The sequence below is a fragment of the Rousettus aegyptiacus genome, unplaced genomic scaffold (assembly GCF_014176215.1).
Source record: "Rousettus aegyptiacus isolate mRouAeg1 unplaced genomic scaffold, mRouAeg1.p scaffold_m13_p_4, whole genome shotgun sequence".
Classification (NCBI taxonomy): domain Eukaryota; kingdom Metazoa; phylum Chordata; class Mammalia; order Chiroptera; family Pteropodidae; genus Rousettus; species Rousettus aegyptiacus.
Genome location: NW_023416307.1, coordinates 111,578,148 through 111,866,505, shown reverse-complemented (window position 1 = coordinate 111,866,505; position 288,358 = coordinate 111,578,148). Strand labels below are relative to the sequence as shown.

Below are 288,358 nucleotides of genomic sequence, written 5' to 3'. Positions count from 1 at the left end.
TTACTTGGTTTAGTTTTTTGAATTAATGCAGAGATAATTTAACTATGCTCCTAACATTTATCTTTATAAATTTATTGCTGAACCCCATAAACCTACTCATACTATATAGGATCTTAGTTTTATCCAATAAGAAATGATATCTTTTTTATATGGAAGAATGAGTTCATTTGATGGGCTAGGAAAGTCGCACTTAATTCACGTGACACATATTAAACACAAAATTTTGCCCCAGTAACCTGTTTGATGAGCATCAATTACTTAATTCCAATCTCCTTTCATCTGATCCAATAGCTTTGTTTTTGCAATTCAAAACTACATTTTATAAGCATGTATTTGGTTTTGAAAATAAAATTTGTCCTTAAATTTATCTGAATCTATACAAGCTATTATTAATAAAAAGAGAGCAAGGTTTATAAAATATAAAATATAGACAAAAAATAAGTGACCCATGAGATTACCAGGCTGAGCTTTTAATAATTTAGATGTAATAAGGTACATACCTTTATTGCCTTATTAACAAAAAAAATCAGTCACATCCAGCTTTATTGTAAAAGTTCTTAAATTTATGAAGCCAAAAAGTGCTGGTGAACTTTGTTCTACATAGAAGAGCATCACTAACAGTCTGCATTCTGCCATGCAAACAGCACTTGAATTTTTCTAACTAACCTTTGCTGTGAAACAAATACATGCTTTTTGAGCAATTCATTTTACTACAGCTTTCATTCTTGATCTGAGTCTAAAAACATACGATGTCAAAATGGTATTTTATCAAAGAAAACTAAATTTTTGAAGTTGCTCCCCACTGTTATATACACACAATAGCAACCCATATTTTATTTCCAATTTAAACAATTAGTAAATTCACTGGGATCCGTGTTATTGTTAACGGTATTTAAAATATACAAATCAACTTTGCTAAATAAGAAAATCCATTTCGAACATCTTAAGACTAAAAAAGAACACACACAATTAAATATTTTATCATTTTATTAGGAATAATTTCAAATGGGTTATGAAGAAAACTTATTCATCTGAGTTTGATGAGTTTTCCAAAAACTCTTAATGAAGATATGTTCACCAATAAACAATAAAACATCAGCAGAACTATCATACACTGGGTAAAGAGTCAGGCTGATACCAAAAGCAACATGCAACATAAAAAAGATACAATATAAAGAAAGACAATCTGCTGGGTATTAAAAACTCTTCTCAATATGAACTCTTTGCAATCGGCAAAGAACTATTCAGCTAAATCCAAACTACACCAAGGTAAGCTTGGCTGATGGAAGCCAGGAGTCAATACAGGGAAAAAAATAAGTTCCTCAGTGCAACAGATCTGAATAGTGTTTTGGAGCATTTCCTGGCTGGTACAAGCAATATTATAAAATCTTTTTGGCAAGAGAGAAAAATAAATACAAATGGAATGCTACATTTTTAAATCAGCAGACTGTCCCAGGAATGATAAAGGTATCAGTAAAGTAGCAAGGGGAAAACTTTGAAACATTATTGTTGTGGGCTCAAAAAACATTCAAAACGGATTTATTTAAAGGTGTCACAATAGCAATGTCCAGGCATTTAGGCTTAAGGGAAGTAAAATTAAAAGAGGACACTTTTTCCCAAGTTAAGGAGAATTTCTTTAAAACCAAGCATATTGCTAAATGGCAACATTATACTTGGTAAACAATAATTGGCAACAAAATAAGTTTAAACGCTGTAATCTTCTGCCCAAACCAGTCCCAGATACTGTTTAATAACCAAGATGCAAACTAATTTTGTTGTAACAAGCCTAGACCAATTCTATCAAATGTGTCCTTGGTTAAATATCCAGTTTCATTTAACGTTTTGAAAGTTCATTCGACAGCCAGTCAAGTCCTTCATAAAGACCAGTTCCTTGTGTAGCACAAGTGGCTTGAACATACCACTATAAAAAAAGGACAAGAAAATACTTGATTAATATAGGATTATTATAACAGTGTTCAAAATTTCTTAATCAGAAAAAGTAAATATTTTCTCCCAATTCCCCAAGGGTATTAGTCAGCAGTTACCATAAATGTATAGAAAAAAAAGGAAATAAAAACCATATAAAACTATAGGAGTAAATGAATAAATACATTAAAGCATTACATTCCACAAAGGATTAATTTTATATTTGATGATCTCAGTAACTGTACATATTGGGAGTTTTCTCATAACTGTTGCTTCTCACGAAACTCCTCTCACATTTAAAGCTACTCCTACATTCATTAAATTTACTCAACTATTCACTAATCTGAAAAGGTTAATAACAAATAAAATATCTACCTGCTCCTTATAACTTTCATTTCCCACATATTAAAAAAAAAGGTTCAGAGTACAGGGGGTAAAATTTTGAAAGAGTATGTATGGGCATGTTGATATTTTAGAGAAAAGCTTTTTAGATAATTTCACTATCTTTAGTCTTACTCATTCCAAAAAGTTCTACTTTTTAAAATGGTAATGATTCTCATTCTCCATTAACTGTATGTACTGCCATAAGAAGTTACAAATACCAAGATAAAGCCCTAAAAAACAATTTAATTACCTGTAAGGGATAGTTTATTTTTATTCATTTCTTTATTGGACAGTTCCATTTTGCCTTAAAGACACTTTAATATTACATGGACACTGCAAGAATACCAGGCTACCAAGTATTATTCAAATACTGAACACCCCAAATAACCTAGAAGGCTGAGAAAAAGCATAAATTCATATCTTCATTTGTATCTTCACAGCAAGGAAAACTGGTATCATTTATAGTTTATTTTATTTAAATCAGCCTGGACCATGTCAAATAGTCTATACAGCTATTGCCATAGCACACTATTTGCCTGTTGACAAACTAATGAAAAACTATTATAAAGCACAAGCCACACTAAAAGTCTGTGATATCTTTATTAAAACAGTATGTTACAGTTTGTCAATATTTAAATCATGGACATAAAATAAGCTCTTACTATATAATTTTAAATTCAAAACTTATTTAATATCATAATTAAAGGTCATATAAGCTTTTGATATCATGTAAACAGTACAAAACAATTTTATCTGAAATATGGCTGCTAAAAACCAAATTACTAAATATTTGCTGCATGGCTATTTAAAAGATGTAAAATTAAAAACAGCAATACTCTTTAGATATTAAAATTCTCATACAATACAGTTTTCCACATCTTTATCAAAACTATACATTTGAGGACAAAGTTAAGAAAAATCAAATAAAATAAAGGTATTTAAATCTATGGATCCTTAAAGGAGCTCTATGAAAAGCTAAAAAATGGAGATTATCAGCATACTTTAAAGTAAAACTGAATACAACATTTATAAAATGTATGAAATAAAGCCTGAAAGGGCTCATGTTTGTATCAGCAAGAGTGTATTATGGTAAACTAATGTGCTCTTTATCTTTTTAGAGGGGACAATTAATTAATAAATATTTAAACTAAACACTAGCTAAAACAATTATCTTAATAATTCTAATACAATTATCCTAATAACAATTAATATCCTAATAATACTTACTGTTCTGTTACGAAGAGACTGAAGACCTAATTTATCTGTCATTTCACTGATGGCCATAGCATTTGGTAAATCCTGTTTGTTTGCAAAAAGCAGCAACACTGCGTCTTGCAATTCATCTTCCTGAAGCTGGAAATAAAAGCTAAGAAATGAACAACTACAAAACTGGTGTTCAATTATTTTAACAACCTAGGTAAGCCACTGTCTTCCTATACTATTTATTAAACATTAAATACATTATTCAACATCAACTCAATCTGCCTACATAAAGTTCAGGTACTCCTACAACTTAAATCTCTTATCCTTCCGTTTATAAATCCCAAGGAAATAATCATATGCCTTCAAGTAAAAAAAAACTTTCAAGCCAATCATCCTATACTCTATTAAGGTAAGCCATTCATTCAGCGTTCAAGATCATCCCATGAGGGTCAATACTGGCAAGGACAAGAAACACGTATGGCAATGAATATTTATGGCATGATCTTATGGTACTTAATAGTAAAGGTATTTACATAATGATTCTTTTTGTACTTTTATCCTTTCCAGTCAACTGGACAGACAACATTGGGACGATAAAATGATTAGGGCATTTGGAGTTATTATGAAAAATACAAGAATTCCAAGAGTTGAAACCATAGGAATGAAGTACTGATACAACATGGATGAACCTTAAAAAATTTAGGCTAAGTGAAAAGTAATTAGTGGTTGTCAGGGCTGGTGATGTTGGGTGGACTTGGAGAAGAATGAGGAATGAATACTAATAGTTCTATGATTGATTTGTTTATGGGGTGATAAAAAATGTTCTAAAATTATATTGTGGTATTGGTTGTAAAATTCTGAATACTAAAAACCAATGACTTGTACGTTGTAAATGAAGTTATGGTATATGACGTATCTCAATAAAGCTGTTTACCAAAAAAAAGTAGAAGGTATACTTAACTCATTAAACCAAAAAAAAAAAAAACCCCACTTAATTACACATACACTGACACAGTGGTTTTACAAACCACTCCAGTCTTAGGAGCAATGAATTAGAATTTAGAATTTAAGATTTCATTTCAGTAAATATTTTATGGCTAAAAGTTTGAAACCATGACAAGTTTCCTCAATAATCCCCCACCTCGGGCTTTTCAGCAATATGAACATATGAAAACATTACTTCAATACACGGTAAGGCCAAAATGCCACTGTCAACCAAAATCCTATCACCTTTGAGAGGAATTCATGGTGACTATTACAAAACATTTAAATATATATATTACTACACGATATAGAGGAAGCTGAACCCAATGACCCTGATAACAAGAAATCTGAATCAGGATTTCTACATCGCAAAAGTATCAAAGTTTTCTATTTATAAAGAACTGGACTAATACTCAACCAGAAATATGCATCAAAATCACCCATGAAAAGCTAAGCAGGGTCGGGCCTGGTTAGTACTTGGATGCGAGACCTAAGACGACCAGGCACTTTTTTTTTTCCCCCCCCCAAAGGTCAAATAATTACTGTTTTATATTGGTGTAAAAAAACAAACAAACAAACAAACAAAAAATAAATAAATCACTCATGGAGCATTCTAAAAATAAGCTGGGCATTCCTCCTAACTTACTGAAATAGCTATTTTTCTATGTGTTTTTGAAAAAGCTCTATACAAGATTTTTACATGCATTAAGAACCTGTGATAATAGTTACTCAAAGTTCTTTCTAGCTCTAAAAAATTTCATTTGTGTAATCTAATCCGTTAAAATGCATCAACCACTAATACCACTCACTGTTGCCTAGAAAAATGCATCATTGGAAACAATAAATTTTAAAAACATTACCATTTTCTGCAGCTCGTCAGCTCCTTCCTGAATTCTTTCACGATCATTGCTATCTACCACAAAAATAAGACCCTGGAAAAAAAAATTGTTTAAATCAACTATAACGGTTAAACTTAAAGGATACATTATATATGAAACATTAAGGACAGGCAGCAAAACCATATCAAGAAGCAAAACGTTAGGAAGAAAATGTACCTTTATAAAAAGAATAAGTACAGGGCTCTAAGTACTGAAAAAAGCTGAGCACTATTTCTGATTTCGATATTCGAAATCAAAAGAAATCTCACTCTTCAACTATGCCAAGAATAAATTTTATCCCATTCTCCTTCCTTCCCCCTGTGCCCCCCTCACATGTTTAACTGCAGGGAAATAGAAGTAAAAAAAAAAAAAAAAAAAAAAAAAGGCCATAAAGTAGGGACCAAAGGAAAAGAATAAGCCAAATATCCTAAAGATTCAGAATTTACTAACTAAACTAGCTTTTTCAAAGGCATGCACACAGCGTTAAAGGGGGGGGGGGGCAGCAGTTTTTATACGCCTTATCAGGAAAAGTTAGCCTTGTTCCAGAATGTTTCCTGCCAACTCTAGAATCAGGGTAAGGAAATCTTAAGCAAAATATATCAAGAAAAATTCAAGGCTGATTTGATCAAATAAGAAATTCTTAACAAAAAGGAAGTTAGTAACCATTCTTAAAGATACTCAAAAATATTAGAATTCTCTACGACAAAAGAAATGGAACTGGGAAGCAATCAGTTGAATTAAGACTTTTCTAAAATTTTTCAAATGAGAAAATATAATAAATTTTTCAACTGGAGAGAGGGCACATTAATTTTATAGCTTTACTAAAATCTATTCCTGTTAATACTAAAGTGATTACTTTGAATATTCTCCCCCAAACCCTGATTGCTAAAGTATTTTTGAATATTCGTCAGTTTTACCACAAATTGTCTTATGCTATTACTTAAATAAGTAACTAGATTAAAACCACTAAGGGCAAAGGGCTATATCATTTTGTATTTATCTCTCACTAATACCACAGCACTCAGTTTGCCAGAGTACCTAATACTTATTTTAGGCTATGGCCATTAAATGATATAATTTCCTTTTAATCTAGTGAATGTCAAACCCACTTGGAAGTCATCATTTTAAACATCCTAACCTTTGAAAAAACTTTTGGTGCTACGAGAGCCAATACAGCATAGTGAAGTAATACCCAAATTCAAATTTCAACACTACTTATTAGTAAATTACCTAATCCTCTTCTGTAAAATACCACCAAATTTGTAAGCCTATTTAAAATTAAATGTAATCAAAAAGGTATGCAAGAATCTAAAATTATGCTTGGCTTACCTTATCACAGACATTTAATGTTATCTTCTCCTTTTCCTCCTGTTCCCAGAGCTATCCCTTTTTAGAATCTACTTCTCTAGAAATGGTGATGATGCTTCTAAAAGGGATCCAATTTTTTTCTGTACTAATAATCCATTTTTATTGTTTTAAAATAGAAGTAGTACTATCAGTCCCAAAGTAGTATTATTGAGAGGGAGAATTATTTTAAGAAATATATTCTGAATTATTCACTTCCTTGGAAAGTGTAGAATCAAGAGTGTATTAAAGCTAGGACTCTAAAAATAAGCCTGGCTACTATAAGAAAAGATTACTTAAATGACCAAATAATTATTTAATTATTTAGAACAAAATAATTGGAACAATTATAATAAACAATGTGTTCTGGATTGTTAACATACGTTGGAAACATGGTTAAATGGCGTACTTTCTTGTAAATTTTATAGCTGAAAGAACTGGTCAAAATGCTGGAAAAGTCTACGGCCATGCCACCCTGAACGAGCCCGATCCCGTCTGATCTTGGAAGGTATGCAGGGTTGGGCCTGGTTAGTACTTGAATGGGAGACCACCTAGAAAGACCAGGTGTTGTAAGCGCAAAAAATAAAAAAGTAAGGGATTGTAAACTGACAAGATCCTTGTAATCTGTGAGGTCAAACAAAGGTTGCCTCGCAAAGAATGAATGAATAAAGGAATGAATGAATATGCTAGAAAAGCTAGCTTTAAGAGCTTAGCTGTGATTATATCAGGTAACACATAAAGCTTTCTCCAGCAAGAATGAACTCCCTAGAAAGAAGTACTTGAACTTTTGATTCTAAGGTGATCCAAAGAGGCCAGGAGTGGATCTAATCTCAAATTAATTAAGTAAATTACAAAGCATTCTAAACAAATCTAGAGATAAGAGAAGGGTTAGCCTTGGTTAAGAATTGTAAGGTTTAGAATTAGCAAAGTTTTACATCATACCTAATTTTATTTCAACACCACGTTTCCTAAATGAAATGCCTATGACTTACTTTTAAAATAATCTAAAACTGTTAAGTACATTTGAGAGTAGTATTAATTAAACAATATTGGCCATATCCTAATAATTGAAGTTGGGTAACAGATATTTGGTAGTTTACGTTATTCTCTCTCCTGTTGTATATTTGCAAATTTCCGTAACAACTTTTTTAATGCATGTGACTCCTATCAAAATATCTTTTCTAACCACAGCTATGTTAATGAACAAAAACATTCTAATTTTTAAAGAAACAAGCATTCCACTTAACATGACATCCTACTTAACTGGTTGCTCCAGCCACTCACCTAGGGTACTCATTGTCACCTGGTGGCAATATACCTCACTTGTATACAATGTTAAAAGAACTGGGAGACCAAGAATGAATTACTGACATCTGCAAATCTTAAATATATAAAGTACTTGTAACCTCATACATTACTTTGGAAAACACAACAGAGTTGGAACCAGGTTAAACAGAAATGTAGAACAAGAACTAGCTCTCCAGTATTAGGTAAGTCATTCCAACCTTCAGTTTCCTCATATGTGAAAGTAAGAAAAGAGCAATGGTTCTTAAGAGGGAGGAATTTTGTCCTCAGGAATTATTCTGCAGGATGTGGAGACATTTTGGGCTGTTGCATCTGGTTTAGGGGGAAGGAGGGTACTGCTATTGGCGCATAGTGGGCAGAAGCCAGGAATGCTGCCAAACATCCTACAATGCTAAGGAAAGCACTCCTTTACCCAACGACAAAGAATTATTCAGCCCGAAAAGTCAACAGTGCTACTGCTGAAAACCCCTGTACTTGAGACTTGCTCCTAAAAATAAGGTCCTAAACCAGCAGCATCAGTACCACCACCAGAGAACTTGCTAAAAATCTCAGGCCTTACTCAGCCAGGCTATACTGAATTGATCTGTATTTTAATAAATACCTAGGTAATTTATATGTAAATTAAAGTTTAAGAAGCACTACTGATGCCTAGTTTATACTTCCTGAGATTCTGATTCACGTGGTCTGTGGTTATGATCAAAGGTTTGGGATTTTTAAAGCTCCCGAAGCGATTCTAACATGCAGCCAAACTAACTTCTGCTCTACAAGATCACTGTCTCTTCCATGCCAGTATTATATATACTATGATAATATAAAAATATCTTAGAAATCAACAGCGCAGATCTATCTTAATGTCTTAATTATATATTTTAATACAGAAAACTAGACAAAACGAAGGACTGTTGTCTTACATTCATTATAACTGTAATGGAAGTTATACAGACTTACTTCCTAAACTAAGAACGAAACCAATAGAACTACTGATGAGATATCTTAATTCAATCTTGAGAAACACCCCCACCCTCACCCAATCTTCCTTAAATATGTAACTCTTCTACCCTCGGTAATTTAGCCTTCAAAGGCATAAGTGAGACATTTCACTGAAGAATATGGAAATGGTGGAAAGAAGAATGACAATTCATACAGTACACACAAACATCCAGTTAAACAATAAAAATTAACAGAAACTTTAGAGCATGAAACCTAAAAAGAAAAGTTATAAAAATGTATCACATTTCTTACCTGGGTATTTTGGAAGTAATGCCTCCAGAGAGGCCTTATTTTGTCTTGACCACCAACATCCCATACTGTAAAACAAATGTTCTTATATTCTACTGTTTCCACATTAAAACCTACAAAGAAAAAAAGATTGTTGTGTACAATGTCATTAAGAAAATAAACCTCTTCATTGTGGAATTCTCAGGATTTTTTAAAGTCCTACTAGATAATCAACAAACTTAAAAACCTAGGAGTTAATAATGATGGATACATGACACTGTACATTTGTCCAATCCCATACAATGTACATTAAAAGTGAACCCTAAGGTAAATTATGGACTTTGGGTGATTATGATGTGAATATCTAGGTTCATCAATTTTAACAAAATGTACCACTCTCGTGAGTGAATGGGGGAAAGGTATGCATGTGTCGTTGAGGCAAGTGATATATGGGAAACCTCAATTTTTCGTGAACCTAAAACTGCTCTAAAAAATAAAGACTGTAAAAAAGAGCAGTTTCAAAATTGAACTGTATTCTATTTCACTTTTTAATATATTGTCATAATATAAGTTAAAGTTATCTGTAGACTTTCTTACCAATGGTAGGAATGGTGGTGACTATCTCCCCTAACTTCAGCTTATACAGAATGGTCGTCTTGCCAGCAGCATCCAATCCAACTAGAAAAAGACATCACAGATTTTAAAGTTAGACTAAAAGCACACATTAAGAAGTAATTTTAAAATAAATTTATAGTTTGAAAGCTAAAGTTGAATGGGCAAGGCACAAATTAGTTAGAAATGAAATTACCTCATTTCTGATTTGCAAAGGCAACACTTCTACAGAAAGCCTTTTCATTTTTCCTTCTAAACCTAGAAATATAGCATGTAGCAATGAAAAGAAGAGTACCTGGCTGACTCGGGCTCTACTCCCTAGATTTGCTTTGCCATAAACTAGTCAGGTGCCTTTAAAGAAATCACTTTAGGAAATTGAGGTCAGAGAATTAGCTTTATAAAATAAGGGGATTGGATCAGATATTCCACAATCTCTTCCAATTCAAGTCATTAATTCTATGAACTACTATCATTTTTAAAAACACAAATTAGAACCACCTAGGAAGACCAGGTGCTGTAGGCGTAAAAAAATAAAAAATAAATAAGGGATTGTAAACTGACAAGATCCTTGCAATCTGTAAGGTCGACTAAGGGTTGCCTCACCTAAAAAACAAACAAACAAACAAACAAATAAACACAAATTAGAAACTGAGTCAGAGAACACATAGCAACAAGTAAATAATTAACTGTAAGGTTCATAAACTCAATATCCTTTTATGTAAAGAGCAATTTAGAGTAAAAGGTTTCAATGCACGGGTAAAAAACAATGTCCTGGTCTCCTTAAATTATAAGAGAAGGCCAATTTTATTCTTACCTAAATCCATTTCAACATCAAATGTGCAGAAATGAGAACAAAGACTTAATTTAGGTTGTAAAACTGGCCCTATCATATTCATCTCCAATATTCATGTCTAAATTCTTAAAATGATTAGAGGCAAATACAAATACAGAGGAATGTGCTTGTTTCTGAGGGAAAAAAACAACTAACATACTAAAACAAGAGGCTTTACCATTTTATTAGTGATAGTGAAGAACAGATTGAATCTCTCAAAACCTGCATATTCCATATTGTTTGCTAAAACCTTCACAAATGGAAGGTCTGTATCTAACAACCTCATTGGATGTTTAACTGCTCTTAAAACATCACATTTGTCCACCTAGAATTCTGCTGTGAGATTTTGAAATTCAACTGAATATTGATTTAAGCAAGAATATTTCAATATTTAAATCAAAGCAGTATTTGGCACATGAAACCAATGCTTTTAAGTTAAAAAAAAAAAAAAACAACTCACTTCACTTATCTAATTTACATTCCCCAGAAAGTAAGTTTAGCTTTTATCAGTTCAAAACAGAACTAAAGGCTACAGGCAATTCAAACTCCTACCCATTCGACAACCCTTTATACTCTGCATCCATAAAGGGTAGCTTTAAGATCTCCCTGGAAACTTAGGCATCTTATGCCGCCTTCTTATTCCAGTGTCCTCTAATCAAACTTTGTTCCCCACTTCTTCATACCAGGATTCATATTTATTCTTTCCAAGTACTATAACATACTCACTAGTCAGAGTGAGCAGCCCAAGGTAAGCCCTCATTTATGAGCATAAGAAAAACCACTGTTACCAGGAAGTGTTTAATTTTTTGAGTATGGGACAGTAAAAAGATCGGAAAACATACACAAATGATTAAACAAATACTATTAAGCCTAAGTCAGAATCGAAACTGAGATGCTGATTAGAAAAAAACATGTTAGGTTTTGAAAAATACGGTACATGCCAGTCCACAGTGGAGGTCTAACTAGATTTCATATTGCCATTTAAAAACAATGTAAATCCAAAAATATTGACAGAGAATGGAAAATATCCAGGATTAATTATGATTATATAACAACTAAGTTACAGTAATCTAATTTTTCTTTTAATAAAAGTTGTATACCTCAAGTAGATTTCCTTTATTAAAATGCTGGGCTGGTTACAGTTCCTGATGCAAAAGCCAGGAAGATGACTGCTTAAGAGCTTTGAATATGTTTTATATACTTATATTTATTTTTAAAGGGGTTTACAAAATAATGCAATCATATGGTTTTTAAGCATCCATGAGTATTTTTAAAATAAAAACCATAAGACAATTAAATGACTTGCAGCCACATAGAAGATTCTAAAATCACAAAGGTACCTTATACCCAAAATGTTACTGTTGTATAAATGCAAACCAGTTTTTTTCAAAAAAAGGTATTTCTAGTCTAAGATTTCAGATGCACAAACTAATGTATGCCATCACTTAAAACTCGTTACATTGTTCTTTACTCAAAAACATGTTGGTCTAACAATTTTGAACCACTTTAGTCATTTCTTAAAGTTTGTATTTCCTTAATCTGGCAATGAGTCTTCTCCATAAAAATGAAACTATAACCAATTCTCAACCAGCCAAGATAAAGACTCTATCTGTACAGTCCAGTTATGTCCTCCCCTCCCTCTCACCCTATAAACAGCTCAGTGTATTAAAAGATAGACTGGAATTATTTGTTCTTCTTAACTGGACCTACACTTTAACCAAAGTGTTAGCAGCAAAACCACCCCAAAATCTTTGGCAATCATTAAAAAGTATGTTTACCAATTCCAATTATCTCAACCTGGAGGAAAAAAAAAACAGATGCAGTAAGGAAAAAGACTGGGAAAAACTATTTTCGGGTATATAAAATTCTAGACATGGTATTTTTCTACATGTTCTCCTTTTCTTTCAAATTTTCTAAAAGGAAGCTTGAAATACAACTTCATAATTTAAAATTGAATGCTTATTACTGTGTTCCAACCACAATACTAGGTGATTCCATACATCTTTGTAATTTAATCCTTACAATAACCCTCCATCTTTCAGACACGGCAGCTAAAGTTCAGAAATGTACCTAGAATCACAGGAGTAATAGAACAAGTATTCAAATCCTAGGTCTTTTGGAGAAATTAAATCCCTCATACAGAGGTGGTAGAAATGTAAATGTAAAATGGTGTAGCTGCTTTGGGAAATAGTTTGTCGGTTCCTCAAAATATTAAACATAGTTAACATATGACCCAACAATTCCACTCCTACGTATTTATCGGAGAATTAAAAACATATGCCCACACAAAAACTTGTTCATGAATGTTCATAGCAGTATTAATCATAATAGCCAAAAAGTAGAAAGAACCATTTCCATCAACTGATGAATGGATAAGCAAAATGTGGTATACCTCTACAAAGGAATTATTACTATTTAGCCATAAAAAGGAAGTACTAACAAATGCCATAACACGGATAAACCTTGAAAACATTATGCTAAGTAAAAGAAGCTAAAGGTCACATATTGTATGATTATATTACATGAAATATCCTGAATAGACAAACCATTAGAAACAGAAAGCAGATGAGTAGCTTCAAGGGGAATTGGAGGGTGGGGGACAATGAGTTGCAGGGCATGGGGTTTCATTTTGAGCTAATGAAACTGTTCTAGATAGAATTATGACTGTGGTGACGTTACGCACTTTGTGAATATACTAAAAACCACTGACCTGTACACTTTAAAGGAATGAATTTCATGTTATGTGAATTACATCTCAATTAAAAACAAAACAAAACAAAACAAAAAACCTAGGTTTGATGCCAGAACTCTCAAATAGTGTTTATATATCTTGCCTTCGAATTTTTCTGGTGGAGACACTGTCTTAATATTTTCTCTAATTCCTTGGGGGTGTGACCATCAAAACTGAAACTAAGGCTGCATTATAATGAGCTTTAAGTTTTGCTTCTATCCAATAGATAAGAATATCTGTACTCTGATCAATGTGTTAATTGGCAGCAAGTTATCAATGGCTCTGATAGCCATATTTTATAATAAAAAACATAAGAGTGTACATCTAAGGATGGTTGTACCAACTTCCAGTGACATGAAACTAAAGATTTTGCCTTTTCTATTGTTTCCCTGTTATCACCTAATTAATCAAAGGGGCCTTTCCTTTTAATGGCTGGCAATTATGTTTTCACCTAATGGCCTGAGAAAATGCTCATAATAAGCTAAAAACAAACAAACAAACAAACGAAAAACATAACTATATATCACAACTTTAAGTTTTGGGGAATCAAAAACTTCTTAAAAGGCTAGAGTAAATATAACAAATATTATCAATAGTGAAATGGTGGAATTATTGGATAGTCTTCATTTTTTCATATTTTCTAATTTAACAAAAAGGATATTTTTAGAATAAGGATGAAAATTTAAAATTACAAAATAAATGTATTTACAAAATATGCTAGGGGAAAAGTATAAAGTACCACTCTTGAGCTTAAAGTCTAACTTACTATATCGGCAATATTTTCAAATTAGCAAATACAGGAACCTCCCTCCTGAACCTCTCTGGTCCCAAAAAAACCAGTCACATATAAGTGTAAGGCAGAACTTTACTGGTATGAACAATCTTAGAAAGCAACACTTTTCCAGCTTTTCAACAGGAACTCACAAGTTCAAAGAGTAGAATTAGTAATTCCTCTACAGAAAACATTAGTGTTTTTAGATATACACAATATCTGGGGAGTCATTTACCAAAATTACCTCTAATCACAGATCAGGATATATGGAGATCAGACTAAGAATAGGATAATGCAGGGCTAAATGAGAAATATAAGGTAGAAACTCTGAATTTAAGCTCAATGTTATCAATCACGAGTGATTTCTCCTTAAAAAAAAAAAAAAACTCTACACAACTTCCGTCAATCTACACTTTGACTTTAAATGACATTGTGTTTTTTTAAATTTTTTAATTAGTTAAGTACAAGCTATAACTTCAAACACGTTTCTAAATTAACTTTTGAGAAAGTGGGCATAGAAATAAAATTATAACTTCTCCACAGTAATTTGACAAACCAGACTCTAACTGCTATCTTTTAATAATGAGTCAAGATAGTAAAATCTGAAAAAGTTACCAACTCACAAAGGCAAGAATTTATCTACCCCTTTTAAAGAAAAAAGAAAGCACATCTGCCAGAGAATATTAATATGGAAAAAACAACCATTAACCATTCTAATACTTCGATAAGAGCAGACACCTTAAGAGTGATGTTATTTATGCAATCACTCATAAAGCAGGACAAAAAAAATCTAATTATCAGACTTCTAAAATCACCTCTTTCCCTGTCCATGCACACATCCTTCACATGGTTATACTTCATTTGATGAGTTATCATAGAAGTTGACCCTGTGACTGAAGTGTTTTTAATCAAGGAAACTTGATTAGCCCAAAACGAAAATACAAAACAAGAATAGCGAACCTGAGTAATAAAACACTTAGCATAAAATGAATAATTCCAAATCATGACTTCTATCCCTTGAGCAGATGCACAAAGTTAAACACTTTTCCATTTTTTTCTCCATCATTTTTTGGAGGTAGGAGGTGGAATGCTACTCTAATATAGTTAAAATAGAGAAGTGCTTATAGCATAATTCTACTTTTCCTCTCCCTCTGAAACTTTTAGCCATCATAAAAGACTAAGAAAATGAAAAACAGCAATTCATTTTCAATAAATCTTCAGTAAAAGGACAAACCATTCTGCATTTCCAGAACATACTAGTTAATCTCTTTAAGGAACAAGCTGAAAATTCATATATCACAGTCCAAAGTCCTATTGACTTCAGATTCTTTTTTAAACTGCTACTTTTCAGCGACTTTTAAAGCTTAAACAATGCTTGCCCCCCTAAAATTCTTCTTCATAAATAAAATCTGAGAAACTTTCAAAAAGAAAATATTTTCATTTACCTTTGTGAATGAACCATTAACAACTGTTTCATGAATTGTGAAGAAGCTGGAATAACAGTAAAGCAAAAAAAGAATCAAATGTGTATACCTTAAATCTTCACACACCTTGAAATATTACTGTACCTCGCTTGGGAAAATTATCAACGGTAGAACTCGAAAATGAAACTTTTTATCCCCTCCACTCCCTAGAAAACAAACTAATGAGCCAACAAGTTTCAATGTTTAAAGTTAGAGGGGCTCCTTTTAGCATTATTCAGGTCCATGGGGCTTAGCTATGATGCAGACAACTCACACAGTTCTATGGGGGAGGGGTTGCTTACATCACAAGTGACAAGCCCCTTCTCCCTCAGCTGAGCAAAAAGAACCCGAAAAGCAATTTTTTAAAACCCTGTTTTCAAAAGAATTAAAGAAGAACCTTTGTAAAGCTACCCTAAAATTAAGTTATGATATTCAGTTAGTGAAAATTTGTTATCGGCTCTAAAACTAGTTTCTATAAGTTTTTTTCATTAAACCTTAGCCAGTGGGCTAATAAAATTACTAACAAAAATTTTTTTCTAAAATCCAAAGAAAAGAACCGAATATATTTAGTGTTTGAGAGTAGCCAAGAGAAACATATTCATGAAAAAGTTAGTTTTCAGGAATACTAACAAGGAAAATAAAAAAAAAAATATATGAAGCGGAATTCAGCCCGACGCACAGTTTAGCGAAGTGAGCGCTGAGGAGTCCGGACTCTACCGAAACCTTGGGTGCTCCTTTGCCACCGCGCTGGGCCTGGTCACTTCCTCCCACGGCCAGTTCCGAGCGACCGTTCGTTCACATACCACTGGCGTGTGCAGAGTGTGTACCCAGGGCGGAAAGGGGGAGGAGGAAAGCTGGAGTCGCTCTGCCTCCCTCCCAACCGCTGCCTACACCCGTGGAAAAGAGGAGCCAGATCGCACTCTCAGAATGGGCCTTGCCAGCGTCTTCCGGGCTCTGCGAGATCCGAGAATTCGCTTCTCCCACATCTCCACCCAATCTTGTTGGGCTTTTAATAAGATCAAGGAGCGAAAGCCAAACGCAGGAGGACACCTTGCAACACGCCGCTGCCCGGTCTCTAAAACAGGTCTGCGATGCCCAACCACCCTTCGCCCCATTGTTCCCCCTTAAGAGTGCCTCCCGACCCCCAGCCGGTTGCCCCTCCCCCACCACAGCCGGCAGAGGACAAAACAGGCCCGCAGGCCGCCCCAAGCGTAAAGAACCGGCCTTCCGCGACCCCCACTAGGGCCGGGACTCGGTTGTCGGTCGCTCACTCACCCATCAAAATGCGCATCTGTTTCTTGCCAAAGAGACGGGAGAAGAGGGAGGAGATGGTGAGGCCCATGGCGGTAGTGGCACTTGCGATGGGCAGGAGCAGAAGGGATTTGGAGCGTCCCCGGGCCTTCTCCTTTCAAGCTCCCGGCAAACTGAGCGAGAAAGAGAAGCTAAGGAAGAAAGACGGCGGCAGGAACTGCTCGCTAGCTGGCGTGTCGGACTAAGCTCCAGGTCAGGTACTAGCGGGGCGCGGACCTGCTCTACGACTGGCGCGGCAGCTCCGGCTCTAGAATTAAGGCTTTCGCTGTGCCACGTCACGCGGCAGCCGCGGCGACTCCGACAGTGGCCCGGCCCCTCCAACGCGGACAGAATCGCGTCACCGCCGCCCCATCCCCCTGCGCTTCCGGTGCTGTCCAAACCATTGCGCCTGCGCATGGAACGGATTGGCCGGCTTCGCTGACGTGCATCTTTGGTCGCCGCCATCTCCGGGACGTGGCTCCTGAAGCAACGCGAGGCCAGTGGCACATGCGTGCTGGGAGACAAAGTCCCACAATGCTTCATTTTTATCATTTCCAATCAGAATCAAAGCGAGACGCTTCCCCCCCGGATAAGTGCAACCAGGAGGTTGTAAACCTTGCTTCCGGAAAGGTGGGCTGTGCATTGTGGGTTTGGTAGTTAACTTCTTTCGGCCTTTTGGGCGTCGTCCTGTAACGCGGTGCGTGTTGGGAATTCCCCTTTCCCACGAAGGTACACGTTGCACGTGCGGGATCAGACACTTGCTCTAGAGGAGGAGTGAAGAAGGGCCTTGCTTTTCTCTGAAATAAGTGATTAAAAACTGACCTGCAGGCGGAGAGCCTATGTCAACCGATGAAGAAGCCAAGCTTAGACTTTTCGACCCCCACGTCATATTGATGATAGACATAGATTAGAGAATCCTCTGTCAAGACGAGAACTCAGACATTTTCAACGACTGTAGCAGCTTTTTAAGAGATCCCAACGGGGAAGGCTTGCTTTTTATCTTCTCACAGAATCATGTAGTATTGTTTCCTTATGTTGAAGTGGGAAGCGTCCCCATTTAAAAAGTATTTATAACCTTAATGTTCTTCTGATTACAAAATAAGACATCTTGTCACCCCCCAAAAATGTATTAAATAAAGCAAGTTCCCCATAATCTTCGCCTCCTCCCATTTAGTTTTTCCACACTGTTGGTGCAGTTTATGATGAGTGTCCCTTACCTCCACTCGTATCCTTAGTTAAGTCATGCTCACCCATTCTTCAGGTGTTTAAAGTTTAACTCCTTTGGAAATACTTTCTTGACCTCCTCCTGACTAAATAACTCAGTCTCAAAGAATCATAACTACTCTTCATAATCATTTCACTTTAAATATTACAGTTGACAACTTTCTCTCACTTGTCTGGAAATGCTAAGAAGGCGGGACTCCAGTCCGTTTTTATATTCTATTGTATTTCCCTGGATTTGACACATCACGACGCTTAAATATGGTTAAATAATAGCGGGATGCTGAATAAACTGGTATATCCATACCATGAAATACTGTCATGAATTAGAGTGATGTAAAACTACAAATTCTAATGAAAAGATCTAGATACTGTTAGTGAATAAAGCTAAATGATGACTAAGTACTGTAAAGTAAAATATAAGTAGATTTCCCCTGGTGTGTGTGTGTGTGTGTGTGTGTGTGTGTGTAAATGCAGAACAAGAACTTTGAAGTAGAATCTGCAATGGTTAGTGGTTATCAGTTTAACATGTGTGGAGAGAGGAGGGAACCTTCCCAGGAAGTAAGGGAACCTGGTTTTACAGTGATAGTCAAAAAGGAGCTTTATCTGTACTTTTAAAAAATCTGCTTTACTCAGATATAATTTACATACAATAAAATCCACCAATATTAAGTGTACAATTTGATGAATTTTAACAAATGTATATATAGTAGTGTAGCCAACACGATAATCATATCAATCATTTTTATTACCTCGAAAAGTTCCCTCATACTCCATAGTCATCCTCTTCTCTCACCTCCAGCCCCTGGCCCATCATTGATCTGCTGTCCCGATACCTGTGCCCTTTCATAAATTCCATATAAATGAAATCATACGGTATGTAGGCTTTTGTATGTGGCTTTCTCTGAGCATAAAGATTATGAGATTCATGCATGTTATAGCATGTATCAATGGTTCGTTCTTTTTTATTACTTAGTATGCTGTTGTGTGGATATACCCCTATTTATACATGATGAACTTTGGGTTGTTTAAAGTTTTGAGCTTTTATGAATAAAACTGTTTGAACATTTTGGTACAGGTGTTTGTGCATCTGTATTAATTTATTTTTACAAGGTGTATTTATCCATGTACTACTTACATAATTTAAAAAATAATCGAATGGCGTTAACCACTGTTTTACATATATTCTTCCAGATTTTCCTCTGAAATACTAATATTCTAAATAAATGTTAATGGGATTTTATAGTGCAAAGCAACTTCTTTTTCAATTAAAATAATATATTATGGACATATAAAAATATCACTACTTATGGATTTAACTCATTCTTTTGTTTTTGTAGAGCATTTTTATAAGTTTACTTTAAGCCAAAATTGATGACAGTTGCTGGGAAGCAAGACCTCAGATGCTCCCTAACTCATTCTTTTTAAGAGCTACATTCCATTGTATGCATGTAAGATAGCTTATTTAACTGATCTTTCAATTTGTAAAACATATATACTCTTTGATCCAAAAATTCCACTTCCAGGAATTTATGATAATGAAAATTTCCCTCAAGTTTGCTATGTGGTACTTTTAAGAAGTTGTGTTCATTTCAGCATTGCTTGTAATGGAGAAAACGGGAAACACCAATTTTTCTAAAAAGAATATTTAAATCCCCCTTTCTTTCCTTCACTGATCACTAGCCTAGATATTCAAGTTTTGTTTTTGCTTCGCTACATTTTACAAATTCACAATGACAAATTAAGACAGGAATTAGACCATTGCCAGAATAAAGATTTCATCTTTTTTCCTAATAGTGCTGACTAGGCACTCTATAGTTGCTTCTTCCAACTGGCACATTCTGCAGGATGGGTTTGAAAAATCTGCAGTTTCAAAAAGAGTAGGCTGTTTTCTATTGTTGATGGCCTGTTACATATAGCTCCACTTGGTAGAACTACCCTTCAGAAACTGTCATTTCTCAGTAGTAATCCTGGGAAATCAAAAGTAAAAACTTCTTTACTCAGGTGGATAAGGTAAAACCATTTCATATTCTACAATGAATTTATCCTGCCTTCTTTTTAATTTCAAAATATTCCAGTGATAACATTTCTAAGCAAGTCGAAATTAAAAGTAATTAAATATACATTTAAAGAAAACCAGGGAAAAGCAAAGGGAAACCCATTGGTTTTCTGCACTCGGACTTTTAAACTCTTTAGCAGTTTAATAGAAATCTTTATTAATTTCTGGTGTGAAGCAAAATACTACTTAATTTTGAAATAACCTGGTCTTGCAATTACCTCAGAGATCCACATATTCCTAGAATTTAACTTAAATGGAATTAAAGTCTGTCTCCCTTGTAAAGAATCTTCCTTTGCACTAGAGATACATGTAAAGAGTTGCTTAGCAGTTGAATAACTTAAAACTGCATTTTAGAAGTTTGCTAAATTAAAAAAAAAATTCTTGTATCATTTAAGTAGCCTTTATGTCTGTTTGGAGTTTTATATGGAATTCTTTAAAACAATTTTCACCTGATTCTAAGGGTATTCTCAAATTGACTTAATTTCTCAAAACAAATGAAAATGGATACCCTTCCTCATCACTTCTTCCAAATATTAATCCATATTTTCTCTTTAGTTAAGCAAAATAGATGGAAAGAATTCTGATCTCCACCTCTCACCTCCAAATCCTAACCCTGGCCCAAATAAAAAAAAAAAAATGAAGATAGAATAATTTTTCAGATTTCCATTTAAGAGGTGCTACATCAAATAGCTCATGGAAGTTATAAAACAAGATGTTGATGGCTAACTGAAATGTCTCTAATGTAAAGATAAGGATAATCAGAGCCAGAAAGGTTAAGTAACCTGTGCAAGGTCTCAAAGCTAATAAGCAGAACTGGGATAAAAACCTATTTCTTCTGATGTTGACACCCTTAACCATGATAGTTACTGTGTTCCTATTTTTAAAAATGAGAAAATTGAGCCTGAAGGGGGAGGGGGAGGAAATGCTATTGTTTATTAATCACTTACCATGTACCAAGTCCTATACTTCAGTTAATCCTAACTACTTTGAGCAAGGTGTTATAAGGTTGTGCCAACTCTAAAGCATGTGCTCATAGACAAAATACTACACTAGGTGTTATGTTTTCTTTATCTCTATTTTGTTAAATGAGATCTTTTCAATTACACATGTATATTTATGTTCTAGTCATTTAAATTTAATAATGTAACATTTTTGCTGGTCGTTTGTCCCATTAGAATGCAAGCTGCTTAAGGAAACCATATCATTTTCTTTTGAAAATTTTAAAGCACTTGAGAGTATGTATTCTATAAATAGTGCTAATATTTAATAGCAACAACAACTATTGGGTACTTACTGTCTGCTAAGTATTGTACTTATATACCATTTAATCCTCTCAGCAATTTAATCTTTGTCATTCACCTTGTTTACTGCAAGAATTACTCAGCTGTTTCTAGTCTACTTGTTAGTTGTACAATAGTGTAATTTTGCCCTCATTCTCTGCCCCCACAACCTCTGTAAACTATTATTTCATTCTCTGACTGTAACTTATCACTATTTAAAGTTCATATTTTCTGGACATTTTTATCTGCAATAGTGGAAATGTATCTATACTTCTACAAAGAATCTTGTACACACATTTTCTATCCCCGAAGGGGAGTAGTACGTGAATTCCCTGAGTCTTTGGATAGTTGTAACCCAACCTGTTATCTCTCAGCAACTCAAAGCCTCTGCCATGAAGTTAAGGCCTTTCCTTCGTTTCAATGCCTTTTATTGTCTTTTTTTTTTTTAAGTTTTATTTATTCCATGTGATCTTGTGGGAGGGTCTGTATATCTGGATCTATGTCCTCATCTTTCCTAGGAGAGTTTTATTTGTTTTTTTTTTTAAATAATTTTGATAAACACTGCTGACTTGGAAGAATATAAAGTCTTCCTGACTTTACTAAGTCGACATTCACCTACTTCCCTAATTTAAAACATTTCCAACTTTATTTGATTCATAGATTTTATACATAAGTTTTAAACTACTTTAAAGTTTCCTGCAAGAAACTTTAAAAAAAAATAAGAAATACAACTACTTGACTAGTTTCCTTCAAAGAATTTATAGCAGTCACATTCCTGACTTCTGGAAGAACAGGTTCTCTGTTTTTCTGGATCCTTTAAAGCATATGGGAACATATCTTGAGGCCACAAATTCTACCAAAATTTGTATTTACCACCTAACATTGATAAAAAGTTTCACAGTTAGAGAAATTAGATAGCTTAAAGCTAAATGTCTAAGACTACTTTGTACCATAGCAATATTAATAAAATAAGGTTATTTCACAAAACCTTCCCATTGCCCAAATCTCCAACCTGACTGTATAAATACTTGAAATGTCTCACAATTACTGATATATCTTCCATGCTACAAAACAAAGACATGAGAGAAGTTACTTACAAAATGTTTTTTTTTCCTCTAAAAATTAGATTTACTGACTCACGTAATCCTGTCTTCATGGTAAATGGTTGATAGTGTTAGTAAAATAATCACCAGACATTAAATTTATAACCTATATGGCCCTTAAATTTCAACATGCATCAGAATTCCTTGGAGGGCTTATTAAAACCAAATTACTGGGGTCCTTGCTTCTAGTCAAGGTCAAGTAACAGGGACCAGATTTACAACCTCACATAAAATAATAAAAACCAAACAAACCAGGTAAAATATACAACGGTGATCAAGACAATGAATACCAGGCAGTGAAGGACAATGATTCCTGAAAGAAAACAAATGCACCAAGCCCTGAGCCTGAGGTTGTCCCAGTTTATTGCCTTGAGATTGTTTCCAGGCCATAGCATGGAAAGGGGGAACAGAGGAATTTCCTGGTGAACTCTCAAAACTGAAAGTCTGGGGAAACCAAACTTTAGGAGAGAACTCCAGAAAGGAGAGAGCAGCACAGAAAGAAAAAACCCTTGTACAGAAAGAAATATGCAGAGGGTTCTCCTAAAATATTCAGCAAAATACTGTTCAGCACATGCATGTGAAGAAACTACCCAAAGCAAAGAAAGGAACCATCGAAATCAAAGGGAACAGTGCCCAGGGTAAGTTGGGAACAATGACTATTTCCATCAGCCAGATTGAAAAAAACTAATAATTTATGAGATAGTGGGTAGAGAACTCAAGAAAGTCTTGCCTCAGTAATGAAGAATAATTAGTTCTAGACTGAGAACTGCTTTAGATCTACCTAACAAATCGTAAAAGACCCGAAAGGACAAAATGGTTTCCAAGTGAATTAACTGCATTCTAGAATGCTCAAAAAGATTTGTAAGAATACAAAAATATCCAACACCCAACAAGAAACAAGGCATCTAACCTAAGATAAGGCATGCAAAGAAGCAGAAACAAATGACCCATAATAACAACATAGTCAAAACCAACTCAGAACTGACACAGATATATCAAATGAGCAGACACACGGAAAACCTAAAGATATAAATCGAGCTTCTAGAAATAAAAACTACAATGTCTAAGATGAAAAATGATGGAATTAGTAGATTAGACAGTACGGAAGGAAAGATAAATGCATAGCAAAAGGATAAAAGGCATAGCAACAGAAACTGTACAAAATGAGAGAGTGAAAACAAAATAAAAACATGGAGAGCATTGGTAAGCTGTAGGTAAGCAGCTTAATACAAAAATAATTGAACCCTGAAAGAAGGAAAGGGAAGAGAGAAAAAATACTTGAAGAAATAATGGCCAAAACATGTCTAAATCTGTAACAACTATAAAACCATATGTCCAGATTAACTAACCCAGTTAGTTAAAAGCCCAAGAAACATGAATTAAACCACGCCAAGGCACATTATTATCAAATAATTCAAAACTAGTGATAAAAGAGAAAATCTTAAAAGCAGTGAGAGAAAAGGAGGCTTATTAACTACATAAGAACAAAGATAAAGATGACATCACATTTCTCACTAGAAATATGCAAGTAAGAAGACAGTGAAGCAACATTTTAAATGAGAGGCAGGGGGAGAACAACCTATAAAACTATATTCAGCATAAATGTATTTTAAAAAGAAGACAAACATTTTCAGACACACAAAAGTTGACAGAATTCGTCAACAGCAAATCTGCACTACAAAAACTGTAAAGAAAGTTCTTCATGCAAAAGGAAAATGATACCATATAGATGCATGCAAAAGAATAACAAATACTAGAAAAGGTTAAGTATAAAAAATATATATAAGAATTTTTTCTTATTATTTAAAACTTTAGAAAGATAATTGACTAAAAATTAACAATAATGTATTATGGAATTATGACGTAAAAATAAAATTCATGAACAATTATATAAAGGCTGGAAGGAGAGAAACAAAAGTACATTATTGAAACCTTCTTCTTCTACACACGAAGTGGCATAACATCACTAGATGGTAAACGATAAGTTAAAAGTATATACTATAAGCCATAAGTACACTAAAATAATAAAATGTAATACCTAATAATCCCACAAAGGAGATAAAAAGAATAATCCCACAAGGAAGATAAAATGAGATCATAAAAATATATTCCATTAATTCAAAAGAAGTCAGATAAAAAGGAAAAGGAACAGTAGATAAGACAAATAGAAAACTAAGAACATTAACCATATCAATCATATTAATTCTAAATGGTGTAAGCACTCTAATTAAAAGGCAATTATATCAGATTGGATTAAAAAAGGAAGAACAAATTATATGCTATCTACAAGAAAATTATTTAAATATAAAGACACAAATAGGTTAATAGGTTAAAAGTATGAGAAAGTTATACTATGCTAACACTAGTCAAAAGGAAGCTGAAGTTCTATTAATATCATACAAAGTAGATTTCAGAGCAACATATACACAAGTCTACAATTATAGTCAAGAGATATTAATAACCCTCTTAATAATTGATAGAACAAGTATGCAGAAAATCAGCAAGGACATGAACAACACTGTCAACAAATAACCTGACATTTAGAAAACATTCCACCCAACAACAGCAAAATACACATTGCTCTCAAGTGTACCTAGAACATTTACGAAGATAAACCATATTCTGGGCCATAAAACAAATCTTAATAAATTTAAAGGTTTCAAATCATACCAAGGATGTTCTCAGACCACATTGAGATAAAATTAGAAATTGATAATAAAATTTTTGGAAAACCTACAAATACTTAAGTAAATAATACTTCTAAATAACCCATGATCAAAGAGATGCAAAAGGAAATTATAAGGTATTTTGAACTCAATGAAAATAAATATAAAACATCAGAATATGGGATGCTGCTAAAACAGAATTTAGTGGGAAATTCTAAACACCTGTATTTGAGAAGAAGCAAGGTCTCAAATCAATGAAATCAGTTTCTACCTTGAGAAGCCGGAAAAAAAAAAAAAAAGCAAATTAAAACCAAAGTAAGCAGAAAAAAGAAAAGACAAAAGTAAAAACCACTGAAATGGAAAACAAAAAAATAGAGAAAGCCAGTATAACCAAAATCTCATTCTTTGAGAAGATCAATAAAATTCATAAGCCTCCAGTATCAGTATCAGGTTATATCACTACAGGTTATACAGGTATTTAAAAAAATAAGGGAATATTATGAACAATTCTACGCCCATAAATGCAAGAACTTGGATGAAACAAAGTTCTTCAAAGACACAAAATAGTATAGCTCACTATAACCTTAATAGCCCTGTATCTATTTTTGAAAACTGAAAGCGTAAACACCTTCTCACGAAGAATACTCCAGGCCCTGATAGCTTTACTGATGAATTCTACCAAATATTTAAGGAAGAAATAATACCATCTTCACACACTCTTCCAACTCACTCTATGAAACCTGATAAGAAACCCAGACAGAAACATTATACGCACACACACACACACAGATGCAAAAATTCTAAATAAAATTTTAGCAAATCAAATCCAAAACTATATTTAAAGGACACCACATCAAGACCAAGTGGGTTAATCTCAAGAATACAGTTACTTTAACATTCAAGTCAATCAAACATATTCACAAACTAAAAAATTGCCAACCCTCACTCTAAACACTCCCTGTCAGAGTATCAAATGAAGACTTCATGGGGTTTTATAGTGGCTTTCTGATTTTGGTAGTCCATTGAAGAAGGGAGTTTGAAAGTTGTTGTATACTGTTAATGATTATCTGTCCATGTTATGCCTAAAATACCATGATTGTTTATGAAAAGTATCTTTAATAAAGCTGGATACAGTTTGAAAAAGCATTTTAAAAAATCCAAAGCCCACTTCTGATGAAAACTCTCAGCAAAGTAGGAATAGAAGAAAACTTCATCGACTTGATAAAGAACATCTACCAAAAAAAAAAACTACAGCTAGTATTGCGCTTAATAATAAAATACTTAAGATCAGGAACAAGACAGAGCTGTCTATTCTCACTAATGCTATTTCACATTGTATTGGAAGTTCTAGCTAGTGCAATCGGCCAAGAAAAATAAATAAAAGTCACCCATATTGGAAAGGAGAAGTAAAGTAGTCTTTATTCACAGATGGCATGATCTTTTATGTTAAAAAAAGATGAAATCTACAAAAAAAATTACTAGAACTAATAAATGAGTTTAGAAAGGTTCTGGGATACAAGGTCAATATATTGTTAAAAATCAATGATATACTAGTATTTTGAACTGAACTTTTAAAAATTGAAAATTCAATTTTAAAATGGCATCATTTACAACATAAAAAACATGGTAGTTTTAGGGATATTTGTCAGAAGATGTGAAAAACTTGTATCTTGAAACTGCAAAATATTGCTGAAATTAAAGAAGACAAAAATAAATGCAGAGAGATACTTTATTCATAGATCAGAGAACAATGTTATTAAGATGTCACTTCCCCCAAATTTATCTATAGATTTAATACAATCCCAATTAAAACCTAAACAGGAATTTGTGCAGAAATTCATAAATTTCTGCTCTTTCAAAAAGACACATGAAAATGAAAAAAGTCCAAATGGGAAAAAAAATATTTGCAAACTCTGTATCTGAAAAGGAACTTGATAGAGAACTCTCAAATTTCAACCATTAGAAATTAAACAACTCAATTTTAAAAATGAGTAAAAGGTATTAACAAACACTTTAACATAGAACATATACAGGTGACTGATAGCACCTGAAAAGATGTTCAACATCACAGGTCATTATGAAAATACAAATTAAAATCCCAACAAGAAAGCAATAAAAGCCTATTACAATGGCTAAATTTAAAAGGCTGACCATACCAACTGTTGGCTAGGATATTCAGTACATAAATTGGTAGAAACAAATTAGTACCACCACTTTGGAAAACAGTCTGGCAGTTTCTTTAAAAGTTAAACATTCATAACCCCTTAGGGAAAAAAATGGGGTAGATGATGCTCTGTTCATCCTTCTGGTGACCAAATCAAAGTTGTAATGAAAACAAGGAGCAGCAGCAAGGAAAAATCACCTAGGATCTAGATGAACAAGTCATACAACTAGGGAGAAGTCCAAGAAAGCACCCTGCAATGGCAGAAGGCCAGGATGCAGGGCAAACCGGTCCCCAGTGGCTGGGTAAAATGGAGGCTGCAGCAGTGGCAGCGGCAGAAGCCTCTTAAAGGGTCTGCGTCCACGAAGCGAATTTTTGTGGTGAGGCACCTGCTCACTCTGAGCAACCGTGCCGATTCAGCTGCATGCAGGAGGTACTAGGGATTTACAGAGACACTGTCTGAGTGAGGGCCCTGGCAAGATTTGCTCTGTGTTGGCGGTTATGCATCCATTGTCCCCTATTGAGCCATCCCCACTCCCAGTGCACCAGACACAGCGTTGTCGTAGCCCTGATGTCATTAAACTGGATAACATAGGTCGTTCTGCCCACAGGATTCCCTGAAACCCTGCCTCCCGCAACTCGTGGTCCCACGCAAGCCACATCCAGGTGTGTCCGGGCTTAGTCAGGTGCCCCCTGCTGAGAAGTACCTAGACTCACACTGGAGGCAGCTGGCCTTGGTTTCTGGTGTGGCCTTTTTAAGCACAGCATCTGTGGATTGCTTGCTGAATCTCTACAGGTGGCCCCAGAGAGGAAGAAGCTTGGGCTAAGTTTGGCCTGCAGCTGAACCTCTCTCAGGACTGTGTCACTGGACACCTACTTCATGAATCCACACTAATAAGACCGGGAGACTTAGGAGCTTTGTTTGGTACACAGAAACAGTATTGGAAAGGCAGCCAAAATGGGAAGACAAAGAAGTAGAAACCATATGAGAGAACAGAACAGAGATCCAGATATAATGGAGTCAAGTATCTAACAGATGCAGAGCTCAAAACACTGGATATAAAGATGCTCAATGAACTTTTAGAAAGTGTAGATAAATTCAGTGAGAACTTCAATAAAGAGATTTAAAAAAACATAAAAATGGAAATGGAAATTATAAAAGGGAACCAGTCTGAAATAAAAAACATTATCTGAGAGAAGTATATTAAATGGAATAAACAAAGGAATAAACAAAGTGATTAAAGAAGAGGCTCACATGCCCTATTAATATAGGATGAAAAAACTAAGGACATGCAATCAGAATGGCAAGAGATAAGATGCCTTGCTATAAAAATAATTTAAGGAGCATATGGTACCCTATTAAGAGTTAAAATATCTGTCTGATCGGCGTAACTGAAGAAAATCAAGATGTTGAACAGCTGTTTGAAGAAATAATGATGGAAAACTTCCTGAACCTGGTGAAAGAAATGAACATACAACCCAAGGAAGCTCAGAGAATTCCAAAAATCAGGGATCTAAAGAGGCTCAGACTAAACCACATCATAATTAAAATGCCAAAGTTTAAATACAAAAAAAGAATATTAAAAGCAGCAAGAGAAAAACAGATAGTTACCTACAAGGGAACATATATATGACTGACAGCTCATTTCTCAAAAGAAACTATGCGGGACAGAAGGGCTAGGCACAAAATATTTGACAGGATGAAAACCCAAGATCTACAACCAAGGATACTTTATCCAGCAAAGCTAACATTTAGAGTTGAAGGACAGATAAAGAGCTTCCCAAACAAAAATAAGCTAAAGGAATTTATCACCACCAAGCCAGTATTACAGAAAATGTTGGAGGGACTTCTTTAAGAGAAAATAGAAAAGATTCACTTCAGATTAAAAGACATATACAGACTAAAAGGAAGGGGATGGAAAAAGACATTGCTTTGAGTCAGAGAGAGAAAGATAAACAGTATATTTCACTTATACGCGGAATCTAAGGAATAAAAATAACGAACATCAAAAACAGACTCACAAATATAGTGGACAATGTGGTGACGGACAGAGAGGAAAGGGGTTTGGGGGGCTGGAAGAATGGGGTGAAGGGCTAAAGTACAAATTAGTAGTTGATGGATGGTCATGGGGATGGGGAGCATGGCATAAGAAATGCAGTTAGCATTAATACACTGGCTAGGATGAGGTCAGGGGAAGGAGGGAGCTATTGGGGAGATCATTTTACGAACTATATAGATGTCGAACCAATGTACTGTATACTTGAAACTAATTAAAATAAATAAATTTTTTTAAAAGTTAAACATTCACCTACCATATGATGTAGCCATCCCACTCATATCACTCCTAAGAATTTACCCAAGAGAAAAGGATATATATGCCCATACAAAGACTTTTACAAGTGTTCATAGTAGCTTTATTTTAATAGCCAAAAACTAGAAATAACCAAAATGCCCACCAGCAGGTAAGATAAGAAATTTGTGTTATAGCCATATGAGACTACTACTTAGCAATAAGAAGAATGAACTATCAATACATGCAACATGAATGAACTTCATAATTATTCTGCTGAGTGAAAAAAGACTGCTCTCCACACTGAGAGCAGCATTCCCGCACAGCCCCTCATTCCCTGAAAACGTACGCCTTACCAAATGCGTCTCTATCCCCTCCGTGGTCAGGAGCACTTCTCAGATGCTGATCCAACCGCTCTCAGCAGCAGTGTTGAAACATCCAGAGACAGATGAATGCCTCAGGTGCGTGGCAGCCTCACTTCCCTGACCTTACTTATCCCTAGCCATAAATTCCAAACCAGAGCCATTTCAAGGGACATTGACACAGCAGCCAGGTTCACTGGGGCTGCAACTGCTACAGTTGGGATGGGGTTGGGATTGGAACTGTTTGGGATCCTCATCATTGGTGATGCCAGGAACTCTTCTTCGAGGCAACAGCTCTTCTATGCCATTCTTGGCCTAGCCCTCTCAGAAGCCATAGGTCTTTTGCCTAATGATAGCCTTTTCCATCCTCTTCACCATGTTAAGAAGCCCTTTCCACATCCCATAGTTTTCTCCCAAGTCTCATCTGCCCTGAATGTTCCTTTTCTCATACATTCCCAGACAGCCTGAGGAAAGCAGTTGGCTGAGGGTTTGACAGAGGAAAGACAAATAAATACTATATTAATAAAAGGCGGCGGGGGAGGGGGAGTGGGGGAGTCAGATCAAAAAAAAGGAGTACTGTATGACTCCATTTATCTAAAACTCTAGAAAATACAAACTATGATGACAAAATACAGATTAGTGGTTGTTGCGGGGGCAGGAAGGAGTACAAAGGAGCATGAGGAAATTGAGGGAGAGGTTATGGATATGTTCCTATCCTGACTGTAGTGATGGTTTAATGGGTGTATTCAAATATCAAAACTTATCAAATTATGCACTTTTTGTATTCAGTTAATTGTATGTCAATTGTACTTTAATAAAGCTAGTTTTTAAAAACACAAGTTGCTGGGCTCTACCACCAGAGCCTCCGGCTCTAAAAAATTTACCCATTTCACTAGATCAAAATCAATCGTTTTCAATAGTTTCCTACTGAAGTCTAAAAATCTATTCACTTAATAGCAAGTATGACAACTCTGACATATAAAGTTACTGTTTTTCAAAAGTATCTCAATCTAGAAGCAATTTATACTACAATGTATTCATACTGATTAATATGAAAAAATGAGGGACAGGAAAAAAGATGAAGAATCCATGAAGTTTAGTTTTCCAATGGGTAAGCAAAAATGATATTATAATGACAAAGAGAATGGGAAAGCAAAAATGAACAAAGGAGCCCAAGCCTAGTGATGACACTAAGTAAAATGGAATGAGACCTATGATTATTAGACAACAATAATCTTAATTTGGAGAAAGGCATTCAAGTAATGGGTAGCAGAGAAAGGCTAGTGTTCGAAAGTGAAGAAGTAATACGTGAAAATAGGATGCCACAGAATTCTACCATCTTTTTTTCCACTCAACATTTGTGCATGAGCTAGGCAATGCTATAACTGCAAAATAAATGTCATAAACCAATTTCATCAACCAACCATCAATTTAAAGCTTGCTTTTCTAAAAACTGGTTAAATTTTAAGAATCAGGATTCTGTATCTTGCTTTATTTCAAACAAACAGGGAAGTGTAATTTAAAAAAATTCTAGGAGCTGTGTTTTATTAACAAATACTAATTTCTACTTATATAATAAATACCATAGTTCAACAAAGTTGTAGATGGCATATAAGTATTATAGCTTAGCTATATGAAAGGATATCAAATTATTAATTTAGTCCTTACTGAGTTAATATATTTTGTTATTTAAATAACATTTATCCTTAATTAGAGAAGCTTTCTGTCTTCAACTATCCTTTTTCAGAGGACTAATATTTGAAAATTAGTAATTAAATTTTTCCTCGAGTTAAGCTAAAAGAAGAAAGTTAGCAAAATTCAGATGTATAAAAACAAATGAATTAAGTGATGAGCAAGTAAAATAAGGATAATTTTTAATGGTATCTCTTTTAAATGTACTAGAATATTTTATAGTTTACTTTGAAGGATATTACCCAGTACTTCAAAAAGAAGTAACATCCAGTCATTTATTATTAATAAATTAAAATCCAAAAAATAGTATCATATACTTGCTTCTTTTAAAAAGGTAGAGGAAGAAATAAAAGTAATTTGAGATTTAAGGTTAAAAAAGAAAAGGCAGCAAACAAAGGAGAATCTAACAATACCTAGATCATTAAGCTAAAAAATTTTCAACAGGACATTTCATAAAATCAATACACTGCTAGGAAGACTATGATGTCATTTAGATGATCTGTCTGTTATTAAACTGGACAATTCACCTGTTCATAGTGAAGTAAACATAAGAAAGTTTTCAATAGAATTTTTAAAAATAACAGGAAGTAAAATCCCATAATACACAAGTTTCATTTACTATTTTTTCAAGCATTCCCTTACTCATAAATAACAGAAGATATTCAAGTACTTTAAAATCAAAGGCCTTTAATTTGTTTTTCAGTAATGACCATAAATGCCTTCACAAAACCTCTTTTTCACTGAAAACAGAAGGCACTAGGCATTACTTAACACCCTGAAAGCAGTGATTCCTTCTGATGCTGGTGGAGATAAACATTAAATGGCAGGTTTAAGAGATCTTAACAATGTCTCCTTAAAAAAAAAAAAAAAAAAAAAGACAACTCTCAAAATCACACAAAAAATGAAGTTACCAGTCTGTCTTTCTCAGTCCTTCCCAATACAATATTAAGTTATTTTTACAAGTACATAATTTGAAATTAATAGATAAACCAGGTAAGTATGATAGGGTTTTCAACATGTGTTAGGCTTTAGTTAAATATAGTAAATACAAAGATACCATTATTGTGCTAATTGGCATCATCCTCTGCTACTCTTCAGCTGTGCAAAATAAACTTGAAATGATATACACTGTAGTGGTATAATTTAAAAGATCCTTGATATGACACTAACAACTTTCGAATTCTGGTCACAAACTGCATATAAATTGTAAGATTATTAAAATACACCCTTTTTGAAAAATAATAAGATGACCATTTATACCTAAATAAGGTTTCCCAGAAAGATATGAAATACTTTAGCATATAAAAGTAGTTGCTCCTTCTCCATAAGGACAACTGTTGTTTCACAAAATAACTCATGTGATCCAAGGCAAATAATTTCTTTCAAATGCCATATTCTCTCTATGACTTTGAGGTATGCTTCAAGAGACTAACCATGAGAAAAGGGCACATTTGGGTAAAAGACCACAGTTAAAAAACACAAGGAACCTTTCTTGGGCCAGGAGTTCCCTTAAGAGTTGTATTAACAGAAAAGAAGAGCTTTTGAAGCCATTGCTTTTACAAACATAATTAAATTTGGTTACTGAGAGGGTAATTCAAGACACAGCTATTTACATATGTGCTATGTCATGTGTGCCTATTTTAAATAGTGGCTTCTGTAGGACACTCCTATTCAAACATAAACAAAACAACTTTGGCAAAGTAAACCAAACCACAATCTTCTATTTTTGGCAAGGTACTATACACAAAACAAACAGAAACAAACAAAAACAACAAAAAATAGCTATAACAGTGATTCAGGCAAAAGTTCCCATGTCAAACTACAGTATAGAAAGTGTTCTGAGAAGTATTAATTTGGAGGGAAAAAACCCTACCAAACAAATAATGCTGAAAATTGATCTTATAAACACTCAAATAACTATTACATAAAAGGTTTATGAATGCCTTTAAAATAAGAATACTTTAGTTTACAAAACAGCCGATTATGAGGTTTATAATCAGAAAGTATTTGAAAAACATCCAAGCTAACATAAAAAGGCCCAATTAGTAAAGGGTAAGAGGAAATTAACTCTTCTATAATTAATGCTAGATGCCTTCTTGCCTTGGAAAAACTGGTAAGATTAAATTTGAAAATGGTATAGAAAATAATGAAAGGAACCTGCACGACAACTGGAAAAAAAAATACCATGCCACTACCAATAAACATGATACAAGACAAGAAACATCTTTTTAAAGCAATGATTATGCAAAAGAATGCCTTATATAATTACATATCATAATCAAGTTAAGAAAAAGCTTCAAGACTAGCAGCTGGGTATTGTGAAACATGTAGGACAACGGAAGGCACTACAAAAGCATTAATTACTTTTAACCACAGTTGGACAGTTCAGCCTTTTCCTTCTTCTTAAGAAGATAGCCAGTGTGAATGTTATTTTTATATCCCCCTGAGTTTTAACATGATTGGGCAAAACAGCACCAATTTAAAAAAATATCTGCAATGCCAGCACTGCAGTTTGGAATCACTTATTCTGATAGCCCCACAGGTCTCTCATAAGAGCACTTTGGAGCATGATTAAAAATATAGAAATGCCTTTCGGTGTTTCAGTATTAAAATGGAACCACTACGGATATCCATTTTTAAAAATAATGCACTAAAAAAAGTCTGTTTATAAAGTACAGTCTTTCCACCCTGTAGCTAGCATTTACTGCTATTTTCCACTTCAGATCTCCTTTGTGCATCGAGTTGAAATGTCAGTAAGTTTCATGGTGCACAGTCCTTTTTGGCTGGAAAATCCTGGCAAATATCATGTCATGCCTGTTTTGAGCAGTATGCCTTGTAGGTCCTCTGGCAATGCGAAGATAATTGCATCTATGTGTGTCCGTAACTTTTCCATAGTTTCAGGTTTCACAGGTAAATGCTCTCGATCAGCCTGCAACTATATAAGGAACATTTAGAAGCATTTAAATGATCCTCAGAGTCTGTATTAATGTGCTGTATTTTCTAAATAAACATTTTTAATAGTCTAATGATTAGAAACCTCAGACTTCAACTAGAATTTATAGTAACTATAAAAAAGCAAAAAACATGCCATTTAAATAGTATATTGTTTGAGCTCAATAAAGGACTTCTATGTAAATTAATACTTAACACATACCATGTGGTATAAAATATAAGTGACAATGTTTTTTGTAGAGGTCATTAGACTCCATGTAAATACTTTTAAAATAATTATGCCATCATTATGATCTGCTTAAGTGACCAAGTATTTTCAGTCCAATCTACCATCAACTGATCAATCTCAAGTCAAGGCTTCTCATTTAATTATGTTACTTCCATGATACATCACGGACTATCACCTCAAATGTGAATAAAACATTTTCACAAATCTTTGGCTTTTTTGGTTACATACCAGCTTATTTTTCAGCTTCAATACAAGGTCTACTGTTTCTACTTCTGTGTGTTTCTGGGTCCAGAGAAGTAAATCCTAGAAGAATAAACAAATCCCAAATCAGTAAATACTTAAAATAATTTTCGAACTGTTCTATTTCAATAGATGTAACTACTGAGAAGGACAAGAAGAAAAAGGAAAATAGAGTATTTAACCCAAATAGAGCATTACAGTATAAGGATAATTCTGTACATGATATTCTAACAATGTTAATGAGATATCTTTCAACATTTAAGCAAAATGATTGTCGAATATTTGGCAGTAAAACAAAATTAAATTCCTTTCTAAGTTAGCCCTTTCAGATCAACTAAGAAAAACAAAACTGCAACTCAAAGTACAATACTAACCCCCAATGCTTCTACTATAGGGAGTATTTTACTTTAGCTAACAAATCAAGATAACTGTGAACATGAATATTTTACTGGATGTAAACTTCTCATCTTCGAATAAGCTTCCTGGGCTTATTTGTAGCTGCCTTCATCGTATTTCTTCTCTTAAAACCACAATCATTGGGATTTTGTGATTAGAAAGTTAATACTGAGGCTAGCCTAAATACAAATGTAGCTAAATACAAATGAAAATGACATTATCCTTTATATTTTTACCTAATTTAACATAGTTTGGTGACAAATTATAGAATATAAAAAGTCAGTCCAAATACAGGAAAAAATTGTTAATAATAACGGGAAGTGGTTAATAAGGCATGCTAAAAAAAAATCTGGAGTTAGACTATTTGGATTTGAATCCTAACTCCATCCAGTGGTATGCTGGAAAATATTTAACAACCAGTTCTCCAGGAAGTCTCTGGTTTGTAGCATGTACCAGTTCCTATGGTGTAATAATCCCACTATAGATGATTTCAAGCTACTAACCGGAGAGCATGGAATGCAGAGCTGGAAAGAGAGGTATAGTCAGCTCTTGTGAGCCAATGCAAGTGGGCTCTAGTCTAGCTCACTGATGGCTCCCCCACGTAGCAGTGATGTGATCTAAACTTACAATCCTCAGGTGTCCCATTAGGCAGCTCATAACATACCTACTTCAGTGAATTGTTGTGAAAAATTAAAAGACGTTACCCATACAGAGCACCTACACAGTCCTTGGTATACAGTACATGGTCTAGAAGAGTTAGCTATTACTATTTATAAAGTAGTGGATATAGATATCCTTTCATCCTCTAAGGGTATTATTATCTTTATTTTCAATAGTTGTTAATATCATACAAACATGCTGTTCTCTAACCTCTTCACAAAGAGCTTCTAAATGGAGAGCCTCCAACTTCTGGGTCATTTCCTTCCGCCGGGTCTTGAACCAACCATCAAAATTTGGGGATTTTAGAAAATGCCTATAAAAATAATTTTCAAAACAGCAACATTTCATTATGACTTATTTCCTCCCCTCGATACCTTTCCTACTTATAGCTAGAAGAACCAAGTGAAACGATGAAATTTTGAATAAAAAAATATAAGTTTAAGTCCATTGTGTGTGTGTGTGTGTTAAATAAAGCTCTACAAATGAAGGAAAAAGAAAAAAGGCTAACCGGTAAAGTCCAATCCAATCGCCTTTTATTCTAGATGTCAACTGAGGTCCTGTTTTCTCAAGCGTTTTCATAAATTCTTCTGGAAGGAACTGTCTTAATTGGGGTGGACTCTAGAAAAAAGGGCATACTATATTTAAATATTAGAAATGGATATGTTCACTGAATTTACAGTTAGAGAAGTCAAATAGAAATTTAACTGAATATATTTATACCTTCCATGGAGAAATACTTTTCTGCAAAGGCATTAAACTTGCCACATATCTTTCCTAAAACCAAGAAAAAAAGTTAATCAAGTTAGATGTGCTTACACAGAATCTTCAAAAATATTTAAACAGACCTACTTAAAAGAAATGGGTTTCCAAGTTTTTCATCATATGATCTTTCAATGGACATCAACAACACCATTGCTCCCTATAACAGATATAGCTAAATTCAGATTGAATTGAGAAGTCATATATTTTAATAAAATTTTACTAAATCTTAGACAATCCAAGGGATTACATGTTTTTAGTGATAATAACCTTATTAAATAACTATATTCCAGAAAATATACTCAACATTTTACATTCATAATTTCTTTTAATCTTTGCAACCATCCCATGTGGCAGGTATTACTGGGAAACTAAGACTTCACAAGGCTAAGTAACCTACCCAAGGTCACACAGTAAACTTGGATTCAGGTCTACTTAATTTTAGCCCATGCTCTTAAGCACTAAAGTTCATTTACTTAAACGAATTTAAATGGAACAAAAAAAAATTGACATCCATTGAACAAGAAAGAATATTTCTTCACAAAATATAATAGCAAAGATCTCCAGGTTGTCTTCATATAATATTCACAGATAGATTAATTTACATTAACAACTATATGGAATCTCTTTCCAATGCAGTCTCCAGGCTAGGACCACATCATGATAATGCCTGATATGGTGATGCTTCTTTTAGTATTTTAATGATATTCCACTGAATTTCATGGAATAACCATATCATCATTATTTATTCCATAAATATTTATTAAGTACTACCATATACCAGACTGAGAAAAAGATAATGAACAGATAAGGCCCCTGTCATCATGATGCTCCAGTTTCATGGATATCCTATCAAACTGTGCTCAAGAAAGTAAAATCAGAGAAAAGCTACTGGATAACCTATTAAGGTACATTATATAACATTTTCCTACAATCATATCATTTAAGAGAGTCACAACAACCCTGAAAAGTATTTAAGAAAAGTAGAAGTAGCCATATTTTATGGATAAGGAAATTGAGACGCAGGGAAAGAAAGTAACTTCTTAACTAGAATAAAGAATCCAAGTCTCTCATAAAGGGCTCTATTTTAAATCACTAAACACAAGAGCAGGCAAAACACACACCTTAACATAAAGTTTTGGTGAATGGGAAAAACATTCATATGCTCTTCAACTAATAATCAAATTAATGTATGTTAACTTACTAATGGAATGATGAAGCTTTGTGTCAGTTCCAAGAAATAGCGTCTCAGAATAACGCTTTGAGCCTCAGAAGGACGTTTCTGTTGTACACCCTTAAAAGAAAAAACAATAAACCTATAGAGTTAGGGAATGTAAAACAATGGATAATTACAGAAGTTCAACTGATATGTAAAAACACATATATTTTACTTGATATAAAACAAACTATTTTAATCTGGTTTATTATGCAATATGCTATGAAAAAAATCCTAAGAGCAAAACGTAAGACATTCTATCAGTACACAACAAAGACTACCTTTATTTCATACTTGCTGTATTAATATTATTTACATTTTCAAAAAAAATGCTAACTATCCTCTAGTGTCAGATGCTAAGTTACCTCATAGTAGAGTCCATGACTTTTTCACTATAACTTCCAAGTTTCTAGGAAGATTGGCACTAGTTTGTAGCTGCAGCTCCTTATTTCAAGCCCGTAACTGCTGCTACTTTAGTCTCCTGATTTTTATGAAGCTTTCATTCAAAAGAGAAACCTCATTACTCTCCATAAAGCACATATTGACTAACTGGATATTGCATACCTGAACAAGAAAATTTAAATTAATAATACGAGTGAATAATTACCTTCTGTAATTGTTTTATAATCTCTTCATCTCTATTTAGGTATGGCTTATAAGAAGTATAAACTCCTAAGAAGCAAAGAAAACAAAGTAAACAGTAAATTTTAACCAAGTATCCACATAGGTATATATTCAAAAATTAATAAAAGTCAATACCAGGTTTAGAATCCAGAGTCTTTAGGTTCTTCAATTTTTTCACTTTAACCTGCTTAGGAATTTCACCTGAAGGAAACATCACAAAAATTCTTACAATTATTCAAATTTCACATATCACGAAACTGGAATTTCATAAGAATAATAATTTACTATTTATTAGAGTGTTATAACTAATGTATTCTTAACATTATTAATATTCAGTTAATGTTAGTATTCCTGGTACCTTAAAACTGGATAAATGGAACATTGAATTATTACTGTGTAAATTATATAAAATGGGCACTTGTCCTTTCATTATTATCTATCATTACTTAAAATTTCCCTTTTATCACTCAACTTGTAATTTAAAATATTTGTGCCAAACACTTAAAATCGAAAATTTATGTGCCAAATATGAATAAAGTATCCTTTAAGAGTAAATGGAATTGAAAGCAACTCAATTAGTATGCAGATATAGTACTCAAAGGTTCTATTTTGGCACTTCCCAAAATTCTGCTTTTGTACTGTAGAAACTTACACTGCCACCAGGTGGTGATAGTTTATGTCACAACCACAGGTCTGAGTCACAGATGGACAGGACTCTTGAGCAGGGCTTCTGTGAACAACTCGTCTAGGATATGACGTGGTTCTAGTCTTGAGGTTAAGAGAAGCTACAACCTAAACCACCCCTCTAATTAGAAGAAAAACACCTCATGAGAAACACTTAAAAGTGTTATAAACACACTCAACTTCAAAGGCTTTCTCTTTTCCTTTCTCTATCATTCCCCATTCCTCCCCTTGGTCCTTGGTAACTTCACCTGCCTAAAGAGAGTTCTCAGAGCAACAAGAAAACTAGGTGGCAAGATATCCAAGAAAAGAAACTGCAGATCACTATCCTTCATGGATACAGCTATTTAAAAATCCTCAACAAAAATATCAGCAAATCGAATCCAGAAACATCAAAAAGGACTACACACCATGACCAAATGGTATTTATCCAAGGAATTTAAGGCTGATTTAATGTTTTAACATCCAAACATCAATTACTATAATACACCATGTTAACAAAGGACAAAAATCACAAAATGATTTGTATAAATACGGAAAAAGCATTTAACAAATTTCAACACCAATTCATAATAATCACTCTCAACAAACCAGGAAGAAAAAGGCATTTCCTCAACCTGATAAAGGACATCTTTAAAAAGCCTACATCTAACATTATAATTAGACCTATCTATTGAAAACTACAAGGCATTGCTGAGAAAAATTAAAGAAGATCTAAACAATGGAGAGACATGCCAAATTCCTGGATTGGAAGACTCAGTATTTTTCAGATGGAAATTCTCCCCCAAATTCAACAAAATCACTATCAAAATCTAAGCTGGCTTTTTGCAGAAACTGACAAAGTGATCCTAAAACTTATATGGAATACAAAAGACCAAGAACAGCCAAAACAATTTTGAAAAAGAAAAACAAAGTTGGAAGACTTACACTTCTGGATTTCAAAACTTACTATAAAAGTATACTAATTAAGACATTGTATTGCTGTAAAGATGAGCTATATAAATCAGTGCAACAGTACTACAAGTTTAGAAATAAACCCTGTTTATGCCCAATTGATTTTCCACAAAGGTACCAATGTGAGTGAATGGAACAAGGATAGTCTTTTCAAAAAATGGTGCTAGGACAACTGGATATTACTATGCAAAAAAAGATCTTAGACCCTTAACATAAATCATACTAAAAAAATAACTCACAAGTGGTTCACAGGCCTAAATATAAGTGCTAATACAACAACTTTTAGAAGAAAACATAGGTGAAAATCTTTGTGACCTTGGGTTAGGCAATGTGTTCTTACATACAACAGCACAAAGCCAACCCATGAAAGAAAAAAAATGATTAGCTAGACTTATCAAAATTAAACATTTTTGTGTTTACCAGAAGCAAGGGGTGGGGGAAATAGAAAAAAAGTGGTCAAAAAGTACAAACTTTCAGCTGTAGGACAAGTAAGTCCTGGGGATGTAACGTGCAGCACGATGCCTACAGTTACACTGCTGCGTGGTGTATTTGAAAATTCTTAAGAGAGTAACTTCTAAAAGTTCTCATCACAAAAAAATATTATTTTTCTTTATTTTTAAAATATGTATGAGATGATGGATATCAACTAGTTTTACTATATATGTAAGTCAGGTCATTATGCTGTAAACCTTAAACTTATACAGTGCTGTATGTCACTTGTATCTCACTAGAACTGGGGGAAAAAGTGAACACCTTTGTGCTTCAAAATACAGCAAAGAAAACAAAAAGGAAAGCATATATTGTGAGAAAATATCTGCAAATCATCTACTAAAAACAGACGTGTTCAGAATACATAAAGATCCCTTGTAACTAAATAATAAGACAAATAAATGATCTAATTAAAAATGGGCAAAAGATTTAAGTCAACATTTCATCAAAGAAAAATTAGATGAAAAGATGCTCAATATCATTAGTTACTAGAAAAACACAAATTAAAACCACCATTTCAAACCCACTAAATTGCCACAATGAAAAAGACAGAAATATCAAATGTTGGCAGGAATATAAATAGAAACCCCCATACACTGCTGGTAAGAATAGAAAATGGTGGGCCACTTTGGAAAATAGTTTGGATTTCTTAAAAAGTTAAACAGACTTATCAATTCATGTTACTTTACCAATGACTTTATGCAAGAGTTCCTCTATTTACATCCCCAACATTGAGGCTTTTTCCATTGGAAAAAGACAGTAACAGTAGTTTACTATATTACAATTAATCAAATAGCCTCTATTAATAGGATAAAACCAAGAAAGTCAATGTCAAGATTAAATTAAGATTAAAAAAAAAAACTTTTCATATCATCTCTTAGCTAAGACCTGGTGATTGCTGTGCTCTGAATTATCATTAATAATCAGATAGGACACTAATGAAATGGCAAAAGACCATGACATTTACAGAGTGCCAATATTCAGTCACTGTGTTTAATCTTCTCAGCAGACAAATATGAAGCTTAAGGAGGCTACTCTGCCTAAGCCCACACAGATCTGACTGCAAGGGTGAAACTCTCTGCTCTTTCCTTTATTTCATAAGGCATCTAAGGATTTCAGTATAAGACTGAGTCTAATATTTGTAAATAATATAATTTAAAATGTTATTCCCTGACTCTAATCATGTTTATCTAGATTTATGCATATACTAGAAGGGATAACTTATAAAATAATGTTATTAAATAATGTTTTAAATATACCTGTATATACTAAAAAGAAAAATCTTTAAAAGTATCACATCATAAAGTTTTTAAAAACTATTTTTATATAACGTCTTAACTATTTGAAGGGATAATTCAAGAGCATACAGTGAGGAATGTCAGAGGTACCATTGTCATCTGAGTTAACAAAATTCCTAACCTCAGAAGTGTCATCTAACCTCAGAAGTGTCATCTAAGTTAACAAATTCAGGAGCATACAGTGAGGAATGTCAGAGGTACCATTGTCATCTAAGTTAACAAAATTCCTAACCTCAGAAGTGTCATCTAACCTCAGAAGTGTCATCTAAGTTAACAAAATTCCTAACCTCAGAATTCATTTACTCATTTAAAAACACTTTTTAAAAAGCCACCATGAGCAAGGCATATATATCTTATTTCCTCAAGAAAAGCATAATCTTTTGACCACTCCCTTAATCAATACCAGTACCACAGAAATGTATATATTTTTTGAGACCGAGCTGAGAATTTTGTGCCAACTTGAATTAATTTGAGGTTAGATAAGGTTTTATTCAAGCATTGTTGGAAATCCCTTTTTAATTGGGCTATAAATATACAAAAAGCAGCTCAAATTTTTGAGGTTTCATTTTGTTATAATTCATTCAATATTTATAATGCTGTAAGTACATGTTTTGGTAGGAGGAATGAGTTACGCATATAAAAACCTGTATATTTTAATGAGGAGTTATGCTCTTTTCCAAAGGCCTTCATTGAGGTTGCCTCAAAGAAGGTTGCTATCAGCATAATTAAAAAGTAACGAAAATATGAAAACAAAGGGGAAAAAAGAAACCTGCTCAGCCATATTACACACTAGAAACAGTTTATACTTTACCTGCTGGTTTAAGGTCTCCTATTCGAATAATGTGTGGCCAGTGCTGAAGTGTTTTTGCGAAAAAAGGGTTGGTTACACCTAATATGACCGATGGCCTACATAAAAACAAACACAGCAAAAACATAGTGAGAAAAAGAAGAATGTTCCATCAGCGAAGAATAGTTTCTAATTTCTTTTGAGTGAACAATAAACAGATTATATTTTCCTTCATTCGATGTACTACATATAAATTACATGCCATACACCATGTTTAGCTGTAGGCATGTAAAGATGAGAAGACATGGTCTTTCTAAAAGCACATAGGAAGGATATACAAACTCGATTATGATGCCAGAAATTAAAAGACAGTGAAGGTGGAATAAAATGTACAATAATTATAAAAAAGACACTATGTCTCCAGGAGATTAAAAGATAGCCTCACCAAAGAAATGACATTTGCACGGATATGAAAGATGAGTAATTCTTTGCCAAGTGCTTAGGGTGGTAAAGGTGATGCAGGAAAATGAACAGCATGTGCAAAGCAATGAAGTGAGATCATGGTCTGTTTGTAGAACTACAAATAGTTTTGCATTACTAGAGCACAAGGTGGAAAGGATGAATAGTCAGAAATGAAATTGATGGGGAGATGCTGGTCAGATCTTTAAGTACCAAGTTAATATGCTAAGAAATTTAGATGTTATCTTGTTTGGCAAAAGGAAGCTACTAGAGAACTGAGTGGAGAAACGCCACATGAATGAAAATGTACTTATTAGAGTGGTCACTCTGAGAGAAATTTAGAATATGCTCTATGAGGAAGGGAAGAGGTTTGGGAAAAAGCATCAGTAAATATGAAACAGACTGGAGACAGTAAGATTGGGAAGATAGTTTTGGAAAGAAAATAACAAATGTTAAGAGACATATTTTAGGATGTGAATGGACAGAATTTGGTAAAACTTAATGTGTACCATATTAAAGAGAAACTGATCACAATTTAGATCTTTCATAACTAAGTGAAAAGTAGCACCATTCATGAAAATAATAAGAGGCATGGAATTAGGAAAGAAAAGGAGACAAAAAGAATTCAGTTTGAAAATTTTTAGTTTCTGGTGCCATTAACATGTCCAGGTAGCAATGTGGTTTAGGAAAAAAAAAAAAAACCTGGATATATAGTTCTGGACCTTGTAAAGATCTTGACTAGGAAGATAAATTTCGGTTATTAATATACACGTGTTAACAGAAGCTGTGGGTACAGATAAGATTGTACAGAAAAAATTTTCAGTCTGAAATCAGAACACAGAACACAACACTGGAGAACACCAACATTTAAGGGTTTGGCAGAAGAAGAGAAGTCTACACAGAAGAGTGAGATGCACCACCACACAATCAGGTAAGAGTGGTATCCTGGGTTAAAATATTTTTTTTGCCCCATTCCCTTAAAATATTTTTAAGGTCAATAGCTTAAATGTTAAAAGAAAAGGAAAGCAGGAAAAATGTGGCAATAATGTGTCCACTGGACCAGGCAGTGAGAATAGTCTTGTTGACTTTGGCAAGAACAACATTAGTGGAGACCGAAAAACAATCTGCAATGGGCTGAGAAGCAACCAGAAAACAAAGAAACGAAGACAGTAAATGGAAATTTTTGTTGTTATACTAGAAACTTAGCTATGAAAAGGAAGAGAGCAATAGAGAAGGAAAAGGGAAAAGGTAAGATAACGTTTCCCCTTTTACAAACTGGGAAGAATTTTCATGTCTCTATGCCGATTCAATGAAGAGGACGAAGGAAAAGGAAGTTACAGAGCAAGAAGAGATAACTGATGCTTTAACAGGTCCTGAGGTAAGGAAAGAAGACAGAACTGAAAGTACAGTTGGGTGGCTATTAACGACAATACAGATTCCACTAATAAATAAAATAATTCAAAGAAAATACTGACTCTTGAAATGTGACCCAGAAGCTTCTCAAACCTTCCTTTATAAAATCAATCTGCCATTAAGTTAAAATTTAAACTCTGAAATTATTACCACGGAGAGAAATGGGGAAGGCAAATAAGGTAAAATGGGTCACATATAAGGTGATAGAAGGAAACTTAACTTTGGGTGGTGCACACACAATGGAATATACATAGGATGTATTATTGAACTGTACACTTGCAACCTACATAATTTTATTAACCAATTCTCCCTAACAAATTTAATTAAAAACAAATGATGTAAAATAAAACAAAAAGTCATTACCAAAAATAATTCTAAATAATTTGGTTATAAAGGTAATACTTGGTTAATAAAAGTTATTCTGTTTACTCACGGGGCTTGAGTACGGGTAGTATATTCTTTGAATTCACTATCATGAATAGTGAAATAAGGTCTGAAATCACTGACGTATTTCAATGGAGAAATACAGCTGTGGAGTAAGAAGAATATGTAGAACAAAGGACACAGAAATTAAAGGCCATTCTCAATAACTATAAACTATCTATATATACAGTATACCCCCAATGGAATAATTTATCTATTTCAATAAGTGGTGAACTCATTTAGGAAACTAGAAAGCAAACGAAAATACCAAATGTGGAATGGCATATTGAAAGAAAATTGGACTTGGGGCAGAAGACGGGGAGAAATTCTGGTTCTGTCTTCACTAGTTATATGCCTTTTATTAGATACTAATCATTTACACAACTAATATTTATCAGGTGCCAACTTCATGTATGTGAATGAATGTACTTGTTGCTCGGAAAAACAAGCACATGGTTCCAGCCCTCATGGAGCCTGAATTAATTTACTCATCTATAGAATGATGCTATCATGAGCATTACCTTCTTACAGGGTTGTTGTGTGGATCGATGCAATGCAACGAGTGTACAAACATATCACAGATGGGAAAATGCTGTAACTATCACCATTAGGAAGCAAATATACTCACTTAATAAGTGCCAACACAGTCTCTGAAGACTCCGATGGTGATGGTGCCATGACTACAAGGGGCTCGCCCAAGAGTACCAGCTCCCAAAGCATCTGACTATGAAGAAAAACTGGGCAGAAACACCTGAAACATATTTATACCATAGAAATATTGTTGTTTATCCACTCTGTTTTTTAAATTCCTATATAATCATTCTGAAAACTTCACAGTGATATAAATTCTTCCAGCTATTTGTACCTTGATTTGATAGACAAATTCATTTAGAGTATGGTGATACATACGATAAGTCCCTTTTATCCACATAAAAATATATATCAATTTGACTCGTTCCAATTTTTACAAAATTAAATGCAGTATATTGACACCTAGAATGGCTGATAAACAATATATGCAAATAAAATAATTATTAAATTGTTGTACCATATGGTAGATTTATTTTATCAATATTGCTTTGTTACATTTGAAGTTCTATTCTAAATATTTTTAAGGAAACAAGAAAAATTAATTTTCCTAAGGATGTTTATTGGATATACTTAATTTAAAAGCAAAAGCTTTCCATATTAAAGAATGATGAAAACAAATCGCAAGGGGAAGTTCTACTGCCACCAACAGAATGATTTGCTAGGCAGATTCTCCCCCTACAAAATACTGCATATTTTTATAGCAGCCCTGGAATTAGGTGGAAGCCTATCAGGACACAACTCTGGTACGTTACTTAGTCTCAGACATCTGGTAACTTTTACTTACTTATTTAGTAATTCCTCCCAGTAGGGTAACAATTTTTTGTAGTATATTAGAGGAAAAAGTACTTATATATTTATAAAAATCATAATCAACCTTCTTAGTTGAAAACACATATACACAACACACACACACACAAAGAAAAAAACATAATATTTAAGTATAAAAATATACATCAAATTTGTGAGATGGAAATTTTAGGAAAACTTAATTTTAACTATTCAGAGGCAAAAAGACAAATGTGAAGTACAAAAAAATAGTTCAGGGATAAGGCAGAGGGGCACCTCTTCCTTTTTCCTACCTAAATAATTCAGTCCTAAAGCAGAATATGATACATTGTAGGCACCTGTTCTAAGAGGGCCATATCAGCCCAGAAACAGGTGTCAGGGCTTGTGTGAGATAAGGCAGACATCCACGTAAAAGGGTGGGTGGCTTACTATGGGCTGCTGGAACCCAAATGTGGTAAGAAAGGAATACATATGTGGAAATGATCTGGTTTGGGATGACAGAGCCAGTATGGTGTGTATGTCATAGCCAGAGTAGGTTAAGAAGGTTGTCCATAATGGGATGTTAGGGCAGGGGAATGAGAGTGTCCACATAGAGTGGTGGCCTGGAGTGAGATGTAGGTGCACAAGTAAGGTAAGGAGGGCATCAGGAGTCAGAGCACAAGCAGGGCGAGGATGGTATCCAAATGGAGGGGAGGCCTACTGTGTGTGGGATATGGAATCTTGAATGGGGTAGGAGGGTAATGTTGTATGCTAGATTGACCTCCATGTCAATCTAGCATACAACAGAGCCTGAGGAGGGTAAGGAGGGTGTCCATGAAGAAGGGCAGCTGGATCTAGAGTGTCAGACAGAGACCAAGAGGTGTGAGAAAGGCATCTGCACAGAAGAGAGAGTTATAGCAGAAATGGAAGATTAGTTACTAACAGGGGACTGAGCAAATAATTTAAGAAATTAAGAATAATGGGAGGGAGTCTGAGAAAAATCAAATATGAAAAGAGAGAAAACTAGAATCATGTTCTATTGGAATTGGGGGTATCAGTGTGACTTTATGGTTTTCAATATATAGGGATGTAGAAATAAATATATATTTATATATATAATGAGTATATATGTATGCTTGTGTAGATATACTCCTTAGCTCTGTTCACTGAAGCGGCCTAACATCAATGATGTCCTAATAGCAATGAGCACAACTAGTGCCCAGATCTTGGCTTCTAAATCCTATTCTCCACTAAAAGAAGCCAAGGCTTTTTAGGAAAAGGCTGATTCCAGGCATGGGGAAGAGAAAATATAAGATAATCCTGGAACCCAAGAGAACTCAAAACAGATGTCCACACACAGACTTATAAATATTCATAGTAGTATTACACATAATAGCCAAGAACTGGAAACCATCCAAATGTCCTTCAATGGATTAATGGATAAACAAGATGTGGTCCATCCATACAATGGAACATTAATTCAACCATAAAAACAATGAAGTAATGATTCATGCTAATGCATGAATAAACCATAAAAACAATATGTTAAGTGAAAGAAGGTAGACACAAAAGGCTACATATTGCATAATTCTATTTATATGTTATGTCCAAAATAGATAAATCCATAGAGATAGAAAAGTGGATCAGTGGTAATCAGGGGCTAAAGGAAGAGGGAATAGGGGAATGACTGCTAATGGGTACAGAGTCACTTTTTGAAGTGATAAAAATGTCCTGGAACTAGATAGTAGTGATGATTTGCAACTCTGAATATATTAAAAACCAATGAACTGTATACTTTAAAAGAGTGAATATTATGGTATGTGAATTATATATTGATTTTTTTAATTTAAAAAATAAAAGAGATAAGCCTGGATCATCTTACACCAGAAAGCAAGGAAGTATTTAAAGAATGACAAGGATATGTCAAAAAACAGAGGCCAGCCTGAAGTGGATTCTCACTGGCCAAATTGGAAATAACCTGAAGAGTAAAATAGATGACAATAATGGCTTTTAATAACCTGTTCAATAAAATGTGAAACCGACGATCCATATGGATACACATAAATAATGTTGATGTTTTAAAATATTTCTACAAATTCACTGACACTCCTTTTAAAATATGGAGTCTAATTATCCCCCTCTTAGGTATGGGCTGGATTAGCAGCTCACATGAAGAGAATAAGGTAAAGTGACAATGTACAAATCTGAAGGTTGGGTCTAAAAGTCATTGTGGCTTCAGCCTTTTTTCAGATCACCAGCTGATGATGAGAACATTCAAGCAGCCCTATGCAGAGGTCCACATGGCTAGGAATGAGGCCTCCTGCCAACAGCCAAAAGTAACTGTGACTTCCAGCCAACAGCCAAGTAAGTAAGCCTTCTAGGGAAGCAGACCTCCAGCTCTAACCAAGATCTACCAGCCCCACTTGTCCAACTGACTAAATCCTCACCTGACATTTTGACTGAACCACATAAGAGATCCAGAGTTAGAACGATCTAGCTAAGCAGTTCCCAGATTCCTAAGCCTCAGAAACTGTGTGAAATAATGTTTGTTCTTTCCAGCCTCTATGTTCTATGTATTGGGGTAACTTATTACATGACAATAAATAATACACATACCTCCCTACAAAACACTAAATTACAAAAGGAAAAAGAGCCACTTATCAATGGAGAAGCTTGGAGAACACTTTAATCAAGTGATCAAAGTGAATATTCTCAGTAACAAGGCAAGCCAAACTTGTGTGCTACCTCTTTAATAAGATGCAGAGCCTGAATCTAGTCATGAGTAAATCCCAAACCTAAACTGACGTATTTCCTGCAAAATAACTGTCCTATAATCCACAAGAATGTCAGGGTCATGAAAGTGAAGGGAAGACTGAGGAGCTATTCCGGACTAAAAGAGAGAGACTAGGGTGACATGACAACTAAATGCAACAGACAATTCTGAACTGAATTTTACTGTGACAACTGGTGACATTTGAATATGATCTTCGTATTAGATGGAATTAACTTATTCATCTTATTTTCCAATTTTGATGGTTATATTTTATCCTAATTTGTAGGAAATAAACACTAAAGTATTCAAGGATAATTGGCACCAGGTTTCTGACTTACTACTAAATGGTTCAGAGAAAGAGTTTTCTGTACTGTACTATTTTATATTTTAAGTATACACATACACAGCTGTCCCTCCGAATCCACAGGGGAATTGGTTCCAGGACCCCTGCAAATACCAAAATCCAGATGCTCAAGTTCCTTATATAAAATGGCATAATATTTGCATGTAGCAAATATATAAAGTATATGCTCTTGTATACTTTAAATCATCTCTAGATTACTCAAAATACCTAATATAGTGTAAATGATATGTAAATAGTCGTTATATTAAGGAATGACGACAAGGAAAAAAAGTCTGTTAGTGTTCAGTACAGATGCAACCATTTATAGGTCTAACTACATAATACATGTCAGCAACAACATAACTTTTTTTTCCCAAATATTTTTGATCCCCAGTTACTTGAATCTATAGATGTGGAAGCCATGGACATGGAGGGCCAACTATAATTTAAAAATAAAAAAATAGCAAAGGAAAATGGAAAAGGTCTATGTGGAAACATCTGATCAACTGTCTTTAATAGTGGAATATCCTCAAACTAAAGCATTGAACTTGCAAATCACAATACTATATTATTGGTATGGGCACAAATAGATAGGAGTACAGTTACAAGATCAAACATTCTCTGAAATCTCCATATTATGCTAAGTAATACTGGTTATACAAAGTAGTTTCTATTGGGGAGAGGTAAGTATTACATATTCAAGAAAGAAAACTTATCTCCAGCTCTAATGTTAACAAATATTGATGATATACATCAAATTAACTACACTGTAGAATTACTAAATGAGGGATCTGTAGGGAAATCATAAGGTCTTTTTTTAGCATCACTTTTATATCCCCATTCTGAATATCATGCTTTATGCCAAGTACTCATCCACCTCCCTCTCACCCACCCAAATGTCATCCCCCAGAAAAAAATTATAAAGGAAAGAAAGCAAAGAAAGAAGAGAGAAGGAAAGAGAGAAGAAAGAGAGAAAGAAAGAAAGAAAGAAAGAAAGAAAGAAAGAAAGAAAGAAAGAAAGAAAGAAAGAAAGAAAGAAAGAAAGAAAGAGGGAGGGAGGGAGGGTAAGGGGGGCGTTCTGTCTTTCTTTCTTTCTTCTTTCTTTTCCTTTCTTTCTTTCTTCTTCCTTCCTTCTTCCTTCCTTCCTTCCTTCCTTCCTTCCTTCCTCTCTAGCGTCCGCTCTTCCTTTTTCGCCCTATCTCTTCTTTGTCTTCTTCCTCCTCCTCTCCCCCTCTCTCTTCCTTTCCCTCTCTCGCTCTCTCTTTCTTTCGTTCTTCTTGTTTTCCGTTTTTCTTCAGGCACTTGGAGGGAGGAAGAAGGTAGTTATAGATGTAGATAGGTACGTAGGTAGGTAGGGTTCAATTTTTTCAGAGAGATATTAGTCTTTGAAACCCGTAATGTTGTCTACTCTGCCAATGGGGTAGAAAGCCAAAATTGCTTTACTCTGTAGATCAGCAGTACCCAACCTTTTGGCACCAGGGATCAGTGCTCCTATGAGAATCTAACACCTGATGGTCTGAGGTGGAGCTGAGGTAGTGATGCTAACACTGGAGAGCAGCTGCAAATACAGATGAAGCTTCGCTCGCTTGCCAGCTGCTTGCCTCCTGTTGTGTGGCCCAGTTCCTAACAGGCCACAGATGGGTACTGGTCTGCGGCCCAGGGTTTAGGGATCCCTGTGGTAGATGGTAGGGGTGGGGGTGTTAGGAAAGGGGAACACAAAACATCATTTATATGCCTCTTGCTGTGCCAAGAACCATCAGCAAGTATCATGAGGTAAAATGTCCTTGACTCTAAGCAAAAGGATGTCAGTTTCTTTTGACAGAAAACTTTCCTTCAGTTCCAAGCTCAACTTGAAAACTACATGAGAAGACTATTTCTGTGACCAAGAGAGCACGAGAAACAAAGGCACGGTCCGTGGAGTAGTAGTAGCTTAACAAACTTTGACCTGGTGAAAGGAAAATAGGTCCCTCTACTCAACTGTATGTCTGCCACTCAACTTCAAACATCTTTCCAGGTCTCCACCCTTTGCTTGCAAGCCGAGTCTTGATATAAAAAATCACCTTCAATACAAACATTTAAGCTCTCATTCACACTAATAAACATAAAATGTAAGCTCTACATATACAAAATAAAGTGTTGTCATGGATACAGCATTAATCCTATCATCGGATATTAAATGCTTGGCATAGTACTATCTCTGTGAGGTTATTATTCTTCAAGGTTTGGTTTTCTCATCTCTCGAGCATCAAAAATTAAAAAACAACAAACTAACTTGTCTCACTTTAAAAATAACATGTAATTTATATTCAGGAGAAAAGACACATAACTAATCAAAGATGTTAGTGGTGGAACTAATTGCCAGTAATTAATTTTGACAAAATTCACCCTTATCAAAGATATAGAGAAGTTCATCATCCAATTTGTAGTCCATTTGCCTCCCTCACTCCCAGGCAAACCACTAATCTGATTTCTGTCCCCATAGTTTTGCCTTCTTCAGTATATTATACAAACGGAATCATTCGGTAAGAAGCTCTTTAAAATCTGGCTCCTTTCACTAAAACATAGTGCTTCTAAGAGTCATCAAGTTGTTGAGTATATCGATAGTTCATTTTTTTTTTTAATTGCTGAGTAGTATTCCATGCATATGTCTATATCTCATTTTGTTTATCCACTTACCAATAATGGACATTTGCACTGTTTCCAGTTAGGCTGGTATATAAAGCTGCTAGAAACATTTGCATACAGGTCTTTGTATAGATACATGTTTTCATTTTTACGGGGAAAATACCTAGAAGTGGGATTACTGGGCTGTACTAGAGCCAAGTTTATAAAACAAATCTAGCATATAAAACTAATCAATCTTTGAAACAGTATTCCATGCAGTTTAAAGGTCTCACACACACATCTACTCACCCTATACATACACAAAAAATCAAACCGAAAAACCTATTCTAGGTCTTTCGCATGACTCCTGAATACATGTATTAGTATTTATTAAGTGCTCATTTATAGCAGTGGTTTCTCAAGCTGGCCTACACATCAGAACTATCGAGGAGTTGGAACTTAGGCATCAATCCAAAGATTCTTATTTAGCTCCTCTGTATAAGGCACAAACATTGATACTTTTTCCTTCTTTCTTTTTTGTGCTAGGTTCTTTTTTTTTATTCTGCATTTTGAAAAGCTTCAAACATACAGAAAAATAGAGACAATACTGTTAAGAACCCCCTTAAACATATCATCTAGCATTAACAATATTTTGCCATTATTACCTCATTTATTTTTTCTTACTCAAGTACTTTAAAACATAAACCTCATGACATTTCACCTCAAAATACTTTAAAACGTGTCTCTGAAAAAATAAGCACATTTTCTTAGATCATTACAATACCATTCTCACATCAAACCAAACAAAAATAATTTGTTTCTACCATGTACTAATACGCAATCCATATCCAAATTTCCCTGTCAAAGCTTATAACATGTACTTAAGGATGAACCATTGACTATAATATATGAAATATAGTAACTATTTTCTCCCAGTTTTTTCCACATTTCATATAAGAAAATTCATTTTCTAAAGAAATTAACATCACAAAAAAAAGAGAAAAAGCAACTGAAATTTTTTACTTTTTACCTGAAAAGATCCACCTCGTGAACAGTAGGTAAAATAACAGATATATGTGTGTTTGCCTAAGAGACAGAAAAAATAGAAGCTGTAATTAAAATTTACAGAAATTAAATTTTTAAATATGCCTATTTATCTCATGATCTTTCAGCCTTATTGCCCAATATTTTAAAATTCTCTTCCTCCAGGAGAAGCCACAAAAAGAATGGGTTTTACCAATCTCCCCTAACATAGCCAAAGTTCAAGGATAACACAGATTCCATGAATAAAACGTTAATTCAATAGTCAAACATTAAATTAATTCACAACTGTAACTGTACTAAATACTACCATAATACTTGTTGATATATAACAGGCAAAATTAGTTTTTCTGCTGCTCTCCATTTTTCTTCAATTCAAAGAAAAATGTGAGTGCTAATAATACCAACTAAAACAATTCAAATGAAAAATTCAGCCCCACCCATAAATAGATGTAGCTTTGGGAAAAATTAAAGGCAATCATTAACTATGGAATCTTTTTGACTAAGTTTCCTAAAAATGGAAGTCTACTGACCCCTCTAAGGTAAGAGTTTTGCTAAAATTAAACCTTGTTAAAAAAAACATTTACTTTCCCATCCTCACAATTACAGTTTAAGTTCTGAGTTCTCAATAGTATCTACCAAAGAACAAGAAAAAAAATCTGAGAAACATCAGGAAGTTTATCAAAAAATTATTTAATAGGATATTTCAGTAACATTCAAAATTGTAAACTCAAGAAACTGCATTTGCTACTTATAAATTCTGTTAAAGAGACTGTATGTGTTGGATTATTCTACCACAGTACCATACTACCTGCTGAGTTAACTGTACTATTTGAGTTGTCCCAGGCTTGTCATGACATGTGGGAATCCGTACCTTAAAAAGAAAGACAACAAATTAACTTTGGCTACAAAGAATGTCCTTGCTACAATTTGCCAGTCCTAACATAATGAGGAATCAGAAGTTCTCTATCCTGCTGCTAAAAAAGGTACCATGAACAATGCCTAAAAATCCATAAATATTTGTCAGATTAAAAAACTAAAGTCATATTTATTTTCAGTCACAGCAAAAAGTAAGTGAACTAAGTCTCCACACTCCCATACACATCAAAATAACTAACCCAATGAGAAGTAAATGTGCTGAAAAACAAAAAAGACATCAACTTCATACCACTTCCTGTTTGTTGTTCCAATCTTTGCTTTGTTAATATACACACACCCAAACACACCCTCTCAGGCTTGCCAAACTATGGGATAAAACTCACAGGAAACTATGAGAACTCTGAACCCAGAGCTATGAGTACTACTTTTGATGATTTCCCAAGGAAAAAACAGAACAGTTCCCACAGAAATAGCACATCTAAAGAGAAAGCACTGCCAAAAATAAGTCCAACTTGAAAATTAATTGCAAAAGCACTTAGAGTACATTCATACAAAGCCTGAGAGCAAAATGCTAATTCATTTTTTTAATGAAAGAAAGAAAACTTAATAGAGAACAATACTGTATGGACATGTGTAGTCTGACATGTTAAGATCATTTATTAAGACTAAGAACCAATGGCTTTCCTAATTTCTTTTAATTTTTAGTAATTCATACTCCATTCTACAAGTATTCTGCAATACTTGGGAATACATCACTGGAGGGTCATGGAGTAGCAGAATTCTAGGTGGCGTTTACATTCACATGTATTATATAAGAATGGCCCCCTCATGCAAACTCCATAGGATGAAAGGGACTGGTGGCCCCTGGAGTTGTGCGACTAATGGTTCTGTGCAGTTGTATGAATTGTAGTATTTCCATAACTCCTCATATCAAAGAAAAACAAGTGAAAGCAATAATAAGACTGAATGTTATCAGGAGGTTAAAAAGTAAAATTCATGTGTGAACTTAGAGATCTTTAAAAAAGGAGACAAATTAAATATAAGCTATTACCTTCATTACCACCCCCATAATAGGAAGATGTAATGTTTTTCCTGGCACTGGAGCAGGCCACTGATCAACATCATTACAAGCTGAAAAACACAATAAAGTATTTCCTTGGTATAAGTGGAACTATTAAAACATGAAAAATAGACATTAGAAATTAAAATTCTATTTGCTACTTTCTATTTTCTACAGAGCAAGAAAAATATACTGAGAAGGATGGAAGATCTAAGGTAAAAGAAAAGTAAGTAGTGAAAGTATCTCACATTTCACCGGAAATACACTTAGGTTTTATGACATAAATCGGTTAATAAATTTTTTTAAAGCAACAAAATAATTGGTATAGAGTTTTCATATTCACTTATTACTACTAAAATTAGCTATGAAAGCACACCACCTGGCGAGGCCTTTTCTATATTGAGTGACATAAGATTTCTGTTTAATAGTAAGTACTCTGAGTATTAGAACTGTCAACTCAATATTTGGGTATTATTATCCTAATAAATAGGCATCATCTATGTTGCAAAAGGAGATAAAAAGATACAGTCTTTGGTGTTTCTAGATAAAGATGCCAGAAGAATAGTTTTACATTTCTCTCCCACCATATAGCCCTTAAAATTCTTAACTAATTTTTTAGGTCAACTTCGTTTTTATCAGATCATTTCCAGTAAAATTTTTAAAGCTCTTTCATAGAGGTACCTAACTTACACAATATTTAACTTACCTGCTTCCAAATAAGGTTCGCTCTTTTCAAAATACTCTGGTGCTATCTGTTTGAGCACAGTGTGAAAAAAATGAATATAAGGTAGTTTGCTGATCAAAACCAAAGACTGGATGGAAAAAAGAAACAATTTTTAAAATTTTCCTAATGATTACAATTTGTCATTTCTTACATAATCAATTACTAACAAGCTAAATTCAGCAAATGTGTGGATTCTGAAATAAAAAGGCTTTTACAGTGGATGGTAAAAAGGAAACAATACTACAGTTGCAGAAGGCAGAAAGTTTAACCTTATTACTACATTTTAATATCATAAAGGCATAGTCACAGATTTTTCTGCTCTCCAGGAAAAAGAATTTCCAATAAACAGACTAGTGTCATAGATAATTCCCAAACCCTAGCTACAACTGTTGTTAGCAAAGCAATATCAGGATTTAGCTAAATGAACTCTTCTAATAAGGAAAGAGCAAACTGTGATGCTTTTTCAAACTAAGACCTATGACTAATATTTTAGAGTTCAATGGTCATTGCTACATGCTTAGAAATTGAATTTACAATTTGATCACTTTAGATATAGATTTTGCTAATTTTTAAAAATCTATTTTTCTTGAAAACTACTTTTTACCTTTGTATCCAGAATTAATTACTGGTCAAGGCACATTCTGGTTATGAAAGGTGAAGGTGGGTCCCTACTAGCTAGGATTAAATCTGAAACAACTAATTTTTTTTTTTTTAAAGAAGGTAAAAGGTTGTATATTTGGAGTAAAAACAGTAACAACTAAGATGTTGCTAACATGTATTTACTGATTCTTCAAAAAGTTAATACAGACTTGAATTAGTTGTAACTATATTAAAATTTATTTTTTCCCTTATTCTAAAATGTAAAAATTAAGCAGATTCTTCTGGCTTTTAACAGTTTCAAAAACAACTATAACTTATTGTCAGGAATCTACTACAGGGATAGCAGAAAGGCAAAATAAAATAGCAGTTGAAAATCTAGGAACGGATGTCTATAATACAAAAAAAAACATCTAGGAACAGGTGTTTATAATCTAAAAAGAACGAAGATAACTGATAAATTCTAGTATGTTTAAAGATAAAATATCAAAGACTTTAAAGACTGTTCATTCAAACAGTTTCTATTTTTCTAACCATAATTTAAAAATATTTTTTTTCTATTAGTATATAAAATTACCTTCTGAAAGTAGCCTCTTTTTAGAGTTTTATCTCGAACTTGTCGGAAATACACATATCCATAAAAATAAGCAGGATCCTTCTATGAAAGAAGTGACAAATTAAATATATATATTTATTATTAAACATCACGTTCCTCTATAAACCCGAACTGAGTTATGAGGTATACACGAAGAGCAAGTTATGCTTTTCCAACAACATTAACAATAATAATGACAGTAACAGACAATAACCTGATAACTTGTCCAAAGATAAAATAATGGTAACTAAAATACTAAAGTTATATTTTCCTCCTATAGCTTACTCTGCTTATGTTCTTTATTCATATCTGTACTAGTTAAGGGGTGTCAGGAAAAAATCAAATTTTGTTTTCCCCAACGTTATTTAGTTTTTAAAAAAATTTTGCCTATGATTTTGTATTAGGGGTCAGTCTTAACAAAATGAGGTATCCTAATGTAAAATTTCAAGAGACAAAATAAAAGGGGTTAAATACCAATCTGAATCCTACATATTACTCCAAAATAATGAAACACCGGAATGTTTATCAACATACAATTTGAAAGGTAATTACATTCCGAAAAATTTTTTGTTTTAACATCCTAATGGAATAAACTTTGGCCTAGTTCCTTATCTATTATTCTTTTAACAAATACTTATCAAACACATACTTTGAGCAAGGTATTGTGTTAGGGAAGATGAAAAGATTCATAAGGCAGTTCCTTATGGAGATAAGAAACTAAGAAGGATAAGAAAAGTACAAAAATGACCATTATGGAATAGGAGGGAAGGTATTATAAAGAAAGTACAGTTACAAAGAGGCCAAGGGGGAAAAGATTACCTCTGTCTATTGGGATCAGTAAAGATTTCCTGGAGGTGGTTGGTTTTGAAGTGGACATTGGAAGATAGATATGATTTAAACAAAGATAAAGATATTCTGGGTTTAGAGGACTAAGAGTTTGAGAAAAAACACAGAGACAGAAAAAACAAGCTATCCCAGGAAAAAGCAAGGTCGTTTGGGTTAAAATATGGCACTTGTACAGAAAAGAGATGAAGATGGAAACTGGAAAGCTAAACGCCAAAAATTGAGGACAAAGAAATAGTACTATCATTAGCTCTTTATTCATAAAACAACAGGTTTTAAATTTTATTTATTTTTATATGATATATGTATAGTTTGGCTGGCAACACTGTAAAATAACTGCATTGTAAAAAAAAAAAAAAAAAAGGATAGCTTTGAGCAATTTTCTAATCCTCACTAGCCCTCAATTCCTTTATCTGTAAAAGGAATGCTCTCAGAACACTATAGGGAGGACTAATGAGGTAATACAGGATTATTGATACAGTGCCCGAAATGTAAAAAGCTCTAATAAATAGTAATTATTATCATCAGTTAAAGAATATGTTAATAGTGATAGCAAAGGTCATGGAAAGAAGTAGATGGCTATAAGAGACATTTCTAAAGTAATATCATTGCTAACTGGGAGAGGGTTCCTGTCATTACCAAATAGGTCAGAACCAGGGATGTGAACTGTAAATGTTGATTTTAGGCAAACTGTCAAGTTCATATTGGATGTGCTGATGGAAATGCTCTTCAGGCAGTTAGGGATATAAGTGTGCAGTACCAAACAAAAACCTACACTCTGAAGTCATCTGATTTATTAAAATTATTTTTAATAAACAAAGCTCATTAAAAAATCAAAAAGAGACAACTATAATTCTATCATAAAGTAGGTAGAGATTACCACAGGGATTCTTCAACTCTGGGTGATATTTACTGGCATAGTACCACCCTACCTCCACATCTAAACAGTTATTAACAAATGAAAGAAAATCACCTCAGCACTCTAATCAATTTCTATAATTCACAATAGTATTATAATGTGTTACAAGAACAGTAACTTTATAAAGTCTCTTTCACTCACATACTAAACCTTTATGAATCAGACTCAGGAAATCCAGTAGAATAATATAAAAACAAAACAACAGCAACAGTTCTGAATGCTATAAGAGGTAACTGAGTAATTAACTGAATTCTAAAGTTTCTTCTCCATGGATATTCTTCTATTACTACTTTTCCAACCTTTAAGTAAACTGGTAAATCTTTGTCAAATTGATCCAGGAGACAGTGCAGTGACACCCTCCTCCCAGAAGACTGTCGAAATCTAAAACAAAACTGGGTATCTCCAAGACAACCTAATAAAAACAAAAATGAAAGAAATTAAAGATAGCACAGTGTAACACTTATTTATCCAGTTTCATCAAATGTTAGAGCTGTAGGGGTCCTATCCATCATTTAAACTCATTCTATCATGGTTTAGAGAAGAAAAAGGAGATCTTGAGAGTTCAAGTGACTGGCTCAAAGCTGGTTAGAGGTAAAGCCATTAGCAAAACATTCACCTTAACTCCTAAATCCTTCTATTATTTTTCCTATTCCATTTTCCCCATGTAGTTAAAATTTTTAAAAACTGTCTGCATGTAATGTTGACTCATAAGCATAATAATGAGCACAAAAAGCCAAATCCATTTTTACAATTTTTTTTAAAAAGCAGGCAAAACTAAACTATAGTGTTTAGGGATATATAGTTAGGGATAAAACTATAAAGAAAAGCAATTAACTTATTACTATAAGAATCAGGGTGTGGTTACATTTGGAGGGGAAGGGAAACTGTTAGGGAGGGGACATGAGGGGCTTCTGAGGTACTGGCAAAGTTCTATTTCTTGACCTTGTATGTGTTTTACATTTCACAATGAGACTTAAAAAATAAATAAATAACAGACTCAGAGTCCAAGTAACTGACTATTTTAACCATTTTAACCCATTTTCAGTTTAGAAAAAAAAAGGTGCAGCTTGCTGCCAGTGTTAATTTAATTCTACATAAACATGCTCTTTGAGGCTGAAGCAAATTTGACTGGTTTTCAACGTGAAAATAAAATACAAAAACTGTCCTTGGAGTAATTTCTAAACAGAACTTGTTTCTAATCCTAATGTAACAGAAATGTATACATAAATCTAATTCATCAAATGAATCTTTGGCTAACAATTGTTCGAAAACAATGTTAACTTCATGTGTAGAAATGTTTTCTAGGATTTGACATTTTTAGCGATCAAGAATCACTATATTTTGTAAATGTGAATACCACTACCAAAAACAGAATGCTATACACAGAATGATGTCATTTGTTTCCAAAGACTATTGATATATTTAGAGTGATGAGAAAAGAGTAAAAGCAAGATATTTTGTGGCAGACTTTAGGGGTAAGGTTAGGACCGTAATCTGTGAGTTATTTGGGGGTAAATGCTGCAGCTGCCAAGTGCTGCCAGTGAGTATTCTTGGGGCAAATGGGAAATGGGTTAATTAAAAATAGTTTTAAAACTTTAATCCCTTCAGCAAACTTCTTCAAGCACGTAAATTTTACCTAAACTGTCAAGCAATAATTACAAAAATGTAAATATTCTAAAAAGTAAAAGACAAATGAAGTAGCTTGTCACTCAAATTCTTCCTGGTTACTATATTTAGAATATTTAGAATAAGCTATGAAATGTGCTCAAGATTTTATTATTTCATATTATTATCCACAGAAGTATTATACTAATTTAACACATGAAGTCCTCAAAGGAAGTAAAAACTTGATAATACATTTAAGGTTTTTAAAAAGCAATTCAGTATGTATGCCTAAATGCAGTTATAGAAACTAATGTTTCTTTGGTGGTGGAAGGAAGAAATAAAGGGAACTGGAAGGCCGGTCAATTCAGTTTATTCTTTAAAGCAGATAGTTTAAAAATAAGGAAAAAATGTGAAACCCGAGAAAACGGAAACTATTTCTATCATTGTTTTAGTTCAACAAATTTACAGACTTTGGTTCGTTGTTGTTTTTTTTTTTTTAAGACATTTAAATCTTTCAAAAAAGAAAGAAAAAAATCCACCAAGAAGTACACACTAATTCTGACACAGTAAGAAAAAGCAGGAAAATGCAATGGATTTTAAAAAGAGATATTATAGCATCTGGAAAATCTAAGGAATGCTGAGCTTTGTGGAAGTGAAGTAACAAAGCTTCCATAGCCTTAAATCCCTACCCACCTGGCTCCATTCCCAAATCATGGACATGCTGTGAAAACTTCCCAGTAACCAGCTCCATGCATAAGCTGTACAGAATTGGTCAGGAAACTAGTTCATCAGGTCAAAAGGCTTAAACCATATTGTCCTTGTGAACTGAGGTAAATGGTTCCTATATTACATTTCAGAGGTCTGTTTCAGAGGTCTGTCCCTTTGCACAGGAAAAGTTAATGAAAGAAATATTAACTCCTTATCTGGCTTTGTAGAGCGCCTTGTTCTCCATCCTGACTTCACCATTGTAATAGGAATAGAGGCATTAGAGATTGGCAACCAGATTTTTCACACTTGCCTTGCAGAAAATGATACCTAAGAAGTAAAGACAATTCTGGTACTCTACGACCTCATTAAAAATAAATCTATGTTGTTAGTATGACCCATTCATTTGTCTATATAAGACTGCAGTACAACATAAGCAACACAATGATTACATGTGAAAGATGGTTAAATGAGTGTGATCATGAGGAAAAAGTTATGATCTGAAGAAAAAGAAGCCCCAGTCAATGGGATCTAGTCTTAGGTCTGTCAATAATTAGCCTTCTAGAAGTCACTTAATCTAAGGTTCTCAATTTCCTTGCTAACAAAAGTGAGGGATATCATAAGATAATCACTAAAGTCACTTCCAGAAGTTATATTGAATGATTCTAAAATAAAACTCCACAATTGGCCTACAATTGTACTGATTTCTAAGCATTAAGCACTTTACCCAATATATTCACCAAGAAAACTAAAGACCTACGAAACTCCAAAAGACCTATAAATTATGCTATGTGTATCAGTTTCTGATTACTAAGATAAAAATGGGAAAATGTTTTAATGGAAATGATTTTTTACTTTATACTAACCAAAGTATAAAGATTAATTTATACAAATTTCAAGATTAAATGACAGTTTTCTAAGAAAAACACACCTTAACATGAGTTCTTGATCAAGAACAATATAAACTCTTTTCCACGATAAGTAGCCAGTGTTAAGGAAATAGCAAATCTGCTCAGTAAGACCCCATGGCTTTACAAAAAGTTCCATTTTAATTAGTCTAACAGTCTTAACTAGCTTAGAAAATAGAACTAATAATCCAACACTCTTTAAATAAAAAAAAAAAAAATTCTATAACCTTCCCCTACCATCTTTTCCAAATAACTAAGTTTTTATAACAGAAATCAAATAAAATCCTGGGTCAAAATGATCATCATTATTTTGTCACTACTTTAGAAAATGTTTTTCCCTTCAAATACATGAATTGAGCACTAATGTTCATTGAGTGCTTACTCTGTGCCAGGCATTATTCTAAATGCTTTCGAAATATTAACTCATTTAGTCTTCATGCTTCTCATGTAGGTCCCACAATTATTCCTGTTCATGAGGTGTAAACCAAGGCACGGAAAGATTATGTAATCATCCAAAGAAATACATCTGCTAAATGGCAGAGCAGGAAGTCTAACCCTGGAGCTGGTGCTCTTGACCATTACTACATACTGATTCTTTCAAGTCAAACCACTTCCACTTATATGAAATATTCCAAACAGGGTAAATCCATAGAGATAGAAAGTAGACAGGTGGTTGCCTAGGGTGGGGGTGAGAATTTAGTGAGGAAATGAAGTATGGAGTTTCTTTTTGGGTGATGGATATTTTCTAAAGTTGATTGTGATGATAGATGCCTACTTCCATGAATATACTAAAAATCATTGAATTGTATACTTGACCTGGATGAACTGTATCACAATAAAACTTTTTTAAAAATGTAACTTTATTGCCAATTAGAGGGCTCAAAAGCTTCTTTTCTTCACTCAAAAAACAAAAGTCCTGAAAAACACCCCTCAGATCACAGAGTAAACTCACTGGTTTCTGCAATACAGTTTACTCAAGTAAGGAGCCAGTCCTTTCACTCACGGCTCCTCCTATGTGGATGTCACGTGGTGCATGCCAGGAAGAATTCTCTTCCCATTTTAAAATTATCAAGGACACAGAGTTTTTTGCAAGCTTCTTTTACATCTGTCAATTATACCAGGATTGCAAATTTTAAAGTAAACAAAGGCTACCTTCCTGTACTAAAAATATCATTTAAGAGATTTGAGAAAAAAAAAAACTTAAATATTTTTCCTCAAGGGTACAACTTTGAAAACGATTTGTACAATAGCACAGGATCCTCAAAATGTAGCCCATAAACTGATGCCAGTCCACAATCTTGTTATTGATCCATGATGAAATAAATATCTAAATTGAGGAACTCTGGAAGTAATCTGAATTTGCCATGACAACTATGGACTTCTACTTTGCGTTTCTTGGTTTTTTCTCTCTTCATTTTTCTAATAATTCATTTAAACTGTATTTTATAAAAGCTTTGGTTCACAAGATTGGAAAAATTTTAAAAAGCCAAATGGCCTTTCCACACAGATAGTACTGATTTCAGCAATGGGAAGGATAACATACATGATGGTGTCCATGCTACTTACAAATATTGTCTGCACATCTAATCTATTCAGAGCAAGGATTAATCCTTCCCTTGGATTCATCATTACTTGAAACTCTACTAATGTTTTTTCTCTGGACATGTTTAAAATATAGTGATTATAGTCCTTGGGCACCCTTAAGCCTCAGGAACACCTACATCCAGATGACATTAGTGGTAAACAACAAGGAGAAAAAAATCTGACAAATATTTATCAATGAGAAGGTACACTTTAAACTTGGGCTACTAGAGATAAAAGCCTTTCAAACGAAACAAGAAAATGAAACCTAAAAACAAATTGAACAAAATGTTTTTCTAAAGTCACAGGATCTAAGGTGTATTGCAGAAGTGGCAGGTGGAAGAGGTGGAGGATTGACATATCATTCCATTGGGAATCTCAAAAGCATTTTTCTGAATCTGTACAGCACACCACAGAGTTGAAATGTTGCTTTACTTTTTATAAGTGTGTTCCATGGAAAAAAAAAACCTGGATTAATATTCTTTCCTAAAGACTGTACTACTGTGCTTAAATTTCCTTCTACAACAATAAAAGCTATTTCTGGAAAAATTAAAATTTCAAAGTTGGCACAGTAATCCCAGCTTCCACTGAATAAAACACATAACTGTTTGGATAATCACAACTGAGAATAGTGATCTCAAATACATATAAAACTCATAGTCTCTTTAATACTCATCTGTTAAGAAGGCTAAGTGTCTGTTTTTAAGATCTTTTGTCAATTTTACTTCTAAGTAACGGCCATACTTCAAATAAAATTAATCACTCATTTGATATGCAGCTTATAAAAAAGTTATTACAAAAAACCTGTAGGTCACTCAAATGCCTAAAATACTGAACAAATTCTTATTACACAGATTTACACTTGAGTTTAACTTCAAACAAGAAAATGATGCATAGAGACTAATTACAAAACTTGAAATGAAAAAGGCTAGCCAAATACCATAAAATTAACTTCTTAGCCTTGATGGTCATGTAGAGATGTAAAACAGAAAGAGAGCAATAAAAACCATTTATGATCTGAAAGAGATGAATGTGCAGTAGAATCTACTGGGACTCCAATCACTTAAAATCTTTCCATCCTGCAATCCGTACAACTCAACTTACCCGGAGTCCTGAAAATACAATCCAAAACGCACTACATTCAGAACTGCATGTGTGAACTGTGTAAGGAAAATGTTAACTGGAATGAGGAGAGATGCTATAAGATCTATCATTATTTCATTAATAGGCCAAACATTAAAAGATTCCAACAATTCTAGGTTAGAACAAATGCCATACTGGGAACTCTCAAAGGCATCTTTCTTTCTTTCTTTCTTTCTTTTTTTTTTTAATTATGATATCACTTTTTTACCTACATCATGAAAACTGAGTTCCAAATATATAGGGAAAAACTCTGGAAGCATTTATAAGGAAAGGAAAAAAAATGCTTTAAAAAATTAAAAAGTCAAATCTCCCAAATCAGCTTAACTAAACTAAATTAACAGAATATTAGAAGTAACCACAAAAGAAAAAGAAACTGGAATGTCTTCGCTCCATAGGGTTCCAACTGTGTGTGGTCTAAGAAGCTGAATGTTCTGGTTACTATAAGCCTGAAAAGCTGTTTTAAAAATGAAATAGAAGAGGTAATCTGAAAGATTTCAACAATTAGGACCACACAAAGGGTAAGCTTGAAACAGATCAGTAGAACCAAGTTTAAAATAATAGCAAACACTTATAAGGTGTTTTCTGTACACCAAGCACTATTCCAAGTGCTTTATATATACAAATTCATATAAATTATTGAAAATAATTGATGGCCATGCTTCATAACCAGATTTGCTTTTATTTAACTCACTGCTTTTACAGAGTTCTTTGCAAGCTCTCAAATCCTAAACTAAACATAAATGACTTGCTATAAATCTCCCAAAATACCCATGTCATTGATTTTCAATCTCTTCACTATCTCAACAGTTTTTTGCTCCTTGATGTTTTACCTCATTACAACTAACAGCTAAAAGTCAAACCAACTAAAATCAACAAGACATGACAAGACATCAAAAACTAGGAATCTAAATCACTGACCTGTTAGGCTGAAACTGAGTTTATTCTAATATGCTATTCAATCAATTTTCATGTCTTAAGAGTATATTCAGTATTCTCAGTATAAAATTAAACAGAAACACCACATGAAAAATAGTTACCTGAATTTGAATCTGGAAAAGACAAATAGCAAATATTGGTTTTCTGAAAAAGAAAACAAAAGCTATATATGCTGACACACACACACACCAATAAAAACAAACAGAAATATAACAGTAGACTATACAGAGAAATATTTTTACTTACTTCTTTATCAGTAAGTTTGGAATGTTGAGGATAAATTACCTGGAAGAAAAAGAGTTAAATTTTGTTAGACAAATACATTGAGTGTATCTTATAGACATTAGTAGGTACTTCTAAAATACTAGTTGGCTGTGGTCAAACAGCTTTAAGAAATGTTCATAATCTTTAATAAAACACGTGAAAAGCTGGGACAATTGAGTGGGATTTACATTAGGAAGAAAAAAAATCTTTCTAATTCAAAGTTATCTCTAAGGGATTAGTGAAATCTTGAGTGATCAAGAATAATTTATCAACTAAATTATCAATAATTCAAAGCTTATTGAGTCTTTTATTTGTAAGCCTAAAACTTAAAGAGAACTTGATCTATTAGGTGATCTACTACTTTGAGCAATAATAATTTTCACTTGATTTTAAGAGGTAGTACAAATCACTAACTTCTTATAAAAGAGAAATGGAAAGGAAAAAATAACTATCTGCAGTTTAAGAAATCTCAAATGCCATCTCCCACCATAAAGCCTACCCCAATTCCCTCCAATCCCTTTAAATAGTCATTGCATTTTCCTAGATTGGTGGGTTGTGTCTGCAATGATCATAGCCACCTTCTGAGGGCAACTCCTGCCCCACCACCCCAGAAAAGAAAGAAAAACTCGGCCAGAACAACTATCATGGGAAGAGCACTAGTAAACACCAGATCCAAGGGCACCCGCTTTACAGGCCAATAAACTAACTGCCTAGACATGGCTAAGTGTGAAAATACTACCCAAAAGAGTAGCAGTGCTCAAGTGGGCCTATCCAGATCCTTTTGGGCATGTGAAGAAGAGATGGGATTAGGATCAGCAGGTTAGCACTGACAACAAAAAGGAGAGAAAACAGGAAGAGTAGCTAAATTATGTTAATGTTGGGTTGCTCATGTTGGGATCCATGACTTCCCACTTCTGGAAGAATCGGAGAGGTCTTCCAGTCCCTAGAGCTGCCCAAGAACCTGAAAATCTTCCCTTTCCAGAAATTATAGTAATATTACATTATAAACCATATTAAAGTGAATGTACATATTTATTTCACTATTTAGTTCTCATTAGAGACAAGGCTAGCAGTGGTATCCACATTTTACATGTAAGAAAACTACGGTAAGAAAAAAGATATGGAGAATACCTAATGAGCATCTTCTGAAGTTCTTAATTTTCACAACTGTCAACTCGTTCCATCTTTACAGAAGACGGGATAAATTCACAGTAGTCAAATAATTCTTCCAAAACTTATTCGTCTAGTAAGTGCCAGAGCTAGTACTTGAATTTAGATCTGATTCCAAAGTATATAAGCCATCATTTCTCACTCCACCTGTAGTAGTGATTATTAACATATAATTGTAGCCCTTCTTTCCTCCCAGCTAGTATGTGACATATAATCCTTCTCAGTCCAGGTCTATGGGGAGGGTCTACAGAGCTATGTTACATGAAAACCACCCACCATTCCTGGAATAGAGAATGATGCCAAAGCGTATTCTGTTTACTCTGATATGTAATCCACATTCTAGCCAACCTGACTCAACCTCTGTCTCCACAATTCATGAAGGCAAGGACCTGGTCTGTTTTGTTCACCACTTTATCTTCACACCTAGAATAGTCTCTGGTGCATAGTAGATATTAAAAAAACATTTCTTCATCTACGGCCATGCCACCCTGAACAAGCTTGATCCTATCTGATCTTGGAAGCCTAAGCAGGGTCGGGCCTCGTTAGTACTTAAATGAGAGATCACCGAGGAAGACCAGATGCTGTAGGCGTAAAAAAATAAAATAAAATAAGAGATTGTAAACTGACAAAGTCCTTGCAATCTGTGAGGTCAACCAAGGGTTGCCTCGCCTTAAAAATTAAAAAAAAAAACAAAACATTTCTTTGATCAGTGGATATACCCTCAAATTAATTCCATTCAACAACTCAGTATTTAATATGTAATTCTTATTTATATGTACATACATCTCCCTTGCTTCACCTTGAGATCATTTTATCTTGTCCCCTTTAAAGTAGAAATGACAAGCTTATAACCTATCTAGCCATATTTTATGAAAATCTCATTACAGCTAAATTACCCTGGAGTTTGCCGGTCTAAAACATATTGGTAAGTTTAATGGTCTCTAATAGCTTAATCTTAGACTCTAAAATCAGTTTTATGTAAATTCCCTTCGGATTTTTATTTTCTGCTATTAAAACATCAATTCAAAAGCAAATATGCAAAGTTTTGTTTTTCGTTACATAAAGACACCACAGTGGTTCCCTGTGGACTTTGGTTTCCTATGGTTTAAAATATCAGCATGACAATACAGAAAAAAATGCTGGTATGTTTTACCAATATATATGAGTACCTTAACTATATATAACATGTGTGTGTGCGTGTGTGTGTGTGTGTGTGTGTGTGTGTGTGTATTTAGGAAGCTTATATATGCTATATATATTTAAGTAAGCTAAAAGGATATAAGAACTACATAACCTATCAAGTCTGCCTTTTAGAAACTGTACTAGACTGGCAAGCGGTATTCTGATATTTTATTTTAATATATTCTGTTAGGACTACCTAGTGTTTTATTTTGGAATAGATATGATATTTTAAAAGAAACAATGTATATTTATATGCTATAGCTATCCAAACGTCTACTTCACTTAAGATTAAAAACATCAGAAAAACTCATACTTAATTTTAAAAATTCAATTAAACTCTCTATTTAAAAAAAAAAACAAAAACAAAAACAAAAGAAAAGTAACCACTGCCAAGTATCTTGAACTACACAAATTGCAAGAGTTACCAGAATTATTTTCTACATATATTTTATCTTGTGGGGAAAAAAAAGTTAAATACTAATTTAGACAATTACTATTAGTTTAGTCAGTCAGTTCCTGACACCTATATGGAAATAAACTGTGGATTGGCCCCAGGACCTGGAGACACCTCTCACTTGAAGTTTCCTCTCCCCACAGCTCAAGTTCAGGCATCTCTGTCTCCTAGGTCACTGGCATTCTTTGAGGCATCAAAAGGGAACAGAGAGCATCAACGAAGATGAGCCTGGTTCTGTTACCTCTGTTAAATCTCCCACGTTATAACAAATAAGGGGGAGGTAGCCAGGTAATAAACCAAAAAAAAAAGTTTTATTTGATATAATTATTAAAGTCCTAAAAATGATGACATAATATATATATTTCACATCACGATCTGATAAGAAAAAATGTGCCTCAGAAAAATAATATATATACTGGAAAACAGTATCATGTTCTAAATGGGGCTATTTTTTTCAAAAGTATGTCTATCTTCCACTCACCCTTGCATACCCTAACATTCCCACCTCAGTATAGAAATAATCACGATCCCAGGAAAAGGAAAATTAGGAATAACAGTTAACTTGCTGCTAGTATCACTTGGATGTGGGAAAAAAATCATGCCTACCATGCGTCCCAGTTATGTGTGAATGGGTGCCTGACAGTTGCCATGTTGATTCATGCCTATCTCCACTGCACAACCCCACCTAGTGTCTCAGGCCTGGAAGAGACTACACTTCCCCAGAAACACCTGCCTTGATCCACATAAACATTAACTCACATACAAACATCGTCATAACCTTAAGAAGATAAATCATCGCACGTAGGGTATTCTTCCCAATAACATATAATCTCAGACTAATCATGAAAACACATCAGAACAAAACCAAATTAAGAGACATCCTACAAAATATCTGACCAGTATTCTTCCAAAGTGTCAAGGTCATGAAATACAAGAAAAGACTGAGGAACTTCCACAGACTGAAAAGAACTATGGAGATATTGATAGCTATATACAATGTAGGAACTTGGAATGGATACTTAAACCCAAAAAGGACATTAGTAGAAAAACTGGTGAAATCCACACAAACTCTGTTGTTTAGTAAATAGTACCATACTAATATTATAATCTTAGTTTTGATTATTATACTATGTTTATGTAACATGTTAACTTTAGAGGAAGCTGAATCAATTACTTTTGCAGTAACTATAAGTCTAAAATAATCTCGAAATAAGGTTTTAAAAGAGTAACACCTCTACTACATATTCTATACAAAAAGTAGCCCAAAGTGAATCAAAGACCTCCGTGTAAGGTAAAAGCATAAGACTCTTAGAATAAAACATAGAAATAAATCTTTATGACTGTGGCTTAGGCAATGGTTTCTTAGATATGATACCAAAAGCACATAAGCAACCAAAGAAAACATAAATAAGCTGGACTTCATCAAAATGTAAAACTTCTGTGCTTCAAAGAACATCACCCAGAAAGTGAAGACATCTTTCAGAAAGGGAGAAAATATCTGCAAATCATATATCTGATAAAGTCTAATATACAGAATATAAAGGACACTTACATTTCAACAATAAAAAGTCAAGTAACCCAATTTTTTCATGGGCAAAGTATTTGATTAGACATTTCTCCAAAAAAGATATACAAATAGCCAATAAGCACATGAAAAGACACTCAACATCATTAGTCATTAGGGAAATGCAAATAAAGCTATAAGATACCACCTCATACCTACTAGGATGGCTATAATCAAAAGGACAGACAATAACAAGTGGAGAAATTAGAACCCTCATACATTATTGATGGAAACATGAAAATGCAGCCACACTAGAAAATGGTTTAGTAGATGTAGGGTTACCATATGACCCAGCAGTTTCACTCCTATGTATACATTCGAGAGAAACGAAAACATATGTTCATACAAGAACTTGTAAATGAATGTTCATAGCAGCATTATTCATAATAGCCAAAAAGTGGAAACAATGCGTATTTCTATCAAATGATAAATGAATAAAAATGTGATCTAATATATCCATATAATGAAAAAAATTCAACTATAAAAAGGAGTGAAGTACTAATAGAAACAACAATTTGGATGAACCTTGAAAATATTACACTAAGTCAAAAAAGCCAGACATAAATGGCCATATGCTATATGATTCCATTCATATGAAATGTACAGAACAGGAGAATCTCTAGAGACAGAAAATAGATGAATGGTTGCCAGGGGCTGCGGGGAGAGGGGAATGGGTCATAACTGAAAGAGGGTAACAAATTTCTGGGGCAATGATAATAGTTTTTTTTATGGCAGTGACATGCAAGGTTCACTTTATGAAAATTCACCAAACTACAGACTGAGGATTTGTGTGCTTTTCTATATGTGTGTTATAATTCAATAAAAATATTTCCTTATTTTAAAAGTGGAAAAAATGGCCTGACATCACAATATTAGGACAGCCTGGCCTCATTCAAGATCTAAACTAAATTACGCTACTGGAAAACTTAAATCAGTTTGAACACAGAATGGACAGTGAAGCATTTCTCTCAAAAAGGAATGAAGTTTAAATACAACTGTCCATGTTTTACATCATGCTTCATGGTAAATACTAAAACATACAGTACTTGTGAAAGGACTAACTGGACAAGAGAATGTCCCAGATTATCTCCAGATTGAGATAATATAATTTCATAACAGAATCAGAGATTAGAAGCCTTTGTAAAACCTAGGAGCCTAAGAAACTCAGGAGGACATTGAGGCTTTAAGTCTCAAATCACAGAACTACATCAAGCTACTAAGAAGTACTACTAGTTCACAAGGAAATTTAAAGGTCATTAATATCCTGAAAATCCTTCTATCAAAATACTCAGTGTTAATGACCTACCTTCCCTGCTAGATTATAAACTTAATTGAGGGAGAGATGATCAAGGCTTTATCTCCAGAGCATACCGGTATTTGGATATAGTAGTCGCCCAATAAATATCTGCTGAATAGATGGCTTAATGAGACAGTACAGCAACAAATAATTACCCATAACATCCATTTTGATTAAAATAGTAAACTTGCTGAAAATCAAATATTGAGGCTATCAATTACCCAGTTTAAGAGAGAAAAAAAAAAAAAAAAAAAGAAACAACCCTTCACACACTGCCTTTATCCTTCTCAGAAAAATAAACAGAAACTTTGTTAAGATAAAGGAAACTGGTGACTACTCTGGCCTCTGCCCTGCTAGGGGATAAGGGGGAATGGACAGTGACTTAAAAAAGCAGAAGTGGGAAAGAAAAGAGTTGATTTTGCTAACTGCTCTTTTAAAAACAGTATAAAAATCTGTCTTCATCCCAGAGCAGAGCTTTATCTTCAATTTTTTTTTTTTTAAGTGGGGACAGGGGGTGGGGGGAAGATCAGTAATCTGAATGAAATCTGATTCACGCAACATATTAATGATAAGTTGCCCTACTTTTTATAGATAATTTATCTATGAAATTCTTCTCAGCAAAAAGTAGAAAACAAATACGTATGTACAAATAGGCTATGTCACAGATCATCAGCAAAATGAAATCTAATAAACTGGATTCCCATTAAGTGCTTTAACTACATGTGATTCACATCAAAAGATGTGTATTTTTTAAAAAATCGATTTAAGGCAAGACACAATGAGAGAATAGCCAAGAACAGTACCACACTAACATATTGAGCATGCATTAAATGACAGGTATTAATTCTTAAATGCATTATCTCAGTACCTACAACAACACTCTCAAGATATTACTTTCCCATTTAATAGTTGAGGAAAATGAAACGCAGAGAATTGAAGAAACTGACTAATAATGAGACAATTAACAAATGTTCAAAATCCCAGAGATTGCACTCTTTCACCAGATTAAAATTCTGTCCAAAAAGTTGATTGGTCATAGTCTTCAAGAGGGGGAACCCACCAATGATGCCTCTATTCTTATAAAACGTTAAGACCAGACAGGTTCAGGAGGCACCTCAAGTTATAAAAATATCAACCTCCTATGACATTCTATGAGTTCACATGATTTAGAGGCTCTCAAAAATGCAAAAATCAAAAATGCAAAACATCTCTAAGATGAGTCCACAGGCAGCAAATAAATCTCTACACTGGAGGGGGGCGAGGAAGGAAACTACTAAATATCAAAATGAAGGGAAATGGTTAAATAAATTATGGTCTATAAAATTATATCTATGAAGAATCTTTAATGATCTGGCAATTGTTTGATAATGTTTATCCATAAAAGCAGCCTCTTACAGTAGACTTGTTTGGGGGACTGCTGCCCAGCTCATGTTCTAGAAGTGTCCCATCTTTTCTCTTGCAGGGGTGAGCCTAAGTGGCCACTACTGTTACTGAAACCCTGTCTCCTGACCACAGCTAACTAAGCAAAAGTGAGTACCTGACCCATGCAGAGAGAGAGTCCAATATTTGAATTACACTCCAGTCTTGTTCCAAAATACAAAAGTGTGGGAGTAGGGGGTTGATACTGAGATGCTTGCAGAGGAAACCATCCTCAGCATAGAGAAGGAACAGAGGTGCAAAACAAAGCAGGGACAAAAGACCACAGCTCCAAAGAGACAAAGGGAAAAGCCTGGGGCTTTCCAAGTCCCATGAGGTTTATTGCTGCTTCCCGAAACTGGGTCCAAGAGACTCCTTCCTTATAATCACTCTCTTGACTTAAATTTATTTGAGACAGTTTCTGTTAATAACAAATTAATCCTTGACAGATACGAAATTATATAAAGAAAAAAACATTAACAAAAATGCAAAATATTAATTAACAGAAGCTGTTTTTTTAGTATAATTATGAGTGATGTCTTCTAGTGCTTATAATTTTCTTTCTTGCCAAGTTTTCAACAATGAGCGTATTATTACCCACTCAGGGGAAAAAATTGAATAAATGAGGCAATTCTGGATTCAGATAAGTAAAGCTTACTATATAATCAGGTAATTTCAGACCTAGAAGTGACATAGAGTGTATAAATTCCAGGGAATTTCAAATCTTGTTCCAGAGGACATTTGAATTCTGTGATGATGCTTCAGGGACACCTCAGGGGGTAAAAAAAAAAAAAAGCTAAGCACACCTCACCTTTTGCAGTTTCTTCCAGCTCAAAAGACTCCCTTAACTGTTCCCTTACCAAGGACAGTGCCCCAAACAGACTTTTGATGCAATAGAGACCAATCCCCAATCAGGTCCTGGGCAGATTATATCAGAGTATATAAGACTCTCAGACCAGGCCTGAGTACCTTCCTCTGGAGTTTGGAATTAAGAGTGACACACTCTTCATCAGAGTAGCTGAAAAGGGCAACTTCACCATAAAGACCACAGAAGCAGAGAAAGTCAGTTTGCAGGGAGTATGAAGAATGAACAAAATCCATAAAACAAGAGCATAAACAGGAAGCTTCTCTGGTTCTAGGCTCTAGCCATTTTCTGAAACTCCACTAGATTTGTACCTTTGATATCTGAAAACACCTCTATGGCCTTACAGCAAGCTCCCCTTTTCTGCTTGAGCTATAGCTTAGTTTCTGTTGTTTATAACCAAATATATACACGTACAGGTCCCATTTCAACCAGATTAAGCTACTGAGGTACCTCATTAGATTTTTATTTACACAGGGGAAAAAAGTTCCCCCACTTAAAAAAAGAAGTACTGATTCTAGTTACTCCACTTCATTTTACCAGTAAGAAAACTAAGATCCAAAGGCCTTATCTTCACAAAGCAAAAGCTAAGGGTTCTCCCCACTCACTGAAAATGAAAAAGGGAATCTCAATGCTTCCCAAATACAAACTTACACTGGTCTTACTGGGTCCCAAGCACTGTGCCCAAATGCTTCACCAATATTAACTTACCATTTCTCACAATACCATGACACATATACTGTTATCTGGTTACACAGGAGGAACACGTGGCACAAAGAAGCTAAGTAATGTATCCGAGTCCCATAGATTGAAACCTAGGCAGTCCAGCTCTAGAGTCTAAATTCTTGATCAATATTCTATAGTCTCTTTAGTAGGGATTTCAGCTTAAATAAGTGGCAGTGTTTATACACTTGTCTAAAATCTTAAGTCTCTCAAGCCTAAGATTCAATAACTGCATTTTTGATAACACAGGTAGGTTCCAGGATATTATTGTCCAAACTTAGTTTTTACCTATTCTTCCATTAATTTCTGGTTTGAGACCCCATGGTTGTGCATTATAATAAGTAGGGCTGGAGCTACTATGTCACTTCTCTAACACAATTCTACACTCACCTTCTTGTCCCATTATAGTCACCCCTCCTGTCCATTTTTGGCCTAAATATGGCAGTAATACACTAGTGAAATATATTTTTCAACTATTTTGTTATATCAATTACTAATTTGTGTTCCTTTTCCTTCATTTTAAAAGTGACAAAATGCAATATTCTACATTTCTCAAGGAAACAAGACAAAATTTGTGTTGCCATCTTAATGTGTTCATCTACCTTTGGATCCTTTAGTAGGAAATATTCCCCACCTACATCTTATACCTTCTAAAATAAGTGACAATCAGGGGACAATAGACTATAAGGTCCACAGATAACCCCCAAAAGTTGATGGAAGCAAAAACATAATTTTGTATCAGAAAGCATTTTTCTAATAAAGAGTTCATAGTTTATATTTTTTTAAGGGTACAAAAAAATTAAGAACTGACCTAAAGAAAACTCTGTACAGTACCATATACTATGGGAAACAAAATTGAAAATAAATCCTTTAATGATCTACATTTTTTGCAGCACCTTAATTATGCTAAGTATTGTTTATTTGGTCAAAAAAAATACTCGCGTTACAAAGAGTATCCCAAATGATGAGAGTCATTAAGGATCTACTTTAGCTATGTAAAAAGGCAATCGAATACAACAACCCAAGCCTATGCTTTCTGGTTAAATTGTATTTAGCTACACATTTAACTTCAGGTTAATTGTCAATGTAAGCAATAGATGGCATTTAAATCACTTCCTCAAATTCCTTGGGAACTGTTGTTCCTATCTAAGATAAAGAATTATCCATGTAATCACTCATTCTAATTAGTATTTACTGAACACCACTATGTGTCAGGCACTGCATTTAGCCCTGCTACTGTGATTAACTCCTGGTTCTCTCCTACATGTAGTCTCTATCTGCAAGTAACAGGTTAGAGCATATCATTCGTATTTGTATGCCCAGCAACCAGCATAAGCCTAGATATTCATGAAAACTTAATGTGTATTGAACTGCCTAATGATAAAACACAAAGACAGGTTGAATACAAAAGCAGTGCTTCGCATCAAGAAAAACCTCCCTCACCAATTTTCATAGCCAACTCATGCCACTAACGTCAGAATGAGATGGTTCATTAAAATCTGCCATCACTATCAAAAAAAAAAAAATCTTCTAAACATGTATCCTCCTAATGATTACGTTTTTCTTGGACACATAAAATCAGTCAATCTCTTATGCTACATAAGAGTACCCTAAACAATGTCAAAACAAATAAGATAGAAGGCCTTTCAAAAAGGCGCTATAAAGACGGAAAATTTGAGTTTCACAAGCAAACAATTTTCCCCGTGTGCATTTTGATATTGGCTTTAAGACTAACTGTCTCAGAAGCAACATCAAGAAATAACATACATGAGGAACAAGAAGAGGAATAAGAAAAAATGCATGCTGAGCATTGTGGTTCAGGCTGAGTGGAATGCTCTAAGAGTTCCTACTGTGAATGACCAAAACGACCCCTGGCTCTAGAAAGTTGGTTGTGTGAGGCTGGGTTCTTATATTTCGCCATATGTCAGGAGCATGTTCGCTTCTTGATAAAGCCCCAAACATCCTGCCTGTGGCCTCCTCCGGGTGCCACTAACCATTTTAGTTATTCCTGTGACACCGGTTAAAAAAAGAAAAAAAAAAAAAAAAAAAAACGAACATCAACAAGTATTTAGGAGGGGCCTTGAGAGAACTTTTCACCCCTAGCCGCAGCCCAAGATCCTCCCACATGAACTGCCGATGGACCGCTGCCCAGGCGGATAGGCGGAGGGGCGGAGGGGCGGAGGGGCGGCCGGCCACGCCCGGATGCGCAGCGGGCGAGGTCCAGGCCAGCCAGCCCTGCGGGCCACACACTCTGCTGGGGCCGCCCCTGAGCGGGGTCCGGGACTGGGCGCGAGGACAACGCTGCGGCCGGGCCTCACCTCCACGGCTTGGCCCAGCTCCAGGTCGAAGCCCACCACACACACGCAATGCAGCCAAGCCGAGAAGCCGTCCCAGCGCAGCAGGCCCCGGCCGCGGCCGTCGTCCTCTTCATCGTCCTCCCGCACGGCTCCCGCCGCCACCACGACCGGTGCCCTGCGCTCTTCGGCCGCCGCCACCGCCTCTTCTGACGGCCCGCGGGAGCTGGGCCCCGAGTGGGCCAGGCCCCGAAGAGCCATTCGCTACCCCCTTGCTATTCGCGCCGCCTTCACCGCGGACCGAGCCGCAGAGCGCGCTCGGCTCCGCGCAGGCGCAGCCCCCGCCAGCACTGCCGCATCCGCAGGGGACGAGCTCGGCCCGGGCGGGGCCGGGGCCCACGTGACCCTGGGAGCCCGGCTCTGCGCGGGTCCTCCTCTGCCTCTGCGCGGACTTGGCGACGTCACGCTAGCGCTTGACTGGAACTGCGAAGCCAGCCCTGGGCTCATTGTCTTAAAACTCTTAAGCCTGAAACAGTAGTTTATGAATCGTGGCACCCTCCTTCTCAGGCTAGCGACCAAGGACTGTGTTATTCTTGGTTTGACACTGTTAATGATTATAAGGTATTTTTAAATTAAAACAATGGATATGGTGACAAACACTTACTGAACACTTTGTGCCAATTGATGTGCCAAGCAAGTACTTAATAAATGTTACCTGACTGAATCTAAACATCTTGGTTAGTTGGTAGATATCGTTACTTATTTTTTACAGATAAGGAAACAGGTTCTGAGAGTTTTGGTGACTAGCCGAACAAATATTACAACTCCAATGCTAGCTTACAATTCACTTACACAGTCTGCTGATTTAGAGTTCTGTGCCTTCACTCAGTATTTCCTTCTTAACTAAGGCCCCTCCCACTTTTCTTGGCTTGGTTGCCTATAAGTTCTTACAAATCTCCAGACGGTGCTGGAACACCAGGTCGGCCTCCACAGAAACCTGTAGCTCATTCTTAGTAAGGGCCTAGGCTCAGGCAGTTTTCTATTCTCCCAGATAGTACTGGGCTGGACATTCAGGAGTCACTTGCTCTGTTGAACTGTTACCGACTATTGGTGCAGCATGATATTACTGACTAGAATTTATTCAGCACCTGCTATGCTGAATAGAAATTACACAGTGAAAGTAAATACTAAACACACAATAATACTCCATGGAAAAATGGGTAAAAGACAATGGATAATAACTCACAATAAATGTATTTTTTAAAAACAGCACAGTATTCATGCTTATACATACATTATCTTATCTAATCCTCTCAACAGCCCCAAAAGGCAAATCTATTATTCTCATTTTACATATAACAACAGTCTCCATGAGACGACATGATGTCAGAGCCAGTAGGTGGCAGAAGATTTAAACTTGAATCTCTTTGACTGAGCCTGAGCTCCTAAGCATTTTGCTGCACGGCCCAGTCAAATCTACCCCATTTGACATTGTTCTGACCATATCCTTAGGATTATTTGGAGGAAATATTAGTGTCCCTATTTTCAAGGAGAGGATCAAGTATCCTCAGACATCAGTAATGTTCACTAGAGACTTTCTTTAGGACATAAGATGAACTAGGGGCATTGAAGTTGAAGGCCTACTCTGGGCAAAGCAATCTGCCCTCCTAGTCCAGGGAACCACTTCAGTTAGGAAAGAAAGACTGTTAGGTGGCTCCATAGTGTAGTGGTTAGCATGTCTGCTTTACACGCAGAAGGTCTTGGGTTGCCATCCCAGGTGGAGCCACAAACCATACGCCAGGGGCGCCAGGCCCCAGGTGCACACTGTGAGCAGGTTGGAGGAGATGTCCCACATTCAGAGATCCAGTTCTTAAGGGGAAACAGCAACATCCATAGGTCAAGGATAGAAGGGGGGAGAATTAAAGAGGAGGAGAAAAAAAGGAAGAAAATTTATATTCTGCTTTTAAGTAAGTCTCTAAACCTGCTATTATGAAAGAACATCAGTCTTTTATTAAAAACAGTATTAGAAAGAGCAGTGACTAAAAATCAAAAGTTCGAGATTCTAGAGCCAGCTCCACCCATGATCATGGTAGGCAAGCTGCTCCAAGACTCAGTTTCTACACTGGTAAAATAGGAAGGATCATTCCCAACCTATTTACCTCTCAGATTGTCAGGAAAAGCCAAACTAACCCGATGCACACATTTTACTAAATGCTACCTCATTATTAATGAATAATGAGCTTTAAACACCAGTTGTTCCACAGGGCTGGTTGTTTGAAATATAGAAATAGATTACTATTCCCTGAAATGCTGTTTTATAATTTTGGATTAAGAGTAATCTGATCTAAATGTAGTATCCTGAAAACAACATTTTAAGAGAATCATAAGTTTGATAAGAAAGAAAGAAAGCACACCAGGCTCTAAAGAGTCATACAAATGAAAAAAAAAAACAGTTTTTTATTTTTTTATTTTTTATTTTTTATTTTTTATTTTTTTTTAGAAAACACTAACACTACTACTCAAACAAAATTCAGAACCACCAGGGAAAACAAAAAAGTTCGTATGACTTTCTGCCTTCTAACTTCATAACTTTGGTATTGACCTTAGCGTCAATTTCAACATAATTTCTGTGGTTAATAGTTGTATGGGACCTGAGGGAAATAGTACTAATGCTTCCTTTCTTCATAAGATTCTGTCACTAGAAACTGAATCGGAAAGTAGCTTGGATTGGGTCATCTCTCTAAATCTCCTATCTTATTAATGTATCTTCTGATGTTCAATCAGCTAGCAGCCATCATAACATCCCTTAGTAAGGTAAAGTCCTACCTTGCAAAACTGCTATTTACTGGATGTTCATAAAGGCTAGAAAATTCTTCCTTTCATGGAGACAAGATCAGCCACTTTGTAATGTACACCTATTGGTCTAAGCTGTGCTTGCTGAGATTACACAGGGCAGTCCAACTCTTCTATATGATAGCCCTGAGAATATTTGAAAATGATTATCCCACATCCTCATGTCTTCTAATTTCTAGGGTAAACTACCCCCAGTTCCTCCAACTGTTCCTCAAAGGATGTAGTTTCTAGATCATTCATCATCCTGTTACCCAAATTGGGAATACTCCAACTTGTCAACATCACTCTTAAAATGCAGTGCCCAGGAGGAAACACCATCCTCCAGGTGTGATCTGACCACTGCAGAGTATACTCTGGGACTATTACCTTACTTGTCTCAACCACTATCCTTCTATTAATACTGGCTCAGATCACACTTGCTTGTTTTGGCAGCTAGGTTGCATCACTGGCTCAGTTTGCATTTACTGTCAACTAAAGCCCTGGGTCTTTTTTCATGTGAGGAGCGCTTAAGTCAGGGTAAGCTGTTTTAGCCAAGAGCATGACTGAATTAATGGCTCTGCTGCTCTTCTAATATTACCAACAACACTGAGCACATTCCAACCTTCCCTATTCACCCCTAACCAAACTCCTGGCATTTCAGCAATTTTTCTATTTAAAAAAAAGTATATGAAAAAGAATAAGAGGGAGAGAAAAAGAAGAGAGACAGACAGACAGACAGACAGACAGAGAGAGACAGAGAGAGACAGAGAGACAGAGAGAAAAGAAAGAACAAACTTTAGATGATAGCGTGAATTGCAATGCAGGGTCTCTGGACCTAGTTTTCCCAAGAGGACCTGAAAGGAATCCAAAGGCCCTAGATACCCACCTATTTGGACAATCAAAGGACTTTCCCTCTTGCTCTTAAGCTAAATGCTGCTATAAATGCTGGGCCATAATTATATTTGCAGTGGCAAGAAAATACACAAGGAAATACATAGAGGCTCAAGTGCCAATGCATTATCAATAGAGAATTCAGTTTACTGCCACTCATCTCTGAGAGACAATATGCTCAAATGCAGACTTTGAAGGGAGGATCCAGGCAAAGAATACAATAAAACCCGCTGTTTAGTGCTTTCTAAATAGTGTTTACGAAAGCTTAAAAAAAAAAGGTGAAGAGTTTTGGTTTTTCATATTTACATTGCAAATATCTATATAATGCCTGGCACATGACAGGCACTCAGTAAATAGTTAATGAATAAATCAATACACTAAAAAAAAATCTCTACTGTTCTCCTATCTGACAGAATTTTTCTTTCAAGGTCAGTTGTATGAACACATGATAAGAACATAAAAAATATTTCTTAAATGTAGTTAGTTCACTCTCAGCTTTTGAAAAGTAAAGATAATAACACCTTACTTATTTGAAGGTTATTTTTCTAATTGTATGACTCTGTTAGTTCCAGAAGGCTGTTTTAATAGGGCTACTAGCAGTCACAGTCGAAATATAAAACAGAAAAGATAACCAGTGAATTTCATGCTCTTTAATCAGAGTGATGTGAGGCCTTCACTCACAAATTATTTTATCCAAATTTATGCATAATTCTAACAGATGTGCTAGTCTGGTTTCCCAGACTAACCAGCAAATATGGAGGGTGAAGAGGGTGCTTGAATCTGAGCATGAAAAGAGCAGAAAACAAAAGGGTATAAGTTAATAGAAGGGAAAAAAAGAAAAAAAGGAGTCAGAAAATAAAAAAGTTCAGAAGGATACACAGGAAACTATTAATAGTGGTTGCCCCAAGGGGAATAGCAATGCTGGGAAATAGTGAATAGAAATAGGGAACTTTGCTTTTTATTTTATACAATTCTATGTGGCTTTAGTTATTTAGAAAGGGCATGTATTGCTTTTGTAACTAAACATTAAGAGATAACCAGTGTGTCATAGAATGCTTATAATATGAAAAATTAGAAACTACCTAAATGTTCAAAATATCACATATTCATTTAATAGACTTTTCTGCTGTCATTAAAAATGTCATAGGAGAATATTCTGTAGCAAAAAAAAAATACTCAAAGTATGTATTTCAAGTAGAAAAAGTAGGTCGCATGCAACCACATGGATAGGCCTAGAAGATATTATGCTAAGTGAAATAAGTCAGACAGAAAAAGTCAAATACCATATGATTTCACTTATATGTTTAATCTGAAGGACAAAATAAATGAAAAAGCAAAACAGAAACAGACTCATAGATAAGGAGAACAAACTGATTGTTGCCAGATGGGAGGGGATTGAGGCGCTAGGTGAAAAAGGTGAAGGGATTAAGAAATACAAATTGGAAGTTACAAAATAGTCACAAGGATGTGAAGTACAGGATAGGGAATATAGTCAATAATATCGTAATAACTATGTATGGTGCCAGGTGGGTAATAGACTTATCAGGGGATCACTTCGTAAGTTATATAAATGTCTAACCACTAAGGTGTACACCTGAAACTGATATAAAATAATATTGAATGTCAACTGTAATTGGAAATAAAAATTAATTTTAAAAAAGAAAGAAAAAGTTAGGTCTCAAAATAGAATAAAATAAATGATTCTGTTTTTATAAATTATTTGAAAAATAAAAGACTGCTAGAGTTGATAAAAAATATCTTGACATAGGAGAAATTTTTTTGCTTGAAATTAAACATTTCTTTTATTTCATCTGTCTAATATCTATGTAACTAAAAGATATATATAGACATATATGTATGTATATAAAAATAAAATAGCTGACATGGGAAAGAAATGAAAATATTTTCACTAATATATTTGTGGCAGAAATTTCTACATCACTCTGATGGTTAATTTTATGTGTCACCTTGACTGGGCCATGGAATGCCCAGATAGGTGGTTAAATATTACTCTGGATGTGTCTATGAGGATGTTTCTAGATGAGATTAGTATTTGAATTGGTAGACTCAAATAAAGCGAATTGCCCTTCCTAATGTAGGTGGGCCTCATCTAAGCCATGGAGTCCTGAATAGAACAAAAAGGCTGAATAAGGAAGAATAAGTTCTCTGCCTGACTGTCTTCCAGCTGGGACACTGGTCTTCTGCCTTTGGACTCTGACTCAAACGGAAACTTACACTATCAGGTTTCCTGGTTCTCAGGCTTTGGACTTGGACAGGAATTGAAACATCAGCTCTCCTGGGTCTCCAGTTGCCTATGCAACCACATGAACCACTTTTGTATAATAAATATTTTTTTCTTTCTCTCTCTTCATCAATAGATAGATAGATAGATAGATAGATAGATAGATAGATAGATAGGTCTCTATCCATCTATCCTATTGTTTCTGTATCTCTGGAGACTAATAAAAATTTTGGTACCAAGGATGGGGTGCTACTGTAATAAATACTTAAAATGTGGAATTGGAAAATGGATTGAGGCCAGAGGAGTTTTGAGGCATATACTAGACATATGCCCATTAAGGGTGATGGTTCTGGTGAGGACTCCCAAAGAAAAGAGAAGAACTGGAGAGAAAGCTTCCACCTTTTTAGAGAATGAATAATCATGGATAGAATGTTAGTAGAAATATGGATGATAAAGGCCCTTCTAGTAAGATTTCCATGTTATTAGACAATGGAGAAAGGTGTTCCTTATTATAAAATGGCCAGAGAACTTGGCTGAACTGTCTAGTATTTTGTGGAAAGTAAAACCTGCAAGCTATAAAATTGGATAGTTAGCTGAAGTGATTCCTAAGCAAAGTGTTGAAGGAACAGTTGAGTTCCTCATGACTGCTTACAGTAAAATGCAAGAAGAAAAAATAAATAGAAAAAGGAATTGTTAAGCAAAAATAAACCAGAATTTAAATATTAGGAATATTCTCACCCTATTTATGCTGCAAAAAATGAGAAAGATTGTTCTGAAGAGAACATTAATGGTGAGGCCAAACAACAGTTTGATAAGGAGGTTAGTATGGGTGTGAACCACAGACCTAATCAGCCATTCCAGCAAAAAATGAAGTAAGACTGTCAGACTTCTTAGATCCTACAGGACAGGACCATGGAGCTTTGCAGGGGCAAACATTGGTTATTCTGCAATATCAAGGAAGAATGACCAGAAAGGTGATTTAGAGATCATCATGGCTACCTCTTCAGTTTCAAGGAGGAGAGGGGTGAGGAGGCAATGATAGAACTTTAAACCAAAGAAGATTATCACAAGCCTCAAGATCTAGGTTTTGGATTTACTTGGGATCCAACATCATTTTCTTCCTCCCAATTTCTCCCTTTCAGAATGGGAATGTATAGTCTTTGCCTATCCCATTAATGTATTTTGGAAACATAATTTGTCTGGTTTCAAAGGTTCACAGCTGGTTTCATAGGTTCACAGAATTTTGCCTCAGAATGAATCATGCCTCCATGTCTCACTCATGTCTGATTTAGATATTTAGATGAGATTTGAACTTAAGACATTAGAGTTGATGCTAGAACAAGTTAAGATTTGGGGGACTATTAGGATTGAATGAATGTGTTTTGTATGCAAGAAGGACAGGAATTTGAAGAAGCCAGGGATAGAATGTCATGGGCTGATTGCATGTGTCCCCCCACAAGTTCACATGTAGAAGCTCTAATACGTAATGTGATGGTATTTGGAGCTATAAGATAATTAGGTTTAGATGAGGTATTGAGGATGGAGTCCATGATGTGATTAGTTTCTTTAAAAGAAGAGACCAGACCTCTCTCTCTCTACCATGCAAGGACACAGCAAGAATGGGACATCTGCAAGCCAGAAAAAAGAGTACTCACTGAGGAACCAAATCAGCCAGCATCTTGATCTTGGACTTACCAGTCTCTAGAACTGTGAGAGTAACTATCTATTGTGTAATCTACGCAGTCTATGTTTTTTGTTTTTTTGTTTTTTGTTTTTTGTTTTTGTCATAGCAGCTCAAGCTCACCAAGACAGCCACCCAATATCCATTTATCTCCCTTTTCCTGAGTAATGTGGCCTGAGCACTGAGCTCAACTAAAAGCCTCTGTAGAAGATATATGTGACCATGTTATGAATAAGATATATGTAAAATTGATTGAAACATCTGGTAATACTCTTTTAAAAGCATGAAGAAAAAATAAATTCAGCAAGTAGTTCTTGCCCGTTTATACTCCTCTGTTTCCTCCTACTGCAAACCTGGACATGAAGGCCAAAATTCAAGGAGCCATTATAAGACCAAGAAGAAAATACCAAGAGACTTACATTCATAAGTCCTCAAACCAATGCTGGCAACAATCTGCTGGACTTCTTAAAAATTAACTCTTATCTGTTTAAGCCATTGTAGTTAGATCTGTCATTTGCAGCCAAATGTAATTCATAATTTACAAGCTTTTACATTTCAACTTTTGCAATGGACAAAGCTACATCAGAAAGTTCAAATGGTAAGTAGGCATTAGAAACAAATGTGTGTTTAGAGGTGACTTCTCAATTAATTACTTTTATATAAAAATAGACTTTAAAAACATCTGTTTTTCAGAACTTGGATTTCTTTCTTGTTAGTTTTGTTGTGGATTCCCACTGTCCTTACTTGCCCATTGTATGTTTTCTGCTTAAGAGTTCCCAGTTTTCCCAAAGGGGCCACCCCCACCATCATTAATCTCAGTTCATCTTCAGCTACCCCACCATCACTCTCAGTCCTCAATTCAGAAGGTAAATGCTACCCTTTGACTCAGTGTGGGCATATAACCCAGTCCTAGTGAATCAGTATATTTCATATACCTAGAACGATGATGAGTGCAGGCACTTTCCCACACAATGCAAAGTCAAGACTGGGAGTCAACCCAATTAAACAATGCAAGTCAACACTGAGAGTCATTAAAACTGTTCTGAGGGTGGCACTGTCCTAACACCAGAATCGCCATGAAGATAGAATGTGATCTTGGAGCTGTTAGTAGCCTTATCACCATAAATGAAAAGCTGGCCTCAGATTGGAGCCAACAGAAAAAAAAAAAGAAGAAATGAAAAGAGTAAGGCTAAGTCCTAATGACATCATTCAGCCCTGGATTCAGCCAAGCCTGAAATTTTCAGATACATGAGTCAAATAAATTTTCCTTTTTGGTTGAACAAGTTTGAGCTAGATCTTCTGACATTTGCAGCTATAAGAGTCCTGACTAATATAGTTACACATGGTAAATAATCCTGATTCATTACATTAGCCTTTTCACCATGCCGCGTGCTAATAGAAAATCTTCTCCGAGAGTTTATTTACCAAAAGCAGTAAAATAGAATACTAACATAATGCCTTATTTCTGGGTTTTTATATTAGAAAATTATACACATTTTATAATATAATTACTATAATGTAATCATTATTGCCTAGCTAAAGGATATTTATCTCACAAAAATAAAACAATAATCATTAAAAATAATCTTCAAAACAAAACAAAAAATAGTTCAACTCATTCTTTTCTACCTTTGAATATTTATTCAACTTATAAATTAAATTGTGTTACATTGTGAGGAATAGTAAACTACATATGATATGTTGCCTAGACCTTACAGTTTAGCAGAGCAGACAAAACATGAACGCTAACAACAGTTATACATCATTTTTTTTTTAAGAAAAAGAGAATGTTAAGAAAAATATCTAGGGAAGGTAAAAAAAATTCTGTAATATTATTAAAGCTGTTAAAGTTATTGGAGATTCAACAATTCTTTCAACACATGGTTGAGGAAATTGTAGCGCAGACAGGCAGTGGTTTAGCTCAATAACAAGTCAATGGCAATATCCCGCTGGAAGCCAGACCTCCTTAAACACAGTCCAACATTCTTTCTTACTACCCCACCCTACCTCTGTTAGGAGAGGAGCAAAATACCAAAAAAATTTCCCAAACTATGATTTTTGTTACACACAAATGAAAAATGGAGAATCTCAGAGACTAAACTAAAATAAGCTCGATTTCCTTTTTATCATGTACAGAGGCAAAGCAGCAAGTCTCTGCCACCGTTTGAGTTTGCCTTCAACTTTCCGACCTGGTTTTTCTCCCATTGACTTTTGTTTGTTATTAGTTTAACCTTGAATATGTAGCAACCCTGCCTGAGAAAAATCCAAAATAGCTTGTTTTGAACATGTTTTTCTCTTCTGTATTCTGGGCAAGCAAATGGAGTCTGATAGCCTAAACTAAAAGAGTTATCTAAATTGTGGTTCAAATAAAATCTTACAGAAGTTCTCTTAAAAAATATATAAAAGAATTACCAAAGTTAAACTTAACCCTGGAAGTCCTCCTTGGCTGATTTCCTATTTGGACAGTGCCAGTCCACACAAAAGACTAGGTCACTGAAAAATTCTTTTCATATGTCTTATTAGCCATCTGTAGTTCCTCTTTGAAGAAATATCTGTTCAGATCTTCTGCCTAGTTTTTATTGGCTTGTTTGTTTTTTGTTGTTGTTGTTGAGTTGTATGAGTCTTTTATATATTTTGGATATTAACTCCTTATCAGATTTATCAAAAGAAAGTATCTTCTTCCATTCAGTTGTCATCTTTTTGTTTTGTTGATGGTTTCCTTTGCTGTGCAAAACTTTTTGGTTTCATGTAGTCTCATTTTATTTTTTCTTTTCTTTTCTTTTTTTTATTTCCTTTGCCCGATTTGTCTGAAAATAAATTACTAGTAGCAATATCACAGAGATTACTGCCTATGTTTTCTTCAGGAAGTTTTACAGTTTTGGGTCTTATATTTAAATCTTTAATCCATTTTGAGTCTAGTCTTATATATGATGTAAGAAGGTGATCTAGTTTCTTTCTTTCTTTCTTTCTTTCTTTCTTTCTTTCTTTCTTTCTTTTTTCTTTCTTTCTTTTTTTGCATGTATCTGTCCAATTTTCCCAACACCATTTATTGAAGAGTCTGTTTTTACCCCCATTGTATATTCTTGCCTCCTTTGTCATAGATTAAATGAGCATTTAGGTGTGGATTTATTTCTGGGCTCTCTATTCAGTTCCATTGATTCGTGTATCTGTTTTTCTCCCAGTACCATACTGTTTTGATTATTGTAGGCTTGTAGGATAGTTTGATATCAGGTAGGGTGATACCTCCAACTTCGTTCTTTCTCAAGATTGCCATGGCTATTTGGAGTCTTTTATGGTTTCATATAAATTTTAGTATTATTTGTTCTAGCTCTCTGAAAAATGCCATTGGTATTTTGGTAGGGATTGCATTGAATCTATAGATTGTTTTGGGTAGCATGGCCATTTTAATGATACTGACTCTTCCTACCCATGAACATGATATATGCTTCCATTTATTTGTATCTTCTATTTCTTTTTTCAATGACATAATTTTCTGAGAACAGGTCCTTTACCTCCTTGGTTCATTTGATTCCCAGGTATTTTATTGTTTTTGATCCAATTGTAAGTGGGATGGTTTTTCAAATTTCTCTTTCTGAAAATTCAACATTGGTGTGTAAAAATGCCACTGACTTCTGAATATTAACTTTGTATCCTGCTACTTTATTGAATTCATTGATCAGTTCTAACAGTTTTTTGGTGGAATCTTTAGGGTTCTCTTTACATAGTATCATTGTATCATTACATAGTATCATTTACATAGTATCTTTACATAGTATCATTGGCAAATAACAAGAGTTTTCTTCTTTTCCAATTTGGATATCTTTTTATCTCTCTTTCCTGTCTTATTGCTGTGGCTAGGACTTCCAATATAATGTTGAAGAGGAGTGGTGAAAGTGGGCATCCTTGTCTTGTACCTGACCTTAAGGAAAATGCTTTTAGTCTTTCCCCATTGAGTATGATGTTAGCTGTAGTGCAAATTCTAATTCTATTGTGAGAAAGAGTTTTATCTAAGGCAAATAAAGGAAATATAATGATACCAAACCAGGACTGCTGTTTCTAGACACCTTCTTGCCAAGAATTTACAAAGAAGACTAGTTCTCATTAGAAATAATTGCCATGAAGTATGTATTTTTGCAGTGTTGCTGAGATGGCAACCTCCTATGAAAAATTTGAGAAAGTGGATTAAAAATTTTATTCCAAAAAAGAACAAAGTCAGAGGACACGTATTCCCTGATTATAAACCTACTACGAAGCTATCATTATCAAAAGAGTGAGACAGCGGCATACAGACATATAGACCAATGAAATAGAATTGAGAGCTCAAAATTAGACCATTGTATGTATGGTCAAAAGATTTTCCACAAGGGTGTCTACACCACTTAATAAAAAATGAATAATTTTTCCAACTAATAATGCTGGAAAAAGTGGATACCCTTATGTAAAAGAATGAAGTTTGACCCCTACCTTATACCGTATACGAAAATATCTCAAAATGAAACAAAGACCTAAACATAAGAGCTAACCCTATAAAGTTTTTAGAAGAAAACATAAAAAACCTTCACAACATTGGATTTGACAACAATTTTTTGAATATAACATCAAAAGCACAAGCAACAACAGAAAAAATAGGTAAATTGGACTTCATTGAAATTGAAAACTTTGTGCATCAAAGGACACCGTCATCAGAGTGAAAAAGTAATCTACAGAATGGGAGAAAATATTTGCAGATCATTTATCTGATAAAGGATTAATGTCCAGAATATATAAAGAACTCCTCCAACACAAACAACAAAAACCAAAAACCCAGTTCAGAAATGGGTAAAGGACTTGAATAGACATTTCTCCAAAGAAGTTATTCAGATGGCCAATGAGTCCATGAAAAGATGCTCAACATCACTAACCACTAGAGAAATGCAAGTCAAAGCCACAATGAGAAACTACTTCACACTCATTAGGATATCTATTATCAAAAATAAATAATCAAACAACAACAACAACAAAAACAGAAAATAACAAGTGTTAGTGAGGAAGTAGAGAAATTAGAACCCTCGTACGTTCCTAGTGGGAATGTAAAATGATGCAGCTACTGTGGAAAACAGTATAGAAGTTCCTCAAAAAGTTAAATGTTGTACCTCTTATTTACCTTCACCTTTTTCACCGATTCCTTGACTTCTCCTCCCCTCTGGGAACCATTAGTTTGTTCTCTACATCTATGAGTCTGTTTCTGCTTTGTTTTGTTTGTTTTGTTCTGTTGTTGTTGTTGCTGATTCCACATATAACTAAAATTATATGGTATTTTTCTTTGTCTTACTTATTTCACTTAGCATAATATCCTTTAGGTCCATCCATATTGTTACAAATGACCAAGACTTCATTCTTTTTTGTCACTAATATTCCACTGTATATATGCACCACGTCTTTATTTATTCATTCATTGATGCACATCTAGATTGCTTTTATATCTTTGCCATTGCAAACAATGCTGCAATGAACACAGAGGGGTACATACATCTTTCTTAACTAGTGTTTTTGTTTTCATGGAATAAATACCTAGAAGTGGAATTGCTAGATTGTATGGTGGTTCTATTGTTAATTTTTTGAAGAACCTCAATAGTGTTTTCCATTTACAATCCTGCCAACAGTGTATGAGGGTTCTCTCTTTTCCACACCCTTGCCAACACTTATTATTTGTTGACGTTTTGGATATTAGCCATTCTGACAAGTGCGAAGTGATAGGTCATTGTGGTTTTGATTTGCATTTCCCTAATGATTAGCGATGTTGAACATGTTTTTCATGTCACTTGTCTCTTGGCCACCTGTATGTCTTCTTCAGAGAAATGTCCATTTAAGTCCTCCGCCCATTTCCAAGAAAATTTTTATAACAGTTTATTTGAGCCAAACTAATGATATATACCAGAGAACAAAATCTCAAATGCTCATCTTCTCCCTATATTTTAATAAAAAATTTTGTCATTGAGTTGTATGAGTTCTTTATATATTTTGGATGTTAGCCTCTTATCAGATATATCATTGGCAAATATCTTATCCCATTCAGTAGGTTGTCTTTTTGTTTCACTGTTTCACTGTGCAGAAGCTAATTAGTTTGATGTAGTCTCATTTGCTTATTTTTGCTTTTGTTTCTCTTACTTGAGGAAACATATCCAAAAAGTTATTGCTAATCAATGTCAAAGAGTTTACTACCTATGTATTCTTCTAGGAGTTTTATGGTTTTAGGTCTTGCATTTCAGTCTTTAATCCATTTTGAGTTTATTTTTGTATATGGTACAAGAAACTGGTCTAGTTTTTTTTTCCTGAATATATACATTCTTTTTTCTGAATACCACTCGTTGAATAAACTGTCATTTCCCCACTGTATATTCTTGCCTGTTCTGTTGTTGATCAATTGACCATTTAAGTAAGGATTTATTCCTGGGCTCTTTATTGATTTCTGTGTCTGTTTTTGTGACAGTACCAGATTATTTTGCTTATGATAGCTTTGCAATATAGTTTGAAACTTGGAGACATAATAATTTCAACTTCGATCTTCTTTCTCAAGATTGCTTTGACTAATAAAAAAGAGTGAAATAGCTCCATTTGCACCAACATGGATGAACCTAGAGGACATTATGCCGAGTGGAGTATGCCAGACAGAGCAAGACAAAGGTCATAGGATTTCACTTATATGTGGAATTTAGAGAACAGGATAAACAAACAACAGATATAGAGAGCATTTTGAAGGTTGCCAGATTGGGATGTGGGAGATGTGTGAAATGGGGAGGGCATTAAGAGGTACAAATTGATAATTACAAAATAGTCATGGGGATGTAGAGTATAGCATGAAGAATATAGTCAGTAGTATTGTAATAACTATGTATGGTGTCAGAAGAGTGTTGGATTTATCAGGCTGATCACTTCACAAGTTATATAAATGTCTAATCACTGTGATGTACACCTGAAACTAATATAATATTATATGTCAGGTATAATTGAAAAAGATAAAAGTATTTTTAAAAGGTTGCTTTGGCTATTTGGGATCTATTGTGATTCCATATAAATTTTAAGATTATTTGTTCTAGTTCTAAGAATGCCATTGATAGTCTGATAGACATTGCATCGAATCTGTAGGTTGCTTTGGATAGTACGAGCATCTTAACGATATTAATCTTATCAATCCATAACATGATATGTCCTTTCATTCATTTGTGTCATCTTCAGTGTCTTATAGTTTTCAGAGTATAGGTCTTTTTACCTCCTTGGTTAAATTTACTCCAAATTATTTTAATCTTTTTGATACAATTATAAATGAGAATGTTTTCTTAATTTCTTCTTTTGATAGTTTGTTATTAGTATACAGAAATGTAACAGATTTCTGAGTATTAATTTATAGTCTGTAATTTTACAGAATTCACGTATTAGTTCTAACAGTTTTTTGATGGAGTCGTCAGAGTTTTCTATTTATAGTCTCATGTCATATGCAAATGGTGACAGTTTTACTTCTTTCTTTCTAATTTGGATGTCTTTTATTTCTTTTTCTTGTCTGTTGTGGTTAAGATTTCCAATACTAAGCTGAATAAAAGTGGTAAAAGTGGGCATCCTTGTCTTGTTTCTAATCTTAGAGAAAAAAATTTTAGTTTTTCACCATTGAGTATGATGTTAGCTATGTGTGAGTTTATCATGTATGGCCTTTATTATGTTGAGATAGGTTTCTTCTATACTCAGTTTCTTAAGAGTTTTTATCATATATAAACTTTAAATTTTGTCAAATGTATTTTCTTAATTTATTGATATGATCATATGATTTTTATGTGTCATATTGTTTATTTGGTATATCACATTAACTGGTTTGCAGATATTGAATCATCCTTGCTCCCTGGAATAGATCACACTTGATCATGGTGTATAATCAATCCTTTTAATGTGTTGTTGAATTTGATTTGCTAATATTTTGTTGAGAATTTTTTCACCTATGTTCATTAGGGATATTGGCCTATAATTTGCTTTTTTAAATAGTGTGTTTGTCTGGTTTTAGCATGAAGGTAATGTTGGCCTCGTAGAAAGAGTTTGGAAGCATTCTTTCTGTTTCAATTCTTTGGAAAAGTTCAAGAGGGAATTTTTATTTAATGGGTACCAAGTTTCAGTTTAGGATGATGAAAATGTTCTAGATATGGAGAGCAGTGATGACTGCATAGAAATGTGAATAGACAATGTCACTGACCTGTATGCTTAAAAATGATTAAATGGTAAATTTTAAGTCATGGATATTTTACCACAATAAAAATTTTTGGCTTCAGGCACATAAGTCCACTGAAAATTATTTTTAAGAACCAGGCTCACTGATTTAAAGGATTTTTTTCAAACATTATGTGTACTTTGGGGTTTCATTCATTCATTTTCGAATATGTGTTTTGAATTTTATTCACAGATATTCATTGACAATTTGCTGAGGTTACAAAAATGAGCAAAACAGACATAGTTTCAGCAATAGCAGAGCTTATAGTTTATTGGGGGAAACAGGTAAAAAGAAAATACACTAAGCAAATAACTTAGATAATGATGAATTATGATAAGTGTGAAGAAGTAAACATTGTGAAAATGCAAATTAATGGGAGTGGGAAAGACTTACTTTAGATCGATATGATAGATGGTATATTAGTCTGCTAGGGCTGAGTGATATGATAAAAATAAACATTTGGGTTTTGTCCCAGATTCCTGATATAGAGCTCCTAAAACTCTTGGAGTCTTTGGAGTGATGAGTGTCTTTTGATACTAAGGAGATGAATGGTGGCTGGGAGTCCCTAGATAGCTTCATGATAGAGGTCAATTGCCAGAAAGACCAAGGCATGATTAGAGGGTTGCAACTTTTAGCCTTACTTCCTGATGTCCAGAAGAGAAGAGGGCTGAAAATTGAGTTTATCGCCAATTACCAATGATGTAATTAATCTTGCCTATGTAATGAAATCGTCATAAAACTCCCTGAAATTTGGGGTTTGGAAAGCTTCTGGGTCAATGAACACATGGAAATGCTGGGAGGGTGGCATGCCATGGAAGCTTCTCACCTGCTTCCTCATAATTTGCCCTACTCAACTTTTCCATTTGGCTGTTTCTGTGTTATATCTTTTTAATAAACTAATAATAGCAAGTAAAGTGTTTCCCTGAGTTTTGTGAGCTGTTCTAGCAAATTATCAAATCTGAGGAAAGAGTTGTGGGAATTCTTGATTTATAGCTGAGTGGTCAGAAGTATAGGTGGCAACCTGGGACTTGTGACTGATGTCTTAAGAAGGGGCAATCTTGTGGGACAGAGCCCTTTAACTTGTGGGATGTGGTACTAACTCCAGGTAGATGGTGTCAGAATTGAATTGAATTGAATTGAATTGAATTGAATTGAATTGAATTGAATTGTTCAACACTCAGTATTGGGAGAGCTGGAAAATTGGTTGTTGTAAGGAAAAAGTCCACATATTCAGTGTCAGAAGTATTGAGAATAAAAACAGTTCAGAGGCTGCCATAACAAACCCCACAGACTGGGTGGCTTAAGCAACAGAAATTTATTTTCTTGCAGTTCTGGAGGCTAAAAGTTCAAGATCAATGCGCCATCAGGAGTGGTTTCTGGTGAGGCCTCTCTTGCTGGCTTGTACACAACTGCCTTTTTGCTGTATTCTCATATGTCCTTTCCTCTGTGTGGCAGATACCCCTAAAGTGGAAAGGAGAGAGAGACAGAGAGACAGAGAGACAGAGAGACAGAGAGATCTGATGTTTCCTCCTCTTCTTATAAGATCACTAGTCCTATCAGATAGGACCCCACCCTTATAACTTTATTTAACCTCCTTAAAGGCTCTGTCTCCAAATACAGTCACATTGAATCAGGTTTTCTACTGTGAATTTTGAGGTGGGGGACATAATTCAGTCTATAACAGATGTGTGATCAAAAAAGGCCTTTGGGGTAAACCAAAAGAAGATCACTATACAAAGAAAAAACATGTACAGAGGTATAATGTACATTTGTTATACTGTTTGGAACTATGTGAAAGAAAAAATACAAATGGGATAAATGAAACTTATAAGATGTAGAGATAAATATAGATAAGTAATGGGTAGAATACGTGTTGGTTAAATGTAAATAGAAAAGAATTAAAGGACCAAGAGTAGTAGTCAAGAGGCATTAAATATACATGAGGCATCTAAGCACTAAATATTCATGACAAATTAAGTATATACAAGATACATAATGTCCAGGATACACTAAGTATACACGACCACTTGATATATGAGGTTTTACCCCAGCTACTCATTGGTAATAACTATTCTGATCCATGTGTCCTCTGCCCCAAACACATAAACACATTACCCAAATAAAGCCCATAGCTGTTTAGCTGGTTAATTTACAAGCTACAGCTATTGAGCAATTGATTCATCTCGATGTTTTTCTGGTAGAGTAAACATATGTCATTGGTTCAGAGTATCTTTTGTCTGTGGGCCGCCTTGCTTGAACCTCAGCTCTGGCCCATCAGCAGAGAAGGCTGATGCAGTTGAGAGATGTAGAATGGACAAACATATAACTCAGGATTTAAATAGTGTGATCCTTCTACCTCTCTGGCATCCTTTCTTAAAAATGTGTTAACTTACTCCATCTCTTTCCTCTTGCTTTGTGCTGTGTGTTTTAAGTTGATATAATAAGCTGTGTGATTTAGGCATTTTAATTTGGTCTGTGATCCTTTCTGTTCTGTAACCTTTGGGATAGCCTGTCTGATAGTATAATCAATGTTTACCATTGCATGAAGGTAATTGTCCATACAATGAAAGGCCTTAACATAGGAAAAGCTCAATATGTTCTAGAACTACACTGTCCAAATGATAGCCACCTGACACATGGGGCTACTTGAATTCAAATTCATTAAAATTAAACAAAAGTAAAAATTCATTTCTTCAATTGCTCTAGCCATATTTCAGGTGCTCAATGGCTACGTGCAGTTTTTTAGACACCAACAGACAACTGGACAGTGCAGAAGAATATTTTCATTATCAAAGAAAGTTCTATTGGGCCATGATATTTTAGAAACTGGAAGAAGCCAATATGACTAGAGGGTGATGTTGAGGAGCTTGGCAAGCGGTGTGTTTGGGGAGAAGGAGTTGTCAATATCATAAAGGGATTTTTTCTCTTTTCTCTTTCCTTATCTCTGTCAGACTTATTCAAGCTCCATCTCATTTACAAAGCTTTCCCCACCTGGCTCTGTCCTGACTGTACTCCTTATTCCCTCTCAATCAAAAAACTTAGAGTAGATACCGTATAATATAGAATTTACGTTTATATCGGTTAGGTCTCTTTTGGCTGTAAGCGACAGAAAATGCAACTCAAGTCAATTTATTAAACAATAAAAAGAAATGTAGTGATTGATGTAACTTAAAATTTTAGAGTATATATTCCTTTATTGAGGCTCCATCCAAAAGCTCTAGTAATATCATCAGGATTTGGTTGCTCTCTGTTTCTGGGTTCTGCCTTCCACCGAATTGGCTTTATCCTTGACCTCTACCTATGTGATTTCTGCCTTTCTCCTTCCCTACAAAGCTACAATTTCACTTCATCTCAGGTCCAAAGCCAATGGAAAAATAGAATTTCTTCCTAGAAATTTTCAAGCAATTCACCCTTTCTGTCTTGAATTGGTTATACCCATACCAGGACAAACATTGTAGTAAGTAGGATTCTGGATGCTGGCTAGTCAGATCTGATTCACATGCTCCACTCCCAGAACTAAGAGTAGAAATCTGTCTGAATCAGGTAGACACAGAATGAAGTAATTTTCCTAAAGGAAAATTAAGATAGGGTTATCAGAAGATGGGCACTGGAAGGCAAAAAGCAATCTATGACCACCATAATTCATGTAACCTTATGAACTGCTTCAACCATGTAGAAATTTCAGCTATCTTTATTTTTCTAAATCTAAGTTTGGTACTGGCTTCATCCACTTGGCTAATGTTAATGACTAACCTTCAGGTGCCTCTCCACTACCCAAAGCATATGTAGATCCTGGAAATTATGAAATTCAAATTGTGGAAAATTGAACCAAGAGCTTTGGCCTTGTTACACCATGATAGCTTAGAGATAATTCACCACCTTCTTTTTCTATATGAACATAAGTAGATTTACTGAGTGTATCTACTCTCTCTAGACCACTGGGATTTTTACTACAGATCCCAAGGCTAAATTGTTTAGTGTTGAGAGGCCAGGCATCCATATTCATCTTCTTCAGTAGTTTTGTATGTCCCAGGACAGAACTGTATAGCAGTGGTCCCCAATCTTTTTGGCACCAGGGATTGTTGCTCTTATGAGAATCTAATGCCTGATGATCTGAGGTGGAGCTGAGGCAGTGATGCTAGCACTGGGGAGCAGTTGCAAATACAGATGAAGCTTCCCTTGGTGGCCTGCTGCTCACCTCCAGCTGTGAGGCCCTGTTCCTAACAGGCCATGGACCACGGTTTGGGTACCCCTGATGCATGGGATCAAATCTCATGTCTCTACAAATCATATACTTATATACTCTCTTATAGTAATTGCTACAGTTTTACATGGGTAAGGTTTCTTTCCTCTAAGTTAAACTATTTGTTTCATAATTTGTACTTTTGTATGCCTCACTTTGCTGGGCATAGAAAATGCAATAAATACTTGATAGGCACAAAAAAGAAGACTACATTGTTTCTGCCTAAGTGAATTTATAACTGTCCAAGGAGGTACGACCAAGAAAAAGCCTAGATACAACCACAAATCAATGAAGAGTAAGAGAACCAGAAATGAGAAAAGGAAGCACAATAGGGGCTCTAAAAGCACAAGGTTAAATTTTCCTGGGAGCTCTGAAAAGGATACATAAATATAGACTCATTAAAGAATGCCCTTGGATTCTTAAGCTTCTTTAAGAGAGATAAGAGACTTTGGTTTTGTTTCTCTAATTTTTTGAATAAAGGATTTTAAAATCTAAAACAACAATGTTGGGGGTAGATGTAGAAATCTGGAATACAGTTTGTTCTTTCTTGATCCCTCTTGATTCAGATTTGGACTTTGTTTAAATTTTGTTTGTAAGAGATGTCATTTTATTAATTTAACATTTAATATCTATTAATGTAGGTTTAAACTGTATTATTAAATTGCATAGTAGTTATGCAACTAGTGATACAATTCTTTCATCTATTCTGCTCAGCTTTCGTGTCACATTAGGAGCCCTTGATGTAGTCTATAGCAACAAAGAGGTAAACCAGCAAACTACAGGTATCAAGCACCTGTTTCAGTATTTGTCCCTGCCTTTCACTCCCCCCAAACCCAGACCCAGCTTCCAGGCCCTGGAAAATGGTATAAAAAAGCCATGCTTAGGTTTATAATATCACAAGCTGGCAAATAATTTATCTGCTATTTCCCCCTTCCTCTTCCCAGGTACTTTTCAAATAGCATTGACTATGAAACTAGCTGGTCTGGTATAAGATATTGGTGAAGAGGAACACAGTGACTTAAAGAAAGCATCGGACATTAAGAAAAGCATTCTTTTTTATTACATAAAAAAACACTAAAAAGAAGAGAAATAAACATTAAATTATTTGATAGACACAGTTACATTTCATTTGTATATTGGTGATCAATAACTAATTAAAAATGAAATTCTATAATGCTATTTGTGTACTATTGAAAAGCACATACCAGAACAGCATTTATGTGAGAGGTCTTGCAAAAATAGTACTAATAGAGTCATACTAAATTACTGTATTTCAAATAACCCATTGCAGGACTGGATGAAGGAGTGAGGTCAAAGCTAGAAAGATTCAATACTGAGAAGGGGGAGCTAGTAAAGTTAGAAATGACAATTGTTTCTGCAGCCAGGAGTTCTCTATTTGTTCTGTGATGGTTAGTACATATCAGATTATAGTTGGAAAATGGTTTGCAGTGCTCTTTCCCTAAAGAGTCAGATTTAGTAGATGTAAGATGTGGGCTAAGAATTTGAATTTTTAACAAAGCTTTTAAGTTGTTCAGATGCAGGTGATCTGAGGGTTATACCTTGAAAAACACTACACAATCAGAGCAGTCACTGCTTCGTATTTTCTACACAGAGGTAGAGTACAGAAAGCTCTCTAATTGAGGAGAGTTGCTAGGGGGACTCATCCAGAAAGTTTGTTTAGAAAATGCACACCCTGTATATCTGTTTGAGGTTATATGGGGCTCCGGGGGGACACTGGTGTAGCCATTGGTTGAGGGATGCTTAAGAGTAGTGCACACAAATCACCAGGGAACTTGTTAAAATGCAGATTTTAATTCAGTGGGGTTGGCTGGGTGCTGAGAATTCTACATTTCTAATAAGCTCCCAGGTGATGCTGATGTCGTAGGTCCCAGGACCATGCTTTGAATTGTAGGGTTTTAATTGAAAGTAGGGTTATATAATGGAGTAAGTTATGGTAAGAAATTGCTTGAAAAATAAAAAACCAAAACATAAAATATAGCCAAGTTCTGAAGAAGACTTAATCTAAAGGTTAAGCATTAGAATCATGAAAGGGAGTATAGCTGGCAACTCAGACTGGCTAAGAATGAATCATCAAAGCTCTGGCTCCCAGCCTTTTATTTTTGCTCCATATGGAGAGGGAGTCATAGATAAGATGATGCATACAGCAAAAGTAGGGGTCAGACACAAGGTCACAGGCCAGGTCCTATCAGCCTATACCTGAAAAAGTCCAGCAGTTTTTTTTTTTTAAAGAAATTCATTGTTTTCTCTTATTAACAAACCCACCTCTCACAAACTAGGAAATGCAACTTTGCAATACAGGATGACTGATTATCAACACGGATACTTCAAAAACCAAGATCTTATTTTCCTCTGCTGAAAATCCTGGATGGTTCTTCATTTTTTAATGGACAAACTCAAACTTATGAGCTTGGAGTTTAATTTCCTCCACATTCTGCCCCATCCTTACATTTCCAACTCTATCTCTTATCAATATCCAGTTTTTCACACATTTATAGTACAGGTCATACCCATCAACAGGGTATTCCCCGCTGTAGGCCTCTGCTCTAGTGGTTCTTTGCAGAAATGCTCTTTTTCTAACATATTCTTCAAAGACTAATTTAAACATACTAACAATGATGATGCAACAACAATCTATATTTGTCTTGTCCATACTATTTGGTAGACAAAGAAAAACTATCAGAATCAATCCTCCCTCCAACTCTGAAAGGTAACGAGTATTACCATTATCCATTCATTCCTTCAGAAAATATTTATTGTATCCTTAACGTGTGTCAGGCACTATTCTAAGCACTAAAAAACTAAATAGACAAGTTCCTTCCTTCAACAGGCTTACATTCCAGTTTTAAGAGATAAATAATAAATAAATAAACATACAATATGTTAGTGAGAAGTGCTGTGAAAAAAATGAAGCAGAGTATGGGGGTACTGATAAAGGTAATGGTTTGAGTAAATACCTGAATGGAGACAACTGTCACCTTTGAGGACTGTTGGAGGCAGAGAAAAAAGAAAATGCAAAAGGCATGCTTGACATGTTTTGGCAAGGGGAGAGTGACTAAAGAAGAGGATGGCTGGAGTTGAGGTCAGGGAAGTGGGGGAGATGGGGCGACAGGAGGGTTTTATAAGTTAGTCTATGAATTTTGCCTTTTCTTCTAAGTTGTACGTAAAACCATGGTCCTTTTTAAAAGACTATTGTCTTAAAAATCAATCACAGGGGAACAAGGGCAAAATCAGGGAGACCTATTAGGAGGCTAATGCAAAAATCCAAGTGAGACCTGATGCAGGCTTGGCCCAAGGTAGAAACACTGGAGGTGGGGAGAAGTAGTCAGATTTTGGATCTATTTAGAAGGTTTAGGAGGTAGAATATGAGTGGCAGTGAGAGAACGAGAGGAGCTAAAGACAACTAAGTTTTTTGGCCTGTAGAGCTGGCAGGATGGAGTCGCTATTTGGTGCTATATAATAAAGAACTTGAGGTTTAAGGACGTTAAGTAACTCCTCTAAAGCCAACTGTCTAGTTGTCTGTTATAAGTTTATCTGGAAAGGGTAGTTTCTCATCTCTTTAAGAAAACAGGCTTTGTTAAGGTAAAGACAATGTTGAGGCTGGGGAGAGGTTGTGGAATTTTAAAATTTCCAAATGTCTTCTTCTCTTGGAGCATCCAGCAAAAGGACAGGGCTCAGGCTGAGATGGCTTTAAGATACCTGGGAGAGGAATTACTAAGCACTAAGACACTGGAAACGGCCATAAGAGTGCCGGGCTGTTTTACTGCAGAGAGTAGAGAAGACCTTTGAAGAGGGCTGTCTCTGGCCAGACAAAAGAGGATCAACAGCATAACTCCAATCTGATTTCCCAGGACCAGTCAAACCCTAGAGGTCTTGTACCGTTCACTGCAATGAGGGAAAAAATCCCAGAAATAACACTTGTCCACTTTAATGAGTGGGGGCTCTGAGTCATGTTTTATTTGAATGAATGAATGAATGAATGAATGAATAAAGAAATATAACAGGGATATTCACCATGGCATTGCTAATTAAGGAGACACTTTGGGAACAATCTAAACATTCAACAACGTGGGAATGGCTGATTAAATATGGTATTTATATGCGTCTTTTTATAAAGCTGGAACAGATCTATATTTATAGATGTGGAAAGGTGTCCACAATGTGTTGCAAAATGAAAGGCTCAGTTTATAGAACAGTATGTAGAATATGATTCTGTGTAAGTGAAACCAAGCGTATACATATACATATACAAATATATGCACGAAGAGATGGGTGGAAGCAAGTCCACCAAATGTTAACAGTGCTTATCTGTGGCTAGTAAGGTTTACGTAATTTAATTTATTTCCTTCTTTTCTGGATTAACTGAATTTTTTTTTTAAATAAGCATGTCTCAATTATGTAATCAGAAAAAACTATTACCTAAAATTTTACAATTTTCCCTTTAATTATGCTGTAAAACTGTTCTATCTAGAGCTAAATTTAAGATGTTTATTATAAATTTTGCACCTTAGAAAATTTTTGTTAAGCCTCTATTTTCAATTAAATGTTGAAAAAGTTAAGTACATTAAGTAGTGTATCTTTATGCTTACCACTAAGTACTCTGGAAAAAACACTCAGTTCCATTTACTCATTTTTAATATTACTTTCTTTGGACTTTCTTGCTAATGAAAATTAAGTGGTTACTTTTTAAAACCACAATTATTTCCACAAATAACACGATGTGAATTCCACTGACGCTAATTTTTTACTGAGGCAGAAATAGTTTTGAAACAACCACAAGAAAACATAATGTTTAGTGTCTGGGATTTTATTATGTTTATCACAATGACTCTTCTCAACTTGATTATAAAAGTATATGATCTGCAAGTTACTTTTTCTTGAGTACTTATAATGCGAATGCTATGGAAACTACACTGATGTATGTGACATTTCTAAGTACACAGCTCTTAGATAAGTAGATTAGGTCAAATCAGGTGAATTGGTTGCATTCCAATTCTTACAGAGTTACATTCCAGGCCATACTTAGGTGTTAGAAATAAAAATCACTATATTAGTTGAAAAACGATTTCGAAGAATTAGATGGCTATTAACAATGAAATGAAGAAGTGTATCATACCTATAAAATACTCAATAAAGAAATCAAAAACTCTGCCACACCTATTATACACCCAATAAAAGGAGAAGTTTTCTTTTATTTTTGTTTATAAAAGCAGGAAGAGGAAAAGGTGGTGGGGGGTGGGGAGAAGGAAGGAGGAAGTAGATGATCGTGAAACTGATACAAATTTACTGGAAAATAGGTAAAATAAACAGAAGCAAAATTTAATTTAAAAAAATTAGAACAGTGATATAGAAATGAGGCATAGACTTTAAGATATTAGAGGTGATGAAACAAGTAGATCTAAAAAGGAAACATTTTGGTGTGGGGGAATAGTTTTTAGACTCTGTTCTATCCTATTTCTATTCTAATTAGTCACCAGATTCTGCTGATGGTTGAATCTCCAGCAAAACTGGATGATATTAAAAAATGGTCTTCAAGTTACTCTCACTACCTGTACCTGGTTCTAAATCATTCCTTCAATCTCAGGTTCTTACTGTAAATTTTATTTCTAAATGGCTTTGCTGTTAGTAAAAGATAAATGTAAATCTCTAAATTTTATTTAGATTTTATTACATCCATGGAAGCATTTAGGTTTTAATAAAGATTGCTTACATGAAAAAGCCTTAAAAAACTTAAGCGTCCATCTTCAGCCTGACCTTGCTCCCTCTCAAGTTCCATACCAAATCAGTGTTTCTAGTTGCCCATTATACATGTTTATCTGAATGTTTCACAGATCATTTAAACTCACCTCTTCAAAACTTGCTCCTTTTTCTGGATCCCACATTTTCCCTTTTCCTCATACCTCAAATTCTAAAATTTATTCCTCCTAAAAGCCCTCCGAATCCATTTCCCCCTCTCTGTTTACACTGCTGAGGCCTTAGTTCAGTTACTAATCATTTTTCATTTGGACTTGTAGAAGTTTCTAAATGGTTTTTCTTCCTCCAATCCATCTTCCATTAGATTATCATTCTAAAATATACAATTGATCATGTCAGTTGCCTGCTTAAAAATTCTTTAGTAGCTCTTCATTGCCTTCAGGATTTAAAAAAAAACAGATAACAAGCATGGCATAAGGTACCTGGTGAGCTGATTTCTGTCTATTCTTCTAATCTCTTTCTACCTCATTCTTTAAACATACTGTACCCAGTCATGCTGAACTCATTGCTGTTTTTCAAACAAGCCATGGTCTCTGACTTCTGGCCTTGTGGTCAAGCTGTTCCTTCAGCCTGATATGACTTCCCTTTCTCTATCTTAAATCCACCTGCATGCTTATACTTACCTTTGAAGACTCAGTTCATGTCTCCTTTTTTCTGAAGACCTTTCTGACCTATTTAGGCATAGTTTCATATGGATATTTATTTTATATAATCTAATAGCATAGTGTTTTACTTATTGCTGCATAATAAATTATCCTAAAACTTAGTGGCTTAAAAGAGTAATAAACATTTATTATCTTGCATAGTTACTATGGGTCAGGAATATGTGAACTATTTAGCTAGGAAGTTCTGGCTAGGGGTTTATCATGAGGGTCAAATGAATGTCAGCTGAGGCTGTAGTTATCTAAAGGCTTGAATGAAGCTGGAAAAACTGCTTCCAATGGCTTGCTCACATGGCTGGCAAGTTGGTATTGCATGTTGGTAGAGGCCTTAGTTTCTCCGCTTACAAGCCTCTCCACAGAGCTGCTTAAGAGTCTTCATGAGGTGACTGCTGGCCTCCCACAATCCTAGAGACCAAAGTAGAAATTGTTAGTCCTTTACAACTTCCCCTTGAAGTCACACACTGTAACCTCCACCATACCTTACTGTTCACATAGATTAGTCTTAATTCATTGTAGGAGAAGACTACATAAGGACATGAATACAAAAAAGCAAGGATTGCTAGGAGCCACCTTGGAGACTAACTATGGCATACAGAGTAACAAAAATACATCATATCTCACTAGTCACTGGCTATAAAATAAGATCATACTTACTTTTAATGTTCTAATTATGATGGCATATGTACTCATGGCCCATTTCCGAGAAATAACAAATTCTTCTGTATTTCTGATGTTGCTCTTTTGTTCTCAGGAACAGTCCCTCCTGTTCTTCTGCCCCAACTTAGGGAAAAACATTTTCTTATCAAAATCATAATCTATCGAGGCAAAAAACCAAGAGACATCTTGTCAACAGCTTGAAGCATCTACATTTGCTTTACCTTAATTATTTCAGGCCTTCCCACTAGACAGACATAAGTGATTGGTTTTTATTTACATAACCTGAGACCACTTCGAGGTGTTTCCCAGGGCTAAGGAAGGGTTAGTACCAAAGGGAAATTGCTTTTAGATGACAGTGTTTCCAGCTGCTTAACTCAAGGTTAAAAAATAAAATCCTGGCTTCAGCTAGCCTGATTATATCACCTGCTGTAATTACTTCTTGGAAAGCATGTCTCCTCTTCATTAGAGAGCCTGGAGGTCAGAGAGTAAAAATAGGAACCGAAAGAGATATTATAGGAATAAATAGTTCCTGGAGATAAAAAAAAAAAAATAACGTCAAGCAGATTGTCATGTGAAAACTGGACTGCGGTGAAACAAAAAGAAATTTTTGGAGTCTACTACGTGGCAGTTACTTTCCCTATGGTAAGATAACTCAGACTTAACTTCTCTGATCTTTAGTTTCTTCACCTCACAGGGATGAGGATAAAATAAGAAAATATGTAATCAAACTTCAGCAGGCAGGCAGGTAGATAGGTTATGCTCCAGGTACAGCACTGGATACTGGGAATAAAGTGAACAGATAAAAATGAATCATTGTCTTCACTGAGATTCCAATCCGGAAGGGAAGGCAGGCATTAAACAAAGAACTAATTACAACTGTGATGAATGTTATAAAGAAGAAGACTAGGGTCTCACAAAAGAACTGACCTAATTTACGGTGGCAGGAAATGTGGCTTTGAGGTAGTGGCACCAACGGTGGAAGTCTGGGTAAGGGGAGAACATGTCAGGTTTCAGCTGGAGCATTCTAGGTTCCTGGAATATGCTCAATAAATGAGAGCTATTATTATTATTATTATTATTAATATTTAATAAGTATTTATTGAGTATCTATCATATATATTGTGCTACTATGCATATTGAGGGGACAATAAATGTGTAAACTTGAGCAGATAGCTTAACTTCTTTGAGCCTCAGTATGTTCATTTGTAAAATGGGGATAGTAACAGTATCTATCTCTTCAGCACTCTTGAAGAGTCAATGAGATAATGTATGTAAAATGTTTAACATAATACTTTGTATAGGGAAAAGATAATATGTGTTAGCAACATCATTGTTCATTAATTGGGACTGGCAATATAATTTGCAGGACCCAGTGCAAAAGGAAAATGCAGGGTCTCCTTTTAAAAAAATTATTAAAAATTTCAATAACACAATAGTAGAGCATTAAACCAAGTGTGGGGTCCCGTGTGACTGAGCAGTTAACACACTCATGAAGACAGCCCTGTCACTAATTATATCATATACATATGTATTTATATGTACATAGCTACCTATCCAAAAAGACTGAATTTTTCTGGGGGCAGATTTCAGAATTCAATCTGTTGAATTTAGTTTATAAGGATAAACATATTCGATATACCAATAGGTGATTGGTGCTCACATTTCTCTCAACATTTTATTATAAAAAAATTTTAAATAACAAAATTACAAAAATTTTGTATGAATACATGTTACATATTGCCTAGATTCTACAATTAACATTTTATTTAATATTTTTAATTTATTATATAATTTAATGTTTTGCAATATTTTATTTTATATCTATCAATCCTCAAACCATTCCTCAAACCATCAATCTATCTTGTTTTTGGTGCGTTTCAGAGTAAATTCTAGAGGTCACTATCACTAACTAAAGTCTAATTTGTTTAATTTTTTATTCCTTAGACATAAAATGGACATACGGAGTAATGCACAAATCTTAAGAGTAAATATGCTGAGTTTTGATGAATGCATATATCTCTGTAACCCAAACTTCTAGAACATTACCATTGCCCTAAAATATTTCTTCCTACTTCTTTCCAACCTCCCCCAGAGACAACTATTGTTCTGATTTTTGTGTGCGTGTACTTAATTTTTTCAAAGGTGGCTTTATATGTGCTTAACTTCAGTGTTTTCTTACATGGGTGCATAAAATGTTCTGCAGACTTTAAAAGAGGAAAGATAAGTCTAGGATACTGAGGTGCAATCAACAAATACTTGTTGAGTCAAAGAGTGAAACTAGGGAAGTCACTTGATTGCTTTTTAAAAAATATTTTCATTTTTTGGTAAAAGTGATACTATGTGTACTCCAGAAAAAAAATGTAAATGATATAAAAAATACAGAGAGGAAATTAAAAATCACTCATGATGGAGAGATAAACATTTTAAATATTTGGATAAAAATTTCTCATAGATATCTATTTATATATAAATAATGCCCTATGTATGAAATTTGATAAAAAATGGCAAACACATGTATAATCTGTTTCTATCACTTAGCAGTATGCTATAGATATTTTTCTCATCAGTAAATATAGAGTGGAATCATCACTTTTAATAGGCACACTGGATGGACGTACCATTCTTTAATTAACCAGTTACCTAACCATGAACATTTAAGATTGTTTCCAAATTCTAAATATTATCAGTAATACAGCAATTAACATCCTCGTACATATATCTTTCTCTGAAGTGTATAATTAGTTCCTTAGGATAAATTGTTAGAATTGAGATTACTGGGTTAAAACCTGAGTACATTTTACATGCTGATTTATGATATTAAAATGCCTTCCAAAAAGGAGGCACCAATTTACATCCACTGACTGGTTAAGTTTTAAATTCTTAAGACTAGAAAATGAGTGTTTGTTTTATCCTTCTTTTTCCTTTAGGATAGAAAAAGGGGAAACACATGAAAGGCTAATATGCCTACATTCAAACCAGCAAGCATGAATGTATATAAAAGTGCCCCTAAAAGTACTGCAAATCAATCCAGTTGAACTCAACTCAATAAACAATTATTAAGCACCTACTAAATGCAAAGATAAGGCTAGCTACTAGGAGCAGAAAGATGAGAAGCTATGAATTCAATATTTAGAACAGTCACACCCTAATAAGACAATTTCCTTGGCTACAGTGATTTATTTTCACTTAAGCCTACATAACACTTAAGCAATTTACTCCTAAAGGGGCGCTGACTTCTATATTAAATTTGGTAACACTCAAAAGACATAAATGAAAAGTCTTTTTCCCATCCTGTTCCCCAGATCCACACCCCTACATATTGTTCCCCTCTCCAGAGATTACCGCTGTTATTGATTTCCTGTATATCTTCCCAGAAAATGCTCTGCATATGTCTATATAGGCATGTGCTGAGCAGGCAAAAACAATTGTTCACTCATTGCTTACTCATTCAAGCAATTTTTAAAAATATAATAGTATTATATTTACACATGATTTTGCATTTTGCTCTTAAAATTATACCTCGGAGAGTGTTCCATATCCATTCTTAAAGAGTTGCTTCATTTATTTTCAGCTTGGAGATCGTTCCATAGCAACTCTTAGAAAGCTGCTTCATTCTTTTTTTTTTAATCATCAACACAATTTTCCATTGCATGAATGTATTTAACTAGTACTCTATTGACTGACCCCTATGTTGGTCTCAATATTTTGCTAATGTGATCCTGAAATGAATATCTTTCTAGATATTGAAATCATTTTTGGAATAAGAAATGGCTGTGAGAAGGTAGTAATGGTTGGCTTCAAATCAAGTTGGTAAGTACTTGGTAGAGACATTTATTGGGTTACAGATGAATATTAAAAGTAAATACATTCAATATATATGTTGTGTCTGAAATATGTTCCCCCAAAATGTTAAAACAAAAATAAAACCATAAAAGCCAGCAGGAAATCTCCACCCATTTAGACTCCTAGGGAGGAATAAATAGATAGCCCTTATCCAGTGTCTTCCCGGTCCACAGTGGAGTTTTGTCACATTAATAGTGAAAACTTATTGTAGAGTCCATGCCTTGGCACTAAGAACTTCCCCTAGAGAGTTTGAATCAAGCAATTCAGACATACAAATATTCATTTGTCATACAAATAATTCATCAAAAGGCCTTTGGACATGTAAGCAGAGAAACAGATTTCCTTTTGCCCTACCCATCGACTTTTTTTAAAACTTCATTTTGAAATAATTACACTTAGAAAAAAGTTTCAAGAATAGCACAGAGAGCTCCCACACACTATTTATTCAAATTCACTATTTTTTAACATTTGGCCACATTTTCTCTCTCTCTCTCTCTCTCTCTCTCATATTCACTATATAAAGGTTTTTTTTTTCCTCTGAATTATTTGAGTGTAGGTTGCATATGTAATGCCCCTTTACCCAGTAAGTCTTTTTTCCTAAAAACAAAGATATTTCATTGATTTGGGGTGGAGGGAGACTGACCTGGCTACTTCCAACTGTTCTTTTAGATAATCATGAACTTTAAGAACTAGAAAGAACCTAAAGGTGTCTGGTTCAACCTCTTTATTTTACATGCAGGAAACCCATAATTAGCAAATGAGTCAACCAAGGTCACATTGCCTGTATCTGGGAGGAGATCCTCTCTTCTGGCTCTTTCCACTCTATAAGCTGTTAGGGATCATCTGGTCCAAATTGTCCAATAAATTTTACAAATGAGAAAATCATGGCTCAGAGAAGGTTTATAATTTGTCTAAGTTTACATAGGAAGTTACTTGCTTGGATTCCATAGGCAGCTGTACTTTTTTGTTAAGGGGCTCAAGGAGAAAATTGATTTTCCTAAAAGCATAATCAGTTAGTAAGCTAAGTGGATATTTACTGTTTTTGCCTGCCCTGCAATTCTCCTCCCTCCTCTGGCAAGAACTTTAGGATACCATCCCCCTTCCATTCAATAAAGAGTTAGTGGGACTGTCCTTCAAAGTGCCCCACCTTTCTGGCCATGAAATTGGCACCTAACCCAGCGTGGGTTAATGATCTTTGAGGCATTTGAATCTTGAGGAGGACTCAAGGAATGAAAATGGGTGAGCTGATTTCTCCTAAAGGTGGTGCCCTGAAGAGGCTGCTTATTGGCTTTTGTTGCTCACCAGCTCTTCTTTCCGTCCCACCTAAGACTTCCTTCTTCAGCATTTATTTTCATTCTCCAAGCTACCCCCATACCTTTCCAATAATTTCCATAGGCTTAGGTTAGCCAGGGTTAGAATCTATTCTTTGCAAAAACAGGACCGTAACTAATAACAGCAGACTAGAAAAAAATTCTGCTTTCGGAAACACTTGCCTAAGCAGAACTGTGACTTGGGTTGCATAGAAAAAAGTTGGGCCTGGGTACACCCTTTCTCAAAGCTTACCATGAAAATGTTTTTTAAGCTCATCTTTCTGCTGTTTAGTTTAACTAATAACACTCCACTTTCACACTCCCAGAAGTGACTGTTCCTGGAAAACCAGAAAACTTTCTGTAAGCTGTAGCTCTTAGAAATGTCACCACTATGTGACAGTGGTTATTTTAACTCCATTGCCCCCAGACTGCTCCATCTGGACAGTTGGAGTGGTGAAATACAATCTGATTCAAGCTCAAATTCCCAGAGTGGGCTCCCTGCCTGATTGACTCTAGGGCCTGCTGCCAGCAGGAAGTGAAGACACTACTCATTGTCTTTCCTGACAATCTGTTCCTGACCTCCTAAGAAGACTTTTGGAAGGAACTCACACGTATGCAAGAACACATTAATGTCTCCAGAATGGCATTCAGACAGTGTAGTCTGAATCTGTATCCAGGAAAAAAATCTCCATAAAAGCACAGTCATCTGCAAAGAGGTTTCCAAGTTCATGTTGAAAACAGCTTTTTCCTTCTTAAAAAAAAAGTTATTTTAATATGATTTAAAATAATATAATTATATATAATTGTTATATAATTTAGCATTAAAAATATTATTACACAGAAGTTTAGCTTCTCATTAGCCACTCAAGAACCAAATCTTTGCATAGCGAAAGATCCAATCATTTAATAAATTTTTGTGCCTACTATGTGCCAGGTACTGTGCTAGGTGCTAGAGAAACAATAGAAAGCAAAATCAGATAGGGAGAGTCCAGGTGGGTACTAATCGGGGCTATCTCTTTGTAAATTATATTATGTCTAACCACTATATTGTGCACTTGAAACTAATATTAAATAGTATTGAATATTGACTCCAGTTGAAATTTTTTTTTTTAATTTTTACATTGTAAACTCTTACAATGCTTACTGTCCAGAGGGAAAACAAACAGTAATAAAGATGTTATCCTAGTACTCCATTACAAATTGTTACCAGTGCTATGAATAAGAAGAGTAAACTACTTTCCTCAAAACAAGTAGTTTCCATAATTCCAAGTGAATTTCTTTAAAGGACTATAGGGTAATTCTTCCTCCTACTCCATTAATCTTAAATAGTCTGTAAATGTACATGCACAGCCCTGGTCAAAGAAACCATAGATGATCTAGTGCCCTTTCAGAGTGAAACCTTGGGATTCTGCCTTTATTTTCTCATTGTGTCAATCTTTAATGTTTTCAAAGCCAAATAAATAAAGAGGAAAATAAATCACTCAGACAAAATATCCTAAAGTATAAAAGACTATCATTTCAAAGGCAAATACAAATGGGGAGACATACTTATTTTCTATTGCTGCTATAACAAATTACCACAAATTTAGTGGTGTAAAACAACACAAATTTGTTATCTTAAAATTTTATAAGTCGGAAGTCTGACTGGTTCTCAATAGGCTAAAATCAAGGTGTTGGAAGGACTGAGTTCCTTCCTGGAGGCTCTGAGAGAGCATTAGTTTTCTTGCATTTTTCCAGCTTCTAAAGGCTTCCTTCATTCCTTGGTTTTTGGCCCCCTTCCTCCATCTTCAAAGCCAACAATGGTTGAGTCCTCACCATCGCATCTCTCTGACCTGCTTTCTGCCTCTCTCCTGCACTTTTAAAGACTCCTGTGATTAAAAGTAGCTCCACCCAGATAATTCAAGATAATCGCCCAGCTCAAGTTCTGTACCCTTAATCATACCTGCAGAGTCTCCTTTGCTATGTTAACATAACATATTCATTAGTTCTAGAGATTAGAACATGGACATCTTTGAGTGGTCATTACTCTGCCAACCACAGAAGGCATGGAAAATGTTCTTGTTAAGGGTGAAAAAAAATAGAGACACTTTATTCTGCGTGGTCAAAGCAATAGGAACAAGATGATGTCATTTTTCTCTATAGCACCAAACTGCTTACGATGGTTATCTCTGGGCAGTGGAACTGTGGGCAATTTTTTTTTATGCTTTTCTGTTTTCCAAGTTTTCTACATTAAAAATAAAATACTTAAAAATAACCCAAACATATTTTGTGGTTATTTAGGAGAATGTCTATACTATTAGGAAATGCACCCTGATCTATTTTAGAGCAAAATGTCATCATGTCCACAATTTACTGTTAAAAAGTTCAGAAAACACATACATAGAAAGATAAGGCAAATATGGCCAAATGGTAGCAACTTTGAATCAAGGAGTATATATGTATGTTTATTGTAATTTTATTTCAATTTTCTTGTACATTTGAATTTTTTATAATAAAAAGTTAAAATAAAATGCAAAATTTTAATGGACAGATTTTATATTTTATATTATTCTCATTATCATTTTCAAAAATAACTTCAGCATCTAAGCTAGAGGGGATGATAAGTTCAAAACCAAGGCAGATTTTCCTCTGTGACCATCTTTGCCGTTGATATCAAATTATATAATTAGATCCCAGGAAATGAGGAGATGGACCTGTCTGATTTCACTTCTAAAATTCTCATTTCTGTAGGGATGCTTCGCCATTGTCAAGATCCCACTAATTTCTCCGATAGCATTTCATGTGTCATGCTTGTCAACATGCTAGACCTGTACAGAGGAGACTGGATTCTCAAAGCACTATGCCCAGAGCAGTATCAGCTTCATAATTTGAGGGGTCCAGAGCAAAATGAAAATGAGGGCTACTTTGTTAAAAAATTATTAAGAATTTCAAGACAACAGAGTCCTTCCAAGTGCAGATTCAATCCAAGGTCACATGCCCATAGAATCAGCCCTACACAAAACAAAGCCCAGCAGACTCCATAAACGGTTTCCTCCCACCAAGTTTTGTATGCTGGGCGTAATCAGTGGACATGAGGGTGGAGGAGGAGCAGCCGTTCTAGATTCATTTAACTGTGTACATCTTCTTCACTCCATTTCAACCTGTCTTCTTAGGAATACTTAAGACCAAAGATCCCTGAGAAATCTACCATTTCTCCAAAATATAACCATTTGGCGATATGCTGTTGACCATTGTCAATGACAGTGTTATATAGTAGCAGCAACAATGTATTTATCAAAAACAAAAGCTCTAATGGAGCTTATTAAAAGAAAATAATTATACTAAAAAAATGATGATTTAAAAAGTCATAGTTTTCCCAGAACAAAGAATATACTTTAATATTTTTAAAATCACTAGATGCAAAAAACCACTACATATAAACAGTCTCTGATATTTTAATTACCTAAGTTATTTAAAAACCAACCCAAATATATCAATGGAAATTCAGAAAGAAAATGCTTCATGTGTCTTTCTGACCCATTCCTTTTATTCTTAAGCATTTGTTACATTCCAAGTAACATTCTTAAATTGATTATAAAAGCAAGAGAACACTTTCAGTAATCAAAAGAGGACTTTTACAAGAGTACCAAGAATATAATTTCTTCTCTTCTTCTTCCCTCTCCCTGCAATGCAGGCTGCTATTGATATAAAGTACTTATCATTTTTAGGAATAAGTCTCCTACTGTTGACTTTTCCATTTCTAATAAATAATATGGTATTTTTTAAAAGGGGATGCCTTTCATGGATTAGAAAAACATTTGGAAGGATATAGCAAAAAATTGTTAACACTGATTAGCTCTAGACTGAGGATTTGTAATGAAGCTAGAGAGGACTTTTACTTTCCTTACTCTGCTAATTTGAATATATTCGATGAATATGTATTCATTTTATCAATTTGAAAAAAATTAGTAGAGATTTTTCTAAAAAAAAACAAAAAACACCAGTACGTATGTACTTTAGATCTAGACTAGTATGGTGATGGTGATTTAGGATCAGTTACTTAATCTCTCTGGTCTCAGTTTCCCTACTTATAAAATGGGGTTAATACCACAAAGAGATATCATGAGAAAAACACCATACCACATGACAAATACACTTTCAATAAAGGTTCCTTCTGTGAGCCTCAGATTCTTTGCCTATGAAATGAGGGAGATAGATTAGTCGTCTGTCATCCTCTTGCAAGTTAATATTCTAATACCTTCATTTTATATTCACAGAAAAAGTTTACTAAATGAAAGATAAATGTCTTTACTTGTCTTCAGGTAATTATTTTTCTTTTATTTCCTGTAGAATGAGGAAGCCCAAAACAGATGAGCAGTACCTCTGGAATGTTTGGGCCACCCCACCCTCAGCACCTGGGAAATGACGGGGAATTTCCACTCATTAGAATATCTCTAATGAGGAGAGACTTCCTTATTGGGAAGAGGATCAAATTTTAGTTTTAATAAGCCACTGCGTGCCATTAAAAATATTATATACTTTCTATTTTAATTTTGACTACTCCAGGCCTCTTTAACTAGTATGCTTACCTTTATTTGCAATCCAGATACTCTGCTTAAGCAGTTATGCAAGTGTTCCATAATTCATTACATCATATGTCATTGGTTAAAGTCCAATTAGATCATTATCACTTAGGGAGGGTTGCATATTAAATGAGTTTACAGAATTGTTTCCTACACAACTAAAATGCTAATATTTGCCTATCTTTCATGGTACCAGGGTAACAATTTTACAATTCCTTATTTGCTTTTCCAAGATTGAAAAGTATCATGGTTCATAGCAGTGGTAATAATTATCAGTCTATTAAAAAGATAAAACTAAAAAAAGGGAGAGATAGTTATAACATTAAGAAATATTACCATTCCAAATTTCTCGAAACATGATATAGTTTTTATTTGATTAAAATATTGTGTGGTGACAGAATCATAGAGAAAAACACCCACATGACTTAGAATTCTAAATATCTCATGTATGAGATGTCTTAATTTGTGCCTACCAAATATCAGTGGGTGAAGAACGCCTTCGATGCCATTTGGCATTTAGTTTGTTAAAATGCTTTTTCTTTCCAGGTTATAGCGATCCCAGATTTTCTTGCAGAAAAAAAGGCCTATTCTGTTTGTTTAATATTAATTTTTAAAGGCATTTTAATAGAACTGAACAGAAGGAGACATTTTGTTTTCACATTTATGAACAAGTTTCTCTATATACGAATTAGGGATAACATAACTTGTTCCTTACTGTATGTGGAAGGCTAGGGGAATTCTAATTATCAGTAATAATTGAAACTAACAGTCTCTGAATAGCTACTATTTTCTAGGCATTATTGTAGGTATTTTGCCTTGTATTATCTTATTTAACCCTAACAACACTCTGTGAAGCATTATCCACTTTTTTCAGACGAAGAATATATAAGACTTACATAAACTAAATAATTTACCATCTACAGTGCTGGTAAATGGTGATGCAATGTCTGATTCTGAAACCTTGATTTTCATTACTCTATTTTGATCTTATAGGAGAAAAGTGGAAATGTTCTGAATTCCACTGGATAGCCCCCAAGTCCTTCAGCAATTGAAACCACACTTTTCCGCCCCTCTCCTTGATCCCTGACCTCCATGATCCAGTAATACAGACCTACTCATAATTCCCTTAAGGTCCTGTTGTCTCAAATTACTGGATCTTTGTTTTCTTGGCCTAAAAATTTTATTAGCACAGTACTACCAATCTAGCCGGCCTACTTCTACTCATTTTTCAAGTCTCAGTTCCAGGAGTCCCCAACCCCTGGTCTACGGACTGGTACCAATCTGTGGCCTGTTAGGAACTGGGCTGCACAGTAGGAAGTGAGCGGCTACCAAGCAAGTGAAGCTTCCTTTGTATTTTGCAGCTGTTCCCCAGCGCTAGCCACCACCACCTCAACTCTACCTCAGATCATTAGGCATTAGAGTCTCATAGAGCACCCGTCCCTGGTGACCGAAAGGTTGAGGACTGCTGGTAAATTTTTCTACTATGCTCCTATTACCCTTGATATTATTACTGCAAGGATCTTACTGTGTTGTCATCTAAACTGTGAGCAATTTGAGGGAGTCCTTTTTTTTATTCTTTTATTTCCAGGGCCTTTCAAAGTATCTGTTTCACAGTAGCCATTCAATTAAATATAGAATGAATAATTGAAAGAATGCATAAATAACATAAATTGATATACAGAACTCATTAGGGGTTTGCGGAGGGACTTACATTATTTGATTTCACGTAAGCCTAAAAGTTACCAGAAATGAAAGCTTGTCATCCTCTTATATAAAAAGTTTTTAACATATTATTTTTCTCTAGAATGAAGTATATTGAACACAGTAGTAGTTCAATACATATTTGCTGAATTAGTGACGTTTTAGAAAAGTATACTAGTTCTTTATAATCTAATGCATATTCTTCTCTCCAGACTCATTTTGTGCCACTCCTGCTTTATCCTATTATAATAATAATAGTATGTAATTTTCATTCACGTATCAAATATTTATTGAGTATTATTATGTGCTAGGCATATTGGTGCAGTGTTTCAAATAGCCTTGTTCCTTTTCTTGCTATTCCCTATTCCTGGAAATTTTGAAGCCATTCAGCAAATTTCACATTTATTGTGGTTTTCTTACCTTCCTTCATTCAGTTGTTACCTCCCCTAGAAGGTGGTCCCTGACCTCTTTAGTACCCAGTGCTTGCCTCCATCTTTAACCCTGATTACATCAAAGTGACATTATCTGTATCTATTTTTCATCTTCCTACCCAATTTCTACAATATTCAAGCATGCTCTCAGAGAGCAGGGATTGAGGTTTTGTTCACCTGTGTATTCCCAGGGCTCAGTACAGAGTTTAGGACTGGGCTACAACTTACATACATATTGAAAGGAATGATAATTACTCTTTACTGAGCAACAGATTACCACCTTAATTCTCACAATAACAGGAGAGTTACTAGACTTGAAAAGGTTTAGAAATTTGCCCAACTCTCACACAGCTGTGGTCAGTTGTCAAAGGAATCTGATGAAACCACCATTGGTCCTAAATGAGTAAGACTCCTCAGCATCTTAAACTTTTTAGATTTTGCAGTCTTTTCTTCTTTAGACCAATGACTCCTCATCTACTTTAATATTATGAGCGTAAGCAATACTCCCTTTTTTCATTTTGGAAATCGTTGGCCCTCTCTCTAGAAGAAACGTTGTTTCAAACTTTCTTAAGCCACACTCTTTCCGGGGCAGAATCTGCTTTGGATCCCTGGGAGACACAATAAACACAATGAGATAACTGGTCATTCAAAATGGGACGCCGGACCTAAAAAAGTTTTTCTCTGGGGAGGATACAAAGATACACATCGAAGACTCCAGCAGGGGGTTGACAGACCTTCACATCGTAGATGCACAAATCCGAGGACTTATGGGAATTCGGTTGCTCACACCTAAGGCAGCTGTGGAGAAACAGTTGCCCATAGCTAAGATGGCTGCGAATAACGTCTCCTTTGGATGGGTTCATTCTCCTTGCTCGTTGGTATTTTCAACGACTGCTGTAGCGAAAAAAATTTGGCAAAAGTTGTGTCTTATGACCAAAGTGATAAAATAGGAAGTTAGCACATTTTGTTTACAAAATTTCAGAGAGTGAAATTCTTTCTTGCCCTTAACCAAAATGGCCGTAAAGGTTGTCCCATGGTTTGAAGCGTCCGGCCCTTAACTAAGATGGCTCCTGGAGGCCAGTTAAAAATTAGCTTGCCCTCTTTTTGCCCCTGACCATCATGGCTGCCTCAGCGTCCGTCACGTGACTTCCCTGGACTACGGCGCGGGAGAGGGGGTAGGAGGGCCCTTGAAGGGTGCGCGTTCCCGTGGCGGTGCACCGGGTAGGTTTCAGTCAGAGTCACTATGGCGGCCGGCGCTGGCAAGGTAAGCTGAGGCGGCGGTGACGGCGGCGGCAAGGGAAGCTGGACCTGTCGTGGCGTCCGAGCTTCAAATCTCCGCAGCCCGTACGCGGAGAGGTCGGCCGAGGTTGCAGTTTGTCGTAGGGATTGGCGGGGGGGCGGGTTGAGGAGGGCGAGAGCTGAGGCGGGCGGGCACCGGCGCCTGACGGCCGTTTGTTTTGATGTTTCCCTACCAGGTCGGAAAGTTTTCTGCCTCGTCTGGTACAGCCTGAGCGTGTCCCACCCGCCAAGAGTGGTGGAGGCTGCGGCGGACTCAGCTCGGGGCCTCCAGGCCTCTTCCCCAACCTCCGGGCCAGCCTCCCTCCCCCACCTCCTCGTCCGCCCCGAGCTGCGGCTGCCGTCCCTGAGATGCGACCCTCGGTGGGGCGACCCTAAGAGAAGGCGCCCAGTGTGTTCAGAAGCAGACAGGAGCCCAGGCGGCCAGGGACCAACTTCTTACGCGAGGAGACCCCCCAAGCTTCCGTGGGGTCGCGCCTCGCTCAGTCTGCACCGATCTGCGGAGCCGGATCTCCGCCTTGGTCGTGGGGACACCAGCCAGGTGCCCGGGAGTTCACACGCGGCCGCTGCCCGCGCCCCCACTGGTCTCTGCTCCTAGTGCCAAGGACCCCATCCACCCCCGCTCCAGCTCGTGTGGGCCGGGGTCCCCGTGCCACCTCCTGGCGGCCTGCGCGCATCAGGGGTCAATGCAGACAGTACCACTGGCCATTTAGTGCCCCTCGCTGCCCCTCTTTCTCTTCCTCTTCTGAAGCCCTCGAGGACGGGAGGTAGCTGCCCAGAGGTGCTGGGCAACACCTTCCTTTGCCCCAAGGACCTTTCTGGCCGCATCGAACCGACCCTTCCTTCATGCTGCAGTGCTGCAACATTTCCGCCACCGAGGGGGAAAAGCGGCCGCGATCCCAAACAAAACACAAGAATTGGTGTGTGACTCATCTGCTTGGATACCTCCAGTCCTCAAACTGTCTTCCAGGAGTTTTCTTGGCCGAAGCTGTCCGATGTTTGAGTCTTTTCTTCCCAAGGAAGAAGATGGACTGAAAGCTGTCAGTTGGGGACTTACTGTGATCTGGGCGCTAGTGAGTTTTAAAGGAGGTGATGGGGCTTGCGCTGGCTTGTCTTCCCACTCAAGTGAAGAGTTGTTGATGTTCACTGGTTATGCTTAGACAATGCGCATTTTGTTTTAATTTAAAATTTTGGGGGGGATAGGGGCATAGGCTTGTAAAGGGCAGTCCGGATCTGGTGGAACTCCTCTTTGTCCCTTGGTAGGAGAGACACCCCCAGTCTGTCCTCGATGCCGTCAGCCTTGGCCATCTTCACTTGCCGCCCGAACTCACACCCGTTTCAGGAGCGTCATGTCTACCTGGACGAACCCATTAAAATTGGCCGTTCCGTGGCCCGCTGTCGACCCGCGCAGAATAATGCTACCTTTGATTGCAAGGTGCTGTCAAGAAACCATGCTCTCGTCTGGTTTGATCACAAGACAGGCAAGGTAATGTCACCACATTGTCTAATAATTATTACTTTTTGTTTCCCTTCGTCCTTTCGGCATAATGTATGCGGGGTCCCAGGGTTTGTACTCAGAGGAGGCTTTCATGAGGGCCACGGAATCAACTTTTTTGTGTGTCTGGTTCTCGTGGAAATTTAATTGAGGTGGTTGAATGGAAAACAGAGAAGGTATTGTAATTAAATGCCTCGGGAGGGTGATGGCATCTTGATAACATGGTCATTCCCAGTGAAATCCCAAACCCTAATTCATTTAGGAAAACCAGATAGTGAAACTTGGCTTCTTTCAGTCTTTTTAGAAAGGTGAATTTGCAGTTCAGTGCTTGATTGAGCAAGCAGCGGTTCCCAAAGCAATGCAGGGAATCCGGGCCCATTATTAACACTGGAGCTTAAGTGTCTCAGTGGTGAGATGTAGTTAACACATTGCTTTTAGTTGAGTTCAGATCAGGGCCTGTGTCTGGTAAGGATAATCATTTGTGTAAAGTTAGTTTTTGAAAGATTTGATGCATATATACCTATGAAGGAGTAATTTGTAATTATCAAAGCTAATTTAATTAGGCATGAACAACTACATTGTCAGTTTTGCTTGCAAGTTGAGTGAACATATACCTTTTGCTTTTGGAAATCACTTTTTTGATGTTCCCTGTAGCACTTACTAAAATATTTAATGCACACTTAGGTGATATTTAAAAATCAGTGTTAGGAAATTAATTTATTTTCTGAAATTATATTCAGTCCTATTAATTATTGCATTACCTAGATGCAAGTGTGACCATTTTAGCATTTTTATGCTGGTACCCTAATTTACTATACATATGAGTGCTTATATTTAAGAATACAAGGAAAAAATTAAAGTAGGACTCTTTCAGTTTTTAAAACTTTATGTAATAGTGTGAAGAATATACTAAAGAGTTTATATTTGCGCTTAAATCTTGAATTTTAGTTGAGCTACTGAATCATTTCTAATTTAGAGTAAGTTATGTAAATCTAATAAGAATATCTCTGGTTTCACCTGACTTTTTGCTCCCTTTTTTTAAGTTTAAAATGATTGTCTTTTTTAAAAGAAGAATTTAAGTCTTCAAGAGTAGTATTTTGAAATGAAAGAAACCTGAGCCTCGAAAAGAAGAAAGTAATACTCTGTTGCTACTGAATTAAGGAATTATTATATAAATCATTTTTCAAAGAAAAGAGGAAAAGATTGCCCAAGGGTTGTGTGCTTGCATAATATCTTATATCTTATTCTGTGTGTAGAATGAGAACTGAGAAATATGTCAGTTTTTTTGTATAATATCAGATACTCATTTACCTGTGGAATAGACCCTTTTTTTTTCCTCTATGGAAACTAAAGTTTAAGTGTCTAAAAGACTTAAATTACCCATAATAATTTAAAGTGAATATTCATAGAACTCATCTTTCTAGCAGTCAGATTCAAACATCAGTTAACTGCTAGTACCTTAACTCAAGCAGCTTTTACATTTTTGTCTATGTTCTTGGGTGACTATTAAGGTCCAACTTAATCAGATTACAGGTTTGCTTAAAATGCATACTCTGCAAATGTACATTCTTTTCTTTGATTCAGTACTCAAAGGAGACTCATTTATTTATTTATTTATTTATTTATTTATTTACTTACTTACTTACTTATTTGAAAAACCGATTATATTAACAGTGCTTTTTCATGGCTGTACTAAAACCCCTACAATAGGTTATTTTGAGATGACTAAGAATAGATCAATAGCGGGTGCTTATTGTATAAATTGTGATGACATGTTAAAATTTTAAATTTATTACTAGAAAAAATTATCTTTAAAGGATACACAACTTATTTCTGCCATTTTTCCTTTTTTTTTTTTCTTTCTGCGTTAGTAGCTAAAACACACCCAAGATATGAGGCTATTACATTAGGTTAGTTATTGTACCACCTAATCTAGTTAAAACAAATAATCTGTCAGATTTTGCCATGTGGTCAATTGTTTTGGGGATTAACTACTTAAGATATAAATTTGGACAGGTTTTTATTGAGCATCCGTTATGTGTCAGTTATTGTGAGGCACGTAGTTTCAAAACAAACCCACAGTTTGACCAAATATCACTTATTGTTTTCTCTGTGAAATTTTCAATTGGAGGATTTCTGCTACAGTTGTCTCATAACAAAAGTCCCCTGGCCATTCCTAGCAAATTCCTCTTTCTATGAGCATCTCCTCAGGCAAGTTTTTTTTCCCCCCCAAACATCTCTAAGCCTCAGTTTTCTCTTCTGGGGATAATAATGGTACCTACTGCTGTTTTCAGGTTTGAGATAATAATGTAAATCATTTAGTACCCTTTTCCTGGCCTTTATTAAGGGCTCAGTATTTAGGAAGGAGGGTATTTAGGTGGATAGAAGAGGAAACCATCTAGATAGCTCTTTGCGATTTGCTATAGTGCTGTGGAGTCTTAAGAAGGTATTGAAAAATTTTTTTCTTTCATGTGATGGCATATGTAGAAGTAGGGTTTTAAATTGAAAAATACAAAGTTGAGAATTTTGTCCAACTTGGCACTTTACCTGGGAGGTGGAAAGTTGGGGTAATATGCCCTTTGGTTGACTTTGAACTTGTCATTGTTTTATTCCGCATTGGCCATTATGGCAGGCCCATTAAAATCTGAAAGAAATAAACACTTGAAACTTTCTGATTATTCAAGTAATACATGCTCATTGTAGAAAATTTGCAATATGTGGCACATGGAAATATAGGTGACACTTTTAGTGCTAAATTCATGGAATGTGTTATGGTACTTAAAACCTGCACGTTGGAGGGTGACTCGTTTGCCACTAAGTGGAATATAACTAGCTTTCTCAGATCATCTACTCAGGGATATAGCAGTTGGATATTGCCATGCTTGAATGCTGGCCCTGTGTATCATCCTTTGGAGGTCAAGCTTTTCAAATTAGGTGGTAGATAATAGAATGATCATCGATTCTTCCTTTGACTCAGTACCACTGAACAAGCAAATCTACCCATATGGTGGAAAGGGTAGCGAATGGACTGCTTCTTTGGATGGTCCTATCTGATTTGAGGCTTGTGGAGTGGATAGGTGATAGTCTATTGGTCCACACAGTATATAGCCTATTTCCAGTTTCACTGTAGTTTACTTAGTAAGTAGTTATAGTAGTAGTTATTTACTTCCATTTTCACTTTTTTTACTTAAATTCAACACATATTTTTTGGCACCTTTTGCAGCATGATCTCTTTTAGTGGAGGGCAGAGTGGTGAGGGGGGAGGAAATGTAAGAACTGGAAAGAAATTGTTTCTTCTTTCTAGGAGTTCATATTTTGGATAGAGAGGGTGACTCTTGACCTTGAGAACAGTTGATTGATGTAAGTATTATATAACTTTATATGGCAAGAGAGTGATAGTGTTTGAATTAGACTTTAAGGGATGGATACAAGTTAAGAAAAAGTGCATTTGGGTCATTTTTGTATGTTTTAAAGGGATGAAAGTGGACTAAAACAGACAAAATCAGATAATTTTGAGTGAGTTTGGCATCTTCCAAAAATTGATGAAACTGCTTTTGTTGGATTGTAGAATTCTTTTAGAGAGTAGTTATGGGTGAACTATCCATTCTGTGTGATGGTTTTATGTTTGTGCATTGTTTTTGTAACTGGTTGTCAGACCCTGGAGGAGAGGGTCTCTGCCTTATATGTATGTTTCCTTTTATTTTGTATAAAGTAGATATTGAGTAACTGAAGCTGAGTAGAAAGTGTGGTCCTAGGTTGTGGAGTAACTTGATTACCAAACTGATGACATAGATTCATGGACTATGGAAGGCCAGGGAAAGTTCGTTGCAGAGTACTGACATACGGCAGTGTGTAGAGAGACCTGGAGCAAAGAAAAATGGGTAACAACTTAACCAATACTTGTTGTGCACTGTGTAGCATGCCCTGTTCTAAATGCTTTACATGTTAATTTATTTAATCTTTAAATAACTTATTATCCCATATTAACCTATGAGAAATTTAAGACACAGAGAGATTAGGTTAGGTTAATGTGCCCAAGTTCACATAGCTAATAAATGGTAGAGCAGGGATGAACTGAGTATTTTGACTCTTGATTCTGGAGTCTGTGACCCATGCTTTTATCCACTCTGCTATTCCAAGGCTTTGTAACAGTTTAGATATGATGTCATTTTGTAAGGGTATAGACCAGGTTCACAATAAGAATGAAAATAATTAAATACCAGAAAGCAAGAAAAGACAAGTGTATTAACTTATCCATTAGGACTTCAGCAAAGAGAGAAGTTCTGTATGGACTGGAGATTTTAGAGGTTTCATGGATGAGATGGTTTCATGGATGAGACAGTTTCATGAATGAGATGCAATTTGAGCTAGACCTTAGGCCTTTTAATAAGGCAGAAGGTAAATAAAATCAGTCAGGAAAAGGAGTTTTGGATGGCAAGAATTGCTCAACTAAAGGCATAGAGGCAGGAGTGGTATGGCATGTTTCAAGGATGTTGCAAGGAAGTCATTGCAAAGGGAGAATCTCCAGAATTCTATAACCAAGATCATTTCTTCCTTCTTTATTTTTGTATCTAAACATGACAGCATAGATTCTGGTCTCAGCTTTTGGGAGAATGGCAAATCATATATTCATTGATATTGTTTATTTGTGTGTTGTTTTAATAAGTACCTAATTTTTTTCTTGACAGAAATAAAAAGGTCATTAAGAGATGCTGCTTTTTGTGAGAGTCAGATATTCAACAGTTATGTTTAAGGCACACAAATGTAAATATCTTCAGAAGACCACAATGTATATTCAAAGTATATTCATGTCTTTCTGTGTTACTTTTCACAGTAGTGGAAAATTAATGAAATACTTTATTTCAAATTGTAAAAAAATATGGACGGTATATACACTTTAAACATTTTTTTCCTACTTAGTTATTTGACTTTGCTCCTTAGGTTAAATTTACCTTCTCAGGCTCCTATTTGGTTTTCTCAAGTGGTATTTATGTTAGAGCTTAGTATTTATTCTCTTTGATAAATAGGGAGGAGGGCGTCTGTCATTTAGAGTTTTAAGTGAAAAGATTTTGAAATTGGTTCTTAATGTATGTCAGGTACTTGAATCAAGAAAAATGGTGGCATTTTTAGCTGCAGAAATATTCTAAGGACTCCTTCTTGCCCATGTTTCTCTTACTGCCACTACAGATAAATGAACAGTTTACCCCACTGCTTGAAAATCTTGGTTCTTGCCCCATTAATTTTTATCATGATATATGAACCCTTTGAAAATCTGTCTCTCATTTCCTTTTTTTCAGCTCCATCTTCTATTATTCTTTTTTCCTTTTCCCCAAACTCTGTGTACAGCTGTGTGACAGTGCTGACTATTCCTAGAACAAGTGCCTTTTTTGCTGTTTTGTCTTCCAGAATTACCTTTCCCTTTCATCCCTTGAGGCCCAGTTCCAATGTGAAAACTTCCCTGACTTCCACTAACTGAAGAATTAATTAATTGCTTCTTCCTCTATACTTCCATAGAACTTCGTATATAATTTCATTATGGGACACAGACAACAAAATAACGATGATGCAAATGTACTGTTGCCCTGCCAGACTGTGAGCTCTTGAGAACAAGGGACTAGACACTATATAAATGTTTGAATGAGGGAAATGTGAACAATGGAGCAGTCTGTATTTCTGTAAACCCTGAGGAAGGTCAAAGGGCATAAGGTCATTTAAGTTCTCAATTTGAGGTCATGGACTCAATTAGCAATGAGTAGTCTTTGTGTAAATCATTACTTATTGAGAATTTGCAATGTGCAAGAAAGACTTTGCCAAGTATTTTGGGATCATAGGTGATCTGTGATTATTGATATTAATTTTGAGCTATTACAAGTGTATCTCTTCTCATGCAAAATAATACTTTTATTTTAAGGATTTTGTAATATTCAGAATGCTTTTTTATTTCGCTTGATCTGTAGAACACTCTTAGGAGGTAGGTTAGAGCAGCTATAGGCAGGCTTCCTTTTATCCAAAAGGGTTTGATGTTTAGAGGTTATTTGCACAAGGTCATCTATTAGGAACCATGGGAATTGGAACCAGAATCTAGATTCCCATCTCTTCTTAAAATAAAAGCTAACTGCTAGACATTTATTCTGATCTATCTTACTCTGTACTAAATAATTACTGTAATGAAATCTGTCTTTTGCTCTCACGAAAGGTAATCTAAGCTCTTATTTTCTGGGTGCATAACTAAAATACTTGTCATATGACAAACTTTCAAAGACAGAGACTGAGTTAATTATTTCTCTGAGTTAGCATCTTTTCTACATATCTGTACTACTCTGAGTAATAAATGTGTTTTTTCTTAGGCTTAGAATCAGGCAACTAATTTGGATTTGGGTGTTTATGTGAATGAATGAAATAGCCTTGGAAAAATTTGTTTGCCATGTAAATTTCTTATCCTTTAAAGAGAATAACTGATAGATATAAAGAAAAAAAGTAAAGTTTATATAGGCACTTGAAAACATGGAAGTTTTTGGTGATTAGTACTGCATCCTTTCCCATATATACAATTTAGTTTAGATTTTAGTTTAAAGACATAAGCAACTTTGTTTTCTTATTTATTTGTATTAAGGTTGTATCAATACTTTCATTCAGGCTTATAGTTTTGTTTACATTTATAACTACTGACTTGTTCTAGTTGAACCAAGCAGAAACAAATTTCTAATATGGACTTTCAAGTCGTTTTTTATCTTCTATTTTTAACTTATACAAATAACAAAAATAAAGTTTCATAAAATTCAAGCAATAGCGAAGTACATTGAGTCTATATGTCTTCCTTCACATAAGCACCCCCCCTCCTCTTCTCTTCCTCCAGAAGTAATGGTTTAGTATATAATTTTTCAGAACTTTCTGTGCATTTACCTACTTGGAAATGTAGGTAAAGAAACATAGTTTTTTGTTGTTGCTACTGTTTCTCATAAGCGATGAGATCATAATTTAAAATTACACTTTAGCCAGTAATATCAAGTTGATTGTGGTCAGCTTATCTGAAATGTTTTAATATGCTCTAAGTTCAAACCAGTATCCAGGCTGCTGTAAAATTAATAGCTATCTTTCATTAGCGAGTACTTACTAGGTAGTGTGCAGAGAGTTTTATGTACTTTATCTTATTTAATCCTCACAATAAACTTTTGGAGTAGGTAGTATTATTATCTTCAGTTTATAGATGAAAAAGCCGAGGTTCAGAGAGGTGAAGGAATTTGTTCAGGGTAACACAGATAATGGCAGAGTCAAGATTCAAACCATCTGATCGCAGAATGCTACACACTCTATTGCTTGCTCCCTCGGCACTCTTAGCCGTTAATCTCATCACCAACCTGTTAGTGAATGAGGAAGTAGGTACTATATAAATGTTTGAATGAGTGAAATGTAAACAATGAAACAGTCTATTTCTGCAAACCCTGAGGAGGGTCAAAGGGTGGAAGGTCATTTGAGTTAGTTCTCAATTTGAGATCATGGACTCATTTACCACTAGGTAGTTAAAAGAAAAAAATGCATTGAAATAAAAAACTTATTGTCTGTTAACTCTTAGATATTTTGATTGTAAATCAGTCTAGAGTTTTAGTTGAAGATCAGTTCTTCAAATAGTATTCATCACTTAACATTTTTACAAATTGAATAAAAACAATTCTTTACATATAAATATATTAGAGTATCACTGCTCAGATACTAAGATATACTAAAAAAAAAACTTATTTCTTTCATTGGTTAATTTCTAAGTTTAACACTATGGGGTTTGTGTTTTAAATGGAATATATATATATTTGAGTGTGTGATATATAATACGTGTGTGATATATATGTCATACACATGTATATATATATCCCATCCCTATAAGTAAATCTAATTTAGAAAAAGTGACTGTATTTGTTTTTTTAACTATTTAATTAGAGAAATACTAATTATATTATTAGATGCTAGTTATAAGGTTCCTTCCATTTCAAAAATTCAAGGATAGAAAATAAGATCACGTTGTGTGTTATGAGTATAAGTATGGTCATTTTACTTGTAGAATAAACAAAATTTGTAGTTTGGAGTTTTTTCAAGAAGTTTGCATAGTAAAAAGGAATGCTCCAGAGTTACCATATAATCCAGCAATTCCATTCTTAGGTATAAACCCAAGAGAAATGAAAACACATGCTCACATAAAAACTTGTATGAATGTTCATTGCAGCATTATTCATAATAATCAGAAAAAAAGTAAAAAGAATCTAAATGTCCATCAGCTGATGAATGGATAGATAAAATATGGTATACCGTATAATGGAATATTATTTGGTAATAACAAGGAATGAAGTACTGATAGATGCTACAACATGGACGAACCTTGGAAACTATGCTAAGCGCAAGAAGCCAGATACAAAAGGCCACATATGGTATAATTCTGTTCATATGAAATGTGCTAGATAGGCAAATCTATAGAGACAGAAAATGGACTGAGAGTAACAGGGAGTGATAATTTTATATGTCAGCTTGGCCTTGCCATGGTGTTCAGTTTTTGGTCAAATAGCAGTCTAGATGTTGCTATGAAGGTATATTTTAAAATGTAGCATTTAAATCAGTTGACTTTGAGTAAAGCAGATTAACCTCCAATTTGTCGAAGGCCTTAAAAGAAAGACACGTTCCCCTGAAAAAGCAATTCTACCTTCAGAGAGCCATCATACTCAAGACTGCAACAGCATCTTTCTCTGTGTCTCTAGCCTGCTGGCCTGCTCTGCAGATTTCTGGTTTGATAGCCACCCCCACTCCCCCACAGTCATGTGAGGCAGTTCCTTAAATTAAATCTCTCTCTTTCTTTGTAGATATTCATATTCTCTTAGAGAACACGGACTAATATAGGGAGTGACTGCTAAATGGATATGGGTTTCTTTTTGGGATAATGAAAATGTTATAAAATTGATTGTGGTGGTGGTTTCACACTCTGAATTGTATACTTTAAATTGGTGAATTGTATGGTACGTAAATTATATCTCAAAAAGCTCATTTAAAAAAAAAAGAAATGTTAGATGGAGTAATAGTTTGGTGAAAGTAAATTAGGGTGTAAGAAGTAGAAGAGTATAGAGCAATGTTCAGATAGGGGTAGAAATAGTAGAGCAGCTTTTGATGTACTGTGTAGCTTAATTTTTGTCACTACTTCCCTAGTGTGAATGTCTTACTCTTGATTAGACTTTTGTTTTAACAAATTTAGTAGATGAAGAGTGTTTAATTTCGAAATACTTAATAGGCATAGTTAGTATATTATTGAGAAATTGTAGTGCCAAAGTCTTAATGTGTAAGTTGAGAAATGGTTGGAAACATATAATTTAAAAGTCTTAGTTTGAACCTGAAAGCTTAGAATATGAATTTTACTCATTAATGCATCTTTTGTGTATGTGGGCACATAGAGGATGATAAATTATTTTTAGAATGAATGATATTGATTTGACCAGAAGAAAGTATTCATTTAAATTATAGTTGAACTTAAACTGGAACCATTATGCATTCTTAGTCTTTAACAAGTATCAGTGTCTCCTGCTTGCAGTGCAGTGTAGTGCCCAGTAGGTACATAGTTCTGAAAAACATAATTACAATACAAATAAGTAAAACAATAGAAGTACCTGTGAATCATTGTTTCCAAGGAGCTAAGGGAGTGATGTAGTCCTTCCCCCAGGATGGGGGGCAGAAAATGTGCAAAGAATGAAGAGGGCTTCACAGGGAAAGTTGTTTTTAAGCTGCTGTTTGAAGAATGAGTAGGGCTTTACTAGCTGAATAAAAAAGAGTAGGGCATTCCAGCCCAAGGGACTAGTATGTTTAAGGCAGAAAAGCATGAAAGAGAATGATATATTTTGGGAAATGCAAACCCAGAAGTTAACAGAATTTGGGGGGTGGGGGGACGGGTAGAATAGAGCTGCTGTCAGATATTTGGGAGGGCGGGGGTGGTATTTGAATCCTGGTCCTGGAGTTGGACTACTTGAGTTGGAATCCTGGCTCCACTGCTTGTTAAATGTGTGACCTTTGGGAGTCTCTGTGCCTCAGTTTTTGTCATCTATAACAGGCTAATAGTGGGATTCACCTCAAAGGATTGTTGTAGAGATTTAATGAGAATTCATGTATAACACTTAACAGAATGTCTAGCACAGAATACTCAATAACTTGTGGCTATTATAATTTTTTTATTATTATTTTAGTTTGTGTGCTTGCACAGTAAGACTTGTATGCTTATTTTCTGTAAATGTGTTTTTTTTCATTGTTAAATAAATTTTCTTCTTTGATAACTGCTTTTGGAGGTACCTAAACTAAGATGATTCTTTGAAACCTTGAAGTTTTTTTATAAAGTGCTAGAGAAATAGTATGACATAATAAAAAATAAATATTTGGTCTTTGTCACAGGTTCCTGGCACACAGTTACTGAAACTCTTGGAATCTCCTCAGTGATAAGAAAGTCTTTTGTATGATAATAAATTTACTGGTGGCTGGGACCCTCTAGATAGCTTTAAAATAGGACCAATTACCAGAAAGACCAAGTGATTAGAGGGAATAAACCTCTTGAACATAAAGATTCATTGAGCTTTGGGTTTGGTGAACACATTGAGGTGCTGGGAGGGTGGCTCACCTAGAGAGGGTGAGCCCCTTCTCCCATCTTGCCCTGTGCATTTTTTCCATTTGGCTGTTCCTGAGTTCTATCCTTTGTAATAAACTAGTAATAGTAAGTAAAGCACTTTCGTGAGATTTTTGAGTCATTTTAGTGAATCATTGAACCCAAGTAACAAATTGGAAGCTCCCTGAATTTATAGCTGGTTGGTTGGAAGTATCAGTGACAACCTGGGACTTTTGGACTAGCATCTGAAGTGGGGGCAATCTTGTGGGACTGAGCCCTTAATTTGTGGAATCTATATTAACTCCAGGTAGATTGTGTCAGAATTGAATTGAAGGACAACCAGTTTGTACTGGAGAATTGGAGAAATGGTGTTGGAAAAGATACCACACATTCGGTGTTAGAAGTGTTATAAGTAAAAACAGTTCAAATAGTCTTATAATTAACATCCATTATCCAGTACTGTCAAGTTTGTATAGTTTCCCTGTTAAAAGCAATAAAAATCAGTAGCATATTCGGCTTGCCTTACTCGAAGATTTTAAATTAAAGGAGTTGAGTAAGTTACATGATATAATCTAGTCATTCAGGAAACATGTAAAAGTATATGCTGTATTAGGCAACATGGGGCATAATAGATGTATTAAGATGGAGTTTAGAGCTCTGTGTGATCAAAGTAGGGAAGGCTTATTTGTCTGTAAAGGGAAGCTTGAATTGGACTCTGAAGATTCAGGGTAGAAAGTAACAGGTATCCTTGGTGTAGAGTTCTGCATAAAAAGGCTTAAGACCAGAGTGGTAGTTGGTAGGAAATTGCATGTTAAGGAGCCTACTACTAGATTGCTCAGATTAAATGATAGAGGTGAACCTAAGTAAGGTTCTATTTCAGAAAGGTTGTACAAGGATTGAGGTTCAGGGTTAATGGGGCAATAGCGCAGAAACCTGTAGGGAATGAAGGCACAAACCTTGGGGGTGAGAATCTTGGATTTGCAATTTTGGGAAAGCCATGCCTCCTCTTAATCCATTCGCATAACGAAATTGGTATGTTCTGTAGTGGATTATGAAACACCCATCCGCTTTATTATGTTGACTTCATAATAGGGTGATTCAAAAATGATGAGGATTGAATTTGTAGATATAGTGAGAAGACAAGACTTAAAGGTTCCAAAGTATAATTTCTTATTTTCAAGATTGTTTTTCTCTTGGTATATTAAAAGATTTTGCTGTGTGCATCATTGTAAGGTGTATTTTTTATCAGGCATTTTTAATTCTGGAATAAACTCATTTAAATACCATTTCTGATGTTGTCAGAGTATAGATTTAATATTTTGAATGAAAACGAAAGAAGTTACAAGGATAATGATGAAGAAAATATTGCATGTAAATGTCCAAGTCAGAGGCAGGAGTTAGTGATAGGACCTACATTAGAATTTCAGTAGAAATATATTTTAAAGCATAAGACTTATGTAGTAGTACTAGTCTTGCCATTTTAAATTGATACTCTGCGCTGATGATTTTGTTCATAATTGTCAGTTGTGAGGAGGCAGAGTTTTCAGGTAAGCATTATACTTGGTTTTAATAGTACCCCTCCCTCTTGCCAGTGACCTGATATGAGGATTTTATCAAAATTTTATCCTTTGTATTTTGAAAGGTGATTTAGCAGTAGGTAAACTATTTGAATAATGTGTGAGAAAGTGATTAAAAAGCACTTTCAAATATTAGATGGTTGTGTTGTAAAAATTAGTCATTATTTCTTTTACTAATCTTTATTACAACTTTGTCGTCATAGTGATATGGAAGCTTAAATGCTAGTAAATTATAGACTTTAATAGACAATTATTTTCAGAAATGACTGCTTTGTTGTAGGTTTTCTGATTAATTACTATGCTGTTTCATATATAAATTATTCAATTTTGATATTTAAGTCCTGCTGCCAAAATATTATTCACCAAAACAAAATATTTGGAATGTTGGTATCTGATGTTGGGGCTGGAGGAAAAAACTTCACATTTTTAAGTTCAGTCACTTTTAAAAGGAATTGCTTGAAGAGAGTACTTTTTCTTGTTTCTGGAACTGGTGTCATACTTCTAGTTTTATGACTATGTAATATTCTGATAGTAATAGTTCCTGTAATCTTTCTCATTTAACTCGTCAATGCTCTTTTGCTTTTGAAATTTGAATTTTCTGATTGCAGAATTGGGCTGGGAATATCTTAGTTATGTATGGCCCTACGTAATGCAGGCACACAAAATAAAAATTTAATGTTTATGTATGTTTTACATTGTTACTTTTATTATATTTTCCATTTTCCGTTGCTGTCACATAAAATTTTGCATTAATTCAGATTGTGGTTTTTATCTGTTGGCTCTTAAGTATGGATGTATTTTGGGTAAATTCTGGATTTCCTTGTTACTCTAAATCGGAATTAAGTGAAGATTTAATGCTTTCTTCATGGCATTTTATTGATTGCCACAATTCTCATTGATTTATCCTTTCTCTTAATATTTTAAATGTTGATCATTTATATCATGAAAGTTAACCCTTGATTATATATTATTCAGGGTTAGCTCTTTAATTATTATGGCCCTAATTAGTTTATAATCTCTTTAAAGCCACTGTAATAGCCTATGCTGCTTTGTAGCTCTACAATATAGGTACAGTGCCTAGTATCTAGTAGGTAGTTAAAAAAATTGCCAACATTGTACTTTTCTCCAAAGAAATTATAGAAGTACTAACTTAAGAAATTTGACATTTTTTAAAGGCTTTAAGAAGAGAATGTAGAATATGTTTATGACCTTGGGGTAGGGGAGAATAGTAAGTAATTCACAAAAAGCATACACTGAAGTAAAAGATTGATAAAATCAGATACTTTAAAATTAATTTTTTTCATTCAAATAGAATGAAAAAGTAAAGAAGAAAAAAACCATGGGAAGTTATTTATAATACATATCTCTTGAAAAAAATTAGTGTCCAGAATATAGAAAGGACTTGTCCAAATAATAAAAAATACAACTTAAATGAAAAAAATGGTAAAAAGGCTCACAAGAATTTCACAAAAGAAGTTAGAATGGCCACTAAACACACACAAAATGTTCAGTGTAACTAGGGAACTGTAAACTTAAACTTTGAGATATCATTTATATTTATTTACTGAGTTGGATGATATCAACTGTGGGAGACACTATAGAGCAATAGAGACTCTCATGTTCTGTTGTTGGTATGATGACTCACATTGATTGATTTTTGAATATTAAACCAACTTTGCATTTCTGGGATAAATTTCACGACGTACAATCCTATTACATTGTGTTATCCTGTTATATTGCTAGGTTTGATTTGCTTAAATTTTGTTAAGGATCGTTGCATCTCTGTTCATGAAAGATTTGTCATCAATTCTTGTTAGAATTCACCAATGAAGCCATCTGAATCTGTTTGTGTTTTATTTTTGTTTTGTGTGTGTGTGTGTGTGTGTGTGTGTGTGGAAAGTTTTAAACTAAGTTCAATTTTTTTGATAGATATAGGGCTTTTCAGGCCATTTATTTCTTCTCCAGTTAACTTTCGTAGTTTGTGTCATTCAAGAAATTGAATGGCTTTATTGGCATAAAATTATTTGTAACATTACTTTGTTATCCTTTTTGTATCTATAGAATCCATAGTGATGTCACCTCTCTTGTTTCCAATATTGGTAATTTGTATCTTTTCTCTTTTTTTCTTTGTCATTTTGGCCAGAAGTTTAAAGAATCAGTTAGTTTTAATGGATTTTTCCCTGATATTTTTGGTTTTTCATGGATTTCTGTTCTTATCTTTATTATAGTCTTCTTTCCACTTACTTTGGTTTTAATTTCCTCTTCTATATTCTAGTTTCTTAAATTGAATACTTTAGATGAGGGGTCCCCAACCCCTGGGATGTGGTCCAGTACTGGTCTGTGACCTGTTAGGAACCAGGCCGCACAGCAGGAGGTGAGTGGTGGGCCAATGAGCAAAGAAAGCTTCATCTGTCTTTGCAGCACTAGCATCACTGCCTCAGCTCAACCTCAGATCATCAGGCATTAGATTCTCATAGGAGCACCAGTCCTTGGTGCCAAAAATATTGGGAACTGCTGCCTTAGAGCATTCATTTAAGACCTCATTTCTAATAAAAGCATGTAATGCTATAACATAACCTTTTTGATAAACAATTGTTATAACGTTAAATTTGTATGTACCTAATGACCCAGCAGTCATTCACCTAGGTATATACTCTATAAAAATTTTGTTATATTTGCATCAGGAGACATGTTCAAGCATGTTTATAATAGCATTTTTCATAATTGCAAAAAAAAGAAAAATGGAAATAATCCAGATGTCCATTGACAGGAATATGTAAACGCTTCTGTTAATTTGAACCTTGGAATATTGTACAGGAGTGAACATGAATGAACAACAGCTGTACATATAAATAAGATGAATCTAAGAAATGTTTAATAAAAAAAGCAAGCTGTAAAGGAATACTTAGACTGTAATGCCAGTTAATATAAAATTTAAAAATCACAGTATTCATAAATCTATTTTACTACATATATAGTAATAGAATGGTAAACATAATTCCTTATGAGGGAGGAAGAGAGTGTAAAAATAGCCAAATTTGCATAATATATGCTGGAGGAGTAAAGAGGCTTCTCAAGCTGAGTGTTAGGTATGTGGATGTTTTTATTATATGTTAGTTTTTATTCCTATATTTATGTTTATTTTCTGTATGTATGAACTATTTAATGAAAATTTTAAAAGAAAATAACAAAGGTCAAGTCATCCGAAATGGAATGTAAGAAACATAATTCCCGAAACTATTCCAGATGGAAGGTCAGTACTATTAATTTCCTCTAACAAATTTCCTAGATGCTAATAGATCATGAAATATTAAAAAATCAGATAGATGACATGGTATTAATGTTTTATATCTTGACCTGAGTGTGAGTTAGAAGAGTGCGTTCACTTAAGGTGATTCACTTTTGATTTGTTCACTTCTTTGTAGGTATTCCATACTTCAATAAATTCTTTAGAATAAAAATATTAGATAAAATATTTTAAATTCCAGAGGTTTCTTATTGCACTTGCATTATATATATCTTTGCTGGGATTATTGTAAGAGGATTATAAGATGAGCTATAAAGTAAAGGGGCTAACTTTTTGAGATCCTGTTTCATTGGAAAGTCTATAAAAAGAATGAGGATGTATATTGTCAGGTAACAAAACAACACAACAAATGAGGTTCAGTACAGTGTATATAATAACCTACCTTTTGTCAAAGGAGGAAAAAATAAGAATCCATATTTGACATTTGTTTATGCATAAAGAAATCTGGAAGGATACATACGGAATGAGTAACTGGTTACCTGAGAGTGGGATAGGGGTGGAGACCAGGTTGATACGAGATAAGGATGAAAGGAAAACTTTTCAGTGTATAGAAGTTCCCTGACTTAAAATGGTTTAACTTAATGATTTTTCAGCTTTACAATGATGCAAAAACAATATACATTCGAAATAGAAACCGTAGTTCAAATTTCAAATCTCAAATTTTGATCTTTTCTAGGGCTAGTGATATGTGGTACAATGCTCTCCTGTGATGCTAGGCAGAGGCAGCGAACTACAGCTGCCAGTCAGCCATGTAATTACAAGAATAAACAGCTGATAATCTATGGTATATTAATTGTGTTAGATGATTTTGCCCAACCATAATCTAAAAGAGATGTTCTGAGCACATTTAAGGTAAGCTAGGCTAAGCTATGATGTGTATTAAGTCCATTTTTGACTTACAATGTTTTCAGCTTACAACAGGTTTATTGGGACATAACCCCATTGTAAGTCAAGGAATATCTGTATGGAATAATATTTTTATAGTAGCATATGCCTGGGTGTTATGATCTTATAGAGGAGGAGCATCTTATTCAGTGTTATCAGTTAGTTTATGCTAGTTATACTGTGGTAATAACTTCAAGACCTCAGTGTTTTGTAACAATAAAGATTTATTTCTTGCTCATGTTACTTGTTTAGGTAGACGGCAGCACCATACATGGTTGTTTTCTTTTCTGGAATTCAAGCTAAAGGAGTAGTTCCTATCTGTGATATTTCTGGTAGTTGAAGGAAAAGGGCTGTGCAGAGCTTCTGCTCAAAAGTGGCACCTGTCATTTCCACTCACATTTCATTGGACAAAGCAAGTCACCTGGCCAACCATGTCACAATTAGGCAGGAAAGTGTAATTAATATTTGTATAGGAAGAAGCAGTGGAATAATTGAGTACAGTCATTATTATTACACTCGGCTTCTTCCCAACTCAAAGTGAAAATTATATAGCTTTGGGAGCTATCAAATAAGAATGCATTTTAGCAGAAAATAAAGTTTTTTCCAGTCCTTTATGAGCATTTTAATATCTATAAGTTAAATGGCTTATATCTCAGAGATGAGAAAATTAAGGCATAAAGAAATTATAATTTGAAGTAGTATTCTTTTTAAGAGAGATATAAGAGCTTTCTGGTGGTAGAGTTTGGAGAAGACGTGTAGAAATGGCACCTCGCAAGGGGAAGGAAAAGAAGGAAGAACAGGTCATCAGCCTCGGACCTCAGGTGGCTAAAGGAGAAAATGTATTTGGTGTCTGCCACGTCTTTGCATCCTTCAGTGTCACTTTTATCCATGTCACTGATCTTTCTGGCAAGGAAACCATCTACTGTGTGACTGGTGGGATGAAGGTAAAGACTGACTGAAATGAGTCCTCTTCATACACTGCTATGTTGGCTGCCCAGGATGTGGCTCAGAGGTGCAAGGAGCAGGGCATCACTGCCCTCCTCATCTAACTCAGGCCACAAGAAGAAATAGGACCAAGACCCCTGGACCAGGGCCCCAGCCAGCTCTTAGAGCTCTTGCCTGCTTAGGAATGAAGATCGGATAGATTGAGGATGTCACTCCCATCCCCTCCAACAGCACTTGCAGGAAGAGAGCTGCTGTGATTGCTATCTGTGAACAGGACTCCTCAAATTATTGTTTTCTATTAATAAATTGCCTTTAGATGAAAAAGTAGAGAGATAAAAGACTGTATCATTTATACACTACTTAGTATCTTTTGTGAATAACTCTGACATTGTTATGAGGTTTAGTTATGAGTGCTTTTTTTTCCAAAAATTTTTCAATTTTCTTTATCTTGTTTCATCTGTTTTGTCACAGACTGAATCTATATTAATTATATTTTCAAATAAAACCCTGGGTTATATTAGTTTATAGAATCAAACATTAGGATAATTAAAATAGAGAGTGACATAAATTATATAACATTTGCTTATTAAGCATCTATTAACTGTTTACCATGTGGCATGTTTGCTAGCTGAGAGAGATACAGGGTGAAACGATATGACCCTTGCTTTTAGGAATTCTGCGTATGTGGACATGTCTACAGATAATTACAATATAGTGAAATAATTGCTAAGAGAGATGCTATTCAAATGAACTGTGGTAGAAATGTTGAAGATGGAATGATCAATTGATAAGGGAATGAAGGAAGGAATAAAATGGTTTCACTGGAGGCGATATCTGAAACAAGTCTTAGAAGAGCAGGGTTTTAGCATGCAAATGAGGGAAAAGTACATTTTAGGCAGCACTACTAAGTAGCATGAGTAATAGTATGAAGGAGTAAAAATAGATGCCTTGTTTCAGAAACTTTGAGTGATTTTGTGTGACATCATGTAGGGGAAGGGACAGATGAGGAAGAAAAAGTAATTTAGGACCAAGGTTTGAAAGATTTTAATTTCATGCTGCCTTTTCCTTTAGGACAGGTATTGAGTTTCAAAAGATTTTAAGTCATAGAATCACATGGTTAGCTGTTTTTAGAGCAGCAGTCTTGGGGATAATGTGGAAGATATTGGAATTGTGCCTAGAGACAAGGAGACATGGTAGAGGGATCTAGTAAAAAGACCAGTTAGAAATAAATTCCTAGAGTCCAAGAAATCATCTGGATGATAAGGGACAGATTTGGGAGTCATCAGCCAGTGTAGGAAATATACTGTAGGAAATACACTCCCAGGGAAGTTTGTCCATTTCTAGAAAAGTAGAAAGCTAGAGAAGAACCCTGAGGATGATCAACATTTAAACAGCTGGCAGGGAAAAAGAAAACAGTTGAAAGAACAACCAGAGAAGAAAGAGGACCATGAAAGCCTGGATTTATGAGGTACAAGGGAAAGTTTTTAAGAAGGTAACTGTTAGTAACACTCAGGTGTCACCTTGTAAGGGCTGAAAATAGTCCTTGGGTTTGGCAGGTAGTAGTCTCATCAATGATTTGAAGACTATTCAATAGATTGATGGATATGGGAACTCACTGGCAATGGATTAAGAAGGCTGTGAGTGTGACAGCTCTGGAAGTTTTCCGCTGAGTGGATGCTGAGGGTAATTAAGGGCATTTCCATGTAAGATTCATGTGTGTCTACTTCAAAGATGATAATTTGTTTCTTTCTCCAATTTTAGTTGCTACTTTCATGGAGACTGTAGTGGTTCCCCACATGCATGGGACGGGGTGGTGGCAGGGGTGGGGAGGAATGGAATGAGGAAACTATATAGGTTAGGCACTCCTATCCAGATTAATTTTTCAGTAGACTAAAATGTAAGTTGAAATCTCGAGTTAAGTATAATTTGTGCAAATGGGACATGAGTCACAGATGTCAAAAATATATATGAATGTTAAAACTTTATAATTCCACACAAATTAGAAATTCAGTAGCCATAGATGATATTCCCTAGTATTTTTTTGATGCTATGAGTTTTTAAAGCTAGGAATTTATCTTTGCATCTCTGTTGGTTAAAAATAAAAGTACTTCTATGCAAAGTTTGTGTGTGTGGGGGGGGGGCACTTGCGCAGGTGCACACACTAAAAAAATATGTATGAGAGACTCTCTGAGGATTGTTTAACCTGAGGATGATTGATCGTTATTTTACATTTGGCCAAAATTAAATTTTTAGCATAAATCCTGTAATAGTCAACAAAAAGGTTAATGTTTTAGTATCTATCCTGACAAAAACCTATTAAAAATAGTTATAGGAACTTATAAACCAACGTTAAAAAAAAGTGAAACACCATGGTAAAATTTGAATACCTTTGCAGCGAGTGGTCCAGTTTGTGAATTATCAGATTCTATTGCTTAATTTTATGTTGCTTTGGTCACTTATTTTCTAATTATATAACTTTATAACAGTTCCTCAGTTTTGTATTCTTGTGTTTGTGGTAGGTACTGAATGTGGGACTATTGAAACGTAGTTTCAACATTAAGTAAAAATGAAGATATTAAGCAATTTCTAATTAAACACGTAAAACATAATTCCTCTAAATTTATACTATATAAAATGAGGTCATGTATGTGGAACTATTTTATAAACTAGATAGTTAGAAATTAAGAAGTTAATTTTAAATATAGGAAAAATATTTAAAATTCACTCTAAATTTAATAGGAAAATGTAAGTTACTTTGGAGCATAAGAGTCAAATAAAATATTTTCAGTTTTAGAGAGTTATATTCGTAAATGTAAAGTGAATAAAGATGTACTGAGATATGTTTTATAAATATATGTTACGAATTTTAGGATGGAAAAACTTATTTTGAACAGGGGGTTGGGGAAAAAGGAGATTTTAGAGGAACTTTTTATGAGTTTTGTCCCAGTATAAGTATATAGCAGCTGTCTTACTTTTTAAAAAATGTACCATTTTATTTAGCATGTGTTACATTTCTGAACCTTAGTACTCTTTTACTTGCACAATGTTTTCTATTGTAAAGCATGTATGTCAAAACCCAGAATCTGCATTGTCACTTCCTTATTGTCAGTCCGGCTCTGCTACTAAAATAATATGCCTGAAACAGTGTACATTTCTCAGGATCTTGAAAAACAGTTTGCGAATGAAAAAAAAGTTAAGGTATGATTTATTTTCTAAGTTATAAATATTTAAAAGTTCATTTTAATATTTTTAATACAATTTTCAAAAACTATCAAATGAACTCTTGCTTGTTTTTGGCATTACATCGAAATTCACTCAGATTAAGTACTCAAAACTTGTAATTTTGTAAGTAATAGAAGTCTCTCATACTTGAACCAATATTCGTTCTTTACGAAACTTTGGAGGTGAAACTTATCCATTGAAAGACATATCTGTTAATAGAAAGCAAAACATTTCATCAGAAATCCAGCTTGATATTTTAGATTCAAATGAAGTTCTTAACAGAAGTAAATCTAAAATCATTTTTCAAATGTAAGAAGTATGACAGGTCCTTTTAGTGGGCTTTCTTTTTGGTGTATTCAAAGGGAATAGTTTGAACTTGAGCTACAACTTTAATTGCATGTCCATTACCTGAAGATATCTTGTTAAAAACAAAGAGGAGGTAAAATGAACTAACTAGTGACTTCTGTCATTCTTTTAACAATAGAGTACTGTCCTTTAAAGAACAGATTTTTATATTAATTGCCTCAATTAAATATTTAAATGAAACCCTGTTTAAATGTTACTGTTATATAAATACTATTATTTTATTAGTATTTAAGTGACGGGTATAGACACTTTTTATACATGTACTAATGCTTTAAAATAAGATGCATCTTTTTTTTATTTTTCATGTAAACTTATAATTAGACGAATCAGTCATTGTTAGAAATTGTCTTTATCTCTGTTGTAACTTTTGTCACTGTACTGTAGTTTTTTTTCTCAAGCGTTATCCTGAATTGAATTCCTTTAAGGTGGAGACTTTGTCTTCTGTGTTCATTGTTCTAAGTTTGGTTAGTATTGAATAGATTTTAACAGGTTTTATACTTTCTTAGATACTGATTTTGTCTGTTATATTTTACTTACATCTCTGGGGGATTTTATCTTCTATATTTTATGTTCCATTAACTTGACCATAATGAATTCTAAGTGTTTATAGTTACTCTTATCATTTAAATAGCTAACTCTTTAGAAGTGTTTAGATTCACTTATATTTTTTATTATACTAACAATGTAAAATATAAGGGAAATTTATGAATAAGTTTAAACAATTAACAATACAAACAAGTTATATAGTCTTATCTTCCTCCAATCATTGTGGTATTTAGAGGGAAATTCTTTTCTACCCCTAAACACTAGTTTTAGATCTCAGATACCTCTGGCTTTTTTTTTCATCCATTAAAATTTCACTTCCAGATGTATAGAATTCCATAATCTAGATATGAATTCCTAAAACCTATGCACAGTATTCTATAGATTTCAAAGTGCTGTTGATTCATTTAGCCATTATTGAGCATTTCCTATGTGCCAAGCACATAGTAGTTGAACAATATAAATTACCTGGCCCCATGGAGCTGATATCCTAGTGTACAATGTGTCATCATCCATCTTTCATCGTCATCTCAGCCTATTTAGGACAAATGAGAGTGCTTCTAATTTATTGACAGGGAATCCAACATAGTTCATTAAATTTGCTGTGTAAAAGCAATACTATCACTATGTCCCCAGTGTGTACTGGTTAAATTTCAATTTTGCCCTCAATTACTAGTGTTCTGCATTTGGTGAAATCTGTTCATATCTTTTTCAGTTTTATAAATTTAGATTATATATGTATCTTCTTGTCCTTGTTCTTTACTAACAGGTTAACCTTCACTTAAATTATTTTATGAAGTCATCAGGGAACCTCTTAGATGAGTCATTGAATGATTTTGTTTTGGTGATTATTCCTTTTGTTCTCTCCCTGCTTAGAAACTCACTTTTTCATCTTCCTCAGTATGGCTTTTAATAGAACTTTTCAAAAGTTTGTTTGTATGACAGTGTACTTTTCCTAGTTCTTCATTTTTGACAGTTTTGACATCTCCATCTTTGTTTCCATTGTCTATGGTTTCCCTAAAGACTTTTCTAAGCACTTTATTTCAGAATTTATCTCCTTATGAATTTCTTAACCATATTTTTAGTTTCTTTTTAATTTTTTAAAGTGTACACTTCAGCGGCTTTTAATATATTCAAAAATTTTGCAGCTGTTAGCACTCTTCAATTCCAGAACATTTTCATTGCCCCGGAAAGAAGCTCTGTACCCATTACCAGTCACTCCCCATTTCCTCCTCTCCCAGCCAAGTAATTAACCCTGACGGCCACTAATCTGTTTTCTGTCTCTATAGAATTCGTCTGTCTAGATAATTCATGTAAATGGAATCACATAACATGTGACCTTTTGTGTCTGGCTTCTTTCATTCAGCATAGTGTTTTCAATGTTCATCCATGTTGTGGTACTTCATATCTTTTATTGCTAAATAATATTCCATTGTAGGGATATACCACATTTCATTTACCTGCTCATCAGTTGATAGACATTTGAGTTGTTTCTACTTTTTGGCTATTATGAATAATGCTGCTGCGAACATACATGTGCAAGTTTTTGTGTGGACATATGTTTCAGTTCTCTTGGTAGTAATAAACCTAGGAGTAGGATCATTGAGTCATAGCACAACTCCATATCTAATATTTTGAGGAACTGCCAAACTATAACCAAAGTTGTTCAACTATTATATATTTCCACCAGCAGTGTACGAAGGTTCAATTTCTCTTCTTCCCGGCAACACTTCTTTTGTCTTTTTTTATTATAGTCATCTAGTGAGTATGAAGTGGTATCTTATTGTGTTTTTGATTTGTATTTCCCTGGTAACTAACAGTGTTGAGCATCTTTTCATGTACTTATTGGCCGTTTGTATATGTATATTTTTGAAAAATGTCTGTTCGCATTTTTTCTGAATTTTAAAAATTAGGTTATTTATCTTTTTACCATTGAGTTATATTTTGGATACAACTTCCTTATCAGATGAATGATTTGCAATTTTTTTTTAATTTTATAATTGTTATTATAAAATATACATGACAAAATATACTAAACATTTTAAATGAATAATTTAATGGCATTAAATGTATTAAAATATCTTCACAATGTTATGAAATTATAACCTTCATCCATTTCCAGGACACTTCTATCCCAAACAGAAACTCCATACCCATTAAACAATAACTCCCTCTTTTCTCCTTTCCCAGCACCTGATAACTACTATTTCTACTTTTGAGCTCCCTAAATTTGCCTATTTTAGGTGCCTCACATAAGTGGAATAAAATATGTCCTGATGATATGTTTTTTAGAGCACAAAGGTTTTAATTTTGATGAAGCTCAATTTATCTCTTTTTTATTTTTTAAATAATTTTTAATGATCTTAAAATTTTTAATTTATATTGTCACTTGTGCCAAATCTAAGAAGCCATTGCCTAGTCCAAGACCATGAAGATTCACTTTAACTATTTTTGGGTACTCTCTTACTTGGCCTTCCCATTCATATTTAGAATGTGAATATAACTATCAATTCAAAGGTTTTATGGGAAGCGTTTATTAAATGTTCTCTTTTTACATTTTTAGATCAGGATAGTGGGTTTCAAACTTTAGAATCTCCTGGGATGCTTACTAAAACACAGGTTCCTCAGATAATTTTTATACATTTGTAGTAAACTTCTAGGAAACTTGGCATCATGTGGTTGAAAACGTTTGGAATTAAAATAGTCCAACATGGTGTTTAAGAGCATGGCTCCTGGCACCTGACTACCTGGGTGTGAATCTTGGCTGTTTCACTTTTTAATTGTACAGTCTTGGGCAGGTCACTTGTTCTCTCTGGGCATTCATTTTCACTCTCATAGGATTGTTGCAAGGATTAAACAAACTAATATCTGGGACGCACTTAGAACAGTTTGGCAATAGTAAGGACAACATAAGTGTTAAATATTGTTATACCTTTTAACTCATTAATGCCATTTGTAGGAACTTGATCTAAGAACTATCAGAGCTGATGCCTAAAGATGCTTGTATAGCAATTTCATCACTAAGAATAATATCAAGAAATCTACCATTGATAATTAGACCTATTGTTAAATAAATTAATAAAATTTATGTAATGTCATTTACCATTTAGTCATATTTTCAAAAAATATTTAATGCCATGGGAAATTAATGATGTAAGTGAAAAAGTTCAGTAAATATACAACTATGTATAAAGTATACCCCTAAACTTATTTAAAAATACCAGGCAAGCAAGTGGAGTGTTGGTCTTAAAATGCATATAAACAAATATGTTTAACTGTTGACAGTGGTTATCCTTGGAAGCAGGGAGGAGTGATATTAATTTCTTCTCTACTTTATTGTACTCTCTTGACTTCAACAATAAGTATTTTATACTCATAAAAATAAATTATTTTTGAAAAAGACTAAATGAGGGGAGGAGCCCAAGTAGGAAAGCACAATGTAAGTAGGAAACCTGAGTCCTAATCCTAGTCCTGCTATTAAATAGTTTCAAGCATTGAGTGAATTTTATCTCTTCCTTGGGGACAAGCTTTCCTTATCTACAAAATGAGGAGTTGAACTAAAATTAAAAAGGCAGTGTAGTAGATTGGTTAAGACCTGGGAGGTCAGAATTTGGAAATTAGGGATAACACCTGAGGAGATCACTGCATGGATTCATATCCTGGTTCTTCTTTGCTTGGTGACTTCTGGCAAATAATCTAACCTCTGTGTGCCTCTGCTTTCTCGTTTATAAAGTGGGAATAATAATAATAATACCTCATAGTGGAGTTGTGGGAATTAAATGAGTTAATATGTATAAAGAATTTAATTATATAGAGTCTGGCACATAGTAAGGACTTATAAATGCTTTCTATTGCCAGTAATTTTAGTTAAGTAAGTGATTCTTAAATTTTTCTATCATTTGAAGCTTTGGCTAATTTTCTATCTAGGTATTTTTGAGATTGTTGAGAATATGGATTTGTGAAATAGAATATTTTGGAATCCCTGGCCTCCTTCCTCAGCTTTGCTTATTTGTCTTGTGTTCTTATACAGGCAGCTTCTTTGGGGCCCTAAGTTATTTCATCAATGAGTGTATTTTGTTAAACCTTTTCAGCAGTAAAAATCTCAGATTCGATTTTGTAGAGTTTTTTTGACTTTCGTTCTGAAGCTAGTGGGTGCAGCTTGATCTGTAATTTGCATAGGCTGTTAGGTTGTACCTATTTTTCTTCAACTGGTGTTTCAATTTTAAATGTAGAAAATGGCATAAAGCCCAAAGGAATGTTATATCTCAATTGACTAGGCCATCCTAGGAAAAGCTAACATAATGGAAGTTCAGCTAGAAGTTGATAGACCATGACCAAATGCTTTAAGAGATAAATCTGAATATGTGAAAATCACTTTTAGAGTCAGAACCATGTTGAATTTTGGAAACTTGAGCAAAGACTATAGAAATAGATGACTTTCATTATATTATATCGTCCGTCTTCTTTTCACTGATTATATAAGTATTCAGTGAATAAGTGACTCAGCTATTCCAGTCGTTTTGGAAATTTTTGTCTGTGAGCAAGTCGTTCTATGATACTTCAGTTTATATTGGCATTCATTCTTACTAGGAGTAAGAATGAAAGTTGTATTTTTATACATTTATTCTTAGATCTTCAGAAACTTTCCCCTTTTCTGCATAGTGTTAGCTGCTTTAGGCAGCCCACCACAGGGGTCTTTATTTCTGTGTTAGAGAGTTAAATTAATAGAGTAATATTGCCAGGAAGCAAAAGATAGGAATTTGACAGCCATAGTTAAAGGATAGAATTTATTACTTATAACTGATATTTAGAGGATATTTTCCCCTAATCATCACTTTTGTTTATAAAACATACCTAGCTAAACCCTTATCATAGGAAAGAGGTGGTGTGTCTTCTGGCTTACTGTGCAAAATCACCCTGAGAAAGCATTGTGACTCATTAACAGAAGAGAGGAGATTTCTGCTTGTCTTAAGGATCGGATTTTATTTTGGGATTAGTTATTTGTGTAAATATAAATATGAGAGAGTTCCTACCCTACATGTCACATACCTTATTCTATCTTCCCAGAGTTTTAACTTAATGCCTCCAAATTCTCCAAGTGTATACTTTTTGTATCTTCTACTTGGGTTGTGTTAATTACATAGTGTTTGTATTTCTCCCACTGTGTTTTTCTTTCTGAATGTAAGAATTTATGGACTTTTCTTTTAATCATTTTGAGCAGTCTTTTTGTGTCTGTTAGTTTGCTTCAGTTTTTAAAAAATCGTTTTTTGTTTTTGTTTTTGTTTTTTAAATATAGAAGAGACTGGTAACATGTTTGCTTCTGTGAAAGGAAATTGGGAAACTGTAGAACATAGGGAAGACGATGTATTTTTCACTGCTCCACTAGACCTTTGGAACCCATTACAATTTTTTTAAACAATTTTTTAAACTTAATTTTATGGCATAGCATAAACACATTCACAAATTTTTGTTTTATGGGTTTTATTCCTTTTAAAATTGAGACCACAAAATTTCGTAAAGTTGGTCGTGAATATCCCATTGAAGGCATAATAATAAATTTACAGTCTTCTTTTAAATGATTTACTTAAACTTGACTTACTGGTTTGCATAAACTTCAAAAGGTATATCACTGCTATAGATATGTGGTGGCTTAATGTTTTTAAAGGTGGTTTGGAATCAACTTTAGCAAACTAAACTGTATTCTCAATTTCTTTCCTCACTTCAACATCAGTTTCCTTTAATTCTTCAATACTGATAGTGCTGTGTACCATTCTATCTTTGAGAAGCATAATAAGATCACTCTTACTTGAATTTCTTCTCGTATATGATAACTGACTCTAGGATCACTCACACTGTGTCCCTGATCATGGTTAAGTCTGCCACTCCATCAGCATGATCTCCTTTCCAGATCTGTCATAGACCCCTGAAATCCTTGTTGCCTCCTGGACACATAGAACATCTATTCCATCTGCCCTTAGCCCAGAAATAAAATTGCCTTTCTTGTAGTGATCAGTGCTGGCTGCTGCTCTCTTAGTAGATACTCCCATTCCATTGTGGTTATTCTAACAGGTGAAAATAAACAGTGATTTCCACAAAGCTGCGATATTATAAGCTTCAAAAATGAAGTCAAACAGACCTCATCTTTTTCATTATACTACAGGCCAGATTAGTACCAACTCCCAGGGAGACCTGAGCTCTGAAAATGCCATTACCTCCGTAGAATTTCGTGGTGTATATGTATGTTGATTCTGCTTTTCCTTTAGTGCAGCTTTCTCTTTTTCCTGTAAATTCTTCAAATTTCTGGAATAGAATGTCTACAAGTATAAAGCTGAAGACAGGAGTCCAATAGGCTGTGATGAGATGATTCTTGATATTTATCCCAACCCAAGCCCCCCGACCACTGTGACATTACACAGTGACAGAAACCATGAATGATTTTCTATTTAACACCATTGGCGAACAGTCTATATCATCTGTATCGAGTCCCTCTTCCCCACTGAGCACTGTTGTGATAGGAGGACCCTCTTCCAAACTATGAAGGTCATATTTCTTCATTTCAAATGTACATTATTTGCAAAGTTACAGAATATAACACCAGCACTCTGCTAGCCATGACATGCAGGAAGCCATCTACCTCTTAGAGCATCTTCTTCATGAGTGAGGCTGTGGTGGCAGCGGCGATAATATCATGCTCTGCACTGGGCCATGGGCCCACAAACATTTTTTTAAAGGATGTATAACATTCATGGATGGGCTGGAATTTTCTTAACCATTCTTCTATTGTTGAATATTTACATAGCTTTTATTTTTAGGAAGTATTATAAATTTTTCTTTGATGAATATCTTTAGACCTTTATCTAGAGGTCCGAAGATCTTTATTCATATTTTTTATTACTTCTTTAAGCTGGATTCTCAGAAGTGAGTCAAAGGACACACGTCTAAAGCTCTTTTTGGTAAACCGTGTCAAACTACTTTCCAGACAGATTGTGCCAATTTATACTCCCATGACCAGCTTGTATAAAAGTTTCTCTTATGTCACTCTTGGAAGCACTGAATATTTATTATTTTAAATACCTTCTGCTATTTTCATCAGTAAGAGAATGAGGCCCTTAAATTTTTGTATTTCAAGACGACTTAATAGGTGTGTATATATTTCTTTTTCTCCTTCCTCTTTGTCCATTGGCTTTTCAAAAACACCTTTGTTAAGGTATAATTTACATTTTATAAAATTTCCCTCATTGTATTAGTAAGTCTAGTTTAATAGAAGTTAACGGTTTTAGTAAATCTATGATTCTGTAAGCATTACCACAGTCCAGCTGGAAAATGTTTTCACTACCCCCAAAAGTTCCCTTGTGCATCATTTGCATTCAGTCCTTGATCTCACAGCTAGCCTTAGGCATCCACTGATCTACTTTCTGTCACTGTAGATTTACATACTGTGGAAATATTAAATAAACAAAATCATAGTATATACAGTCATTTGTACTGCTTCCAGCTTTTGGTTATTATGAAAAAATGCTGCTAAGAACATTTGCTTACAATTCTTTATGTCTTTCATTTCTCTCAGGTTGGTATCTAGGAGTAGAATTGCTTGGAACCTGATAAATTTCATATCATTACTTAGCCACACCACACACATTTCTTTTAAGGAATGGATGATAGCATTATACTTGAGAAGAAACATAAATGATATGAAACAGTTAAAGTGGAATGATTGGAGTTGGCAAGTGACAAGTTCAAAGACATGTAGTATAACTGTATAGTAATGGAAACTACTTCAGGATTTATTGGTTAATGTGTAATTACTATAGCCTAAAACCAAGTGAAGGCAAATAAAATCAATGAGCATATAAATAAATATCGAAAACTTTTGTACCAAGAAAAATAGAAATGGGACATCATGTGCATTTGTTATGATAGAAAAGTGAATATATGTAATACTTAAAATACCCTTACCAAAATAAAAGACCATAAAGATTATTGTCGATAAACATATGGCCAAAAAAACAAGCAGTTAGTTCAAGATGAAAAAATTTAGTAAATAAACATTCATCTTTGCTAGTAACCACAGAAATAAATATTTTACAAATTGATAGTTATATTAAATTAACATAATCAAAATAGTACTAGAAAGGTTGTGCTAGTAATGTTAGCTTTGTATATTGTCTAGTCCATGTGGAAGGCAATGTGGCAGTACCTGTCCAGATCCTTGGAGTAGTAAGATTCTGAGGTAACTTTCATTTTAGCTTCCTTGGGTGTAATTAAAATCTTTTAATAGTAATTTAATAAGGGAAGCAATAACCCAAAAGGTAAGACAGCTGCACATTTTACCCTTATGTTGAAATCAAGTCTGGTGGTGTTTTCTTCTCTACTCTGTCTCTGACTCACCCAAACTCTGGAGGCACTAAGCCAACAAGCTTTTTTTTTTCTTTCTGACCTAGAGAAAGAAAAGCTCTGTGGTCGTCTGAATCTTGCTTTTCCAGTTTTGGCTAAATCCTGGATGTATGTATCATCCTTCAATCTGATGATACATACATTGTGAGTCCCCCCCCCACCCCATACCAAGGAAATTCTTTTACCTTTCCCATTTCGAATAAATAATTCTGTCAATTTTGCTTAATCGCTCATCTCATAATATGTTTCCTGTTGATTTTTTAAAAAAGTTCTTCCTGAAGTTCTTCTGTATAGGTGGGACCAAACACTTGGGAATCACTCCCAGTTAGTACTGTACAGTACAACTATCCAAGAGTGATATTTTTAGTTTGCCAGATAGTCTGCCAAAAAAGTGATAAAGTAGAGCTAAAATCAAGAAATGGAAATTGATACTTGCTCTGTTTATTTCCCCCTATATCTTTCAAGTTATCTTTTCCCTTCCAACATCAAAAATTCTTTCCATTTCTGATAAATTTTTATTGTATTGGTAATATTTCCCCTAATTATTAGCATTATAGATTCCTATGTCATTTATGCTTAAATTATTTTCCTTGTTACATAAGGCTGTAAGATTTTTATATTGTTAGTTGAGTTTATATGAAGTCATAGGTGAGGTAATGTGTGACAAGAAGTCAGGAAAGATAAAAAAGTAAACATTTTCTTATTTTATTATTCTTGACAATAATTTTTGGTTTATTAAGAAACATATTACCAATTTTCTTTGTATAGAGCAATCATAAATACTCCTCTATTACAACTGTAAGTAATCTGCTATAGATAGTATACCAACTGTATTTAATCTCTTTAGTCTTTTTCACTCAGTTTGGCTTCACTACTTAAGAACCTTGTGAAGAGATGGCCCTAATTTTTGAAAAATTAGTACAACAGATTTGGAAAATTCAGACTGTTATGTGATTTGACTTTTCTTGATCTCTGATCTCTGTCAGGTTATTCAGGTCACTGCAGTGTTGTTTTTACACTGACTGATAGAGGTATTATTAGCTCCTGGCTGTTTCCCTGTTTCTTCTGATTTTTCTTATACTTTTCTCACTGTTCTCTCTGGAATTCCTTCAAGCATTTTCTCCGCTAATTTCTACTTAAATGTTAGTGTTCCGAAAGTTCAGTTATTGTTTTCCCTTTAAATATTTTTGGATCATCTCATATATTACAATCATTTTAATAACCATGCAAATGCCGATGCCTTTCATATGTCTCAAGCCCTCAGGTCTGAGTTGTCTACCCAGCTGCCTGCTAACATTTATTCATTTAGATGTCATAAATATACATAAAACTGAAACGAATCATTCACTAACCTCCCATCAGTATTTCCAAATAGAGGTAATGGCATTATCATCTGCCCAGCAGCCCATGTTCAAAACTGTTGCCTTCAACACTGAGTACATAGGCTGTCACTAAGCCCCTTTTACTACTTTTAACACTATCCTAGTTTAGGACTTTATTATCTTTTTATTTCAATAGCCTCATTACTGGTCTCCTTGCCTTCTAATACTCCTCAAGCCGTTCCCTCCTTCAGTGAAATGTTAGTTTAATCTTAGTACTTCCCCGCCTAAAAACCCTGTAGTGGCAAGTCCCCTGTCATCTATATGATAATGGTGGCACTGCTTGATCCCTGTTAAAAGGTGTGATGACTGCTCATCTCTCCAGCCTCACCCTCATCTGTCATTCTTAATTTTTTATTTTACATGCCCCCTCTCCACCCTCCCCCCACCACTCCCTACCACCACACACACATATACACTGTTCTTTCTTACCTCTGTTTGCTCATGCTGTCTCAGTCTCTTTCCCACTCATCCTGACTCACTCTTACCCTTCATGACTCATCATGGGACAGCTCCTTCAGAAAGCCTTTGCTGATTCTTCAGGGTTGGGCCAAGTGCCCCTCCTCTTTAATGGATCATTCTTATTAGTATATAAAACAGTGTTATTTTTCTCTTATTAAAAAATAAAATTAAAAAAATATATATCTTGGCACCTTTCCCTTCTAGCTACTGCTCATTTCTTTCTCTCCTTTGGATTAAAAAATTTTTTTATTGAGGTTTAATTGATATGTCAATTATATTATTATATTGAAACGTATTGATGTATAATTGAAACATGTTAGTTTCAGATGTATAATATAATGATTTGATATATATATATTGCAGAATGATCACCACAATAAGTCTAGTTAATGTGCATAACCATACATAGTTACAGAATTTTTTTGTGATGAGAACTTTTAAAGTATACTCTCTTAGCAGCTTTCAGATATGCAATAGAGTATTATTAACTATAGTTGTCATTCTGTATGTACATTATATTCCCAAGACTTATTTGTTTTATAACTGGAGGCTTGTACCTTTTGATTCCCTTCACCCACTTCACTTGCCCTTACCTCTAGCAACCAGTAGTCTGTTCTGTATCTATGAGCTTGTTTTTTGTTTGTTTGTTTAAGATTCTACATATAAGTGAGATCATGTGGTATTTATCTTTCTGTCTGATTTATTTCATTTAGCATAATGTTCTCAGGGTCCATCCATGTTGTTGCAAATGGCAAGATTTCATTCTTTTTAATAGCTGAATCATAATCCATTGTATATCTGTAACACATTTTCTTTATCCATTCATCTGTTAGTAGACTTTTAGGTTGTTGTATTTTGGCTATTGTATATAATGCTGCAGTGAACATGGGGGTGCATATATCTTTTTGAGTTAGTGTTTTCTTCGAATAAATAAATTCTACTTGGGGAAGTAGAATTGCTGGGTCACATGGTAGTCCTAGCTTTAGTTTTTTGAGGAACTTCCATACTGTTTAACGTAGTGGTTGCACCAATTTACATGCACAAAGTTTCTCTTTTCTCCACATCCTCACTGACACTTGTCATTTCTTATCTTCTGATACTAGCTACTCTCTAATAGGTGTGAGGTTATATCTCATTGTAGTTTTGGTTTGCATTTCCCTAATGATTAGTGATAGTGGTTGAGCACCTTTTCATGTGCCTGTTAGCCATTTTCTTTGGAAAAATGGCTATTCAGATCCTCTACACATTTTTTAATCTGATTATTTTTTCTATTGAGTTGTGTAAGTTCTGTATATATTTTGAATATTAGCCCCTTAGATAAGTGATTTACAAATATTTTCTCCCATTCAGTAGGTTGCCTTTTCATTTTGTTTATGGTTTCCTTTGCTGTGCATGTTCATTTCTTCTCTTCCCTTTAAAGCAGAACTCCTTAAAAGAATTGTCTATGTGTGTGATTCCTTACTCCTCCCTATTTTCTCTTGAATTATTCTGGTCAGGCTTTCATTCTCTGCTATATCCACACAATTCTTGTTAAGATCATCAGTGCTTCTAGGTTACTTTTCCAATGGTGAATTCTTTATCTTACTTGATCTTTTTAGTGTCATTTGATGCAGTTGTTGTCTCCTATACACTTGGAAAACATTTACATGGCTTCCAGGGCACACCACTCTGCCTTGGTTCTCCTCATACTTTACCGGCCACCTTTTACATTTTATTTGTTTAGTCTTCATCTCACTGACCTGTAAACTTTACACTGCTCCAAGTGTCTGTCCTTGATCCTCTTGTCTATCTGTACTTGCTTTCTCTCTTGGTGATTTCATCCTGTCTCTTATCTTTAGATTCTTTGTACACATATGCTGATGACAACCAAAAGTTTCTGTCTCAAGTCCAGACTTCTTTCCTGAAGTCTAGGCTCATATCCAACTGCTTTTTTGACATTTCCATCTAATATTATCTCAAATTTAATACATCCAAAGCTAAACTCCTGGCACCCTCCCCAACCTCAATAAAAAAGCTTCCAACCTTCAGTTCACATAAAGGCAACTACATCCTAAGTTGCTTGGGTCAAAAACTCTGGTATCCTCCTTGACTCTTTTTATATTGTTTATATTCAGTCTGTCAGGAAATCTTGTGCAAATATATCATTTTCTCTGTGTGCTACGTTGAGTATAAGGTTAATGTTATGCTTTTTCAGTTTTACAACATTATTTTATTTTAAGGGCAGGGATCTTGAAGACCATGGTTTTACCAGGTCCCTTGATTTGAATTACACACTCTCCATCTTGCTGAAGCTATTCCACCAGAATTGAGTCCAATAATCTGAAAGAGGAAGTGATCTGTGAAAACTCTTTAGTACATTTCAAAAGTCAGCAATTTTACCCCTGAAATCAGTAATTTTACTTCTGAAGTCTATTCACATGTGCAAGGTGATGACTGGTTTACTAACCCTTTCGAATTTTTTGAACTTCTTTCTTCTTTGATCTCCCTTGATGTTTGCCTCTTTTCTTTCTGGCAAATATTGTTTTTGTTGTTTTTCTCTCATTGTGTAGTTATATTTGTCTCCCTGGTTTTTTTATTTTTTGTTTTTTTTCCCTCTTCTTTTCATTTTACTTCCACTCTTCTCCACTAAATGAGCATAATATGGAATTGAACATTTGTTAGGCTTATTGAATAAAGTTTTATAGCTTTTTTAATTTTAAAGTTTAACTCCTTAAGATTTGTTTTTGTGAAGATAAGCACTGCTAACAATTTTTATACATTCTTATAGATTTTTGTTTTGATATATTAGAGTATATCATCCTTTTTTTAAAAAAGGATCACTGTATATCTTGATATATTTTAATTTAAGTACCAATAACTCTGCCTCATTATTTTTGATGATTGTGATATTATGATTGAGATGTCTGATATTTTGTCATATGAGCATAGTACGGTTTGGTTGGGCATTAGTTGTTTCCAGTTTTTAACTTCTTTTAATCTTGCTTCAGTGAACATACTTATTTATGCATTTGTCTTTGTACATGTGTGTGAGTATTTCATGTTTCTGTAGGTTAGATTCCTGGATGTGGAATGACTCAGTCAAGAGTATAGCATTTAAAATTTTAATAGATATTGCTGAATCATTTTTCAAAAAGATTATAGCAGTTTATATTCTCATGCCTAGAGCATGAGAGTACCGTTGCTCCACATTGTTGCCAGAGCTAAGTATCACTAGTCTTAATCTTTGCCAAACTGATATTTATCACTTTGTTACTTACCCATCTTCCTGAGCTTTCAGGTCTCTTGAGAGTTTTGGAGTTAGATGCTTATTTTCCCCTTCCTGTGTGCCTGTGTGTGTGTGTATGTGTGTGCATGTGTGACTCCACCCCAAACATAAAAATTCAAATAGTATAGAAGGGTATAATGAGAAAACGTCAGCCCCCACCCTAACAGTTTATAGGTTGTCCAAAGTAAGCATTTTGAGTTTTGAATTGAGTTTCGGCCTTCTGTTTGTATTATTCCAAGAATTGTCCAAGGTTCCAGCCTTGTCACTTAAGGGTCAAGAGTACATAGAATTACATTAGAAATGGAGTTGTGAGTTGTGAGGGCTGCTAAATATCACTTGGCTTAATTTATTCATAAGTTGGTTCACACTGTTAAGTGAGCTATAGATTGCTAATCTATGTTAATATTTCTAAGTGAATTTATGAGTACATGAGTAGTAATTTCCTTGTGATTTAACTTTGATTAGAGAATTCCCTGATCCATATTGTGATACATGTGTCATATTTTTCATAAAAGATTTTCAGTCTATGCTGTGAGACAGAGACTTAGCTGCACAGGTTGTAGTTACTTAGGGTAATATTCACGTGTAACAGGGGCAGTGGCATACTATTTTTAATACCTGTATGTGTTAGAGTTCAGCTGTTACTAATCTATTTATATCTCTATCAGCTGTTGACTGTTTTAAGTAATTAATTGGCAAAGAACTTTATTTGTAAGAACTTTAGCCAATAAAGGAAAGTCTTATATCAGTTCCCTGACTGAAAAAAAGTCAAAGCAATTACATATTTATGCATGTTCTGTGAATTTAACAATAATAGCTGCCATTTATTTAATGGTTAGTATGTAAATATACTGTGCTAAATACTTAACATGCTCAACATAATTTAACCTTTATCACAAATACTGAGGTACATACTGATATTATCCTCAATTTATACATAGAGATTTATAAATATCTCTTTATAACTAACGAGATGTTTAGAGAGGTTAAGAAACATGCTCAAGGTCACACAGTAAATTAGAATGTGATGGAACTGAAATTCAAACTCTTAATGTATGTCTGTTCCATATAGCATATTGTTATTTAGATGTAATACAGTTTGGGCTATCCTATGTTAAATCAAAACTTTGTAACTTCCATTCTAGAGTATGAATTATTTTATTTATTCTATATTAAAAAAACTCTATTTGTGACTTGTGCCTACTGGAACTTTTTGACAGAGAATGAATGTTATAGAATAGAAAAGATGGGATTATAGTACAGTTCAAAATGTGATTTGGCTGTAGAGATTTGGGAGTTAGCTGGTTAAGTGGAATAAGTTTTGGAATAAAGCCCTGAATTTCTGTTTTAGGTGTTTATTTAGTGAGAAATGGTATATGAGACAGAAATCTTAATTTGGTAAGATGTTTAAACTGGGCTCTAGAAAGAAAAGAAGGCTTTTAACAAGTAAACAGTGTGGGTGGTTGGAAGCAGGGGCTTTTCAGGTCCAAGAACAGCATAAGCAAACACACAGAGGCTGGGCTTATAGAGGGAATTGCCAGTAGATAAGCAAGAATGGAATGGCTAGTATTTTTAGGAGGAGTGGAAGCTCAGGTTAGCTGGGGTGTTTGGGGTCATTTTGAAAGTTATCACTGCTCTAGGATTTGATTTTGAAGGCAGCAGAAGGTCAATAGCCCTTTTATAAAGAGAAATAAAGTAATCAGGTTTGTATTTTAGGAAGTAACTCTAGCATCAGTGTGGTATGGGGAAGAGTGTGGAGTCATAGCCATCACCTTGGCAACTGTTATGGGCCTGGGTTAGAGGGAATAGTAATGGGAAGGGAAAGGCTGTGTGGAATTGAGAGATTGTTCTGAAGAAGAATTCATAAGAATTGGTTACATGTTAAATACCCTAGGATGTTATAGATATTACTTATTACTAATAGTATGTGTTATAACTACTGTTTTGCATTCGCTCTAAGTGGCTTCTGATAGTCATATTCATTCTATTACTAGAATATGGTTGATGGCTGAATTCCTGTCCAGAGGTGTTCAGAAAATGGTGGGTAAATGACGGAATGAGTCTGGGTTGTAAATGTTGTATTCATGAAATATTTATTTAAAATACTTATTTGGTGCCTATTCATAGCAGGCATTTTGTTAAGGTATAGTAATATTACTAAGAAGGAATATCACTGATCCTGAACTTTAAGGAATTTACCATAGTCACAAGGAGCCCAGTAGGCCTTCTTTGCTGTTCTTACTTTCCGTGTAATCTATGGGCATACTCCTGAACTCCAAACCTTATCTATTGATGTGGTATACTGCTTATTTCACAGTGTTCTGAAGTTTAGATGAGGTAATGTCTATTAAGTGCCTAGCATAGTCCCTGGCATAAGCAAATGCGTGTTCCCTTTTAAATGCTTAAGCAAGCATTTTAAAAAGCTGTGAATATTCCTTTTGGTGGCAAGTGGATTATTTGCATCTTTTAAAATTTCTGTTGAGTTTGTTTGCCAAATAAACTGTTTTATGTGTGGGCAGTTTCCTTCCCTAAATGAGATATAGATTCCTATGTTTTGCCAGTTTTGCCAGTCTTAATAGAAAATGTTTTTGAAAGTCTTTCCCTCTCCCCTACCTCTTAGTGACTATATAAATCATTATCACCTGTCCTTAGATCAAGCCCATTGTATGCATTCTTAAACAACATGTAAGGCTACATCTTTTAAATGTAATGACCTTGTTTTATTTTTTTCCACAAATGTGATCACAATGATTTCCTTTTGTGGCAAATAAGGCTACTGTTCTATGGATGCGTTTTTTTTTTTTTTTTTTTTTTTTTTTTTTAATTTTTAACTATCAGGAATAAAGGGTGGTGGTGCAATTATTTTGTTGTTTCAGCTGCTCTTAGGATGGTTTGAGTTCACATTTCGTAAGGAAAATATTGACCTATCAAATACAGTCAGAGTATTGTGTATTTAAAATATCATAATATCCTCTTGTTCTGTCATTAATAATGCTAAAATACATGGCATTTTAATAAATATGTACTTATTTTAAATATTAGAATTAAAATTTTGACATTCCTTTAAGGTAATTAGAAACCTCTTGGGGTATAAAAGATTGAATTTGGAATCAGTATTTTTTTCTCTAATACTAATTACTTAGTTAGGGGAGAAAATAATCAGAATTTCTTTGTCAGCCCATCAGTTGGGATGTTGAAAATAGGTTAATCTCCTCTACATTAGAATTTGGTGTAGGCATTAAAAAGTCTTATTTCTCAGAACTATAATGTTCTGATGATATGCTTATTTTGTATCTTGCTGAGCTTCAGAAGTCTAATTTACCTTGTCCTAAATCCTAGTGAAGGATTGTCACAATTTGATTGTATCTTTTAAAAGGATATAATCATTCTAGCTGTGTTTTGTTGTTTTGTAGTGTTCTCATTAAATTTTAAAAATTTCTCCTTTCTACCTTCTCTACTTTTGTTCTTCATAATCTTTTCTCTGTGCCTATGTAGAGAGATAGACATACTTTTTCTCCTCTTTCTCTTGTGAGCTAGCTCCACAAGAAAAAAATTGCTGTACCTTGAATGTGTCTGGAATGTCACTTGGAGATGGAAAAAAGTCCTGGCAAATTCCTAACATTCGAAAGACCTTTGGATATATGTTGACAAGTTCCTTCTAGTTTACATGTGAAATTTTATTTTTTGGCAAGAACATTTTATCATTTTTCTATGTGTTTTCCTATAGCATATGAATAAAACTATGTTTCCCCAGTGTCACAACTTAAAATTTCCAGCTTCTGAAACGTGTGGTACTTTGCTAGTTAGGAATCTAAGAAGGTTAGGCAAACAAATTTACATATGATATACATATAAAGACTTTTGTATACTCTAAGAAATAACTAAATTATTGGTGAAAAAAATGTACAAATCAGGGATCTCTCTATTTCTAGTGACTCCCACTGCAATTCATCCTACACGCAGGTGCTTTCTTATCAGAGCTGTTAGAATAATCTCCCTAAAACAAATCCTTTGGTAGTGGCTTCTCTTTTAAGAAATCTCAGCTCCTTAATCCAGTGCTCAAAGCCCTTTCTTACAGCTTCACTCTATCATTTCTTCCTTTGTTTTTTGTTACCCTCTGGGGCTGGGCCTTAATTATATATATAAATGTACTGCAATAACCTGTTTCTCTTCCTCCTCCTCCTTCTCTTCCTCCTCCACCTACTTGCCTTTCATGCAGATCACCATCCTCACTCATTAGTGCATCCTTAGCAACTGACTGTGCCTAACTATATTTCTCACCAGCCTCCCAAGATTTTGGTGCTTAATTCATATTCTCTTAATTTATTGTCAGTATAGAGTTACTCAGCATTTGATTTTATAGATGTGCAATCTCTCTGAGACAGGTGCCAACTAAATGTTATAAACTGAATGATTTGCCTTAAAGTTGGAGTTGAAATTGGCTCTTCCTATTCTAATTGCTTCATGAAAACTTCGTAAATAAAGTGAGATTTCATAAGTTTGGACTCAAAGACCAGAGAGTGTTTAGTCAAATTAGGAGAAGGGAAGGCATTATGGAGTTTTTGAAAGAGTAACAGTGTCAAAGGCAATCTACTTAATATACCTGAGCATCAGTTTCTTAATCTAGAAAATGGAATTGGTAATATCTACTTGGTAAGATTGTTTTGAGGATCAGAAGTGTGTACATTACCAGGTAGTCAATAAATGGTAGCTATTATAGATTAGGGACTGGTTTGGCCCAAGAAAAGATTCGTAGGTTGAAATATGGCTAATGGGAGTAGTATCATGGAAAATGTCAGAGAAGGAAGCTTCAAAAACTGGTTTCCTTCACCAAGACTGTTAAGCTAGCATGAACTGTCCAAAGTAATTAATTTGGAACTCTGGAGTCTAGTCAGACACTTGCAGTATCCAGTGGAGTGCTTAATGAACTGGTAAATTTTCAAAAATTTTTATGTTTCTCATAGTGGCTACCATCTCCCATCTTCCAGCTCTGTGGCAGCAGTTGTGAATATGGTGGCCTGTAGTGCCTGGTGTGACTTGCTTGTCCTTTAGAAATTTGGGTTGTGTGTTTTGATTGCTGCTTTTGATTGCTGAGGGGCCAGCACAGAAGCTGGCCATTTCAAACTCTGCAGGCCTAGTGGCTTCCCTGACATCTGCCAAGGGGATTTTAAGAGATAAACACGCTTCCCCCCTTTTTTCTTATTAGATCCTGGTATTTAATGAAATCTCTGTCAGGTCACTGGCTGACCACAGAGATAACAGAACAGAGACTTCCGTGACAACACACAATAAGGAATATAGTCTTTGCCACCCCCCCCCCCCAAAAGTTCAGAAAACTCAGTAAACACAACTGTAGACTTCATCAAGAAACAAAAGTAAATCCCTAGGGAAGGGAGAGAGCCTAATTTCTAGAGTTAACACATTATGATATTCAAAATGTCCCATTCTCAACAAAGGATTACAAAACATTCAAAGTATTAGGGAATTATGGCCCATTCACAGGAGTAATGAAATTGATAGAAATCATTCCTGAGGAAGCCCAGATATTGGACTTATTAGACAAAGACTTTAACTATTTTAAGTATGCTCAGAATGCTGAAGGAAACTGTGGACAAAGAACTAAAGGAAATCAAGAGAACAATATGTGAACAAGTGGGGGATAGCAATAGAGGGATAGAAATTATAAAAAGTACAATAGCTGAAATAAAAATTCGGTGGAAGATTCAGTGGCAGAATTGAGCAGGCAGAAAAAGGAGTCAAAAACCTAAGAATACAGCAATTGAAATTACCCTGAGGACCAGAAAGAAAAGATGAAGAAAAATGAAGAGTAACAAAGGGACTTATGGAAGACCATCAAGTATACCAACATATACATTATGGAAATTCCAGAAGGAGAAGAGTAAGAAAAACGGACAGAAAAAAGTATTGAATATTCAGAAGAAATAATGACTGAAAAGAATATTATGGTTTTAGATCTTATATTTAGGTTTTTGATACATTTTGTTAATTTTTGTATTTGGAGTGAAGTATGGGTCCAATTGCTTTCTTTCGCATATGGGTATCCAGTTGTCCCAGCATCATTTGTTAAAGAGACTATTCTTATCCCATTAGATGGACTTGGCACCTTTGTAGAAATTCAGTTGGCTATATGTGAACAAGTTTGTTTATGGACTCTTAATTCTGTTCCATTTATGTCTGTCCTTGTGCCAGTACCACACTGTTTTGATTATTGTAGTTTTATAGGAAGTTTTGAATCCAGGAAGTGTACCTCCTCTAGTTTTGTTCTTTTTTCAAGATTATTTTGCTTATTCAGAGTCCCTTGCAATTCCATTTTAATTTGAGCATCAGCTTTTCCATTTCTGTATAAAAGGCTGTTGGAATTTTGATAGGGATTGCATTGAATCTGTAGCTCACTTTAGTTAATATTGACAACAACATTTAGTCTTTCTATCCATGAACATGCAATATTTTTTTATTTGTCTTTAATTACTTTTGGCAGTATTTTGAAGTTTTCAGTGTATAAGTCTTTTATCTTTTTGGTTAAATTTATTCCTAGGTATTTTAGTTAGATACTATTTTAAATGGAATTGGTTTCTTGGTTTTTTTTTTGTTTTTTTGTTTTGTATTGTTCATTGCTGATGTATAAAAACACAACTGATTTTTATGTGTTTATCTTGTTTTGCTGTATCATTGCTGAATTAGTTTATCAGCTCTGGTTCTTTTCTTGTGAGTTCTATGGTACTTACCATATATAGAGTCATGTTATCTGTGAATAGACATAGCTTACTTATTCTTTTCTAATTTTTTTTTCCCCTTTTCAACTTTTATTTCTAGCGACGCCTTACACAGAGTCTTTAAAAAAATTTGTTTTCAATTACAGTTGACATTCAATATTATATTAGTTTTAGGTGTACAGCATAGTGGCTAGACATTTATATAATTTACAAAGTGATCACCCCAATAAATCTGCTACCCATTTGACACCATACGTAGTTATTACAATATTAGTGACTATATTTTCTATGCTGTACTTTATATCCTTGTGACTGTTTTGTAACCGTCAGTTTGTACTTCTTAATCCCTTTGCCTTTTTTCACCCAGGTTCCCAACCCCCTTCCACTGGCAACTATTTGTTTGTTCTCTGTACCTATGAGTTTGTTTCTGTTTTGTTTGTTCATTTATTTTGTTTAACTTAGATTCCAGATGTAAGTGAATTCGTATGGTATTTGTCTTTCTCTGTCTGACTTATTTCACTTAGCATAATACCCTTTGGGTCCATCTGTGTTGTCACAGATGATAAGATTTCATTCTTTTTTATGGCTGAGTAATATTCCATTATATATATATATATATACACACACATACATACATACATACATACACACATACACACACACCACATCGTTTTCACCCATTCATCTATTGATGGATGCTTAGTTTGCTTCCATATCTTGGCTATTGTAAATAATGCTGCAGTGAACATAAGGTTGTGTATACCTTTTCAGATTAGTGTTTTGGATTTGTTCTATTCCTTTCAAATTTGGATGCATTTTATTTCTTTTTCTTGTGCATGGCTAGAACTTCCAGTACAGTATTATGCAACTGTGGTAAAAGAGCAGGCTCTCTTGTCGTATTTCTTATCTTAAGAAGAAAGCTTTCAGTTTTATGTTACTAGTGTGTTTTTCATAAATGTTCTTTATAATGTTGAGGAAGTTTCCTTCTGGTCCTACCTTTTATCACGAAATGGTGTTGGATTTTGTCAAATGTCTTTTTTGCATCAACTGAAATAATTTTTTGTTTTTTTTTCCACCTTTTTTCTATTAATGTGGTGTATTGGTTGACTTTCTTATTTTGGTCCACTAGGATAAATCCCACTGTTTTAGCCAGTGGCAGTTTTTTTAGCTTGGGTTAGTTCCAGGTTAGGCTAAACAGATAAGAGCCTTGCGTCAGTCCATCAGGCAGCCCCCAGACAGGTTAGAATAGATAGACACAAAAATTTGAAATTTAGGTCTGCTCTGCTCACTCTGGAACCAGGTACCAAGGTCCCGCACTAGGAATGCAGAGTCATGGCTTAGATACTTTTGTTGTACTGGGGAAGGGGACAGAACAAGGGTAAGTAATACCACAAAGATTTCCTACCATTTTTAAGTTTTTGATTCAGTGTTCCCTTGACTGCTGTGTACCTATTCCAGAGTTCTAACAAAGATATTTATGACAGTTTCTGCTTGTTTTTCAATGTTTCTGAAGCGGGCTAGGAGCTTAGAGCTGCCTACTACGCTATGTTGCTGATGTCACTTTCTTAATTTCTTTTTGACTTTAAATAATTTCTTCCTTTTTACCTTTCATTTCTCTTAATTTAGGAATTCATGACCTTCTAATTTTGTATTCATTTCTGAAATGATTTTCCCGTTTATCCTTGTTTTGCGTTCTTTCACCTTTTCTTTGTAATTGTAATTTGCATTTCTCTTTCATGTCTTCAATTATTTTCTCAATTCCTTTTAGCTTGTTTTGAAATTGTATAATTTTGATCTGTGCTCAAGTTCTGTCTATCTGTAGGGATGTTATTCTGTTCTTTAGTCTCATTTTTTCTTAAAATAACTGTATGGAATGGGACCTTGACATTTTTCTGTTGCTCTTTTTTATGTGAAATTTATTTTCCTGAACTTTTACAAGGGGTCATGATTCAGAATAACTTTTCTAATGTCACAGAGCTCCCTCTTTTGGGTGTTTGTTGTTTGTTTGATTTTGTTTTTGTTTTTATTTTTTATAAAATGTTTAAGAGTTTAAATGACTCAGATTGCTCCAGCCTTTTCCAGAACTTAACCTGCCACTCTCTTGTTATTGGATTGGGCTAAACCTTTCTAATTTTCAGCTTTTCTTCTTGATCTGACCATCGTGCTGTCCAATAAATACCTATTGGCTATTTTGATGTTCTCCTCAAGTCCCTCAAATGCCCCATTGCTTCCCTATGCATCCTCCTGCACAGAGGCTGATTTCATCCAGACTCTGTAGCTGTTGATGGTTTTCCCCACTCACTTGTATTTTGAGGTACATGTGGATACCTTGTCACCTACTTTTGTTATAAATGTTATCTATGGGATTTTGGTTTTGCTATCTTAGTCACTCTAATTTTAGGTGGTGATTTTAGGTAGATTAAAAATATATGATACAACATCTGGCATCTAGAATCCATAATCCATTTTGTGTTCACATTTTTAAAACTCCTCTGTGTGGACTTAAGAGTTTCTGACCTCTGAGCTTTGGCATATCTACTGTGTCTGCTTTGTTTTAAAGGTTTAGTTCAAATGGCATAAATTTTCTGGCGTTTGGATATTGTAAAACCTATCAATGTAAAAAGGGCTAGAAAAAAAACATTTTATTATTATAGTGGAAATGAAAGTATTTGCTCTTTGTAACAAAGTTGAAAGTGATTCAAAATGTATTTGCTTATGGAATGAACAGCAGGACTTTTCTGTTCATTCTGAACTGTTTAGAAGGCCAAAGAGCAAATTTTGCAACCTGTGAAGTGCTGTACCTGTGTTGTGTCATTAAAGGTAAGCATAATCAGCAGAGATGAGGAAAAGTGACTGATGGGGCAGAAACAACCTTTCAGTTCAAGGATCACCATCAATGCCTGATTTCTGGGAGCTTAACATTCATTTAGGGGAAAAAAAGCAAAGGGTTAATTCAAGATAAAGCCTGAATACAGTGAAAGTTGAATTTCGGCCACAAGCTACAGCAAGTTTTATAAATTGAGTGCTACTTACATAGCTGCTCAACATCAAAATAAATGGCGGGTGGCTAGTGTAAGAACAAGAGCTGCTTGGACATTCCTTAAGCTATTCGGAAATAAAGATAGCGAAACTTCAACTGATTTTTTTTTTTTTTTTTTTTAGCATAGCCAAAACTGATTTCTTTCCCTGGGGAAGGGAGAGGGGCAGGTAGACTGATGGAAGTTTTATCAGCATAGAGGAGAAAGATTTTTCTGGTTTGAAAGTGACAAAGGACTAACTAACATACTTACAGGAAATACAAGCGAGGGACTGTAAACACAGTCCTTTCTCTGTCCCTTGAAAACAAGTTAACTTTTTATATGTACCTTGAGGAACCTAACCTAATTTTAAATTGAGTATCTTCTGTTCAGTGTAGATCTAATAATGACAGATTGTTTCATGGGTGGTGCAGAGACAGTTTTTATATCAATCTTTCAGAACTGCCAAGGGCAGAAAGTTAAATCGTATCAATGAAAATATTTCTGCAGGAAAGTAAACCAACACCGTTTAGCTATATACAAGTTCAGAGGCTTCGAGGCATGAGTGGAGGTTAATGTGGCTGAAAGGGATGAGGAAAGAGAATGGTGGAAGTGAATGAGTTTGGAGAGGAACCCAGGAGCCAGATCAGGTAGGGCTTTATAGTGTGTAATGGTAAGAATGTTGGATTTTATTCTAAAGTGTGTGGAAGACATTAGCTTGAGAGCAAAGGGAGAATGAGGAACTAATGTAAATGATATTTTCAAGCTAAAGGAATGCCAAAGATGCCATGGAGTGCTTTGGACAGTAATATAGACATGTCAAAATGAAAAGAACCTGGGTTAATATTAATTTAACTTTTCTTAACTTAAAAATTTGTGGGGTTAGAGTTGTGAGTTACAAATATGAGGTATTGAGACACAAACAGAGACACACACACACTTTTTGTTTTCCAGTTTGCTAAACAGTACTGAACCTCATTTCATATATTATTTCTAGTCTGTTCTCTTTAATGTTAAAAATGAAATGCTGGTAGCTGCCCACAAAATTGATTTAGTACCACTAATGAATCAGAACTTGAAGTTTGAAAACCACTGTAAATCTAGTGTAGTTTCTTTATTTGGTTTGCCAAGGCACACATTACTGAAAATGATCAACCAGAATCCAGATATTGCTGCATTTCCCAAGAATATATTTATTAAAAAGCAAAAACCAAACTCCCTTATATAGTGTAACAGTAGGTTCCACTGCTATGTAGGAAAAATTTTGAGGATATTTCTACTTGAGTGTATTGCCTGTGCTATTCTCCCTGGTAGAAAATGTTTAGGCCTGTAAATTTCAAATAGACTTGTAAAATATCAACACAATTTTCTTTATTGTGGTCTGCAATTAAATATACAAGCTGTTAGCCAAAGTTGATCTCTTTTGATTATAAGTCATTTATAGACAGCCTGCTGTCCTTTAGATTGCCACCTAGGAATTAATAAAATGTCATTTTCATATTTTCTGCAAATTGCTTATTTTGTCGTGTTTCATTTTGGATGAGAACTTGTGGGAGGAGTGAAGGATAAATGAAGCATAAAGGTCAAAGTGAAGTAATGAGGAAAATGGTCCTTTTAATTCTATTATTTGAATCTTTGCTCCTGTGTTCCATAGCTCTGTGACCTTTAGAAAGGTACTTGCCTGTGCCTCACTCTTCTCATTTATAAATGGAAGTACTATCTGCATGTCACAGCTTTAATGTTAAAGTTAACATTAAATGAGGGCCTGGTGGTGTTATGTATATTTTAATAAATATTAGCTTTTTTTTCTTTCTTTTCTTCCTTGGGAAAGAATTCAGTGAAAATATGTTTCTAGAATAAGCAGGGTTGGAGAGTGTAGGAAAATTCAAAAAGAAAGGCGCATCTTTTTTTATTAATATTCTCTTCTTAGGTAGTCTCCTGTGTGTGATCTCAGTTGTTCCTAATTCTTTTAGGGTAGGTAGGTGATAAATGGGTAAAGCTTCCTGTGTTTCTTCCTATCCCTTTCCTTTTTAAAGAGAGAAGATTACCTAAGTGATGAAAGGCAAGTTTGGAAAGCCAGGAAGTAGTACCTTCATAGATGATTCCAGTATTTTGGTTTCTAGTGTCCCCACTCTGCTTTATCACAGAGGATTTACTGAAGATGTGTTGGTCCTGATATCAAGTATGTTAGCTAATAGCTATTAATTATAAGTGTTATCTAAAACCAATTGTCTTTGCCTGTGGAATAAATAACACTTCCTTTGATTCAACCAGACATCCTAGGAAAATTACAAAGTCAGAGTGAAATGGAAAGATAGAGTTTTGTCTAGCTGGCTTTTTTTTTTTTTTAATAACAGCTTTATTGAGATAGAATTCATGTACCATAAAATTCACCCTTTAAAAAAAAGATGTACAATTCAGAGGTTTTTAAAATATATTCAGAGAGTTATGCAACTATCACCACTGTATAATTTTAGAACATTTTAATTATTCCAAAAAGAAACTTTACACATTAGCAGTCATTCTCACCTACCTCTACCCTCCATTCCTTGGCATTTCAGCCAGTTGCAATCCATAATATACTTTTTGTCTCCATGGATTTGCTTTTCTGGATAGTAAATATAAATGGAATTCTGTAATATATGGTCTCTTGTGACTGACTTCATTTACTTGGTATAATGTTTTAAAGGTTCAAGTTGTAGTGTGATTTTGTACTTCAATCCTTTTTATTGCCAAATAATATAACATCATATTGATATACTATGTTTTGTTTACCTATTCATCAGTTGATAGACATTTGGATTATTTCTACTTTTTGGCTATTATGAATAATGGTGCTATGAACATTTGTGTACGAGTTTTTGTGAGGATATATGCTTTTAGTTCTCTTGAGTATATGCTTTAAGTGGAATTCCTGGGTCATTTGCTAACATTATGTTTAACATTTCAAGGACCTTGTAAACTTTTCCAAAATGATCGTACTATTTTGCCTAGCTAGATTTTAAATCCCTTTTTAGGGTTCTATACACACATATATATGTCTGTACATACACACATATATGTATGTGTATATGTATAAAGAACCTTAGCTGAAACAGTGGTTTAAATTGATAGGGGCAGAAAATCTACCTGCCGTGGTTTGCAAAACTGGCAGTACTTTTTTTTTTAAAGTAGATTTGGAATTATTACTATTAATCTTTGGCTTTTTTTTTTTCAATTTTATTTTTACAGTTTTATCTCCAAGACACTAAAAGTAGTAATGGTACCTTTATAAATAGCCAGAGATTGAGTCGAGGCTCTGAAGAAAGTCCACCATGTGAAATTCTTTCTGGTGACATTATCCAGTTTGGGGTAGATGTGACGGAGAACACACGGAAAGGTACGGGTATGGATCGATTTTTCTTATTATGTGTCTTTTTAAGTTTTTTTTTTTAAAATTCTATCATTAAATGTTACAAAACATTTCATGCGTACACCTGAAACTAATATAAAATAATATTGAATGTCAGCTCTAATTGGGAAAAAAAAACATTTTGTGTTTGTTAAAGCAGTTTAAATATGGCATTATATGTATTGAAAGTTTAGTCTTTCATATCCCCTATTCCTTTTATAAAATTTTAAATTCTGAAATATTAATAATTTATATCTTCCATCACAGTATGAAAACACAGGGCACTAATGTGTCAGTCAGAAAACAGTTGGCTACGTTGACTTCATACCCAATCAATAGGAGCTTAAACCATAAAGATAATTATTGTTAATTTAACAAAAAGTCTGGAGACAGGTAGGTCCAGACTTTGGTCACTTGACTTGATGATGCTATCAGGATTCAAGGGTCTTACTGTCCTCCTATTCTTAACATGTTGGCTTCTTATGTTTTGTTTGTTACCTCATGGTCAGAAGGTGATGGCTGCAGCCCTGGGTATTATTTTCCTCACACCAGTGTTCTAGCAAAAGAATGAGGTGGAGACAAAATGACTTCTGTGTAGCTTTCTTTCTATGTTGAAAGAACAATCTTTCATAGAATCTTCTCAGCAGATTTTTCCTTTTATCTCACTCGCCACATGGGTAGGTCCATGTACATACTCATCTGATGATTCCCTAAGTCATCAGTCTCTGTCATTTCACTCAGTATACATGGGGATTGGGTGGTGGTGGTGATGTTAGTGTGAGTGTGTGTGTCTGTGCGCATGCACTTGCATGCATGTATATATATTTTTACCTACTTTCATTGGTGCTACCACTGCAATATTATTTTTACTGGGTTTTTTTGGCCTCCTCAAGGTGTTAGGTTTTGATATTTGAATATGGGTAGGGCTAAAGATTAGTCAATTTCCATTTACAGTTGTGAAATAGGAAATAAAGTTTATATTTTGATGCAAAATATTTAGTACTTGTTAATAAGAGAATGCAACTTATGTATGATCGTGCTGAGAACAGTGGACACTAACATCTGCTGTTGCTACATCCCACCTCCTCTGGTACCAAGTCATTGAGCAAACATTTACTGAGCCCCAGGAGTGAGTAACCCACAGAGAAGACAGAATTTGATTGTACTGTCTTTCTCTCCAAGGAGTGTCTTATCTCCTTGGGTTGCATCTCCCAAAGAGAATTAGTAGGTGTTAATTGATAAAAGAATGAGGTAATCAAATACATTTAGAAATCTTAACCAAAGGTAAGCAGTACTTCTCAGAGTTCTTAATAGGCTAACACATATGCAGATCTCTAAAGGGATGAATATTATAGAATGCAACTCTGTCCTGTCTCCTTCCCACTCTTTTTCCCAATATAGCTGTGAGGGTCACTCTTTAGGAAATGCTGTAAAAAGCTAAAGGTAACCCATAACAGGGTTACTGTGTGTTAGTACAGTATTATTTCATCAACATAGATTCTTGCAGGTTTCTTTGAAAATTTAAATATCTTTTATGCCAACTTTAAGGAAATTAAGAAAAATGTCTTCATTTTAAGTATTGTTTATTTTGGTATTTTGTTGACTTCAAAAAGTTGACTTATGTTATGCATGGGCTCTTGCTCTGTCACAAATTGAGTACTGCCTGTTTAAGCATATGCCAGGAAAAAAAGAAGATAAACTTTGTCCTATGCTAAAATGTACTATGATAAGCTTTTGACCACTTGGAAAATCCTACTGAAATTATACAACACTACTGCATAACCCCTGAATCAAAAAGAAATCAAAAGGAGAATTTCAGATTATGTGGAAAGGAAAGTCTTTTATATCAAAATGCAGTAAATCCTTAACTCAGATAAAAATTTGTAATCTTAAATTCCTTCAGTAGTAAAGAAGACAAACAATGAAGAAACTTGGCACTTAGAAGAAATCAGGAAAAGAACAAAGAAATTAGAAAAAGCAGCAGAAATTAATGAAATTAAAAACTCAAGAAGGGATAAACCCAAATACTGGTTCTGTTTTTTAAAAATGGATGATTCATAAGCCTTGGTTCATTTATTAGGTTAAAAAATACTAGCAAAAATATACAAGATAAGGAATGAAAAAGGAGATATGAACACAGATACTGGATATACTAAGAGAATTCTAAGAGACTCATGCCAACTTATGGTAAAGAAAAAAAACTACAGTAAATTAAGGTTTTTCTAGCAAAATTATCCCAAGATGTGTAAAACTTGAATAAATCGATTTCCTTAAAAGACTAAAAAGTTTTTGAAGATTGACCAGAAACAAAGGCATTCAAAGCTGAATATGATCTTAGTCTTAAAAAGCAGTTAGGAGGAGGAAAAAAATGGCATAGATGATAGAGGCTCTGTTTATCCCTTTGGTGACCAAATCAAAGTTGTAATGGAAACAAGGAGGGGCAGCAAGGAAAATTCACCTAAATCTAGAGGAATAAGCCATACAACTAGGGAGAAATCCAAGAAAGCACCCTGCAACGGCAGAAGGTAGGACGGAGCGAGGACGCTGTGCTGCCTGGTCTCCGGCGGCTGAGTTAGACGGAGGCAACGGCAGCAGCAGACACCTCTTACAGGGGCCTTGTCCAAGAGCAGATTTTTGAGGTGCCGAACCTACTCGCTCTGAGCACCAGTGTTCGTTCAGCTGCATGCAGGGGGCACCAAGGACTTACAGGGAGACATTATTGGAGTGAGGGTAGAGGCGAGACTTGCTCTGTACAGAAGTGCAGGCGGTATCCATTGTTCACTGTTGAGCCCTCTCCCCTCCCAGTGCATGGACACAGCGACGATATAGCCCTGATGTCATCAAACTGGATAACAGAGGTCGATCCTCCCAGAGGATTCCCTGAAATTGCACCTCCCCCATCTTGCAGCCCCACCCAAGCCACATCCAGGCGTATCCTCAGTGAGTCAGGTGCTCCTTGCTGAGCAGTGCTTAAACTCACACTGGAGGCAGTTGGCCTCTGTTTCTGGCTTGGCCTTTTGAGGCAAATGTAGCACAGCATCTGTGGATTGCTTGCTGAGTCTTAACAGGTGGCTCCAGAAAGGTAGTGGCTTGGACTAAATTTGGCCTGCAGCTGAACCCCTCGCAGGACTGTGCCACTGGACACCTACTTCACAAATTCACACTAATAAGACTGAGAGACTTAAGAGCTTTGCTTAGTACATAGAAACATTCACAGAAAAACAGCCAAAATGGGAAGACAAAGAAGCAGAAACCGTATGACAAAATAGGATAGAGATCCAGATATAACGGAGTCAAATAATCGAACAGGTGCAGAGTTCAAAACACTGGTTATAAAGATGCTCAATGAGCTTTTGGAAAGTGTAGATAAATTCAGTGAGAATTTTAACAATGACATTGGAAATTATAAAAGGGAACCAGTCTGAAATGAAGAACACATTATCTGAGATGAGAAATATATAAAATGTAATAAACAAAGAAATAAAGTGAATAAAGAAAAGGATCAAATGCCCTATCTAGAGGACAGGAAAGCCAAGGACACTCAATCAGAATGGCAAGAGATAAGATGCCAAGACTATAAAAATAATTTAAGGAGCACATGGGACCCTATTAAGTGTCAAAATATCTGTCTGATCAGCATACCTGAAGGAAAACAAGATGTTGAACAGCTGTTTGAAGAAATAATGATGGAAAACTTCCTGAACCTGGGGAAGGAAATGGACATAAAACCCCAGGAAACTCAGAGAATTCCAAAAATCAGGGATCCAAAGAGGACCACACCAAGATACATCATAATTAAAATCCCAAAGTTTAAGTACAAAGAAAAAATATCAAAAGCAGCAAGAGAAAAGCAGATACCTACCTACAAGGGAACACACATAAGACTGGTAGCTGATATCCCATAAGAAACTATGCAGGGCAGAAGAGCTTGGCAGTAAACATTCGACATGATAAGGACCCAGGATCTACAACCAAGGATACTTAATGCAAAGCTATCATTTAGAGTCGAAGGACAGATAAATAACTTCTCAAACAAAAATAAGCTAAAAGAATTTATCACCACCAAGCCAATATTTCAGGAAATGTTGGAGGGACTTCTTTAAGAAGAAAAAACATACATCAAAAACAGGAATAAAGAATGGTAACACCTACATTCCTATTAATAAGCACCTTAAATAGAAAAGAATAAAGTGTTCCAACCAAAAGATAGAGTAGCTGAAAAGATAAAAAAACAAGACTCCTACATATGAAGAGGAAGGGGATGGAAAAGATATTGCTTTGATGGACCTAGAAGGTATTTAAGTCAGAGAAAGATAAACACTATGTGATTTCACATACATGCGGAATCTAAGGAATAAAAAAAATAAACTAATCAAAAACAGACTCACAAATATAGTGGACAGTTTGGTGTCAGACAGAAGGGAAGTGGGTTTAGGGGGCTGGGAGAATGGGGCGAAGGGTTAAAGAAGTACAAATTAATAGCTGATGGATGGTCACTGGGATGGGGAGCATGGCATAAGTAATGCAGTTAGCATTGATATGTTGGCTTGGTGGAGGGTAAAGGGAGGGAGGGTGCAATTGTGGGGATCATTTTATGAACTATATAGATGCCTAACCAATGTACTATATACTTGAAACTAATTAAAATAAATAAATTTAAAAATAAGCCAATGAGAACTATCACTCCACAGTATGCTAGAGGAAAGTGGTAAATGAATCCACATACCTAGAGAAAGGTTTCTTCCCACCAAATAAATAGGTAAAAACATGATCCCTGGGGGAGAGAGTACCAGAGTGATTCTAAGGCAGGATATATACAAAATGAGTCTAGAAGATTTTGTCATTATCAGAAACCAATGTAGCTATCTAAGACTGCTGGGGTTCTGTCAAAAGGACTCAGGAATTAAAGTGAAGTTCTGACCAAAGATGAGACAATTTGAGCATCAAATAATAATAACAGCAGTGGATTGAAATAGATCATTCAGATATATTTAAATCCATGAATTTACAATGATTTTTAAAAGACAAAGATTCAGTCACCTTTGTAAGAACTTAGGAAACCCATTTGTCATTCTTAAAGCAGGTGAAAAGAATAAAGCATCTATGCTACCTTTCCTGTAGGAATTCCACCTGAGATAGTTTTTATTACTGAGATCCAGCTCACAAAGACAGAATGATACAATATCAATTCAAAAATATTTTTCAGAATTAAGAGTATTTGTCTATTCATCTAACTTTCCCTGCCTAATTTATAACTTAAAAAAAAAAAAAAGTCTGAATCAGAAGCTTTATGAAGCAAAAGTTCAGGAGTGAAAGTTTAGTAATTGTTTTATCTTAGATTATAGTCAAAATGCAATTAATCAAGTAATTTCCCAGTCTGGGGAATTATTAACACCTCTGTAGGAAATGTTAACACCTCTCATTTAGGTCTTGGTTTTTTAAATATTTCTTTGGCTTTTATGGCCTTACTCATTGTAATTTCTGTTATCGCCAGTCATTTCAAGAGATCCTTCAGACAACTCAAACATACATAGATTGTATTGACCTTCTTCCACAGGGCAGAAATGGAGATAGAACCAGACTACAATATAATTAAAAAGTTTTAGTTTCTAGTCTAGGGCCTAAAACAGTTTTTAAATTTATCAAAGTGAACATTGGTCCTTTAAGTGGTGTTTGTGTAAAGAGACAATAGGAAAGGCTGACTGCGTACTATAAAGTAAATATATTAACTCAAAAGAAAACAAATAATCTGTGCAAGGTAAAAGAAAAACCCACACAAATGGCAGTAAGCTCGTGTAGTCTTAATTCTGATTTTTAGTAAAACTTCATAACTACAGCAGGTAATTGCAGATTTTTCTTCTGCAAATACCTTGTTTCCCCAATTCAGACACCTTTTTTTCATGTTTTAACATTTCTGAAATTTGTATGTGGCTTACAATGCATGTGTATTTTTAATGTGGCAATATACCTGTGTCCTCCTTACCCTGTCTGAGAAACTTTTAACTTGTGTGTTTTACAATCAATTTTGTCTCTGAATCTTGGAAGTACAATAGTGTTCTGGGTGAATTTGTTTTTAAAGTACTTCATAGACTACAGCAGCATTTTCCGCAGTATTTTTTTTCATAATACCATCTGTGCAATCTATATAATATCTACCATAATTACACAAGCCTGTGTTAAGAGTTCCTAAAAAGGGGGCAGAAATGCTCAAATGGTTAAATAAGTTTGGGAAATGCATCATGATGGACAGAAAGTCCATTAAACTCCTAGAAAGCCTACGGTTAAAATATTTTTTAACTCTTTTAACATCTTTTAACCAAATATTTTCTAAACTCATCTGCCCCCCAAATCCTCTTTTTGTTAACATCTACCAGTACTCCATTTGGGGAAATACTGCTATGTAGAACTGGTTATTATAAGTGTATTTCCCCCCCCACCACCAGGTTGCTTTAAATACTTGCCTATTACATATAAGAGATAAATAACTTTCTGTGCATCTGGTTGTCACAAGAACCTTTTCAAAGGCAGGGTTAGTTAGACTAGATCGTTAGTGTAGTCAGACATGGTCTTTAAGTGCCTTCATCAGTGCAGTAACTCTGTATTGCCCCGTCAGTATTAGCCCTTGGTTCATCTCACAGTCTGTTTATCAGTTCAGTTGCTGGGTTTCCGGACGATATAGCTGATCTTTAGTCCCATGTAACATATCACAGTTATCAGCCTGGCACTGTAACTCACTATACTTATTTTTAAAAAGCAACTTTATTATCAACTTAAATGTATTGGGAAAGTGTCAGTATTGCTAGATCTTCTTGTGTTGTACTCCTGTATTTATTGTAGCCTATTTATAGCACATGTCTGGGGGAGCCATAGAGCTTGGATAAATCTGTCTTTTCCCTATCAGCTGCCAGGGAAGTGGGGGAGTTAGGTGGTTCTTGTAAGTGGAGATGAACCCTTTAATTCTCAAAGTAAGAGATATGTTCACCCCAGAGTAATAGAAACTATAAAATATTAACCAGACATGTTCTTTAACATATTCAATAAGCATATATTAAATGCCTTGCTACCTTCAAACAGTTGAATGTAACAGGTGAGACAACTATTGTGTAAATGATGAGAATATTCAAAATACAGTGTGCTTAGTGTTATAATAAGTAGATATAGGAGGCTCTTGGGGATACTTAACTGAGCTTTGGTAAAGAAAGTAGAAAGTATGAGCCTGGAGGATAAGTAGCATTTGATTTTGCAGCCCAGAGGACAAAGGACATCTGATACAGAGGACAGCTTGGGTAAAAGGCATGGTTGTGAAAAGTAAGGTGTTTGGAGATAAAAGTAGCTTTGTTTTAGTATAGGATATTTGTGATAACAGGATGGAGGATGAAGCCCAAAAGGAAGGAAGGAGCCTAGTCGTTTATGATGGTAAATGCTGTTTGGTTGAGAATTTAAAATACTGTCCCATCTATGGTTCCTGATCTGTCAGCACTTTACGTATAATAAATTAGTTAATGAAAATTAATATTGAGTAAACTATACTAAATTACTTAAATTTAATGTGCATTTCCAAATGACAAGTAATCATTTTACCTCATGTTTATAATACCATCTTGATGATTCGTGGGCCTGATTACCTAATCAGTTACCCTCCTATAAATTCATTAGCTCTGTTCTTTAAAACCAGTTTTATTGAGAAACAATTTACATACAACACCAATTTCACATGTACAAATGTATAGTCAGATAACCACCACTCTTCTAGTCATGATACAGGATATTTTCATCACCCTGCATTAACTTTTAATTAGAGTTAACTCTTTGAACCCTGGAAGACATAATATCTGAAGAATAAAGAAAAAAAAAAACTATCACCCTTTAAACCAGCCCCCAAAATTTTTTTCATAAAACCCTCATACAAAGAAAAGCTCTCTGTATAAGTGCTGCCTTTTGGGTGGGGGTATCTTGAAATCTTCAGAAGGAAAAAGAGAAAGTAAGATGCAAGGGTTAAAAGTTGTCTATATAATGACCGGTATAAAGAGGTTTGGGAGTAGAAGAAGAAACAACCATCAAGAAAACAAAACCAAAATTTTAAATACCGAACTGGAAACTTCAGACTTGAATTCCAGTAGACAGCTCTGGTACTTAATTGCAGAGAGTTGTAGACGTAGTTTAATTTGAGATCTTGGTTTTCTCACTCATAAAACGAATTGAATGGCATATTCTAAACTGCATTATGTAGAACTTCAGAGTTTTGTGAGGTGTGGATAGGAGTTATAGATTGAGGACAGGAGAATTATGAATAAGGGCTAAATTTTAAACTGGGTAATAGTTGAACTTAGGTTTGATGCCTGCAGATAAGGGAGAAAGTGCATTTCCCCTTACCCTCTGCCCCACCCCGCTCCAGTTGTATTTCCCTGTATTCCATTGACCTTTTATTGACTTCTTATAGCATTGGAGGTTAGGACACTTTTTGAAACAAATCTGTCTGTGGTTCTATCTTATAATTGTGATTTATGATGGATAGGGATGTGTTTCTCTAGGAGAATGAATACTGTCATTAAAACACCAGATTTATTTTCTTTTCCAGAAGTTATTACATATAAAAATAAAATATATGTTTAGATAAGAGATGTATAAAGACATATATTTTTAAACAATTATTTTATCCATCTTATTTGTTTATTTTAACCAGTGACCCATGGGTGTATTGTTTCCACAATAAAACTTTTTCTACCAGATGGTATGGAAGCCCGGCTCCGCTCAGAGTGAGTATAATAATAGTGTTATGAAGTTTTTGTATTAATTACCTTGGTCAATAATATTCTAGATGATGGTGCACTGTTAATACCTCAGAATTATTCTAATGTCAGGAAGTTTATGTAGTACTTTTGGAATATAATACACTTTAGTTTAATTGGTTTTCATATTAGTTGCAATTTGAGTAAATATTAATGTCTAAGAAGCCACAGCTTGTTTCCAAATTTAATGTTATAGTTTATATTTTGATGGGTAGTTAGTTGTTTTCCAAAATATTTGGAGTATATAAGCTATTGGCGAGTGATAACTGTATTCACTTTGATCTGCATTTAATATATAGGACTTGTTTGACTATGATTGCCTTTGAGGTTAATGCCAGTGTCAATCTTATAGGACCTTGGGGATGTTGATAACAGTTAGTAACCTGTTTTGGTGGGAGTTTTTGGAGGGATTTTCCAATGCTGTAATTTTTTTTTTTTTTTTATGAAGCAATAGAAAGATCACTTAGAGGAGGACAAACTTGAAAACAAAAAATTAGTCAAAATATAAATGTTGGAATGTAAACATAAGTACATTTTGATTTGTGCTTTTCACAGATTTTCATCATGAAGTGTTGAAGGGAACTAAACAGTCTTTAAACTTCAGCATTTTTATTTTGGGGGAAGACCTTAAATAAACTAGAAACTTGTTTCTGTATCCAACATAATATTTTCTATTCTTCAAAAGCAGAGAGAAAGATCTGAGGGTAAGAGGCTGCAAGAAGCATCAAGTTGAAGGCAAAGTAGATAGAATAGTGAATAGGAAAGAGAAAAGGAAAAAGAAAGCAAAGAGAGGCCCTCCTATTACTGTGATAGTCTGTGCTTTCATTAGAATTATTTTATATTATGCTTCAGTTACAAGCTATCATTTTTTTGTTTTTAGGTTCAAGGATATCTGAAGCAAAGCAGAAATTTAAAACATTTTAGATTTAAAACATTAATGTTTCCTATTCTAAATTGTAGTTCACTGTTAAAAATGAAATTAACTTTGGGAACTTTAATGTGACTCAGCTTTTATGAGTCAAGAGTTAAAATTTAAAAAATAACAGTAACTATTAATCAACTAATGAAGTATGGCTTCCTAGAGACCTTGATGTTTGCATTTGATAATGAGATTTTTCTTTTATGGAGTCAAAAGCTTTGAACAATTATATAAAAGGTCGTTTGTGTTCTTTCTTGGGTTTCACTCAGTAGGGCACATTAATTTTTTCAAAACCTGTTTCAGTGAATTGTGTCCCTATCCCTCTCATTTCCTCAACGCTTTTTATCTTTGCCCCTGTTTCCTTCTCATTGTTTGGTCTTCCTTATATGGTTAAGTATTAGTATCATTAAAAATTTATTGCCAGTTTCATTGTACATAATCTGGCTGACTTTCTGGACAAGATGAATTTTGAACAGGCAAGTCTCTAGAGCTAGAAGAAGATCAGAATGGTTATTTGAAGCAGATAGTCCAGTTCAAAGCCTGACTCTACCTGCCCTATGACTTGATCAGGCCTCCCTTTTCTCATTTGAAGTTTCTCATTTGAAATTTTATGAGGAAGATTAAGCAAGATTGCTCACTTAAAGAGCTTGGTATAATTACCTGGCACATAATAAATACATGGTATTTCTGTTATTTTAATCTAATATTTTTTAGCAATTAAGATGCTCTGGTATGCCAGAATGCTTAAAGTTTAAGGTACATCATATACATTATATAGCATTTCATGCTTTTAGGGTCTTCAGTAGTTCTCAAAATGTTTATTCTTTTTCTTTCTTGATTTTGTGTATATCATTTTTAAATGAAACAAATACCACTACCCTAACACTAAACGATTTTCCTTTTCTGCATTCCTCGTTGCATATCAACTTCTTCCATAATTCAAATAGAATACACCTATATCCAAGATGGTTTTTATAAAATACAAATATATATTACTTATGGAATATTTTGCTGGACTTTTAGACTTTTTATTATTAATCAGATTTTCACAGAAACAGACAATTTTATACTTGGGTCAGTAAGAAAACTGGATTAAAAAAAAAACTTCATGTATACCATTTGCTTCTATTTAGACTTTAAGTTCATTTCCCTCTATGTGCATATCTACAGATAAAAGGATATATACCCAAAATGGTCTTCTCTGGGTGCTGGCATTGGGTCATTTTATTTATTTTCTCTTGCTTTACTTCATACATTTTTCATAATCAGTATATATTACTTATATAGTCAAGAAAAAGAAACTCTTGTTTAAAATATCTTTTCCATTTTAACGGGGTAGAGAAAAACACTAAAGTTGCACATGAGTTTAAAGCATTAGGTACCAGCTTTGTTAGTGCTTTGTGATAGGTTCTGGGGATGCAGAGGTGAATTGGCTATGGTACTGGGCAACACAGACATGAAATCAAAGAAGTAAAGGGTTATATAGTCTCAATGCGAGTCTGTACAGGGTATCATGGGTGCTCAGAACAGGGGTAAGTGCTGGTACTTAATATTCCATTTTATTCAGCATTTTAGTATATTTGTGATTAATTGAATTAAAACACTTTGTGGTTACTACAATGGGATTAGAATTGTTGTTCTTATTTTTAAGTCCTTCAAGATCAGTTTCTCAGCAGCTTACACATGATTAACTAGTTGAATCTAGGAACTTTACCCAATTGACCTTTAAAATGACCATCACCAGAGTGACCTTCTAGAATATGGCATGATTAGCAACTCGTAAGGGACATGGGTGGCATCCTTACTCTTTGCTCCCCCTAGCAACCTCTCAACCCACATATAGTATCTTATGGGCATTATAAGATAGGAACCCTGGTTTCCTTAGCTGCTGTGTCCCCATGGGAGGGGTACTAGTGATCAAGTACTACTATGTCCTAGGTACTGTTGTAAGCTCTTTATTTGTATTGAGACATTTAATACTCATAATAACCCTACGGGATTGGTTTTACGATTATTCCCATTTTATGGATGAGGAGGCTGAGATTTATAAATGATTAGGTAACTTGCCCTACAACTGGTAAGTAGAACCAGAATTTGGACCCAGTCAATATAGCTTCTGAGCCTGCATGCTTATACTGTACAGCCTCTCTGTCAGCAGTATTTTATAAGGCCAAAAGACAATTAGTACCAATTAATACTGTCTGTTTACTCTTTAGTTTTAAAGTGATATACTGAGTTTAGTTTTTTACCTAATCTAAGCTTTCTGTTGTTAGTTGTGAGAGGTGACTGAGTGGAGAAGAGTAGTACTACTGTTTTGATCAGCTAAAGTTATTCTTTGCTAGAATACATTTCCAAATTATAACTACCTTCCAGTAGAACACTGCTTTTTATTTCTGTATAGGAATATTTAATTTTAAAAGAACTTAATTTACATATTTTGAAGTTGAAAATGGATAATTTAAGGAGTGGTTCTTTTCTATATAGAAGTTCTTATAACCAAGTAATTAATTCACCATAGTCCTTATTATTTATTAAGTAGTGGATCCTGTAAGGGCATTTAATACATTTTGGATTTTGAATTTTTGTTTAGAATGTAAAAAGTAGATTTGTACATTTATTACCTTTTTTCCTAAGAATTCTGTACATTTATGAAGGCTTGAAAAATAATACACATTGTTTTAACTATATGAAGGCAATATATCAACTTCGAGGTTTAAGATATTCTGGTACTGTCATACTGTCATACTCTGTTTCCTCCATTGTCAGGAAATTAGATAAAAATTCTAAATTTTACTTTTCAGCGTCATCCATGCTCCATTACCAAGTCCTGTTGACAAAGTAAGTTGCTAATAATTATTTTTTTCTGAATTAACTCAGCTATATTGCTTTGGAAAATGTTTGTTTGTTTGTTTGTTTGTTTTTAATATGCTTTACCTAGAAATTTATTTCTCTTTTGTAACAAAGTCTGTAGAATGCATATAGCTATGTAGTTACTGTGGTCTTCTGATCTTCAGTATCTGGAGAATTTAAGATGGATATTTTTCATGAAAAAGCCTTTATTATCTCAAGTAAATGGCTGACTGTGTAGACTGAGAGTACTTGTTTTGTGCCTAACTAGAGGTGAGAAGTGTTACTACTCTTTATTCTGAAATACATTCTTTCAAGAAATATTTATTAAAACTTTCTGCCTAGATAGTTCACTCAGCATATACCTGGAAAAAGCACAAAAATATGGTCTTGTAAAAATTGCTCTTTTATTGTCTTTGAAGATCAGTTTTAGCATCATTTGGTCAGAAACTTTGCAATAATTGTTAGGAAATATTTTTTCTTTTGTTCAGAAATAATGGTGTATAAAACCATAGATATCATTGCTAATAGCAAAAAAAAACAAAAAAACTTTTGTGTTTTTTAACATTAATGTGGATGTTGAGTTTTCTTAGTGTAATAACTAAATTATTGGGGAAAATATTTTGCTTTTTTTTCTCCATTTGGATAAAAAATGAAAACCTGCTTGAAACTGAAGTTCTCTGTTAGATTCCTGTTTTAGAAGTAAAAATTTAATCATTGACTTCAGCAATACTAATAATTATTTCAGAAGTAAATGATGACCTTGCTGCTTTAGAACTAACTTTAAAAAATAATGCCATCTCTCTGTCTTCTAGTTGGCATATTAATAAAGAGATACTTTCTGAGCTTAATCAAGAATGATGCTATTAATGATCATTAGTAACTAACAGTAATGATATGATCGTGACTAAGTTAAGGTATAAGGCTTGGTAGTAATAAGGATATGGGTAAATGTTACAACAACCTATTAGTGCCCTTCTTTTTTGTTGTTGGTCTTGTTTTGTTTTGTAATAATGCCATGATTTTATATTCCATACTTGAGAGAAACCTCATGAGATTTTTGTTCTTTTATTCTTGAGTTCTAAGCATTTGACTGTGGTTTGTAATATTTAAATACTGTATTTTTCCATCTTTTTCTTCTTAAAACCTACCTATAGTTTAAAGGGGGAAAAAAGACAAAACTATTTTTATTGCCTCTGGCCATTGGACACAGTATTATATTTCATGCCCTGCTTCTCCCCACACTCTTACATACAAATACCATTTTGAAGTCGGCTGCCTCTAAATCAATTGAGACTCGTTCACATATTGAAGAACCATTTCAAATATAATTTTGAAAGGAGAAAATGTAGATCTACTGATTTAGGAGGTATAATTTCTGGATTAAAAAAAGGCTGTATAGCCTTCTTGCTATATTATAAGTTTATGATTTGTTTTATTAAGGAATGTTTTCATGAATAGCACTTGTTTCATCACCCTGCTTATAAATCTCAAACTGGTCAGCATAATCGAATACCATTTACAAATTCTAGACATGGGGCAGAAATATTTTGAGAACTAAAGGAACTTGTTAATTTGAAAAAAATTTTGGTTAGGGTTAGAAAAAAAATTAATTAAAAAAAGAAAAGAATAATATTTATTTTGCATATTTCAGTAAATAGGCATTTCAAGGACTTGGCTATAATGTCTTAATATTAAATATTTAATATAAATATTTTGTGTGACTATTGACATTATGTCATTTTGTTTCTAGGTTGCTGCTAACACTCCAAGTATGTACTCTCAGGAACTATTCCAGCTTTCTCAGTATCTACAGGTAAAAGTAAATCTTGAGAATTATTAGTTTATGAAAGCAAAATTAAGCAACTTAGGTTTGATTTTGCTATTTCACGAATATATACTAAAGAAATATTGGTTGAATTCAAGTACAAAACAATTTAAAGAAAAAAAAAGTATTAAAAATAGGTTAAGAAAGGATAAAAAGATTCAGGATTGTTAAATCTAGAGAAGATAAGATTCTGTACAAGAGAAGTTTTTTTCTTTCAAATATGAGGAAGTTCAAAAATAGTTCTTTATCTATAGATGACTTTTAAATAAAATTAAACCTGGAGAGATTTGGTTACTTAATATGATAGTAATAGCAGATAATTATGTATAGTACTAATATGCCAGACTCTAGCACTTCACCTATATTAATTCATTTAATCCTCACAATTCTATAGCTGTGTACTTTATTTTCATTTTTATAGATGGAGTAACTGAGGGACAGGAAGATTAAATAATTTACACAATATCACACACCTAGTATGCTATAGAGCTGGAATTTGAATCCAGACAGTCAGACCTTAGAGTATCTACTCCTAATGACTATACTGTGCTGCTGGTTCTAAGAGAAGATTCCTTGATAAGATACTTACTTGGAATGGAATTTAATACTATATTTATAGAGCTCTATAAATCTCTAAAAAGGAAACAAGTGTTTTTTTTTTGTGGTTTTAATAGATTTAGGCTGGATTATAGTTCTTATTCTAGTGAAAGAGCATGGTTAAGGAAAACCCTGGCTCAGGAATTTGGAGATTGAGGTTTTTATCTTGGCTCTGCTATTCAATAAGTATTGTGACTGTGGGTGAGTCATTTTACATGAGCAGGTCTTCCAGTCACCTTTTGTTTAAAACAATAGAACCAAACCAATGATCCTAGGTTGCTACATTCTTCCCCTCCCCCCGCCCACACACATTCTTTTATAGGAATCAATCAGAGAAATTCTGTAAATATAAACAGAAAATTATCAATGTATCAGTCAAATCTAATCTTCCCCTGGGCATAATGTAATGGTGCATAGAAAAGCCTTACAGACTCAGTTTAGCAGAGTATTTAAAAGCATAGACTCTAGCCAGAATTCCCTGAACTTGATCTTTGGCTTTAACTTCCAACCTGTTGAGAAAATTGTTTAACCTTTTTGTGCCTCATTTTCTTCATCTGTAATATGGGAATAATAATAGCACTTGTCTCCCAGAATTGTGAAGAACAAATGAACTATATATATGTAAAGCACCTAAAACAATGCCTGGCACATGGAATGTATACCATAAATGTTAGCAGTTTACCATTCAGTAAGAAGGCACATTTATTGGTCTAGATCTATCTTAAATTTGGAGATGGAAGTAACTTTTGAGATTAATTTAATCTAACCTTCATTTTTCATATGAGAACTATAGGGCTCATTTCCCAATTAGTCATTGTGGACTGTGAATCTAATGCCCTGACTCAACTGCAGTACTTTCTCACTTTCTTGTCAGGTCTTTAAATAGTCATAGCAGGCATAATCTTTCACTGTTCTTTATATAATTCTTTGAGAGAAAATTTTACTGCACTGCCTTTTCTGTGTAAATCTTTTTGAATTGCTAAAATTCTAATGTAAATTATAAATCTTTTGAATAAAAAGTGGGGTAGATGCATTTCATGACTTAAAACTAAAAGCCTATTCCTGAAAGTGTTAGATTTCTGTTAGGATGTGGTTCGTGGAGTTATGAAACTCTAAATGGAATTGAGTAAAAAAAAAAAAAAAAAAGTGAAATTACACCATCTAGTGGAAGGAGTGGTTATTTGTGTGTTTTTTTTTTTTTTTAAATAAAACTTTTTGCAGCATGAGTGTAATTTCCCGAATATTGGGAATGTCCTAGAAGTTTAAAATAAACTTGGCAACTAGTCTCTTGTAAGCTTGTTTTAATCCTGATTCTGAGGCAGTATGCTTTTATTAGATTCCTTAATCTATACTTTTAGAGTTATATTGAAAAACAGTACCTCTTTCTAACTCTAATCATTATTTATCAAGGATATGGAAAACAAAAAGTGCATGCTTTAAACCTCAAGTACTGTATATGAGGCATATACTTCTCTATTAAGATGGCTCAGAGGTATTAGGGTAGTAAGTGTTCTTCTTTAGATAATGATAGAAATAGAAAAAAGAAAAATTTAAAGATGTACCAAATCCACAACTGAATGCTGTGTGAGCATTTTTACCTTGACTTTAAGTTGAAGGAGACCTTTTTAACAGCTATCAAATGTTAACAAGTGACCTGCAGATAAGGCTTTTCTCACCAGTGCCTTTCTCTGTAAAAATATTCCTCTGGAGCTGCCAAGTAATTATACAACTCTTCGATCCTTTAATTACATTGAAGTAGTACTTGGTGGACTCCTACTTACTTTAGCATATTTAATTGCTGCTAAATGGTATGCAGTCACAGAGAGAATCAGAACACCTGAAAATGTAGTAGACTATGTGAGTGAAGCAGTCTCTCTTTTTAAAAATAGTGTATGCACATTTATATATATAACATTTTAAAATGGAAAAATTAAGATATTTATTGTAGCTGTTATACCCGTCCAACTAAGCCATTAAGACATATTTGCTACCAACCAGATTGTTTGCCTTGATTGGGATGAGTTTGTTCTGAGATTGATTGATTGATTGATTGATTTCTATATAATGCAGGATTAAAATATTTGTTGGATTCTTCTAATATAGGTTTTTTTTTTTAACTTTTGTGAATTATGCATAAAAAGAAAACAAGATGACTTGTTTTCTGTTGTAGGGGAAGTTGCAGCTAGAACACCCCTTACAGCAGTTCTTACAGCCCAAGAAATGAGGTTAAAATGATGTGGCTTATATATATTTTACAAAGTAGATTTATTAAGTTTGAAAGTAAGATACCGAGCGAGATGTAATATGAGAGTATTTTCAGAATATGCAAAAAATTTATTGTTTTTCAAAGGAATCATGCTGAGTTCATTAGAATATCTTGTGATTTGTAATATTAGGAGGCCTTACATCGGGAACAGATGTTGGAACAGAAGTTAGCCACGCTTCAGAGGCTACTAGCCATCACCCAAGAGGCTTCCGATACCAGTTGGCAGGTATTCCAGTTGCCTTTTTATTCAAGAAGCATGTAAACATAGTTTAATATCCCTTCAATGTTGATTAAATTAAAACTAAAATTTCGTAGCGAAGACAGAGTTACTTCCTAATGAATAAATATTGAAAATGTAGCATTTTACACTGGATGTTGGTCAGTTTTATGATTTTCTATCTTTTTTTAGCAATAACAACCTTTTTGATATGTGTCATTTTTAATTGCTCTCGGGTTTTATTTATATTTAATTTTTACTCAACAGGCTTTAATAGATGAAGATAGACTGTTATCACGGTTAGAAGTTATGGGAAACCAATTACAGGCATGCTCCAAAGTAGGTATTAATCTCAAGTACATAAAGAAAAATGCATAGTGTTTTATGTAGCATCATTTCTTTGTCATTCTGAGTACATGCTAAAACACATCTTTTCACCTTCTTTTAAATCTTTTGTCATTATGGGAAATTTCAAACATATACGTAAGTAGAAAGAATTGTATAGTGAATATCCATATTCAACTCTTGTCTTTTTCCCATCATAGTTGATATTTGTTGGAGAATCTGGGTCATTTGTCCTCTAATTTCTCTCAATCTACATTGTTATTTAAACATTCTTCTAGCTTCTTATCCCACACCATAAATTGGTAATTTGGTCTATAGACTTGATCTGGTTTAGGTTCAATTTTCTTTTTTGCCAACCCACTTCATTTGTGGTATCACATACTTTGACCAGGAGGCACCATAATGTCTAGTTGTCTTTCTTTTGAGATAGTAGCAATCATTGATGATCCTTATCTAGATTCATTATTTCATTAACAGTTACAAAAATGGTGATTTTGTAATCCTATCATTCTTTCATTTATTAACTGGATTATTTCTATAAAGGGGAACTTCTCATAAACCATTTGGTTACACCAAGGTACATTTTCTTTAGGAAAAGCAGAATAAGTGATTTTCTCCCTTTATTTACTAGATTTCAAAATAATGAATTTGTTTCTTCTCATCCATCAAAGAACAACCTTGAACTATTTTTTCTTCTAACTTAGATTTAAATATATGTAATGTGTTTTGACTTATTACATTTGTTTTTCTTGATGCTCAAATTACCCTATCTTTGATCCAGGGGAACCTCCTCATGTTCGCACCTGAGTCCTTTCAATGGAACTTTAGCAGACTTTGATAGTTTCCTGCTGTTATATCAGACAAGATGTTCCCAGCTTATCTTGTACATTTCCTGTCTGAGACTTGGAATCAGCTTTTTTCCCCATTGTGCTATTCCTTTTGGTTTAACCATTGTTCTAAAACGCTTGGGCCTTTTGAGTGTAATAGATTATTTTTGCCCACAATTGTAAGTATTATGGCTTATAGAGAATATGAAAAATATGAGAGTTAATTCATTTTGTTCATTTAAGAGAAATTCTCAATTTCCTTTGATTTTTTTCTCTTGGAAGTGTGAATTAATGTATTTGTGGAGGCATAATTTACTAATGCACCTTTTAAATACAGTTTCAGTTAATACTCTACATCATTTATGTTTGGAGGTGCCCTAATATAGAATTCAAAGAGTATCATTACATGCTATTTTTCCAAATGATAAATACTGAAAAAAAAATAACTTGGCTATAATTACAAATATTTTTTAATTCTAGAATCAAACAGAAGATAGTTTACGGAAGGAACTCATAGCATTACAGGAGGATAAACACAACTATGAAACGACAGCCAAAGAGTCCCTGAGGCGGGTTCTTCAGGAGAAAATTGAAGTCGTTAGAAAACTTTCAGAAGTTGAGGTATTTTAGTTTAACAAATATTAAATAGTATGAGTTTTAAATTTTATCCTAAAATTACTAACATTTCAGGACATTTTAAATTTGGGTATTATTATAAGCTAGGAAATGTTTCCTGTCTGTCAAGTGGGAAGGAGCAGTATGCTGTTTTCATTGTCAGGAATTCTCAGCATTATTATGTGAGTTCTGGTGCTTATGGTCCCTAATCAGTGATTAAGGAAATAACAGCCTAAAAATCAGGGAATTACTATTTGCACTCTGCTTAGGATTCATCCTCCAACAATGGACCTATTTTTGCCATTTTTCCAGTTGAAGATAGTCAGTATAAAGCAGAGAATTTACACCAATTGTTCTTACTTAACTCATCCTCCGGAGAGGAAAACCACTGCATCTTAACTTTGGAAGTTCAAAGGGTAAATTATTTCTAAGGTCCTTTCTAAGCCTTTTACAAATAATCAAAATGTGATTTACATTGCTTTAAAAACAACCTGATCGATAGCATGGGTTATTCCCTTGAACCAATGCAAAATTACAGAAGTTATCTATTATTGGGTTTAGTTAAAATGCCCATTGTAAACTAAGTGGTAAATATACCTTAGTATAAAGATAAGTTTCTATAATGGCCCCATCTCATATGGGTGATTCACTGTCACATCATTGATGCAAGGAAAGAATGTTGTTAGTTGTCTTATAATATTCTTATTAAATTGATTGCTGGGTATTATTAAACTTGCTTTCAAGAGTTGATAGGCTTAAAATATCATCAAGACTAAATAAAAGTCATACTAAGTGGCCTTTAAAACTGTAATTATATAGCATCCTCTCCTCCATGTCCCTGTTTTTTTTTTTCCTTAGTTGTATTTTCTGTTTTAACGTGCACCTGAAGTAAATTGAATCCATAAGTTATTTAACTCAGACTTACGTAAAGTCCAGGGCAGATGTTGATTTAGAGCAACTGTTTTTATAAATTGAATTTAGAATGTGCATTTATTCTATATCAATTGCCTGTAAACTTGAATTGCAGCGAAGTCTGAGTAATACAGAAGATGAATGTACCCACCTGAAAGAAATGAATGAACGGACTCAGGAAGAATTAAGAGAATTAGCCAATAAATATAATGGAGCAGTTAATGAGATTAAAGATTTATCTGATAAATTAAAGGTATGTATTTACTCAGCGAGAAAGTTATTAAGTTAAATGTCCCTAACGCACTAGATAGCTTGAGTTTAGGTATTGCTAAATAGTAAAATTTGGTAATCGTTGAAATTTATAGTAAACATAAGGTGCTGGTATTCCATTTAGCCCAACCCCATTGCCATAGATAATTGGAAGTCTGTGAATGCTGACTTATTTCCTCTGAATGGAAATAGTACGATAGGCATCTTTTCATATATTAGAGGAAGTAGATAAAAATCAGCAAAATCCATGATATTCAGACTTTTTTTTTTTTTTTTTAACTTGAATCTGCTTATCTTTAGGTAGTCCCAAAGGCAGGGCCCTGATATGTTAGTGCTGAAACAAGCCTAAAGGGAACCTTGGAATGATCGATCTGCTTGAACCCTGCATTCTCCAACGATAATGTTGACTTTGCTTCAGCTGCAGCTCCCTGTAGCTATAGGACATTTAGGATAAATAAAGAGACCAGACCATATGTAATGGCAAACTGGTCCTTTAAAATGTTATAACAGAGTTTGTGAAGACCCATCTTTATATAATTTAAACCATAAATTGAATGGCTAAAAGGTACACATTTGTTAGAGAAGAAGAGAGCATGCCTCCCCTATGTGTGGATGGTTAGCCTATAATCGTTTTAAAGATTGGTGCTGTTAAAAGGAGGTCATTTTGAAAAATGCTTAATACCATCATTCCTTTAGCAAAACATTTTTTTTCCATTTCAGAATAAGTTATATTTTAGAACTTAGAAACTAAGTGAAACAATAGTAATTTCAGGAGAAAATCTTATTTCTCTTTTTTATAATGTGGAGTTTTTCATTTTGACTCCTTTATATGTATTGAGTCTGCTTGCTTGATACAATTTTTTCTTTCCTAAGTGATACGAAGGCATGACCCCAATGCAGATCACTTTTGACATCATTTTAATATCTACAAATATCTTCTAAAATATTGAATATTCTCCTTAGAAGTTTTGTGAATAAAAATAGTCCTGCTTTAGGCCTCTTAAAACAAGATAAGTTTTTATTAAATAACTGAATTTTCTATTTCTTTATCAACAGGTAGCAGAGGGAAAACAAGAGGAAATCCAACAGAAAGGACAAGCTGAGAAAAAAGAATTACAACATAAAATAGATGAAATGGAAGAAAAAGAACAGGAGCTCCAGGCAAAAATAGAAGCTTTACAGGCTGATAATGACTTCACCAATGAAAGGCTAACAGCTTTACAAGGTAAATTAGCTAACCCAGAAATCGATTTGATTTGATTTTTTTTCTTTTTACCTGTGAAATATCTTTTTCTTGGACTTTTATTTACAGTACGGTTAGAACATCTTCAGGAGAAAACTCTTAAAGAATGCAGCAGTTTAGGTAGGTGTCATCATATTTCTTATTTAAAGGTGAACTTTATCATTAAACTTTTGATGTTTACAGTAACATTGGGTACTTATATTCTTTAAGAGTGATGTTTTCATATTAGGTATAAAATAGCTGCACTTTCAGAAAATTTCCTTTAAAAATGTGCTTGGTTACCACCAGTGGGCACTATTGTTTAGTCTTTGAGATGAATGAAATTTCTGCATCTGAGACATTCTGCTTAGAAATGTTTAAATAAGAAAAATACATGAACAGTAGGATTACCCCCCCATACACACTTTTTTGAGGTTCATTGGAAGACCAGCTACTATTATAGCGGTTGTAATCTTTTCTCTGAGTTAAGAGAAGATGGCAAGTTGAACCTTCTTGTAAAAAATAAACTTAAAGAATCCTTATACAGTCTTAATGTAAGTAGGCATACAAAATGTCATAGTTATACTTGAGACTAGTTTTAAAGTAATACTTTCTTTGATCAGGCAATGATATACTGTCTTAATCCTAGGGATACAAGTTGATGACTTCTTACCTAAAATAAATGGGAGCACAGAAAAAGGTAGTGTAAAAAACTTAAATATTTTTCTTTCATGATATCCTTTTACTATTTAAGCAGGGTAGAGAGGTCAGGGTTTTGAGGTTTTAAGTGTTTGGAATGAAAATCATGCTGTTCATAGGACATTGGGTCCCTTTGTTTTGTAATTCTTAAGGCCATAATCTATTTTTAGATATCCTTTGTTATATGGAAATTTCAATTCAGAAGATTTGAGAGCAATTTAGCTTTTCCCCCACTTTATTTTTCCAAGAACTATACTATAATCTTCTTCCATAAACACTGCTTACTGTGGATAATTAGCCCCGTTTTTAACATTTATGCCTCAGTCATGAGCTTACTTAACAGCCCATTAAGCTCTTGAACATGTCATAGAAACTGCTTTCTTTATCCTTCTGTCTCATAGATCAGAAAAAACAGGATCAGTCATTTCTGCCATCTGAAAAATCCATTATTGTTCTTGGTAATATGACCCTTTTTTCTAGATAGCTTAGATTATCTCTTGCCAAAAATCTATAGACACTATTGATTTTCCTACTACTCCATGGAGTACTTTTTACCCAATGGCTTCTAAATTGCTACAGTCATTATGATCCTTACATATTCTTCCCATCTCCATCCATCCCACATTAATTGAGCAACAACTATGTGCCAGATTCTGCATTAGATGCTTGGAGTATAGAATGAATGAAGCTGTTTTCTGCATTTGCAAATTTCTATGCTTTCATCTCAGTTTTTATATAGAAGTTAATGGAAGATATCAAGATTGATACCCAGAACTTCATATTAAATATTTTTTTCATGTATCAGGTGATATCTTTATAGCTTTTGGGCAGCAACCAAACTTAGATAAAGTTAGGAGGAACTTTTTGTTCGTTTTTGTTTGGTCAGTTTGTTTTGAATTAAGTACTGGCAAAATAAGCTCAGGTAATCATCTATATATATGTAAGCTGCAAGGTCAAGACCTAATATTGAATATATAGTAAACTGTGAAACTAAATTTTTAAAAAGTTTCATTAATCATTGTTATTTGACTATTCTTTATGCTTTATAAAATACATCAACATTTAAAAATTACAGTTTGAGTTTCAACTTGAGAATTTTTAAAGGTGTAGTTTATATTCATTGTATCACTATTACTAATTTCTGTTTATTAAATATATTTAGCAAACATATGTAAAATGGCTTAATGCTAATCTTCTAAAAGCTTATCATCCTCAATTTATGATTTCTGTTGTTACTGTCTTTTTTTTTCCTCTGGCATGAATACTTTTTATTCAATCCATCACCCTTTTAACTTAAGCATGCATTTATTAATATTAGTGTTAACTCAAGCTGGTAACATTTTTTTCCTTTAGTTAAGAGAATTCTTTTATATATACCGAACTATCTTTATACTAGTTAGAGTTTTCAAATTACTGCTTAAAATATTTTTTTCCCAATTTCAATAGATGTGTATGAGAATGGCTGTAGACAACTCATTGATTTAAGACTAAATAAGATATTTTGAATACTTTAAGGTATTCCTTACTATAATTATTTTTCCCTTGCTGGTGTGTTTATTTTTTGAGTGGTGATAAGTTGACTAGTGTGAGAGTGACTAATAGGAGATTTGACTTTGGGTGGTAAACACACAATATACAGATGATACATTATTGAATTGTACACTTGAAACCTATATAATTTTATTAACCAATGTCACCTCAATCAATTTAATTTAAAAAAAGAATATCTTTAAAGAAACTGAGTAGTAAATATCTGGATATGCACAAAAGCTTCATTACACTAGACTCAGAGTGAATTTGGATTGAATATGGTGGATCTATTCTGAATCATTTGTTATTTGAGATATAATAATAAACCAATTATTAAGTATTTTAATATTATCAAAGTTTATAGCCATAATGGACTATCAGATATGATTTTAACTAAAATTACTCTTTAAATGGTAGAAAGAGAACCAAGTATAATTATAAGAGAATATTTCAAAAATATTTCAAAAATTTCAAAAATATCTGGAGATTAAAACTTCTCCAGTAAACCCTATTTTTGAAATTACTTATATCTAACATAGCTGCTATAAGCACAGGTGTATACTGTAAATTTTAAATCTTGTCTAATAAGCACAATTTGAATATATTTTAGAGGATATAGAAAAATGCTGCCTAATAGAAATAGTAGGAGAGCCACATACATAATTTAAAAAATTTTTTGTCACTACATTAAAAATATAAAAAGAAACAGGTAAAATTCTAGTAATTATTTTAAAAGATACAGTTACTTTTTTACAGTTATTGGGGTGACATTGGTTAATAAAATCAAATAAGTTTCAAATGTACAATTCAATAATATATCAACTGTGTATTACATTGTGTGTTCATCAGACAAAGTCCAATTTCCTTCCGTTAATTTCCTTCCAAAGTTAAATATTAGACCCCTTTTACCCCTGTCTACCTCTACCCTCCCCTACTTTCCTCTGGTAACCACTAATCCACTGTTCATGTCCCTGAGTCTCTATTTGTCATGTTTGTTTGTTGCTTTCCATTTTATATCCCACATATGAGTGAAATCATATGATTCTCAACTTTTTGTCTCACTTATTTTTCTTAGCATGGTAATCTCAGGATCCATCCATGTTGTTGCAAATGGCAGTATTTCATCTTTTCTTATGGCTGAGTAATATTCCATTGTATATATGTACCACATCTTCTTTATCCAATCATCTCTCAATGGACATTTTGGTTGTTTCCATGTCTTGGCCACTGTGGACAATGCTGCTGTGAACATCGGGGTGCATATATCTTTGCGGATAAATGTTTTCAAGTTTTTTTGAGTAAATCCCTAGAAGAGGGATTGCTGGGTTATATGATAATTCTACACTTAGTTGTTTGAGGCACCTCCTTACTGTTTTCCATAGTGATTGTATCGGTTCGTATTCCTACCAGCAGTGTGCGAAGGTCATCCCTTTTCCTCCACAATCTCTCTAACACTTGTTATTATTTGTCCTGTTGACGATAGCTATTCTAACAGATGTGAGGTATCTCATTGTGATTTTTATTTGCATTTCCCTAATAGCTACCGAAGTTAAGCATCTTTTCATATGTCTTTTGGCCATTTGGATGTCTTCTTGAGAAAAGTATCTGTTCAGGTCCTCTGCCCATTTTGTAACAGGATTAATAAAAAAATTAATTTATCCTACTATATCCAAAATATTATTTTAACATGTAGTCAGTATTAAATGATTATAAATGAATTATTTTACATTCTTTAAAGAGCTCGATAGCCACATGTGGTTAATGACTACTATACTGGACAATACAATTGTAGAAAATCAAAATCCATAGGAAACTCATGTATATAAATAAAACACATTTTAAGTATCATGGTTCTCCATTATGTTTATGGATCCATCTTTTTCTTTACATTCCTATGTCCTTATTTAGTATCTTAGACACATTATTCTACCCCTCACCACACCCTCTGCATAAGTATGTGATCTCTCCTGGAATATCAATGACCTCTTTTATAGTTTTGGCGAGTGAGTTCCCAAGAGCCAGAATTTAAGTAATGGAGTATTAAAAGCATCATGATCTAAATCCTTTACATGTATTATCTGAAAGACTTTTTTCTCATGTATCTTAGGAGATGCCTTTTGGAAGTCATATATATATTTAATCTTGTATTTTATCTAAACTAGTGAAGTAAATATTTTAATGTAAAGTCTAGACGTTAAAATCAGAGTAGACAGAAAGGTGATTTTTGGCTTGGTGAGTGATGGTGGGATGCCCTGGATTAATAAATGTCATCTAAAGTCCTGTGATGTTAGTTTGTTTTTAAATAAGTTTCATAAAGTCTTTAAGTTAGGTTAAAATTTGGTTTCAAATGAGCTTTCATATTTTACAGTGCTGTTTGTATAGTTTGAGTTCTGAAAATATTATAGCTTAGATAGGATTTATGTAAAACAACTTTTTATTTTGGTAATTACTATTCAACTGAGGGCTCCTGTTTGGATTTTTTTGGCTCCAGTTGGCAACTGCTATTTATTAGATTTTTTTTTGTTGTTGTTAAATTTCAAGTTTTTGTTGCAGTTACTCTTTTTTCTTTTCTTTTTGGGGCTATATTGTGTCTTTTCTAAGTATGTAATACATTGGTTTCTAAAATATGAGTTTTAGCAACTTCTGCCATGTTTTCGTCTTATACTGATGGTGACTATAGGCTGGAGGCTCTGCATACATGTAACTAGATAAAGGTTAATGATAGATTTGAGTATGAAGGTAAAGAGGAGGACTGTCAGTAAGGATGTCAAGAGAGGTTGATGAGTGATCAGAGTAAGAAATGCTTGCCTCTCAAGCATAGTTGAGATGAAGCGGGATGAACAGGGTTGAGATAGAGAAGAGAAAATAGGCTTTTATGTTTTAAGTGATGCTAACTCATTGTTCTCTTTGACAGATGTTAGTGCTTTCACACCTTCCAGATAGTTATCATGTTAGAGTATATTTTTAACACTTGAACTTCCAAAGTCTGGTAGTCTTGAAAGCTACAAATATGTAATTCAAGGATATTATTCAGATTTAGAAGTTAACTCTTTAAATCAAAGATAATAAGAAAAAGGCTGAAACTTCTCTTCGACTGCTGTGTTAGAGTCTGATCTTATGCACCTAAAAAACAAAAACAAAAACAAATTCTGTTTGACTTGAACAAAACTATTTACCAAGCTCTCATTTTAAAATGTGCAGGCATCAATTTTAATTATTTGGGCAGAGATAAACAATGTAATATTTTGAGAGTGTATGAAGCACAGATTAAATGATACAAACGAGAAGACTATTTGTGAAATGAAAGTGTAGGAATTAAAATATTGCATCAGTTTCTTAAAATTTTAAGAATTCAGTAAGAACAAATGTAAAAATTTGAAATTATTTAAGTTATATAAGTTCTCATGGAGAAAGATATATTTTAAAATGGGAGAAACTTTTTAAAGCAATACATTTCTAGGTTTTCTTGAGCTCTTTGGATAGAAACTACACCTTTAAAAGCTAACCATTCAGAGTATAAATTAATGATTACAGAATTACAATTTTCAGTCTTTTAACTCCAAAATAGGTTTGTCATTAGTGTTAAAATATATTAAACTTTTATTAATCTCATTCAGAGTTATCCATGTTAAAACGTTTCAGTTTTTCTACCTTTGCTGTTGGTTTTCAAAAACAGCAACAGACTATATCCTTAAAGGTGTTTCTTTCTTTATTAGAGCACTTGTTTTCAAAGAGTGGCGGGGACTGCACTTTTTTTCATCAATTCATAGAATGCCAGAGTGAGTACAGAGTATTTTTCACATTGATTTTATTGAAGTTAGGGGCTAAAATTGAAAAATAACAGGAAAAATGAAGATCTCAATGTGTTATTTTTACTGTAGCAGTGTACAAAGAACCACCTTCAGATAGCAGTGAACTCTTTCATACTATTTATGTTTCTCTCTTTTGAGAAAAATATTTCTGTTGTATTCTCATTTACAGATGGAGGTGAGCACTTTATATTGCCCACAGAAAAAGAGGAAGTTTGAAGCTTGTTAATTAAAAATTGTTATTGAGCAGGATATAAAGTAGAATGTCAAGAACCTAAACTTTCTGTGTGGCTACTTAAGAGAGTAATACTGTTAACCTATTTTTATTTTATTTTATTTTATTTTATTTTATTTATTTTTACATTAACCTGTTTTAATTAAACTCTAATTCTGTCACAGATTTGGATTTTGAGGTTCTTAAATAAATTTCTTAAATGATTAAGTGAAGCCATAAAAACAGTAACTTAGTTTGGACACTCAGCTATGAAGATGGTCATTACAGTAGCAGGAGTTTCTAGGGAAGGGAGTAGCAACAGATTGTACTGTAGTCTGACATCAACAGCCTTGTATAAGGAACTTATACAAGGATATCTTTAATAATATTTTAAAGCTAGATAGGTTTGTTTTTGAGGTAGACCTTTGCTGAATTCTGAACAAAAGTATTGTGAATTTTTTCTTACTTGAAAATCATGTGGCTGCTTAACTTTGTTACTGTCATGAGGTTGAGATATTCTTGATCTTATTAGTGACAATTAAAGGTCACTGTGTTGTATAGTTCTTTGATGATATTTGTACTTTTTTCTATCAGACACATATTTTGTCAGGCATTTTTCTCTTCCCGTTAGCTCTCTCTTTTGAAATGAGTGTTTTTCCATACGTTTATGCTCATGAATTCATTTAGTGGTTGTGTACACATGTGCAGTGTGCCCCTTACCACATCTCTGGAGCATTTGGGGTTTGTAAGGGTCTTACCTGGTAATTCTAGCAGACACAAACTCAGCAGATCGAATATTATACTTCTTAGAGATGCTTTTGAAGGGATTTCATGTGATAGTTTAGAAAAGCTTCTGTTTTTGTCCATTTTAGACACCATAATTTGCATATAAGTTAAATATTACTTTGAGGCAAATTATTTAACAAATATAACATTTTTTAACTTTTAAAATTTTGGAAAAAAATTTTATAAAGCAAAAATATGTGCATCTTTTTGTTATCTTTTATTATGTTTTACTTTTTGTTATCTTTTCATTATTTCACTTGTAGGTGAAATTGGTATCCACTGAAACCAATTAAAAGCAGAATATATAATCTAAAGTAAAATCTTTAGGGCTTTATACTTAGTTTTGTTACATGCGACCACTTTTTTGAGCTATATTTTTATTTATTGTACATATTTACACTTCCTTCAGCCACCTATATGTCAGAATTGTCACTTGTCATGTATGAGAAGGTACAGCTTTCTAAGAATAGCAAGGCAGTGGTTTTGCAATGTAGATGGGTTGGCAAGTGGAGTCCTCCTTTATCTATTTGCTTTTAAGTACCTTGTAAACTGTTTTATAGTTTAGATACACCTGGAATAAACTGTGATAGGAACAGGTGATTTTTTGACAAGCTGAGGAGTGATATTATGACCAAAAAAGGAATATGCTTACATTTTATCTTGTCCCTTCTTTGCATTATACCCAACCAGTGATATAGATATGTTTTATCAGTCTCAAGGTGGCCCCTTCTGTATATCCTTAGTCGTAGAAATTCTGTTCATCTAGACTTCAGGCAATTTTCAATGATGGTTGTTCTGTAGTTGTAATTTTCATGTCATGAGAGGAAGCAAACACAGCATGTACTTACTCTGCCATCTTGACTGGAAATTTTATATGTAACCATTTTTTAATGTTACCTTTATTTTGAACTTTTGGGATTTATATTCTGAGCCTAAGGAAGTAAGAACAGAAAACTATCAAAAGAATGTTTTACTAACAATTCTGGAATCATTTAAAATATTATAAAATATGTAAAATATTTAGCTGTAGTTGTAACACAGAATGTTTTAAGTAAAGAAAATGATATTTGGAGGTTTAGGTTTTTATCGTGTCACAGTTACTGGGAGAAAATAGACCAAATAAAAATTCAGAATTTATGTAAATTACAACAGTCCTTTCAATAGGGAAATTAGCCAATGAAATGTTTATGGGAACTACGTAATGACGTTGGAAAATGCTAAATGCAGTACATGGTTGGGGGAAGGAGTGAAAATACAAAATCTTGTCCTTGTGAACAAAGAATGAACCAAGAAGCAGAAAAAAAATGCAGATATTTCTAGACATCTGAATCCATTTGGTCCCTAAGTGCAAATAGTGAAAGTTGGGACTATAAATTTAGCTAGGAATGTAGCCCATTATCTAAATCTGTTTGGTTTCTGAGTTTCAATTGCAAGTTGCTTAATGAGGATACTAGTTTTATCTCAATTTTTCAAATATGTTTGGTTCCTTAAATTTGGATAGAGTTGGCATAGTAAGGGTTATCTTTGGTTCAATTTGTTGTTAGAAGGGAAATTTTCATTATTTTATGACAGGTTGCCATTATAGAAACTGTTACGTTTAATAAGTATTTAGGCAAGCAGGGCAATTTTAGCAAAAATCTTACTCAAATGAGCTTTTGAAACACTTGGATTATTTTTTGTCAAGCACATAACAAACTTTTTTACCATTATTTTTATGGATAGGCATTTGGACTGATTTATGATCTTGAACACAAAGTGCATATTTATGATCAGTGACATTTCATATTCTTGTTTCCAGTCTCTTCAACAGCAAATATTAAATAGCTAGTTTTCATTATTTGCTGTACTCATGTAGAATAAATTCACCTTTATTTTAAAAATCAGAAAGCAAACAATTCACTTCCATATTTTTAATTTATTGGGATTTTTTGTTTGTTTGTTTGTTTGTTTGTTTGCAGTTTATGTGTGCAAATCCATAAGAATTTGGTTGTTGGCTCTCTCAGTTTTAAGGTGATTTGAGGAAATTAAATGAGTTGGAACACATTTCATTTTGTTTTCCTTTTATGGTAAAATACACCGTGTTTCTTTTCATTCTTTTTTAGGAAGAAAACTTAATCCCAGGCAAAGAGATTGGATTTTGAACAGATTTAAATATAACCTTTTGCATAATTCCAGAATTGTGAAGTAAATTTTCAGTATAAAAATACACCATATAAAATCTAGAATTAACCACTAACTTTAGTAAAACTTGACATAAAGTTCTAGCAATATTTCCTTCAGCGTTTCAGTAATGAAGTTTGGTTTCAGGAGAACACTGCGTTTGATGTTCTCTGCAAATTTTAGTTACATCAGGTTTACTACAAAATTTAATGAATATGTTGAGACTTTCGTCTGCTGAAAATGCTTTCTCAGTTAAATTGTGCATCTCTAAATCTGTTTCATACATATTTCTTGAACTCTGTCACTTGGTTAACTTGTATGCTGAGTGAAAAGATAAAGGGTAAAATGTGGAGAATCTAAGGAGCTGGAGCCCTGCCATCACTTCATGGGCATAGAGTGAAAGACAGCCTTCTCTGGACTGCTGTCTGCCCCTTTTTATTTCCCTTGCTGTCTTCTGCCTGGGAATGGGCAGAGGCATCATTGCTGGGTGCCAGAGAAATTTTCCTCTGAGATATACTTTGTAGAGATAAACCGTGCCCTACTCCCAGGGCATATCCCTTTTGAAGATGCCATTAACAAGTGCCCTGAAATAAACCTCATGTCTTTGTATTCTTAATCCATGCTTACTAGGAGACTTAATGGGTTTTTTTTATTTATTTTTTTTACACAAATTAACTCATTTATTATAGGCTAGCAATGGTTCAAATTGTGGAACTTCTACCAGTCTTTGAATTCCTTCAGTCTTCTGATGGCAGACTTTACTGTGAGGGCAGAAGTGGTGGTGTAGGTCCAGGCACCACTAGCTACCATTTTCATGCAGGAACTACAGTGCCAGATCCCCACAGCTTGTCTCTTCATCTTGGTTTTGCCCCTGAAGCAAGTGTATTTGACATGCTGGCCCATTTCAGTTCTCTTCACCATTTTCCAGAGGCAGGTGCCATAATGGGTCTTGTATTTACCAATGACTACAACCTTCTTGATGTATTTAGCCATATCACCACAAACTCGGTTGGAATCCAGAGAGCTGGTTTTTATTATTATTAGGCAAGAGTCTAATTTTCTTGATATTTCATGTCTTATTGGATTTTTCCTGATTTAAAAAAAAAAAAATTCTTGCCCTGCCTCCCACCCCTATTTTGAAACTACAGTCACTCCTCTCATTCCCTCCTCCTTTCTCTTAAGGCTTTGTTCTCACACAGAAATTGCCTTATTTGGAGTAATACATTAAATCAGTGTTGTTCTTGTGACTGTTTACTTTTCATCACTTTATGAGATCAGCCTCTCTGAACAATCTCTGAATTATTCTGATCACATATTCAACTTGAAACAGGTTTAAATTATTTTCATTTTTTAAACCTTTATTTCTCTAAGCCAAAGCAGTTTATGACAAAGAATAGAAACACTTGGTGTGGTTCCCTCCAGGCTCATAGTAGTTTGTGCCCTGTCTCCATTAAACAAAAATTCTTAAGTTTAAACTAGGTGTTGCTAATTTTCTGTTTCTTTGTTCCTAGAGTAGTTGTCCAATCTAGGATATATTGGAGGCTTTTTGTTTGTTGTTTATATGAACCAATCATTTCCCTAGTCAGCTAGCTTTCCAGCTTTCTACCAGATTTCCTCCCAATATAACGGCACAGAAGATAGCCTTAAAATTCATGCCAGTAGTGTTTTGGTATGTAGATTTTTTTTTTTAAATATTTGTTTTCATATTCTTGAAATTGGTCTATGTCATTTAGTTTTTAATCTTCCCTTGAATTCTGAATATTTCTCCTCTTTTGATATTCTTAGGTTTTAGGACAAATAGCTGCTGGAACTGTTTCTATGAAAATGCAGACTATGATAGCAGGAATTGTTTTTGCTAATTTTATTTTGTTGCAGAAATTAATAACCTTATGAAACTCTGTATTATTAAAATTAGCAACCTCACAGGACCTCCCCTGTGAGGTTCTAAAGCTCTATTTTTACTTCAAACTGCTACTCTCTAAAGGAAAATTGTCAGCTTGATGTTGAATGCTGATTGTTAATTTTTACTTTGATTGTATGTTGACATTAATTCTAATCTCAGTCTCTTTGCTATTTTCCTTTAATAACCCTTTAGATGACTTTAGCTCATTTTCATTTCTGATGTTTAGAATAGGATCAGAGGAATCTTGATGTGAATTTTGATTTGCTCCCTCACTGGTAGTTATGACTCTGGGCAGTATGACCTCTTTAAACTTCAATTTCCTCATTTATAAAGTGGGATGGTAGTACCTACTTCATAGAATTATTATGAAAATTAAATGAGATCGTATTTACTGAGCACTCTAAGTAATGCCTGGCACACACGTTACTGATAGGTAGAAAACTTACTTAGGGTGGGAGGCAGGGGGAGATGGTTTTAGTGGGAGCTTTCTTATTGAAGTAACTTGTTTTCTCCTTCAAGATAGTGAGTTGATTGATATAGCTTTATTGTTCCTATTAAAGTAATATGTTTCTGACACTCTAGAAATTAACTTTTTAATTACCAGTATGTGTGCCATTTTAAAAATTTGGTTTCAAGCACATTATTTTGATGCCCTAGTCATAACATTATTTTTTGAATGAAACCTAACTTTGAGATTTAGAAATATTTTCTATGTTGGCAGTACAACGTCAGATTATGTATTTCTTTTATTTTTGTCTACTCTTCTGTCAATTTAAGATCCCTAGGCAACTGATATCAATAACTGATAATCAAATCAGTACTGTTTATCTTATGCTTTCAATTGGTTGTAGCTGTTATGTGTGGAAAGTGGCTCTTTAAACTTTAAGAACTGAATCCAGTCTAGGCATGCCTGTGCTCCTGTTGAGCTTCTTTCGAATACGTTGTTTATATTTTTTTAATTTTTATTTTGTATGTATAGTAGTATATTCAGTACACAATTTATTTTTATAAGCCAAGAAATAAATTTGATTCTGTTCTCTTCAGACTTTGACAAGATTTGATCATGTTTGCAACTCTACCATATGTTTTCTGACTAAACTAAGTGCTTAGATGATGATTCTCAATTGTCAGACTTACTATACCCATCAGTTCTACTCCTTGGTAGGTTCCCTACAGAAATGTTTATGACATATATATAGATACAAATTTAAGAATGTTCACATCTTCATTATTCACAGTAGTTCAAAACAACCTGAAAGACCTTCAGTAGTCAAATGGATAAATACATCGAGGTATATTGGATGAAAGAAGCCTGATATAACAGAATACATACTGCAGTATTTCATTTATATAAAGTTCAGAACCACTAAAATCATGTTGTATTATTTAGCCATGCGTATTTGGGTAGTGTGACTATAAAGAAATGCAAGAAATTAAATACCATAAAAGGATTGGAAAAGGGAATGTGGAGGCTCTGGGTGGTGGTGGTCAGGTTCTGTTTCTTAATTTGAGGTGTAGTCATGCAGACATTTGCTTTAAAAAATTTTTTTAACCTGTACTTTTATGTTTTATGACTCTTTTATGTGTTGTTTTTCATGATATGGTTTTAAAATAGGGGAAAATGAGTAATCATTTCTCTGGAATATTCTTCAAAAAGAGAGTTTTCAAAAAGAAAGAAAATCCTCTACTTTATCTTTCAGTTGTGCCAAGGCAAATAGCTCTTTCAAGACCTGCAGTTATCATTACAGGGAAGTTCTCTTTTGAGTCTCCGAGGGGTCCCTGACTTTAGTACTCCTAAAGAATTGAAGTCCCCCCCCCCAAGTTTGAGAACCAGTGGTTAGAAACTTTTTCTAAAACAGTATTTTTTTCTTCTTTAATCCCAGGCCACTAATGATTCACAAGATTTGATAATATAATTTTAAATAATTTCAATAGTGAAGATAGCAGCAGTTGATTATTATTTAGCAATTATATATTAGTACTATTCAAAACTTTTTATGTGTATTTGTTAGTTTTAGAATGAGAACATTCAAATAGTTTTTTCAACTTTGGACTCTTTAAAAATAGATGCTCAATTCATTCATTCACCAACTATGTATTAAGTATCTACTATGTATATACCAGGTGTAATTTTAGCTGTTATGAGTATAGAAATGAACAAGACAAAGAAACTTTGCTTTCATGGAATTTACATTTTCTCGAGACAAAAACTAATAAGGTAATAATAAGTCAAGTAGTGATAAGTCCATTGAAGAAAAATAAAAGAATTTAAGTCAGTAGGGAACGAGAGTGGTAGTTGAACAGAGATGTGACAAAGCTGTGTGAGTTGTACATGTATCTGGGGGAAAGGGCGTGTGAGACAGAAATCGTTTGAAAACCCAAAGTGGATCTGAAATTGGAGTTTTAGAATAATAAAAATGCCTTTAAAAAATAATAAAGGACCAGATAGTAAATATTTTAGGCTTTGCAAGCAATAAGATCCCTGTTGCAACTACCATACTGTGCCATTGTAGCAGCAATGGTCAATCTGTAAATGAATAGACCTGGCTGTGTTCCTATAAAACTTTACTGAACAGACAGCAGGCTGGATTTGGCCCCGTGAGGCTATAGTTGCCTCACTTTGGGTTATATCATATAGACCACGTAGGTGATGGTAGGGACTTCAGATTTTGTTCTAAGAGTGAGAGAGTTTTAAGCAATAAATTACTTTTTATATATGTTTATAATTTTTAAAATAAAATACTTAGATATTCAACATACTAGAGAAAGTGTGGAATGGCTTTCAAAATCTGTGTTTATATTTTTTTATCTGCTATATTCATGTAACAAACATTTGTGGAACCTGTATTTTGTATCAGAATTGTTGAGAATTAAATTGTTAATAAGATACTTCCCTGCTGTCATTAAGACTCTAAATTCCTAGATTTATCACTTTCTCTTGATAATCTATAAGGAGTACCTAGTACTGTACATGGTGCATGGTAAACATTCGAGGGAATGACTATATTCCTTAAAGAGTTCATAGTATGTTGGAAAAGGTAGACATAAATAGTTGCAATAGCTTCTCAGAGATATGGATTAAAAGCTCTGAAAGAGGAAAGGGGAGCAATACCAAATCCATCTACAGGAAGAAGGAAGAGAAGATAAATTCCATTTTAGACATGGTGAGATTAAATTCCAGTGAGATTTCTGGATGAAGATGTTTAGGAAGTAGTTAGACAGTGGTGTTCTGGGACCTAAGAGAGAAAACTAGACTAGGCATCCACATTTAGAAATTATTCAAATGCAGCAGGTTGTTAATACCATTAAAAAAGAATTTTTGCTGTTGACAGAGATCTTGAAGACTAACATGTATTTAGATCACAAACAGAAGAAAGGAAGGCCAATGAAGCATGAAAAGGAAGGAATGAGCAAGCACATAAAAGAAGTAGGAATGAGTGGTATCCTAGAAGTCAAAGGAAAAGAGCTTTAAAAGAGAGGCAGTAGTTTTTTGATTTAATATGGTGAATGGAGCCATTCATAGTAAAAGATTATGAAAGACATAAATTCACAAAAACAAAGAGAATGGGAGTGGAGACTATAGCAGATAATAGATATCAGCAAGATTTTGGAAGATGTAAAACAGATAATTGAGTGGTAAGAGATTTGGGTTTTTATTCTTTTATTTTAAGGGCCTGCAAATGGGGAGGTGGGGAAAGGAAGCCCCCCAGAATCAAGTTAAAAGTATGGCTCAGATCTCAGAGGCACTCATTACCTGTCAGGTAGGGCAGGAGAACAAGGTGGTATTGAGAGCAGGATTAAAAGTTCGTGTGAGGAATCCTTAGACTCTCGTTTTTCTTCCCCCAGGCCATGTAGACAGACAAATGTCTCTTTCCTCCCACATAAAGACTGGAGGTTTGATCTCTGGAGGTGAAATGGAGAGTCTCTAGACTGGGGTACTTCAGGCATGGCTGAGGGTGGTAGTGAGCATCTTACTGGAAAAATAAAGTGGGAAAATTAAATGAAAGTCTGTATATTGAATCAAAGTGCTGGTGACCAACTTCACACTCCCCAGAAAGGAGCTTGAGAGAATTCTACTCCAGGGAAACTGATCAGACCAAGAGAAAAACACTGATACTGACATTTGAAAGTCTCCAGATAAACTGCCACTGTTTGTGTGGCCTAGACAATGTTGGATAGCTGCTCCAGTGACCAGGTTCTTGTCTTATGCCATGAGAAAGAATTCATGGACACAACAAATAACAAGTAGGAAAGCACAAGTTTTATTAAAGCAAAAGTACACACTTAACAGAAAAGTACCAGCAGCCCTAGGAGAGAATCTGCCTTAAGCTTTCTGAATAATGGGCTTTTGTTTTCTCGGGAGTGAGGGGTGTCCCAAGGCTATCCATCTGCCTCCTGGTCTTGGCTTGTTTCTCATGCCACCTGGAGGGGAGGAGGCAGTCCCAGGCCATCTATCTTGTCTCCTGGCCTTGACTTGTTTCTCATAATGGAATCTCAAGCTTGAAATCAGAACTGAGAGAGAGAGAGAGGGCTAAGTAGTGGGCAAGGGAGAAATTCCAGAGCTGTATCAGAGAAGCGGAGGGGTTGCAGGGTGCTCCCTAGGCTAACTATGCTATCTCACAGCAAAGAACAAGCCCAGCTCACGCACATAGAAATTTTTTACTGTTTCATCCTGAATATGAAGAGACAGCTAAGTTCACCAGGCTTCGAGGAAATTCGCTGTTGAGAAAGACAGAGATCAAAACAAATAAAAAGGAAACACAAAATATGATTGGAGATCGAAAAATACAGCAAGTAGAAGAAAACTTTTTTAAAAATGTGTAATTTCATCAGAAAGATAAGATGATTCATGGATGAACCAAGATAAAAACACTTATTTTTGAAAAGAAAGTAAAAGTGGTATTCTTGAAAACAAAATATGACACCAGGCATTTAAAAAAATTAAATTAGTAGAAGGATTAGAAGAGAAAGTAGAAGAAATATTCCAGAAAATGTAACAACAACAAAAAAAGGTTATTTGTTTAAAAAACAAAAAAGGAGGGAAATTTTAAGAAAATTAGGGAATTAATCTTGGAGATCTAATATCTGAATAATAAGATTTCCAGAGTTTGGGAAAGGAGAGAGTGAGAGAAGAGGAGGAGAGCAGAAAGAGAATGTATGAAATAGAATACAAAGAGAATTCCCCAGAATTGAAACTATGAGCCTCTAAACTAAAAGAAGGCACTGAATGCTTAACAATATATATTTTAAAAGACCTCACACTAAGTCAGACACAAAAAGTTAAATATTATATGATTCTCTTTATAAGAAATATCCAGAATAGGACTATATAGAGACAGAAAGCAGACAAATGAGGGCTGGGGCTGGGAAGAGAGGATGGGAATTAAATTCTTAATGAGTATGAGATTTCCTTTTGGAGTGATAAAAATATTTTGGGACTAGATGGAGGTAGTGGTTGTATAACATTGTGAATGTACTAAATACCACTGAATTGTTCACTTTAAAAATTGTATTTTAAGTTTTGTGAATTTGACCTCAGTTAAAAAAAAGAAAACTATATACTGAGGTATATGAAATTTAAGAACATCAGGAATAAAGAGATTGTGAAAACAGCCAGAGAGAAACAAAGGATCTTATATTGGTCATAATAAACTAAATTATAATATAGCAAAAAAAAAATAATAATAAAGTCTGGAATTTTAATGGCTTAATTGAACATTTTTCACTCATGCCACATGTTTATGGTGAGGGAGAACACTCTGCTCCACATCATTACTCAGATATCTAGGCTAATGGAAGCTTTGCCATCTTATGTTGCCATCGCAACATGTGGTTTCTAGAATGGCAGAAAAGAAAGTGTAGAAAACTCTTACTCTCAAATGCTTTGGCCCTGGCTCTTCTTCAGTGCTAGGAAGTTAGAATCTGCAGTCTCCTCAAGTGCTGAGAAGGAACAGGCAAACCAGGCACGGCTGAGCACAAGAAGTCTCTGCTGTGCATACTGAAGAGCAGGAGTTAGACTAGCATTAGACTCACCTAGTTTGAAGCTTGAAGACAGTGGAATAATGCTTTCAAAATTCTGAAGGAAAATTATTTCCTATAGATTCATGTATCTAAGTCAAATGTGAGGGTAGAAAATTAACATTTTCAGAGGAACAAAGTCGCAAAGCATTTACCTTCTGTCCTTCCATTTCAGGAAATTAACAGAGGATATGTTACACTTAAAAAGGGAATAAAGGAAGAAGAGAAAGATTTGAAATCTGGGGGCACAGGATTTTGCACAGGATGCAGCCCAGACTAGAGCAGGAATATTAAAAGGCTGGGAGGATGGGGCGGCGGAGGGGGGGGGGGCGGTGCAAGGAAATGTAATGTGATGTATTACCTGATATGTTTGACAATTTTGAGAGTTTTGTGGTTCTATAAGAACTTGCGCTGTGTTTGAGATAGATATGTAAAAAATTAGCAAAACAAGACATTATATGCTTCAAAAATATTAAATGGCTATATAGAAAGAGAAATATAGTCATAGCATATTCTATGACAGATGAAAATAATAGTCATACTATAAGTACTGATTATAGCTGGACAAAATGTAACTCTTATGAGGATGATATGACATACAAGAGCTTAGTCATCTATAAGAGATTATCAGTAAATAATGTCTAAAATGGAAAAATAAAGAAATAGCAATAAATTATTTAGAAATATAAATGGAAACGCCAGAAGAAATGGCTTAGATTTAAAGGTTGTTGCTTCTAGGAAGTGAATTTTAAGAGCGGAATGCAGTAGAACAGCTTGCATTATACATGTTGTAGAACTAATGCCTTTTAAAATTATCTAAATCTATTAGTTTGACTTCTTTTTTTATATGGAGGCAGGGCAAACAGTGCCACATACTGCAAAGAGCCTATATGAAATGAAAATTTGGAAAGGAGCCATAGGCTTTGGCAGATAGGAGGTTATAGTGATATTGGAGCAGTTTCAGTGGGTGACTAGTAGATGTAGACCAAGTTGCAGTGGGTGAAAAGTGAAAGAATAAAGAAGGTATATCACGTACTGTAACAGTATAAATTGAAGGAGACCAGCTGACATACATTAAATAAGAGGATCTACAGAATAAAAATGTTATCCTCAGTAAAATGCAGAATGTGAAAACCTGAAAATTTGACTTTAAATAAATTACAAAGAAGCTCCATTATACATTTACAGAGAATCCTCCATAAAACAAACAAAAAAACCCTTTTTTTGTTTATTTAAATAATTAGCTCTTCTACAATGATTTATTTTACTGAAACATGTAGGCATCTCTGTTAAATTGTATCAGTAAGGGAAAAGAAAACTATTGGTATAATATAATTTGTTATTACTTCTTTATTTAAATAAAATTCCTTCTCAGGATTCCTTTATTTCAACTTAATATCCTTGATTTAAAGAGGGTTGCTTTGTTTGTTTGTTTGTTCTGATTTTTTAAAAAGGTCTAGGCTTTTAAAATAAGATGAAAACTAATGAAAATAAAAGGCAAATTGTTCTACCCCCAGATTTCTACATTAATCTGATTGTTCCATTATACTTCGAATTCTCTTAGTTCCCTTTCCAGGTTCAAGTTTTTGTTTAAGCCTAGTCATGGGAGTAATATTATCATCTTTAAATTTGGTCATGGAATGTGTTACACTGCCCCGCTCAGGGAATGCTACTCGGTTTGGGCTTGGATAGTAACGTTTATTTTCTTTGGCAGAGAAGCTGATCGTCGAGGGGCATCTGACCAAAGTGGTAGAAGAAACAAAGCTTTCAAAAGGTTTGTTTGCTATGGGTTTTCTGTTTTTTGACAATACTTTTGGATAATACTTTTGGTTAGTTAGTGTACATTTTCAAGGTCATAGTATTTTAACAGTTTACTTCTTAAAGCTCACAAAATGGGAGTTCTGTAATAGTATTAGATAACAAAATAGTTTTTCTGTTTTAAGAAGGATATCTTAATTGGAAAGGTTCTTTTAAAAAGGGTAAATGTATGAGTGTGTGTGTTTTTAAATGCTTGAAATAGATTTCTTTGTGTATTAAACATTTGTTACAATCTCTCTCACTTCCAGCATTGTTTTCAGCCTTGATCTCAAATTTTTAATCAAACACATGTAAATCTTTTATAAAACAACAGATGAAAATTATTTGCAGTTTCATTTTGGGGCTTATACATTTAACATTTCTTATGATAATAATATTTTCTTAATTTTTGGCATCTCAATTTGATTTAAACAAAAGTAAATATGTAGAATCCTCTTTTATTTTATAATAAATTGTCTTATAATAGCCTGAAGTAGTTTATTCTGTTAATTCTTTTCTGCTAAAATTGTTAGAAAAGAAAAGTGAATTTTAAAGCATCATATTGTCAAGTCACTTTTGTGCATAGGGAGATCAGGCAAATAAATTTGGTGGGATATGCTTATTATTATTCTAGATCTTTCATCAGAACATACCAGCATAAATTTAAAAGCTAGCTTCTTAATCATTTTGGTAAATTAAAAAATGGGTGATAAAATTTTGGAATATTGAATTTTAGAGTATTCTGTTTTAGGAAAGTAATTGGATCTATTTGGATTTTAAAAATATTTAAAAGGATTCTGTTATTTCAAATATCTGATGGCTTCCATTCTGAATTTTATGCATGGCAGTTGCCATATTTGGGGAAAGAATGCTTAGAATATGCATCACTAATGTTATTCTGGCAGGCAGGCATTGAGTTTCAGAACAGTGGACTATTTTTAGTACTTACAACAGTTTATTTCATCTTATTAAAGTGAGATGAGAACAGGCATTAAAATAACTTTTACTTCACCACCTAAATACCTATTCAGATTAGTTGGTTGAATAGCCAACACTTTGAAGCAGAAGTAGAGCCTTAGGGAAAAAATAATCCCAGTACTTTAATTAAAGAAAAGTATCTTGGTGCTTCTTTTTAATGCATTCTGAATAATAATATATTTACTTGAAATTATATGAAAAAGATTTGTGCAATGCTATTGATTTCCTTCTGAAACCTGGCTCTAAAATATATATTGAAAGCTTTAAAGAGCATGCTTTTTGATTCAGTAGTTCCACTTCTGGGTTTTCATCTTCAGGAACAAATTGAACAAACGTGAAAGGGTATTTGTTTTAGTGTTGTTTAAAAGCAAAAAGAGAAAAACATAAATGTCCATAATAAGGGTGTTTATTAAATAAATTATAGCAAATAAATCCACGCAAGAGAATAGACTACACTCTTAAGAATAACAATACAGAAATCCAGCCAAGATGGTGTAGAAGGTAGATGCTGTGTTTGCTTCCTCTTGTGACCACACCAAAATTATAACAAAACTACAAAAAAACCATCACTGGGAGTGCCTGAAGTTGGGATGAACAGTAGTTCTGCAGCTGGGGACATACATAAGGGGTCATCTCGAGACTGATAGGAGGGGAGGAGATGTGAAATGGCCTGGTTCCACAAGCATGTATAATGGTCAGGAATCAGGAGGAGTATATTGGCTGCAGAGCCCCATCCCTCCCAGAGGAGCAGTGGGTCCCAGCTCTATACTGGGTTCCACTGCTGAGAAAAGAAGTCCCCGTACTTCTGGCTGTGAAAACCAGCAGAAATTGTGGCTGAGTGAGACAGGGGGCTGCAGAAATCGCAGACATTTCTCTTAAAGGGCCTGCACCTGGACTTGCTCGGTGATGGACTCACTTGTTCTGAGCTGTAATGCCAGAGCAGCTGCTCAGAGAGTTCCAGAGACATACAAGGAGGAACTGAATTGTCAGGCTTCAGGTTGAGGGCTGGCGGGGTGGCTTTCTCCCAGACTAAACTATCCATTGTTCCTTAATTGAGCAGCCACCATATCTGAGAGTCTCTCCAGCAACCTGATTAACACAGGTTGCTCCACCTAGGTGATTTTCTGAGATCCCGCCCCCCTTCCACCTTGTGGGGCCACCCAAGCTGCCTCCAGTTGTTTATTCCATACAAATGGCCTGTCTTGGCTTATGCTGCCAATTTTCCTAAAATCTCTTAAAGACTCACAAAACCCAAGGAAGCAGCCTCTGTCCTCAGTGTGCCCCATGCCTCTTGCTGAGCAGCACCAAGCCTGGTGCTAGCGGCAGCTGGCCTTGGTTTCTGGCTTGGTCTCTCAAGGCACCTATAAACCCATCATAGGTGGCAGCCATCTGTAGATTGCTTGGTGACTTTTATCAGGTGGCTCCAGAAGTGCATAGGCTATGATTGAACTAGGCCTGCAGCTAGGCCCCTCCCAGGAAGCCCTTGGGCCGGCACACCCAGTGGCCTACTTCAGGCCACCCAGGGCAGCATCAGAGGAGGACACACCCAGAGGGCCAAGTAGGCAAGCACCAGAACCCAACTAAAGTGAATCCTGCTCTATAGGGTCAGTTCCTCACCAGCCAATCCTCAGAAACAATCAGCCTAAAGGTCATTCACTCTCATAGACATGCAAACAGCAGCCGAGGCTCAGCTACAACAGAAGGGCACACAACCCACGCAAGGGACACACCTTGAGAATATCACTCAGGTGACCAGGGAAGACTGTGCCACTGGGCCCCACAGAACACCTGCTACATAAAGCCACTCTACTAAAATTAGGAGACTTAGGAGCCCCACATAATACATAGAAACAAACACAGGGAGACAAGAAAAATGGGAAGACAAAGAAACATGTCCCATATGAAAGAACAGAACAAAGCTCCAGAAAAAGAACTCAACAAAATGGAGACAAGCAATCTACCAGACACAGAGTTCAAAACACTGGTTATAAGGCTGCTCAGTGAACTTACGAGAAGAGTAGATGAACTCAGAACTTTAACAAAGAGAAAACATAAAAATGGAGATGAAAAACATAAAAGGGAACCAGTCAGAAATGAAGGAACAGTATCTGAAAAGTGTACATTCAAAGGAATCAACAGATTGGATGAAGTGGAGAATTGAATCAGTGATTTAGGTAATGGGGTACTAGAGGACACCAAATTAGAACAGCAACAAGAAAAAAGAATCCAAAAAAATAGTTTAAGGGGGCTCTGGGACAACCTCAAGGGCAACAACATTCATATCACAGGGGTGCCAGAAGGAGAAGAGAGAGGAGAGCAAGAAATTGAAAACCCATTTGAAGAAATAATGATGGAACTTCCCTAATCTGGTGAAGGAAATAGATGTACAACTACAGGAAGCTCAGAGTTACAAACAAGATGAACTCAAGGAGGACCACACCAAGACACATCATAATTAAAATGCCAAAGGTTGAAGACAAAGAATATTGAAAACAGCAAGAGAAAAGCAATTAGTTACCTACAAGGGAGCTCTCATAAGACCATCAGCTGACTTCTAAACAGAAACTTTGCGGGCCAGAAGTGCTTGGCACAGAATATTCAAAGTGGTGTAAAGCAAGGACCTATAATCAATATTACCCAGCAAGGCTATCATTTAGAATCGAAGAACAGATGAAGAATGCCCAGACAAGAAAAAGCTAAAGGAGTTCATCACCACAAAGCCAGTATTACAGGAAATGTTGGAGGGACTTCTTTAAGAAGAAGAAAAAAATATGTGTCAAAAATATGAATTAAAAAATTTATATATGAATAAAGAATGGTAATAACTACATGTCTATTAATAAGTAGTTCAAATAAAATAGAATTAAATGCTCCAGTCAAAAGATAGGGTGGCTGAATGGATTAGAAAACAAGACTTTTACATATGCTGCCTACAAGAGACTCACTTCAGATTAAAAGACACACACAGACTGAAAGTAAAGGGATGGAAAAAGATATTTCATGATGGTTCTAAAAGGTATTGTGCTAAGTGGAGTAAGTCAGATAGAGAACGACAAATGCCATTTGATTTTACATACATGTGGAATCTAAATAAAATAAACAAAACAGAAACAAACTCATACAGAGAACATTTTGAGGGTTACTAGAGGGGAGGAGGATTGGAAGGGGTGTGAAAAGGGGGGAAGAGATGAAGTTACAAAATAGTCATGGAGTTATAAAGTATAGCATAAGGAATACATATAGTCAATAATATTGTAATAACTGTGCAGTGTCAGATGGGTAATAAATTTATTGGGACGAGCCCTTCATGAGTTTTATAGATGTCTACTCACTATATAATATGCCAATTATAATTGAAAACTAAAACATTCTTAAAAGAGAATAATAATACAGATACAAGTTTTATATATTGAGAGATTTTTCTGTCAGCAGTCAACATTTTACTAGTGCTCATATTAAACATGTAGAGGTAATCCTTGTAACAAACTAGATGGTTATACTGTTACATGTTAAATCTGGCTATAAAGTATTTTCTTTTAGATTTGGCTGAATTAACTTATTTTTAAAATGATTTCATTAGTGATGTTTTTGGTGGAATTTTCTTTTCTGCATTGAAAGTATCAGTTGATGGAAATTGCCAGTTACCAGTGTACAAGTCTTAGTATTTTCTTCAGATTTTTCACCTAGTGCAAAATGTAGTCATAGGTTGCATATGCTTTCTGCTTAGGCCCTTACTCAGCTTGCAGTCATTGCATATCTATAATAGCTTTAGGGGTGGGAGAAAGAATATGATTAGGTAAGACAACTGGATTCAACTTCAAGTTCTACCACTAACTAGCTATATGCCTCCAAGCACCTTACTTTAGTTCTGTAAACCTCAGCTTTCTCATTTGTAAAATGAATTAACAATCTTTAACTTATAGAGTTTTGGAGAAATTTAATGAAATAATGTTTATAAAACAAGAAACAATGGGCCCGACAAATATTAGTTCTTCTTTTCCTTTTTGATCCTTCACCTTACTTTCTTTCCATGTAATTGTTCTAGTGGTGTACGAAGTGGGCTATGGCCCATATGTTTGTGTTGCCCATCCATCATTGTGACTACTCAGAGATAACAGTGTAAATAGTCACCTTGTTGTAGACTTTCCACTTTAGGAACAGGTTTGGTATCGATATTGGTAGCTGTTCTTTCATTTTCTTCTGTATACTATTGGTATGTCTTAATGATTAAGTACTGCACAGAAAACGAATCAAATGACTTTTAATACTAGGAAGTTAAGTGCTACTTCATAGCTGAAGAATAGATGTTTTGAAAAGAAGTACATACTGTACCACTCATTTGTTGTGTCTTGTGTTTCATTCTTGAATACATTTGGTTTCCTTCCATATGATAACTGTAGTATCGGTACAACTATGATGGTACAGTGACTTGATTTGGTAAAAGCTTGCCTTTTTACTTACAGTGGATTTGTGCCTTTAGTCATCATTTTTTTGGAGCACCTACTATGGATTGTGCTGCTGTGCAATTGGGATATAGCAACTAACAAAAAAGACAAAAAAATCCCTACCCTCATGGAGCTTATATTCTAGTAAGATCTCAGTAAAAGATTTGACCCACTTTTAAGACAATTTTACCTTCTTGGCTAATACTCTAAATATGAAAGTTCTTTCTAAGCCAGAAAAATACTTTAGAAAGTGTATTTCTCTTGGTTTACCTCAATATCTTGATCATAAAATTTCCAAAAACATCAAAATCAGAAAAGACTCATTTTTCTGTTTTCCTTTCTGTTCCCCCAGAGCAAATCCTTTTTTATCTATCTATAGAGTAGATGTATTAGCCTGCCTTATTTGAGACCAACTTTGTGATCAAAACTGGAACATTCAGAAATGTCTGATTTATAGCACACTGTGAATGTACCAGAACTAATTGGATTCCCATGGGCCTCTGTGGTCAGTGACTTTACTTCTCATCAGAGTTCCCTGTCTCTCATCAGTTGGCCTTTGACTAGAAATGGCAGTGAGAAAAGAAGCAAAAGGCTTTTTGTAATCCATCATCCATTTCATAAGTTAAACCACAAATTCCAGGGGTGTTCTTATATGAAATAGCCATAACAAATTATTTTTTAATATTGAATTAAATATTTTGACAATAATGGTTTTAGATATGCCTCTGATTACTTTCAAGATGGAAAATATCTTTTGACTTAGTTGATTATAAAACAATATCTATTCACTGTAATTTCAAACAATATATGACTATGTGAATTTGGAAGGTAAATGTCCACCATGGCCCTATTTCCAAAAGTAACCATTGGTATTTCTGTTGTAGATCCTTCTACTACAACTATGTATATACAACTAAATTATAATATAAAAATTCATAAGCTAAATGTATAGCTATTTTCAATCTAAATGGAGTCATATTATATATACTGTTCTTTAACAGACTAATTTTATCTAATAGTAGTGAGTATATTTTGAATATTTTCCATTTCATAATGAACAATGATGCAGTGAATATCCTTATATATACTATATGTAGTCTGTTATTTCCTTAGGAAAAGTACTAGAAGTGGATATGTACATTAAAATTTTTGATATATATTACCACAAACAGAACAGTCAAGTATGTACCAATATAAAAAATGATCATATGCTTAGTGAATTTATAATCTCACTAAGGAAATAAGCTACAGACACAGCATGATATAAAATAGGACATGATTAATTGGAAAAAGTATATGACACAGAGAAGATGCAATAAAAAGAAGCAGCATGATGGAGATATGAACACTTCCTTAGAGATAATGGGTCTTAAGCTGTATCTCACAGGATGAATAGGCCATGTAGAGAGAGAATGGTCATTGAGTTCAGGGAAATTCAACTTAAGGAAAGAATTGTAGGCCATACTGAGGTGACATGTTTCAGCCCTGTTCAGAGAGGCTGGTCTGGCTGAAATAGTGTTCATGTGGGAATTAATACAGGGACCAGGCTAAATTCTGGGATGTCAAGGTTGGATGAGGTCTTGTGGAGAATGGAGAGCTGATATAGGACTATGGTCAGGGAAATGATTTTCTCTGTGAATGCTATCTTCATGCATGCCATTCTGTACACAGATGTGCCATTACAGATGAGAATTTAGGGCCTAATTAATTTCCAGTCATCTTTATGACATTGTTGGCCTTCAGTTAGGATTTTAGAGAGCACGTTGTTGACAATTAGATGTAGTATGTCTTCATTGAATCAGGTAGCACACCACTTGGAAATAATTTCAAGACTTTTAAAAATATTTCTCTCAGTGTAGTTCAGGTATAATTATGTTTTCTTTAGATGTAAAAGACTATTGATTTTATTATTTTAAGTGTTACTTTTATAACAAATAGTTGTGATTATTTTAGAATTTTATGAATAAATAGTACTAAGGCAGCCTAACAGGTGTTTTTATATAACAGCTATTTCCTTTCATCATCTTCATACAATGTCCACATTATCCTGGGAATTTTGCTATATTTGTTGCAGTTCTCTGAATACTTTAGCAAAACGTGCTTCATTTTTGTTTCCAATTGGCCAGTGGACAGCTTTGAACAAAAGTCCCAGCCCTCCGCATAGCAGACACGATCCACATTATAATTTAATATGAGCTCCATGTAATAACCAGCATTCCATTTTGGACTAGAGTGGTGAAGAAGTAAGAGATTCAGTGACCTCAGTTAATTTTAAAAGTATTTTGCATACCAGTAGATTTAGAGCACACATAGCCTGAAGCAGTTTTATTGATAGACGCTATTTAATTATAATGACATTCTTTTATTTTTATTCTTTTACTTGGTAGAAAACCAGGCAAGAGCAAAGGAATCTGATTTATCAGATACTCTGAGTCCAAGCAAGGAGAAAAGTAGTGACGACACTACAGGTGAGCTTTAACCTAATGTTTATAGATCTGCAGATGTTATTGTTGCTGAACAGTTTAAGTATGCAAATTAATGTCGGTGTAGATTTCAGAGTTTATGTTGGGGGAAAACATTGCTTCCCTTTATCAAGTCACTTTCTTGAATCTTGGATATATTGTTTAAACTATCTGAATACAATAGCTGTTTAAACTTTAACTATCCAAATACAATAGCAGTATAAATTTAAGTTTATTTATTGTGATAACAGTAGCTTGCTGATAGAGCTGGTTATTGTTTTTGTTTGTAATTATCTTTTTCTCCCATAGATGCACAAATGGATGAGCAAGACCTAAATGAATCCCTTGCTAAAGTGTCCCTATTAAAAGGTACTTTAACATGTTTTTATGATATTTTAAACCAGGGCATGAGATTTATTTACCTTTTGCTACAAAATTAGTTCCACGCATAATATGAATTTTGTTTTAGTTAAAAGATTGACAGGTTCTATAAAGTAGCAGAAAATTTAAAATGTTGGTGCCGGTGCCAGTGTTTCAAAGAATTTATTGTAAAATAAATTGTATCAATCAAGGTTATGAAGGGCAAAGCAGTAAGTGGTAGAATTTGAAATGCAGCTGTAGTTTTTTTGTATTTACCTTGATGTCTCTTATATAAACTCATTACCACTTTTAACACAAATTAGAAAAAGATAAAAATATTAACTTGAAAGAACCACCTGTTTGCTTTATTATTATAAATGGTAGCAGTTGTAAATTTCTTCATTTTCTGATCGTCCTCATCCTCCAATAAATATACCTAGGTTTTTAGGACATTCTTCTAGATATTTTGAGTGCGGCTAAAATAAGCAGTGCATGTAATAAATTCTTTCTCTTGTCTTACTTCTAAATAAGAAGTATGTTTATTTATTGATGTTAACTTGTTTAGAATGAAATGGGTGGGAAATAAATCAGCATTCACAAATGATTTTTAAAAATAAGGTGCCTTAGGGTAGCTTATTGATAAATCTGTGGTTGTGCATTTAGCCTCTTTTATATTGCCTATTATACAAAGAAAAGTTGACATGTAAGTTCAGCCCAGTGGGTTAACATGTTTGTAGCAGTGGACTAACACCAGGCAGTTCTCTGGAATCAACAGCAGACACAGCCTATGGAAGTTCCTCAGTGTAGAAATACTTGTGCTTCTGGCTGGGCTATTAAGGAAACTCCCACCTCAGTCTAGACCCTGAGTTTGGATTATATAAGGAAACCTTGGTTTCACCCTGCATGACCCTGCTGCTGGCCTAGTTTTACAATGATTGGGATTAGGTATGGTTAACAGAGATTGCCTAGATTCTCTTAGAGTTCCTTAGTCAGGGCATTCTGGCCTTCTTGTTTCTTCCCCATAGATACTGAAGCTCATGTGGCTCTTTGAAGCCACCTTTGATTGAATTCCATTAACAAGGGACCCCCTGGGGATTACTGGCCCAGGCAACCAATTGTCAACCTTTAAGTATCTCTAAGTATGAGCATAGTTTCTAGCACTCTTACCTTTGGTGTTGATGAGCATGCTTTTTTTCTAGTGTTATAATAATAAATCTAAGTTAGTGTTTCCACAGTCTATAATCTCATCTTGGAGCATTTCTGACTCTTCTCAGAAATGCAATACTCTTATTGTATAAAAAGTTGTTATTGATACTGAACCCCTGGGCCTCTGTGGGAACATAGAGAAACAAGAGGGGAGGTGAATGAATAATGAAAACCAATCATACAAACGTAGCTGTTCTTATGGTCTTTTTTACTCTAGAAATCTCCCAGAAATCTTTTCAGCAGCCAAGTTCAGATTGATTTATGAGTATCATTTATGACTGTGTTAATTATATTCAACTGTTACTAGTGCTTTTGTAATTTTATGTGTCAGTCTGTTCTAGATTTTATTTTTACCTCACTGCCTACCACAATGCCAGATGTTCAGTAAAACTAAGATATTTGTTGAATGAATTAATAACAGACCTTTTACATCAAAGTTATAAAACCACAAGAGCATTAGGAAAGTAACACACTCCAGCCAGGAAGCTAAGAGTCAGAGAGCTCTGGGCTCAATCTCAGCTCTGCCATCTATTTGTAATATGTCTTCAGGCAAACTGCTTAACTCCTCTGTGCTTCACTTTTTTACATTGGTCAGATTGGGAAAGATCAACATCATAGGATTAATGGGAAGATTAAACCAAATCATGTAGATCATGTACCATGGTGTCGAAAACAGTGTGTTATGCACTGTAATGAAGACACTGATAATAATGATGATAGTGATTAATAAAAGCAGAGCTATCTATTAAAGAGTAACCTTTCATTAATTGAATAAGATTGTAGGGCTTAAAAAAACAACTGGTGGTAGATCTTTTCCTGTTAATAATAGGGAGTGCCCTTCTAGTTGCTAGATGGGATGCTACTCAATTCATGAATCGCTTAATAAAGCCAATTAGATCTTTAAAAAATAATAATAATATGTGTGTTCGTTTATTTGCCACATATAAGGGAACATTTTTTTTTTCATCCTTGAGTACCATGGGAAGGCTATATTCTATCTGTAAAAGTGCCTATAATATAAGCTGGAAAATCAGACTCAAGGAAGAAGGAATAAAAGGGGAAGCTGGAGAGAAAGAGACTGGAAAATACAAGGTGCCTGTGGAAGGAGAGTGGATGTACTAATGCTGCTATTAATTGCTTGGGGTGTTGTTAAAGTGACAAAAACAAAAATAGAATCCCAAAACTTTTCTTACATTTCTATATGACTACCAACGTTGTTATTGAAGTATTGTCTTTATCAGCACCTGTTGGAAGATTTTGGAGCTTAATTTTAAGAACATTTAAGTAGCTCCTTTATTTTCCTCATTGAAACCCTATGCCTGACTTCTCGAACCATTATTTTCAAATTTTATTCTTTCCTTTTTAAAAATTATAGCCAATCTTTATTTAGAATTATAGTGTGCTACTCTTCATATTAGTCATCTAGGATTAGGAAAATAATCTAAAGTAGATTAAACATTCACCATGAGATGTAAATAAAAGGATGATAGATAGCAATAGTACTTTTTTCCTGCAATATTAATCATTTTCAACCAATTTATGCCACTTTTGAAAGAGAAAGATGTGACTCAAACTACAAGTTTTTATATGCTTGGAATCATTTTTCCAAAAAAGGTAAAAAGAGAACTGGAATTCAGTCCAAGCAGTATCTAATGCAAATTTGCTCTTTTTAGGAAACTGTGCCTCTCATGGTTTCAAAGTCTGATAAGACTGTTCTTGGGGTTTAAGGAGTTTCTGTCCTTGGTGATAAGAGAGTTACAGATGATAAGCTGCTTCTTGGTGGTTGTTGCCATTAGGAGTCAAAGAAAGAAAAAATAATGCACAGATTTTTTTGTTTGTTTCTTTATGTTTATTTTGGAAGATGAGGAAGAAAGGCAGTTTGAGCTTCGTGGAAGAAATATCATTTGAGATGACCCTGAAAGTGCGTCATACTATATATGACATATTCAGTGATTAAAAAAATTGAACCTGAAACCTGGTCAAGATTCTAGATTCGGCTACAAACTTGCAGCACATATAAAGAGCTAGGGACGGATTCTAAATGATATGGTAGGGATAAAACAGCAAAATTCAGACTTGAAAATTCTGCAGGACACATGACTCAGTTTTTTCAAGTAAATTGGAAGATTGAGAGAGTGGGAAGGAAAGAGGCATGAGAGATCCTCTAAATTAAGAGAGATTTAAGAGATGTGTCAACTAAATGCAATGTGTGAACCTTATTAGGATCTTCATTCAAACAATCCTACTATAAAAGAAATTTGAGACAGTGGGAAAATTTTAATACTAAATGGGTACTTGATATTAAAGAATTACTTATTATTGGCAATGTGATAATGTTATTAGTCATTTTGGGTTTTTTTTTATAGAGTATATAGATTTTTAAAATTTTTTATTTCATTACTAGTTTCGTGTATACAGCATATTGGTTAGACATTTATATAGTTTATGAAATGATCCCCCTGATTACTTTTTCTCTCCTCTGGCTCTGCACCTAGCCATTATATTACTGCTGGCTGCATTCCCGATGCTGTCATCCCTGGGACCATCCATCAGTTAGGTTTGCTGAAGGAGGAATGCACAAGGCTGAAGAGGTTAAGCAAGATTTAGTGTAGCAGAGTGACAGCCTGGCTGAGCTGAAGATGGCCTCAGCCCTGAATGCGCAAGGGGATCTGAAACTTATATGGAGCTTGAGGCAGGCTTTTTTGGTGGGAATATTTTGGGCGAGTAAGTTGGTGGGGAAGGAAGGAGAGTCCAATGAAGCAGGAGGTGACATGTAGCATTGCCAACCCAAATGCAAGGTCTGGTTCCCACACAAAGGTAAGGGTGAAGTCTGGTTCCCACACTACAGGGGATAGGGCCCTCCTGGACCTAACACCATCAACTACTAATTTGTATTTCTTTAACCGCTCATCCCTTTCTCCCAACCTTCCAACCCCTCTCCCCTCTGGCTATCACCAGATTATCCTCTCTATTTGTGAGTCTGTTTTCATTTAATTTGTTCCTTTTGTTCCTTAGATTCTGCACATACACGAATTCATATGGTATTTATATTTCTCTGTCTGACTTGTTTCACTCAGCATAATAACCTCTTAAGTCCATCCATGTCATTGCAAATGGTAGGATTTCATTTTTTTTTTTTTATGGCTAAGTAATAGTCCATTGAATAAAGAAACCATAATTTTTTATCTAATCCATTGAATAAAGAAACCATAACTTCTTTACCTAATCATCTGTTGATGGGCAACTAGGATGCTTCCATATCTTGGCTATTGTAAATACTGATGCCATGAACATAGGAGTGCATAGATCTTTACAAATTATTATTTTGGTTTTCTTTGGCCAAATACCTAGAAGTGTAATTGCTGGGTCAAAAGGTATATCCATTTTTAATTCTTTGAGGAACCTCCAGACTGTTTCCCATAGTGGCTATACCACTATGAGTAGGATCATGAGAAGATTGAGATATCTTCTCAGAAAAAGGAAATATTAAAAACTACAAGCTAGATAATATGGGTTGGATTTGACAAGTACAGTATACTTAAAGTTTGTTCATATAATCATTTGAGTATTTTATAAGTTGAGGTGATTATTTTGGCAGAATTCAGTAGCTCTGAGCACAGAAATATTAGACCTATATTTGGGGGAGATTGTTGGATGAAGTAGAATAGGTAGAGGTTGGAGGTAAGACAGTCAGTTAGGAGGCTTAGGTAATTATCGAGAGTCTAACCTAGGGTGAGAAATTTAAACCAAAGAACAAAATTGAGGTTTGGGCCCAGTTGTTCTTGTCTTTATCATCTCTTCTTTGGTAATCATCTGGAATAGGCCTGAGAAACAGAATATGAGAGAGAAATGAAAGTCATATATAATTCCAGTGTTTGACCCTGAATGACTGAAAGGATAGTGGTGTTATTAAAAGAAGTATTTATTTCTGGAAGAAGAGGTATCCTGGTGGGGAAAGTGATGGTAGTCCTTTAGTTGTTGCATTAATTTATTTACATTTATTGTGTTTATTTTAAAAATCTATACATTTTAAGTTCAAATATTTTGTATATTAATCAGATAGTTAAGTGCCTGCTGTATGTCTAGCATTGTATTAGGTGGAATATAGTATGTTCCATGTAGTGTGGAACAGAAATGTGAAACATATATACATTTAACATTTGTTACTAAAATGAAAATAATGATAGGAATCCTCTTATTTCTGGAGAAGAAAATGAGAATTTGTTAGAAAAGCATGCTGCTTAATTGTTATTAATATAACTAAGAAGATACCATGATTTATGGAAACAACAATTGAGTTAGAGTGAGAATTCTGGTCCTGTCTCCACTCCCCAGATGTATAAGCCATTTCAGAACTCTAGACCTTTATTTCTTCATCTGTCCAATTAAAGGAATAGGTTACTTGATCTTAAAGGTCTCTTTCAAATCCTGTGTATCTGTGCTCCTTTAAAAATAAATTGAATGCTGTTAAACAATTAGGGAACTTGAAAGGCCTTCCTGGTTTGCTTGGGTTTTACCGTCAAGCTCTAGAAATCAAGCAAAAGAGAACATTGTGTGCTGGGAGTTAGATGCAGTCACAGGGTTAAATGCAGACGCTTGAGCCTGAGCTTTAAAGGATATGCAGGTTTGTAGGAGTAAAGGAGAATGGTATGAGCAAAGATAAGTAAAGAAAGTAGTGATGAGTGTGAGCTACGACAGTGACTATTAGGAATTGAGTATATTAGTGGGTAATGGAAAATAAGTAATGGTGGTTATGGAGAACTTTAAAAGCCACATAAAGATGACAGGGAATCAATGCAGGTTCTTGATCTAAGTTAGAGAATTGCTATAGTATCACAATGAAGGATAGAATGCACAAGGGCAAGATAGATTAAGGATAGGACTTTAGGAAAAAGTGATTGAGGTTCTAAGATTGTGACATTAAACTGGTAATTTCAATAGACCTTTTTAATCATGAAAACTTTCAAACACAAGGAAGGTTGAAAAGGACCAAAAACATGCATATGTGCCTATTGCTTAGATTATACTAACAATTTTTAGTATTTTGCTATATTTTATCTGTCTTGTGTATATATGAAGAAATTTTTCTTTTAGCTTTTTATTTTGATATACTATCAGACTTATAGGAAAGTTGCAAGACTAGAACAAAGAATCCAGGTACCCTTCATCCAGATTCTCCAGATGTTAACATTTCACCCTATGTGATGTTAACATTTTACCAGATTTGATTTTTTCATCTCCCTCTCCCTTTTGCTTTCCCCTCCCTCTCTGTTCCTAAACTATTGAGAGTACATTGCAAGACATGATAGCTTTTACTCCTAAATACTTCAGTGTGAATTTCCTGTTTCTGTTATATAACCACCATACAAGTTGCAAAATTAGGAAATTAACATTGATATATTACTATTATCAAAACACAGATCTTTATTTATATTTTGTTGGTTGTCTCAATAATGACCTTTATGACAAAAGAAAATCCTGAGTCATATGTTACATTCTGTTGTCCTATCTCTTCAGTTCCTCAGTCTTTCTTTGTGTTTCATGACATTGACATTTTTGAAGAGCAAAGTTATTTTATAAAATATTCCTTAGTTTGTCTGTATCTTATGTTTTCTCATGATTACAGTCAAGCTGTGCATTTTTGGTAAGAATGTAACAGTAATAATATTGGGCATCATATCAGGAGGTCTCTGATGTTGAATTATTCTGTCACTGATGATGATAACTTTCTGTAAATATCCTGTAATTCCTCATACTTTTATCTCTTTAGTTTTAGCATCTACTGATGATTCTTGCCTGAATCGGTTATTACTATGTTAGTTGCCAAATAGTGATTTCATAATTCTTTCAACATTTATTAGCTGGCTTTCTACTTTAAGGAAGAGTTTTCTTTCTCTCTTTCCCTCTTTACTCTTCTCCCTTCCCTCCCTTCTCCTATATCAGTGTGAATTCATTGATTCATATAGTATTTGGTGGATTATAATCTGTCACTATCATTAATTATTTCGATGCTCAAAGTGTTCCATATTTGGCCAGTGGGAGCTCTTTATGTCTTTTTGACATGACCCAATCATACTTTGAGCCCTTTTTTTTTCTGACAAAAAAAGATGTTCTCCAGTCATCTTATGCTTTTCCTGGTCATAGCCCTGAAATCAGCCATTTCTCCAATGAGCCCTAGATCTCTTTAGTGGAGAATGGTATTTAGAAACCAATATCTGAGTATTTGTTGTGTTCACTGATTCTAGGCCCACTTGATGGACAGAGTTAAACAATAAATGTGTATGTAGATTATATATACAAACATGTATGTATATATATACAATCTCACATATCTGTATTTCTGTGTCTTTATTTTTCTATACATTCAAATCTATTAGAGTTCATTCTCTATTTTACCCTATGCTGCAGGATTAATTCTATATTCCCTATTTCCATATCTGTAATTCTCTTCTCCAACAGTGAGAAACCTGGCTCCTTTTATCTACAATATATTTATCTGATCATTGTTAGAATACACAGAAAATAGTTTCAGAATTGCCAACCAATGCTTCTGTGGAAAAGAAGGCTTTGTATAGATTTGTGTTTTCTTGGTTTTCAAATTATTAACATGGAACAGTAGTTTTCAACATGGGACAGCTTTACCCGCCCCCCCCCCCACCCTCAAAGGATGTTTGGCAAAATATGGAAATATTTTTGGTGCTTACAACTCAGAGGGAGTGCTACTGGCATCTATTGGGTAGAAACCAGAGAAACTACTAACCACCCCACAACAAAGGCCCCAGAACAAAGAATTATTTCTCCTAAAATGTCAAAAGTGCTAAGGTTAAAAAAATGCTTACTAAGAAAATATCTAGTGAAGGATTTTTTTTTTGCTAAACCACTTGAAAATAAGATGTAAGCATCATGACACTTCCCTCCTAAATATTCCTAAAAATAAGGACATTGTCCTACTTAAGGACAAATCCAGAGATGGGCAGCTAGGACTTTTGCAGACTCCAATGTGTAGTGATGAAAGAAAAGCTTTGTAGTTGTTGTGACAGTGCCCCAGCCACTAGAAAACCTCTCTCTTTATATATATATATGCCCACCCTCATCAAGAGACCGTTTGATAGAAGAATTGATAGGTCGACTAGGATAGATGAACCCAGAATCAAAATTTTTGACAAGGAAAAGAAAGATATAGTCTATGAATATGAAAAAATGTATATGTAACATCTGAGACTTACTGTGATCATATTGTGAAGTTTTATTCTCAGCTCTTTTTTGATAGATTAAAGTTGTTATACCTGAGCTACTTGTAAACCAAAGTAATTGTCAAATAGAATTTGTCAGAAGACTTATAGCCTACCTGATGATTTATTTATTTCAGGCAGTGTTCAGTAGCAGAAAGTTTTAATACAATGAAAGATGAGCAGAGTGAGTAGAGAGGAAAGAAATTACAGGAGGGAGCATGTTTGAGATGTAATGCTAAATCTGATTTATTGCAATAAAACCATTTAAGTGTCATTTAAAATTCAGCAAATATTTGTTATGTGTGTAGTGTTGGAGAAAGCAGTGATGGAAGAGTGAGCACAGTGCAGCTTTCAGCCTAATTTTTATTTTGTATTCCACAACTGGGGAAATCATGCTGAAATGCTTTTTCTTAAAGAAAAGTTTGTTTCTGTTTTTCCATTTCCAATTCAGTTCCAAGTGCAATTTTTCTGACTTGTTGTCAAGAAATTTTTCAATTGATAAAGAATTGCATGATGCTCATTTTACTGAATTTCAAGCCTTACATAAGCTCTACATGAGTGAAATATATATTTTTAGTATATATTTTAGTATACATATTAATCTACATTTTATACATTTTGTCTATGCCACCCTGAACATACCCAATCTCTTCTGATCTCGGAAATTAAGCAGGGTTGGGCCTGGTTAGTAATTGGTTGGGAGACCACTTAGGAATACTGGGTGCTGTAGGCTTAAAAAAAAAAAGTGTACATTTTATAGTACCATGCCATGAATTACTAATATGTATTTAACTGTACTTGTGTTCTTTCTCCATGGTCAAATAACTAAAATGCTTAACATAATTTCCTTCCAAATTTCATACAACTTAGTTGTGCTATGTTGTTTAACTATGCATGTCTAAACATGAAAGAGATTGCTAATCTTTGGTTGTAGAGATTATAGTGTGATACTAACTCTTGCTTTTAAAATAAACATATTTTCATCAGATGACTTACAGGGTGCACAGTCAGAAACTGAGGCAAAACAAGAAATTCAGCATCTTCGAAAGGAATTGATTGAAGCCCAGGAGCTAGCTAGAGCAAGTAAACAAAAATGCTTTGAACTTCAAGGTGAGATCAAGATTACTTTGATTCTTTAGGGGATGTGGCGACAACATGACATAACTGAATGGCCCGAAACTTGCAGTCTGGAGGCATGGTATCTTGTTTCAGAGCCACAGCTTTATTAGATATATGTTTTAGGGACATTCACGTAACCTCTTTGAATTTATGTTTTTCAGATCAATAAAATGAGGAGAGTTCAGTTGCTCTACTTTATATTATTGATGTGAAGATCAAGAAAGACCTATAACAGTGAAAAGTCTTAATAGTTAAATACATTAAGTACAACAAATGGGAAAAAGCCTAATGTATATAAATTAGTTACATCTAATGTTAGCTACTCATTATAAGATAAAGGAGATGTCTATTCCCTGTGACTTTATAGTGTATTCATCAGTAAATGAGAGGAATGAGGCTAGGTTAAGGCATCAAATCTTCTAATGTCCCAACCACTTCTTTTCTAGCAGCTCGCTTATCTGTAGTGTCATAGGCCAGTGGAGTCTGCTATTCCCTAGACCTCACATTTTCTATATCATTCACAGTAAATACCTGGTTGTGGTCAATTAGTACCTTGGAAAGTCTTAGAATGAAGAGAAAGTGAACGGCCTTTGGAATCCTCATGTTCTCTAAGATTGCTTTCCTAACAAGGAGTAAGATTCTCAGAACTGGGAACTTGTTACTGCTTCCTTCCTTTTCTGCTTCTTAAAGAAGTTAGAGTTGGTATTCAACCTCTTAGAGGGTCCAAGCTAATTTATTTAATCATAATAAAAAAATATTAACAAACATCAGTTACTTGTTTAGCATTTACTTTGTGCTTGGTACTAAACATAAAGATTTTAAGTTTGGTTTTTATATATAGATCAAAATGCTGATGAACAACTATTAAGAATGTTTCTCATGTGAAGAATAGTACATATTATCTTGGTGATACAAGATCTAGAAAACCTCACTAAATTGAATAGATTTATTACTTATACTGTTTTGCGCTCCTAAAATCTTTAAACTAACTGCTAATACTGGTAATACTCACTGCCTAACTTTTGTTTCCTTCAGCAAGCTTTAGGAAAGAGTTTTTTTTACAAATTTCCAGCTGCTCAATTCTGAATACTTACATTAACTCACAAAATTAGGTATACTATGTTCTTCTTTTAGCTCTTTTGGAAGAAGAAAGAAAAGCCTATCGAAATCAAGTTGAGGAATCCACTAAACAAATGCAAGTTCTTCAAGGTATGGAACACCTCAAGGGTATTTGAGATTGTTGTTGTTTTGCTTATTTTTAGTGAGTCAAAAGGAATGAAAAATAAGAATGCAGAAGTTTCCCATTTTTCATGGCTTTTGTTCTAACCTAGAATCTGAGGCTATAACTGGGTGAACTTTTTTTTAAAAAAAGAATATACAAAGGAAGATTCCCTCATAATCCAATAATAGACACATGGAATGGGAAGAGCAGGGGTAAAGATATGAGTTTGGTAAGACTGTCACTTTCTAGATTATGTAGTGAGTTACTAGGTTATGTAAGAGAGGGCCGTCAGACAGGAAATCAGTTTGACCCCCTCTGTACATTAGCACTTTTAGCTTTTTGGTGTCATTATTTCTAGTGCTCATAGCACACTCGACATTGCAACAAAAATTACATACCACATGGAATGGAATAGTGCTCCCTGTACTGCCTTCCGTGGTGTAGGCTGCTCTTCATACCTACTGTTTTGCTACCTCTTTGTGGTCTATTGCAGGGTCGTTACAGAAATGACCAGAAAGACCCCTGCCTGTCAAGAGTTTTCTTTAAACTGGAGCTCCAAGTACTGTGAGAGTGTAATTATGAGATATCCTAGGAGAGGTCTTTTTTTCCTATGCCATTGTAAAATTCCTAAAGGAAAATTAATTTACCTTTATTATCAAAAAGGGAACCAATGTTATTTTAAAATTTTAGTTTGAGAGGTAAGATGAGAAGAAATTAAATAGCCAAGCAATTTTAGTTCAGAAGAAATGGAGAATCATTGTATGAGATCTATGATATTTGCTCTAACATATTCCAGAGGGGGGAAAAAATCTTTTGGGGTTTTCTTTTCTTATTTTTGAGTGGAATATTTGAATTATTTAAAATTTTTAACTTTATCATGGTCAAATTAGAATTTCTGAGGTAAGTTGTATATCTTTTTAAGTTGAAAACTTTTTAAACTCATATAGCTTAATGTCATTATCCATTAGCTTATATAAATCTGATTTGAATCTATATTTCCATCCTGTACTGTGTGTGGGCAGTTTTCCTTAAAGGTTCTTTGACATAGTGCTCTTTTATCTTAAAGCTGTCTTACCTAGGCATCATTGAGTGCTCCCCAGTGCCAGCATATGTATTTCAGGACTTTATCCACAAATCCGTGGTCATGTTATCATTGTGTCTTTTCAGATCATGAACCAGTTACCTCTCAAAGCTTCCTATAGACTTAAAAAGCATAATATTTAACGTTTATTTATGGAGCAACCTCCCCCTCTTCCAACCTTAATACTCTTAATATCCTTTCTTCTACCTAAGGAACTTTTCCTATCTATAATTTACTTGAATTATAATAACTAAGATTAATATTTTACTTCTGAACCAAATATGATATTTTACAGATTATTTTTGGTTTGATCATGAGGGCAGGAGACCAAATCTTTTAAAAATGTACCTCTTTGGTTAGGCAGTATTCTTTAATTTTATTAATTCAAACAATAATTCTTGGTTGTTTATTTTGCTAGTATTGGGGATAGAGCACGCAGGAGATGTACAGTTTAGTGGAAAAGAGAAACAATAAACAAATAATATAATGTAGCATCCAGTGGGGACAGAGTAAACAGTAGAGAATGACAGAGAGCTATTTTTAGATAAGTCATCAGTGAAGTCTTCTTTAAGGAATTGACATTTGAACAGAAAATTCAATCGAGAACATCAAAGGTTTTTCTAATGCTTACCATTTGACCAAGCAATTCTATGTCAAGGGAATTTACCCTAAGGAAAAAAGTCAGGATTGTGTTATAAGCAACACTGTTTCTAGTAATTAAAAACTAAATAGCCTACAATGTCTAAAATAAAGAATCAGCCAAAAAAGTTACAGTATAGCTATTTTTTGTTGTTAAAAAATGTTCATCACAGGCAGGATAGAGAATACTACATATATTATGATTGCTTCTTATTTTTTGTTTTAATGTGTATAAATGCATAGAAAATATCTAGAAGGATTAAGTAGCAAATGTTAAAAGCAATTTGTGTAGGGGAAATAAAGATCACTTTTTTTTTTCTCTTTGTGTTTCTGTATTTTGACATTCTGCATTAAACAGATTGTTTCTAAGTTTAATGACAAGCAACAAACAGCTGTGACAACCTGAGCTTTTTAGTAACTATAGTCTCATATGGGCCGTTTTTTATTCCTAATTGCTATGGATTAAGAAAATGATGGATAAATATATACTTTTGTAGCTCAACTGCAGAGGTTACACATCAATATTGAGAATCTCCGGGAGGAGAAGGACAGTGAAATCACAAGCACTCGAGATGAATTGCTTAGTGCCCGAGATGAAATTTTGCTTCTTCATCAAGCAGCAGAAAGGGCTGCCTCTGAGCGGGACACTGACATTGCTTCTTTACAAGAAGAGCTTAAGAAGGTGCGAGCTGAGCTTGAGCGGTGGCGAAAAGCAGCATCAGAATATGAGAAAGAAATCACTGGTCTTCAGAACAGTTTTCAGCTTCGATGTCAGCAGTGTGAGGATCAGCAGAGAGAGGAAGCAATAAGGCTACAAGGTGGATAAATGTATTTTATATTAAAGCTCTTACCTCTTAACATTGATAACTTGTACAAAATAACCATTCAAGCTGTTTTTCTCTTTGATAACAATTAGTTGTATAAAGTAGTATTCTTATATTAGGGCTATAAACATTCTTTAATTCTGCAATAAACTTAAATTTTTTATAATTTTATATTTTATTTAAATACTATTAAAAAGTATTCGTCTTATAAAAGTGAAGTAGGAAAAAATATTACAAAAGTTCAAGGTGATGGAATTTCCCTGAGGTATATATAGATGCAGAGTAACAAATCTAAGGATAACCATGTAAAATCTACTTGTTTTTACATAGGAAAAATTATGTTCTTCTCTGAAATATTTCCCTTTATTCCCTGAATTACTATGGAAGTTATGTTCCTATATTTAACAAATATGTTTTGGGACTCTTTTAGGTGAACTAGAGAAGTTGAGAAAGGAATGGAATGTATTGGAAACTGAATGTCATTCTCTAAAAAAGGAAAATGTTTTGCTATCGTCAGAACTGCAGCGTCAAGAGAAAGAATTGCACAAGTATGCAAGACCTCTTTTTTAGCTTCAAGATATTTCTTTATCTCATACTTTCATCTAAATTAAATTTAATTTTGGTACTTAAATATCTTTTTGGAGCAAAATGTTCAGCCAGACTCTATTTGACTATTTGGCAGGTTAACCATGCTAAGTAAATGCATCAGCATTTTTTTCCTACACACATCATCATACATTTCCTTTCCTTTTGATGTGCTCATGGAATACGGATTCATTAAATGCTCCCTCCCAAACAAACAAACAGCAAAAATCTATAATTAGTGATTGAACTGGCCCTATAAACTAAATGATAGTAAATTTCAATTACAAGTTTGCTTTTCTTTCATGCCAGTGATCCCTTCTTTTAATAAGGGTGATCAGAAGATAACTATAATAAAGAATTTATACTATTGAAAATTACAAAATCAGCTTCTGAATTTCAAAGAGGGTTATATAAAGAGTAATATATAAGATTAAAACTTCTCTAAAACCAGTTAAATATTTCTAATATTCAGTACCTTACAGGCAAACCAGTGAATACAATAGATTTATTTCAACAAAATTTTTCCCTAAAAATTTAATCTGTTCTGTATTTATATTTAAACAATGTGTTCTAATTCAGAACATGATAGTAGTATATGTTTATTATTGAAGCCACTCTTAATTAACCCATCTCTTTCCTCTCAGTACACCAAAAATGGAAGTCATCATTCTTTCATTAGCCTTGTGGTTGCACTGTTCAAGGGCATTGAGGTTAGCAAAAACTCAAGGTCAGTTTCTGTATAAAACAAGCTTTAGGGAAAACAGTAAAAAAAAGACTAGATATATCAAAAGAGTAAGCCTCATTATCTGCTTATAAAAACAAAAACAATTATAATGATTATACATTTTTAAAAAGCAAGAACCATTTGAAGGAACAAGATGTGCTAATTTATTCTCTAAAACTCCTTCTTATAATACCATATGTTCTCAATATCAATATCTATAAAGCATTTTCTCTTCCAGTGTCATATCTTTATGTAGTTTTTTTGTACATTTATGTGTGTTTTTAATGTTTAGAGATAATAATAAAAAATACAACAAATGTTTATTCATAATATATAAAAGTTTGTAAAAGCAATTCTAAAATATGAATAGGACATAATAAAGGCCCCAAATATAAAAATATATATGCATACATATACACACACATATGAGTGTACCACACATATAGGCAAATTGTTTGGTTATAAAGTATGTGTAGACACTCAAATTCTTTATATTTGGAATACATTTGGATCTTAGTGATTCCACTTAGTTTAGTATTCTAACAAGTAAGAAATACTGATTTTTGATTACTGGTATTGATTCTCTTAAATTATTCTTGTTTTGGAATTATTGATATTTTAAAAATTCAGACTTGGGCCCTCATTTTTGAAATGTGATTAATAATTGGAAACTGACAGAGTATTAAATGTTATATTTTTACTTCAAATTTTAAGTATTGAAAAGTAAACCAACAAACTCCTTATGAGTTAGAAGCATATGGCTTAAAAATATTAGGTCCCAGTGGGTGGACTGACTATATTAGATTATTGGTCAAGTTGTCTGCCTAAACTCACATAAAGTATTTAAAACAAATTAATTTTTTTTCTTAAACTTTTCTTGTTTAGTAGTTCTCTAAATTTATTTGGTAAGCCTCCTCCCCAGCATACTTGTATTTAGAAGCTAGTGCTTTTGTTAACAGGGTCTCATCTGCCATTTAGTCCCTAGCTTTATTGGTCTGACAACATCAGACCCGCCCCCTAAGAATCTGCCTAGCATACAGTTGGAATGGGATTTATAATGTATAGTACCTCAGTTACAGTTTTGAGTCTGAGTCTTACAGTTCATCCTGAGGGGCATAAAGCTGTCATTGTGAAAACCTGTTTTCCTTTAACTACTTCTTTTGTAGATGGAAGCCAAATTCTTTAACACAGCTGCATTATACAGGTCTTTTGTTCTTTGTCATCTGTAATATAGAAGGAGTCAAACAAAGAATTTCTGTTTATGCCTCTCAAGCTGGTTTGCTAGTGTGTAAATTGGAATTATTTTTTCCATCAAGTTATAAAAGTAATTGTAGAATTTAAGCTAGAAAACAGCCTCAGATATTGAGTTCTGTCTTGTTTGGCAGTGGCCTGGGACACCCCTTGTGTTATTTGTGTCTGTATAACATGATACCTAGCACAGATCTAAGAACTCAGAAAATGCTTACTCAGAATGAAATTATACCAGTTAAATGACTTGCTCAACATCCCACAGCTAATTAGTGGCAGAGCTGGGGTCTAGAACTCAGTCTCTTTGTTCTTTGTCCTGGGCTTTTTCATAGTTTGGTGTATCTTCTCATTTGAGTAGGTTTATCTTTACTTGATTTGTCAGTGGCTCCTAAACTTTAAGGTTTTGTCCCCCATCCTATTTGTTAAGTACTTAAACTTGTAATAGTTGAAATATGTGCTGTTCTTTCCTGTAGAAGACCTACACTGAATCTTTTTATGATGCAGTTAGTATAATGTGATATAATAAAATATACACTTAGTCACCTCCTACTTGTTTTTAAATTTTTAACCGTTGTGTATATTTGATCATCTGAAAATAAGACACAGCTTTAAAGTTGCCTTTTTTGATATTTTAACACTTTTTACTTACTATTCCTTTTTACACTTTTCTTTCCTCCTCTGAAATCTAGTCCATCCCTCCAGGTGAAATGTATAAGGAATTAGACTTTCTGCTATGTCTATTTCTACATGTCAATATTTCTTTTACAGTTCTCAGAAGCAGAGTTTAGAGCTTACCAGTGATCTCAGCATCCTTCAGATGACTAGGAAAGAGCTTGAGAATCAAGTGGGATCCTTAAAAGAACAGCATCTTCGAGATTCATCTGATTTAAAAACTCTTCTCAGTAAGGCTGAAAACCAAGCAAAGGATGTACAGAAAGAGGTAAAGTGAAAAGACATGAGCCCAGTTATGGTTAGGCTTAAAGCTGAAAGCAAATCAGATATTCATGCTAGTTAGAAATAAAGTCATTACCTATCACAAAATTGATACTTGGAGCATTTCTACATGGTTATTTCTAGCTGTATATCATGGTACACATATAGAGAATTCATTAGTAGGGTTTAGCCTTAAAAATATAAATATACAAAATTACATTAAAATTTTTTCTCTACCAATTAGTTAACCTATATGAAAAGCCTTTTGTACCAGATCACTCAATTCATTGTTTCTCTTTCAAAGACAATACCTTATTTTACTTAGAATACTTGAGAAAGCAAACTAGGGCCACACCATCATGCTCTTTAAACATTTCAGGTGAAACTGGCCTGAGAGGTTACTTAAAATTCATATAGACAGCCAGCAAAACACGTGTTCTGTGACCTTTTACTTCTTTCCTCCTACTCTGGCCTCCATTACTCTTTTCCCTTTTTCACAAATATGGATGCTTTCTTTTCATGTCATTTTGCTTAAAACTTTGACTTGGTGTCTTTTTAAAAAATCATGTTAAAAATGGTGAGAATTGACTTTGGAGCAGAGACCCCACCCAGCCTCTTCCTGAGCAAAGCCTTGAAGTTGACTGTAGGGCCATAAAAGCTGTGTTCAGTCCTTCTGGCCTTATACTACTCCCTACATTGACTCCTGACCAGCTCCGGGAATGGAGAAGGATGACGCATCTTGATCTGCTGGTTAGGACCCACCTCAGTTGTAGATTCTCTTACAAGAAGGATTTGTTATAAATAGACGGAGGGTGAAGACAATTCTTTGTCTTTAATAATGAATTTTCTTGAAATTGTTTTTAGAAGATCTGTTTAATTAATATAGTTTTTCTTTGTGCTTTTTCCTTTCCTTGTGGTATCCTGAACTTGGAAATGATTATTGTTTTTCTGTCTTCATGTTTGTTCCTAAAGGAAAAAAAAAAAGAAAACCTGTAACATTCTTTATTTATATGTGGCCATATTGATTTTGTAATATATTCATTTATATCCTCTTGCTAAGGATATTTGTTTTGGGAGAAATCTCATTTTATTTAGTTTGAATACAAATTTTGTGCCAAAGTAAATATCCTGGCATTTAATACTGTAAGCACTTTGTGTCCTTCCAGTCCATATGCCATAATTCTTTCAAAATCTGGGAAGAATGCTGTGGTTGGAAGATGATTCTATTGTATGTTACTATGAATGCATTAATCATTTTGTTGCATTATTTGTTTGTCTGCTTTTGGTCACTACACAATCAGTGCAAAATGCTTTAACTGTTTCCACAAGTGGCAGTGGCATGTTGCCACAACATCTAAATTGTTGATAGCCTTTGGATTGCATTAAATGCAGCACATTTAAAAATATGTCTGATCTTGTCAATATGTTTCTTTCCTATTTTCTTGTTCATTGTTTTCCATTGTCAAATGATCTGTAGTCATCACAGTCTTTTGTAATGCAAAATTGCTTCTCTTTCTTGTTTGTCCTGATGTCAACTATTTGATACTAGTCTGTAACTAAAATGTTCTTTAACGAGGTTCTTATATCTGTGTAATCCACTGCAAATATTTTTATTAATGCACATATATTCCCTTTCAATATCTCCTTTTTGTTCTTTCTCTCATAGAATCATGATTAATATACATAGTACCATGATTATGTATCTTCAGCACTCTAAAAGGCTAAAATATTACAAGCTAATAAGCAAGTCCAGATAGGATTATTTGTATGTAGAAAAACCAAAGGTGTTGGTATATTGTGTGGTATTTCCCCTTCAGTCACAACTTAGCTTATTTCTCACCTCTGAGTTAGAAAGCAAGATGGAGCAAAAATGACATCCAGTGAGATGTGAAACTAAGGCTGCAGAAGGTGACCTTTGCTCCAACAATTAAATTTTTATATATGGCAGCTTTTATTTGAACATTTAACAAAGGAAAAGTACATGAAAACAGGAAACTTTAATCATCAGTAATAAGAGAAGAATAATGGTATATCACTTTTATATTTGACTTAAGAATTCGTAATACATTGAACATACAAGTCCACCCTGCAAAGACTGACTCAGGCAAGTTGCTTGGCTTCGCCATCTTGCACTGAGGCCAGAGTCCTTCCCACCCAACTCACATGCTGAAGGTAAACAGCCGGATCTTCCTGACCAAGCTGCCTTCCTGTCATTCTGCTTCACAGCTCTTGCAATGGAGAAATGACTAAGCGCTTTGATGTCAAGGGCAGGCTGGGTGTGAGAATGGTGGAAAAGGAAAGTAAGGGAAAATTTAGGTTAGCAAAGCACTTTTCACTTATTTTTTAGTCCTTGTTAAGAATTGAACTATTGAGAATTGATTATTCTAAGGTTCGAAGACTAGTCTAGGTACACTGAATTTGCCTTGGCAGCTGCTCATAGCCTGCATTCTGGAAGGAAGTCCATAGATCCCACAAAAAAAAGCTGTCATAAAGTCCATGAATCTTACTCCTCAGTTCATTCTCTGGCATACTACCTGGACTTGTTTTGAGAATATTTTTGGTAGGTAATAGGGAACTCCTTTCATATTTTACCTCCGTCTCTGTACCCATATCTTTCCTTCCATGTTCTGGTGACGTCTCTGCTGACCCTAATTCCCCTGCCTCGATTTCCTCTAATGTTTTTGTACATTTGCATAAGTTCCTAAATAATCATTCCAAGGTATTTGCATTATTCAGAAACACCATATAAAGGTATCCTTTATTGAGGAATTTCTAGGATATAGGCATAAAAGAGCTGGAGACTTTCCAGCCTCATGGGCTATATTTAGGGAAAAGGAAAAACCTTTTCTAGTATGCCAGACCTATGGTATATTTTATACTTAGCCCTTGTATTTCTTTCTTCCTTCTAAAAACTTCAGAATGGGGCAACAGAGGCCAAGACAGAAGTACAGCCAGCAGCAGAACAGTCATTGTTCTTTGGGAGCCCAACTTGCATATAAGATACAATATCTGAAAGTAGAACCAGTCTAGAATTCCTGCCTCCGGGGGCATTTAAAGTAGGGGCAAATCATACCAGGTTTCCCAACGACATCACCTGTGTAAAAGGGATAACTACTGCATCTGAAAGTCAAGTTATATACAGTGAACTGTTTTTTCAGAGCAGGAAGTAGCTTCAGAACTATAGAAAAATGTCAGAAAAGATTTTTAAAAATTATTTTTAATTGATGCTTATAAGTTTAACTGGAGAGATAGAAATGTCCTCAATCATAGTGGTTGGTACCTTAGATGTATTTCTTTGCTTCATTTGCCTATAAATTCACCTATCCAAAACACTTGTTATATCCTATATACCCTGTATAAAGGAAGGCCTAATGGGAATTAATACTTTGGACTTCAAGGCCGACATTGCTTACCAGGATATAAACTTCCTAACCTTGCTATTTAATTAGGCTGTAGAGTTTTCTTCACCTCCTTTCTTTTGCTCAGTTTGAAATTTTGCTTTTCTAACTCAGTGGGAAAAGTGATCCTTTATATGACACAATGGTGACTTCTCAATTTTTAATTTTTTTAATTTCAGAAAATTCTTACATATAATCAAGTTAACATTAAAGAATCTTATTATTAGTGCAAATGATTCTTATTCTCCTTAAAATAAAAAAGGCTTGACTTTGGTGTTGCAGGTAACTAAATAGATCTGCTATATAAGCCTAACTAGGACCATAACTTCATACCCATTTTAAGTTGAGTCTGCACACTCTTTTTTCTTTGCCTTTAGTACGAAAAGACACAGACTGTACTGTCAGAACTGAAGTTGAAGTTTGAAATGACTGAGCAGGAAAAACAGTCAATCACAGATGAGCTCAAACAGTGTAAAGACAACCTGAAGCTGCTCCGAGAGAAAGGAAATAATGTAAGTCTTTGCAAACTTGACTTAGCTTTGATTGAAAGGCAGGTGAGGGCCCTGAAATTGATTTTTCAGAGGATTTTATTACTGACTTGAGAAACTAAGGCCTGTAATAAACATGAACTAAACTTTTCATTATGAAATGCTATGATGGAATAGTTGTGCTGTGAGGTGTTTTTTTTAGTAAGAATTTCCCCCTTTATTCTGTTCCCCTAGAAGAGCCTAAAGACTACTTGGAGGATGAGCCTTGTTTGTAAGAAAATAATTACCTGAGAACTGTCAGTTTTTCCCAGATGAATCTGAAGTTCTATCACTAAACCATCATCTGGCTCTTGTTTTTCCCCTGCTGGGAAATGAAGCACTGTACCACCAGAGACTCACCTAAGAAAGAGTAGTTCATATTGACTCCTTAGCATTTGGCTGTATCTAAAAATGGAGACTTAATTATGGTTTTCATTTTATACTGGTAAAAAATATACCAAGGCATATTCCTAAAAAGCTTAATGTCTTTTCAGCATCCTATAAATATTAGGAAGTATTTGGTGAGTTTCTGTAGGGGTGTGTTGGCGGGAGAGTTCGGGGGGAGGGAGGGAAAGAGAAGTTGGAACATTTTAGTATAAATTGAGTTTAATATTGTTTTGTATTTGCTAGAAAGGCAGATGGTCTTAAAAAGATGTTATACTAAATAAATGTTGTGTTATATGTTTTGGTGGTCATTACCTTTGTGGGCCCTAACTGATGGATGATGTTCAGTGTAGTTGGTTGTGCTCTGACTTATTTCAAACTCTTGTCATGGCTTGGACACTGCAGTGAGTGTGAGTCACACACTTCCTACAGTGGAAGGCACTTTCCTTAACTCGCAGCACAAATACGAAAGAATGATGTTGCATGGCCATCACAGAATGCTCATGAGTTGTGTCCAACTGTCCTTTGCTAAAGAAAGTCTTAGTTTTTTAGAAAATAAAGCTTGTTGCTTAGTTGGAATCCTTTTAGAAGTTAATGAATTGAGTCTGGAGGCTTTATGCTAAGCAAAAATAAATTGCATTTATTTTGAAAGTGTAGATACAGAACTCTTCTGAAATCATATCATAATGGTTTGGTTACTTCTTTCTTTTATGTTAATCCGTATCCTTCTGAGTATGGAATTTCAGTTCACCTTCCACTAAATTAACCTATGAAGACATCTAGCATAATCAGAATGGATCCCCCTGTACTATTTAGAACCTTTCAAAAGTAACCTTGCTGTTATTTATAGTTGTACAAATAATTTACCTTAAGGGTAAATTTTTTATGATATTGGACTCATGGTACTGAAATATTACTCTGTAATATTCATTGTGGTCATTTTCTTTTACTTTTAAAAATGGATTATATTCTGGTAATATAACCGAAAGCATCGGCCTATTCCTGGCTTTCCTGTTTTGGTGTTTCGGTCCATTGTGGTAGAGAAAGGTACAAGCAATACTGTTGAGTCCTTGCCTGTCTTCATATACCAAATGTTTATCATAAATTGTATCAGATCTCTTGTTTGGTTTAGGAAGCACGCATCACAGGGCACTTATTTTTAAACTTGAATGCAATATCACCTCAGGCAAAAGAGTTTTGGTTTTAAAAAAGGTTTTGATGGAGCAATAAAATAAACTTCAATCATTTCCAATGTACTCATTGTTAAATAATGGATTCCAAGTATGGAACAAAAATAATGTACTGTCAAGCAGAGCATCAGTTATTGAGGTGTTGTCACTGCTCTGTCTTAACATGCTACATTTCATTAGGATTCTAAGGACACCCACAATGCCATTGCCTCCAGCTCTTCCTTTTAAACTGATAGTCTGCCAACTTACAAACCACAGTCCATTCTGGATTGTATTAGATGTCTTTAAAATGTTTGATTCAGTGCAAAACCTGAGTGCTATTACTTCTATTACCTCAGTCTTCCTACCCTTTCTCCCACCTCCCTGAGGTCTAAATCATCTTATCTGATTTTTTTTATAGCATAAAATGATTTTAATATCCCTTCCCTTCTTTAGCCTTCCATATTACAACCCGTCCCAGCCGTATTCATCGGCCTATTCCTGGCTTTCCTGTTTTGGTGTTTCGGTCCATTGTGGTAGAGAAAGGTACAAGCAATACTGTTGAGTCCTTGTCTGTTTGTCCCCGTCACCTGTTTGTGCCATATTTGTAATATAATGCATGGCAAAACCACACAGGTATTTTGTTACCTGAAGCAAACCCTTCATTTAGTATGCCATGTATTGTGTCATATGAATGAACTGAACAATCAACTAATCACATAACATTTTGTCTTGTTGCCTTCGTAGTAATGCTAACCGTGAATTAATTTCAACCTAACCAGTTTTTAATATTCTGCCTTTAACTCAGTCTTTGTCTCTAGCAAACTGGAGTAAGCTATAAATTTCTGCAATATTAGTGACCCCTTCCCAATTATATTTTTAATCAAATTTGAATGAGAAATGAAGAGTTTGCCTCTTTGAAGTTTTCAGCCAGCTTTCTTCCTCCTTCTACCTTCCCTCTTCTTTTCCATAGTGTAGTTTCTTCGCACCATGGCCATAAGATTAAAAAGGATGAGATTAGCATAATGGACCATTGACTTAAAATCTCAGCCCCAATGTGCATTTACTTATGAGAGTAAACCTATCTCACATCTTTCTGAGCCCTGATCTGCAACAGTAGAATATATCTTCAATAGCCAGCTTTCTCAATAAGACTCTAAGAATGTAGTGAAAGTAAAGCTATCAACCAAAGCCAGTTGATATGTAAAGCCCTCTGAAAGTTGACAGGGACCAACCCATCCATGTTTGCCTCAGCAGGCATGCATGTTAATAGATTATATGAGATTATATGACATTATTACACTGGACATGGTCTTTACCAAAAGTATCAGATAGCTCGGGTCCCTAAATAGCACTTCTCCATCTTGAACCCCATCTGATTTTGTCTTATATGGTTTCAAATCAGGATCAAAAGTTAGACCACTTTTTTTCTATCAACTTACGCACCAGCCCTTTGTATAAAGCTACCCCACCAGTTGAGTCTGGTTTTTATCAATAAATAAACCTTTTTCGTAGAAACATAGTGTAGACATCTGTGTACATAAGTTAGTCGTAATATACGGGTACCAGAATAAATAAAGCAGGCTGAGCCCAGAGCATTTCTTAGAAGTCACTGTTAGGTTTCAACTGTAACAAAATTAAAGGCTACCCAAGACTTTGCTGAGATATATCAGGCTTCCACACAATGGTCCTCTAAAAGAGCTCCTGCTGTTATGGCTCTCCTCACACCTGCACTCCCTCACCTTTATTTCTTTTCTTTTTAAAATGTATTCTTATGCAAAGATAAGGTTTTTCTAATATTCTGAGTACTCAGGAATCTCTGGAACCCAACAGGTTAATAGGTATGAAAAGAGAGGGGAGAATGTGATATTGACTCTTGGTTTCTTTCCACACAGAAACCCTGGCCCTGGATGCCCATGTTGGCTGCCCTGGTTGCAGTGACAGCCATCGTGCTGTATGTGCCGGGTCTGGCCAGAGCTTCTCCGTGAGAGTGTTTCTTGAGTCCGTACACCGTCTCCCTCTAGAAGCTGGCATCACACTCATGCTGGGGACAGACAGAACCATTTTCTTCCTTTTTACCTCTTAAAACAGCAGAAGTGCAAGAATACAGCTGTAGGGTCATTGCTTTAAATTATATAAAATGTATCTGTCTATAAAGAGAATATAAAATTGTGACTTTATTCTTCTGTAAGCAATAATTTGCTTGCAATTTTTCATGTAATTTTTAAATTAGTATGTTGAGATTCTGAATATTATGGTGGCCTAAAGTAGGCTTCTTGGTACACCAAATTATTTATAACATTAAATTTATGGGTATTTTACTCTGAATTTTAATGACCAGATAATTCATTTTTCTGATTCGATAACTACCCAAACCAAACAGCCAATACATACATGGGAAGAGAGGCCCTGTGTGCTCAGTGCCTATCAGTTTGAAATATATACACATATATATATATTTTTTACATATTTACGCCATTTTTACTTGTTATAAAACCACTGAGCTATTGGGAACAAGATTTAGAGACAACTCTGCGTGGATTTTATTTTATTTTTTAAGAGAAATAATGCACTTGGAAAAATATTCTGTTCTAGTGATAATTTGAGGAATATGTGCACGCTTGTTCAGCCTTAATGTGACTTGATGATGTGGAGGACATCAACTTTGAAAAACTTTCCATGAGAGTGTGTATTTTCTTGAGCAAACTAAAGTATTTCTGGGAGCAAAAACATAGTAATTATATAATTTCAGTGCAGTAAACCAAACTGTTGAGTCAATTGGAATGTAATTTATTAAACCTCATGTATTTAAAGAGATATTTTCTTTTAAAGCCAAGTTACTTTCATATACAGCATTTTAGGAAGCATGGTTTTTTTTTCTATCATCTCTTCCTCCAAGCATGTTTAATTGAAGAAAGAATTAATATCTCTTTAGATAAGCTTTTACTGACTTAATTTGGTTATGATATTTCAAAGCTAACTGATGTTCGAGGTAAGCTATTGTTACCTACCAACAGATTTCCTGGTTGGGTATGCAACTGGTTATTTTCTTTTTATTGTTGTTAATTGGGACATTCTATTAATGAGAAGCACTATTCCCAAGATTAATAATGTTCCATGCACAATGAAGCACCTAAACACTGCTTGATGTTATAAATTTAAAACACAGAAGTAAAAGTTTAGCTATGGTTTTGTGCAGCACCACAGTTACGTCAATAAAGTTTATTTAGGTCATAGAATATCTTAAAGTATCACATGGTTAAATTTTTCAGTCAGTGAAGACTGGGAGGGAATGTCAGTGAATTGGCTTAAATGTTCTGTGGCAATCCACAGGCCTAGCCAAGTATTGAAATAGAAGTTTAGGACATAATTTGCCTTGTGATGTTTGGCAGTCATTGTTTATACTTTAAAAGGCTATATTTTAAGCTATTTGGGATTTGCTGTTCGGGGATCACTAGATTTATGGAGGAATTAGTCCACAAATGACTTGTAGAAAAAACTGTCATTTCATCATTTTCTGTTGCAGGAAGCCACTCCACCACAGAATGCTAATATGCCAGTGGTACCCAGTACCTCCTGTATATAGGTTATTGCAAATATTGTTCTGAAATGCTTAACTTCAGAATTACATTTTTTAAAGTAAATAATTGTTTTAAATCTATTTTGTAAAGATATAAAGTACAATAGAATTTCTGGAGTACAGATTAAACTATTTGCACTAACACACGTGATGTGCATGATTTAATAAAATAACTTTACTCTCCCTATGTATTTTTGAGTTGGATATCATTGAAATTCTTAGTGCTGACTCTGCTATTGGATTGTTAATAAGTCTTTTCTTAAAATAACTCTTTATGCAACATAATATATGTTTGATGTTCTTCAGGGTTTAAAAGAAAATACCGAGCTGTTTCCTCCAGGTTTTATTAGCCTTTTATTTAACTTTTCTAATTTTTTTCTCTTTTACTATAGTTATTGTTAAAACATGACTCACTTGCCAGACAAGTCTCTTTAAACATAACGTCTAGTATCAATATTTACTTTATTCAAATTGAATAAATGAGTTTTTGTAGTTACTGCCAGTTTTTCTTACAAATATAAATGAGCCTATTCATAAGCAATACCTCCACTTCACTTCCAGGTTAAATAAAGAGTGGGATTATTCACTGGTAATGATAGAGTCATTAAGAAATTTTACTCATAGCAGTTAAGAATTGAACAACCATATAATGATACATTTTAGAATTACTCAAAGGCATTATATGGCTGGGTCAGAAAAGGCAAAGAATGTGGCATTTGATGCTAAACAGAACTGTTTTCAGCATTCTGGCTTGCCTTTTATCAGCTATATTGCCTTGGGCAAATCATTTATCTTCTCTGAGTCTCTAATTTCCTCACTTATAAAATGGAGGGAAAAATATCTATATTTTTAGTGGTGGTATAAAAATTTAAAAGATAATGTATGTGAACTGTCTTTCAAGTGGCAAATAAGTATTTATGAGAATGTTATATTAGAAAAAAATACTACAAATATTTAAGTGAACCATTACAGCTATTTAAAATGAATTGACTCAAATGTCATGACTTTCTATGTTGTGAATGAGATACAACTACAAAGTAATGAATCCAAAGAAATCATCTTCTCTGTTGTGTCTTTGGGATATGCCTAGTTTGATAATGAGCCAATTGCTTGCAACAGTTTGGAATGCCTGTTGTAACTGCCAATTGAGAGCTACATTGATTCTCATGTGAAAACCAGTCACATTGCTGAATAATCAGAGGCTTTCAACCAAAAATAATATTGCCTAACTTGATCTCTCACTTTAATCACCAAACTTGACCCCCCCCCCGCCCCGTGACCTTTAACTGCTTCCATTGTTTACATCTACTGTCAAAAGGATGGAAATCTACTACCAAAAAGAAAAAACTACATACAAATCGACCGTGGTAAAAATGTACAGCTTTGCTCCAAAAAATTCACTTCTGGAAATTTATTCTGAAAACATAATTGTGTGCACAAAATTTTAACTACCAGGGCATTTAATGTACCTTTTTTTTTTTCTTTTTTCTTTTGTAATAGTGATGGATCAACAACCTAAATATCCAGCAGTGAAATAAATTAATATTGCCATTCTACAGATTACTGTGCTTGCAGAATATATGAGGAGATATTCATAGTACATTAAGTAAAAGAGGTTACCAGTTTAGAATAACCCTGGTTTTATAAAGAAATAATGTAGACATACAAGATATGTTTATAGCAGGAGGACTCAAAAATTTATACCTAAGCTACAGTAGTGCTTATATCTGTATAATTGTTATCAATTATTTTCTCCTTTTATGATTTCTGATTTATTTTTAGTAGTAAATGTTTCTTTTGTAAATTTTTAAAAAGCTATTTGATTTTTCTTTGTATAGAAACAAAAAATTCTGTAGAATTGCAAATTGATTTCCACAATTAAATGAGTAAGTAATTTGTCAAAGTATGTACATTTTAAGGGGCTATTGTTCATTTGCACTTAGGAATTCTGTCTGGTGTGTTCATATAAACGAATCATTATTTTAAACATGATTTGTAAACATGTACATAGAACTAGAATGCTAGAGGAGGTCTTAGCAGTCGTTTTTCACCTTTTTGCCTATCAGGGAGAAAATCCAAAAAATTTTTTACTTACAGTTGGAATAATAGTTATAAAGTCGAGAATTAATATGATGATGATGACTTTTTTTTGTCAGTCTACATTGTGTCTCCAGGCTTCAGTGGTTTTATATCCATTCATTTAGCAAACAATGAGTGTCTGATATGAGGCACTGTGCCAGGTCCCTAGAGCTTTTGGCATAGGGGGGAAATACAGGCAAGGAAGCTGGCAATTAAAATACAATGAACTAAAGGAAGACACAAGAGCCCATGGAGCCAGAAGTGAATTTCTCTTGCAGTTAGTCTGGGGAACAGGACTGGTTTCTCTTGAATATCTGGTTTTATAAACTATTAAGATTAGAAATGGATTTTCCTAGAAGAGGCATTGTGATTGGACAGCTGTTTTAAGACTTTATGTACCATCTTGGAGTTTTGCCATTTAATGGTTTGAACTGTACTTTGCAAGTAACAAATAACTAGTAAAGGATTTTTTTTTTTTTTTTTTTTTTTATGCTAGGGCCGTGTCTTAACTAGACTTGGTCTTTGAAAGAAATCTGTCATTGATAAACTGGGGTATGGGTTGATGGAGCCAGTAACCCCATGCACGTAGAAGCAAGTTCACCATGTCTTATTGCCTGTGTTTACGGTGCTACTCATTCAGTAGATTAAGCAACTATATATTTCTGCCCATAGATTAAGCATGTTTCAGCTCAGATCTTGTATGATTTGTTATCCTATCATACAAGGACACTGAGATAAATATGCTTATAAAAAAGACAAGAACATTGAGAATAAATAAAAGCAAAAGGGCATGGGGGAGAGTAAAGGAATTTTTGCTGGTTATGGTCCCACTGTCCACAGCTGCTGTTCGCTTCATCTTTTACTCCTTCAGAATTGGCCAGAATACATCCAGATAGCCAAACTTCATTTAGTGGAAATTTAAACTTTTACTCTAGAGGTTTTTTTTACATCTTAAATTTGTATATATTTGTCCCATATAGAATTTGAAGCAGGCATGCCTGCTTAGACAGCATTCCTTGCCCTCTTAAATGGCAGGGATTTATTCCTCATGGTAGGATCTTCAAGCAGACAAGGAAGGAACACCAAAATCACTCAAAATCTTGACCATTTCCACTTGAATCCCAGGTTTCTGCTATGTTATTTCACTGTTCATAAAGTCTTTGCATAGTTATGCCATTCTGGTTTTGGTTGAAAACTTGCTCTGAGATAATTAGCAGATGCTATTAAACTGCCCCCATCACAAACACTGCCCATCCTCCTCATATACTTCATAACTAACTTTGAAAGAGTTAATGTGTTTTGGATATTTTTAATCAAATTTTTATTTCCCTTAAAATGTCAGTGTATATAGAGCTGATCACATTTTCTTCAACAAACTAAATTTGGTATAGTTTTAAAGTTGGACATTCTAATTTAACACTTTATGTAGCGAATGAAATCACATTTTTAAAAATCCATGGGGAGAATTTATTCAGTCATGCACTTTAGCCAAAAAAAAAAAAACTTTATATTTTAAATACTCTAGTCAAAAAATTAGGTGATGAATTATATATGTGCTGTGTTCATGTAAACAAGTAAAGCCCTTCTTATCAATGAAGACGAATAAGTACTATGAGAGTATCTAGAGTAAATAGAACCTTCTACCCGCTCAAGTCATTTGTCTTTGAATACTTAAAATACATTTATTTTTTGATCTTCAAAGTCTTCAAACCTGTTTTAGTTGTCCATTGTTGTATAACAGATTACTCCCAAATTTATGAGCTTAAAATAGCAAACATTTGTTATCTCACACTGATTCTAAGAATTGAGGAGCCGCTTAACTGGGTGGTTCTGGACCAGGGTCTCATGACGATGCAGTCAAGCTATTAGCTGGGGTTAGAGGATTCATTTCTAAGCTCCTTCAGGTGACTGTTAGCCTGAAGCTTCAGTTCCTTACCACAGGGACCTCTTAAGGCACAGCCTCTGGCTCCCCCCGCCCCACCCCCAGAGCAAGTGATTCAAGGGAGAGAAGAAGAGCACAAAGGATAGAGGTTTTTTTTTAATTTCTGGAGTGATATACCATCACTCTGCCATATTTTATTGGTCACACAGACCAACCCAGGTACAATTTGCGGGTGGGGAGGATGGGGTAACCAAGGGCATGGACACCAAGAGGCAGCAGGGATCATTGGGAGCCAGTTTGGAGAATGGTTCCTCACCTAACTTCCCATTAGGAAACATCTGAATTGTCGGCCAACTTGATTTTAAGAAATATATCAAAATCAATAGACTAAAGAGACTTCTGTAAGAATTACATCCTTCCCTTTGAGGGGGGCCAGAGTTTACCAACCCAAAATATGACTTTTGGGCTACCGATTTTAAACTCGTTATTAAAGAGCAAAAGACTTGAGAAAGAGCCTTTGACTCTTGCCTGTCCTAAAGGAATTCAGATTTAAAAAAACAAACAAGCAAACAAACAAACAAAAAACCACTTTCAGGAAGGGAACCTTGGCATATTCACCTTAGCATATATGAATTAAGTGTGGCAGATGAAGAAATCTAGCCAAGCTTGTTTGCTGGACTCCCCTCTATCTCATTATTTCTGGGTGTTTCATCAAGAATTTGTTTACATCTTTGCTCTTATTACATGTGAATTACCTGCTTTCCTTTTGAAGTTGCAGAATTCTGCCTCTCTTTTTAGTCTATCATAGCTTATAAACCTTAACTGCCCAGTGCACCCTCAGATCTCGTAATTTTATGGAACCTCCACATATACGTATGTAATTTTGGACATTTTCTCCTGTTTTTCTGCCTCATGTTAATTTGATTATTAGCCCAGCCAGAAGAACTTAGGAAGGTGGGAAGAAAATTATTTTTTGTCCCCACATCTTGTATCATTGATACTATTGATTCTGAACAAATCGTATAAAGTCCAAAATACATTTCTTTGGATGTCGAATTATCAAGCTTGTGTATCCTCAAGACAACTGTCATACTTAGAATTTAAATATAGAAGTTTTTACCAAGATTTCTCAAACTAGATAGTTTCCTTAAAATTGTCCTGTATCTTCAACTGCTATGTTAAAAGCCATGGGAAAACTGTTTTTTGGTCACTCTGGACTAGGTGAACCTCTCCTTCCCTGGGCTGTAATTGCTGGTTTCTTCTCTGTCTTCCCCACTAGACTATAAGCTCCGTAAGGGCTAATACTGGGGCTCACTTGCTTTTATCTATCTAGAGCCTAGTGCAATACCTAGCATGTATTACTCAACAAATATTTGTTGGGTGAGGGAAGTAGAAGCCAAGTCTTAAGATGGACTTGAGCCACTACTTTCTAGTTGTTAGCGGTAGCCACTGGCAGACAGTATGCTGATGTGCCCCCCAGTCTGGAATAAAATCCATTAGTGGCAGTGAACATTCTGTTACCATGAATGTAAATTTGACTGTAGAGGAGGACCTTGTTTCTTACAGACTTTTAGCCTTATTTAAAGTAGATACTTAAACATCACAATGAGAAAAGCCGGACCTAGTTTTTACCAATTACCAAGTAAAAAGATAATGAATGAGCATTTATTTATGTCCTGCCTTCTTCCGTATCTGGCCTACACAGATACCTAAATTATTGGATAGTGTGGTTTAAATGAGTATGGATGGGGAAAGAAGAAAAATAAAACAAGCACGAGGATATAAAACTGAGCCAAACTGAGAGGGGAAAAAACTACTCCGTGCCACCCTGCACATATGGCTGGCTCTAAGCTTTCTAGTAACCAAACCAAAAATCCTAGTCAGTTACCAGTCACTGTTCATAAGATTAGTAATAAGTTATTGAGAAGTATGAAAATGAGCAATTTCTCAGAGCTTTTAAAAAATGCATACTATATTCAGCTCAATTTTGCTGTGAACTTAAAATGACTCTTAAAAAGTATGCATGCGATATGATGTAGGGAGTCCTGAGCATCTTCTTTTCAAAAGTATTGAAAGTAGATGAAAAAGATTAATACAGTTTGTCAAAGCTGGGAAGAGTAACTGGGGATCCATTATACTATTTGCTCTACTTTTGCTTATATTTGAAATATCCCACAATAGTTTTAAGTGTTTTAAAATGTACAGCAATCATCACACTTGATAGGGTAACCTAAGTAGGATTTTTATAAGTCAAGAACTGGAACTAATATGCATTCTTACCCCAAATTCTTGGCATTGTACTAGTAGTGCTATCTGACATAAGAAATGCAATATAGGGGCTAGAAAGGAAGAAAAATTTGTCATTTTCAGATCTTGTAATGATCTGTATAGAAAATTCAAGACCATCTGTCAACTATTAGGACTCATAAGAATTGAATAAAGGTTGCTCATTTTAAGATCAACATACAAACATCAATAGTGTTTCTAAGTACCAGTAACAGCTAATTTTAAAATGTAATAGAAAAAAGAGCCCATGCCTGATAGCAACAGAAACTATGAAGTACCTGCCTGGAATAAAGCTTTGAATTCATAGAGAAATATGCTATATTCATGAAGGGGAAAGCTTAGTGTCATAGAGATGGCAGGTCTCCCAAAATGAATCTATAAATGTAATTCTAGTCAAAATTCCAATGGAATTTTTCTTTATATATAAAAAACTGATACATTTATGAAGAAATGTAAAGTTTCAATAATTGTCAGGAACTTCTGCAAAAGAAAAAGGACAGACTTGCTCCATCAAATTGCAAGACTTCAAATAAAGCTATAATGATTTAGAATTTGGCAGTAGGGTGGAGCCAGACACTTGTCAGTGGAACAAAAGAGCTCAGAAATTAATCCAAGCACCTATAGAATCTTGGTACATTATAAGAGTGGTCACATTACATTATAAATCACAGAGAAATAATTAACAGCTTGAGGGCAGTTGGATTTCCATATTGGGGGGGGAGCTAATCTCTATACCTTTCACAAAAATAAATGCCAGGTAAATTAAACATGTCAAACTATTAGAAAAAAAGGAGAGAGAGACAAACTTATGACCTTGGTGTTGAGTCAGCTTACAAAGGTAAAAATAAGCTCACCTGTACCAACATTAAGTACTTTTGTACATTGAGAGGTATTTAATAAATTAAGAGACAAACAGAGATATTTGCAACATATATAACAGGATTACTATCCCAAATGTATAAGTAACTACAATCTGGTGAGAAAAATCCAAAAGAAAAAAGATCAAAGGATATGAACTAGCAAGTCTCAGGCAAAGAATCCAGATGGCCAATAAAATATAAAAAGATCAGGGAAATGCAAACTAAAACACGATTGAGATATCATAAAAATAATCATCTTTATTTTGCTTTTAATTGTACCCCCTTTTTTAGATGTTTTAAATACATTTTCACATTTTAAAAATTGAAGGTCTGACAATGCTAACTAAGTATTAGTAAAGGTGTAGAAAAACAAATTCATTGCATGCAGGAATATAACTTGGTATGGCCACTTGGGAGAGCAATTGAGTAATATTTAATAAAGTTGAAAATGTATAACACTTTGACCAACAATCCCTCTTCTAATTATATGAGAACCTCAGATGTTCAAGCTATTCAGAGAAGCATTCTGTATAATAGCAAAAATTTAGAAACAAGCTAAATGTCATCAATAAAGAAGGAGACAAATTGTGGTTTATGGCTATGTGATGGAACACTATACAACAGTTAAACTTAATGAATGAGTTCATGTGTATGAACTCTGCTGGAACTCAAACAGTACTGAATGAAAGACAAAAACGACTCCATGTTTTCTATGTAGGAAAACTGTAGCTAGTGACAGCTGAAATACTAACTTTGTTTATTTGCTTCTGGGGCAGTGGTGCAAGGAAAATGATTTTTAAAGAAGTGAAGGAGAACCAGGGAAGGGACATCAACTTCAACTGAGATAAATGCTTTATTCCTTTAAAAAAGAGAAAAGACACAGGTGGCAGAATTTAACATTTATTCATTTGTGGATTTTTTTTTTTATATTACATGCTTTGTATTCGAAAGAGTTCTGTCTCTTTCCATTAAACAGGTCTTGTCTATAAGTGGCATACTCCACCTATACATTAGTGCCCTCTTGAATCCATGAAGGTATGATACCTTCCAAGACCCCCATTAGATGTCTAAAACTGTGGATAGTACCAAACCCTTTATATACAATGTTTTTTTTTTTCTATACATACATACGTAAGGTAAAGTTCAATGTATAAATTAGGTACAATAAGAGATTAACAACAATAATTAAAGCCATTATACTATAATAAAAGTTTTGTGAATGGCTTTAGAGCCATTATTAAGTAAAATGAGGGCGACCTGAACACAAATACTGCGATTTCATGACTGTAGATCTGACGACTGAGACTGCTACTAAGCGACTAACAGGCGGGGAGCGAATATAGCAAGGCGATGCTGGACAAAGGAATGATTCACATCCCAGGCAGGACAGGGTGGGACGGCTCAAGATTTCGTTACGCTACGCAAAATGGCGTGCAATTTATAACTTATGAATTGTTTATTTCTGGAATTCTCCATTTAATATTTTCAGACCGAAGTTGAGTGCAGGTAACTGAAACCATGGAGAGTGAAAACACGGATGGAGGGACTACTGTACAAGCTCCACTGTGACCAAAGGGTTAGCTTTCAGTGGACGGGTATAGGTTGAGTAACCAAAAATGACTAGTTTTATTTTGCTTTTTTATATTGTTCCTTAAAAAAAAAAAAAAAAAAAGTTTTAAATGTACTAATGCTATCTTTTGAAACTTTCCTTTCAGAATACAGTACTGCCATCCTTGTGGACAAAGGATCATATTCCATTCTGGCTTTCAGTAGGAGGGCATCAGGCAGGGTGTGAGAATATAACTGAAAATTGCAGCTTCTGCAGGAGTTACTGTGAAAGTGAGGAAGAATTCCTCATGAAACCAGTTCTTTTGCCATCAGCTAAGGCATTGGCTGAGCCCAGCAAATTGTTCTTGGCCTCCTAGGCTCCCAGAACTCTGCTCCAGGCCTTCCCTGGAGCAGCAACCTCCTGGTTTTGTGTGGAGGTATTGGCCAGGGCACCTTTCTTATATGGAGCTGGTGACCAGTAATCCTAACCTAGAAAAAGCAGTTTCTCTTGGTTTGTGCATTGGCAGTGAAGCAAACTGGGTGTTCCAGTCTACAGAGAGGAGTCACCTGGAAAGCAGAGGGCCACTTGCCTCTTGGCTCTACCTGGTTGTGTTCCATGTAGGACTGTTGTCAATATCTTCTGAATTTTCAAGAGAAACTGGAAACTAGACTTTAGGTTCACTTTCCAAATTAAAATGGAGGGAAGAGTACACTCACTGTGTGAAGCAAAAAAATGTCTGCAGGCTCAGTTTGGCCAGTGGGGCTACCAGCTAGCAACTTGTGTTCTGATCAAGCCTAAATTTGTAAAAGCACCAGAAATGCCTTATGCCAGAGTTGGACTTCACTGAACAATAAAATGTTCCCGAAATTTTAGAGCTAGACATAGTGTTGCCAGCTTTTTTATTTTACCAAGCAATAACATTTTTTTATTAAAAACACCTGACAAGAAAACTCACACATACACACACAGCACTACTGTTTAACCATTTCATTAAAGAAAGGCCATTATATACCTAGAAGTAGGATGCACCTAATAGTAGTCCAAAATTTCTTATGAAACCCTGGAAGCCAGCTTTGTTTTGGAATTGAGAGTTTTTTGTTGTTTTTTTGTTGTTGTTCATTTGTCTTTTTTTTTTTTTGAAAGGTAATACAGTACATATAAACACTCCATAATAAAATATAAAATTTCTAAGTGAATATATCAATATTCAGCTAAGTGGAATAAGTAAAGTCTATAAATAACCATATGTCAGTTCAAGACAGGATTTTCTGCCAAATGAGTTTTTGTGCCAAACCAAAAAACCTGGTTTTCAGAATTCTTTGGATTATAGACCTATATCAAAAAGGAGAAGTCCTTTAAATGGACTAGCTTTTGGAAAACCTCAGCATGTTGTCCTGATTTTTCTCAAGTTACCCTAGACCACTGGAGACTGCCCTAATGGTTAGACATTTGGGAGTTTCTGATGTAGGCCAAGACAAATCTTTATATGCTTTCCCACTTTCATCTGGCTCCCTCTTGCAACAGGGAGCACACACCGTATATGGCAGCTTTTTATAACGTAAATGTTTCTTGCCTTTGGAGTCCTAAGTCCTTGTATCTCCAACTGCATTGGTTCTAATTCTGATCTCTTTGCTACCCAGAACTTAGCTGCTTCTTTCATGACGCTCTTTAGTTACTGGAATGCACCTCTCCAGGCCCAGTGAACTTGGCTCTCTCAGCTGTCCCTGTCATATGACAAGGTTGCCCTCCATGCTGAGTGCCTTCTGGAGTGGCATTGGTGTGTTGAGGGTTTCAAGAATGGCTCCCAGAAGGCTCTGAACCCCAAAGAGTATGGTGGGACTGGGCCGTTCAAAATAGCTTTCTGTCCATGCATCCTGAGTATTAAATGTTTGAACGACGATGCCATTCTAATGCCTTTCATTGTTTCAGAATCAAATGACTTCTCCAGGAAGCAGCTTGAGGAATTGGAAGGGGGCAGGACTTTGCAGACAGGCCTTGAAGGGCAAGAAAGATATGCACTTATTGGAGATGTAAACAGGAAGGCATTGCAAGGAAGGTAGGAAAGCACTGGGTATGCGTGAGTGGATTCATGCAGAAGAGCTGGGCCTGGAGGAAGAGCAGGTTTTGGGAGGAGACTGGGAAGAGAGGATTTCAGTTGGAAGAAATGGTTGAGACAGAGGAGGCTGACTGTGCAGACCTTGAAGGGAGCAATCGCTGTCCCACTCACTGCAAGGAGGATACGTGCTTTTGGTAGTGAGGAGCCAGCAGACTGGCTTAAGCAGAAAGAGAATTTATCAAGAGGCTACACTGCAGGGCATTTCTGTTCCTGTCCCTTCGTGTCCTTCCCATTCTCCTTAGAAAATTCCCCAAGCAACCTGCCTGCTCTTAGCCCTTGGAGAATTTTTCTGTGCCCCGAGCACTTTCCACCCCTCTAGTCATCTGTGTGCAGCTTCTCCCCTATTTAACTGTAGTCTCTTAATGGCAGGGTTGTGCCTCACTCACCGTCACTGCCCTCCAGCTCCACCATTGCCCTGGGAGGCACAAGCTGCAAGTCGTCAGATTTTCTCCATGTTGACCCTGCCTTGTCCTGCCTCTTCATGGGGAGGTACCCAAGTTTTCCCTTTCATTTTATTTCCTACCTTCCCTTGCAAAGATTCTAATCTCAGGCTCCAGGCATTTATTGCATTTTTTTGATCAAAGCTCTTGTCCAAGCAGGATGTTTTCCATACCAGGAAGTTTAAGAGGATCCAGAGTGACCCACAGGAAGAAGAATGAAGTGATCACAATTTCTTCACTAATTTAGCAGGAGGAAAGAATTGAACCCTTCGTTCAGCTTCTCTGAACACTGAGCTGAACACCTTAGTTAATTCAGCACTCGTATACTTTCTTTTCTTTGTAACTTTTTATTTTGATGTGATTTCAAACTTACAGAAACAGTGCAAGAATAGCATAAGAAACTCACATTCGCACTTCACTCAGATTCACTAATTGTTTACGTTTTGCCCAGTTGGCTTTGTCACTCTCTTTACATGTATATACACATGCACGTACACACATACTTTTTTCTGAACTGTTTGAGAATGTCAGCTCATTCATGGTGTTCTTTTGCTGTAGTGCGTATTTCCTAAGAACATGAACATTCTCTTGGTTTTTCACTTCTTCCTGGGAGTGCTGATTTCTTGGCCCTAATGTGGTGTTTACTGAGAGTCAGGATGCAGAGAGGGGTGGTCTCATTGATCTAAGGGGTTTAGTCATACATGTGTCACAGCGTTCCTTTCCTCTTGACTAGACCCTGCAGGGACAGAAACCCACACTAAGAAGGGGTGGGGTTGAGTTTTCTTGGAAGAGTCTGCCTGTTGTTTCTGGGTGAAAACGTGAGCCTCATTACAGCCAAGCACAGTGTGGGGAAGGTGGCATCAATTAAGTGAGCCAGTCTCAAACCTTGAAGCATTTTTGTTGTTCATGTGGTGCCAGGATCCAGTGGAAAAAAAGTTGCACAGCTGCACTCATGAAAGAAAGTTTCTCTTCCATATTTGCCCTTGCTGCCTCTGGTAATAGTCGCAGCCCTCACAGCCTACCCGAAAGCTGTTTCTGCCATTATCATCTGGAGAAGGGGTCCTCAAATCCCCCCTGCCCCTAACCAGGTTCCCAGAGATTCAGAGACTGAGGCAGAGTTGCGGGCAACCTACCTTTTTAGGGTCCCCACTTTTTTAGTGAAGCCCGGTGGATAGATAGGTGGACAGACATGATCAATCTTTTCCTTTCTCTAAGTATAAAATAAATACCTGCTTATTGGGGCGGGGGGGGGGGGTGCAGAATTCATAAATTTAGAAAAATATGAAGAAGCATACAGATCACCTATAGGCCTCCTATAGTCTGGTGTCCATCCTTTCAGACTCCTGCTGCATCAGGAATAAGCACAGTGTGTAGCTAGGAACCAACACATCTGGGGGCATCAGAACTAGACATAGTTCTGGCCCTGCCATTACTGCCTGAGTAAGGGGACTAAACTTTGAGATCCAGTTTCCTGATCTATAAAATGGGATAATAATACTTTCTTAAATAAGATAATTCATGTCAAGGGCTTAGTCTAATACCTGGTACAAAGCAATTGCCAACAAGTGTTAGTTCTAAACAACAAAAAAGGACTATTCCCATACTTCTGTACAGCAGCTGCTGTGTTCTCTTAACAGAGGTTTATTCATTTAATATATACTTTTTTGAGTGTCCATTGCATGTCAGGCATAGTGCTAAGTCCTAGCAAGCTAACTAAAAATCTTTGCCCTCATAGAACTTAAGTTCAGGTGGAGAAAGAGACAGATAACAGAAGTGTGTATTTTATAAAGTATGTCATGGTCTGATAAGTGAACTGGAGAAAAATTTAGCCTAATACTGCAGATAGGGGGCACCATTGACAGGTTGCTATTTTATATAGGGTGGCCAAAGGAAGCCTCTTTGGAAAGGTAGTATTTGAGCAGAAACCTGAAGGAAACAAGGGAATTGTGTGAATATCTAAGAGAAGAACACATCTGGCAGTGAGAACAGCATGTGCAAGGGCCCTGCGGCAGGGGCATGCTTGTCATGTTTGAGGGTGAGCAAGGAGGCCAGTGTGACCAGGGCAGAGAGAGTCAGGAAGACAGTGTAGGGGTGGAGGTCAGAGAGGTAGTGGGAACCCAATCGTGTCAGGCCCTATTGTAAGGATTGTAACTATTCTGAGTGAGATGAGGACTCGGGAGGGTTGAAGGAGAGGAGTGATATAATCTGACCCTCATTATATGTCAGTACTTACTTGTGGATTGTCATTAAGATGAAAAGCTGCACAGCTCCGACAACTCTGTCTACCAGGATCCCAACCTGTGGGCCTCTGCCTGCCTGGAGCGTCACTCAATCCGCCTGGTATGATACTCCCCCTGTCTTCCCCTCCCCCGCATACACCCAGTTTCTCTGGATGGAACTTACATCCAGGTAACATGCCCAGATGCTTCCAGCCATACTCTCAGCCTTACTGTAAACCCCTCACTAGCCATAATAGCTAATGGCCACCACCAACTGAGGTCGTGCCATAAGCCAGACCCCTTATCCCAGGAGCTCATTCACTCCTCACAGCCATCCGTGCCAGGCAACCATTACCATTCTCTCTTTTGCAGCTGGTACTGCAATCCATTAACCTGCACAAGGTATTGAAGCTAGCAGGCGCAGAAGCCAGGACCCCGGCCGATCTGTCAGACTTCCAAGGATGAGGACAGTGATGGACAAAGCAGTGTACCCTTAGTGCCTGACACACCATGGCCACCCAGACAACAAGAGAGAAGCCTGAAGAAATCAGTGTTTATTGTCCCTCCCCAAGCTCTCACTCTGTTGAGAAAATATCTGGGAAAGCATTTTGCAAGTTTGTGTAAAGCACCACTCAATATCAGCGCAGTTAGGATGATGATGAAAGTTTTGGTTTGGCTCCTGATTTTTCTGATAGCTGCCCCCGTGTAGGCATTGGCATGTGAACCCCAAACTCCTGAACTCCCCCGAATCTCAGCATATTCCCCAGCTTCTCCTTTGCTTTGCTTGAAACAAAGCAGGTCTTTTATTAAAGTGGGGTTGGAAGGGGGCTTGCTTTTGGGAACGTGGTTTCACCTCCTTCCAGTTCATTGTTTTCATACAAAATTCCAGACACAGGGCAGGCAAACAGAAGTCTCATTCATAGCCAGTGGGCCCCCGGGCTGATGTGTTGCCCCGCCTCCTTCCCCTTGCCTCTCATTTCGGTCTTCTGTTCAAGTTGTGATCCGCAGGAGGCCATGGAGGTAGACTCAGAGCAAAGCAGACTTTGTGCACAGTCGAATGGGGGCAGGAGGGCATCCCGTTGGAGGCCATGTAGTGTGGCAGGAAGAGCCCCAGATTTGCTTGCCGAGAAACTAGACTGGATTCCAGGCTGGTTCCACTGATCACTAGTCAAATGACGTTGGACAAGTAACTTTCCCCTTCTCCTCTGAAAAATGTGGTTCTCAGAGTCTTTCAATCCAGTGCTCCTGACAGCTGCTACCTGTTCATCCGTCACATTGTGCTTCTTGCGCCTTAGTGGTTCTGCTAAATCCTATCACTGGTAAAACAAACAAACAAAAAACAAAAAAAAACTTGTCCTTGCATAAGACACACCTTTCTGATTTTCCACTGCTTTCCTTCCTCAGGTCCCACATCTGCATGATTTTCGTCACTTGCAAATAGTAAAACTACAAACCGCACTACACGTACATTTTTTAAAAGGCTGAAGTCATGGACTCCCTCAGCCCCACAACTGGTCAGTACAGGGCACTGAGCTGCAGGCAAGGCTGGGCAGCAGGAGAGGCACCAGCCACGTGGGGTGCGGGTGAGGAAGGTGTCCGATCATGAAATCCCAACTTGTAACATGTTGCCGTCTTTAGATGAGCATTAATTTGGCTCTGGTACACTGGAGGAAGTCTGGGTGACTGGTCAGAGGATATTTGCCCAGCAGTTAAAGAGAATGAAGACAGAAACGTGCACTTCCACACAGAGTGAGCTGTCTTTAGGGCGGTGGTGTTATGGAATTCAGGAACCTTTACTATGTATACTTATCTGTGTCTGAACTTTATATAATGAGTGTTTATCAATTTTAGACCACATTTCATAAGTCTAAGATGCTATTGATTGAAAGACACCATTTTTTCATATACTAACATGAAGGAAAACTATCAATTAAACAACGTGTCACCAATTAGTAAGACACACCTGAGTTTTTGAGATGTTAAAATATGAAAAAATTGTGCATCTTACAATTAATGGAATGCAGTAATGTTTTTACATTAAAAGATATTTTCCATTTTTGGAAAAACTACTGAAGTTGCTTTCACCTTCCACCCCCACGTTCAGACTGATTTCCTCAAAAAAAGCCAAAAGAATGTTTGAGGATGACTTAATGTTAATTTTTTTTCTTTCTTTTATTTATTTATTTTTTTTAGCCTTTATGTACCCGGTTTCATGCCAGGCCCTGTGCTAAGTGTTTTCTTGTCCCTGAGTCCATCAAGGCCTCCCGGGACTTGGTGGGGAAAGGTGGTCATTTACTCGTCAAAGAAACTGATGGTCAGATTCTTGTTCCTGTTCATCCAGTGAGTAAATGAGGGAGATGAGATTCAAACCTAGCCCACTGCCCCAACCACATCTCACCACAAGCCTGGGTTCTGAGGGTGTCCCGAGAGAGCCTTCTGCTGGAAGCCTTGGTAAGCACCAGAATGAAAGATGAAGCACCCTGCTCCCAGGCCCACCCCGTGTACCCCACTTGTTTCTGGTTCGTGGGGGGTGACTTCCTCCTTACACACTCTTCTCTGCCAATCTGAATGAGTCAGCCTGAAAATGACCTCACTGTCCTCAGTGGGCTGTCTGGCCTTCTGTTTCATGTCACGAGCCCTGGCCCCCAGCATCTCTGGCATTGGTTTTTAAGTATTTTCTCTACCCCACTCCTCAGATGTGGCTACATTTAAAAAGGTCACCCCACCCCTAGCCCCCACCTCACAGCTTTCGGTCGCCAGGCTGGCCTGCCTTCTACCTTCTAAAAAACACCAAGGCTGAGAGAGCTGTTTACCTCCTGCCACCATCTGGTGGACTGCCATTCATGAAGAGCTGGGGGGCTTAACCCAGATTTACCCAATGTCCGGGACAGAGGGATGGACAGTGGGGGGACATTGCTTATCAGACAGTGGATAGAGTAAACCGAAATTACAGCTCTGGGTCTATGCTATAGCAAAGTATAATTTTCTAAAGGGTTCTCATGCAAGTATATAGTGACCAAATGTCAAAGGTTAATTCATTAATGAGGGAACCAGCACAATGACAAAGCTGGTTGGAAAGATTTGAGGAAAAAAAATAGTTTGCTGGGGGTTCCATAACAAATTACCACCCGCCGAGTAGCTTATAACAACAGAAATGTATTCTCTCACAATTAATAAAGCCCCAAATCCAAAACCGAGGTGTAGACAGGGGTGGTTCCTTCTGGAGGCTCTGAGGGAGAATCTATTCCATGACTCTCTCCCAGCTGCCAGTAGCTGCTGACAATCCTTGGCGTTGCTTGTCTTGTAGACACAGTGCTTCAGTCTCTGCCTCTGCAATCATGGGGCCCTCTTCCTCGTGTGTGATTTCCAAATTACCCTGTCCTTATAAGGACACCAGTCATGGGGTTTAGAGCCACCCTAATCCAGGATGACCTCATCTTAACTTGATGACATCTGCTGAGAACCTATTTCCAAATAAGGTCACTTTCACAGGTGCCAGGCCCATCTACTTTTGGGAGACGGCTCAACTTGTGAAAACTACCCTCCCAAACTCATTTTTCATAATTCAGCATCACAGACCCCTGGCTTCACAGGGGCAGTTGGGGATATGCTGGAAAGAGCAGAGCCATGGGCACCCGTGGTGTCAGCCTTGATGGGTCTCTGGTGTTCCAGGATGGACTTATGGCCTAGTAATAAGGCTCGAGGGGAGGCAAGGCATCTCCGTGGCAGAAGTCAGCACTGCGCAAGGCGCAAGGCATAAATGGAGCCGACTTGCAGAGTTCGGCTCCCAGCTCCACTCCCCACTGTGTGTGACTCCCGACACTTCTTCACCTCTCTGGGCCTCAATTCCTTCATCTGTGAAACAGGGGTGATAATGGCACATACTCCATAAGATAGTGCTTAGAACAGTACATATGAAGCTCCGAGTAAGTGTTCACTGTTATCATCATTATTACCATAGTCACGCTTGCTCACAGATTAACAGCTTTGCTCTTTTGGGGGCGAAAAAGGCTGTCCTACTGGAAGCACTGGAAAGTTCCCCTTCCCTCTTGGGCCTTGTCATGGCATTAAAAATAAATTTATAATCTGCCTCCAGTCTCTGGAAAATGCGGCAAATTCCTGATTAGGACAAAAGAGGCCTTTCCAATTTTTACTTGCCCAGGTAGGCCAAGGCCAGCCCTGCTTTTGTGAATGAGCTCTTTTATGGCTGCTTGCTCTGGGTCTAGTTTCTAAGGTGATTTTCCCAGTCATTTATAAGTCCATGCAGCTGGCAGTTTTAGTTTTGAACGCTTGTAACCTGTGATGAGCTTATCAGGGCCCAGAGGCAAAAGTTGGGAAATAGAACTGGCCAGCCCAAGAAAGCAAGCCTCCCCGGGCCCAGCAGGGCACGTTAGAGGCCTAAGCAGACTCCAGGCCTGGCATATGCCATCTAAACTGTGTGAGACAAGACCTACCTGAACCTCGTGAGCTCCTTAAGCACACTGGTCCTTGGGATGTGAGGACCCCCTGCCATCTACATGCAGACCTAGCTTCCCTTCTCAGGTGGTTGCCAGGGTAGCTGACACACGGCCAGGCCAGGCCCTGAGTAGTAATCATTGCTGCTGCCACTTTGATTAGGGTCTATGGAATGAAGGCCTAGGTTGGCAGGACCACGAAGGCCCCTTCCCACCCAGGCCTCTCTGACCCTAAGTTCACCTGGGAGTTTTCTGAGTCGAACCAGGAGGAGTCAGGCCCCCGCTCTCTCTAGGCCCCTTACGGACACGTTATTTTTGCCCTTAAAGTTTTCCCCTTTATAGGCCCAGATAGAGCTGGGTTCTACCTGGGTTTTTGACTTTTTTTTTTTTTTTAAGAAAGCGGGTATTTCTACAAAATGCAAAATCACCAAGACAGAAAGCATATCAGTTGTTTCCTGGGGCTGGGGGTGGAATTGACTGCAGATGGGCAAATAGGATGATGGAAGTATTTGAAAACTGGTTTGTGTTGGTGATTGAACTGCTGCGTAAATTCACTCGCCAAACAGTATACTTACTGTGGGTGAATTGCATAGCGTGCAAATTGCTTTTCGATAAAGCTGTTTAAAATTTGTGTGTGTGTGTGTGTGTGTGTGTGTGTGTGTATGAATGCTCTTACAACTACAATTAGTGAGGGATTACCATCTTCTAGGTACTTGACAGAATGTCCTCTGTCAATGATTGTGAACTTGAAAAAAAGTGAAGGGGGAACTGAATTGGAAGCCTTTATGTGACCTAGAGCAGGTCCAAACTGTTCGGGTCTTAGTTTCGCCATCTGTGACGTCCTGAATTGACGCCCTTAGAGGGGGTGCTGAGGTGACTGAGCCTCTTCTGTGATTCCCTTGCCTGGCTCTCTAGGTGCAGACTCTTAGATCACACCAGGCGCCACTGTGAGCTCTGCCTTTGTCACAGAGCACCTCTGCCTTCCTGTCTTTGTGCAGGGAATTTCCTTCCCCCAGGCCCAAGGAGCAAACACATAGCCAGGAACAATTGGAAAATCCGGATTAGCCTGGCCGTGTTTCCCTCCAACCATGGCCCTTTCCCTTGACTCAGACCAGAGGAGCAACCAAGAGACTATCCCAGAGAAAACCCCCTCATAGACCAAATGGCTCAAGCACCTACTGGGCTTTGATACATATTGTGGGTTTTCCTCTTCTCTGGCAGCTCTGACAGGTAGCCTCAGAGACAGAGAGATACTTGTCCAAGGTCACATAGCTGATAAGTGCAGAGCTTCTCATTCTTTCCACTCACTCAGGGAGAAGCTGGGCGAATTGGAGTTGTTGCCTTATTTGGGAATCACCTGCCTTCCTCTCTTGCTTCTGTCATTCCTGTCAGAATACCAGGACAGCTAAATGCCACCTCGTCCAGGAAGCCTTTCCTCAAACTTCTACCCACTCACCCAGAAAATTTCAATCCCCCCCACCCCCTCCAGGTCCTGGCAGCATAAAACCCAGCAGTGTGAGAAGTTCCTTTCTACAAACTGAGAATAGCTCCATCTGGAGCATGGCAGGAATGAGGCCTTGTGAGTCAGAAGAAAACCTGGCCTCTCTCTCAAGGGTAGTGGGGTGGGACAAGCAGATACAGCTTAAAAGAGGGTGTTACTAGCTGGTAGGTGGAGGATACTCAGACCAGAGTGGGGCTGAGTGGGAGGCTGGGGTGCCACTGAGGAGGCTGCAGCCCCAGCTCCTCCCTTTGGAGTGCTTCATGGGAGAGCGTGGCCCCTTTACCTTTTCCCTCCTTCCTTACACTGTTCCTGTCTCCTGCCCCACTCCCTGGGCCCCAGAAGAGCCTGCCTATCTGATAAACTCCAGGGAGTGCTCCACTGCATGGCTGCTGCTCTTCCCAAAGAGGTTTGAGCTGGTTTCTTCTGGAGATGATGCTGGAGGGCTGAATGGTGGACCTGCATGGCAGCGTAACTGTGGAGGAGAGGGAGAAGCAGCAGGTTGGGCTGGGAGCAGGGTGGGAGCAGGCTGGGGGAGAATTATGAAACAGCTAGTTACTCCTGGCTGACTCAGACCCTCCTGCCCTTCTTATCAGGCCTGAGGAGTGATAAGGGGTCAGTTCCTGCACTGCGGGTTCTAGGTCTCTGTTTGGGGCCGCCAGGAAGTGACTTGTGGGTTTTACTGTGCCTTAAGGAGTGGGGCTGACTCATGGGGGTGGGGCTGGGTGTGCCGGGGGTGGGGGAAGCCTGCACCAGGCCCTGCACCACCCACCAAACCTCAACTGACCAGCAAAGGGATATCCCTGGTGGGAATGTGTCCGGCCTCCACACCCACCTCCTGACTAAGGCCACAGAGGAGATTCCTTGCCTTGCTAGCTTAGGAAGGGAGGGGTGGCCCAGGGCGTCTCCTCTTTATTTTTCAAACAGAAAATATTTCCAGAATATTATTCCCCAAAAGCATTGACTGTCCACTAAGCACCAGACACTAGACTAAAGGTTTTTGCCTATACTATCTCCTTTAATCTTCACCCCAATAACAACTCTGAGGAGTTGATATTAACACTCTCCACATTTTGCAGATGAGGAAACTGAGGTTCAGAGTGAGGAAGTGAATTACTGAGATTTACTCAGCCAGGAAGCAGCAGATTCAGGATTCCAGCCCAGTCCAAAATTCATAGACAACACTCTTGAAAAATCCAAACAGAGAGATGTTAGGCGGGTCAGGGGATGGACTCAGGAGTTTTATGAACCCCTTGGGGGCCATCAGTAGCTTACATCAGGTCCTCCAAAGGGGCCCAAACAGATCACTGCCCCAGGGCATCCTACCAAGGTCGACATGGTGCTTTCCCAGCCTCAATTCCCTCATTCCTGTGATGTGATGAGAGACTGGTTCAGGTGTTCTCTGTGGGCCAGACAGGTGAGTAACCAGGGTTCATAAATGAACAGTTGCGTGGCCCTGCCGTAGGCAGGCTTCTCTTCTAGGCTCTTGGAAGGGGGAGGAGGCTGGTGCTTGAAATCGAGATAAACGAACAGGAAATTCCCAGCCCAGTGGGAGAGACAGAGCCCTATTAGTCAAGACAGAAAAGTCATTCCAAAGAAGGGAAGGTTCTGATTCATGTCACTGAGCCATCTATTTGTCGTCAGGACTCTGTCCTCTCAGCATTTATCAGTCAGATCTGACGTTGTTTTCTGCATGCCTGCCAGGTGCCCCGGGCTCATGTCCGGCCAGCTCACTGGTCCGAGTGCAAAGAGAGAGCCTCTGGCAGAAAAGTCCCAGAGAAAATTCTGATCAGCTTATCTTGAGTCACATGCTTCCCTGAACAAATCACCGGGGTCTGGGGAGGGGGTTTTCGGATTGGCCGAGCCTTGCACTTGTGTGCCTTTTCTCCCACTGGATCTTTGTTGTGGGGCTGGGACAGCAGAGTGGCAGAACCACCCGGAATGGGTGGGAGATGGAACATGAAGAGGTGGAGGCAGGCAAAAGCCGCGGGACCCCAGGGGCTAACTCCGCACCAATGGAGCCTTTATGTACCTAGAATTTGCTGGGCCAAGGATGCTAGAGGAGTTATCACCACAAAGAGGCCCACTCATTGTCTTATTTTCATCAGGCGCTTTCGACCTCAGCACTATTGACATTTTGGGCCAATAATTCTTCGTTGTAGGGACTGTTCTGTGCATTATGGGATGTTTAGCAGCATCTCTGGCCCTGACCCACTAGAAACTGGTAGCATCTTTCCCTCTTTCAGGGTAACAGTCGAAGATGTCTCTGGACCTTGCTGAATGTCCCTGGGGGCAAAATTGCTCTGCTTGAGAAGGTCCCAGAAGCCAACATTGAGACGAGGAATCTCAGGCAGCATAAGTAGGGGAGTGGAGAAGACAGCTGATACCAAGGGTGTTGATGAGCAGGTCATCAGCTGGGGCTTGGTACCGAGGGAACAGGGCACTGAAGTATCTACGTACCATCTGCCGTCAGCCCTATTGGAGAGGCTGAGATGTAGGCAGCGTGTCAGGCCCAATGTGCGGCATAAGATGGTGCCTGGCGACTTGGAGAAAGCAGGTGCTGGTATGTGAAAGTTGGGCAGCGGGCTCTGAAGTGACAAGGGACAATGGATATGGGAACACATTCAATAACCCCAAAGAGAGTTTCCTCCTCCTCCTTCCCTTGTTTTTCCCTGTCCAGCCCATGGAACCGAATAAGGAAGGATCTGCCTCTGAGGAGGGTCTGTGGGCCCACCATACCCTCAGACCACTTCTGAGGGCTTCCTTACTCCAAGTCTCCTTGTTTCGTATCATCTTTCCCACCATTGCAGCCTTATTGGTTAGAATCCTGACCCTGCTACGTCTGGGCTGTGTAACCTCAGACAAATTTCTTAACCTCTCTGGGCTTGTATTTTTCTTGTATAAAATGGAGCTAATGACATCCAATACATGTTTTCAGGGGTTATGCGGCTTAAAAAAATAATGTGGTGGACATACAAGCAGCTTCACTGTCCTCCTCATTAGTGGCTGCAGGAATCTGGGGGCAACTCCACCCCCTAGGCACTCATACCGGAGCTCCTGGCCCCACCCACTCGGGGTGTGGTGCCTAAGTCGGCAGACATGCTAGACAGGCAGTCAGGAGCCCTGGGTGCTGCTGCTTGGCTGGTTGTAGCACCCAAGGCATTTTTCCCAGCCTGAGCTTTATTATTTACCCCTACTGATTCTTTATCAGAGCTGAGGGAGGGGGAGCTGGTGGTGTAGGCTGAGGACCCTCGGTCAGGCCTCATTCAACCCCTTCCCACTGTGTGACTTAGGGCAAGTCCTCCACCTCTCTGTGCCTTCTCCTTTTTGAAAAATAGAGACAACTGGAAGGTTTTTGCCAGAGGTGGAAAAGATCATCACGAAATCTGCTGTTTATTAAATACCTGCTGTATGCGTGTTTTTGTTATTGAATCATGACAGTATGAGGCAACCCCTCCTGCTCTCGCCTCCATTCTACAGAGGCCTCAACTGAGGCTCAGAGAAAATAAACCGTCCAGCTCCTGGCAGGCACCTGAGAGTTGACACTCTGGCTCCGGCAGGCCTCTCCTGCTCTGTTCAGCAGCAGAATGGTGCCTGGCCTCACCCACCAGATCCTGTTCCTGAGCCTTCACTAGCTGTCAGGGCACTGTGCTGAGCACTGGACCCACAGGCCTTGTCTCTGAATCCTCCCAGAAACACTGTGAAGTTAGTACCGTTAACATACTCGTTCTAGAAAAGAGGAAAGTGAGGCTCAGCAGGGCGAGCCGATGTCATGCTTGTAAACAACTGATCTAGGACTTGAATCCAGAGCTGCATGAGTAATGGGATGGCATGAAATGGCAAGTCCTGGATCCAGGCCAGCCAAGGAGGATCCAGTGGCCTCAGCAAGGAGAAGCTGCCCTCTCTGACAGGGTCTGAGACTTGGTGGCTGTCCCTGCCCAGATAGTACACAGTGGCTGAACTGGGCATCTGCCCCTCAGGAAGCTCTAGGCATTATATTTCCCTGACTCACAGCCTCCCCAGCTCAGGAAAAGGGTCAGAGCCAAGGTCTGAGCTGTAGTGCCAACTGTCAGGAAGGGGCAAAGCTGACCTTGGGCAAAGGCACCACCTTCCTGGGAAAACTGCCTCCTGCTCTCTCAGGAAGGCACCTGCCCTGTTGGATCCTGGTTGAAGCCCTGGAAGCGGTTTATGGGCTTAAGCTACCACTACCTCTGTGAAGCCCTACTGGATTGTCCCACTCGCTGAGCCCCTCCATTCTTCACCTACTAACACTTAAAACGTCTGTGACCATTACAGGAATTTTTAAGTTAGTATGGTGGCTGAAGGTTCTATACACCTAGAATGATCTGGTACACCTAGAGAGGCCTGGGGCCTTTTCATAGGGATTCCCCATGGCTCACTCAGCACACAGTAAGTGTGCACTAAACGTTGCCAAACTGACATATCACCCCACCATCTGTTAAAAATGGAAATGATAACTCCGTTGCTTCTCTCCGCTAGCTGAGTGGGAGTGGCCTGTGTGCTGGTGGTTGGCACCCAGGCTCTGCTGTGAAATCGCCACTGGCCATGTCTTGGTTCCACTTCTCACAGACCCTGAGGAGGTAACTTGACTTTTCCATGCCTCAGTCTCCCCTTTGGTAAAATGGGAATAATAATAAGATCTAGGCAGTAATCATCTAGGATATGATGAGATAGTGACTATAAAGTCTGGAAAGAGCTCAGTGCTTGTCAGCTGTTCCCATTCTTGGCAGATGCATCATAAGAACACACCATTATTTCATGTGCCAATAAGAAAGAGAAAATTGCCAATTAAACTGATGGAAAGCTATTATCATTTAGGATGTTTATTTTTTTTTCCATCGGAAAAGGTGCTTTATCATATAACATTTATGTGTACGTAAAAAACTATGTGTATAACATTATGTGTATTGTTAAAACAAGTGGATCAAGATATTTTTAGGCAATGACGATTTTGGCATGACTGCCACGTTGCCGAGAGCCATTGTGAGATTTCTTAACACAATTGCAAAGGCAATAAAATGTGGGAAGTGTGCTTCTTATAATCAACGAAACACAAAACATAGTAATAGAAGTGAAAAAAGAAGGATAATGTTGAGAGAAAAGGCTGTATCTTTTCATTCTTTTGTTCGTTCACTCATCCATTCGACAAATATTTACTGACCACGCTCTGCCAGGAACTGTCCTCTAGGAGAGCTAGGAGTCATCATTGGGAGGCCCAATGTGGGGTGGGAGCATGTGGGAGTCCAGAACGTGGGCCCCTGATCCTGACACTTACAACAAGATCTCTTAAGTGCTGAAGAGAAAAAAAGTTGTTCTAGGTAGGGCCGATGATCTCAGCCTGAGGTTCCTGTCATTATTCACAAAGCAGGGAAGGTCCAGAGCCTGCTCGTGTCTTCCTGGCTCTCGAGGTCTGCCAGGGCCTCGCTCCCAGCCCCAGGGAGGCAGTAGTCCACGGAGTTCAGAAGAACACAAGGTTTAGCTTAAGACACATCCGGGCTCAGGTCCCAACTCTGCCTGTTTCCAGCTACCTGGCCTTAAGCAAGTGATACTGTCTGCCTCTGTGCCTCAGTTTCCTCACCTGGGAAATGGGGGTAATATTAGTATGTCATTTATTTGGTTGTTGTCAGGACTGAAGGAAACAATCCATGTAAAGGGCCTGGCACATGCTAAATGCCTACTACACATTAGCCCCTCTTATATTTTTATTTAAGGTGATCCAGGCCTGGGTCTCCCGCTGGGTCCAGCTGACTTTCACTCTTCATCACCCCAGGCTTTTCTGCCTCCATCTATTCTCCTCTGGCTTTAAGATGACCTTCGGGGTCTGTTAGGGGCCCTGCAATAGGTCCCAGAGTGAGGGTTCTTCACTCTCTCCCATTAGGAGACAGAGTGTGAGCGTTTTCTGCTCCCCTCAAAACCGTAGACAAACTGGACATGATGAGCTCCTTGCGTGAAACCCTGTTGCAAAGGGCTTACGTTAGATGTGGCCCCTTGCTCATGCCAGATTCTGGGGCTTGTGAAGGGCTTGAACAGAGTGAGGACTTTGCCTTGGCTTCCATGCTCATCCTCCAGGTGAGGTGAAATATGCTGGGTCATGGAAAAGGAAAGTGTGTGGACTACATGACATAACCATGGGAGCCATTGAACTGTGACAAAGGGAAAATGCCACGTGTCCCACAATTAGCACTCGCTCATAAGGCTTCGGGTCTGTAGGGAAGTGGGTGGCTCTGAGTCACTAAAGCTCCTGCACTGATTAGTCCTGGGACCTTGGTCAGGCCTCATTCAGCTGTTAACAGAATTAAAATGGCAGTAGTAGTCACCATATCCACGTTCCCCTTTTCTTCATCAGCACCAGCCCGAATGCATTCCCCAGCCTCTCCCGCTGTGCTGAGAGACCACGTGGCTCATGCCGCACATGGAAAGTGAGAAGTCGCAGTGCTGGCTGCTTCCAGGCCTGGCTGCTGGTAAACCTTCCACACACCATCCGTCCCCACTTCCCTCTCCCGGTCTCTCAACCGAGAGGATTTAAAGGATCTGGAAGAGATGGAAGGAGCCTGGGCCCCTGAATGATTCCATGCACAAAGCTATGGAGGTTTGGGGCTATTATCCTTAATAATACCAGGAAGTAATACAACGCAGTAATACAAGAGAATAATACTTGGCTGGATGCTTCCCACATGCCTGGCACTGTCCTATGTGATATAAAAGAAGTAACTCACTTAACCCTCATGGCAAGTCTTTTTCTACAGATGAGGAAACAGGTGCAGAAAGGCATCTACGGCACAGGCTTGAGATGAGGATTCAATGAGATAATGCAGGCAAGGCTCCAGCATAAGTCAAAAGCCACAGAAAGCGCTTCATAGATGTTTGCTGCTATTGTGATTACATTGGTTAAGGTGACCCTAAAGAGACCAGAGGCTTTAAGATCAGTCACAGTTGCGTTTGCGCCTCCGCCCTCCACTTTCTAGATGTGTGACCTTACTTGTCTGTGCCTTAGTTCTCTCCCGTATAAAATGGAGTTCATGACAGTGCCTACCTCACAATGTTGTGAGGGTTAAATGAGTAAATAAATGTAAGGCAGGTAGTAGACTACACAGAAGAGTTCAATACAATGTATTGTTACTCTATCGTTATTACTATTATTACTGTACTATTTTACATGATTACTATGATTACTTCTATTAATACTATCATTACTGACAGCTCTTAGACTTAGGGCAACTCAATTCACTTCTCTGACCTCATGTTCCTCATCTATAAAACTGGGGTTCTTGGGCGGTTGAGAGAGTAGCAGTAGCATGGTAGCCACTCTGTAAGTCCCACTGGTCCCAGGTGGGTGAAGTCATCCTCCTGCCTGGCTTCCAGCCCACGGAGCAGCAGGTCAGGAAGGAGTTAACCACAGTTCTGAGCAGGGCCCTGTGCTGCATTCCACAAGGTCTCCTTGCAGGGCATAAATCTCTCTGGGTGGGTGAGAGATGAGAATGGCTTAGGGAGGAAGGAGGGGGGTTGAGCTGGTCTCTGCCATGTGTAAATTAGTTGTGCTCTCCAGGTCCAGAGGAATCTGGAATCTCCGACACTTGCAGAAGCTGCCCAGCCTTCAATTTTCTGGAATTAATCCTAATTTCAAATATTCTCTCCTTATCTGCATAAATCTCCCAAATTGTCCTGAAATATAATACCTTGATATCCAAACTTAAGTGTCCTGACTACTTTTTTCACCCTGAAGAGATGCCCAACATAAGCCTGACTTTTGATACTTAAATTGAGAAATGCGGTAGGCGTGAGGAAGAACTCTCCTTGGTTTTTAATTAAGAAAGGAAGCAAGGGCATGAGAATCCATGGTTGCAGGTGAGGAGAGGAGGTGCTTCCAGGGCCAGAAGGGCAAAGGCTAGGCACTGAAGCGCAGTGCAGGACATGCCTACCCCTCCCCCCAAGTGCTCACAGCAACAGATACCATCACCTAATCCAGGATAATAAAGAAATGTCTTTATAAAACTTACAGCTGCGTTACTAAGAAGAAACAACTCTATTTCAATAGCAAAAGTGTTCCCATTATTCATTTAGGGAAAAATTAAAGGTAGGTATATCAGCTTTTGCTGCATAAGAAATCATCCCAAAGCAGAGTGGCTTTAAACAGCAGTTAATATTTCTTCTGATTTGGTGGGTTGATGGGGCAGTTCAAGTCTGTGGCAGCTGGAATATCTGGGTCTCTCACCATGTGGCCTCTTATCTTCCAGAAGGTGGCCTGGGCCTGTTCACATGGTGGTTTAAGGGTTCCCAGCAGCAAGAGAGAACAAGCCCCAGGCCCCAGCAGTTTCCAAGCCTCCGCTTGCATCACTTTGCTAAGGATCTATTGGCTAAAGGAAGTCACAAAGCCAAACCTAGATTTATGGGGTAGAAATAGATTCCACATTTTGATGATATTAGCCAAAAATGGTGGTCTTGTTCATTTATGTTTTTAATTCACCACAGTTGTATAGTCGTATGCGATAATCTGAACAGCCTGGCCCCTTAGGTCTGGGCAAAGCTTCCTCAGAGTACCAGGGGCACCAGGAATCATTTTAATAATTTAATTTAATTTTTCATGAATTTATTTTGACTTGTAAAGATTGCAAATCATGGAATGCAGTGGTAGACTCCTGCCTGGTTGCAATGTAGAATTATCTGTGGAGCTTTTAAAAAATACTAATGCCTGGGCCTCACCTCCAGAAGTTCTGACTTTATTGTTCTTCAAAAATTTTTTCAGGGTCCCTGATGATTCTAATACGCAGCCTGGGCTGAGAACCGCTGACGTAATCAATCACGTCTCTGGGCCTTTGCGCATGCCGTTTCCTCCACCTGGAAGACTATAACCGCCAGATCCTCCCATGGCCAGCTGCTTCTCACCATGCGAGTCTCGTATTAATTTCTAGGGCTGCCATAACAAATTATCACAAACTTGGTAGCTTAAAGCAACATAAATATATCGTCTAACACTACCTAAAGCCAGAAGTCCCAAATCGAGCTTCCTTTCAGAGGCTCTGAGGGGCAATCTGTTCCATGCCTCTCTGCGTGCTTCTGGGAGCTGCTGGCAACCCTTGGCCTTCCTCGGGGCTTCATAGCTCGGATCTCTGCCTCTGTCTTCACAAGGCCCTCTTCTTTCTATGTTCTGTGTTTTCTCCTTTTCTGTCTCCATTGGGTTTAGGGCCCACTCTAATCTAGGAGGATCTCATCTCTAGGTCTTTACCTTAATTACACCTACAATAAACCTTATTCCAAATAAGGTCACATTTGGAGATTCCTGGTGGACATATCTTTCGGGAGGCACAATTCAACCACTGCATGTCTCACCACATTCCCTAGCCACCCTGGCTAAACCAGCCCCCACCAAGTCTGTTGTCAGTGTTTTATATTCTTTTTAGCATGAATCACTGTCTGGACTTGTAAGAATTTATTATCTGTCTCCCTCCCACCAAATATAAAGTCCAATAGAGCAGGGACCATATTTGTCTTATTCTCTACTATATCCTTTAGTGCCTGTCACATAATGAACACTCAATAAATATGTGTTGAGTGAATAAACGAAGTTTCCTTCTTTCCCTTGCTTGGTAGGAAGCTTAGAGCCAAACTGGTGATGTAGCTCTAGTAAATAAGGGGGTCTCACAGATCTGTTCTATTTCCAACCTGACTCCTGGCCTCCTCTTACTCTTATTTTCATTTCATCTTCCTTTTCCTATTTATTTTCAATTTATTTTGTCTTGCTACGTTGTGTTCAGATATCCTTTCAGACTGCCTATAAATTCATTCATCTTCAAAGATTTATTGAGCCGTCCAGTATCTGGTATTAGGTACTGACCTAGGCCCTAAGAGTACATCAGTGAACAAAACAAAAGTTCCTGCCTTTGTAGAGTTTAACGAGGGCAGAAAGAAGATAAACAATAAACGATAAAGAAGTCATATAGAACAGTAGGAAGTGAAAAGAACAGGGTATGATTATGATTGTAATGGGATGAAATTATAATTTTTAAATCTTCTAAGGAAAAGAGTGTTATTTGAATCAGTTCATTGTATCAGGTACAGTAATAAAATCAAAGTTACATGTGATCACATTTTTTAAGAGATGAATATTGATGTAGGGGTGAAATGATGTAATGTCTGAGATTTGCTTTAAAACACTTTTTTAAAAAGAGAGAGAAAGTAAGGATAGATGAAGCAAGTATGGCAAAAATCTTAAAGGTTGAATCTGGGTGATAAGTATATGGAAATTCATTCAACTATTTTTCTACTATTGTATGTATTTGAAATTTTTATAATTTATTTCCTTCTTTGTCATTTTAAAACTTATATTGTAACCTTTTCTGAGTGTAGGTCATTGGCATTAAGTACATTCAAATCGTACAATCATTACCACTATCTACCTCCAGAAGTTCTTTTGTTTTTTTAAATGAAACAACCAATCAAATGAAGTTGTCTGCAGAATACGGTATCCAGCTGGGGTGAGCTGGAGCAGGAATAGGAGTGAGCACAGTAGCCATGCAAAATCTGCAAAAACCCTAAACTGGGGCGGGATCAGGCCCCAGACATTCGTGGGATGCCCCTACCAGCATGGCTAAAGCCACCCTTCAGTCTCTTTTGGGTCTTAGGGCATTAAGGTGGCCAGGCTGGAAGGGAGGATCCCATGAGATCATCTGGTCCAGCCCCCTAACTCCCAGCAGGACAGCACCTATCCAGGCTATGACTGACTCACTTTCCGCTGTTGCTGTTTACTGGAAAGTTAAGCTGCTCCCGCCTCATCTTGCCTTCCAGGAAAACCAAGCTTTCAGGAAATAGGGCCTAGAGCTTGCCTCTTCTTGTCTGGAGGTGGGAGAGGGGGAGGGGAAAGGAAAGGTAGGAATAGAGGGTGGGTAGGAGGAGTTAGAGAGGGCCTGGGCTCACCCTGACCTCAACACATTCTTGGAGCCAGGGAGGGTGTGCCCCATTCCTTTTCTTTCTCCCAAAGTCTGCTGCTGTGATTTAGGGACTGGCTTCCAGACTGAAGGAGAGCTCCCTGGGCCCTAAGGACCTGCTGTAGGGAAGGGACCTGTCTGCTTCTATTTGGGGAGGAGAGCAGCACAAACCTGGGTTCAAGTCCCCACTCTGCCCTGTTCTACTGTGTGACCCTGAACAGGTTATTTAAACCGTCTGCTCAGTTTCCATCTCAGAAACGGAGATGAAAAGGGTATCGAACTCATAGGGTTGATCTGAAGATTAAATGAGATAATTTAACTTTTGTATAATTCCTGGGGTGTGGTTTTTGCCTAGTAAATATTAGCTACCTGGAAAGCTTAAGTATTTGAAGACAAAAGGCTTTTTATCCTGAGGTGGTGGGTGTACCCAGCACCAGGTCAGAAGAGGCTGGCAGCGACCCAGCCCAGGCTCTGGGAGGAGGAGGCACTGTAGTAGTGGCTGAGGGTTGGTATAGCTAGTGGGTGAGGATACAGGCTTTGCAGCCAGACTGCTTGGATTCAAAACCCCATCTCCACCTGTCACTAACTGTGGTGTCAGGCAAAACACTTAATAACCTTCTGTAGATCTCAGTTTCCCACTCTGTAAAATGAGAAAAATAATAATACCAGCCTCATGGGGTTATCATGAGTATTAACTGACTCCTACATAAAGCACTTAGAACACTGCCTGGAACATTAGTCGGTGTTGGCCGTTATCATCTGCATTATTTGGGTCTGTCCAGAGTCCTCCTCATCCATACCCAGTCACGACAGTAACAATAATAACATCAGCAGCCACTGTTTATTGTTTTCTCGCTTATACATTCTCTCAATGAAACCACGACACCATCCTCACCTTATATAGGTAGGGAAACTGAGGCTCAGGAATTCTGGGTAAGCTGCCTAAGGTCACAGTTGGTAGAGCAAGAATTTGAACTCACGTCTCTCTAACTCCAGGGTCAACACTCTTGGCTATTTACTAAGTTGCACTTAAGGGGCATCACTGAACTTTTACAGGGACTGTGGGAGAGGTGGACGCCCAATAGATAAACCCTTGTAAAGCAAATAGACCTCGAGACAGTGGCCTGGCAAACATCATCCAGTGTGCTAGGAGTGTTCTGCGAGAAGGTGTGGCTGAGGCTGAGGAGCTGGAAAGACCTTATGAAGGAGGAGGTCTGGCCTGGCCCTGAGGACTAGGTAGGGTTTGGACTGGTGCCTCAGGAGGGGTGTAGTTCAGGTGGGGGCAAAGGTGTGGAGGTGGGGCTGGGCAGGGCCCTGTGGGGCCTCGACCAGAGGCAGTGCAGGGGGCCAGTGAGGGGTGTCAGGGCAGGTAAGGGGCTGGCCAGCCTCCATGTGGAATTCAAGCACAAAGCAGAGGCTGAGGCCCAAACCAGGGCCTGAGCTCCCTCCTTTTCCTGTTGCCAGATTTCCTTTTCTCAGAGACCCAAAGGACTTGAGCTCTCAACTAGAAATTATTGTCCTTGCCCCTCAAAATCCCAGCATTCGGGGACCCAAGGAAATAACAAATTCCCTTGCTAGGACTCAGCCAAGAACAGGAATCAAGGAAAGTAAATGGGGCCCTTTAACCCTACTTTATTGGTTTACTCTCCTCTCAGGGTACACACCGACGTGGCAGCTGGTTTCCGGTGCACACCCAGTACATGCTCCCTGCCGTCCTCCCCAGCAGGTTGTGGAGTGGGGCCCAGTCCTGACACACTCTCCCTCTAAAACCAAATCCAACCTACCATCAGAAAGGAAAGTCTTATCGATGGTGTCCTAGGAATTTAAAAGTTAAGTTCCTTAGTAGAGCAAGACTTACTGAAAATTCTACCTCCCAGCCCAGCAATTTCCCTATAGGAATTGTTTTCCTGAGGCCTCAGCTTCACTGTCCCTCTCCAACTCACAGCCTCCTCTCTACTCCTCTGACCACTCCTTCCTTCCTGGTCCTCAAAATCCCAGTCAGCCTACAGCCTTCACACACATATACACTGAGTGCCATCAGCAGGACTGGCTACATAATTTGCAGGGCCTGATGTACAATGTAAATGTGGGGCCTTTGGTTCAGGAATTATGAAGAATTTCAAGACATTAACAACAGAACATTAAATCAAGTTCTGGGCCCTTCAAAGCATAGAACCCTGTCAACTGCAAGAGTCACATGCCCATGAAGCTGACCCTCAGTGCATGCCCCAGGTGGATTAGAATGTCAAGTTTTCATGAATTTTAAAGTTAAAGTCTGAGATTCCCCACTACCATGACCACACACACATACAAAAATATATAAATTTTGAGGATAGCTTTTTCAGACTATTTCCACCCCCACTCTCAATCCTGCACTTGGCCCACAATAGAAAAATTTGAAGTCTCATATTTGAACTGATCATACCTTTTGCAAAGTGCTTTTATGTATTCTTTATGAGAGAGAAATTACCATCTCATTTTACAGCTAGGCGAACTGAGATCTAGAAACTCCCCCACCTTGCTGGTCACTAACACATGCGGCACCCAAACTCTGGCCTCCAGGCCCCCTGAGCCTGCCGCCATTGCCCCCAAGAAAGAACCAAGACACCATCTGAAGTGAATGCACAAATGATGCAAACCTCAACACTGAGGGAGTTTATATTGTTTATAGTGTAACAGCAATTTCTCATGTCGAAACAGCCTCACCCAACTCCAGACAAAGACTAGCCCCGAACAGACCACCGTCAGTGGACTGCTGATGAAAAAGTGGGAAGTCTCTTCACCTTTTTCTGACTCGTTACAATCAGTGCTCCCAAAACCATAGACCAAAGACGAAAAACATTGGCACACAGGTTTGAATTAATCTCCAAACTCGATTTGGATTTCACCTGTTGTTGCACTACTGTCCTCTTTCTGTTCCAAGAGTCCTTTCAGGGAAGCGCATAGCATTTAGCGGCCATGTCTCTCCTCTAATCCGTGACAGTTTCTTCTTGCGTTTATGACTTGGACGGTCTTGAGGAGGGCTGGCGGGTGTTCTGTAGGATATCTCCCAGACTGGGTTCATTTGTTGGTTTTCTCCTAATAAGACTGGGTTATAGGTTTTCAGGGCGAAGCGCCCTTCTTATTGCATCTATGACACCCACATGACGCCAGCGGTGAGGTTCACTTTGAGCAGGTGGTGTCTGTTCGACTTTTCTGCTACACTATGAAATTACTATTTTTCACTTGCCAAGCTCTGCTCTTTGGAAGTGAGCCAATAAGTCTAAGCCACCCTCAAGTGGGGGAGGGCAAGGACGAGGCTCTCTCTCCAGCAGGCAGTCTTAACTTTTAAAATGTTAATTTAATTAACTTTTTAAAAAAATCTGTGCTCATGGTTTAAAATGCAAAGGATACAGGTAAAAAGCCTCTCCCCATCTGTGTCTCTGAAAATAACAATGTTATCATTTTCTTATGACCCATTCCAGAAATATTTTATGCACAGACAGGTATATATATTTGCTCTGCCTTATTCACACAAAGATAGCACACTGCCCCGCACTGTTATGTAGCCAACCACAGGGTGGCTTGGGCTAGTGAGACCCTATAAACCACCCAATTGTCTGACCATGATTGATGGTTAAGTAAATTACATTATGATATAGCAAAGGCTTGGCCACAGCCACCAGCAGTTACACAAATAAATAGAACCTGGCATCATGAAAAAATAATATGTCAAATGAAAATAAAATCGAGCGCACAGTACATATGATTTTTACTGGGTGGACACTATTTTTCAAGAGGATAAATTTCAGAAGAGGTTACAGGAAACTGTAAATTCCTGAGATAGATGGAAGACTTGAATGTAATGTTTTGCTAAATATAAAAGGAAAATAAAATGACGAGGCTCCGAGCTTTTGGAGAAAGTAATCTTAAGGACCCTGAAGCCAGCCATGGGCAAGTGGCAAGACTCTTGTCACTCTTTTCCTGGTTAGGAAGGTAGGGCTGTTTGATTTCCTAGAATCTGTCCTGCTGGAATGATGGCATTTGCAGTTAAAGGGATTGTGAAAATAAGAGTAGAGCAAACACCCCGCCCAGAACAGGGACAGGATGTAGATTCTTTAGGCCTGAACCTGTGGATACCCCATACCCCACTGCTACCCATAGCCTAAAGGATGAAGTGCTGCCCTTTATCCTGGTACCCGTTCAGTCATTCACCCATTTATCCATCTATTTGTTCATCCATCCATCCATCCATCCATCCATCCATCCATCCATCCATCCACTTGTTTCTTTATTCATCAGCATTTATTGTATGGCTGATCCTGTGCCAGGTGCAGGAATACAGCTGTTGCTGAGGTGGACACGGGCCCCTCTTCATGGAGTATACAGTCTGGGACAGAACCAACCCAGTGTGGGGATTGTAACAAAATCTTGGGGGCATTTAAGAACACAGAAGAGAGGACTAAGCCAGTCTGAGGGAGAGCCACCTCATGTAGGTGGTGACAATCAACCCCCAAACCAGGTTTTGGGGGTCCGAGGGGAGAAAAGGGACACTCAGGTGAAGGGAATAAGGAAAGGCCTGAGTGTTCTAAGTGAACTAACTTGTTTAGTCATCACAATTCTGTCAGGTGGGCTGACTACTGCGACTATTACAGTCAACCCATTTACCAAGAGAAAGGCAGTGGAGTCTCTGAAAGGTGAGGTAACTTGCCAAAGGTCACAAAGCTGCTGAATGGCAGAGCTGGAATTGGAACCCAGCCTACCTGGCTCTTGACTATAGGCTCTCTGGGCTCAGGGAGACTAATAGGTAACACTGAATTCTTTTCTTCCACTCTTTGAGAACAGATGAGGTCATACCTACAGGTCATAGGGCAAAGGGTAGGGGCCAAGGTTGGAGCAGCACCTCAAAACAGGCCTCTTTGGGGAGCCTCAAATGAGATCAAGATCTGTCCCAAATCCCAGGCTCTGAGCAGCTGGCCACATTTTGTCACCTCATCTATTTCAGGGTTTAGAGAAAAGGAAGGACTGGGAAGAGGTTGGGCGTGCGGTGTCCCAGATGTTCAAACCAACCCCGTTCCCATGGGCCCCAGTCCCTCCCATGAGCTACCTGCCAGTGCTCTGAAATGGGAAATAACCTTCACCACTCAGCACTGGCGGAGATGCATTTAAGGTCTCAAGTTACAGCTATTGCAGAGTAGCTGGCCTTTCTCCATCTCCCAGGACTTCTCACTTTCCTTTTTGTGTCACCCCCACAATTCAAGCATTATTCATGCCCGAAATATCTCAGAAAGCCACAACAGCCCTGCCCTCGACCCAGGACTACACGGCCTCTTGGCTCAGGTTCTTTTCAAAGGTCATCTTCCTCCCTGCCCTCGTGGTTTGACCCCTAACCACCACCCTCTCACCCCCGGCCCTCCATACTCTTCTGCTTCCCCAGAGGAAGCACTTGGCCCCTCCAGGAATTCCCACAGACACCACCTTCCCATCAGCTTCCGGGGTCCTAAACTGCTGAGCCAGCCTTTCAGCCACCTGCAATTAAGACCTCATCCAAACCTGCAGGGATCTGCCAGTGTTTCCATTTCAGCCTGTCCTTGGTTCAAGAAGAGGTTTCCAGGCAGGTTCAAGAGAAAGTCTCTAGGCTTGAGCCCTCACACATCACCTCCCTGGCCCTTTGAGATGTCCACATCTGGAACCTGTGACTGTCCTTTCTATGGCAAAGAGACTTTGCAGATGTGATTACGTTAAGGATACTGAGATGGGGAGATTATCTTGGATTATCCAAATGGACCTGATGTAATGGCAACAGTCCTCAGAAGAGTGTGTTTGCCTGTCTCTCTCAGAGATGATAATAGTCCCTGCCTCATAGCACTGGCTGTAATAGGATTAAATGAGTCTGGACATGTGAAATGCTGAGCATGGTGCTTGGCACAGAGAAAGTGCTTGATAATTGTTGACAGTTAGATACTGTCTTAGTTTGGGTTTCTTCACAAGCAGACTCCCCATTCAGGATTCAAATGCAAGACATTTACTGGGAAATGATCCCAGGAATCGCTGTCAAGGGGAGGTGGGAGGTGAGACAGGCAAGGAAGGAAGGACATAAAGGGCGTGTCAGTGAGGGGACTGTCTACCCCTGTGGGCACCAAGAGGTGAGGAGCTGGGGGGTTTAGCATCAGTATTACCGGCGGGTCTGCTGGGGGAGGCGGGGCCGTTCACTCTGGGTCCTTCTGGCCTACCGTGTGTGCAAGCAAAGTATAGAATTGTGATGACTAAACAAGTTAGTTCATGAAAAGCACTCACCCAGCAAACAGATAATCAGAAAGTCGCCGGGTAAAAACACTGGGATGCTGGCAGCTGGAAGTAAATGACAGGGCGAAGGGACGTGGGTGGGCACTGAGTGCGCTACAGACATCACACAAGGCCATCCCCGCCTAGGAGCCTCGATCCTTGGGACCAGGGTGTGGTGACCATATACAAAGTGGGGTCCCCACCAAAGTGTGTCCCCTTCGCCTTGGAAACGGGCAGGTGCAGGATTAAGGCCTGAGCCTTCTGGGCCCCTCGGTGCAGTTTGGAAGAGCTCTTACCCAATTTCATGTACTTTCTTTGAAATATAGGTGTCATCCAGGACGGGCTGAAATGGAAATACTGGCAGATCCCCGCAGGTTTGGATGAGGTCTTAATTAGAGGTAGCTGAAAGGCTGGCTCAGCAGTTTAGGACCCTGGAGGCTGATGGGAAGGAGGTGTCTGTGGGTGAATTCCTGTAATGGTTAGGAGGGCAGGCTCTGTGAGGGCTTGGGTGTGATGCTCAGCCTTGCTGTCTCCCAGCTGTGTGATTTTGGCATGTAACCTGACCTCTCTGTGCCCCAGTTTCCTCACCTGCTTGGTGGGGACAACACATGGTACTTATCTTACAGGGTTCTGTGAGGTTTAACTACATCTACAGCACTTGGAACAGGGTCTGGCACAGAGGAAGGGCTCAGTAAATCTGTAATTTATGCTCCTCCCCCCCCATATCAATAGCTAAGTGGCTAGACGCAACCCTCACATGGGGCGTACATGCAGTGAAGGATGGCCAGTGCAAAGCCCACATCCCTCTGACTGTGGGATTGGGTCAGGGTCACCAGAGCCAACTAGCATCAGCCCTGGACTTCTGCTGGAAGATCTGGGAAAGAGGAACATTCTCCCTGGAAGGATTGCTGAGGAGGTCAGCCTGGAGTAGCTGGGTATGGGCCTGCCTAAGAAGGGGGCCGAGGGGAAGACAGAGCCCTGGGTTGGGGGAGCATGGATCTGCATAGTGCCGCCTAGGCCTCTGGATCCAGACATGTCCGAACCACCCCCTTGGATTGTCCAATTAAAGGGACGATCATTCCCCTTTTCGATTTAGAAGTTTTAGCTGGGTTTCTGTCGCTAGCAACCTGGGAGAGTACTGACTGAGAGATGAGTGCTCAGTGAACATGCACCGATTGAGTGACCGAGTGAGCATTGAGGGTTCTGGCACTTTCCTGAGCCCTTTGAGTTTGGGGCGATCATGTGGCAAGGGCCCTGCTTCCCTGTAGGACCACAGAAACTTGCAGAGGTTTTTTACATGACCTGGAAAAGCACCCTCTCCATTCCCTCCGTGTAGGGCCTAGCATCGTAGTCTGGTTTCCTTCCAAATAAGGATGAGGCTCTGCTCAGGGCGCGTGAGCACTGGCCCAGCAGCTGAATCCCGATTTTTCTCTTCCTGAGCCAAACCTCCCCTACCAGGGGAAGATCTCAAGTTCCACTTAGAGAGGGGAAATGGAAAAAGAGGCTGAGGGCTAGAGCCCTAGGAACAGCCCAGGGGTAAGTGTGCCTTTATCAGTCCCGTTTTACAGGTGAAGACACTGAGACCAGAGAGGTTACGTTACCTGTCCTCAAAGCTGGGGTCCACCAAACAGAACTTAGAACTCTTTTCTTGCCTCCAAACATTGCTTTTTCCTCCTTAGCCATTTTCCATCTGGTGTCTGCAACTTTTTCCTCGCTTTTTTGCCCTCTGAAGTCTGGGTATTCAGATTCCTTATACTTACTTAATCCTTGCTCTTAGGTCATTAAGAAGAATGTCTGGTCAGATCTCGGTTTGTGTCTCTGCTCCACGCTGTGCAAGCTGTCTATCCTTGGGCCAATGTCTTTACCTCTCTGGACCTTGGTTCCTTCAACCATGGCAGTAGAGAAAGCAAAACCTACTTTCAGGCTTGTTATGAGGACTAAGTGAGTTAATAGATGTAAAATGCTTAAGACAGTAAGCCTCTCAGAAGTACTTGATAAACGATAGCCTTTATCATTCATTTCCTTCAGAAATTATATTGTGTAGTATTTCTTGAAATGAAATAGAGGGAAATGTCTCCCAGCTAAGAAAGTAAATAACACAACTTTGAAAACTGAAGTTCTACCTGACTTTTTTTTTTAAAAAAATGAGGAAGTCTTTATCTATGTTGTCAGAAGAAGGGTGGCAGTGGGGTGGTGGGGGAGACGGCGGGTGCAGGGCTGGTGCTCTCTGCTTGCACTGTGGCAGGTGAGCTAGTATCATGTCAACCCTCCCACTGAGAGCACCTAGAAATGGCCCAGAAGAATGAGCCTAAAATTGGAAGTAGCTTTTTCCCCTTAAGGTATGCACTGACTTGGGCAGCTGAGGGGCTGAGATGCTGGCAGAGCTTTGGGAGAATGAAAATTGAGGTGCCGGACCATGGCGGTGGTTGCAGGCTTGAGATTGGACTCTAATAACTGTGATTAACATGTTCAAGAAATGAGATAGCAAGAGCTGCAGCAGAAAATTGGAAACAATAAAAAAGAATCAAATAGAAGTTCCAGAACTGAAAAACACAATACCGAAATGAAGATTTGCAGCTGTTACGATCACAGCTCTGAGCCGCTGGCCGGCTCTAGGTCCTGGCCCCAGCCTTTACTATGTCCCATGCCAGACCTTGTTCCTTTTTCATTGAGGTGAAATTCACACAACATACAATGAACCACTTTAAAGTGTACAGTTCAGTGGTATTTAATATATTCACCATGTACAAAAAACATTTCTCTCTAATTTCAAAAATTTTTCATCACATCACAAAGCTGCTCATACCTATTAAGTCCCTACCCCTTTCCCCCTTCCTATATCTGGCTTCTTTCACTTAGCACCTCTTCGAGGTTCATCCCTGTTGTAGCCTGTGTCAGAATTTCGTTCATTTTAATGGCTGAATGATATTCCACTGTACGAATGTACCACATTTTGTTTATCCATTCATCCACTGATGGACATTTGCGTTGTTTCTGCTTTTGGCTAGTATGAATAACACTGTATAAACATTTGTATACACATTTCTGTGTGTACATATGTTTTCATTTCTCTCGGGTATGTACTTAGATGTGGAATAAGTCCTTGTTTCTTAACTTCTTGTGGCAGTTTCCTTGTCTATAAAATGGGGCTGGTGGTGGTACTTAACACGGTGTTATATGAGACAGTGGCAAGTGCTTAGCTTGATATGGTTGCTGTAAATTAGCGCTGTGACCAAAGTTGGTTGTAAGTATCTGTTGACACGTCTTCCCGCCCAGCTAGGCCACAGGTTCCTGGCAGGCAGGGGCTTTCTGATGCCTGTCTACACCGACCACCTGGCAAATAATCCACTACTTCTGGATTATTTGGCGGTGAGTCTTTCTCATGCATGGCCTTGCCTTTCCCTTAGGCTCTGCCAGTGCCATGGAGAACAAGGATATTATTGCTTTTTCGAACCACTGAGGAAAATGAGGCTCCTGGATGTTGAATAACTTAATGTTACAAGACTAAAGAGACTAAAGAACCTGAAGTCCCATCTAAAATCTCAAGCAAGGGTTCGTTGACGCACTCAACATCAAATATTTACTTAGCACCTGCTGTATGCTAGGCATGTCCTAGGCAGTGGTGTCTTCATGAATTATTTGGGAAGACAATGTAAACAAGATAAGTAAGTTATATAGCATATCCAGGTGATACACTATACACTAGAAAGTGATATATGCCAAGAAAAACGGTAAAGCAGAAAAAGATGATAGGGAGTCATACAGGAGGGAATGAGAGGGTTACAGTTCCCACACAACTCATCAAGGCCAGAACAGGATTTGAACCTGGATCTGAATCTGGAACCTCTGCCGTATCTGGATTTCCCGTAGTTTCCTGGGAAGCATTATGGCACTGTGGTTCAGAGCTTGGGCTCTAGAGTCGGATCAAGTAATGAGAGTCTTTGGGGCTGATTGTTTAACCTCTCTGCGTATCAGTTCCTACCTCACAGAGGTATGTAAAGATTCAATGCAGCGGCAGATATAAACACTTGCTCAGTACGTGGGGTAGTTGTTTATGACTATAGCTGTTATTACTAGAGAAGTTTTGCACTCTGGAAAGCTATCTGATACCGTGGACTCCATCTGGCCAAACTGGGATCACATGACTGGTCAAATGTCTAGGCCAACAGAAATGCAGAGGAAAATTTAAACCTTTCACACTTGAAGAATAGGGATCCTTGAGACCTGACGAAGCTTGGCCAACCATGTCCTAATAGTTCTCATGTTACTTCTCTATGAGCATCTGTAGCCAACTGCTCTCCTAGTTCAGGTTCTAGGATGCCAAGAGAAAATGCTCTGTGTTAGCTCTAACCTCCCCCGCCCCTTCCCCCACACACACTAGTAAAGACCTATAGGAAGCATTTGGAGGGAGGACTGACCTCCAGCTATTTTGGAAGGGCCTATCCTCTATCAGGGGCTGATTTGGGGCTGAGTTGAGAATGTATTTACTGGCCAAAGTCTACTCCAAAGTAAACATGTCATCACATTCCTCACAGCCTGTAACCTCCATGGGGAGAAGCCGGGGCCATCATGGAGCACGGGTGGTAAGGAAATCTTATCTGACTCCATTTCAGCAGGATCCCACTTAGTTCATCCTTGGTGGGGAACATGGAGGAGAGAAAGAAACAGATAGCCCTAAATAAGCTGAATAAAAGAGAACATTTGGTGCAGTTATTCTCTGCAATGGTAGGTAGGAGAGACCAGGACGTTTACAAGATAAACATGTTATGTAGTGAAAGAGCACACATTTTTCTGTGGGTGTGCCTTTGAACTTATCCTTACTGCTTTTATTCTGCCCATAAAATTAAAACAGACTTCTTTTTCCCTTCCTCCCTCCCTTCCATCCTCCCTTCCTTTTTCCTTTTTCCTTCCTTCCTTCCTTCCTTCCTTCCTTCCTTCCTTCCTTCCTTCCTTCCTCCCTTCTTTCTTTCCTTTCTTCCTGGTATGATTAACTTATAATAAACTGCACATATTTAAAGTACACACACATACACGCACACGCGCACACATGCATTCATAAAACTATTGCTACAATCAAAATGGGGGAACATATGAATCACTCCAAAAACTTTCCTCATACTCTTTTGTAATCTCTCCCTCCCATCTCTCCCTCCCTATCCTGTATCCCCTAGGCACACACTGGTCTGCTTTCTCTCACTATAGCTTGCATTTTCTAGAGTTGTATATTAATGGAATCATATAGTATGTATTCTTTATTTTTTGTCTGGTTCTTTTCACTCAGCATAATTATTTTGAGATTTAGCTATGTTGTTGTGTGTATTAGTAGGTCCTTACTTTTTACTGTTGAGTACTAACTAGTTTATTGTGTGGATGCACCAGTTTGTTCATCCATTCACCTGTGAATAGACTTTTGACAATTACAAATAAAGCTGGTATGGACATTCAAGTACAAGTCTTTTTTTAGACACATGCTTTTATTTCCCTTGGGTAATTACCTAGGAGTGGAATGGCTGGATCGTATGGTAGGTATATGTTTAACTTTCTAAGAAACTGCTTTCTAGAGAGGGTAAACCATTTACATTCCCACCAACAGTGTATATTTGAAAACATTAGAGAAACATTTGAAGCAGAGAGAAAGTCCATAAGGTAGAAAGTAAAAGTTCTACCTCCCAGTGACTGGCCTGCTTAACTGTTTACTCTTAATCCTTCCAAAGTTCCGTTGTTTTCTTATCCACATACAGAACCAGATTGGGACATAGAGGTGCCCTGGCAGGCTAATAATTTGGCATCCCCTCAACTTGATATTTTAAAAACATTTGTTCAAAATTTATTTAGGCAGGATGTGGAGGAACCGATTTTCTGTTAATAAAATATATCATTCTTCTTTCTTTTCAAAATAAAGTCTTTATTACATGTACAGAATGAAACCTGACCTTTTAACTTATTTGGAATTGTCCTAGAATTATAATTGACCAAGTTTTCAGGGGGCTGTATTAAAGGGCATACAATTTGGGTGACACACTAACAAATTGCTAGGTCTTGGTACAGCACATGGCTTTGACTAAGGGCTAAGCTGACATGACCAAAGCCCTGAGAGAATTGCCACCTTGCTGGACTCTGGCTTGGTGGCAGAGCCAAGAGCTGTCCTGAGTGTTAGGAAAGAGAATGTTCCAGTTTCTCTCAGAGGATGCTGTTTCCCTCTGATCGCTGGTTATGACAGGTCTGTCTCACGTGGAAACCCAAGTTAACTGGCACAGGGTCAATCTAGTCCAGTGCTATCTAAGCTCTCTTTCCAGACTAGCATCCTGCTAGGCTGCCTGGCTGATCAGCTCTGTGCATATATTCACATACATTAGTGTTCTTTGTATTTAAAAAGAGAGCATACAAATTGGATTAAACAAATTCATGTTGGTCTATAACTTGTTTTTCTTTTCCCCATTTAACAATAAATTCTGAGATCTTTTCACATGGTTTGTGTAGATCCACCCCATTCTGTTTAAAAAAGTGCCAAGGGAGTTTACCTGACAGATATACTGTAATGCAGAACTTATCAACTTTAATGAGCTCATGAATCACCCTGGGGATCTTGTTAAACTACAGCTTCTGATTCAGTAGGTCCAGGGTGGCACCTGAGATTCTGCATACTCCCAGGTGCTAGTGGGACCATGCTTCAAGGAGCAGGGCTGCATCGTATGTGAGGACCTTCCAGTGAGGAATATTTGGGCTGTTATCAATGGTGCTGCTGCAATAAACAGCCTTGAACACCCAAAAGCAGCACTAGAGAATAGGTTTTAGAGACAGAAGACAGAACATTGAGCTCTGCCCCCGACACAACACGGTGTGACTGTGAGCAGGTCACTTAATCTTTCCAGCTGAGCTGCCAGTGAGTCCCTCCTCCCTGGCATTCAGTGAGTATTCACGAATGCCTCCCCTCTTTTAATTCCTAGGAATAAAGATAAATAGTCCCTGTCCTTGAGCCTCTGAGAATAATAATACTAATCTTGGCTTGGAGAGCACTAGGGGAAGGGGGAGTAGCTGTGATAAGGATGGAAAGGGCTTTGTCAGTTGCACAGCCATCCACAAAGGGGCAGTTCTGTTTCAGCTGTGAGGCAGACTGGGTTTGCCAGGTGAGACAGGGTTTTCTCTAGCAGAAAAGTGCTGTGGCATTTGTTTGCACTTACAAACAAACAAACCAGACCCACACATAAATCTTCCAAAGAAGCCAAAGCCAGACTCAGTGGAAAGGAGGGCCCAGTCACTTGCAAACTGGCATGTCTGTGTGTGTGTGTGTGTGTGTGTGTGTGTGTGTGTGTGTGTGTGTGTGTGATTGCAGCAAGCCTGGGGTTGGGTGTGGGGCATGCTTGGGCCATGAGTTCCATCTTGGGCAGGGAGGGCCCAGAGGGAGGAAGTCAAGGCCCTTAGCAGCCCCTGCTTCCCCACCCTTGCTGAATGAACAACACAAAGATGTCTAGTGAATGGTGGCCACCGCCTTCATTCCTTCACCATCGCCAGGCAAACTATGTTTCTGGCAGTTAGGGCTATGGGCTCTGAGGGACTGAAATGCTTAGAGACTGAGAACTAGCCTCTGAAGTTGATTAGACCAGGGTTTGAATCCAGAATCTGATACATAATACCAAAGGGACCCTGAGCAAGTGATTTGATTTTTTTGCAGCCTCAGTTTCTCTATGTGTAAAATTGGGATGATAATAGCACCAAGCTCATAGTGTTCTTGAGAAGATTAAAAAAGATAACTCACTGACATGTGATACTTAGCTCAGTACCTGGCACTAGGAAGTGGCCATTTAGTATAGTTGTAGGATTAGAGGAGATATCGGGTAAAATCACAGTCATGAGGTCCTGCCCATTCTGAGCTCCACCTTAGCAGTGGGTGAATAGGATAATTGGGGTGAAGGTCTGTGCCTTCTCCCAGCAGCCTGCCTACTCTCAGCCCCCACCTTGTCTGGGCCTTCAGAATGCCATTGCCTTTTGCCACCCTTTTTGGGGAAGGCCTGCTCTCCCAGTGCCCCTCCTCCCTCTTCCTGCCAGAGTGGGCTTTCTCTCAGCACCACACCCCTCAGCACCACACCCACATGGTCTTGGGACTTTTGCAGCCCAGCTGGGGGTGAAGGGTGAGTGGTTCCCACCTCTCCAGGGACTGCTGAGAGAACCAGCTCCTCTTCCCCTAGGGAGTATAGGCAGAGCAAATATTTTCATTTATATTTTGCTTCTTTTTCTTTCTGGCAGGGTGTGGACATTGGTGTAAAATTACAAATGAGAAGGCCCTGCTCTGGGGGAAAGATGGAACTGGGGAGGACAAATTCATTTTGTAAGTCCTGGTTCTCCATCTCCGTTCCCTTTGGAAAGCGGGCTTCTAAATCTGGAACTTTCAGTTTTTGTTTTTTGATGTCTGCTCACAGCACAGTCATGATATTATTATGATATCATCAGCATAATCATGGTAACATAGTATCAGCTCTCTTAGCAGATACTAACATGCTAAGTGCTAGACACATAGTTTCTTATTTATTAGAAACTCCTAGGAGGTATATTGTTACTAAAGTATAGGTAGCAGGTAAAGAAAAAAGTCAGGGGCAGCCTCAGCTCCCTGCTCTTAATCATGACTATTACCTTCCTATTAGCTGCTTGAGCTGAGTTGATCGCATTACTTCCAGTCTTACCGAGTAGGGAGGAGGTCCCTTTGGGAGTGAGACACTGACCCATAAGTTTTGATGGATGAGTTTGGGTGGAGGAAAGTGTTGAGATACCAGCTTTGGGCATGGGGGAGGCAGTTACCACTAGTGAATCTCCTGCTCAAATTGTAAAAACAAAGGCAAGGCCCTGGCCGGGAACAGAATGGTGGCCCTTAGGCATAGTGCAGTCTTTGGAGTTACACCCAGATTCAAATCCAGCTTTGACTCGTCTTTACCAGTTGACCTCCAGCAAATCTCTTTGCTTAATCACAAAGTACTGGAATGAGCCTTCAAATAGTTATTGTGTCCCTACAATGGGCGAGGACTAGGGCCAGGTAATACACTCTCCCCCTGAGGCTGTCCTGAGCATTTCCAGTGAGTGAGGTAATCTGTGTGAACAAAGCACTACAACATTGTATGTAAATGAGCTGTTACAGACTGTTACAAGCACAAATCTACTGGCTTCTCCGGGGCAACTGCTGGGCTGGAAGCTCTGGACCCCCAGGAAGCCTGCCTGCCAGACTACCTTCCCCCAATCCTGGGTTAGGTGTCCCTTCTTGAGCCCAGGGAACCCCGTGCTTCCCTTACAGACCTGGATTCCAGTCCTGTTTGTGCTGTGTGCCCTGAGCAAGCCACTAAACCTCAGTTAACTCTTGTCAAATGAGGCCAATAACAAAGAAACTGCTTAGCACAGCTCTTGGCACAGGGGCAGAGCGAGCTGCTACTTAGGAAATGCTAGCTGCTACTCTTATATACTCAGCTCTTGACAGCAGAGGTTTGGCCTGGATCTCTGCTGTATCCTATCACCTAGCACAGAAACTGGATGAACACAGAGCAGGTGCTCAGTACATGGTGTTGGTAAGCAGAATAATGGTCCCCAAAGATGTTCACATCTGAATTCCCAGAACCTGTGAATATTACCTTACATGGCAAAGGGGAATTAAGGTTTGCAGGATGGGATTAAGATTGCTAGTCAGTAATGTAAAATTATTCTGGATTAACCAACTGGGCCCAATGAAATCACAAGGGACCTTAAAAGATTTAGAGGAAGATGTGATTATAGAGAAGAAGATGACAGCGTGAGAAAAACTCAGCCTGACGTTTGCCAGCTTTGAAGAATGAAGAAGCCACAGCCAAGGAACGTGGGAAGCTTCTAGATGTCGGAAAAGGAAAGGAAAGGAAAGAAATACTTCCCTAGACCATTCAGAAAGGAATGCATTCTGCCAAAACTTTGATTTTAGCTC

The 288,358-nt window shown here is 36.1% G+C and overlaps 4 protein-coding genes, 2 long non-coding RNA genes and 4 pseudogenes across 42 annotated transcripts; 6 read left to right on the top strand and 4 right to left on the bottom strand.

Annotated features, from left to right (window-relative positions):
* Positions 1-969: 969 nt before the first annotated feature.
* On the bottom strand, positions 970-17,271 carry ARF4 (ADP ribosylation factor 4). The gene is made up of 6 exons (XM_016131672.2): positions 16,928-17,271; positions 9,840-9,920; positions 9,267-9,376; positions 5,358-5,429; positions 3,538-3,663; positions 970-1,921 (listed from the first exon to the last, which is right to left on the bottom strand). Exons 1-6 carry the CDS (start codon positions 16,992-16,994, stop codon positions 1,835-1,837), a joined length of 543 nt encoding a protein of 180 aa, XP_015987158.1. The 5' UTR covers positions 16,995-17,271; the 3' UTR covers positions 970-1,834.
* LOC118602542 lies at positions 7,177-7,295 on the top strand (annotated as a pseudogene).
* Positions 17,272-29,977: 12,706 nt separating the features above from the next.
* LOC107503366 lies at positions 29,978-30,491 on the top strand (annotated as a pseudogene).
* A 1,953-nt stretch (positions 30,492-32,444) lies between these two features.
* Positions 32,445-77,536, bottom strand: DENND6A (DENN domain containing 6A). Of its 5 annotated transcripts, none has more exons than XM_016131669.2 (20): positions 77,220-77,536; positions 66,216-66,254; positions 66,071-66,113; positions 59,391-59,503; positions 57,312-57,392; positions 56,120-56,165; positions 55,405-55,484; positions 54,286-54,348; positions 53,464-53,519; positions 45,986-46,108; positions 45,368-45,463; positions 43,087-43,181; positions 38,989-39,054; positions 38,837-38,901; positions 38,218-38,307; positions 36,975-37,028; positions 36,763-36,872; positions 36,465-36,567; positions 35,187-35,261; positions 32,445-34,712 (listed from the first exon to the last, which is right to left on the bottom strand). In XM_016131669.2, the coding sequence occupies exons 1-20, from the start codon at positions 77,454-77,456 to the stop codon at positions 34,581-34,583; spliced, it is 1,767 nt and encodes a 588-aa protein (XP_015987155.1). In that variant the 5' UTR covers positions 77,457-77,536; the 3' UTR covers positions 32,445-34,580. The 5 variants fall into 5 exon arrangements, with proteins under 5 accessions (XP_015987155.1, XP_015987154.1, XP_015987157.1 ...); XM_016131668.2 differs by having other exon boundaries at positions 56,120-56,225; positions 57,312-57,389; XM_016131671.2 differs by having other exon boundaries at positions 57,312-57,389.
* Positions 77,537-103,137: 25,601 nt separating this feature from the next.
* Positions 103,138-104,714, bottom strand: LOC107503372. The gene is made up of 3 exons (XR_001595218.2): positions 104,627-104,714; positions 104,403-104,528; positions 103,138-104,153 (listed from the first exon to the last, which is right to left on the bottom strand). It is a non-coding gene; the product is annotated as an uncharacterized LOC107503372 (long non-coding RNA).
* A 12,707-nt stretch (positions 104,715-117,421) lies between these two features.
* On the top strand, positions 117,422-242,025 carry LOC107503380 (sarcolemma associated protein). Of its 33 annotated transcripts, none has more exons than XM_016131549.2 (25): positions 117,422-117,516; positions 117,728-119,034; positions 166,989-167,136; positions 175,832-175,904; positions 179,658-179,694; positions 181,457-181,519; positions 184,525-184,620; positions 184,879-184,950; positions 186,264-186,404; positions 187,426-187,563; positions 188,637-188,805; positions 188,893-188,943; positions 189,452-189,502; positions 194,748-194,810; positions 207,636-207,695; positions 215,529-215,609; positions 215,913-215,972; positions 225,389-225,511; positions 226,655-226,729; positions 228,960-229,280; positions 229,717-229,834; positions 232,612-232,783; positions 236,552-236,686; positions 238,711-238,800; positions 240,150-242,025. In XM_016131549.2, exons 2-24 carry the CDS (start codon positions 118,837-118,839, stop codon positions 238,792-238,794), a joined length of 2,529 nt encoding a protein of 842 aa, XP_015987035.1. In that variant the 5' UTR covers positions 117,422-117,516; positions 117,728-118,836; the 3' UTR covers positions 238,795-238,800; positions 240,150-242,025. The 33 variants fall into 33 exon arrangements, with proteins under 33 accessions (XP_015987035.1, XP_015987034.1, XP_036075784.1 ...); XM_016131548.2 differs by having other exon boundaries at positions 166,989-167,142; XM_036219891.1 differs by lacking the exon at positions 188,893-188,943.
* Positions 133,642-139,012, top strand: LOC107503383 (annotated as a pseudogene).
* LOC107503364 (60S ribosomal protein L37a-like) lies at positions 198,705-198,993 on the bottom strand. Its single transcript, XM_016131530.2, has one exon. The coding sequence runs from the start codon at positions 198,991-198,993 to the stop codon at positions 198,718-198,720; it is 276 nt and encodes a 91-aa protein (XP_015987016.2). The 3' UTR covers positions 198,705-198,717.
* LOC118602039 lies at positions 225,016-225,134 on the top strand (annotated as a pseudogene).
* A 12,291-nt stretch (positions 242,026-254,316) lies between the features above and the next one.
* Positions 254,317-261,886, top strand: LOC118601689. Its single transcript, XR_004950512.1, has 2 exons — positions 254,317-256,584; positions 256,670-261,886. It is a non-coding gene; the product is annotated as an uncharacterized LOC118601689 (long non-coding RNA).
* The last annotated feature ends 26,472 nt before the right edge of the window (positions 261,887-288,358 follow it).

What these genes read in the sequence shown, in the direction of transcription:
- ARF4 (XM_016131672.2), bottom strand. Translation starts at nt 16,994, where the DNA reads ATGGGCCTCACCATCTCCTCCCTCTTCTCCCGTCTCTTTGGCAAGAAA. An exon ending in CTGACGAGCTGCAGAAAATG is followed by an intron (nt 3,664 to 5,357) that starts GTAATGTTTTTA and finishes TTTTATTTCCAG; the next exon opens with CTTCAGGAAGATGAATTGCA. An exon ending in AGTCTCTTCGTAACAGAACA is followed by an intron (nt 1,922 to 3,537) that starts GTAAGTATTATT and finishes CTTTTTTTATAG; the next exon opens with TGGTATGTTCAAGCCACTTG.
- DENND6A (XM_016131667.2), bottom strand. Translation starts at nt 77,456, where the DNA reads ATGGCTCTTCGGGGCCTGGCCCACTCGGGGCCCAGCTCCCGCGGGCCG. An exon ending in CCAAACTTACTGATAAAGAA is followed by an intron (nt 66,114 to 66,215) that starts GTAAGTAAAAAT and finishes TTTCTTTTTCAG; the next exon opens with AAAACCAATATTTGCTATTT. An exon ending in AAAGTATTTCTCCATGGAAG is followed by an intron (nt 36,873 to 36,974) that starts GTATAAATATAT and finishes CCTTTTTTCTAG; the next exon opens with AGTCCACCCCAATTAAGACA.
- LOC107503380 (XM_016131544.2), top strand. Translation starts at nt 118,837, where the DNA reads ATGCCGTCAGCCTTGGCCATCTTCACTTGCCGCCCGAACTCACACCCG. An exon ending in TACCAAGTCCTGTTGACAAA is followed by an intron (nt 179,695 to 181,456) that starts GTAAGTTGCTAA and finishes TTTTGTTTCTAG; the next exon opens with GTTGCTGCTAACACTCCAAG. An exon ending in AATTACAGGCATGCTCCAAA is followed by an intron (nt 184,951 to 186,263) that starts GTAGGTATTAAT and finishes TTTTAATTCTAG; the next exon opens with AATCAAACAGAAGATAGTTT.
- LOC107503364 (XM_016131530.2), bottom strand. Translation starts at nt 198,993, where the DNA reads ATGGCTAAATACATCAAGAAGGTTGTAGTCATTGGTAAATACAAGACC.